The sequence below is a fragment of the Thunnus albacares genome, chromosome 10 (genome assembly GCF_914725855.1).
Source record: "Thunnus albacares chromosome 10, fThuAlb1.1, whole genome shotgun sequence".
NCBI classification, from domain to species: domain Eukaryota; kingdom Metazoa; phylum Chordata; class Actinopteri; order Scombriformes; family Scombridae; genus Thunnus; species Thunnus albacares.
In genome coordinates, this window is record NC_058115.1 from 21,617,260 (window position 1) to 21,905,617 (window position 288,358).

Here is a 288,358-nt window from a genome sequence, read left to right on the forward strand (position 1 = left end):
TTTTTCATATCAACTCATTATTATTTTATGTTGTGTGTTCTATGTTATTAATACTGCAGCACTTTGAGTTTCACTATGAATGAAAAGTGTAAAGTGAAGAGAAAAGTAGTAGTATTAAAACAACAGAATAGTTAGACATTAAAAACAATATACTCATTAACAGTTTTTACAACCTTCTTATTAGTATAAGATTTAATGGTCTATAAGTACTGCTCACATTCTTTATGAAAAACTAAGAAGAAACTTACCCTTATGAATATGAAACTTAGCTAAGATAATTATACGATTGATGATATAAGCTTGTTTCCCATTCTTTCTGTTGCAACTTAAAAACACAAACAGTATACAATTAAAGCACAATCAGCCATAAATGTGACATTAATATATTAGAAACTTCTTGCCAGTTGTGATGAAGCACTTTTGTGCATATATCTCATAGCAATACATTGTGACACTTACATTCTTCATTTATTTCATAGATTAGATCATGGATCAGATAAATTAAACATATCACAAAGTTTGTCCCTTCTATAGTTGTGTGAAACTTATCACCAGATTTTTTTACAGAATTTATTACAAAAATGTTATACAATGAATTAATAAACAAACAGAAATCCCAACAAAGAGGAGACTACAGTTTGAAGAAATAACAACAGAAATGACTATTTACAATGCCACAATGCAATCTTCCTATCAGCTCAAATGTTATATGTTCTAGTCGCCTTTTTACGATTAGCCACTTTAACATTCAGTATTGCTGTCATATTCAAAAGTATTATAAAACTGAAAGAATTGGGCTAGGTATATGGCATTTTTGCTTTGTGAATATGATATTTATGAAGTAAGATAACTGAATTACAAAAAAGAAAACACAGAAAATGTTATACCTGTATAACAGTTTTTAAAAAGTACTTTCAAGTACATTTTTCACTAGATACATTTTATGCAGTGTCTTATATGACACCTTGATCTTGTACAATGCTTGTCACCAATCACAACTTTTTCCAAGTTTTATGTCATTATATTTCACATTCGACAAAGATTTATTTGTCACACATACAATTGTACACAGTACACTGTAGCTATCACCTTCATATACTGTGCATGGTGAAAGTATACTAAAACAGAGAGAGATGTTGAAAAAATGAATGGAACTGAGAAAAACTGAACCTCACAGACATTTTAAACATATTGGAATATTTCAAAGAGCAAATACTGGCAAAAGGAAATAAGAGCAACCAAGAGCAATGCCAAAAGTATGCACAATGCAGGAGATTAATTAAAAGTGGAAATTGAATATGAGATATAATGATTATATATTATTATGTATATTATTATATAGTAGTTGTAATAACAATAATATTCATAATAATGTTAACAACAACAATAATAACAGTAATAATAATATATTGAGGTGTAGTCAGGAAATAAAGCAAGTACTGTACTTTTTGATTAACATATATGGGTGTACTTTCCTAAAACAAAATAACTAAAAAAAAAAAAACAACTGAAAAACAGAGGTCTAATATTAATAGCTCCACATCTATGAATATATTGTTTGGCCAAAATAATTGAAGTCCCCCACCACTCAAAAACATGTTTTTCTTCTTGTTCCTACAGTTGAAAGTTTGAGCTTCACTGTGCAGGATAACGTATGTGCAGAGTTTGACATGAGAAGGCTATTTTCACATTCATCTGCTGAAACTGGAAAGTTTCTCTGATAGTTTTGATGCCGGTCCCGGTCCAATATTAAGCATACTCAAGTGTGATGTGGAAAGTTTATCATCATCTTTATTGGCCAAGTATGTTTATGCATACAAGGAATTTGACTCTGGTTGAGTAGCTCTCAATATATTTACACAAAACCAACACTCACACAACAATCTTCAGAAATATGCACAAGGAATGTCTATATACAGAGGAAACCATTCCTGTGAACTGTAAACAGGATACAAATAGTGTAAAGAAGTGAAGAGTGAGATAAAAATTAAATGGTGAAGAAAAAGTGGTTACTTTATATACATACAGTAGGTGGCTATGTACAGTATATACAGCCTGTTCAAATATACAATAATGAGTGAAATGTATTGCACATTTTCTATTTTAAAATAAATAAATAAGTATAATTTATAGGTATAGTGGGTGTTATAGTGTTATTGTTGAAGCCTCCAATAAACATACACTGAGAATGAGGAGACATCTTGTGTCCAACAGGAAAACTTTACACATTCATAGATTCAGGAATTTTTAATGAGGGAGGAGGATTTTAACGGAATAATTGAACTTTTTTTGTTCAATTATTCCGTGTTCTTTTTTTGAGAAAGCCATATCAGTCACAAATTATTATTCAAACTAGACTATTTTACATACATCTTAAAACATGTCTGGAAGGGGATCTTTAGATAGTTGTAAAAAAAATCATCTCAAAGCATACAGGAAGTCTACCGTTGCCATGGCGCCATCTTGTGGGGGGGAAACGGTTACAGCATGTTAGTCGGTATAAAAAAAACACGCTTGTGCAAAAAGTACTTTTGTACAAAGTACTTCCGGTGGGGTCACCGACTAGCTTTCGCCGTGAATCTTTCCCGTGTTTACCGACGGACGTTTTCCTATCATGCGAGCGTGTTTCTGCTCTACCTTAATTTCTCCTGTAAATAACGGTCTTTCTTTAACGGCCGCTTTTCTTCAACCGCTCTCCCTGAGCTGACTCCACGGCGCGGCGGTTAGACAAGAGAGGCAAAAAAGAGGAAGCAATAGCCAACCATCTTTCTTCTTCTGCCAGCAATAACAAGAAAGAGACAAGGCTAGGTTTAAGTGGAGCTGTGTAGTTTTCAGTTATTTGTTTTATACTGGATAAAGAACTAGCGTAAAACCTCCCCGTGTTAAAATAAGACAGACGCTCTCAGACTCTGAGCTCAACCCCCTCCCGGCAAACCCTGGAAGTTTCGTATCAGAAGACTGGCTGCTAAGAATTAGTATTCCCCGTTTTTTCATGTTTCCAACAGGTTTATCTTCCCCTAATCCCCCACCACCGCCAACCCAGGAGGCAAGACCAGCGGCTACTGATGTCAAACACGACAGCGGTAACATCACATCTCCGAAGAAGAGGAAAATAAACGGCTCAGAGAGGGAAGATACAACCGACACCATCTCCTCTTCGCCTCCCAAGACCCTGAATTCCTCCTCTTCCTCCTCTTCCTCCTGCTCTCCCACTCCGCTGCACATTCAGAAGAAGTTGAGGTTTGAGGATTCAGTGGATTTCATTGGACTGGATGTGAAAATGGCTGAGGAGGCTGCTGCTGCTGCTGCCGCTGCTTCTGCTGCTGCTTCGTGCTCCAATAACAAAAGCAAAGCCGTGTTCCTGTCCGGCGGCGGTGGCGGCGGTGGCGGCGTGGGGCACCATGCAAACGGACTGACGAAAACCGCAGGCTCCGCCACATTCTCCAACAGTAAACCCGGTGCTGCCAAGAAACTAGTCATCAAGAACTTCAAAGGTACTGCTGGGTGATGTGATTCTTACAAAAACTTAATTTCAAGTGCTGACAAATCTCCAGACACTGATATTGTCCCTACTGGGCCATATGTTTTTAAAATTGGGATATGAGACTAGACATAGTTGGATACAATCTTTTCTTGGTCCTAAAAGATGTGTTAAAGTACAAAGTGATGGATTTAGCTAGTCATCAACTATTAACTTTTCACTTTGAATTATTATCAACTAATAAATAGGTCAAATAAACATCATAGATCTTGTCAAAATTAGACAAAATTATGTGTGTTTTGGTCCAGTCACAGTTTGGGGAAGACTGACACAAGATATTTTGACATTCATGATACATGATATTTCTATATTTTTAAATAGTGATAATGATCATTATAATATCTCAGAGTCAAGGGTGACGTATTTAAATGTCTTTTTTTTTTGTCCAAACAACAGTGCTGACAAATCCCCAGATACTGTGATATTACCCTTTTTAGAGTTTTAAAAATTGTGACATGAGACTAGATATAGTTTGAGACAGTGTTTTCTTTGTTGTATAAGCTGCATTACTATACAAAAGTGATGAATTTGGCTGGCCATCCATTCTTCACCATCAGTTACAAATAAGAACTAATAAATGGGCTAAGAAGCGTAATAAATCTTGTCAAAATTTGACAAAATTATGTGTATTTTGGTCCAATTACATTGGTATAAATGTGGTGACGATGAGTTTGGGGAGACTGAAGATATTTTGACAGGAATATTTTTGAGAAATTATCAGTCATGACCAAGTAGTTAGGTGGAGGCTGTCACTTAGAGCTGCAACTAGCAATTATTTTGATTATTGATTAATCATTTTGTCTTTAAAGTGTCAGGAAAATAGGGATGATGACCATTATAATATCTCAGAATCAAAGCTGTCTTCAAATGTCTTTTTTTTGTCAAACCAACGGTCCAAAACTCAAAGGTATCAGTTTATTATCAGGAATGACAAAGAAAAGCATCAAATCTTCACATCTGAGAAGCTGAAACCAACACATCTTTGGGCATATTGGCTTAAAAAATGAAAAATTATTATTCGATTATCAAAACAGTCACTGATTAATTTTCTGATGGTCGACTAACCGATTAATCGTTGCAGCTATACTGTTGCTGGTCATTTAAATTAGATAAAGACAGTCAACTAACTTCTAATAATTCTTATTATAAATTGGTTATAAGGCTATAAATGTAATGTATCCAAATCTAACATTAAGTGTTACTGTTTTTGTCTCAGCAAAATCACATTGTGATGATATAAAGTTATGTTTTTGTAATAATATTAGGATTCAGCCTTAAATAGTGAAATTCAGGTCATTATTTGAACATCAGTTTTCTGATTTTTATATGTGATTGTTCAAACATTTACCATGTTGTGATGTATATATCAATATATGGGGACATATTGATAATGATGTAAACCATATCTTAGCCCAGTCCAAGTGATGTCATGATATTACAGTAACCAAAATCCTAATGGCAGATATCTTATGATTTGTCAACATTACCCGGCTCTACTTTAAATAGAACTCAGTTGTTTTAAAATAGCATCACTGTCACTGTGACTGGTGACACAGCATAAAGGTCCACTGAGGTCCACTGTTTTGGTCCTGCTGAAGTTGACAGTGTTGTCATAGGTTTTTTTTTTGTTTTGTCTTGCACACAGAAAAACCCAAATTGCCAGAGAACTACACACAGGAGACCTGGCAGAAGCTGAAGGAGGCGGTGGAGGCCATACAGAACAGCACTTCAATCAAGTACAATCTAGAGGAGCTCTACCAGGTATCACAACAGGCATTGTGTGGTCTGTGGAGAGCTGCTTCCATGTTATCATGTTCATGCCCTTCACTGAAACCACGTTTCCATAAAAACACTCTTTTTTTTTTTGTCTCCTTAGGCTGTTGAGAACCTGTGCTCCCATAAGATATCTGCCAAGCTTTACAAGCAGCTGAGGGCTGTGTGTGAAGACCACATCAAGGCACAGATTGATCAATTCAGAGAATATCCTTTACAGCGTCTTTACAGTTTTTCCCCAATTTTAGTCTGAATCTTACCAGTGAAGTGTGGATTAGTGGATAATCAAATTACTGTAAAGGTCTTGAATTCTATCTGACTTTTGCCTTAACATCGTTGTCACGGATGCCCTGGACAGTGTGCTTTTCCTGAAGAAAATTGACAAGTGCTGGCAAGATCACTGCAGACAAATGGTATGTTTTACAACCTTAACAATTCAAGTGGAAGTTGACATAACCCTTAAAACCCTGTTAAACACCACTTCCCATAACATGTGTGTGTCGTTAAATTTTCATGTTCTTATTGTCGCTGTAAATGTTCCCTCTATCCATATTTGCCAAAGAGAGATTCCTTCTTCAAGCACTTTCAAGGGGGGACAAAATCCACAGTCCTTGTTCAATGCAAAAATAATTTCTCAAGTTTATCTGAAGCTTCAGTAGTTTGACTTGAGGCTCCTTTAGACTGTGCGACAACAACAATCGTATAAGTTTATTGCATGTCACATTGTACAAGGTGCTTATGGTAAAATCTTGGTTGCAATCTGCATCAGACTGTACAATGTCAGACTGTGCAGGGAGAATACGATGTGAATAGACAAAAGTATCTGAAAGCAGAGACACATCATCAGCTCATGTGACCCGTCTGTGGTACACTGATGTTTTAAAAATGCGGTAAAAATACACAAAGCCCTTTGTTTCGTTTCACCTCCATTGTTTTGGTTTTTGTGTGGATGGATGTGTTAAGGAGAACAACTGTGTTTTCTCCTAAAACTTAATTCAAAAAACTGCACTTAGGAAATGTCCAACTGCGCAGTATGTTCTGTCATATAATCTATTCTGATTGGTTTGTTTGTAGTTGTGGGTCATAGCAGCAGTCACACTGTGAGAATTCGGTCTTAAATTTCTGACACTGTCAGATTTTTGCCTCAGGCTGTCGATGGTCACCAAAGCTTCAAATTGGTCGTTGGTTCACGTGTCTCACAGTGTGATGTAGGACCGCTGTTTTGGATTGACAACCAAACATTTTGCCATGTTTCTTGCATAGTATAAAGGCGCCTTTAGACAAATCAAGTCAGTATTTATTTTTGTTGCTATTCTTCTGCTCAGTAAAGAAACCCTGTCTGTGGAAGCACAGAGAGGGAATTTAATGCTAAAAACATTGTAACTTTGGAAGATTCTTCCTTGATTTGTCCAACACACACTATTGAAGCTTCATAATGGCTTCAGCTGAACTTTAGACTGTTTTTTTTACTAAGAAAGAAGACTGTGGATTTGTTGCCCATCAATTACATTGAAATAACTTTTTTCTTTGCTCCCAGTATTGACAGGAAGAACAATTACAGCGACCAATAATGCTTTCAATGTACATACAGTATGTGCATACTATAAGTACTGTTTTCATATAGACTTGAAAAGAGGGTATTCCACTATGTTTTTTATTGCACCTTTATAAAGCTGAGACTTGTGAGAGATTGATTTTTAAAAAAAAGTTTGTCAAAATCAGCCGCAGATATACTGACTTTAGTCCCTAGTATAATATAAGCTCCAAAAATGCTCAAGCCTACACTTCCCACCATGCAACTCCAAAGGGTCTGTCATTTAGTGCTGCAATGATTGATGATTATGTGTTTGACAGAAAATTAATCTGCACCTATTTTGGTTATCAATTAATCGTTTTCAATAATTTTTCATTCAAAAAGACCAAACATGTTCTGGTTCTAGCCTCTAAAATGTGATTTTTGCTGTTTTTCTTTGTTATATATGATAGTAAATTCAATATCTGAAGGTTCTGAACTGTTAGTCAGACAAAACAGAGAAATTAACATGTCATTGATGAAATAATGAATAGATTAATTGAGAAAATAATCGGCAGATTAATTAATAATCAAAATAATTGTTAATTGCAACCCTATTGTCATTAGATTCACCCTGAATGGTAAATTCCCACTTCTTTTAAACTCCATACCTTCAGTTTGTAATGACAGCTTTCTGTTAAAAATGTGGAGTCTCAAGCCCAATATGAGCTAAATGACATAATCAGGGTTATTTTCTCAGACTTATGAAAGGTCCTTCAGCATCACAGAAAATATTTTACTATTTACTATTTTTACCATTTTCATATCCTGAGTATGACTCCTAGTGACAAATTAACTGATCTTCATGTGTAAAATTGGTGGAATGCCCCTTTAATTTTAATTTAAAAAGAATAACGTCAGTAGTGTTTTTCACTCATTTTAAATGTTTGTCGTTGTTTCACAGATCATGATTAGGAGTATATTTTTGTTTTTGGATCGCACCTATGTTTTACAAAATTCAATGCTGCCATCAATCTGGTGAGTGATCGCTGATGTTAGCTGCTCTTCAATAGTACTGGCCAATATTGCTTTTTAAACTGGTGGTGAAACAAGCTGCTCTGGTCTGCAGGGACATGGGTCTGGAGCTGTTCAGGTTCTACATCATCAGTGACTTGAAGGTCCAGAGTAAAACCATCGACGGGATTCTGTTGCTCATCGAGAGGGAGCGAAATGGAGAGGCGATAGACCGCAGTCTGCTGAGGAGCCTGCTGAGCATGCTCTCTGACCTGCAGGTAAACCGACCAGCTACCCTTTTCTTATCGTTGTACTAATGATTCACACGAGTGTCAGCTGTTAATCTTTTTTTGAAAGTCAGGATTCCACCTGAGTTTCTTTTTTTTCCCTATACTACAAGAAATGTGGTTTTGGCAGCTGTGTTGTTTGTGATTACCACCTGCACAGGAGTGTGATGAGCTGTCTGTTTCCTGTTGACAAACGACTTCAATGAAACCAGTGTTCCTTCCGTCCCCGACAGATTTATCAAGACTCCTTTGAACAACGCTTTTTGGAGGAAACTAATCGCCTGTACGCTGCAGAGGGACAGAGGCTGATGCAGGAGAGAGAGGTGATTTATGTGACCCTCATGATCTGGACATGTTTTGTTGTTTTGTTGTGTGTTTTTTTTTATCCCAATGAATAACTGGACAAATATAGACAATGTGTTTCCACCTTTATATTTATTGTGCAGACACACAATATTTTTACAGCATCCAAAACATGAATTGCAACATCAGGGTCAGAATGAAATAGAAAAATCTCACCATATTGTGCTGATGTTCAAAAAATACACAAGGACCAACCACACAGATATTCAACCACAACTGCACTCAAAAATAAATCCATCACAGAAGAAGCTTCATCTACAGCTTCAGCAGTTCAGAATGCAGCTTATCTCAGCTTTTTCACTTGCTGATGCATCGGATTGAGAAAAATTTTCAGTCTTTATCTTGTCAGTGTTGAATCAGAGTTTGACAGCTCAGATTTTAATGTTTTCCCACTGGCTGTGAAAGCATTTATTGGTGACACAAGGACCAAAAATGTTGGAACTAAAATGGGTTAAAAGATTTCCAAAAAACTGTACTAACTGTACATACAGACGTTTAACTTTTACTTGACTAACTCATGAATATATTGCACTGTAAGAGAAATTTATTTAACTTATTAAGTGTTTATGCTAACATTTACAACTTCAACACATAAACTCATGTTAGTTTAGCACAGGAAGTATGGCTGACTGAGCTGATATCTTTCAGATCTCTTCTTAAAATACACCATTTTCTCTTTTGAATTGTCTCTTTATTTATTTTGTATTACTGGATTTTTAAATCTATTTCATTCTGGTCCAGTCTTTCTCTATCTACAAGTTCTCCATTTGATTTTATTTTTGTTGGTTTTAACTTTTTGTTTTGAAAAGTTCCTTTATAAATAAAGAATATTATCATGTTAACTACATTTTTAGATGTATTGGAGAAAAACAATCACTCAAGGCACATTATAAAGTCTTTTAGTGTGTAAGAAGCTGTTGAGACCCATATTCTCCTTAATGTAGTTACTAAATTAATGATTACTATGTGATGTAAATGTAAATATCTCTGTTTTTCCCTCCTTTTGTAGGTACCAGAATATCTCCATCATGTCAACAAACGCTTGGAGGAAGAAGCTGACAGAGTCATCACATATCTAGACCAGAGCACACAGTGAGTGCTGGACTGCATTATTCGGTTAACTCTGGTGGAGGTTTGTTTGTAACCCGACCTTTTTTTTTTTCCCCCTTTCAGAAAACCTCTCATTGCTACTGTGGAGAAGCAGTTGCTGGGTGAACATCTCACTGCTACTCTGCAAAAAGGTAAACAACAGTAACTTATATTTAAACATGATGTAAATGTCTAACGTGTTGAGACATTCATTATCCTGTCTGTCTGAATACATACTGGATATTTTTATGTAACGTTTGCAGTAGCAGCTGGAGTTTGTCATAGTTTGATGTGCTCACACATCTGACGTTTTGTTGGACATTTCCAGGGCTGACTCACCTGCTGGATGAAAACAGAATTCAGGATCTGTCTCTTCTCTATCAGCTCTTCAGTCGAGTGCGAGGTGGTGTTCAGGTCCTCCTGCAGCACTGGATAGAGTACATAAAGGTATGTCACCAATATAGGTCTGCAGGTGCTCTCAGAAGCTGTTTTAATATGTTTTATTTGAGGACATTTGGGGATTTTCACAAATTTTGGTTTTAATTTACAATGTGTTTTTTTAATATCTTTTCATTTAGGCTTTTGGAAGCACAATTGTAATCAATCCAGAAAAAGACAAAACTATGGTGCAAGAGTTGCTGGACTTCAAAGACAAGGTGGATCACATCATCGACGTGTGCTTCATGAAGAACGAGAAGTTTGTCAACGCCATGAAAGAGGCTTTCGAAACATTCATCAATAAACGGCCAAATAAACCTGCAGAGCTCATAGGTTGGTAACATGTTTGTTTCCCCCATGTTAGAGTTGATGCACTCAGTCAATGATCATATATTCCAAACAAACAAAATGTACTTTTGTTTATTAAAATACTTCTATTTACAGCAAAACACGTGGACTCAAAACTAAGAGCAGGAAACAAAGAGGCAACAGATGAAGAGCTGGAAAAGATGCTGGATAAGATCATGATTATCTTTAGATTCATCTACGGTAATAACAATTATCACATTTGTTTCAGTTTAGTATCTTCTCCTCTGTGGTTGTTTCCTTAATGTATTTGTGTATTTTCATTTTAGGTAAAGATGTTTTTGAAGCCTTTTACAAGAAGGATCTGGCCAAGAGGTTACTGGTTGGAAAAAGCGCCTCTGTGGATGCTGAAAAATCAATGTTGTCAAAACTGAAACACGGTTCGTTGAATCCATCAGCGTGTCACTTCTTAACACACACAAACGCACTCAATGTGAAATAAATGACATAAAGGGGATCTTGACATTGACTTCTTTGTGACCTTTTGGTATTTCATCAGAATGTGGAGCGGCGTTCACAAGCAAACTGGAAGGAATGTTCAAAGATATGGAGCTTTCTAAAGACATCATGGTGCAGTTCAAACAGGTAAGAACAACAATGGCAAGAATCTGCATGTACCTGAAATATATACTTGATTCTTTTGACGGTGAGCTCAATAAGGAAAGATCAAGTTGTAAGTGTGTAATAAGATTTATTTAGGTTAGACTCTGGCGATTAGACTCCATTGACATGATAGATCTTCATTAAACATAGACCCATGAAGATAGGAGTCTAGATGCTGGGGGTGTAAAGTCAGCAGATGGAAGATGAGGTTCAGGATCATCCTGAAGGATAAGGGGGTGATTGGGGGGGATGATCGGTTGCACAATCATAGATCTTAAAGACAGAATAGCAGAAACACAATGATCTTTATAGGATACCATTCAGGGACTGATTGGCACAAGACACACAGGAAGAAAGATAATTTGCCAGATATGGTGATGTCATTACTTATGAATGAAGGGGATTTACAGAGTGGGAAAGCGGAAGTGATGTAATAGATTAGAGCGGCAAGAAATAGCGGGAATGCCCTACAGGGAAAGAAGTGAGAGGCAAAATATCTTCCTTACTGAATGTTTGCCAAAGCTTCATATATATGTGTATCTGGCCATAATCAGACGTACAACAGCACTGTGTGAAAACATGCAGTCCCCCTCATTCAGTTCAATGAAGCCAGTGTGTTTGTACAGTAAGGGTGTAGATGCAGAGGGCTCCAGGAAAAAAAATGCCGGGTCATCCAAGAAAAATGTTGATTCTTCAGTTTAATTTTATTGTCCCCCAGAGGAAATTTATCTTGCAACCAAATGAAACATAAAACACACACACTTAAATATATTGTCTTTATCCAGCCTAATCATTAAAAATTAAACACTAACTTAGCCTCTCTCCAACTTTTGGCACAACACAACATGATGTCATCTGGCAACAGACCGCACTGGCCAATCAAAGACATGCAAGCACACATTTTTTGGATGATTACTTTGTTTGTAAATTACTGTTTTTCTGCCAGTCATTGCAGTCAAGGATAAAATGACACATTAGTAACTTTACAGAGTTGTAAAATCTTCTTCTTCCATAGTGTTTTAAACCACTATGCAGTGTTTTGCCATCTGATAAGCCTTCTCAAACCACCTCTCCTGGATCCTGTGTCATCTCCTTGCCGGTTCCTGAAACAACACGCCCTCATAAACGCAGCCCTTTGCAGTTTTTTAACACAGTGCTGTTTTCAGTCTGAACATCCGTTGACAGATCCAGTTTCTTGTAGTGATAAAAGAACTTAATTTGTGTTTGAGGTGGCAGGTGGCTATCATGTGTCTCATTTGTATTTCTATAGTATATGCAGTGCCAAAACATTCCTGGCAACATCGAGCTGACGGTGAACATCCTCACTATGGGTTACTGGCCAACATATGTCCCGATGGAAGTGCACCTGCCCCCTGAGGTTAGAGCTGAGCAAATATTCAAATTTTCATAACATGCATAACATGCTGTTTTCATAACCTGCCATGTAGTAAATATACTGAGTGTTGCTTTTTAATGCATCTGTTATCTTTGTCCAGATGGTGCGACTGCAAGAGATCTTCAAGACCTTCTACCTGGGCAAACACAGTGGCAGGAAGCTCCAGTGGCAATCAACACTAGGCCATTGTGTCTTAAAAGCAGAATTTAAAGAGGTGGAAGACTGATTTCTAAGAATAATCTGACCTGTTGACTCATTAGAAAAAGCTAAATGCTAATTATCCTCTTTGATTTTTCTCACACCAGGGCAAGAAGGAGCTGCAGGTGTCACTTTTCCAAACACTTGTGCTACTGATGTTTAATGAAGGAGAGGAGTTCACTCTGGAGGAGATCAAACTGGCAACAGGAATAGGTTTGCATGATCACATCAGCATCACTTTGATTCCTGATGAAGGTTTGTCTTATGCTCTTTATCGAGCACAACTGATCTAAAACACTATTTGTGTGCCTTTCGGTTTACAGAGGACAGTGAACTGCGTCGGACTCTGCAATCACTCGCGTGTGGAAAAGCACGTGTTCTCACCAAAATCCCAAAAAGCAAAGACGTGGAGGACGGGGACAAGTTTTCTTGCAACGACGACTTCAAACACAAGCTCTTCAGAATCAAAATTAACCAGATCCAGATGAAAGAAACGGTGAAACTGAGTTCTTACACTCATTTATCTACTTAAGGGTCGTGTTATTGGGCTATTATTCTTTAACTGATTGTTTTCCTCACAGGTGGAGGAGCAGGCCAGCACCACAGAAAGGGTCTTTCAGGATCGGCAGTATCAGATTGATGCTGCCATTGTGCGGATCATGAAGATGAGGAAGACTCTGAGTCATAATCTTTTGATGTCCGAGGTGTACAACCAGCTCAAGTTCCCTGTCAAGGTGATTAGCGTAATCCTGATTCTTTTTTTTCTTTATCACAATATGTATTTACTGAGACATTTTAAAGTTGTAAAACAAACTTTTAGTGCTCTCTGGTGGACAAACTATGAATTGGAGACACTGTTTCTTTTTGACTTCTTATACTGCAGTTTCTTGTCACTTATCAAACAACATAAAGTAAATTCCAATACAAATATCTGCAACAAGCTCATCAGATTTATCGGTCTGGCTCTAATGAGGATATCTTTCATAATGAAGTGGGGGCATCTTCTGCTTTGTTCTACAGTTTTACCTCAGAGCTGCAACAATTTGTCAATTAATTGATTTGTCAGTCGACAGAAAATGGCATCTATTTTGATAATCAAATAATTTTCGTAGTCATCTTTTAAACTAATGAGCCCAAAAATGTGTTGATTTCAGCTCCTGAAATGTGATGATGTAATGCTTTTTTCTTTGTCATTCATGATAGTAAATTGAATATATTTGGGTTTTGAAGTGTTGGTTGGATAAAAAAAGACATGTTGAAGACATTTGACTGAGATATTATAATGGTCATAATCACTATTTAATCATATTGTCTATAAAATGTCAGAAATTGATTATTCAGCAAAATAATTGGCAGAGTAATCGATAATGAAAATAATTGTTGCAGTTCTACTTTGAATTGTACCAGTTGTATTTTTAAAAGGTACATTTTTGAAGGTTTTTATAAAGTAAAGCTCATTGGTATTTCTCCTCCATTTATAAGTATACAGGCTGTCATATGTGCTATTTCATAGAAACACCTTCTCTGTTACTGAGCTACTGCTCCCATTAACTAATAATACTGTTTAAGAGTTAAACTGGTGTTGATTTAAGACAATTTTATGATAATAATATTCAAACTGTTTTTTACAAGCGGGGTTTTTAAATAGTAAGTTATTCTGGGGAAGTGAGATGGCTACCATGAATCAGCTTTTCACTGTGTTTACTTCACACCTCACAGTATAAAAATAACCAGACATGTTAGCATGTGGCTCATCTGTTAACCTTTGCCCCCTCTCTGTTCTTCTCCCCTTCAGCCTGCTGACTTGAAGAAGAGGATAGAGTCTCTTATCGACAGGGACTATATGGAGCGTGACAAGGAGAACCCCAACCAGTACAACTATGTGGCTTAGAGAAAGAAAAAGTGACAGAGAAAAAGAGATGCAGACGGTCGAGTCAGGCTGAAAGCTGATCTGAGAGATCGGTCTCGTAAATCTTTTGCTCCAGTGGATGTTTACCATTATCATCTTCAACCCAGCGACCGACAAGTGAATGGATACTGCTCCACGGGATTTTTGTCAGGGGTCTTGTGATCCTGTGGACTGCATGCCCATTGAAAAAAGAATATTGTCCATATTTCTCAGCGTCTCTGAGAGAATTGGGCTACGTTGGACAGACAAAGAAGACACAGATGTTGTTCCGTTTGCTCTTTTTTTTTATGGAGAGGGAAAATATTTATTTTCAAACTTAGATTCTTCTTTGTCCATAGTTTGAATCAATATGCTCTTTGTTATCAAGTCACTTTTTTTTTTTCCTTTTTGTTCACTCAGTATCCCAAGCAAATGCTGACACACCTAACAATGCTTAAATGTACCACAAGTTGAAGAGAAAGAGGATCAAAAAAAAAAATAATTAAATGATGCTTGTTTCTTCAGTGAGTGTCAAATGTGGGACTATTGGACTAACATTCATTGCAGAAAATTGATAACTGGGTGATATTGGTGTCAAATGTGTGATCCTGCAGCCAAGTTTTACAACCTTAAGGCCATGTAGCTACCTGTCGAAGCTGTGATCATGAACACACGACGTACAAAGCAGAGTATGTGCCAAAAAAAAAAAGGAGCACTTCTTTTGTTATAGAACGTATTCAAGCTGCTAAAACAGTTCAGTTGTACAAGTATTTAGTTTCTCCTTTGTTCTTTCTTTGTACAGTACATACCTAACAAAAGTGACAACCCCATCTAACAGCTTTTTAGGTTTTTGTTAACCCTTAGAAAGTATACTAAAAGCACAATGCCACCAGAGTCCATTTCCTCATCTTCCCCCTGTGTCAAAAAACATACACACTATATATGTGGCTGGACCGCAGCGGGTCAGCCGTATAAACGCAGATGTCTGTCCCTGACTGACTGAGTGACGAAGCTACACAATGGTGTAACTTCATCACTCAGTCAGTCACTCAACCCTTTCAGTGTGCCGAGTGTCGCCACTTCCTGTATTCGTCAATTAGAAGCCCTCAAGTGTTTCATACACGGTCCAGCCATATACTAGGTTTTGACCTAGTCTTGTTTTTTGTAAATGTCCCTGTGGGGCTTGCAGACTTTGCTGAAAGTGAGGAGAATTTGAGTTGATTGGTTCAATATTTGAGTGTTGAGGAAAAAAACATGATTGATTAGACAAGCCCTTGTTTGTATGAGTCTTTTAGGTTTATTGCTTCAGATTAAAATAACTGTTTCAATCAGGGGTTTTCTTTCTTTAATCATCGTTTTATCAACATTTTACACTGTTGTCTTTGTTTTATAGTAACTCAATGATGGGCGTTTTTTGTAAACATTTACATTCTGGTGAGCGTTTAAAATGTAAGCAGTACAATAATTAACTCTGTAAAAAAAAAAAAAAGAAAAGAAGGGGGGGGGGGGGCATTTAAAGATAGATTATAGTCCACACCTCCTCTGGTCTGACACATTGGTCCCTGTCATATGATTTCCATTTCCTGGTAGAGCGGCTCAGCTTCATCTCAAACGCCGCTGAGTGAGCGTCTCTGTCCGGCTTTCTCTTCTCCTCTCCGGTGTCTGGCATACTCAAAAACTACCAGGCGATCATGTCCCGATATGCTGCATTTGTGTTATTCCTCGCACTCGGAATTGGTACGTATAACTGGATTGAACAATATTTAAATCAATGCAGAAAGAAAGACCAAAAAAAATGCGATTCTGCGAAGTGACGTGATTAAACTTCTGGGGCCTGGTGCTGCTGAGCTCAGGCTTTATGAAGATGTGAGAAGATATTTGAATATATTTGAATATATTTGGTGCTTGTGCCACTTTTTAAATTACAGACACATATATGTTCCCTTCTTGGGGTGAATTAACTGTACAGGCCTTGAAAAAACGAAACCATAATCAGCTGTTCACTCGAGGAGTCGTGATGTTTTGCTAATGTGGCTAGCTTGCTTGCTAATTGTTACCTACGTCAACAACACCACTGAAACGCAGCTAAACCGCCGTGTGAAGCTTAAAACACGGCATTCGTTCACATACTCGACGTTTAAATGTTAATGCAAACGCCCAGCAGCTAAACTACATCTTGGAAATAACTGTTAAACTAGCAAAACGTTTGTAGCTGTACTGATATCATAGCCGTATATGATATGATGTGTTGACCAGGCAACGGTAGCTAACTTTGCGTTAGCTTACTGTTTGGATAATTTGAAAGCTAAAGTTTGATTAAATGATGAAACATAAGCTTGTGTGAGCGATGTCTGCAGATAAAGACACACACACACAGCAAGGTTACCAAGTATAAAGGGCGTTTAAAGCCCTGCAGGTACAACATAAGTTGCATCAACGTTGTGTTAGCTGGCTAAAATAGTTAGCAACTTTTGGAGGTTTACAGTAAGTTGGCACGTGACCGTACAGCTACAGCAAGTTACCGTTAAACTACCGTTACGTGATGTGCAGTTAAGCTAAAGTCATGTGATGCACCGTTAAACTACCGTTACGTTATGTACCTTAAACTTAAGTCGTGTGATGTACCTTAGAGTCATGTGATGTAAGTTACCGTTAAATTAACGCTATGTCATGTATCGTTCATAATGATGATGATGATGATAATAATAATAATACTAATAATAATAATGATAATAATTTATTTAAAGGCCCCTTTCATGACACTCAAGGTCACCTTACATCATATAAGATCAATAATACAATAAGCAGTAATAAGACATCAGTACAATCATCAGTGAAACATGCAATAAACAACAGCTCAGTAATGAGTCAAGATTGACATTTAGTAAAAACTAAGATGTTGATGTAATTAGAGTGAGTAAGCTAGTTTAAAAAGATGGGTTTTAAGAACTGTTTTGAATTCCTTTATGCGGATGTGAGGTGGGAGGGTGGTCCAAAGTTTGGGTGCAGTACAGGAGAAGGCCCTGGCACCCATTGTGCTGAGGTCGATGGCTGGTAGTGCCAGTAGACCTGCTGATGAAGATCTGCAGGCAGCGAGAGGGAGTGTATGTCTGAAGGATCCATCACTTTAAACAAGATCAATTTCATTTCACATAAATGTTTCAAATGAGGAATCCGCTGTAATTTCTTCCGGTAATACAGTGCTTGAACTGCTGTGAGAGTCAGTTTAAAGGAACAGTCAAGTGCCCAAATGAACACTGAAATAGTTTTTTTTCTTTCTGTAATCATTCCTCCTGGCCATACTGACCCTTCATAATGCATTTACATTATAAGTGATTGGGACCAAAATCCACAAACCTTCTGTGCCAAAATGTAAGTAACTAAGTACATTTATTCAAGTACTGTACTTACATATAAGGATGTAAAAGGAAAATATGTTGTCAATGGAGGATGTGGTGGTTGTTTTGGTGACACCAAATGACTTTGTCCTGCCAATCTTAACAGCTGGATTAGCCCGTACATGTATATTAGTTATTGAAACATTTTTGTTTTCTCAGCTAGCCTGTGCAAAACAAATCTGGCGCTTGTCTGGTGACAGACTGGCCCTTTGATCTTCTAGCAGAAGTGACGTAGGCAGTAACGAAATCTGAACACCCTGGAGACGCATGATAGACACAGGTGTGATGTGTCTAGGCTGTCCACTTGTGTTCGGATCACAGAAACACATTTTAAAACCAAGTGTAAACAGCCTCTATGAATTGTTGACAACTCCACCAAATAGTGATTTTTTCCCCTCTAAACTTCTCACATGGTTTCATTTCAGTAAATGATACAATTATTTCACCAAAAATCAAAGATGAGAGAAAAAGTCCTAAAACTCAAAACAGATTTGTGTATCAGAACTTAGTTTTTTCTTCTTTCCTCTCCCACTAATCATCTCACGATCCCTCAGATTTATCTGGTGACCTTCTGGAGGGGCCCAACCTCTAGGTTGGAACCACTGGACTAAACTAAATAGTTTATATACTATATAAAGTAGTTGAAACTAGCTCCACCTCCAGCAGCTACAACACTAACAGTAATATTAAGCTAATGATGTCATATATGGGACCAAACCACTACTTTTAAGTAGGATTGTTCATGCTGGACTTCTACTTGTAATGGAGTATTTTTTATGTTGCTGTATTGGTAGTTTTACTTAAGTAAATGATCTGAGTACTTTGTCCACCACTGTTAAAAAGTTTATCTGAAGCTAATATGATGCTTCATATGCAGACTGTTGAAGCCTCATATAAGCATCAGATCAACTCTTAAATGCACAAAATGACTGTGTGGACACACTTTGGATTTTGTCTCCCATCACTTACACTGAAAGCACATCTGAAGGGGATCTTTTTATTTCCGGTATGAACAGGAGGAATAATTACAGCGAGGAAAACCTCTTTCAGTGTTCGTATGGACACCTGACTGTTGTTTTAAGACACACTTGAAAAACTGCGAACCTACGCTGAAAGTTAATCTCCACTGCTGACAAATACAGCGTTAAAACCAAAATATGTGACTCATCGTTCTGTGACCTAATTAGGAATTTCAACAATGTTTCCACTGCAAATGTTCTTACCAAACTTTATCTCGGACTGTGTTTACATTTTTGGTCTTACCAAAAAAAAAGTGTCCCCATGGTATGTAGATAGTTACACATTTTGATTTCAGTTTACGGAAACTTAACCAGTGTACTAGATACTGACAGGTGGGGTGATAGTGCTCGACAGACCTGTACAGGTTGTGGTAACGTTGAGACTCTAAATCTGGCTCTCTAATAAAAAGAAAGTATTTTTACAGCCAGGGTCATCTGAATGAGTTTGAGTTCATGTTGTGTGCTTCATAAGCTTATGTGACCTGCGGATTGCAGCAGGCAGCTGTTGAGTTGATGACAGCGCAGATTGTCAAAATGATAGTTAATCCAAGTGGACCTTGGCCTGTCTTCTGTTAAACTGTATGCAGTTTCTTAGCACCAGTGGAAATGTGTATAACTCTGTTGCAAGTATGACAGAAATCTATATTGTACAGTGCACTGTCCTTTAAAAATATTAGTAATAATACTTGTGTTTTCTTGTTGTCCACTATGTTGTACCGACTTTATATTTGAAAACATGTTAGTTCTTAGTCTCTCATATTGGAACAGATGGACTTCACATGAAGTGTCCACGACTTTAACATTTGTTTCAACTATATTTTTAGTGAAAAGACAGTAACCTGTTAAATTCCAGCTGGACTGATTTCTCTATATAATAATTCAGAATAAATTCAGTAACTTCTTTTCTTTTCAGAAATCCATGTGTCGCATGGTATCGAGGTGTTGGTCAATGACAAAGACGGCAAGTTATGCCTGTATGCAAATCTAATGGTCAACTTCTCAGTCTCATATGAAGTCACCGGCAATAAGGTGAGTGTCTGCTCTTAATTACACAATCTTCTACTTTGACTGACCGTGTTTGTGTTAGTATATATACTATATATCAGGGTACACAGTAGACTTGTGAGCGTGCTTTGCTAATGCAGCATAGCAGCGCTGCAGTTTCCAGAAACCCTCAGTGGCTCGATAATCAGACAAGTCTTGTGGGAAGAAAATGTCACCATGAAAAGGGGGAAACGAGGGGAGTCACTACCAAGCAGAAATATTCTCTCTACTCAGCATTTCAGTTTGTGAGTTGTCCGCGTGCATATCCTGTAATTGTTATGTCCTGTCTTTTCACTAGTGAGTATTTGGGCCACATAGAGCTCACAGAAATTTACGTAATCTTAAAAAAATTCTTATCTGTCTTTATTACTTTTTCCTACTGGAATAGATTTATCATATTAGCTGTCTAACAGATTCTGGCCAATGTCATCTTAACATGGGAAATACTTTAGGTGATGAAAACATTTGTTGTTTGATGTTTAAAATTAATGTTTTTCAGAGCTAAACATTTGTCAGATCTCATATTTTTGTCATGCACATCAGATAAACAAAAAAGGGACGACAGCTTTTTGTAAACTGCTCCTTAACTGTACTTTGTATTTTTGTATATATTAAAACTGTGATCAGTAAACCTTTTCTGTGTCTGTCTTAAACTCTGCTTAGGAACATTTTTTCTTTAGATGTGTCAAGCTTGTTTTTACAAAATCTACTGTATAAACTCTCATTTCAGAATGAAACAGTTGAGATTGAACTTCCTAGTGGCGCCAAAAACGATGAAAGTGCTTGTGATGCCACAAGCTCAACGCTGAAGCTCAATTTTGGAGATGGACACTCCTGGAGCATGAACTTCGCTGTGAAAGGAAATACATACCAGGCGGACTCCATCACGTTTTCCTACAATCTCAACGACTCAACCGTCTTCCCCAATTCTGTGTTAAACGGTAACTTCTGCATCTCACAATGCAGACAAAAGTGTGGACAAAAGGTCTCTTACTAAATGCTGATGTTGGTTTTTTTTTTTAATTTCTGTTTTGTTTCTTTAGAAACCGCATCAGTGACCATGAAGCCTCATATTACGGACGTAGGCTTGGACACCTGCTACTCTTGCAAGAGTAAAGACATGATCCAGTCCGACTCTGTCAATCAGACTCTATGGAACGTGCTCATACAGGCTTTTGTCAGTAACGGCAGCAAGAGTGACAACCGTAAGTACAGATGAAGCTTCACATCTCATCCTGGCTCTAATGATCGTCTCCCGTCTCTATTTATGACCTCGTCTCTCTTTTTTTTTTTCTCCTCGTCACAGTCACCACTTGTGCCGCTGATGTGCCCGCGACCACCATTGCCCCCACTGCTGCTCCCACCCCCACCACCACTCCTACCACTACCACAGCGGTTCCTGTCACAAACTCGACTTCCCCTGCTCCTCCTCCTACGACCACCCCGACCCCCACCCTCCCATCACCCACCACTGGGAAGTACAGCATCAAGCCAGATGAGAACAGCACAGCCTGCCTGTTGGCCGACTTCGGCCTGCGGATTGGTTTCAAGCAAGGAGACGTATGTTTATAAACACAATTAATCCCTTTGTTTTCCAGATGTTATACACACAGATGATCTTTGTAGCTGTTGCTGATTTGGTTCCGTTCTCTTCCATTTGGTGTAGAAATATCAGGAGATGAACTTGGATCCTAATGGGACCGTCGCCTCTGGATCATGTGGAGTCAACAGCAGTGAGCTGGTGTTGGTGTCCAACTCAATGACCATCATGTTCACCTTTGCCAATGTAAGTTCTCAACAGCATGTTAGTTGTATCTGTTTAATACGCAGGCCTGGTGACATTTAAGATTGTGTTTTAATTGTTTTCTGATTCTTTTTCAATAATCTGAAAGGCTGCCCAATTTCTCAGAACCAGAGAACAAGAACTGCCTTCTTTCACTTTTGTAACATTGCCAAAATACGCCACATTTTATCCAACTCAGACGTTGAAATCCTTGTAAATGCATTTATAAAATCCAGAATCAACTACTGTAATGCACTTTCCTCTGGCCTACACAGTATGACCGCAACTAAAGGTCTCCATTTGGTACAAAACGCAGCTGCCAGAGTCATCACAAGATCTAAGTCGGATCATATAACACCATTACTGATATTTTGTCTTTGCATTAGCTACCAATTCAAGCGAGAGCTGAAAATCCTCCATCGTACTCATAAGGCCTTAAACGGCTCCTTCGTATATCTGCAGCCTTATTACCCCGTATACTCCATCACATCCTGGTTTACCTAACTGTTCGTCCATTTAACAAAAATCTTTTGGTGGTAGAGCCTTTGCCTGCCGATCTCCCATTCTTTGGAATAAACTGCTGCATATTGAGGAGGAAGTTCTATTGAGATTTTCAGATCCAGGCTGAAAACATCTGTGGCCTCTCGTTAATTTAACCAGCTGGGAAATCAAATCACTGTTTGACAAGTAGTTACCTTAATTATGTTCTGGTTTGATCTCTATTTTTAGATCCCTAACCTCAGTCCTGTTGTCATATTAACATTATTACCTGTGTGTGTGTGTGTGTGTGTGTGTGTGTGTGTGTGTGTGTGTGTGTGTGTGTGTGTGTGTGTGTGTGTGTGTGTGTGTGTGTGTGTGTGTGGCTGTTATTCAACGCCAAAACTCAGGAACAGAAGGGGAGATTGTGACCTTATTTCACATTTGATTGGATACTGAATTGGTGACACTAATCTTGGTTCCCACCTTGAAACTGTGGTGATTGTTTAGATCTTCGGTGCTGTCGGGTTGAAGATGTGTGTGAAACATCCACGTTTTAGTATTTGTAGCTTCTTTGCAGCAACATCCATATCTGAGGCTTTGTCTACCGTCATGACTACAACTTTGTGTTCTATCAGAATCAGCTTTATTGGCCAAATGTGAACACATACAAGAAAAATACACTTAATACCTTTTATTAAATTCCTTCAAGTCTTCAGTACAAATATTACACAAGTCTAGACAGACATGGATGTAAACTTGACTGGTTGGCGGAAGCTACAACCGTGAGGCAGTATTTCTAGTTTTAACTTGTAAAGTGTTGAGAGAATTTTTGGGTGATGAGCATTATAAATAAACTCAAGTCGTAGTTTACAAGTTGTTGTGAAACTGTTTAGCTGGAAGGTTATTGTCTCAAGAAATATTGAGATTTTTAATCCTCTTTAGGTGTTCATTTTCATCTGAAATACAAATATTTGAGCAATTTTTAAACATCAAATCCTAATTTCTGGGATTTTGTTTTGTGTTTTTTCAAAAGAAGCTCAGCTGCACCACCGTCTTTGTTATCTTTTCGTATCTCTGGTTGGTAATCACTGAATTAGATGGATTTAAAAAAAACAGGCTGAAACTTTTCTAACATTATATAAGTTCACAGAATTAGACAGAATGCAACGAAATGTGACTGTACTATACTGACTGTATCACTCATCACCGAGGACTGAGAAAGGAAATGTTTGTATCCCGGATGCCTTTGGTAGTAACAAGGGCTGCTAAACATTTGCAAAATGTTATATATTCAAAATAAATTCCTTTTGATGTATATTTTTCATATCTGAACTTGTATTTTTCTTCTTACAGGACACAAAGAAATTCCGCCTACATGCTCTGAACGTCACCGCAAAACCAAGCTCCGGTAATTAAAAGTTTCATGTCTACCCAACATACACCAGGCAGCAGACCCAGACGTTGTCTTTACATCCGTATGTTTCTTTCAAGGCGTAGTGTTTTCTGAGGTGAACAGCAACCTGAGTCTGTGGGAGGCCGCCGTCGGCAGCTCCTACATGTGTAATAAGGAGCAGAACTACACCATCACCAACCTGCTCACCATCTTCACCTTCGACCTGCAAGTTCAACCCTTTGGAGTGAAGAAGGGTGTTTTCAGTACAGGTAGGTTATTCCTTTATGTCTCTTTACCTTCACTGCTGGCCGGGGCTTGAACAGACTGAGTGAGAGTTTGGAAAATGTGCCAATGACTCTAAAGGTTGAAATGAGGAAGAGGATTTTTGTTGTGTTTGAAGGCTCATATTGTTAGTCTGAAGCAACACAAGGACAGAGTGTCATTTGAAAACATTTAAGATAGCATTTCAGATTTTCTGTTTAACAGCATAAACAAGCAGAGTTTAATAAATATTTACTTGTTAAAAGTGCAGTTTTGCACTAGTTAAGAAGTTAAGAATTCCTTTTTTTTTTTGGTTTAATTAAAGATGTTTCATTCAGGACTTAATTAATAGCAGAACATAATAAGTGTGAATATTTAATCTAAGCCATAACTTAACTCTTGTGTGTATTTTGAGGTAAGTATTATTTGTTTTCAAGTGAATTTATATTGACATAAAACAGTTAAACACAGTTTAAGCTCTCTTGCAGCAGGACATCATTAATACAACATTATGTTTATTAAGTAAGATGTGCAGCTGAAACAGTTTCGGAAACATTTTGTATCCTTTCAAACAAACCTATAGTAAAATATAGTATACCTATAGTAAAATACCTGGTTTTATTTTTTAATAAAAGATGATATAATTAACCATTTAATAATTAATTTTGCACTGCACAATAAAATGTACAGTTTTAGATCGGTACCACTGACATACTTTGTTTGGGGCTAAAAAAATAAATCACAGACAGCCGACGTCATGACTGGTGGTTAATTAGTTTTACTTCATATTAAACTATCAACCAAGAGAAATAGTTTGAATACATTTTAAATGAATGATTCTCAACCTGTTTGGCTTGTGAACCCTTAAATTGAAGCAACATCTACTCATGATTACTCATCAGAAGTAATTTGAAGAATTTTTAGAGGCTTGAGGAGGTGAAAGTTTCCAGTATTTCACAAGGAAAAGAAGCAAAAATTAGAGAAAAAATTAAAAACAGACACAGTTTGGTGTCAGAATTTGTTTGACCCCCAAATCCTACAAAAACCATTTCAAACCAAGTCCATCCCGAACTAAAGTCCATCTTCCTGATCACTTGAAAGACGTCCTCCTGCAGAATCTCTTCATTCGTATTAAGTTCATCTACCATCATCTGTCATATCAAAGATGTTCATTCAAATGAAAAAAGGTGCCGTGCGACAGCTTTAAAGTGGTGACGTGAAGTGTTTGTACGTTGTCGCACAGCTCAACTCTGCTGTGCTGCTGCTTCACTCTTTGTCTCTCAGGATGTGTTTTGTTAATCCACCTGTTGACTGACTCTCTTTTTATCTGCAGCCCATGAATGTTCATTGGATGACACCAGCATCTTAATCCCAATCATTGTTGGCGCTGCTCTGGCTGGCTTGATTCTCATTGTAGTGATCGCTTACGTGATTGGTCGAAGAAAGACTTATGTTGGATATCAGACCCTTTAAATCCAGTCTGCAATCATGAAATATCACGGGGTTCCCAAGCCTGGTCCTTGGGGTTCATGTGCAATCAACTTAATTGGCAAATAACATAAATTCAAGAGCTTAAATCTAAACTTGAGACGTAGTTTCATAAAGAAAAATTGATTTTATTATCTGCTGGTATTAAAAGTTATTGGTCATCTTGAGACATGGAATGCACATCAAGCATTTTTGAATCAGCTAAAGGGTCTTTAATGATGAGATAAATGTAAAATCAATATCAAGATCTGAGGCTTGGTGTTCTCAAGGACCAAACTTGTTCACACCCCATGTTTGTGTTTGTTTTTTGTTGTTTTCTGGATGTCTTGTCTTTTCCTTTTTTTGTTGTTTTTGTTAATGGAGCAAGTGCAAGATCCATACAAACCCCCTTTTTTAAATGTAAGAAATCACAATGTAAAATGACTTTTTATTGAATGAGACTTCATACTCTTGTCAGTATGTTCAGTATACAGTACATAGTTATTTTAAGTCGTACATATCTCCAGCACTAGATATGTTGTAATTTCAGGAACCTGCATTTGCTCTGCAGACATTCCTTTTTGTTTTTGCTTTTGTCATTATTTAATCTTTGTGCACATTTTTAGTTTTTACTTCCTTTATGGTTTGGCTTTTCATCCCTGCAATTATTTGCATTATCAGCACTTAAGAATAACAATTATATCCACAGCATTTCAGCTGAAAATCCTTCAGAAACATAAGGAAGATAGTCGAGTAGCTTTCTTTTCTTTGCTCCTAGAATCATTAACAAGGATGAAGGTCTACTCCATTTGGAAAGTTGTCAAAGGAAAATGTGCTTTAGCCCATGTTTGCCCCTGTAGAGCAGGAGAAATATTTGAATCAATGTCCTGATCATGTGGCTCCAATTATGTTAAGAATGTGAAATCAAAATGTGTGTTTGTTTTGAACGTTGACAGACCTTTTTTTTTTTTTTTTTCACAGAAGACATTTTGATATATGTCGAGCAGTAAAAGCCCAGGTGGGAGTAATAACATTAACAATGTAACCGATGCTGTCATTGTTAGTGTTATTAATTACACCTGTGCTTCTCCTGTTATGTCAAAATGTCTGCTGTTTTAAAAGGTCTCTTACACTTGCACAAGTTCAAGTCAGAGAATAAACCTGAAAAGAAAAGTCATACATAATACATTTTGGCATTAGGTTTAGAAAAGGGACAGTACTATTGTGTAGATATTCACTCTCAGCGCAGATCATTCTGAGAGGAGGATATTTACATGTAAATGCACTAAGGCGCTCTTTAAATTTTTTGCATATTTGTGTTTGAAACTGTGTCAAGTTATTTCACCTGTGTATAGGCCTGGGCTTGGCCTGAGCTCTGAAAGATGCAGTTGGATCAGAGGGTGTTAAAGCTCCTGAAAATCAAATCAGTTTATGTTTCTCCTCATGACTGAACAATTGAAGTTCAGCTAACCTGCTTCGTCAGGACTGTGTGTGGGTGTTGAAGTGATCAGATTTGACTGGCAGAGGCCCGGCAATATAAACGAACAACCCCAGACTGATTCAGGTATTAGAAAATCCTTTTTTGGTGCAGAGAAGTACACCAAACCAGCGAGAAGAGCACAAACGAAACGGCACAAATTAAAATCTGTCAGGTTAAATAGACAAAACTGGGTTTTTTTTGTTGTTGTTTTTTTTGTAATGTAGGAGAACATCACTCATACTGAAGGGGCTTTCACATCTGTTTGGTTCAGATTAAATTAATTCTGGTGAAACCAGTTAAATCAAACTCCAACCGCACTGAGATTGTCTGAAAAGCGTACTCTGTTGGTCAGTTGGTCTGTTTGAGGTGCAAACAGACCAACTGCAAGATTTTGTGATTATATGAGATTTTAGCATAAAATCAAAAGTTACTATTAAATCAATCTGCTGATCATGAACTGTTAAGAAAGCGAACTCCCAATCTATTTATGCAATGTGATAACCATGGTAACACTGATGCACCTCAGTACAGGAGTGTGGAGATTTTCTCTGATACATGAAAGAGTTAAACCAAAGTATTACCAGAGGCGTGATGAGCTCTCCTCCCATAATATTAAAGGACAAAATGCCTTTTTTTTTTGTCCTGTTTCTGTTCGCCAGTATTTACCAGGTGACATATGAGGCCTATTTGCAGTCCAGACTAATGATGCTCATAATCAGGTTGTTTTGTGACACCAGAGAACATAAATGAATGAAACGATGATGATGATGCAGGACCACAGTCGTTATAAATGAGTCGCCTATGAGTCCGTATGACTTCATGGTTACAGCTCTTTTGAAATAAGCCAGTGAGAACACAAACCAGACCAGAGCTTAAAGGCTTTTATTTTATTTTTCTTCTGGTCTTTGATCCAAATAAACCCAAACCACTGATGTGAAAGCACCCAAAGATCTTTAAGTCAGGGAGTCGGTGCAGGTTGCGGTGAAGCAGCATCCGGGATGGAGGCAAGCCCAAGAATGTGTATTTTTGTAACGATAGTAAGCCGATGTGACACGTTAGTTGCTGTGTATTGTTGCTTAATTCTAGCAGAGTGTTATTTACTGTTTGCTTTGTTCCAACTGGAGCAACGCAGTCGGTTATATGAGACTCGCTCAAATTATTTGCATTTTTAAGTTGCTCAGAAAACTTTGCTTCCCCAGGACATTGTATATGTGTATGAATAATAGCTCTTAAATCAAATGCAGGCTTGTGGTCGTTGCTGTCTTGTTTATTTCAGCTTTGTAAAAACTTGAGTTGCCTTAATTATAAAGATGGTTTTGCAGCACTAGTATAAATAGTAATGTTAGACATTTTTCTCAAGGTTCACCTGTCTTCTCCTCAATAAATCATCCAGTAGGTTTATCATCATGATAATAGTGCCTTTAATTAAAAAAAAAAAATCAGTTTTGTACATTCAGTAACTCATTAATACTGTTGAGCTATTGTTCTGGTAACTTGCTAAGCTTCAGATCATTATTTAATTCCCCTTCAGTTGTGGAGAACATTGCACATGTTCAGCAAAGGGAATTTGTGCTGCAGGATCATCTTCTTCCAGATCAATTCATGTGTGTTATGTGGATACAAAATGACTGCTGATTTCATCTCCATTATTATCGTATTATCGCTGTTAGTTATAATAAATTGGATTTCAAATTGTGTGTCAGACTGACGTGGAGCTTTTTTAGCATTTTGACATTCATGAAATAAAATAAAAATGCGTTGTTGTCCTGGATGTTTGAGTAAATGTTTATTCATTTGTAAAACTGCTGTTCATGCACCAAATACTTGGTTAGCGGGGCTACTTCTCTTCTCCTGCTGTCCATGCATTAATCATCCTTTTTTTTTTTTTTAAACTCCTGTTCAACCTATAAGACATTCACCTCTCTGCTCTCTTCACTCTCGTCTAGCTGAGGAATGCCAGGGTGATGCGGAGAGCTTCCTTGTTCCCATAGCTGTCGGAGTGGCCCTGCTTGTTCTCATTCTTGTCGTTCTGCTGGCCTATTTCATCGGAAGAAAGAGAAACATGGCCAGCGGCTATGAGTCTTTCTAGTTAAACCTGCCTCATTTAGATGTTAGTCAGTCAATCGCTGCTTGTTTGCTTCTCTGCATTTTGCCTGATTATGAAAAATTACCAGTGTGGTGTTGCATTAATGTTTCCATGTAGTGTTCAGTGCTGCCTGACAGAGATTTTGGGAAATAGTTATTCACTTTATTGCCAAGTTAGTTGAGAATATTGATACCACTCTCATGTCTGTATGGTAAATATGAAGCAACCAGTTAGCTTAGCTTAGCACAAAGACTGGAGACAGGGGGAAACAGTTAGCCTCGCTCTGTTCACAGATTAAAAGCTAAAAGCTCTCTAATTAACATGTAAAATCTTGTTAAATCTGCACTAAAACAAAATGTAAAAACAACATGTTGTGGGTTTACAGGAGGTGATACGTGGGACTATTTCTTGTCTGGGTGCAGTGACCCCAGCACTGTCATTCATTACTTCCTATATACACTAAAGTGTTTTATTCTGTAGTGAGCTGTGAGTTGAGATTTCAGACACTAAATCATCATTTTTGCACCATCGTTGACAGGTGTAGGGCGGCACAATGAGAATTTTAGCATCTAGGAAATGCGACACTTTACACTTGGAATTGATAGAAAAGTGTACATGCTATGGACAAACTTTTTCATCCCATTTTTGTCATTTTTGAGTATACTATATACAGCATACATTTGCACACTCCATTAACTCACTCAAATGAAATGTTTAAGGGTAAATATTGTGCACTATTAAGCAAATAGGGAGTGAATTCGGTCACAGCCCAGAAAGAGTCAGTCAGTTAGGCGCATAAACCCGCCAATAAACCCACATCTTGTTGTTTTTGCACTCTGTTTGTACAGATTAAATAAATATGATATAACTTAACTAATTAATGAGCCCTAAAAGTGCTGGTGGGTAGATTTTGTTTTATCTTCGGACTGAGCCCGGCTAGCTGTTTGCCATCGTTTCCAGTCTTTAGGCTAAGCTAAGCTAACTGTATATTTAACTTGATATCTATCCTGTCATCTGACCCCAGAACACCTGAAAGCAAATAAGTGTACAATATTTCCCAAAAGGTCAAATTATTCCTTAAAGATTTTTTCTGATCATTCTGCCTGAAATTAATGTTCATACATAGAATAACGAGAGAAATTTCCACTTGGGTGATTTCCTTCTTGTGCCTTTAAAAACATTTAATGACGCTTTCTTCTACATAATTTTGATTCTCTTTGTGGAAATGTCATTTTCTAGGTTTCTTTTCATGCTACTTTTGCTTCATCTCGAACCCTTTAAGGACTTTAAATTCCTCAATCCTCCTCCTCCTCCTCGTCGTAGTGTTTTCTGCTGTCTAATCCACTAACCTGCTGTCTCTCTGTCTGTGTGTCTTCCTGTCTGTCAGCTGAGGAATGCTTCCTGGACTCTGATTTGAGCTTTTTGGTGCCCATTGCAGTGGGCGTGGCGCTCAGCTTCCTAATCATCCTTGTGCTTATCTCTTACCTCATTGGTCGGAGGAAGAGTCGCACTGGCTACCAGTCTGTATAATCCAACCCGGCTGCTTCTGCCTCTCACCTTCCCAACCCTCACAACTCTTGACAAAAAAAAACTAAACACACTCCTCCCGTAACGCCATCCCTTCCCCTTCTGTTTCCTGTGAGGCAGTGTCTCCCTGAAAATAACCTTTATAGCTTATTTCTCGTACAGTTTAAAATTGATCCCGGCAAACCACCCTCTCAATGGTTTTTCTTTGTTTTTTGCTTTGATGCCAATGACTGAATCCAGTACCAAAACATTTATGATCGATATTGCATCGTTTGATTATAGATTGCATGTTTTAAAAATCGAATTTATGGCTGTGAGTAGCCGTCCACCATTACCTCCTCTCCTCCCCAGAGAGCCTCCCTCCCTCCTCTCCCACCGCAAGAGGTTTTTTCCTCTCAGTTTCTGTGCTGTACAATAGTATATGTGTAAATTAATCTCTTGTATAGAATGAATGACGTTGATTTTTGATGACTTGAATGTACGAGCAAGCTAATAGATCCACTGTTGTCATTCATACCCCCACAAACCACTGTTTTTTGCTTGTTTTTGTTTGGTTTTTGCACTTTTTTGTTTCTTTAACCAACACTTAACATTGAAATTAACACCAAAATTAAAATCTGCTGCACATTTAGACACTTAGTTGTAGCTTGATGAAAGGGACACTAACTTATGAAGACACTTTACCAGCACTGGGACCAGTTTTGTTTTGTTTTTTTGGAAATGTGTGATGTTAGACGTTTATATTTCTGTTGCTCACGTTAGGAGGATGGAAAATTTGTTTTTCTTTAATTGTACATTTAGTTTTAAAAGATTAACATGTGAGTATTTGACAAGTTAATTATAGTGTTGTCCTCTTGTAATTCTCTGTTATTACTGTGACAGATGCATATTTTTGGCATTTGGGAGTCTCAATCCTGGTTTAAGTAAACACTACGTTGGTCTCCAGGATCAAATTTAGTTGAATGTACATAAATCTGACAACTGAACATTGGTTCGATTAAGATCCACACACCACCCACTATGTGATAGTTCAGAAATATCAACAGCTTGAGCAGATAGATGACAGTATGAAGGCCATGAGTAATATTTCCCCTCCCTGGTCTTATTTCACACCATTTTATAGATGTCATCCTCAGTTCTGTACGTTTGATCATTCCCCCCCCGACAGTTTGTGCCTTTCTGTTGTGCACCTCTTGAGTTGCTTGCTTGAAGCTTGTCTCCATCTGATGAAGAATGTGATGTGATGAGCTTGTTTAACACAAGTGGGGAACAAATTAAATAAAGTTTCGTTCTTGTTTTGTATCACTGTCGTTCTTTCTTTTTTTTTGAGCAGTTTGTGTCCTGCTTTTATCGAGCCGCAGAGCGTCAAGTCTTGTGACTGGACTGAGTTCAAAGGTTAACTGCTGCTACTGCTCGAACTGTCCGTTCAACTTTGATCAATGATGTGCTTTTTATAGCCTGTAATGGTACACAGAAGCATGACTCTCACCCCGGCTATAACTGGCATGTGTGCAGATATGCAAGTTGACCCTGAGGTCACGACAGATCATGTCGGCTTAACCTATTACTGAGACAAATTTAAAACCAAACATTTTACCTTTACTTCACTTCCTCGCTGTTTCTGGTCCCACAACTGCACTACTGATGGGTAAAAATAATAATTACAGAATCAAGCAATTCTCTATAATATATACATGTTTTAGGTGCTAAAAGTAAAGTGAGGATGTTCTCATGAATAATGTCATGAATAGTGTTTATCAGTTAACTTCATACAAAGTGCAGAAAACAGAAGAAACCCAAATCAAATCAATATTTGTTGTGACCAAGCTTTGCATCAGTTCTTCTCAGTACACCTGCAAAGCATCTTGGAGAAGTTGTTTCAGTTCTTTTGTGTATTTAGGTGTCTCAGCTGCTTCTGTCTCTTCATGCTATCCCAGACTGACTCGATGATGTTAAGATAAGGACTTTGTGGGGTCAAACCATCTGTTGCTGTTCCTCTTATCGATGAAGGTAGTTCTTAATGACTTTAGCTGTATGTTTGGGGTCGTTGGCATGCCAAAGAATACATTTGGGATCAATCAGATGACTCTGTGGTGGTATTGCATTATGGATAAGAATCTAAAATCTTAAGAGCCTAAAACTTTTGCACAATACTGTATATGTTTGTCATTTCTTCATTAAAGCCAAATATGTTGAAAAGCATTGAAGTGGTAACCCTACCTTTTGCAAGAACTGAGCTTGCACATCTCATAAAAGTTACAAAATCTAAAAATGTCCATAAAGCATCATTATTACACCAAATAAAGACATATTTCATGTTTTATAAACTATGTGGGCCATGTATATAGAGATATATATTGCTTTAGTTCACTAATCTCCAATATGTTATCCTAATAAAGTAATAATTTTAGGGCGGTTGGGTTGCGGGAGAGCTGTCTGTAAAACCTTTAAACCTCTTACAAATATTCTCTTACAGAAATATTTATTTAACCATGTTTTACAGGTGTTCTCTCTAAAAGCCCAAACAGAGGTAACACATCATTTTCTGTGGCAGACCTCTGAAACTCAGAAAATCAGTCTGATAAAACAATGTTAAATATGTGCTTTAAGCTGTTAAAGAAGGACAACAGAACCTTAATCTTGCAAGTGTAACAGTGACAGTGTGAATCATTTTTGCAATAGCAGCTGTTTAGACACATTCACCTTCACAAAAATGTTAAACAGTAACAATAATTTGTAGTTTTGTAACTGGAAACCACAGTTTGGGTGTGTTGAAAGATTTTTAAGACTATGAGCACCGTGCAGAAGAAAACTTAAGAGTACATACCAGAACATTGTATTTATTATAAGAACTATAATAGGAATAAATACAACATTGATACCAAGTTTAGTAGCACAGTTCAGGCAGGATGATTAATGCTCTCACATAGTTATGCTTTTTTTAAAAAATGGTACAGACCTTTCACAAACTATCACAGTACAGTATGTCTCTTTATTGATCAGTCTTGTGTAGTATTTCATTCTTATAAGCAAATGTTTTTACAAAAGAATGCAAGAAGTGGCTTGTGATGCTTTATTATAAACGTATAATTCTGCTCTATTCAACAAAAATATAGTAATAGTGTATTTGCAGTCATTTATTATGTCTTTTTTTTTTACTGTGTAAGTACAGTACAAGTCCTGCTTTCAGTGTTTGCATGATAGTTCTTTGAATTCTTAAAATATACATGTTTGAAAAATATAATGCAAAACAAATTAGTACACTTTGTCACACAAAAATGTTCACAGAAAACCATTTTCTAACCTGACAAAACCACATTTCTAATCGCCTATTAATGTTTTAAGTCATAATTGGATTTGCATAGCCAGAAAGACTAACTATTGGGCAGAGTGTAATTTAGTTTGATTAATCTTGCTAATCATTACAACATATCAGGAATTGAATTGTATAACTCACTCTACGTACTCGCTCATGTGCTCAGCACTGTTTGTTGTGGGTGCAGGTGCCAGAAGCACTCAAGGTACAAAGATACAACAGAAACACAAGAGTAAATGTCTACTTCTTGTCTCACAGCAGAAGACGTGGATATTTAAGTGAAAGATGAGGAGAGGGAAATTACATATTTCATGTAAAATAATAGGTCAACATCATTTTTTTTTCTTGTACGTTTTCCTGCCTCATTGTCACAGGAACATCCTGCTGGCGGCGATATCTTTGCCTTACGCTCCGACTTCCAAGGAGAAGGTCACACTGCCCAGGTAGCGGTCAGTGGGCGAATCATTAACGATGCCCTTCCCGTTCAGTTTGCATTGTACTTGGATGTGAGTGTCTTGCAGCACTCCTGCAAAACGCACAGCCACCACCGGTGAAGAGTAGTTTACCTGAGACAGAAGAGATGCAGAAGATTAAGGCCCAGCGGGTGTTATCTCACAAAACTTTGAAGCATCAGACTCGCACTTACATGTCTAAGCTTGCCATAGTATGGATAGTACTTCAGGTCAAAAATGCTCTTAGGAAAAAACTGGATGTCTCCCAAGGCTTCTGGTGGTCCTTTCTGAAAGAGAAAGAAGCTTTCTTGACTTTCAGTTGCACAACATTTTCAGACATTTGCATAAGATAAAATTACAAGTGGATGTTACTGTACCTTAATTCCACAAGTCACATTTACTGGTTTGCCTTGGCCAGGGAGGTAATCAATAATCTATAGGCAAAGTGAGAAAAGTGTCATAATTTGGATTTTTTTGTGGGATTTTATAGTTCTTATAGTTTCAGTCTTCAAACTGAACTCCAGCAGGAAAAATGTCTTTATATCTGAATTATAAAATCAAACTCAAACGCAAAAGTTAACTTCTGAAAACATAAGAAGTGTCCAAACTTTCTACAACACCATAAGTTACCATTCAAAATGTAAATCAAGTCAGAAGGTGGTGCAGAAACGGCTCCATGTCTCTTCATGCTCTCCCTAAAACGACCACAAGATGTCACTCACTGAGAAAACTGAGCTGCATCAATACAGCGACACCCTGCTGTTTATGAGCCCTCTTTTTTTTTCTTTTTTTTTTTTTTTGCTGATACATAGTTGGGTTTTTTAAAGTGCAATCTCTCACAGGTTTTTGTTCCTGTTGTTGCCTCGTCTTACCCGGTTCATCCGAAGGAGGACACATGGCCTTCCCTGAGAATAGCCATAGTGGGGGTCCTGCAGCCCCGAACAGTCCCCCAACCAGGACCTCTTAAACTGACACGCTTTCCTCTCTGCGCTCTCTTCCAAGTCATCCTGCATGAAGTACCTGTCCTGTGTGCAGCGAATGTTCTTCTTCTCCTGAGCGCCATCGTTATACGCTGAAGATGAGGAGCAGGGACAGAGAGAGAGAGAGAGAGAGAGAGAGAGAGAGAGAGAGAGAGAGAGAGAGGGAGAGGGAGGGAGGGAGGCAGAGGGAGGGAGAGGAGGGCATAAATAAACCCTTGCAACAGCTATGCCCTGCCAGACTCAGGCCTCTGATTAAGGAAGCTTGACAAAAGCGGGATGTGAAGAAGAAAAAAAACACATTGAATGGCTGCACTCTGCCCACAAAGAGGCTTCCCTTCCCAGCATGCCATGCAGGAACCAAATGGAAAAGGGGGACAAAGGTAGTGAAGATGAGGATTAACTCATTGCGTGCCCGCTTCATTTAAACAAACTCAACAACCTCATCAGAATCTCTACTGACTCACGTCTTAGATATTCATCCATAGACCTTGCGTACTTCTTCCAGGATTTGCGATCAGAGGCGTTGAAGGCGATCTCGTGGCCCTCTAGGTGCGGAGCCATCGTCATACCTGCCAGTGGAAACCAAGAGACAGTCAACTGTGCTGAGACTCAAGTAGAACCAACAGACAGAAGGACAGTCGAGCGGAGAGATGCAGTGGTGTGAGGTTTGGGGTTATATTTACCTGGTGGCATCACTCTGTCATTGAAGGTCGGATGGTAGGGACTAATAGACCACATGAGGCAAAACAAACAGCCGCCAAACATGGCTGCAAGAAACATATAAAGTGCAGCGTAGAAGAGAAGGATGAGGCCTGAAAGGAGAGAGTGAAAAAAAGAAATATATTCTGGTGAATATTACACTGTAGATACAGTATTTGCACAACAATGGCTTTCAGAGCACAGTGCACATCCCTGTCTTTGATCTAAGTGGAGAAAAGTAATGAACCATGAAGAATTTCCAGTTTCCAGACCACACAGTGTCTGTCTGGTCTCCAGCTACTGTCCCTGATCAGGACAGTCACTAATTTGTTTACTCATACAAAAGCACTGTCCTCCCCTCATGTCTGCGCTTGCAAATCACTCCAATACTTTTGGTATAAAATTCACTGTACTGAGCTAATGTGTGAACCCTGCAACAAAGAAACCTTGGGAACTAGCATTGTCCTGCAATTTTCAATTAACAGCAACTAATCAAGCCAAACGTGCTCTAAATGAAATGGCTTTTGCTGTGCGGGCAATTTCACAGGGGACTAGCTGCAGCCAGCCTTGCGTCCCCAGAGCCACAAAGGCCTTTCTGTTTAAGCCCAGTGAGAATTCTCCCAGCTGTCCTTTCACTCAGGAACACAGTGAACCTCCGGTTGCCATCGTAGTGAAGGTCTTTTGCAGCCATAGAGGCCCGGCCAGCTCCAAGGAGCCCCAATCACCCCACTCTGGTATTGTGTCCCCTCTTACACACTCGTCTCACAGGACACACAGCACAGACTTCAACTCAGGGCCTTTCTTCAGCAGACACATGGGCCCCATTCCTGCACAAGTGTGCACACACTGGTTATGTGGCTAGAATGAGCTCTTTAGCCCTGCCTGGGATCCTGTGTTTCAGCTTATGCACGTAACAAACACTCTCCTTGGATATTCTCTCTACACTCCGGCTGGATCATGTTTTCCATTGTGTACAGGTGGACCAAGGGGAGGGGGCTAAACGGCATCACATAGCAACTACCCTGGAATACCAAGAGGGTGCTCCATCATCATTGACTCAACAAACTCGTCCAGTCTGTGCTGCTGCCAAAAGAGTTCGCCTCCACCAAAAGCTCAATTTGGCAGTGGACTCTATGGAAAAAAAAGGACATGAGCATCTCTACGTGTTTCACTGCAATCGAGGCGGCGCCATAAGCATATAAAGTTCAGCGATGAGGTCGCCAAGGCTTTGGGAAAGAGGCTCTGGAGAGCATGGTAAGATGAAGAGGAATGTGATTCCTGGCCAATGCGAGGCCCGGAACAGTGCACTCCCGCTGGGGATACGTCCCCAGGCAGTCTGTTTTTGTCGGGACACTCTGAATTGTCCATGCACCTATGTAAACACTGAGCATGAGGACACACACACACAATCACAGCACAGTGAGCAGAGTCACTGGACTGAAGAGACATTTCTAACACTCTTAACTATCCCTGAGTGCATCTTTTAAAGACATTCAAACACCATGACATGACTCTTAATCACAGTAATCACTCAACTTTAGGAAACAAACTCTGGTTATCTGTAAATTATTATAATTATGCATTTGTGCAGTAAAAATTAAAACACTTTTGCATGAATCCGAACATCCCTCCCCACACCCCCAAAAATGCAGAACCTCTCTGCACTTCGACAACTCACTCCAGCTCTTTCCAGAGCGACCCATGAATTCGTTGGTCTCTGCATTCCACAGGTACGTCTTCAAGTCGTCTATTTTCTGGTGCAGCGTCCTCTTAGGTAACGGCCTGCGCTTCCATCTCTCAAAGTTCAGGTCTTCCTGCTCCAGAGGCTGGTGCTCGGCCAACTCCTCCTGCTCTTCCTCCAACTCTTGACCATGTTTGAGTATCACTTTGTGAGGCTGGTGGAAAGAAGAAGAAGAGAAAAAGCCCTCACCACACATATTCTCAACTGCTAAGTTCTGCAGTCAGCCTATTTGCTTTTCAAATCACTGCAGTAAAAAAATGGCATGCCTTCTGATCCGAGTATGACCAATAATTCAACTGCCGGACAGTGCACTGCATATTAATGGACATCGCACTGATGGTCCTGTCCCCTGTTTCTGCAAATTATAAACCCGCTGGTGACCTTTCTGGCTCTCTTTGGGAGAGCTGACCTCCTCTGAGTGGACCCTCCTGCTTGGAGCAGCAGCTGCAGACAGCAGAGCTGGAGGGTCACTCTGACGGCCAGATGTTACTCACTGACTCTCAGCATCCACAGGCCAGGACACACATATCCCAGAGGAACCACAGGACACATGTGAGTGTCACCAAAGAGCCATTTGTAAAAGTTTTAATCTGCTGTTAAAAGTTTGAAATGCTATAAAAATGCCTTTATGATCTTATGAGTCTTGTGCAAATCAAATGATTGAGTCTATCACAAACAGTGCTTTTTATTTAAAAACTTAAGTGCTACTAGAATTTATGTATTTATCACTGCATCTGCTTTAGTTATACATTGCATAGAAAGTTACATGTGTTTTATTTAATTTCAGCACTTACTGGATTTGATGGATTATTTTTAAGGAGCGTCTCCTCAGCTCCTCCCTCTGTGGAACTGGGCTCCATATTCTTCACAGAAAGAAAAGGTACTTGTTAAACCAATCACATCTACCGTCCCCATTGAAGCAGAGCGACACATCTTCAAACTTCAACATTTTCAACATATTCAAAAAAACAAAAATTACCAAGCTTCCAGGATAATTGAACCTAGAAACAGACCCCAGAAATAACTAATATAACAAATAAAATTAGAATAATAAAAATCTGACATACCTGAAGTTCTCTTTTCAATAAAAACGCAGATTAATATGTCGAAACCCTCTTGACCCCTAGAGGAAAAAAAATAACGTTTGTCAAAAAGTGTTTGGGGATTTCATTAGAAAGTTTTAGGCAGGCAGAGGGGACCTGGTGTGGAGAACCTCCTTCAACTAGGCGCGCATCATAGTGAATGAACGCTGCACGGAGAAACACTGGGGGTGGGATACAAAGTGCTTTTTTTTGGTCCCAGAGACGTTTTGGCAGCAGCCTGGACCACAGCACTGCATTCTGTACACGCACACCATCATCTATTGTCTGCTAAGCTGAGCTAAAGCAAAGCCTGAATGCAATATTTATAGCTTATCCCAAACACAAGACCTCGTTGTCAATCATTGCCCGCTGGCTGCGTAATGTGCGTGCGCAAAGACGCGCGGACGATCATTGTTATTGGCTTATGATGTGTTAATTTTTTATATAACTTTTAATCGGGTGTTTATCCAGCATGAGACAGCTGCATCATAAATTAAATATCAGTCATTAGGGTGTTCTTATTGCACATGCATGCTGATCCAGTTGCCAAAGCAGCTCCTCCACAGACTCCTGCTCACCATAAGCTCTCTTCTGGTGAGGTTCAAGTAGTCCTCATCCCTGATCCTGTCTGCACTCCGGTCACGTAACGCTCTGTTACCCCATGTAAAAGTGGGAGAGGGGGACTTCTGAGGGTGTTTTTTTTCTCCCCTTTTACATGAAAAGAGAAATTGCGTCATGGAAAAAAATCTGTTCTTTGAGATTTGCGCGGCAAAAACGTGCATGTGTCCATGTGTGTGCGTGCGTGTGTGTGTGTATTTTACAGTAAAGGCCAATGACTCTTCTCACCACATAGGGTCAGTTGCAAAAAAGGCAAAAACCAGAACATTTTGCAGGGAAAGTCTACCTGTGAAAATCATTAATTCCATGCACAACTTGCTTTTGGAACAGACAGAACTGTATTGTTAGTGTGCAGGCCATTTGAAGTGTCTTCAGTGCATATTTCCTGTCGTTAAAAGCTCTGTATTCTATGTGTGGTCCCTAAAGAAAAGCTGTATGTGCATTTGGGCATTAGCAGTCTCAGTGTGTGTAGTTTTCTATACTGGAATACAATCTACAGTAGCTCTAGATTTGCTTAAATTCAATTAATTTCATTTATTTAGCTTTTGAACTGACTTTAAAACTTAGACAAGAGTTCATCTTTGTTCTTTTCAAATCAGTGTTTTTCACTGCAAAGCTGAATGAGGAGGACAAAATGTGCACCAGACATTTTGATGTTTTAATTATTCAGTAAAAGTTGCTGTGTGTGCCTATTTGCACAGCTGTAACCAGGATTTTAACAATAATGAGGAAATGAGTCTGAGGCCCCAAATGCAACCTTTGTATTTTATATTTTTCTGTAAATGTAATGTGTCTACAAGATCTAAATGCTGTTTCAAGCACCCACTCCCTGGAATTAACTATGTAAATCATATGAATAATTTTTATTCTATTCTATAGTATTTTGTCATTGATAAAACCTCAAATCCCAGAAAAAACACAGAGGACATGACTTCAGTGTCTTATGGGAGATAAAATTACAACAAAAGGTGAAAACAGAAGTATTAAAAAAAGTTTAAAAAATTATAATTTAATCATCATATTTATGTCCAAATAAATATTTAGGTACTGTTGTATGAATATTTCTTTGAATATGTGGTTTCTGTGCATTCGCAGTCTCCTGTCTAACTTTCTCCTGTTCTGCTACAAATGAAGAAGTACTATCCACCTTCATAACTTACATATACAGTAAAATATCTACAATCAAACAAAAAAATGTATGTTGTTCTGTTTATTTGAGAGCATAACCTCATGAAGGTTGAATCATTCATGTGCTGCTCACTGTATGTCCAACAGCTCTTGAATGCAATTGTGTTCTTCTGACAGGGGGTGGCGCCTGATGCCTGGCCTGAACACCGCCTTGACTTCGGTGTGCTGCACCACAGTAGCTACAAATCTGTGTAATAAACAATAACATAAGTATAAAAATCATTAAACTCACTAAACTTGATTTATTTGACTTCATGCAGGCTGTCACTCAAACATTTAACCACTGCTTTCACCGAGATATCCTCAAGTGGAGACCATCATGGATGCCAGTTAGTGTTAGTAACTACTTTCTACTCTCAGTAAGGAGTACTCCATTTTAGCTAATTGATGTGTTGTTAATTTATGGTTAGTGCTTGTATTTGTTTTCATTTGAATTACACAGAGTTTGTTTTAAAGGTACAGTGAGTAGAATTTAGTGGCATCTAGCAGAACAGACTTGGCAGAAATGGAATATAATATTTATAAGTATGTTTTAATTAGTGTATAATCACCTGAAAATAGGAATTGCTGTGTTTTCGTTAATGTAAATGTAAATGTAAGCAGCATTCAGGTGGAACTTTTGGCACCGGAGCAGTTGCGCCCCAGGTTGTCTCAGGGGGAAACTTCCGCCCACGCCCCAGATGCAATCTGGACGATGAACTGAATGCTCTATCTGTATTTTACAGGTTAGTTGCTGTGGTACCAACTCTGGGACCCGTAACAAATTGTGGGGGCTCGTCCTGCATCCGTCTCCACCAGAATCGCCAAGGGGAACAGATCCAGTGATAACAGAACCACAAAGGCCAAGGCAAGGTGATGTGACTGCAACTGTGACAACAACTGGTTGGTGTCCACAAGGGGAGATCAGAGCCTCAGGAGGGTCTTCATTCTTCCTAGGGAACAACACCGCTGCTTCATCAGATCAATGCACCTAATGCCCACAACATGCAAAAAACTCATATGGGTCATCCAAGGTGTGCTGAAGATTGTTAATCCAGGTGGCTTCAAGGACATGCTCACCAATAAAGATGAAATAACAATCTGTGAACTCAGGGGCTTCCTCAGGTCTCATCTTGGTGAAAAGGCCAGTACAAAGCTGTTCAACAAAATGAACAAGAACCCCCCCAAACAGTTTCTGTATCGCATGATTGGACTCAAACAGAAAATCCTCTTACAATCAAAGCAGGCCACCACAGACATTTGCTATGACCCCAAAACCATACAGGAGGTTTTCCTCCACACCATTTACCAGGGCCAAGGGTCCAAGCATACGGACATGAGACAGCAGCAGAGGTCACTCCTCTCAAACAGCAAAGTTACTGATGAGGAAATTATCAGCCAGGTAATAAAAATAATCAGTGGCAAAAATGAGCATGAGCGTAGGCTAGGTTTTGTCTCCTGACAGAAAGTAACGCATACACATAGTGTTCGGGTGGATGGTGGAAATCATCTGCAGACAAGAAAGAACATCAGACAAGACAACAGCTCAGTGCTCAGGTGGAGACTTTAATGAACATAGTTCCAGTATTAATGGACCAGCAAATAGCAGTCATACATGCAACCCACTCAAAGACTCTACCTGTCCAAACACTAGGCCAGCCCCAGGCACACCCCCTCCTATGTCCATTCCCAGCAAAGTACCTCCTCCCACACCAGGCCAGTTCTCTCTCACAAGGAAGGGTAAAATGCCTGTTTGACTGTTCACACCACGACTCAGAGAACTGTAACCATTGTTTTGTGTGTGGGGATCCAGGACATCTGGCTGTTGGCTGTTTAAAAAGAGCCAGGCAGCATGGAAACAGGGGTCGGTCTCTGCTGAGGGACAACCAGAGGCTGTTCCACATTTCCAGTCCTACCCCATAAGTGCCACACGTAAGCAGCGACACACAAAATAAAAATAAAAAATCGTTGCAAAAGAGCTTGTGACCCCTGCTCTATAGAGACACTAGTAACCCCTGAAAATACCATCTGCACAGCACCACTGATTGGTAGAAAGAGTCTCCTCAAATGTTTCATCAGTGGTTATGTAGCAACAATGCTATTTGACTGTAGCTCACAAGTAAGCATCATTGACAGGTCCTGGAGAGAGGCATTTATCCCCAGTCACCCAGTACAACTACTGCAAGACCTTCTTGACCCAGGGGAAAGCCTCAATCTGTATCCTGCAAATGGACAGTCATTCTCATATGACAGATGGGTGGAGCTGATGGTCAACCTCACAGAAAATGACAATGCAATCCTTGCAATACAGGTCCCCTTACTGGTCAGCCAGCTCCCCCTCCCTCAGCCTCTTCTAGGGACTAATGTTCTCCAAGAGATGATTAATAGTCAAGAGTCCTCTGCTGAGGCACATGCTATGGTTATTAGTCTCTTCTGAAAAGCACTTGGTGTGGAAGAAGAGGAGGCAAAAAATATGGTCCACTTCATGCAGGTCCAAAAGACACCACACTACAGCACGGCCACAATCAGGGTGGATAGAGAGGATGTGAGCATCCCAGCTGGAAAAATAATGCATATGTGTGCAGAGTACCACCTAACTTTGACACGTCTGACCCTATTGTCCTATATGAACTCTCAGAAGAGAGTACAACCTTAGAACAGCTGAGTGTTGGGGACAACCTCTTAGAGATCAGTAAGAGCAGGTGGCCACTTGTCAATGTCCCCATTTCCAATCATACTTGTTTGTGTTAGGAGAAAAGATGGGTCATTGCACCTTTGTATCGACTACCGACTGCCTGACAAAAAGACTGTGCCAGACAAACATCCCCTGCCCCGCATACAGGACTTGATTGACTCGCTTCGATGCTAGAGCTGGTTTTCCATCTCAGACCAGGGCAAAGCCTATCACCAAGGCTTCATTGCAGAGGGTTCCAGGTACCTGACTGCCTTCACAACCCCTTGAGGTTTATATGAATGCGTCAGAATACCCTTAGGGTTGTCAAACCCACCAGCAGCCTTCCAAAGAAAAATGGAAGAAATGCTTTACACAGTGAGGGATAAGTGTTGCATCCCTTATCTAGACAATGTCCTTTGCTTCTCCAGGTCCTTTGAAGAGCATGTCGAGATGCTGCACCATGTACTCCAAGCCATGCGGCACCACAGGGTTGAAATTGAGGCCAGAAAAGTGTGAACTACTTTGCAAGGAGGTCAGGTATGTTGGTTGACTGGTGTCTTCAAACGGGGTGAGGGTGGATCCAAAAGATGTAGAGGCGGTCCAGGCAATGAAAGAGAAAACTCCGCAGATTGTAGGGGATGTCAAGAGACTGCTAGGTTTCCTGAACTATTATCGAGCATACATGCAATATTTCTCATGCAAAGCAAGACTGTTGTATGAGCAGCTCCAGGTAAAGTCAAGTTCACAAGTTCACCACTACCCAAGCCTACAAGGGGAAAAACAATGGGCCTTCAACCATCAGATCCTTGAGCGCCTCATAAACATCCTAACAAACGCTAATGTACCCAGATTTCAACCGTCCCTTCATACTCCATACTGGTGCCTCTCAACAGGGCCCAGTCCTCTACCTAAACCAGGATGGAAAAATGAGGGTGATCAGATATGGGTCCCACACACGATCACCAACAGAGCAAAGTTACCATCTTCACATTAGCAAGCTTGAGTTCCTGGCCTTAAAGTGGAAAGTATTCTTTTGCCTGAGTATGGTCCTGCAGGTAGGTCACCAGGTTTTACTTTGCATAGTGTTTTATTTGGGCTCCTACATATACAATAGCTCAAGGAAAATTGGTATGTTGTCAAATGCCTTATATAACAAAACAGCTAAATGCTACAGAGCTGCACTTGTTTGTGGAGAATGTTAATATCGTAATGTATGCAGTTTAAAGGAAAAATATTACTATGTCATTTAGTTATAGCCTCATGGTTTTACATTGAAAATGTTTTGTATTTCTCTATGAGTGATAGAGAAATTTCTGAGAAAGTTCAGTGTAGTCCAGAATCATTGCATGCTAGACATTGCTTGCTTTAAGTACAGTTCAGTATTGCTGTAACTTGCACAATACCATTATAGTAGCCCTGATTCACTCATATACAGGTGATAGTGTGTACTAGAATGCTGGTTGAAGTAGAAAACTGTAACAAATACACGAGAAATGTGAGGTAGCTACAGCTGTGAATACATTCTGTGAGATATAACAATTAGATTCATGGATGTTTTATGCACTAAGTCACAGTTATGGACTGAAATAGAGACTGACACTCAGATAAATGTTATGTATTGTATTTATTATATTTATTGTGAATTTGAATATAGATGTAATCTGGATGACGAACTGTGTCTTCATTGCTGCAGAACTCTGTATATTACAGGATTTTGCTATTGACTGTAACTATTGTAACAATCATATATCTTAGCCACACATGTTGAAGGTTAAGAAAGAGGCACAGAGTCACTTCTTAGAAGAGAAAAGAGAAAACAACATCTCTCAGGAAGGCCAATTTCTGTTGACTTAAAGCTATGATGTGTGGAATTGTGTGAAGCACCTTATGGGAAACATATGTGTCAAATGGACGTATGGCAATAAATTTAAGTGCTGTTCCAGATGTTGAAACTTCATCTTTCATTGATAAAATGACAGATAAATGTTTGAAGACAGTTACTTCGACCTCGAATTACTCTTTAGATGAGCAGAAATCACCTTTCTTAACAAAGTTGTATCATATAATTTGAATTGTGTCACAGAAGATATGATATTGACCTAGTTACTCTGACAATTCAACATTTGATGTAAAAGTTAGGATACAGCAGGTGAAAAAAACGGCCAACTGCCCGTTATAACGTAAAGTAACGAACGTAGCGGTGTAACGTACGTTCAAAGTTTGAAATTCATACGTTGGTAACGTCATCTAAGTCACGTTACACTGCTTAAATATGAGTAACTACTGTACCGTAGAGTATTGTATTTTTTTTCAGTATGTGTGTGTGACATGCGCACACACAGCCAGCCAGCAGCGACCCACTGTCCGACACCGACACACCGTGAGGAAGGAGACCGACAGACATATCAACCGCCGCGGGGATGTAAATGAGACTGACTCGGCCTCAGACAGAGCAGGGACGGAGGGAAAGGGCTGTCAGACAATGCAGTACTGCCGAGAAACACGGCGTTAATTCATGCTGGCTTTCAGATATAAAGCGTTTAGCAGTGAGTCGTGACTGTTGTTTTTTTTTTTCTTTAATTATTTCCAAGAGGATCGTCCGTTAAACATCCTCCGGCCGTTATGCCTCCTACTCAGAGCCTCCAATCCAGCGGGCTGAGCCTCTCGGAAACAAGCATGGGTAGGTGTGTGCAAGGTCAACGGCAGGTTTTTTATCAATTAATTAACTCGTTTTAATGGATTTTAATTAAACGATAAGTGTCCCTACACATTAAGGTTAATATTGTAGTCGTTAACGGTCGTTCATTGTGTCCGTTAACGGTCAGTCAATCTTATAAAAAAACAGACAAAACACTCGTTGCATCATCAGACCGTTTTTTTTTTCTTCTCGTCCAGGCCGCAGCGTCACTGCAGGTGCGGCGACGTTGAGTAACCGCATCAAGCCTGGGTGTTTGGCTCCCTGATTTGTGCAGGATGCCCTGCTGCTACCATGCAAATTTTATGAATATGGCAGCTCTTTCACTAGTGGAAATAGAGAGAGGATCCCGGTTTTACATCTAATGAGTTTGCTTGCAAGGCAAATGTTAGAAAGGAAAAGTGGTCACTGTTTAAGAGCATCACTGAACAGAGGGGTTGGTTATAGGCTAGGGACGGCACCATTATTAGTAGTAGATTAATCGATTAGTGCATGGACAGAAAATGCATCACCAGCAAGTAAGACAATCAGTTAATTAGGGTTAGAGACAAAATCCACAAGCCCTATTCTGTGCAAAAAATGTATCTAAGCTGAAGCTAATATGAGGTTTCAGCAATCCAGATGAGTCAAATCAAGTGGATATCTGCCAAAGTTTGTCTTTTTTAGTGCAAAATTCCCTCTATGTGTTTTCTTGTTGAGTGGAAGTGGAAGAATAGTAACAAAAAGAGGAACATTTGCACTAAAAAGCATGAAATCTTTGAAGATATCCAGATTGTTTTGACTTATTTGGACAGCTGCAGCCTTGTATTAGCTTGGGATTAACTTTTGAATACATTTTTTGCCCAAACGACCTCATCACTTACATTGAAAGCTCATTAAGAATTAATCTTTTAATAGCCAGTATGAATAGGAGGAATAATGTCAGTGTTCATGTGGGCACCTGACTATTATTTTGTGATTCCAGCTGTTTACTATACCTGTATGTGTGATTGAGTGTGCAACACTCTGATAACAATCAACTGACAATGCTAAATAATAGATTACAGATTGTATTTCTTTCATTTCATCAAGTCAAAGTCATAAATCATCCTCTCCAGAGTTCTGCTGATAAAAGATGAGCCTCTTTATAACTGTGCTGAGAGTTAAACAACACTTTGTAAAGATGTTTTTTTTTTTTTTTTGCATATTTCCTTTAAAAATACATACATACAGCACAAGGATCAGCACTTTTTTCATGCCTTATTCTTAGTCACTTCAACAATATAATGAAGAGAAATGTGGGGAAAGAGACAGAGGAATGACGTGTAACAGAGGGGGCTGGCATGGTATGGCATCGGTATGGCATCACGGCGATGGCGGCGGCGCCCAACCCTACAGCGGCATGTTCTAATTTTTACATCACATCACTGTTCATGCCAAAGTATGACAAGTGAATGTTTTGTTGTTTTGTAGGTTCCTTTAAGAGGAGGAAGAGGAAATCCATAATCGTGACAGTGATGCTGCTCATTGTATCCGTGCTGATCCTCATCTTCGGCCTGGCAGCGACTACCAGGACGCAGAACATTACGGTGGGCGGCTACTACCCAGGACTCATTGTGAGTGAACGTTCACACGTTGTTCACTGTTCAGTTTTCATAATACGTGAAGTGTGAGAGTGATTTCAGGGAGCTCCTTCCACTCCTGGACTCTGATTACTGAAGGTCTCTGTGGGGTGAATTTTCCCCACATTCATTATTCAGCATCACTGTCATTAGAGGCTGAGTGAGGTAAAGTGTCTTTGCCCATAAATTTGTTTTCTTCACAGTACTCGAGAGCCATCGGGAACGCTGCCAACTGTATCTCAATTACATTTCCGAAAAGGCTTCTTCCAACTTTACCCTCAAATTTGAGCAGATCGTTGAAATCTCAAAGCTACAGGATTTATAAATTACAAAGAAAAAAACTAATGAATTGAAAAGCGCTTCATAAGACTGAGAGAATCTCATAAATCCTCAAATAAAAACACATTGCATTTTGCTTATCTGGAATAGTAAATAGTTGATGATGTTGTAGACAGAAATTGGAGCATGACATTAAATCAAAGCTTGATTGTCAAATTAGATAAAAGCCCTGACAACTATTTTCTCTCCTTTCAGCTGGGCCTCGGCTCTTTCCTGGGAATTATCGGCTCTCATTTGATAGAGAACAAGAGGCAGATGGTGAGAGGATTCATATTACTTCTTTATATTGAGATCACTTTCAGCGCTCGGTGTCTCTGTGTCTCTACAGTCGCAGAAAACTGTCATTAAGCTGCATATGATTCTCTATTAACTCACAACAGGCTGCGGCTTGATTATGTTGTCAGTGTGGAGATAGGCGCAGCAGATCTGACCCCGAGCTACGAGGCTCACTTGGCCTGAGGAGGTTGTGGGTTTACATTGTGTATTGGAGCAAGTATCCTGGGCTTCAAGGGAGACGCAGCCAGAAATAGACGTAGGGTGTAAGAGGAGGAGGACAGATGTCCCACACTGGAATGTTGGGAAGGAAACTGCAGAGGAGAGGAGCAGGTGGGAGGTGTAGGGCAGGGTCTGTCATGACTGAAATGAAGAATGAGTTTGCCCCGTGACTCTGTTTCTCTCAACGCAGCAGAGTCAGCGTGTGTGTGTGTGTGTGTGTGCGCGCATTGACAGATTACACACTGCCTCTGATTTGTTTATTTCCACGAAATGTTATTACATGATAATGTGTTGATATTATTTATAGTTTGTCTAGTCACAGTACACAATAGAAGTACGTTATATGCCATAGAATCATTTTCCATAATATTTGTATTAAGAAGAAATTGATAAAAATAATAAATCAGTCATAATAAAGGAAAACATGATTTACCAGAAATTGCAAAATTTTCAGAAAATAAGAAAAAGTGAGCTCCCTCCAGACATTTTGTAGTTGAAACATTTTAAATAGTTGAAATACTGAAAAGGTTTTAGTTGAAGTCATAATGCAAATAGTAAAAGACATTGACATAACAGTTAAAATGAAAGTGCTGAAAGATGATTTCAGTTTAAGTTTAAACACTGAAGGAAGTTGATATATTGCTTGAAATTAAAGGACCGGACGGAGTTTAAGATTCATTTAAAGTTCAGGCACTGAAAGGAAAAGTCAGTCAAATTGCAGGTTATACATTACATTAAACCAGGAGTGTCAGTTGAAGTTGAAGTCCTGAAAGAAATTAGTGCCGGTTAAAGTGTATTAAACTAAAGTGTCAGCTGTAGAGTTAAGTACTGAAAGCAGTAATTGTTACACAAGATGGAAGAGCTGAAGAAGTTTTTTTTGTCAGTCGAAGTGTCAACAAGGAGCTGAAAGAGAAGAGAAGAATGATAAAAAAGAATAATAATTATGAAGATATAAATGTGAACTGAAAGCAGAACATCAGGTACCACTTATAAAACTACAATTATAAAGTTACAGATCATTTATTTAATTAAGTGTCTGGCACCCCAAGAAATCCAGCACATTTAGGCTTACAGTATGAGACACAACAACAATCATGATGACTAAGTAACAAATCACAAACAAACCCACAAAATCAAAAGAAGACTGAATTATACGATGTAACAATTTAAAGGGAAACTCCACCATGTTTTTGTCAGTCCACCTTTATGTAAGTGCAGTACTAGATTACTCAGGTTCCCCTTTAACAGAAAAGTCCTGCTATGAAGGACATTTTGACTTTTTCTATAAATCTTGTCAAAACTAAAATTTCCTCATTAAAAAGTGAACTCAACATTTTACCTTCAGACAAGCAAAACAAAGTAGAATTGTTTAAACTTTTATTTACTATTATTTCATGTAGTGGACTTGTTAGGTTGCTGTTTATGTGGCACTGAAATACAAAATTAAATTCATCCCTCACAACTCAGGCCCACCACAAGCACCGAGGTAGCTGTTTTTATTGGTCAGCCAACATAATAAAATGAATTTACTGCTCAATCCACACAAACCAGGATTTTTATCCACACAGTTTGGGTCAGTGCGTCTCTCCACCACTTTGATCCAGACTGAATTATCTCAACAACCATTTGATTTATTGCTATGAAACATTCACGCTGCCCAGAGGATGAGTCCTACTGACTTATGTGATCCTCTTACTTTTACTCTGGCAGGTTGACGTTTTTGCTTTTTAGTGAAATGTCTCAACAATTATCGGATGGATTGCCATAAAAATCTGGCACATTAATGTTGCCATTATTGTAATGCCACCATCAGGTCAAAATTCCAACTTGTCCAATACTTTGTTTTATGACCAAATACCTGAAATAATAATGACAAGAAGGAGCAGTCCAACTATTGAAAATCAGTTGTTTTTCAAGGATAAACTGCTGGATGTTTACATTTTAGCATTCAGAGCTGGTTGTAGTATTCTTGGCTTACTGTAGGTCTAAGTGCCCGTTAGCTCTGGCTGTTGAATCTGTTGTGTCAGTAACACCTCCTCCCCTCCTGCGAGTTGGGGCAGCTGCAGACGGGGTGGTGTGATGTGTAATTGAATACATGCTGTCTTTCATTGAGGAGTGAAAGGAGGAGAGTCAGGCGAATGAGGTAGGGGGGGAACTCAGGGTTAGGGTTCCTATAAAGAGTTGAGCACCGTGCCAGCCGCTAACACCACTGGAGCTAGGTGACAACCACAGCTCTCTGCCACTGTTGTCCTTTATGCAGCACACAAACCCCTCTACCTATTTCTCATTTAGGTGTATTCACACTTGGAAAGAAGCAAATGTTTATACTGATACACATTAGTGTTGTACAAGTGAATTGTAAATATAATGCAGATGTATTTAGGTTAATTTAATTTGGTGGTTAGAGGAAGCAATTAAAAACCAAAATAGTGCATGTTTACATCCATAAAACTCAGCTGTTACAGAGTGATGAAGCTGATGAAGATGATACTCTGTTTTCATGTTTCTTTTACAGTTAGTGGCATCTATTGTCTTCATCAGTTTTGGAGTGGTTGCCGCCTTCTGCTGTGCGATTGTAGACGGAGTTTTTGCTGCGAGGCATATTGTAAGTACAACTATAGCTTCTATTTATCGAACTAAACTAATATGTTATGTAATTATGTAATTAGATAACACTTATGCTCAGACATATAACAAGCTTATTAATCAATGTCATCCCCATTAAAAGCTTAATGAACTATAACTGCATTAGACGTATCGGTAAATGTATGTCTTGCTGAGAGGGCAGCGCTCATATATGTCAGTAGCAGCTGCCGCGCCCTGTTTTGTGGTCGAAGGAGAGGATTCTCCATGACGCAAAGTACATAAAACAATAAATAACCACTAATGCACTCTTAAAACAATTATGCTAAAATAAGTTATGGCTGGGTGAAAAAGGAGACGAGCGCCATTAGTGGGTTTTCATTTGACACTGATTTCAGTGAAACGGAAAAATGGAAAAGTCTCCTTTGAAACCGCCCATGAAATCTTTAATTAGACAGCAGAAGGAAAAGAAATCTGCTGCAGAGATGATGTGAAGCTGATGGCAGATTATACATAATCGTTTTCTATGTTTTCATACTTTTTGACTCATACTTGACATTGAGCGTACATCAAATGTACAGCTGCACAATTAAGTTTATAATAAAATTATGATTTTTACTACTAATTAGACTTGATTATTTGCAGTATTGATGATTTACATCCAGAGTGGCTTCATCCAGTCAAATATTCACTGTTCAGAGGTTCAGTCTGACCGTCACAGCGGTTTGTTTGACTAAGAGAGCAGTTTACTGAACTGAAGGCAACACTTACAAGATTTGTAGTGATTTGATTGCTGTTTCTCAAAGCTCAAGCTGACGTCCTCAAATGTCTTGTTTTGTCCTGACCAACAGTCCACAACCCAAAGATATTCAGTTTGCGATCATAGAAGACTAAAGAAACCAGAAAATATTCACATGTGAGAAGCAGGGATCAGAGAATGTGGACAGACCATGAAGGGGGCCTCTGTTGCAACTTTCTTTCTCCCATATTTCTACTACTGACTGTAATAAAAGCATAGAAATGCCTAAAAATGCACTTTAAAAATTAATAATATATAATATACTTTAACCCATAAAACTAACCGCTCATTCTTGGAGTAATGAGTCTTGTTTTATATAAACATGATCGTCATTTTAGCCAATAATCAAGTATGAGTCTCTTTTTTCCCCTCTGATTCGTTGTGTTTTAGACTGAAGTTAAAATGATGAAGTGTGCAGTGATAAAAATGATATTTTTTGTACTGCAGGACCTCAGGCCTCTGTATGCCGGACGGTGTGAGTATCACTCCAGTAAGACTGCATCTGACAGTGACGTAAGAAACACGTTTTCACTCTCCTTTCACAAGAAATGTGATGAATTCATCCTCAGTGTTTGTCTTAGACCTGAACTCTGTATTTAAAGTCTGTAGAAACACATGAATGAAAACATTGACGGTGAACATTGTTAAGAGTCTGAAAGTGTACGAAAGTGAAGGGATGTAAAACCATTTCTGAACTTCAGGTACCCTGCCAGTCATCATCGCGCACGTCCTGCAACCTGCGCGTGAAAAACAACACATGTTACTGCTGCGACCTGTACAACTGTGGGAAGTGAGTACGCGGCGTGATCGAATCTGTGGCCGTTTGCTTTGCACTGTTGCTTTGATTGTTTGGATTTTTTGATGTGTACCGTTGTTTTTTTGTGGGAGATTTTTTTGCATTGCAGAACAAGAATGTTTCTTTTCTTTTAACCTTTGTTTCAGAGAACATCCTCTTATGGGACTTCAGAATAAAGATGTTTTGAAAAAGTTTAGGAAATCATCCATGATTTGGAAGTAGGTCCCTTTCTTCTAGAGCCATATTAGCCATTAATGACTGTTCTCTTTGATAAGTGATGATTGAACTTAAGTGATTCTGTAGTGTCTTTAATATAACCCACCATAGAAACGTGTTTTAGATGCCATTTCCTCTGCATGTCCACCTTTGTCCTCATGTGTTTCCCAGCTCTCGAGCAGCTTCCCTCAGTGGTTTCATCACTCAGATTTGAACAGAAACCATCTGAACTTTTACAGCCACACGCTCATTTTTCTCTATAAACCAAAACCTGTTTCATGTGTCCTGAATACAAACGTTAAGAGCCTGTTGTGGTTTAATGTGAGTGTGTTGTTGAAAACTACAAAAAAAAAAAACGCTGTTAGTGACTCTTGTGGCTTGACTGTAGGCTGTTTTTCTCTCTGTCCCGCCCACTGGGCTAGCCGAGTAGAGGTGATCGGAGGCTACCACGAATACACAGAAGTCAAGAGCTGCAAAGACGTGGTGTACCTCTACCACCTTTTATGGTCTGCCACCATCCTCAACATTGTGGCTCTTTTCTTGGGTATCATCACTGCAGCAGTGCTGGGAGGCTTCAAAGACATGGTGCGTCAAGTCAGGAAGACTCAGACATGGAAAATTCCTAGTTCTGTAATGTTTTGGATTTGCATTTATAGAATCACTGATACTCTTGTTTCATGTGTTTGTCAGACACCATCTACAACCACAGAGAGTGCATCTGAACCGGAGGCCATCTCAGCGCCCATCCCCTCTGAGCCTCCTCCGCCCACCACCTCCCTCAACTCGTATTACAACGCTGCCCCCTGCCTGCCGCCTTACTCTGCCTACGACGTGCAGGTACAAAGAAGTCATGCTGCATGATGAGCATGTGATTTGAATTTTGATGAGCGTATTTTTCTTTTTCTGCGTCTAAAATAATATTTCCTGACTTCTAATTCTTTGGTTGAAGAGTTTCATTCAGTTTTTTTTTTAAACAACCTAAAATTTGTCAGTCAGTATTCTGACAAGATGCTATTAACATACATGGAAATGAAATGTATCAGATGTGTAGCATTCCTGTGGCAGTTCTTACTTCAGTATTAATCTGAAATGAGCTTAAATGTTAAAGCTGAATATTCTATATTTGTTTATTGTCAATAAATCCCATGAAAGGACCAAAACCAACATTGCAGTGGTCTGTTTCTCAGGACTTTACAACTTCTGCAGCCTGTCTCAAGCTGATTTGTCTCCACTGAAGACGTAAATCTTTAAGAACGGGCGACAGACTTTCCTAAAAAACAAATAAACTACAGCGCCCGTGTTGATGATAATGAAGGAACATGACAGCTGGTGCAACGCTGTGGCTCACTGATGTGTTTTTAACAGTTTTTGGACAACAATGGAGGTTTGTGGCACAGAGGAATAAGATGTATCAGACTTTGTTGGTTTTTGCCTTTTCATGGATTTTTTGACAGTAAGAAAATAACCAGATTTCACCTTTAAACTGTTATTGCCAGCAGTTGATAGTCAGAAGCAGTAAATTCTGACTCAAAACTATTAAACTTGTCATTCTAATAAATATTTTGCTTTACTTTCCCAGGGCTCCTACATGTTCGCTGACTCCTCAGGCCTGTCAGACGACTCCCAGTCTGGAGGCAGTCACTTGTGGCCCACGATGGTCCCCCCGAAGTACTCCCCTCCTCACAACCATCCCGACGAGAAGCCCCCGCCGTACAGCCCCTAAGAGTGCTCCGAGTGAGTGAGGAAGACACCTGAAACGGTATCAGGTGTTGTCAAGATGCTGAATGAGCCGTGTCAATGCACAACGTCTCCTCACAATCGTCCAGAAATGTGTTGTGGAAAAACAGAGGTAAGGAGGAGGAGGAGGAGGAGGAAGGCCACAGAGCATGCTAACTTTGAGTTCAGCCCCACCTAAAGGGAGCAAGTATCTGTCTCCAGGGCACCACTCACACTCTTACCTGCACTGTGTGTGTGCACATACATCCAGAAAGAGACAACCTGTTTACACATCTATCTGCCTTAATGCAAAAGGACTTCCAGCGCCGCAGCAATTTGTCACCTGGATTTATTCTATACAAGGTCAAAAACTCTCCGCCAGCTCGTGCATTTTGTTCACATCTCTTTACTGTAAATGCTTCCTGCCTCAGATGGTACAGATGATCACGTCCTCACTGTTCGCTTTGTGAGGATCTGGACTGACGAGCACAGCTGTGACCCCTCTGTGAGATGAATGTTGAGTTAGATAGAAACTTTTGGTGTCTTTCCCTGAGTTGACAGACAGCTAGATCATTAAAAACTGTAAAGCTTTAGGCACCGACAGTTAACTGCTAGTGTCGCTGTACATTATCAAAGGCAAAGTTAGCTGTAACGGAGGTATTAAATGCCCATAATGTATGTACAGCAGTATGATATACAGATGCTCCTTTAGCACAGTTAAGCGTAAGGTATTGTAAAACAGATCATGGTATTTATCTGCTGTTCAGTTCATGTTAAACTATCTTGAGCCAATGTGTGGTGAACTACTACAGTAGTTGTTAAGGAAGGATAAAATTACACTCATTATTTATGGTATTTTCACTAAATGCTGCAAAGCAGGTAAGCATATATACTGTATGTCTCTCTTTGTAATTAGTAATAATTATCACATATGAGCTGACATGTCCCTTTGTAAAGAGTAAGCAGAGTGTGAACAGTCGGTGCTGGACTCACTGACATGATGGGAGATCATGAAAAACACAAGACTAATACAAGAACTGGGAAGAGAACAAGAAACTGTGGTTTAAGTGTAACTTAGTCCATGAAACTGTCTCTGTCAGCTTGAATCGCTGCATTTTATAATTTTAACTACACATTCTCAGGGGCTGATAAGTGTCAGTTCCTCTTTATGTCTTGCCATTAAAATTTGTTTTGTGTAATTGACAAAGTGTCTGTTTCTTTTATAACTAATCTACATTAGAGAGACTGGTATAATTTTTTGAGTCTGTCTTAAAACAATAGTCAGGTGCTCAAATGAACACAAAGGTTCTTCTTCCTGTAATTATTCCTCCTGTTCATACTGGCTGTTAAAAGATCCCCTTTAAATGTGCTTACAGTGTAAGTTAAGGGGGACATAATTCACGAGCCTCATTTTGAGCAAAAATGTATTCAGAAGTTTATCTGAAGATAAAATGAAGTTTCAGCCGTCTGAGTTAATCAAATAAAGTGAATATCTTCCACAGTTTAAGTCTTTTTAGTAAAAAAATCCCTCTTTGTGTCTCAGCAGTCTGTGTTTTCTTGTTCAGCTGTGGCAGTAGTAACAAAAACAGGGACTTTGGCACTAAAAGCAGCAACTTTTAAAGACATCAACTTGACTACTTTGAACAGCTGAAGCCTCGTATTGGCTTCAAATATACTTATAAATATATTTTTGTATCTGAAGGATGGCTGTTGATTTTGTCTCCCGTCGCTTACACTGTAAGTGCATCATGAAGTGATCTTCTAATGAAGTATGAACAGGAGGGATGATTACAGCAAGAAAAATGTGTCAGTGTTTATTTGACTACCTGACGATTGTTCTAGGACAGACTTGAAAAATTCTGAACTATTATGCTTTAGAAATTCATATTTTTTCACAAAGGTTTAACTATTTCTCTCAATATTATTACATATAAACATGATTTAATACAAATATTTTTTCTGATTATGCTAGAAATCTAGCTGTAGGACTACAACTAACAATTACTGTCATTATCGAATAAACTGCTATTTGTTTACTCAGTTATTTGGTTTATATTTTAACAGTGTGAAAAACGTCCACCATCATCTCCTAAAGCGACATCTTATAATTGCTTGTTTTCTGCAACCAGCAGTCCAAAACAGACAAAGAAAACCAGCAAATTTTCATTCAAACAACTGAAACCAGATGTTTTTGCTTCAAAAATTACTTCAACAATTGATTTTCTGACAATCGACTTAATGATTAAATGACTTCTATCCTTAATCATCTCCTGCTGCTGCACAGACAGGACTATGTATCATTTGTTGAGACCTTTTTTTTTCTGTTCTCTACAACACATTTCACAAAGTGTGGGAGCAGCTGAAGGCACAGAAGATTATTTTCACCTCATTTTGAGAAAACACAAGATATGCCAAGACAACAACAACAACATAGAGAATGACATGTTTATATACTGGTAGTTAAAATAGTAAAAGAATAATTTATTTACCATCAGACAACCCTCATTTCTAATTAACAGGAAAGGGACATTTTGTGAACTGCCAACAGAAACAAGCATTTTAATAACTATTTCATTTAGTCTACCAATATTAACCTAATATATACATGTGAAAGAGTAAAAAAGGGGGTATTAAACACAAATATATTCTGTACATCACACACACCAAAGTTAATCTGTTTATTAAAAATCCTGGAGTTATTGAATGACATGAAGTGGAATAAATTTCCATGTTAGCACTACTTGTTTACTTGTACTGACCACTACATTCTGACACATTGAAAACTGGATAAAAAAAAAGGAAAATTATTACAAAAAAAACAAACAAAATTCTGCATGATCCAACGCTAGATGCTATCTGTACGGACTGATATAATCCTCAGTTTATGTCAATCCTATCATCGTATTTGTAAGCAAAATCTCTAGCCTAGTAGCGAGCAGATTTTGGCATTGAAATAACATTTCATTTAAGAAGTAACATAATAATCATAAAGAAAAATAATGTACAGATGGATCAAAAAAAAATAAAACAGGTGCTTAATGGACAACAATGACTGAATATTAAATAAACATTGAATATCTTCCCTGCCACAATAACCCAGATGTGGGACTGCCAACAATCACATGATGCAAAATATATTTCAGGCCATAATTGCGATTCTCTTGTACAAAGAAGAGAGAAATAAGTTTAAAATGGGAAGCAGGAATGTCACAGTCCAGAAAAACTCCTCGCGCCAGCTGAAATTTCCATTTGATCCTCAAAAAACAGATTTATAATTGATCCATTAACTGTTATTTCATTGTGTACAGTATTTTATACACATCTTGAAACCTTACTGTACCCACACCAGAGGAAATAAATCTCAGCTATGATTTCACTTTCTTAATGAGGTAACCCCGTTTCCACTTTACGAAATGGATCTAATGTCTTTCACTGATTGTTCAAACTTGGAATTAAAAGAGTTGCTGCTGACACGAGACGGATTCGATACTATTCCAGCGTCTTATTTCAACGATTTGGTTTGTGCTTCAGCTCTTTTAGCTGCTGAGATAAAATTTGAGGCTTTAAAAGGAAATGAAGCATCTGAACAGGCTGTAATGTGCCATTCACATTAAAAACTTAATCACTATTTCCTTTAATTTGGAGACATTTTCTTATCTTCATCCTTTTGGGCCAGTTTTCAATTCTTGTATGACTTTTTTTTTTTAAACGCCTCATTTTACTGTGTGTGAACCTCTTCTATATTTGTCACTAATGTCATTATCATTTTCTGATGAAACAGAAGATCACAGCTATTATAAAAGTAGAGTACAATGGGTTAAGGTGCGGTCACATTACACTTCCATCCTGTGAATATTTGCTCCATCTCCACTGAAAAAATTCAAGCGTGCGTTTCCTGCATTAGTGCACCGTCTGTCAACAGAAACACTGTTGCACTGTGTAGATTCAAAAGTCTTTAAACTGGTCTGTTTCATCGCCATTTTAGTACAATATTGCTCTCACAGACTTTACAGTTTGCGCTCGCTCCTCTAAATATTCATTTCTCACATCAGGACCCTTTTCCAGAACTGAGTGAAGGGCGACTTCAGTGAACGGACAGGCTAATGTGATCGTACCTTCAGCTGACACTAACGAGCATTTATAGAGGAACAATATTGTTGACATGGAACCAAAGAGGAAAAAAAAAAAGGGGGGGCACCTAAAAGGCACAAAAGTAACGGAGCAGCGAGTGTCGCTCAGTAGGTCTCTGGTATTACAAAGTCAAACTCTGTCACCCCCTGAGTCGGAGTGGTCACCGTTGTCCCTGGTTGGGTTTGGGCTTGGGCTTCAGACGGGATGTGAGCCTCGGGCTCGACAAAGATGTCGTCCCAGTTCAACATCCTGCTCTGAGTGGAAGAGTGGACGTCCTCGCCGACGGTGGTTATGTGATGCACGCTGCCGTCCTCAGAGATGACGGGGACCCCCTGCCCATCTGTGGTCCATGAATACGGCTTCATCTGCACGGTTTTACACGGCAACAGGCGGTACAAGTTGTTGTCTGCATCGTCTTTCTCTTTCCTCCCGCTGGGATCCTGGTTGTGGACTTGCTTGCAGTGGGTGGACAGTAACTGATAGTTCATGAACGTTTCATTGCACATCAAGCACTGGTATCTCCTCTCTCCTGTGTGGTGGATTTCATGTTTAGTTCTGTACTCGGCCAGGGCAAAGACCTTGTTACAGTAGCGGCACGGGTATTTCTTTTCCCACGAGTGAGTGTTGAAGTGACGGCGCAAACTCGTCAGACACACGTAGGGGCGCTTGCAGACGATGCACACGTAGAAAGTCTTTCCATCCATGATCAGCTCGTAGTGATCCTCGAGCTCTGTTTTGGTCTTTTTCTTGTTTGGGCCGGACTTTGTGTACACGGGTGTTTTATCCAACGGTTTCAAGGGCGTTGCCATTAATGATCTCTTCCCTTTATTTGCTTTAGAGCCGCCTTCACCCGGATCTTCTTTCACTGGGACAATATCGTAAGTATTTTCCCCAATATTAGCATAAACTTTACATCCTGATGAAATGGAATCAATTTCTGTAGCTGTGTTGAGCGTTACTGTCTTTTTTGATCTGGAAATGTTAGTTTGAGTTTCTGTGCTCGACACATCTAACAGCCTTATTTTAAAATCCCCTTGCTGAGTTGAAGTAGAAACTTGCTTTTTGTGGACTCCCATAATATCACTGTTTTCAGACGACTGAGAGGCACTCGAGGGTTCGGGGGTGAAGCTGCGTGACCTGGCTGGTGTTGTGGGAGCACTTCCTGAGGAAACTCTGGCGGGGGAAGACGAGTTATTGGAGCAGCTGTCTGGGCTGCGTAGAGGGCTGCTGTCTGGCATACTAGTGTTCAGACAGCCGATGCTGGGAGGCTTTGCAGCTTGTGTTCTCACCGGAGTGGTGGCTTTGACTTTATTTTTTGCTACCGTATTATTTGATTCTTCACTTTTCTTCGCTGCTACATTTTCCGAATCAGTGCCCTCCAAATCGATGACCTCAACAGAGTCATCTTTCTGATTGGCTGTTCTGGCTTGAACATCTGTTTGTGAGACAAACATAACATCGCTATCCGAGTCGTCGTCATTACCTACAGGTCTGCTTGTCTGGTTGAACTCCTCTGCAGATATTGAGAAGGACTCTGTGATGATCGGCATCATCTCTGTGGATGTGTCGCTTTTGTTTTCTGTCTCCTTAGATAAACCGGGCAAACCCTTAACTTGTGATAACGGTGACCCCAAGTTTGCAATAAACTTCACCCCCAGTATCTGTCCAGCATTTATGAGCTCCTCCAGCATGTCGGATCGAACACGCACAATCTTGGAGCTGTAAATGTAATTAAGAATCTCTTCAAAGATTTCGGCTCTGATGAAGTTTAACTCGATCACTTGTCCGGCTACGCTGAAGAGCTGGTGGAAATATGTACTCGACGCAGACAAGATGGTTTTGTGAGCTCTGAATTTCTTGTCCTGTATGATAATGGTGACGTCACAAAATAATCCATGATTTCGCTGCTCGTTCATCGACTTCAGCACAGTTGCTGAATACTGCGTGTCGGTTGCAGATATCAGCTTTAGACTTGGCATGTCTGTGGAGAGAAATCAGAGAAGAAGAAACAATCACTCTTCTGAATGCAGAAGAAAAGTACAGTTAATCTTACATGGAGAATATGGCTTGGTGCTTCAACAAGACATGTAGTTAAAGATTTGGCTCAAATTCAGTTTTGATCGTTTCCACATCCTGCTTTTCCAGTTTAACAGTTAATCAACACACCTGCAGGACAGGAATACCTGACTAATCCAGAGAGTCTGTTAAAGGAAGTTTAACCTCCAACACCTTTGTTTGATGTTGTGTGAGTTTATGAGGTACAGTTAACTGAAACTAATGCAGTCAAACACTGCAATTTAGAGCTGCAACAATTAAATGCTTGATTAGTTGCCAACTATTAAATTAATGGCCAGCTATTTTGCTAATCGTTTGAGGCATTTTTTAAAGATTTTTTCCCCCCAAATTCTCTGATTCCATCTTCTCAAATGTGAATATTTATTTGAGTAAACTGAATATCTTTTTCAATTGACAATTATTTGATAATGAAAATAATCGTTAGTTGCAGCCCTACTGCAATAAATCTAATGTCAAGTTCATGATCATTTAGATTGTAATTTGCGGAGCTGTTGTATTGTTATTTACTGAGAGATGTTTCTAATGTAGCCCAACCAATACATAATTAATGAGTCTCGGTATCAATACTTGAAAATTAAAAAACGTCTGTGCCGTCTGGTGATTGATGATGATCAATCAACAGACCATCACCTTGATGACTGATGAAATTCAGACTGCTGAAGTCTCATATAAGCTTCAGAAAAAGTTGTAAATACATTTCTGCTCTAAATGACTGTGTGGACACACTGTGGATTTTGTCCCGCATCACTTACATTGAAAACACATTTAAAGGGGATGTTTTAACAGCCAGTATGAACTAGAGGAATGATTACAAACCTCTTCAGTACTCATATGGACACCTGACTGTTGTTTTAAGACAGACTTATAAAACTGTGAACCTGTCTTTTAAACTGAATCAAAACAGTTTCAACAAAAACTAAAATGATAACCTTCATGCAGGTAAGTTAGAGGTTTGCTGCAGAACTGCATGATTACAGTTTGAGCTGAGTGTACATAATAAACTGAGTAAACACCAATTATCGTTATTTTTAGCAAAAGACAAAAAAAGCTCTATAAGAAAAAAAACACATAAGTGTCTCACAGTTATTTGATACAAACGGGAACAGAGTGTATGAATGTGGTAATGAAACAAAACAACAGCAACTAACTGACATTTTAGACCTGCGTGACAACGCACATGTGGAGAAATACATTTATGTAACTTAACTTTAACGGTGCTTTTGCAAATATATCACTATTATTATTGATGCTAGCTAACAAAGATACCGCCAGCTCGGCCGTGTTTCTTCCCTCTTTAAGCTAGGTTTAGGCGGACAGCGCGGCCTACTATGTAGCAGCTTGTTAGCTTTCTAGCTACAGTGAAAACAAACTCACTGCTTCAAATAGCTGTTTATAAGATGAAACGCTGTTTACCTGCAACCTTGATGTTTTCTGCCAAGACAAAGCAGGCCCGCTACCAGCGACTGTGGGCGATTATCTGGCTGCAGACAATAGCTAACAACAGACAGCCTCCTGCCAACGGACGACTGCCTCATTGACTGAGCTGCCACAAGGAGTCGCCGTCGTGTAAAAGATTACAGCCATCAAACTACAAGGAGGTTACATTTAAAGACACATTTTAGGTAACAGTGTGGCTTCATTCTTGCCTAAATACAGCTATAAAATAGTGTCTGGACGTTATTTCAGTTCAAAATTGTTTACTTCTTAAAGTCGAGATAGCTTCCGGTTCAACAAGTCTGCCTTCGCTATAAAAGCATAGAAACTGCAAGTGGTACACGTTTTTTTCCCCCAACTGCATTCTGCGGAGACCCGCCCTCCTCTGCCTCTGATTGGCTGACCCTGATACTCCTACCCTAAACCTAACCAATCCAACCAAAGAAGGCAGTGAGTACTAGCCAATCAGAGGCAGAGGAGGGCGGGTCTTCGCGAATGCAGCTGGGAAATAAATAAGGCAACTAGTAACCATAGATACATGTATGCTAGTACCATCTTCCTCTTTATACATCCATGGTACCATCTAGTTGCCAATTCCACTTATTATAAGCTGCTTTTAGCTTGTTTTTCTGTAGTTGCTTACAAATATTGGTAGCCAGGGGTTGCATTTTTTGTGCTTGTTCCTAAAGTCTAGTTGCTTATTTGGGCTTAACGTAAAATAAAGTTTGACTGAGCTCCATCTAATGGATGGATGGGCACCTGACTGTTGTTTTAAGGAGGGTTTTGTGTTTTGGAGGAAATGTGTACTTATTCACATAACTGTGATTTTATAGCTTATATGTGATCATTTCCAAAAGGCATAATGCCTCATCGCATTGGTCATATTCACAGATTTTAAAAAATAATGGACGTAGCCACTGTGACGTCACTCATTGGTTTGTGGACTCCCGTTTTGAAGCCTCGAGTTTGCATTTTGACCGTCGCCATCTTGGATTTTTTGAGCCAGAAGTGACCATGTTTGGACGAGAGGTTGGAGCTGACCCTAACACTAGCTTCTAGCTGCTAGCTTGTCTAGCATGGTGCATTTACAATCTATGGTTAACTGTGAAAATGCTAATGCTAATTTTCGCTAGCAAAAAAACTGAACATCCAACTCTTTAGAAGGTCTTTTAGCACAACCAAACACTAAGCAAGACTTTTTAGGCGACCAAAATGTTACAATTAACTTTCATGAACTGAAAACACACTGAAATAGTGACAGCTACACCCTTAACCCTAACCCTAACCATCCCCTTGCTCATGCCTAAACCTAATCAAGTGGGCATGTTGTGTAGTAAAGTGGGTGTGTCTTGTAGATGCTGCAAGTCTGCAGATAGACCTACTTGACGTTTTTGGAGCCAGCCTCAAGTGACCATTCGAGGAACTGCAGTTTTTAGTGTTCCCACATTGGCTTCATTTTTCAGCCCACTTTACTGAGAAAAGAAGGTCAGGGAAGGAACTGTAGATGGAAAATCTCCACACAAGGTTTCATCTTTGTCTTAAAACCACCTTCATTATATCAGGGGGAACACATCCTGACAACTGGGATGGTCTCTGTCCTGTTCACAAGAAAATTTGTGATCTAAAAATAAATGAAGTAATGATTTAAAAAAATATCGATTTCGGTGATTTCAGTGTATCTTTGTAATAAGATCATTCAAAAACAAAACAAAACAAAAAAAACATTAGGAAATTTGTAATTTATGTATGTAAAATTTGCCTAATAATATAACTATATGAATCATTTTTTGCAATCAAAGCAAGCAACAATGTCTTTATTTCGTAGCGAAATATTTCTCCAAATCTTTCTATTATCTATTTATTTATTTTCATTTTTGTTATTATTAGTTTTTATTCATCATAACACATTCCATTTCATCACAGTCCAAATATTCACCATTGTCTTATAACAGGAAATACAAAATAGATGGATGAAGACAATGACAGTAAAATAAAAAAATAATAAATACAGTAAATAGGTACATTAAAATAAATTAAAGGCAATTCTATATGTTTTCAAAAATGTTATTATAATAATTGATTGCAAATATACTCTTGCTGATTTGAAGAGAATTGAGAGTTTAAAAAATATGTGAAATCATGAAAGAACAGAGAAAATATTGGCATTTTTTGACAAACGATATTTGTGAATAAAAAACTTAAAATAAAAAACCCATTATAATTATCTATGCTATCCTCATTATTTATTTATTGAAAAGCTAAACATTACTATTACATATACAAGCGGAACCATGTGTATTACCAGTTCAGGGGGACCGGATTCATTTAGTGGACAGACGCGTCAGTACTTCCTGTTATTAGACGTTTTTCTCGCGTAGAAACATGTTGCGATAGTTTGTAAACTTCCTTGATTCCCTTTAAATCCAGACTTTAAATCTTTATTTGTAGTTTATTTGTGTATTGTTGTCGGTAACGTTATGCCTCTGTCGGACCGGTCCAGCTCAGACGGCGGCGGTCCTGCTCGCAGTCCCCGGGCCCGGAGACCTCGGACCCGGAGCCGCAGCGACAGCCGAGACCGGAGCCTTTCTCCGGACAGCTTCGGGCCAAAGCTCCCCAAGCCGCGCAACCGGGAACGGGAGCGCGAAGAACGGGAGCGTCGGTTCCGAGAGGCGAGGAACATCAGACGGATCCGAATCGGAAGCCCACACCGGAGCCGCTCCCGGTCCCGATCCCGGTCCAGAGAGCGTCACAACAACAACAACAGCAGCAACAACAGCTGGTCCGAGCAGCGCGACACAGCCGGGAAACACCGGGATGAATATTACTACGAGCAGCAGAGAGACGACGCTCAGCGGCAGAGACAAGAGGCTTTTATTGCCAGGTAACCAAATACACGATTAATCAATAAAGGGACAATCCAGCAGTTCAAGGTTGACTTTCCATGAAGTTGGATTTTCACAAGAGAAGGGTTAAAACGGTGGTGGGCAAATAGCGGCCCGTGGGCCAATAGTGGCCCTCCAACAAAAATATTTGGCCCCATAACGAAAGCTGAAGTTTTCCCTTTTATAGATGAAATTAAGTCTTAACATGAGTCTTCATACATCTACAGTAGAGAACAATGTAAACATAACAATGTAAATCCCAGTAAATGTGACCTGTTAACCGCGTATAAACGTACCAGATGAATAACACATGTACACAGTCTGACTGTTCTATTATTTGACTTTACGCACTCAGTCATTACATCGTCATTACTGATGATTATTATTTATCAAAAATCTCAATTATCACAATATCATTATCGAGGTATTTGGTCAAAAATACTGTGATATTTGATTTTGTCCATATCGCTCAGAACTATGAACAAGACAACTTGAACTGTGTCTCTTGATAGAAACAGTAGCTGCTGAACATGTAAAAAAATATCTGAATTCTGTTTTAAACACTCAGGTTAAAAAAAAAACGTGGAAGTCTATTTTTAAACACCATTTATTTGAATCTGTGATATAGTCGCAGTACTTTTGTGTGACTTCATATTCGTCTGTGTGTTACAGGCGTCTGCAAGAGCGAGAGCGGATCGGTGAGTTGGGCTGTCCTGAAGTGTGGGGATATTCACCACGAGTAAAGGAACCAGAGTAAGTCAAGAAACCCTCCTCCACATGTTTTCCAAAATTTTTGCTCCAGAACTGAACTTCCAGAAGTTGACGTTTCACCTCTTTGTCTCCATCAGCTCTGATGAATTCACACCTGTTGAAAACGAGAAAAACAGCAGCTCAGAATCCAACTCAGAAGGTAAAACACACACAGTGTTTATACATGGATACGTTTACTGTGATACTGTGTATTGTTTGAATTTACATCAAATCCTGTTTGTCATTTATAGAAGAAAAGAAGAAGAAGAAAAAGAAGAAAAAGAAATCCAAGAAAAGAAAGAACAAAAAGCATTCGGAAGACAGCGAGCTGGAATCAGATTCAGATGGTAACATTAATTAAAAAAAAACTCAATAAAGTTTTTTTCATCCATTTTATAAACTTAAATATTATGTTTGTGTCTTTCAGAGGAAGAAGTGAAGAAGAAGAAAAAGAAAAAGAAGAGCAAAAAGTAAAGTTCATACATGTCATACACGTCTTCATCTCCTTCACACAGAACCGGACGTGATGATTAACCAGATGTTTCCTCTTCAGGTCCAAGAAGTCCAAGAAGAAGAAGGCGAAGAAGAGCCGCAAGGAGTCCAGCGAGTCCAGCAGTGAAGAGTCTGAGGAGGAGGAGGAGGAAGAGGAAGAGGATCCCAACTCGGTGATGTGGGTGGAGAAAACCTGCATAGATGAACACCTGGTGGGACCTGAAGCTCCGCTCACCCATATGTCCCAGGACGACCGGCCTTTGGAGTGAGTTCATTTGTCATTGTAGACACATTACGGGTGAATTTGTCCGGAGCTGCACAATTTATTTCACTTTTGAAATGAAAATATCTTAAATATCAACATTTCAAATGAGAGAAGACAGGAAGTGATCATTTTGTGTTTCAGCAGAGTGTTGTAATCAACACACAGGATCCTTCCTGTTTCTCTAATCATCAACTGAAACCCTGAATCACAAAATTCAGTTGGTTTTGTAGAGCTGCAACTAACGATTTTCATTAATGATCAACCTGTCGGTTATTTTCTCAGAGCCCAATGTGATGTCTTCATGTCTCCGTCCACAACCCAAAGATATTGAGTTTACTATCACAGAAAACTAAGAAACCAGAAAATATTCTCATTTGAGAATCTGAAATCAGAGAATTCAGATTTTTTTCTTTTAAAAAGACTCAAAATGATTAACTGATGATCAAAATAGTTGGGGATTAATTTAATAGTTGGCAACGTCGGCATACAAACACAATTTTAGATGATCATTAAATTGGTAGAGTGAGAATAATTTTGTTTTTTAAGCAAAAATGCAAAAAAAAATCCACTGTTTCTCTCAAATGAGAATATTTACTGCGTTTCTTTGTCCTCTATGATAGTAAACCGAATATCTAACTTATAACTTGTGATTCACATTTTTTTCATTTTTTATAGACCAAACAGTTACTTAAGGAAATAATCTGCAGATTAATCAATAATGCAAATAGTTGCAGTCCTTGAAGTTGGCTCCTGAACATTGCTGTTAGTGGTATGTGCGGATCAATATTCTATGAAGAAAGTATAAATAATCTACGTCACATATAATCACAAGTCTTCATGTATTTTGTTCACACTCTGCAGCCCCACAGTTGTTCTGTTTCTTGTTTAAAAGTCATTTTAACCTCCATTGTTTTAGATTTGACTTGTTTATTAATGTGTTGTTTTTTTTTTTCCTCCTCCAGCTTTGGTCATGCGCTGTTGCCAGGTGAAGGTGCTGCCATGGCGGAGTACGTGAAAGCAGGCAAACGTATCCCGAGAAGAGGAGAGATCGGTCTCACCAGTGAGGAGATCGCAAACTTCGAGAAGTCCGGCTACGTGATGAGCGGAAGCAGGTTTGTGATATTCAAAATACAACTAAAAACTCACCTCGGCCAGGATACGATTTATACAGCAGCAGTTCAATATTTGGTGATGTTCATGAATCACTTTTATCTCACATTATACATATATTTTGCCTCCAAGAATGTTTGCTAAAGCATAACAGCAGAACATTTATTTCATGTTAAGTACAAATTAGCATCAATCTGTTCTTTCTGTGATACTGATGACTTTAACGTGACCCTGCAGACATCGTCGTATGGAGGCCGTGCGTCTGAGAAAGGAAAACCAGATCTACAGCGCGGATGAGAAGAGAGCGCTGGCCTCCTTCAACCAGGAGGAGAGAAGGAAGAGAGAGAGCAAGATCCTGTCCAGCTTCAGGGAAATGGTGTACAGAAAAACCAAAGGCAAGGAGGAGAAGTGAACGTCACATCTACAGTTTTCACTCACTATCCTGTTAGACACCTTTTAGTCTTTGTTTTGTGACCTGAGGTGTTTTATTACGTTGAGTTTTAGAGGGATGTGCAGAGCGCAGGGAGGGTTTTTATATTCTAAATGTAAAGAAATGTGTAAAGACGGGAGTCAGCATCTTCTGGCACCTTAAAAGTTTTGTTTTGCTTCATTCTTACTTAATGGAACTAGTCTTTAATTTCATGGTTTAACCTCTTGTAAATTTTCACATGTAATCCTGAACAGAATAAATAAACTTTGATCAAGTCATTTTGTCGTTTTGACTTTTCTGTAAAATCAGCTACATTCATGGACACTCGGCATTTGTGGCTTCCTTAAAGTGTCCACTTGTGACCCATTGTCATGAGGTGTGAGAAATTCACCCGTTAGAGATTTTTTAAAAATCCAGTAATTCACAACCTAAACAACAAACATTAAAGAAAGTTTTTTAAAAAAAGAGTAAAATTTTGTGTAGCATAAATGGTTTTTTGATCTTGTTAATCATTTGGTAACCACTGAGCTTTCTTTTAAATTATACAGTTATGTGATTTTGATGTTTACTTTAGCTACTAGTGCAAATAAATACAGTATTCTGGCTGGTTCGCCTCTTTATAAGCAGCAGCCTGAATACCAGCCAGATGGGGGTTTATTAGCTTATTTGCTGTGATGTATTTGAATCATTACTCAACTTTGACAAAATGTCCATCACTTGAAAGCACAAACCTTCACAGATCTTTTTAATCTATATATTTGTCCAGTGGCTACTTATTCTGTAACGGTAGTTTCTACAAAACAGAAAACTAAATAAAATGGGCATTTTTTTACTGTGTTTTTTCCTCTGAGTTTGGTTCAGTATCATTTAGGCTAAATTTAACTTTTTGATTTAACTAAATTTAACTAAAGATATAACGTGATAAAAAATAATCTGATAATCTGATCTCTGATGTCTTGTTTTCACAAAAATATGTACTGATGTATTACTACGCTGTATTATCACATCTATAAACTCCATGTTAACAGCTGTAAAGCATTTATTTTATTTTAATCACACCCTCTTGTCTGTTACTGGTGGAATTCAACATATGAGTCAATCAATCCCAAACGTTTTCCAGTATGGAACAATTTAATTGATAACAGGGACACAACTGCCTTAAAAGACTGAAAAAACAAATAGCCGACTGTTAAATATCATCTTTTAATGTACAACAAAGAACTTTCTTCTTCTCTTCTGTCCTCGTCATCAGTGGATGTTCTCAAGTCCCTGTTGAAGAAAAAGAGAGATTAAAACTCCATTTACAGTTCAAATAATTTATTAACTAACTACGTTTTACCAAGTTTAAGTTTGATGGATTTTTTTTAATGTTTTTTTTTTGTTTCTTCCAGACAACTGTTGTTTATATTCATGGGATTATTTAATGAGACTCATCTTACACAGACTTGAAAGTGAATAGAGATGATAAATAATCCATCACAGTGACCCTGCCATCTGCTTTAAAAGGACCTAAACACCACAGGTCCACCTGTACAGGTGTTTTCATGACAGCGTGGACATAAATACACTGTAGTTAATCTTTATTCTGCGCCTGTTGGGCAAGTTACACCTTTAGCATGGATTTCAGGTAACTTCACATTATTAAATAAGAAAGGTCACCTTCAATCACAACAAAGTTAAGAGCATCTTTTAATTAGAAAAGTTGGCTGGGATGCTTCTTTTGCTTTTGAATAGATCAGGAAAAATCCATGTAGAGAGGATAGTAGTGAAACTGTTTCAACGTTAGAAATTATTCTCCTTTTCTGATTCAAGCAGGGTGGAAAATTAACTTTAGTCTACTGATCAAATGGCTGGTGAGTGAAGCAAACCTACCAGCCGCTTGCATATTTTACCAGCATTTTGCTGGTGGCTGGTGCTAATTTTGTGCCCTGGTTTAAGTGTGCATTATTTGACATAACGTAGAGAGTGATGAGTTAACATTATATCAGCTAAAATGTTATTTACATTTAGCCCAACAGGACATTAATAAATCAAATAGCATTTTACATTGTACTTCCCTTTAATGTTGTTGTAAGTGCACACTTTCAAACAGAGCAGCCTTTTACATCATCTAAACTACCCTGCTACACTCTAACATGAGAAAATGTTGCCATCATATCAGTCATTATACACTATTTATCTTTCAATATATTAGGAAAATATATAGCCAGAAACGTTGTCCAGTCAGACAGTAATATGTCACTTTAAGATGCTGTTAGACCCTGAATTTAAGTGACTCTGCTGTTTCATGTTGAATATCACCTGCACATGAACTCCTTCCAGTCAAGTCTTTTTCAAATAGTTTTTACCTTGAGCTGAACAGCCACAGAGTAATAATTTTGACAAAATGAAGTAACACAAAGTTTTCTATGATTTATTATCTCTCTCAAGTGAGACTGAAGACTTTCATTGGAGTAAAGCCCAACCCATAAATCCTCACAGACTTAACAGTACTGGTTTACATGTCGGCCGATAAGTGACAAGAAACATCAAAAACATGTGTGAGGTATGAACTGTTTTTTTTCCCCTGGAGCTTTTTATGACACCTCACGGTCTTCTTCAAGGCATGGAGCTATGATGAAGCTCCATATCTACATCACTTGATGACAACTGAGCAAACTAGTTGAGGAAGAACACGAGATGCAGTTGAGAGCTCAGCTAAACGGACCTTGAATTAAACTTTTTTTGATCTCCCGTTTCCCAGGTCAAGAATGAAGATTCAGATAATTCAAATGAGATAAGATTCAGATAATTTACATGTTTTGTCCCCCCAAAGAGCACAAACAAGTTTATTTTTCAACAGTAAAAATATCCCACTCAGTAAACATCTACAAAGCCCCAAAAGATAATATTTTATATCTTGTGTACAAGATGTGGATCTGGTTTGCACAAGCTAATATCTTGAGGACACAACATACTGTCTTGTGAGCATAAGATAATAAATTATAATAATAAATAATAGAATAGAGACCAGAGATATAAGCAGAACTATAATATCACACAGGTTTATTGCACAGGTTTTCCTAATAAGGTTCTCGGTGATGTGAATCCAAACCCCACAGACTATGAGTTGCTTTCTTTTGAGAAACAGGTGCAATACAAACATGTTTTGGTGCAGATGATGATGTTGATATTGACGCATGGAGTCTCACCTTGGAGTCAAAGTGCCGTCCTGTTCCTGAGATCCGCTTGTCTCTCTGCATCAGGTACCAGTGCCACGGGACCCGGGCGATCCTCTTCTCCTGCGAGGGAAACAGGAGGTCGTTACTCAAGCAGGTAGTTTAATAAAAGCAGCACATTCACAGCTTTTCTTTCTACTTGTTAGCTTGTTCACAACCACATTAGCAGGCTGCAGCTTCCTCCTCACCTTTCCGTTGTTGGTGAACTTGTGGATCTGCGCGGTGGCGACGCCGGGAATGATCAGACACACGGTCATGATGGCGAAGCCGGGCAGGATTTCATACCACATGGTTCAGAGTTTAACTGTCAGGCGACGAAGAGCAACTCTGATCACAACCAAGCCGCCCTAACACTTCCCCCGACTGTTTATTTTGCTAAGGAGCTAACAAAATGTCGACCGTCCTGGTGACCTATGTTCTGCTAGCGGAAGAACAAACACACTTCCTGTTGGGGTTTTCCACAAGAAAAGCATCACCTCTTTAAAACTAAACAATCTATAATAAGAATAATTTACAAACAACCACACAGACAATTTAATTTTACATGCTGTCAAATGTTTCCGATTGTAATAGTTGTTTAAATGACTAGTGAACCGAAGGATTACTTCTTTAGTTAGATAAACAGATAATGCCGGATCTAAATGGAATATTGGATGTTTACAGGAAAACCCGGGATCATTTAAACATGTCACATGATAGTTAAGTTATTGTTATGGTGTCAAAGTGTTTCAGACAAAAACAAACCGCTCAGAAACTGAGGGTCGGTCAGGCTTTTACTTTGAAGGGCGGCCGAAAAACGGAAACTATATTTTGCTGATTTTGGGAGGTAATTTTTTTTTTTAAATGTAGAACTCTACGACGAAATGCCATTTCAGTCAAGATACAGGGAATATATATTTTAAAAGATATAAATTGTAATTATAAATTCAAATTCGTGGTAGACGTTTGTTTTCTCCAACAGCGCCTCCCTCCGGCGTTGTCATAGAACTGCGGCTCCAACCGTCGAGAGGAAGTTAGCCACTAGCCGGCTAAGTTGCTAAAAAAAGTAAACAAGTCTGAGAGATGAGATGAAATTCAGCCGTGGGACGAAATAGCTTTTCAATTATGAAGGAAGACAAGGAAAACACTCGGCCCAAGGAGAGAAGGGTGGAAATAAGGTGCGAAGATGGAGAAAAAACGGAAAAGTCGAAGGAAAAGAAGGAGGCCATGACAAAGGTAAAACTTGCTAATAGGCTAGCGTTAGCGAAGGTTGCTATCAGCCGTTAGTTGTAAACAGTAACTTTTAAAGTTTGCCTCTTTCAACAGCGTGTTTTTAGATATTCAGATCTTAAATGTAAAGTCTAATATACTTATTGTGTAATAAGTTAATGTCTAACTTAAAGTTAAAGCTAACAGCAGCCAATTGTTGCCTTCTTTTCCTCAGATTGTTTATAGCTATATTTTATTTCCGTAGTGAACCCACTAACACCAAACATATAAAAGGAAACAAAAAATGCAATCCAAAGTTTAAAAAAATTTAATGTGGTTGTAACCCCAAAAGGATACAACAGCAAACTACTAAGAAGGGAAATAATTTTAAAAAATAAATAAAGAAAAAGTCAATTATCTTTACAGCAAATCCTTTCAGTTTCATTTAATCAAGTGACCTTCTTTCTTATATAATTAAGAATCAGATACATATAAAAGACACTTTGATGGTAGTTAGTCAATCCAGCAAGCAAGGCATTTCCAATTGCCAGTGGTACATGATTTAAAAAACCCCCCAAAAAACTCCATATTTGACTAAATGTGCTATCACAGCCACTCAGGACTGCTGACAACCTCTCTAGAGGAAGAATCCTTAAAGATCCCCCCCAGATTAGTTTTAAGATGTATATAAAATACTCTACTTCGAATAATAATGTGTCTGATATGGTTTTTCTATTAAAAAAAAAAACTTCAATTATCATGTTAAAATCCTTAAAATTACATCCTTCTTCCACAATAAAAAAAAAAATCCAGAATCTATGAATATGCAAATATTTTTCATGTCAGAAGTTTAACTGTTGGACACAACATGTCTCCTACATCACTGTAAAGTCCATTCTCAGTGTTTGTCCACTGGAGGCTTCAAGTTTCCACATCACACTTGTTTAAGTTGAATATTGAACCAGAATTGGCTACCAAACTAGTTGTGATGTCACAAACCCTTAAAATCAGATTTTCAGTGAGCTTGATGAGTCTGATGAAACTTTCCACTTTCATCAGACAAATGTGAAAACAGCCTTCTAGTGTCAAACTTTGCACATACATCAGTCTGCACAGTGAAGCTCAAACATTCAACTCTAGGAACAAGAAGAAGAAAAACATATTTTTGAGTGGAAGGGGACTTAAATATTTAATTGTACAACATATTAACTGAAGGGGGCTCAGACTCACCCCATTGGAGTAATATACATTCCCCTAACAAAAGTTTTCCTCAGATTGATTAACCCAGCTGTCCTTATAACACTCTATTAATCTGTCAATGACTTTTTCCTAGATTGTGATCAGACGATTACCACCAAGTCTGACCAAGGAGGAGCTGGAGGAGCAGCTGCAACCGCTTCCAGAGGTGGACTACCTGGAGTTTTTCTCCAATGACACCAGGTGAATTTAGCCTTACATTTCATTATTTTAAAAACATCAATAGTGACTCTAATATTTATTAACCTGACATGATTATTCTGTCCTTTCAGCCTTTACCCTCATCTCTTCGCAAGGGCTTACATTAATTTCAAAAATCAAGAGGATATAGTTCTCTTCAGGGATCGATTTGATGGATATGTGTTCATTGACAACAGAGGTATGAGAAGAGCATGAAATTACAGTTAAATAGACAAACTTGAGGGTTTTCTCATAAAATAATTGAGGCTTCACGCTTGTCTGCACATTGCTTCCAAACAGGACAGGAGTATCCTGCCATTGTGGAGTTTGCACCTTTTCAAAAAACTGCCAAAAAAAGAAGTAAGAAAAAGGACGCAAAATGTGGAACAATTACTGAAGGTAAAGGATTTATTGTTATCAAACAGGGCATACATTATTTACTAACAGTCACATTTATGTACTGAATATTTTTGGTTGTATTTGTCATCAGTTTTCTAAAGGATTGCCTGGAGGATAGGTTCACATTTTTTCTAGTCTTATCTTAATGCAGTACTCCCCTTTATGCAAAATACATTATTCTCCGATAACAGGCTTCAGTCTTTGTTAGTCAAATCAAGGGGGTATCTTCCCACTCTGTTACAGTCATTTTAGTGCAAAATACCCAAGATACATATATGGGCATATGAACATTGTTGTCTAAGATGGACCTATCCCTTAATGCTAATGGTTGTCTTTGATAATTTTGTATCAAACCTCAACTCTTCCTCAAAAAGAAAATGCCCTGCTTTAGTTAAGTATAGTTGTGGGTACAGTTTTACGTGGCATTATTTAAAAATGCAGAGAATCAGTCTTGCCAGAAGCAGCAACATGTCTATATTTTTTGTTTATTTTCTTTCAGATCCTGATTACAAGAAATTCCTGGAATATTATAACGGAGATGAGGAAAAATTTACATCCACACCTGAGACTCTGTTGGAAGAGATTGAGGCAAAAACAAAGGAACTTGTAGGTATGTACATAGTCATAGTTCACCTAAAAGAGGTGTTTTGCTGGAGGGATAAATGAGTATTCCAGTAAACCTAAACATACTTTTTCTTTCTCAAGCTAAAAAAACAACTCCTCTGCTGGACTTCCTGAAGAATAAACAGGTAAATATGGCTCAACAGTGTGGCACTAGTTGTGTTGAAATGCATGATGGAAGCTTGACTCATGTCCTGTTTTAATGTTGTTCAGAGACTCAGGGAGGAAAAGAAAGAGGAGAGAAGGAGGAGAGAACTTGAACGCAAGCGCCTGCGTGACGAGGAGCGTCGAAAGTGGAGGGAGGAGGAGAGAAGGAAGCGCAAAGAGGCCGAGAAGATGAAGAGACTTGAGAAACCGCTGGAGAAAGACAAGGACCATGTTAAAGAAGAACCAAAAATCAAAGTATGTGCTGCAGTGGGAAGAATCTGTTTGAAAGAGAGTGTAATCCCCCAAATCTTAATATAACTTTGTCTTTATTTTTCACTGTGCAGCTCCTGAAGAAGCCAGACCGAGGGGGGGATGATGCCGATTCTGAGAAACCCAAGGAAAAAGCCAAGAAACCAGAGAGACCAAATAAAGAGGACAGATCCATGGGAAGTGCTGATCATAAGAGACGCCAGAACATTGAAAATAAGGAGGATCGGGGAAGGAAGTGAGTCTTTACAGTCAGTTCCTCTAAAAGACGTTGCTCTCTTTGAACAGGATGCTTAAACAGGATTTGTGCTTTAACACACAGAGCAGACGAAGACGGGCGCAAGGAGTTCAGAGACCGCGATGCGGAGAGAGACAGGGAGCGTGAGCGGCGGCAGAAAGAGAAGGAGCGCATGAGGCGGCAGGACGAGGATCGGCGGAGAAGGAGAGAGCGGCAGGACGGAGAGAACGCCAGCATGAAGCGGGGGGAGGATGAGGGAAAAAAAGAAAAAGAGCGTGCCTCGGAAAAGAAAAGGGGTGAAAACACGGCAGACTCCGCTCACACTGAGAAGCCAGAGAGGCCCGCCAAGGACAACAAGAAGGAGGAGAGCGCTAAAAGAGAGCGGCTACGAAATAAGGTAACGACTCTGGCCTTTCAAGTTATCAAGTAATTTCCTGCATTTGCTCTTTTTAAAACATTGTTGTTTGTTTGCTTTTGCATCAGGACCGGCCGGCTATTCAACTGTACCAGCCAGGGGCCAGAAGCCGCAATCGAGCAGCTGCAGGAGGAGGAGGAGGAGGAGGAGGAGGAGGAGGAGGAGGAGGAGGAGGAGGAGGAGGCGCTGAATCCAGCTCTGTCGACAGAAAGCCAGATACTGAGACCAAGAAAGTGTCTGACAAAGGAGATGATTGAGCAGATTTCTACTTGTGGCATATTAAGTGTGGTGAGGAGACGGGCCTGCGAGGCTCAGAGCGGCGCTGTGTCGCCTCAGGGCCACGTGCAGCTCAAGCAGGACTGCATTTTCCCCGGTCTCAGAGGCAGAGATGTGATTGAGGAGCCTCTTAGTGCCTGAATGTGACCCTCTTTAGTTTCATTTGTTAGGAAAGGTAACAGTAACCTTTGGAAAGAGTTTGGCTGTAGGGCACATTAGGTGAAGCCAAAGCTTTCTTGGACCATGAAAACTCAATAAGTGACCTTATTTCAGTATTTTTTTTCTCAGATGTTAAGTGTCGTACGCGCTGCAAACATTCGCTTTTACAGTTGTCGTCTGCATTTAGCTTTCTACTCACTCAACACATCCACATTGCCAAGCTCATCAGCATAGTTTCTACACCGTCTAGAACTAGATTTTTGTTTTGCTGTTTTCAGTTTGACGTGTACACATGGAAATGACATCTTACTCTGCCTGGGGAGCTAGACAATCCAAATATATGTGTATTAAAACTTTTCATGGTCTATAACTCACAAATAGTTGTCGTCTTATAGGCACAACTGTTATGCGTACTGAATGACAGAGTCTGTGCTTACCTGTTTTGGGATCATGTGTTCTTTTCCTTCATCCATTCAGTGACTTAAGAAGAAATAAGCCATTTCTGACTAGACTGCCATGTGACAGCCGTGCCTGCATGCAGACTTCAGTTGGAGTGATCGACTTGTGGCCTTCCTACCCTCCCCCCCTTTTTCTAATCTGAGACTCCCCTTAAACATGAATCTGTGATGCACTAAACTGAATCTAGCATGAAGACATATCACTTCTGATGATGCTGACAGTTGACTGGAAATAAAAGAGGTCTTTGTTAAAGTGAACCTGTCTGTCTTCTCTCATTGGTGAACTATTTTAATCCTAAAATACAAGAAAACTCAGTAAAGATGAGGTTTTATTTTCAAGTCAGGGTTTTTTTTTTTGCACCATTTCCAGTTTTGTCTTTTCTCTCTTTCATCTATTAGTTACAGTGGATATGAGTCATGAACAGCTGTGTCCAAGAATGGCTTTATTTTTCTGTTGGGATTTGCTTCTTGGTCCCTAGTGACCCCCCCATCCCCAATGTGCTTGTAGCTTTCCACCACAAAGTTTCCTTGTAGTCCAGTGTAACCAGTACTCCTATGCTGGAAAAATTCTTTAATTCTGTTAGTTTAGTTATAAGGACTATGCATAATATGAAAACTTTTTCTTTTTTAACACAGCATATGACTACAAAATTAGCCTATAACAGAGGACCTGCCTTAGTTGATCTTGTCCTTTTGAGGTGCAAAGTCCCTAAAAATATGCAAAAAAATAAAAATTTCCAAAACCAACTGACATGTAGTGAACCTGGGGGCTTTGGGGCCCTGAGACAGTTTATTTTTTATTTAATTTAAGAAATAGTTGTATTTATCGATCCAAGAACATTTCAGCACCAACATACAGGCATAAAACATACAATAAATAATCCAAGCAGCAGCAATCTAACACAAATATAACAAAGTAAAAAGAAAACAAACATAAATAAATTAAAAGTTTATGTGTCCAAAATGCACCACCCTCTCTGTAAAATGCCTGAGAAATTACCCGTTAAATACCTGCAAATGACATTATAGTATTTCTACTTTTAATTAAGTAAAAGATCTGAATACTTCTTCCACCACTGGTAAAATATAAAGAAAAAAGATTTTTAAACTATATGTAGAACAATACAATATATGTACAATTTCTGGCAGGAATATTGATTATATATTCCTCCAAAAAAAAAGAAGCAGATGCAAAACAACAGCAAGGCTACAGTGGCAATATACAATAATAGATACACAAATAAATAAAAATAGGTTAAGTACATGTACATTATGTAAAAATAAATATACCTAATTAAATAAAATTAAAATATCTTTTTTGTATTGAATGGTGCGTTTCAGCTAATATTAGTAAAAAAAAAGAAAGAAAAGAATTCTTTAACTCATTTATCTTCAAGACCCCCACGTTGTGTCGCTGTCTACAGACTGCGTCGTCTGTTTCCTGGGCGCTGATTGGATAAAACCCTCTTCGTCACTTCCTTCTTTCTCTTCTACCACCGCCATAGTGGTGAAAGGACTGTGGACAAAATGGTAAATTGAAAATCTTTAAACATCCACGTCTGTAGCTCGTTTAAACGTGCAAAGATGTGTAGAACATTTAATAACTATGTTGATAGTGCTTAACAGATCAGTATGTTGTCTGAAGAGTCGAGATATTAGCTTATTATTGACGATTAACGATGCTAGCCGGTAGCTTCTCTGTAGCGCTACGCATGTTAGCCGCTATAATGTTGTCTTAAACACTATAAATACTCCCGAGTATATCATCTCGATGACGTAAATCATTGGACAAAGTCTCTATCTATTAGCTAAAGTGCAAAAAAATGTGTGTGTCGACGTGGTGTTAATGTATTTTGTGTTGTTTCTAGTCGTCCCACAAGACTTTCAGGATCAAGCGCTTCCTCGCCAAGAAGCAGAAACAGAACAGGCCGATTCCTCAGTGGATCAGAATGAAGACTGGCAACAAGATCAGGTGAGTTTATAGTGTTTATTACCTGTGCACGTTACCTTTTAAATGTGTTGTGTGGTTTTTGAACTGATTATCATACAGAGAGAGTAAGTTGGTATAACCAAACTGCACTGGAGGCACACTGTCTCTCTGCACAGTTGAAGTGAATTAGTCTCTATAATTTACTGTTTATGTACACGTGTGCCAGTTTATTAGGTTTACCTAGTTAGTGTAAACTAATGAAATCTAATATGACAGCTCTAACAAATCCACATTTTTATGAAGATTAAAATAAGACTTTAGAGAGCTATTAGCCCAACTTAATGGTCATTTTGGAGGCTGATGTTTGTTGTGCTGCTGTGTAAGACTGCAGTTGGTGATTAGGTTTCCAATTATATTCTCAATTATGAGTTTGGTGTGTAAATAATAAAGTATATAATGATAAAATGAGCCATTGTGGCTTTGCAGAGTTCAAGGCAATGTTGTCTGTCTTGTTTTCTTAACTAACTACTCCACTTTACAATTTGTATAAAATGGAGAAAAGCAGCAAATCTTCACATCGGGGGTGCTGGAACCAGAGAATGGAGGTTTTTACTAGCAAAGATGAAATCATTTAGTTTCAAATTTCTTTCTTTATTGTTGCATCTCATAACATAAGTATGAGTAAAAATCTTAGGTTTCAGCTTCTTGACAATGCAGTAAGGAAAAAATGGAAATGATAAACACAGTAAAAGCAGCAGTAATAAGAGTATCAACAAAAGCATAAAGTATGTGTCCTACCTATAAGATGTGAAGAAATATCTGTATAATTTGTATGTACATATGGTTATTTATCAAAGTAGTTACCAGTTTATTTATTTGGGGCTCGACTAATTACACAACAAATTGTCAGAGCCTGTTCTGTTGAACTGTAAAGAGGTGTTTCTCTTGTTTTGCCACCATTAATAACAAAGTAAATAGTAGAACAACTTCCTAGTACAACACAATATAACCACCAACCACAGCTTCTGAAATGACCATTCATTAGTTTTAGCTAAGTGCACCTACTAAACTATAAAGAGTATATTCAAAACTTGCATGATGGCCGGCTGTATTAACTTTCACAGATTGAAATTTCAGTCATTTTTAGCAGAAAAAGTGCATTCAGAGTTTCCTCAAAGGTGCAGACATTGGTGAAATCCTCCCTGAGAGTGCTCGATCTTAATGGTTCGTGTTCCACTGCTATAATTCACTGAGCCGTCTGCTTTCACATTAAGTGCGGAGATGTTATCGGGGGCTGATTTAATGTGGGGAAGAAGCAGGAACTCTAGATCATGTAAAGCAGGTCTGCAATTGCAGCTCTTTATGTCTGTTGAGTGCTGTCATTAACCCTGCTGAGAGCATCTTTCTGCTGCGGAGCTCATCTTCCTGCTCACCGTGATGGTGAAGAGGAACGTCTGCAGCTGTAACATATGAACACTGAAGTTCAGCTGAACGTTAGAATCGAGTCGACTGTTTGCTGAAACTGATCTGCCCACTAAATAGCTTTCTTTGGTATTTGACTGTTATATAATTACCACAGCCTCGAGCGTTTCCCACAATTACCGCAGTGATTCTTCAGAAGAGGATCTACGAGTAGATTTAAAAACAATTACTTTCACTTAAAATCTTTATTATTTCAGTGCCTTCAGAGATTTGACTGTCTCACAGGCTCATGCATTCAGGGTGTGTTGTGGTCAGTTTGACGTCTGAGCAGAATCAACTGTATTTGCATTGTTTCAACTGCTTTGTTTAATTTCATTGTGTGTCCTTGTTTGAATGTGATGGAAGTGAGTGTCAGTCTTCACCTTTCAACTAAATGCAGGACTAAAAATAAAAAGGCTCATCAGTGATTTGAAAATGATTATTTTTAGATCTGATTAAAGAGAGGTGGGATCTTACATGGCTGAATCAAGCTTATTGTTGTCAGGGACGTACTTGTCACTGAATTTAGACTTAAGAATTGCACAGCAGATAGATTGAGATGTTTGCTGAAAGACAGATGGTCTGCTTCATTATCATGTCAACCATATCCGGGAAATGTGTGCAGCTCAAGATGCAGATTAGAGCTGCAACGATTAGTCGATCAACAGAAAATTAATCGACTATTTTGATGATAGATTCATCTTCATTCATTCTTTTATTTAAGACAAAATACCAAATTATCTTGTTCCAGCTTCTTAGATCTGAATATTTTCTGGTTTCTTTTAGTCTTTTACGATGAACAGAATATCTTTGGGTTGTGGTCTATTGGTTGGGACAAAACATTTTAGGTTGCATCTTGGACTTTGGGAAACAGTGGTCGACATTTTTAACCATTTTCTGACAATTTAAAACAACTAATGGATTAATCAACAGTTAATCGATAATGAAAATCTTTAGTCGCAGACCAGTGTTTTAACACTTAAAATGTGACCTATCTTAATCTTAATCTCAGTTGAGTTTGGTTCAGTCATCTCTGTATGAAGGAGGCAGAACGGTAACCTTTTGTCTTTTCAGTTACACAAGTTTCTACTGAATATTTCCTGTAATTTTGTTGAAACCTGATATCCAGAAATGAGTCAGTAAGTTGCTGAGAGAAGTTGCCTTCTGGCAAATAAGATTTGAGCAAATTCACCTCTGCAGTTTTCATAGTAAGCTGGAGCACCAACTAAAGGGAGTAAAGTGAATATTTAACTTAGTATTTACCAGGACAAAGTCGTGTTTTGCACAGCGGTGGCATTTCCTGTGTACAAATTTAATCGCTGTCATTTATCTCAGTTGTAAATGTTTATTTCAATTTTCTCTGACACGTTTGGCCTCTTTCCACTTCAGGTACAACTCCAAGAGGAGACACTGGAGGAGGACCAAGCTCGGCCTGTAAACGTGAGGGTCTGTGGATCCCCCAGCATCCCTCCATCCCAACATCTCCCAGGACCTCCAGCTGCTGGGGCCTGACCACCGGGGAGGGAGCCATGTTATCTGGAGCAGCAGTTGTTTTGTACAGATACTCTGGTTATGCTCATGTTTGACAATAAAAGATCTGTGATCAAACTGAAAACGTGCCTGTATGGCTTTCTTCTTCTTTTTATCCCCCACAAGTGTAGCTAAACAGTCCATTTTACAGACTGAGTGCTTTTTCCACAGCAAACCAAACATCACAAGCTGCCACAGCTCAGCAGAAAGAAGCACACTGATGGGTTTTCAGTCTCCGACCACATAGCAAACACTTCTGAATCCCCGTCTCATGGAATATTGTGGTTATTTGTAGTTAGCTTGAAGGTCTGGCTTTGTTGATTTGGGCCAAACACAACACTGGTATTCAAGAAAAGCTAAAGCAGTAAGAAACACAAACTAAGAATTGTTTACTTAAACAGCTAAAACTGGAAAAATAGTTGCCATGTCAGCAGTTACTAATATTTGAGTTGACACAAGTAGAACTGTGTCAGTCAGAAAAATGCAAAGATCATGTGGAGTAAGTGTTTTTATTAGATTCAGTGAAAGTTATCACAAAATAAAAACTTACTCAGGTGCCCTTTTTATATTCCAGAAATTCTTGGAAAGCAGTATTGATACAGAATGTGTTATCCTGGTGAATTAAATGTCAAATACAGCACATAATTGAAGGCGTCTGTCATTACAGTCACCTTTTGTTTCCTAGAAATGAAAACGAGGATAGCAGCTTCCTTAAAGGCCCCATTCTCCAGCTGCCCCCCCTGTTAGTCCTGTGAAAGAAGTCCACTTCATCTGTCTCCCCGTGATCGACCTCATCACTGGGGGTCAAGTTCATAGCCGTGGCGCAGTTGTTGTTGACGTTTTTATTGACGTTTTGCTGCGCGCACCCGCCGCTGTGTTCATCATCCCAGGTCCCCAACAGCTCCTTCATCTCCGGAGGGGCGTCTCCCCTCAGATACTGCCAGGCTCTCTTCCCGTTGTAGTCCATGGCATCCACATTGGCACTGAAAGCTCCGACCAGCAGTTTAATGACCATGTAGTGGCTGTGCATGCAGGCGACGTGCAGCGGGGTGAACCCGCCGCTGCCCCGCACGTTCACATTCACGGGGATCCCCGCGTTTTGCGCGTAACGCAAAAGTTTCACCAGAGTCTCATCCTGTCCCCTTTTGGCTAACCAGTGGAGCACAGAATAACCGCTGATGAAATCCTTCCTGGTTAACAGATGGGGGTCTTCAGAGATAAACTCCAGTATGGTTTCATAGTTTCCCTCCACCGCAGAAATCATCCACGCGTGCTCCATCGGATACAAAGCCCAGTTTACGTCCTGCTCCGAGGACGCGCTGGATGTCTGGGAGGTCAACACAGTACTGAACCCGCTGTGAGATGAGTTACTCAGAAGCAGCTCTTTCAGGTATTTTTTACGCATAGCCGGTGTGAGCGACCCTCTCTCCGATGCGTCTCTCTGGAGGAGGAGAGTGCCCGGTGCGGAGCTGTCAGACACTTCTTGTTGTCTCTGCAGCCTCGACCTACGCTGGAAAGCGCTGGGCATGACTTGCATGCCATACCTCGAGAGTCGCTCCACAACGGTGGTCTGTCTGGATGACCTTCTGATGTGGGCGTCAGTGTCGCTGACAGCTGGTTCATTTCCAGCATCATCCGATCCGCTCTCATGCATGCTGCACGCAAGGCTACTTCCTTTTATTTGGACAACACCCCGAAGACATCAGTGTCAAATTAGATACTGGGAACGGTTTCCATCCACTGCGTCGGACTCATTCTCTGTGTAAAAGGGAGGGGGGAGTTTATTTTTACCGTTTGTATGAGTAAATAAACATTTCAGATATGCGTAAACATGTCATTTTAAACAAGCGTCTTAAGGACAAACAGATCAAGTTCCTCTTTTTGCAGGCATGTTGAAACACTGTCAATTTATCCCTTAATCTCATAACCCCTTAAATACCAAAAATATGTTTTAGCTCTGTCTCCTGTGTATCAGACTGCTGACCACGCCAATCTTACTCACCTGTTCAAGAGCGTACAAACCGCAGACAGACTCACGTATAATAAAAGCGCTCAGTGACTCTCACAGTTTTCACCATTAACCGTTTCATTCTCTGTGAAACGTTATCGTCCAGCTGGTAACGACTGTAATCGTTATTTTAAGGATATATGTCAAATTCTGAGCTACAAATTCAAGCTGGGATTCTCTTTCCCTTTTCAAGAGGAACTGAGACAAAGTTCATTCTAATCTCAGGCAAAACCAATAGCGAGAAAACCCTCCCATGTGACCACTGATGGACTTCAAAGCAGGAAGTAATAGTCTGTAATGCTGTCACAGCCTGTCACTGAGCTATGGACTGGACTGGGGCAATGCAAATACAACATAGCAAGGGTAATTAAAAGACACTTTATTTCAGTAAAACAACAAAACAAAAAACAACATTCTTTCATTTTCAGTCAGTAATAGATTCTGGAGGAAGTTCAACGGTCAGCTCATCGAGTGTTTGAAGAAAGGCATCCAGCTCCGAGCAGTAACCTGGAAAGAGATTCAGCAGGTTAATGATACTTTTAGTTAATGATACCTGCAGTGAACCAGCACCTCATACTTAAAGGCTTCAGTCATCGCTGTCTAACAGCTATAGATAGTTTCATTTTGTTTGCCAGGACTTTGACACGGTGAAATTGAATGAAATTAACTTAAAATCATGTTGACAGCGTGTGATTTAATTTCATCTGAGCAAAGTAGTTTCAATTAAACTGGTCTGTTCATTGTTTCACAGAGAAAATGTGCAACACTTAACACACATGAGGCTCTGGGAAATTGTGAAGGCCATTTTATATACTATACAGTTAATTGGGAAAAAAAAAAAAAAAATATAGAGTAATAAATGATGAAAATGATTTAGTTGCAGCCCTAAATGAAAACTTTACAGCAGTAAACAGTAATTATACAGCATCATTCAGCAACTAAGAACGTGTTTCTGGGAAGACAAACTCCAGTCGTGAGCAACACACTGTTCACCTCCGTTATTCTGAGGCAACAGCAAAAATCTCAGACATCTCTTAAAAACGCAAATAAAAACCCCACAACTCTCAGCAAGGCTAGATAATACTGGGAGGTAATTAAATAACTAAAAGTAACCATTTAAGATCGACGTATTTGTGTACATTAACTGACTAACTTCATCCAAACAGTAATGTGTAAATGAAGGTTTAATAGGGATTTTATACCTGAATTTCTTGGCATCTTTACAGGTGACATGTTTGGGAGCGGCTTAAACATTTCCAGGTCCTCCTCACAGGGAGGGGGAGCCTGTGGGAAACAAGCCAGTCCAGGCAGAGCAAAGCCACTGAGAGGAATCAAATCTTCAGGTATGCTGTACTTCTCAAACTCTGGGAAGAAGAGAAGAATAACCCCTTATGTTTAGAGATGTTTAGAGTGAACTATCTCCAGAAGGAATGCAGCAGCTTCATGTGTGATTGAGACTTGTGATTCGCATGTGCAAGCTTCGATGTAACAAAGATCAGTCTTGAGGGTATAAACTATGAGTTGTCTCAAGGAGGAACAGCTACTGTGATGCTGCAGTGAGAATTAACACAGGAAATTACTTCAGTTGTTGCTTGATGTTGTACCGGACATGTGGTTGTACAAGTGTAAGACTGTATTAAAAAAAGACCCTTAAGTTAAACTGGTGTGAAGTGTTACCAGTAAAAAGATGTTTGTTACCTAGTGGGTCATAAGGAATGAACTTCTCAATTTCTGGATATTCCTCCACTTTGTTCTGAGCAGCATGTTTGACTTTGGTTTCCTGAGAGGAACACAGTGTTGTATCAGTACATGTATAGTTGAGGTATACAGCAGAATATTCAAATAGGTTGACATCACTTTTCTATCGTCATTATACACGCATGTTTTATCCCAACCTGTGGCTTTACGAGTTTCTTCTCTTGTACATTGATGGCAGGGGTTGAGATTTTTTTGTTGACTGTCCCCAAAGCCTTACGACCAGATGGCAGAGGAGTCTTTAAGGTTTTGGCAGTCATTGGAGATTTCAAGAGTTTCTCTGGTGGGGGAAAAAAAAGGTTAAAAATGTATGATTTCAAATACAAGTTTCCCTGCAGACCTATATTACTACTAGAGGGGGGAAAAGCTGCACCGAGCACAGTTAGAATTTCATACCTGGTGCAGACTGAAGTCGCTGTCGCATCTTGAGTGTTGGTGCATGAAGACATGCATTTTCCCGCTCTGCAAAGATTATGTTGGCCATTGTATCTGAAAATGCATCATAACAACCCATCAACATGGAAGAGACCTTTATGTGGTCGACATTTTGGCACATTATAGCAGGAAAAGCACATGCATAAATGCATTAAGGTTTATAGCTGCAACCATTTTATAATGAATGCATTAACACAATAGTTTTGGCCCTAAATGTTTAAGCGTGAAAACGTCTTCCAAGTGTCTTGACCTTGGAAATAGTCATCTAACAATCTTAACTCAGGATTTCTTAGTTTGTTTTTTCAAGCTTCAACTGCATCTTATATCCTCAGAAGGTTTGAGTTTGCACTTGGGCTGAAACAAGTTACCATTTTCATTAATAGTTAAAAATGCCTGTTGAAATTTCCTACAGCCCAAAGTGAGGACTTCATGTGTGTTGTTATGTCTTGTTAAATCCCACCAACAGTCCAAAGACATTCAGTGTTTCATCTTGTGTGACAAAGAAAAGCATCAAATCCTCACATTTGAAAAGATGGAACCAGCAGCTGCAAAAATGATATGATTATTCGATTATCAAAATAATTGCTGATTAATATTCTGTCATTTGACTAAATCGACTAATTGCTGCACCTTTAGCTTGCTCAGTTGTACTCTCTGGATAGGGCTGTAAGAGGGCCTAAAGTTAATATATTGTGTCAAATCACTTATGTACACGTGTAATCAATTGATGTTACCATTAGTAATAGCCTGCCCATGCAAGTCAAATATGTGCCATGAATAAAAAGTTTATACAAACATGATCTCAATCAAAAGCATTTTGTTGCAGCCTTTATTCATTCACTTAGCTAATGCCTTCATAAAAATCACAGCCAATATATTCAGACCACAGGTAAAGCCTGAAGTTTTGTGCTGTCCCACCTCAAAAGACAAATACAGTAAGTGCCGAGTATTTTTCTGAAAAACAGTCTTTTTTCTGTGACTCAGGTCATGTGTAATGAACACCAAGCTTACAAGACAAGGGTGCAATTTGATAGTCTTATCAAGCCTCAGCCTGAGCACTGAAACTAACAGCCAATGTGTTGCAGTGTTGCAGCATTTAGGTTAGTACCTTCGTTAATTTAGCTATATTTAACAAATGAATGACAACTGTTGTCTCTTTGCATTTAATACGAGTTAGTTAGCTTTTTGTTTTGTCGTGGAAACGAGGGAAAGTAACGTTGCACAAAACCACTTTGATTTTCGCAAGACATAACGTTCGTACAGTTAACGTCAGCTGAGTTTCGGGTTAAAATCGTGGATGTGTTGGAAGGTGGTTAAAATTAACGTTAGCTAACCGTAATCATAAGCTAGTAGCTAACTTATTAGCGTTAAAATTCAACACGTCTGTCACTCATTTTCGTTACTTCATTAAACTTTACAGTATTGGCTGAGACTGCTGTGAACTGTAACATTAATACACCGATGTTAACGTTACCTGAGCTGTGCTGTGCCTAAAAACTCCGTTGGCTGCACCTTCTCTCTCTCAGACCAAAAAGGTTGTTTTGATATAAACGGTGACGTCTAGCGTCCGCGGCTCCTTTTTAAATTCACTGCCTTCATCCTATTGGTCGCTGTAGCACACGTGACTTGAATGGACGTTGCCATAAAAAATACGTTGCCATTTTATTTATATCAATACCACATAATAACCATAACCTCATCGTTTCAGTACATACAGTCTAAAACATAGGTAAATAATAATTACGACACCATCTATTTAGGAAACTAGCCCCCGCTGTTAATCTATGAGGACCATAGCCAGCCTTACTTCCTACTCTGTTCAAACCAAACACCTCACATGTGTTTATACTTAATGATTTGAGTCATATTAATTTAAGATACTTGTGAGTTGTCAGGCAGCTAACGTTAGATTTGGCCGAGTTTTGCCAATACAATAATATCATCTGTTTGTAACGTTCATTCACTGCGGTTCACTGCCATTCTAACTGGACAAATCCATATTTACACATTGTAGGGGTGATCTGTGGGTAGTGCTAATTTTTTAAATATAAAAACCACGCAGAAAAATACTAAATACGGACCGATTCGAATCCGGCGTAATTTATATTTGTCTTTAATGAAAAGCTTTACATATGAGTGAAGTTACCTACTAAATAATACCTAAATTAGCCCGTTGAGCAGTGGTACATTCCTAGTAGGCCATCTTTCGGTGTAACAGTGCAGTTTCAGCAGAGGGCTCGTCCTCCAGCTAACGGCTACTACGATGGCGTCAACTGAGATAGCAAGGCAAGCGGTGAGTAATGTTAGCCTATTTTATTCAGGATGCCTTTATCACCGTCTAAAGATATTCCTTGAAATGTCTCGGCATATGTCCAAAATATATTTGTATTGAGTATAATTTGAAACAGGTTTCGTTAGTTAGTCACCACCCGCTTTTCATGGTTAACGTTATATTCCGTCCAAAATTCAGTGTAACGTTGAACAGATTATTGTGCCATCAGTGTAGCCGTTAGAAATCTGATAATACCTTTCTAAATCTTTCATTATTGTCTATTTCAATGTCGATAAGTCGTGGCTTTCAGTTAAAAATGCTTTAATTCCATTATTTTAATTTTCATGAGCTAACGCCTGCAGGTTTCCTGTGATGGTATCATTAGCTAAAATTGACTAACAAACGAAATGACGTTGGTGTTTTGTGTAACGTTATTTTAATATATTAAACACGTATCGTGTAGCAGACTGTGTTAGCTCACGTTAAAACAATAACCTACCATAAAGACATCGGTAGGCCATTCATTCTGAACGCCCCCATTTCAGCACAGCTACGGTGTTCATTTCCGTTATGTTGTTTCATGCAAGTCCCGTTAACTTTCAGTCGGGCGTTGTCTGATGTGTATAGAAAATACGGGGAAAAGAAAAACAGATTCTGGCTGGTTATAGGCATTTAGGGCTGCAATTTGCAACGCGTGTGTAATGTTTGCCTGGATTTTTTGTTTGGGGCAAAGAAAAGGAAGCCACCAAACCCAGACAAAGTGCTCAGAATAGCGAGGTTTTGCAGCTTGATATCCGTTTTGCGGCTCAATGAATGAAAACCAGCGGTGTGTAACTTGGCTGTGAGTGTCTTGCCATGCAGGAATGGTTTGAGGAATGTTGCACTTGCAGCTGAAGAGTAAAGGCTGTTTGTCCAGTGACATTATCGTCAGTTTTCCAAATAGTCCCTCAGCTGTTTAAACCCCATTTCAACTATCCAAATAATCCACAACTGTCTACTACCATCAGCTTGTCTGGTTATTTTAAATTGACCCTCAAATGGAATGTTTTCCTCTCAAAGCCTAGGCCACATTGGAAAGCAACTGTGTTATGTTAAGCCACATAATGGTTGGTTGGCTTAAGTTTAACTGGTGGAGAGCTTTTGCTTCGCCATATAATCTAAATTCTTTGCTTTCCTACACCTCATAATGTAGATGTAGGCTGCAGAAATGGGATTCACAAAGATGGAGATGCTCACCGCCAGCCACACGCCCACACGCTCATGTAACAACACAACAGTGCTTTTACACTTATGTGTTTGGTGTACAAACAGTGTAATAGTAGAGTGAATGGAAGTGCAACAGGCCAAAAATAGGGAGTTTAAGGGTTCAGGTCTGACACACACAGTGTTGGCAATATTAAACAAACTCCTCGACTCTTTGTTTTGTCATTTTTGTTATTTCAATTGCATGTATTTGTATTTATGTTGAGCTTTTAAATCATATGTATATAATCTCAAAGCTTTTTTTTTTTTTTTTTTTGCAATTCTCTTGAAATGAACATCGATACCAACCCATATATGGACATTGTGGTTTCTAACTGTCTCGACTGTGGGAAGAAAGTCAGAATCCAGGAAACAGGAAGTCAGTCACATTGCACCTGAAAAATGTGTCAAAGACTAACGTGATACAATATAGCGTTAATCTGAGTGTGATTTGGTATTTTTCCACAGAACAACAATCATTGAGATGTAAATGTACAATGTAGAGTGCCAGAGAGGAAATCCTGTTCATGTTTACAAGTGTTAAAGGCACATCACAGACAAGTCGGTGCATAATGTGTTCTGTGATTCATAGTAACTGATGTTTTATTTATTTTATTTATGTTCTTTTGTTTAGGGAGAAGGTGCTCGTGCTGTACCACTTGCAGGCCATGTTGGCTTTGACAGCATGCCCGACCAGCTGGTCAACAAGTCTGTCAATCACGGCTTCTGCTTCAACATCCTCTGTGTTGGTGAGTGTATCATGCGTGAAAGTGCTTTTCCTCTGTCTCCTCTCACGCCATTTATTTGCTTCAATGAAACTCAGGCTCTTCCTCAAGATGCAAAGCAGTTTGCTCAGTATTTGACCCGCTTAGATTCTCTCAGGCGAATCAGTTGTTGGTTAACACGATGAGTAAGATGCTCCGTGTTCAGATGAGACTTTCAGAAATGACTGTATGAAATTAGTTCATCTTAGCATGACATGGCTGTAGATTGTGGTGCTGTTGAATTAGATTGCACTATGCAGTGTTTTGTCCCCCTGATGTATATCAATGAAGGCGGGTTATACTTAGAGTTACTGTGGTTTTAGGCAACATTGCATTACTGCCTGCTGCACAGAGTCACACAATACTTGCTGTTTTGAACCTGTTATGACAGGTTATACACTTTCCTTTCTGGAGCATGAATTCTAAGACGGCTATAAAAATGTATAACCAGTTGTCTTACTCTGCCTTTTCTTTATAAATGTTTTATTTTTTCAATTTCGTTTCCTTATTGCAGTTTCCACAGAGGGAGACTTAGTGCACATGTCAATGCAATCCTCACAAATGTGTGCACACCCTAATGCAAATGGTTTAACAAATTCAAGCTCTACATTCTTGGTTGATATCTCGTAGATCACATTTCTGACAGTGTTACTATTTCATTTTGCTTCTGCTTTTTCTTAACTACTGATCCAAATGCAGTAGCTACTGATTAACAGTTTCTGGATTAATAAAACACTGTATTAAGTCTATGTTTGTGATCTGTGAGACCTAGTTTCGTTATTACTATCTGTCTGTTTATTAAAGATTTACAACCAAAGATTGTAGAAGCAAAATGGTGCAGGAGACTAACCACAACTTTTGCTGCAATCTGTAAATGCTGCTTTGTTTCTCACAATTACAACATCATACACTAGAATAGAATATCTTTAGAATAGAATATAAAATATATCATATACAATATAAAATAGTACAAGCACTGCTTGAAGCAAAGAAATGTGATCTTTGTTTTAATAATGGGATCTTTGTTGTGGTTTAAAATTACAAAGAGGGAAGCAAAAATGGGAAGATGTACAGTTCCATTGGGTTCAAACATGAGTGACATTTCTGGTTTCAGAAGGTCTGATTGTAATCCTCATTTTAGACATTAACGTTGACATATCCAGTATGAGCCCGTGGCTTCTCCAAACAAGATGCCAAATTGACTCGACTCTGAGGGAAAGTTTAGAGATTTTTAACATAGTGAGGTACACTGCAAAAATGGGCTAACATGCTTAGGCTGTAGGTCAGGCTGTGATGAATAAAAATAGAATTTCATACAGAGGGAGCTCTGTAACTGAGTCATCTGACAGCTTCCAACAGTAAGTGGATGTCAGAACACATCAGCAAATAAGCAGCTATTTCAGCTTTATTTGTGGCTGTATGCATTTTGAAAATAATATATTAAGTTTGAAGCATCTTTAATATGTCACATTGAATCTACTCTCGAGATCTCTTGACTCTTTGAGTTTCATTGATAGGTGGTCAAAGTCTAAATATTATTAAATTTAAGGGCAAAATCACAGAATTTAAAAGTGAAAGTGAAGAGGATACTTAAGTGTAGTGTGAAGGAAAAAATGTGATTGATTCAAATGATAAAATAAAAACAGTATGACATAACAGTAACATGATGTGTTTTCTCTGTGTCCTCTAGGCGAGACGGGTCTGGGGAAGTCCACCCTGATGGACACATTGTTCAACACCAAGTTTGAGGGCGAGCCCACCCAGCACAACCAGCCGGGAGTAACGCTCAAGCCCAACACCTACGAACTCCAGGAGAGTAATGTGCGTCTCAAACTCACTGTCGTCAACACCGTGGGCTTCGGAGACCAGATCAATAAAGAAGACAGGTAAATCCGTCTGTCACATCTGAGCGAGAGGTCAAAGTCTTCTCCCTAAGTCTGACGGATTGACTACTTACACAGTTGTTTTTTACTGGGCGTTCCTTGTAAGCAGAAATCCACATCCAACATTCCTCCCAAACAATTACTCCATGACTGCTCTAAGCCTTTTCTGAGCTCAGGTTTCATTTAGTTGTTCCCTCAGTATGTTATATAAAGCTTACATCTCAAGTAGTTTCGTAGAATCAGCTTAAAAAACAAAAATAAGATGTACAAATCGTACTTTCCCTCTTGGCACAGCGCTGAAACTTTTGATCAAACATTATAAGATTTTGTTACAAAGCTTGCCCTCCAAAATGTGATCGCTAAGCCTGCTTGTGAGGCAAATTAAGGGTGAGGGATGATGTCATGTGAGCTGTAGCTCTGTGAGGTCAATGGGAAGGCCGGGATTTCCAGGTTTCACGCTCTATTCAGTATCAAATTGTTGATGACAGAGGAAATGATACAGGCTTGCTGCATTTTACACAAACACACTCTCAGTCACTACCAGAATATTCTACAGTATGTACACAGGCTGTGTTTGTGTAAATGTCTGTTCATGTGTGTGGATGCCTACTTTCCGTCCAAGATGAATGGGTCACACATATATTTTTTCTTGTGTCCATTTTCTATGGCGTGTATCCCAATTCTGGTTTGTGAGTAGTGTTAAATAAATTGATTAGTCAGCTGAGTTACAATGATTAATCATTTCATAATCTACCAATGAGTCAAGTCATTTGTCAAGTAAAAATGCTGCTCATTTGGGTTAGAGCTTCTCAGACGGACATGACACAGTAAAATGGGCCCTTTAGTCGACCTGAAGGCTAGAGAAAGAGTCTGCACCTCCTCCACAAATGAGACAGTCTGGCCTCATAAAGACTAAAAATGATGATGCATTCAGGATGCTGTTTTATTACCAGGAGGTTTCCTTCAAACATATTTTTTTTTAAGTACCAGCACTAAACTGGGACAAGTTCCATGATACCAATGTGTCCAATATTTTAATGGTAAATATATTTAGATTCTATTTATCTGACATCCAGTGATTAACGACACATCCAGGCTGCTATCAAGATGCCTGTCTTCCTATTATTTGCTTCTTCCAGTGGCTTTTTTGTAGTTTAGTTAAGGCCACATTTTTATCAACAGATACCTGGTAAAAACAATGTGGTCACATGATATTTCCTCACTTCACAAGTTGATGAGAAGATCACCTGAATTGTCCATGAAACAACTGAAAGCTGCACAACGGATTTTCAGATATAGAAGGCCCCAGAGTATACTCCACCCACATACTCCAAAATCTAATTTGGGCACGACAAATTTGCATTTCCTTTCATGGAGGAACTTTTGAAAAGTGTTTCTGTGTCCAACCAGTGGAGTTCACCTTTTAATATACTGTAGCTGTGATGCTTGTACTGCAAAAGAAAGAAAAGCTGAAATTGCTTCTCTCTGTGGCTCTCTCTTTTTGACAGCTACAAGTCCATTGTGGAGTTTATTGATGCCCAGTTCGAAGCATATCTACAGGAGGAGCTGAAAATCAAGCGCACGCTACACAGCTACCACGACACCCGCATCCATGCATGCCTGTACTTCATCGCTCCCACGGGACACTCGCTCAAATCCCTGGACTTGGTGACCATGAAAAAACTTGATAGCAAGGTGAGCTTCACTTTACTTTGTCAAACTATTGCTAGCCATTTTTACATTGTAGTGTTTTCAGTCTACTTTGTTTTGTTGATGTGGAAACTTAGAGGATGATTTGTTCAGAGACCCACTTTCACTCCTCGATGTTTCCCATCAATGACAAATCAATTCCTGTTTGTTCCCGTTAGTCCTGTTAGAGATAATAATGGTTCTTGTATATCAAAAGCCTCGTGCAGTTAAGTTGTAATTGTGCAGGACTCATAAATCAAATATCCATGGTTATTTTTTTTTAGCATTAAATGAGAAGGACTGTTGCACTGCAGCAGAATGATGTTAAAGAATAACTTTTATAATTCCTATGAACATGGTTAGATTTACTGTAGCACGTCATAAATATACTGTAGATAAATGCTTTGGCACTGCATTGCTGTTAGCAGCATTTGATCTATCCATTTTCGTCATGGGTCATAAACCTTTTCCAGGCCATCTGCCTGCATGCAGATTGGCTCTAGACTTGTCACTGCGTTGGTGTAGGTCAGCTGTGAAATGCGGTCGGCTCAGTCACTGCAGCCTCATTTTTGTGAGGTCCTTTCCCCAGTAGTTTATTTGCATGGACGTCCTGGCTTTTGTACAAAGAGTCGGCTCAGTGTTTGCCAGAGCAGCTGTGCCCTCCAGCAAGCACTCGCAACAGCGTGATCCAGAGCAGAGCCTCCTGTGTTTACACATTCACCTAGGGGGGGCGTTCAAACAGTCTTCTGCTGAAGTGTCCTTGAGCAAGACTAAAATCCTCACCGGACTCAGGGATACAGTAGAGCATTTTTTATTCACATGACTCTGAAGGTCCCTTGCTATTAGTTAAAGGGGCCCAGCAAATAACTGGGATTGTGTAGGCGACATGGCAGAGTGAAAATAGTTGTGTGGGAGTGAAAGTGTGGTTGTAAGTACATACATGAGAATGACCCTGCCTGTATCCCTCCCTCTCTATCTTGTTCTCTCTGTCATCTGATAACATGGATAACATAAATGTTGTTGAAATCATTGGATTCTGACTCTTAACAGCATATTTGAAGAGCTTTTAAGTGATGTGGAGCAGGAGATGGAAGCCTGCTGCTCCCTTTTGCTGCGTTTCTATTTTTATCTCTAAGCGTAAGAACGTGTAAATGTCTGCGATACACAAAGGCCTGATTTGCAGAGATCCTGGAGCTAGAGAGAGGTATTGTGGTGTGTTGAAAAGTTGAAGAGAGCACAGATTATTCAGCACTTTTTCCTTTTTTAAATTACATTTTAAGTTACCACATTACCAAATTACCAGTGATTTGAGTAGTAAAAGGCCTGAATTAGTTGATTTGTAATATGTTTTAACCTTCTTTTAAAATACATCAACTGTAAAGTTCCTAAGATTTCTAAATTTGGACTACACAAATAGAGGTGAAGAAAAGTTGTCGCTGACAGACATCTAAAAGGCTCTATATTTAGCTGCATATCAGAAAGCATTTTCATTGTGTCAGCCTACGTTAATTCTCTTCTCATCTCTCAACTGTAGGTCAATATTATTCCAATCATCGCCAAGTCAGATGCCATCTCCAAGAGCGAACTGGCCAAGTTCAAAATCAAAATCACCAGTGAGCTGGTCAGCAACGGAGTGCAGATCTACCAGTTTCCCACCGATGACGAGTCCGTGGCAGAGATCAACTCCACGATGAACGTAAGGCTCACAACCATCTTTCTATCTGCGTCACATGCTTTTACACAGAATATACTACTTCAATCATATTAAAGATGACGTTTAAGGTCATGTTTGTCAGACTGAATCCTCATTTCAATTTTTGAGGAGGAAATACATTGTGCAACAGTTTTCTTGTTTGTAATTTTATAATAAATTCTGTTATGTGTTCCGGCATGAGCAGCATGTGATGCAGAATCAGGACAGGCATCGTCTGTGTCTACTCAGGCTGACAGGAAGCCGCCCCACTCGGGGAGGAGTGTGTTCAGAGAAGCACAATCAGCCAGCTCACTCTGCAGGAAGCCGGCAGTGTGGGAAAGAGCCTATGTCTACTGACAGATGAGCCAGGGCTCACTTAGCTGTTCATGAACTGCCTTAACTCTCCCTAACTGATGCTATTAGACCGTTGCTTCTCGGCTCTTGTTGCAGAGTCTCTCCACGGCTCTGTTCTGATAAAAGGTCATACATTATATCTTTCAGAACTACCGTCTTGGCGTCTGTGGCATTTAGCTCTAAATGGTCACTTTCTGTAAAAACAAAGAAAACACTTTTTCAGTTTTCTTAATGACATTAACACTGCTTAGGGATGTATCCTGTGTAGGATGTCCTGATTCTTCTCGTATGAATGAGATAGTTGTGGTAATATTCTCAGATTTTACAGTAAATAAATGTCAGCATGGTGTGGAAATGTGCAATTTTGTCAGGGATTTGTCGTGTCCTGTGGGGAGAGAGTAAGGAGAATCTGCTGATCTCTTAGGTGTGGATGGCAGTAGACCAAACGTTGCTTTTCCTTCTGCTCCTTTACAGAGCCATTTGCCATTCGCCGTGGTGGGGAGCACAGAGGAAGTGAAGATCGGGAACAAGATGGTGAAGGCCAGGCAGTACCCCTGGGGGACAGTGCAGGGTAAGCCTGGGTCACATCCTGCACAGGAAATGAGAGCGTGCCCTCCCCTCATATTCCTCCTCGACTCTAACAGCTACAGCAAACTAGTTGATAACCAGTTACATAACCTCATCTAGACACAGCACCCTTTCTGCCATCATGCTGTCTGTTAGAGCTGCTGCAGCTCTCAGCTCTGACAGACTGAGAAATTTTATGTCACTGATGATGTTTCAATTGATTTTGTTATTGACTTGCTTGATCAATACATAACCGACTCTGTATAATGTATTGTAAATAGCAAGCAGACACTAAATATTTATAAGCTCCTGGGAATATCTGAAATGTGCGGCAAAGCTCAGGTTACAAAGAGCTACTCTTTGGTTATTTGATGCCTCTCCAGCCTTGAAATGTACAACTGTGATCTGAGGGCTGTCTGTGTGTGTTTTGGTGTGTGGGCGGTGGTGTGGTTTTCCATGACAAGGCCCATCAGGCACACATAGCTATAAAACAGTGCAGTCCATAAGGATGTGGACAGTTTTGTGTTGGTTTGATAGTCCTGCACATTGCTGACTGTTTTTTCCTTTTTCTTTAATTTTAGAGTGTTTACATCCACATCTAATGAACAGTGTTGAAATTTTAGCCCCTTTCATACATAACCCTCCAGAGTAAATATGGCTACAATTCCTACACTGATTACCTGATATGGATGGGAATACACTCAGACTCCCTTAAAGCTGTAATTCAGTACTTTAACCACATAGTCATTGTTTCATTTGAGGTTCAGTGTGCTGAATTACAAATCACTGTCCTCATGCTTACATACTGCGCTGTGTAACATTTCTGGCCAGAGGCGTAATCTGACATTGAGTCTATTTACCTCAGACCGTGTGCTTGCATGCATGTGTACTCACATGATGTCACACGGTATGTGGGAGTGTGGTGCTTGGCTCAGTCAAGTATCCGAATCAATAGAGAGGCCACAGGACATGAACACTGTCCTGTTTTGTTCTGGTCCTGTCTGTAGGACTGCGTCTGTGGATTAGTCTCTCAAGTTATAATACATTAAACTAGGAGAGTGCTCTGAGTAGAGTGCATATCTCTGCCGGGCGTGTCTGAGGGCATTTATAGTCTCAGTTTTCTATAAGATGCATAGAATAGTGTAATGGTTTTGTAATCCAGCATCCTGGGTTCGCCTAACCGTATAAACTTAATAAGGTAACAATATATGGGATGATAAGTCCAAACTTCTTACTTTAACCATTGTTATCTACTTAGAACATTTTATTGCAGCAGACCACACAAAATAAAACCCCTCCCTACCTCCCTCTTCCCTCCCAAACAAAGAAAAGTTGAATCTCACTCAGTTGTCCCTCCCAGATTCCTTACGGTCAAGATGGTAGTGAAGCTAACAAAAACAGGGATGTATTCGTCTCATATCGTGCCTTTACTTTAATAGATCATAACATATCGGGTATGAAATTAATCTGCAGATGCTCTGGTTCCAGATAAGACCAAAGTTTTCTATGGATGTCAGTTTTTGAGCCATGACAAGGCCAAAATGTGGCCTACAACAGACTTGCTTTTAGCGTAGCCGATTGCCGGAAATGTCTTTTGCTGCAGTTATTGATTTGCTGATCACTACTGGCCGGTTAAGAGGAGTGAGTCAGCAGTCAGTGGTGGTACAAAACACGTTATAAAATAGGTTTTTTCAACAATTGTGAATCTCTGCAACCACGAGAGGTCCTTGAGCATACAGTCATAAAAGTGCACAAAAAATATTAGGCCGGCGGGTCCAGTAGTATACGAGATTAGCTGCGGACAGATACACACACACACACACACACACACACACACACACACACACATGACCAAATGCATGATATCCTACCAGTCTCACACCTGGCGGAGATGATTATTAGCTGCGATATCATTCAAGCACTCCTTGATGTTGGTGTGTTCTGCTACTGTACGCTTACTGCGGTATAATCCATAATGAATGAGATGCCGTCTGATGTGTTGGTAAAACATGCACGTGTGTGTCACTATGTGTCTCTCACAGTGGAAAATGAGAATCACTGTGATTTTGTCAAACTGCGAGAAATGCTGATCAGAGTGAACATGGAGGACCTGCGAGAGCAGACTCACACGCGCCATTATGAGCTCTACCGCCGCTGCAAACTGGAGGAGATGGGCTTTAAGGACACGGACCCTGACAGCAAGCCCTTCAGGTAGGAGACTCAAGACCGCTTTCTTACAGCTTTTTTTTCTTCTTCCTCTCCTCATATATCTGCTTGTTTTGGATTTTCCTGCTTCTATTTATCATTTGAACCTTTTTACTAATTTGGCTGATTGCATTATTCATATTTGTTTCTACATTTGGTGTGTGATGCAGTGCATAGTGATCAAACTCAGTGGAAAGTTTTTGTTATTAATTTTCATTCACTTTCTCTTTTTTCCTCTTCCAGTCTGCAGGAGACATATGAAGCCAAGAGGAATGAGTTCATGGGTGAGCTGCAGAAGAAGGAAGAAGAAATGAGGCAAATGTTCGTCCAGAGAGTGAAAGAAAAGGAGGCGGAGCTCAAAGAAGCAGAGAAAGAGGTTTGCATCATTATGTCACTCCTGCATCATCCTGACACATAATTTGCATCACAGATCTTTTATCAGTTTGAAGCAGATTTCTGCTCCTGTCTCGACTAACACAAAACTACTGTTTCCTTCTGTCACCACCACATAGCTGCATGAGAAGTTTGACCGTCTGAAGAAGCTCCACCAGGATGAGAAAAAGAAACTGGAGGAGAAGAAGAAGTCCCTGGACGACGAGCTCAACATGTTCAAACAGAAAAAGACTGCTGCAGAGCTCCTGCAGAACCAAGCTCAGCAGGCAGGGGGCTCCACCACACTCAAGAGGGACAAAGAGAGGAAAAAGTAAGTATTGTTCTCTTTCCCCTCAGTGTCTTAATCCTCACATCACAGGTGCAGACGACCACCTCCAGTTGTATGAAAATTTGAAAAGCCTGGATACTATGAACCTGGGAGGAACATGGCCTCACATTATTGCACTGACGTTTCAGCGTTTCTGAGAACTGTTAAAACAATTGCCTTCTATGTTTATGTTTGGGTTCACGCCAGGACATGGATACCATTGTTTAAAAGCCTTTGGGGTCCATATGTTGTACATCCGACACTGCCTTTTGTTCGCAGGACAAATATGTAGATGTTTCCTGACAAAAACCTCCTTTCTCCTTTTTGCGCACACATGCCGCAGACAGAACTGTCCGTTACATTAATATCACCAAGTCTTCAGTAGTTTCTCTGTCGCTACTCATTAACAATCCACCTGAGAGTTGTATCATTTAAGGCACACAGGAAATGAAGGAGACTCGCATTCAGCTCTTTATTTCTGAGAGGCAGATAAATGCTCCAGTTTACCCTCCATTTGATAACGGATAATAATCTCTGTACTAAAATCCACACTAAAGAGAGCTGTACAGGATTCATAATTAATAATAATAAATAAACGGAGCAGAGAGAGGGGAGAGACCCGTGAAAATGACTAGCTGTCCTCATCTAAATAGTTGAAAGGAAGCCAACTTTATGCTGTTTGAGTGAATCGCAGTCGGAAATCATCACTCCTCAATTACATGTTGCTGATGGCTCGATCTAAACAGATCATAAATTAAATACTATGAACAGCTTTATTACAGTTCTGTTAACAATTACTGAACATTTACATTAACTTTAAAATAAGCTGATAAATCAAGTACATTTAAAAAAAAAAAAAAAAAAGTGGCATCATGGAAACTATTCAACAATTCCAATCCTCCAGTTTGATTGCATCTATATAATCTCTCCATTTTCTAAATCATTTCTTAGGCTCTCAGACTGATTCTTTTGCCCCCTTTTTTTAAATTTATATTCATATTAATTAAATTATGGATTTACAAGACTGTTCTCCGTAGTATGTTTCATGTGTGGAGGCAGCACTTGTATCCAGATGTGTTCAAATATGGTTACAATCTGCTCTTGACATTTTTGGTCCCTTCATGTTGGTAATCAACTCCTGGTTGTGTGTTGAAGCTGATGTGACTCCGTGCCTGTTTAGAAAAGGAAGAAGACACTTGCACTGAGAAGGTTTTTTTTTTTTTTTCTTTTGCTTTATTTCCCTCCTGTTTCATTTATTTCCTTCACAGCCACTTCTTCTCTTTATAAGCTCTGCCTGGAACATTCCTCCTCAAATGGGCAGCTGTGCATCTTCAGCTTTGTCTGTGGGTCACTGATCAAAATGAACTCGAGGGATTTTTCCCTCCAGAGTGTTACAAGGATAACAACGATGTTTATCTTAACCTTCAGACTAAAGTCGTAGTTTTCGCCAGTCCCCAGAAGACACAGTTATTGATTACTGCATGTTGTGTAGATGTGAATCTGTCCTGTGAGTGCATGTGTCACCTATGTCACATCCATAATGTTTTCCAGTTAACTCCTCCTGCACTTTGCTGCATGCTGCATGAGGCATCTTTTACTGGTAAGGTCCCCTTCTTGAGTTACACCACCACCAGACAACAACATACAACTGTGATTAATTAGATTAAAATGTTAATTCATGACATATCGGTAAAGAATAATTTTAAAATGTTCGTTCAAAATAAGTCGTTACCCATGTTAGACTTTAGAAGCAAATGGAGAGTATTCACAGACTGAATTAACGCTCCCAAAACTTAATTGGACTGAAAAAGGCAATTAGAGCTGCAGCTATTAGTCGATTGAACGATTAGTTCCCAACTATTAAATCAATTGCCAACTATTTTGATAAGCAATTAATCATTTTTTTTAAGAAGAACATTTCCAAAGTCTGAGTCCAGCATCTCAAATGTGAATATTTTCTGGTTTCTTTAGTCTTCCGTGACAGTAAACTGAATTTCTTTGGGTTGTGAACTGCTGTTCGGGACAAAATGAGACATTTGAGGACGCCACTTTGGGCTTTGGGAATTGGTGATTGACACGTTTCGCCATTTTCTGACATTTTATGGACCCAACAACTAATCGATTAATCAAGAAAATAATTGACAGATTGATCGATAATGAAAATAATTGTTAGTTACAGCCCTGAAGGTTATGTTTCAGCCATACTGGGTCTTGGGAGATTTCATCCGGTGTGCAGATACTCTCCATTCCTTCCATGATTTAATCTGATATCTTCCACCTTTCTGTATCTTAAATAAGAGTTAAATCATAATCAAATACTACTAAACCTTTCTAAAGCTGTTAAAACTGTTATCTATTATCTAAATTCACAAGCATTTAATCTGCCTGTAGAAGTTATTTAAATGTGATAAAGTTTGAGAAATGGTTTCAGTAATTCAGAAGTGAGTGAGTGAGCCTGTGTATCGTTTCATTTGTAACATCTGTGTCAATCATATCCTTGAGCTGGCAGTGTTTACTGTCCCCGTGCCAGCTTCTAAATCAACCAGTTTATTAGATCCACGCACACCCATTTGATGTACTGCTCCATCTGTCTCCCTAAATACACAACAGCCTCCTTTTTGTGGCGCTCCCAAGTCTTTCTCCACCCGGCCCTGCCTTCATACAAAGAGCCATTCAAGGCTGAACTGAGACTAACAGGTCACACCAGAGCAGCAGCAAACAGCCTCGGGGCCCATCTCTGTTTAGAGAGATGACATGTTTTGTTGATCTCAGAGCCATATGACGACCCCCCACCGCCGCCCCTCCTTCCTGTGTGGATACAAATGCCAAATCCACAGAGAAAGAGAGAGAGGGAGAGAGAGAGAGGGAGAGGGAGAGATGTTGTCGAGACTCAACCACTGGGGAGGGTAGAGGTGAATGAAGACATCTGTCTTGCAATCTGTAAACTCCTCAAGCAGCTCAAGACTGTTAAAATAGATGAAAGCAAGCTGCTGAGCAATGAGGGAGACAATCAGAAACATTGTTTAAAGTGCAGGGGCAGGACAAAGCCTCTAAAAAGGAAAAAAAAAAACCCCACTTAATTTTAGACGAGTGTGTTCAGCCAACATTCATTAGCCAAAGAGTAGACGACTGTACTTGCACTCTCACCTTTTTTGAGTTTCCTTGAAAGCATGATCTCCTTTTTAAATGCCGTCTAGTCACTAATGTTGATGTGATGTGACTGATGTTAAACAGTGTGTGTGTGTGTCCTGATGATGTTTTAACTCAAAGAAAGCAATAACAGCCCGTCTCTCTTATTTCCAGAGAAGGATTCCTGTAGAAAAGTGCTCCCTTGTGGCCATCCTGCTGTGAATGAGTTTCCACCCCATCATCCTTTTTACAGTACCCTTCCCCTCACCCTCACCCAACCCCCCCCCCCCCCATAATTCAACCCTCCACATGTCCCACTGCTCTTTGGAAGACCCCCGGGCATTGCTATCAGTTTGACTCCTTTTACACATCACCTTTTTTTTTTTTCTTTTTTTTTTTTAAAGCTGAATGATGCTTGTCTATGATGTGGTTTTGTACAAGCAATTATTCAGCTTGTCGTTTTTTTTATATAAATCTACAGAAAATGCATTCCATATTTGTTTTCTATTTAGTGACTCTTTGCATGGTGGAGTGTGCTTTTTTAATATTAACATACATGACTACTGTTGTGATGGGCAGAAATTGTGTCGAGGCTAAAGCGAAACATGCATCAAACATCGGGACCTGAGTGTGTTATGTGTGGTGCAAAACCTGCAGTAGATTACAGACGGTTGAGGACGGATTAAATTAATAATCTATAAAACTAATCCAGGCAAAAGGTCAGCAGCGATCATCCGACTGATTCTCTATTCAGTGATTTCATAAACTCAATATTCTGTTTTGTTTTTTGTTGTTTTTTTAAACAGAAATACAACAGAAGAGCAACCAGTGTTATTGGTTAACAGTGCAGCCAAACAAACTTGTTTTGGTGAAGAAGTCAATCAATAATTTCCTTTTTCCATCGCGCCACGAACAATCATAATCTGATGCTGCACACGGCACAAATGGAACACAAAATATTGCGAGAGAATGCAAAAAAAAAATCTGTAGCTCAGCAATTTTAATGTGAAGCAGTAGCAGCAGGAAGTGTTCGGTTTTGGTTAGCTAACAGTAAACAGTGCGGCTGACATCAATGAGACACGACTACAAACGGTAACGCATCAGGAAATGACAGACGCCGCCAGTAGCAATAAGAAGTACTATTTATATACAGGTTGTAATTGAATTGAATTTACGGTTCGACTGAATGTTACCTCAGCAAAATATACCTTAGACTTACAATGAAAATTGAGTTTACTTTATTTTTTATTGTGGTATTTACGTCCCTTTGCTGATGTTGTTTCGTTTTAGCTCTGTGCATGAACAGATGTGAGCCTAATCTCTTTGCCACTTCTCCCATACCTCATTCATTGTCATGTGTTATGTTCATACTTGTATTAGCTTTCACATTTGCACTTTTTATACACAAATGTGATGTTTTTTTAAAAAAAGAAAAAAACTATATATATATATATGTTGTCAGTGCAATTGTAACTTTCTTTTTATTTTACTCTTTATGAAGGCACATTTGAAAGTCATTCATCGTGATGTCCATTGTCCTGCAGGGACGAGTGTTGTTTGTATCAGTGTTACACAGAAAAGAAACATTATCTCGAAAGACAATAAAGGCCAAATTTTTTCACCAAATATTACAACTGTGGCCATAATCATTGTGTATGACAAATATTGCTGTAAATTAGAGTTGAAACAAGTAGTTGATCGATCGATGAGTCTATCAGCAGCATAGAAACGGGCAGCTACTTTGATAATCGATTGTTTACGTCGTTTTCTAAGCAAACTTTCAGCTCCTCATTTGCTGCTCGTATTTGTCTTCATTTGATACTAAACTAAACTGTTAGTGGTACAAAACAAGCCAATTATGATGTGCATTTTCACTATTTTCTGACATTTTATAGACTAAATGATTATAAAAGGATCATTGCGTGTATTTTATAAGATTAAATGGAACTTAAATGAACCCCAATGGGGAAAGTGGGTACGCTTGATCTATTGATTGCTGATAAGAGATATTACTGTCTAAGTCTACAAGACAACGAATAAACATTAATGCCAATAAGCTTTCAGTAAAGTCTCCCCTTTTCACAAAAACACAAAATATCCCACAGCTTTACTAAACATCTCAAAGTCTTAGATATTTAATTCAAAGCTTCTGTTGACGTCTGTTATTCAATGTTTTTCACCACTTTGGTCCCACATGATGCCACAGGGTACAACATATGACAAGAGAAGAGCCGTTCCCTCCTCCTAATCCTTCGCTCACTGGTCTGTGTGTATTCACTTTTCCTTTGCAGTAATCCCTGGCTCTGCACTGAGTAGGTCCTCAGCCCTCGAGCTTTGCTGAGGGACCACCAGCCTTTGTGGGTACTGAGTACTGACCAGAGGCTATGTGGACCCCCCTTCCCATTCTTCAGGGTCTCTTAATCATTATCTTCTCTGCATACTACAGGGTTGATGTGTTACATGTGTGTCACTGCATCTCTTAACTTCACCTTGAGCTAATTCTTGCTTTGTCGCCTGTGCTTTTATGTGTACTGTTTTGTTTTTTTGCTGTGACTAACATCTTTTCCACTTCAGTTGTGATTAAAAACTTATCAATTTAAGTCATATTTGAAATGTATATTTACGTTTTTGCTCACTTAAGTGATTCACAGGGAATGTAGACAAATCACGTTTGAATTTTAACACATCATTCAATATTTGTTGAATTGTTTTTCTCATATCTATGTACTTGATGATCTACTAGAACGACTGTTTAATCACAGGGATTTGACCACCTGAGTTTGTATTTATTATAAAACCTTAACTTTTTTTTTTTCCTCACTGATAACAGATGCACTTCAAATTCTCCTTTTTTGTGAGCGTTTCTGCTTTGCCATCTCCTCTAACGGCCGGCTTTCTTTCTCTTTGTCTCTTCAGCTTCTTTTAATCTGTCTTGACCACCTGAAGAGGGGATTGCAGCTTCAGCAAGAACTAAGCACCCTTTTACCTCTTCCTGTTTTCTCCTCGCTGTATCAACCTTTTTTATTCTCTCCCATCGCATCTCCTTTTTTTTTTGTTTTTTTTTTGGTTGTATTTTTGGCCTTATGTGGACTCGCATGGTATTTCTGACCACCTGATGAAGCTCTTAACCCAAGCAGGTTGGGAACCGGGCACAATTAAAATCTAATATGTCTTAATGTATATAAAAAGAGAGTAGTTAATGTCATCAGTGAGGGGTTCACACATTTTACAGGACTCATAGGTGAAACTTTAATTTTACTTGAAATAGAATCGCAATGATCTGCACTATGCACTCGTCTTTTCAGTTGGAAAGCTGATTCTTTTAATACAAAGCGCACGTTAGAATAAAACAGGAACATAAAGGCTTGCTGATTAAAGATAAACTCATCGAGGACAGAAGCACTTACTGCACTATATGTAACGTGTTAAATCATAAACAAGTAAAGTAGAACGAGGAGTAGAGTCATGTTTGAAACCTGCTTCCAGCGTTTACAGAACATCCACCAACGATCATCTTCACAAAACTGAATTTGGAGTCATAATCATGCAAAAAAGCCAAAGCAATATTTATATTTAAGCACTTCATGTGATGGTGCCCATGTTTACATGTCACTGTTGAATACCATGGAGGTCACATTTTACGGCCTTTTTTTTTTTTTTTTTTTTTTTTTTACACATTGTGCTTTAATATTCAACAGCCTATTCTATATTTTGCATGCATCTTTTTATTTCATTACAGCTGTGATCTTGACCTTTTGACCTGCTTGTTTTTTATCCCTTTAAATTTCACAGTCCATTTCAACTTCATTGCTGTTTTCTTCAAATGGTGCATATTATTAATGTATATTTGCTCAGCCCTTTGATTTCAGCTCCCCTTTTTTTGCCAAATATTAGTATGACGTGGAGTTGATCTGAATCCCAGATAGGAGTATTAAAAAAAAAAAAAAAGATACTCATGCATTTATATAATTTATAAGGATATATTTTGTGTATTGAAGTGGAGACTTGTTGTTTATTACCTATGATCTTTGGACGTGACGAGTATAAAGTAACATTTTGGTGTCAGAAAATGCCATACATTTTTTCTAGTATCAGTCATCACCTCTTGTAGTCAAAAACTCTCCCACACTACAAAATTATTCAATATCTTAATTTAGTTTAATTCCATTGATGTACATTTTCAATAAAAAAAAATATGATCCAAGCTTATTAAGATTTTGTCTTTTGTTTGCAGTGTTGTAAACTCACTGTTGTGTAAAATATTATTCTGCTGTTCATACTGTTGCACTTTAGTTCTCTGAAACTTAGTCACACCTCCTGAGGTTCAGTCAGTTCCTGTTTTGTGACATGTTTTGTTTATTTATGTATGTAAACTTCCAGGAAGGAAGTCTCTTTTATAAAAAGAAAATGGCAGCATAGAGTCGTTTATACATTTTCACATAAAAACACAAAATGAAGTTACAACAGTGACGTAGAGCACAATAACTTAGAGACACATTCTTCATTGAATAGTTTTTGAATATCTTGTTTGTTGCTGTTTCCCAAACCTGGTTCCATAGTAAAAAAATGCACTTTTGCCAAATAAAAAACCCCAAACTGTCAAGTATAATATTCTTAGTATTATTATTATTATTATTATTATTATACATGATGGGAAAATGACACATGACAGAAAATTATAATGTCACAATTTTAGGTAAGATTAAACTTTATTTATTGAATTTTTAAAACAAAAAATTAGACAACAAAGGATAACTCAATCATTTAAAAAAATGTTTAGATAAACAAATACCCTTAAAATAGATACATGAAATTATTAAGAGTGAGTCAAAATAAAAAAAACTGAATTATACGAAGTATAAATATGAAACCACATGGTCGATATGAGAAACATGCATACTTCCCTACATCTATACATGGTTCCTCTGAGCAGAGCTTTGTCAGGGTGTTGGGAGGTTTTGAATACTTCATATTGCTGCTGTTTCTCAGTCCAATTCTAGTATGTTTTAAGTTTGTATTTTTATTCATGATTTTATTATTTTATATTGACTAACAAGAGGTTGTGATAAATCTGTCTGTATTTACTTGTTTTTATGTTGTTTGTCTGTCTTCCATCAACACATCCACGCACCAAAATGTTCACAGCAACTGAAGACAAATTACATAAAACTTCAAAGGTCCCTGTCAGTTAAATGTCAAGTTTCTCTGAGCTCAATGAAAATACATCTTTGCTGATATTCAACTCACAAAAGTATGATGTGGAAACTTGAAGCCTCTAGTGCACAAACACTGAGAACAGACTTTACAGTGAAGTAGGAGATGTCTTGTGTCCAGCAGGAAAACTTGTGAGATGAAATATATTTGCATATTTATAGATTATAGAATGTTTAATGAGAGAGAAGGAGGAGATGTAATTTTAAGGATCTTAACAAGATAATTTAACTTCAAATTATTATTCAAAGTAGAGTATTTTACATACATCTTAAACATGTCCGGAGGGGATCTTTAAGGAACATGAATAATAAAGAAATACTATATACTATAAACACTAAGGTAAGAAGGTGATTACACTGACATAAAGTGCTGAAAATTTAACAATATACATAAACTAAGAAATGAAAATGTCTCAGGCTTTAACAAGACTTCTCTGAATCTCCACAGTGAACCTGAGTTACTGCCAGTGGATAACATTTTGCATATTGTTTCAGTAAGATGTGTCTTACCTACTTTAGTTTTAACACCCTGTCTGAACAGTCCAGATGCAGTGGTGGAAGAAGAATTCAGATTCTTTACTTAAGTAAAAGTACCAATACAGCAATGTAAAAATACTCCATTACAATCAGAATTAATGGAATCCTGCATGAAAAATCCTACTGAAGTAAAAAAAAGTACAAAAGTATTATCAACAAAATGTAGTAAAAGTAATGCAGTAAAAGTAGTGGTTTGGTCCCTCTGACTGATATATTATTATATATGACATCATTAGATTATTAATACTGAAGCATCAGTGTGTAAGCAGCATGTTACTGTCGTAGCTGCTGGAGGTGGAGCTAGTATCAACTACTTTATATACAGTTTGCTAGTTTAGTCCAGTGGCTCCCAACCTAGGGGTCAGGCCCCTCCAAAGGGTCACCAGATGAATCTGAGGAGTCGTGAGATGAATAATGTGAGAGGAAAGAAGAAAAAACAAAGTTCTGATACATAAATCTCTTTTCAGTTTTTGGACTTTTTCTCTAATCTTTTTAGTGAAATATTGGATCATTTGAACATTTATTGAAATGAAACCATGTGAGAAGTTTAGAGGGAAAAATCACTATTGGGTGGAGCTGTTAACAACTCATAGACATCTGAAATGACTACACACTGCTTTTTGTAAGACGTCAAAAGCCACAAAAGTTGGAAACCACTGGTTTCATTTTTAGCAATGTGTTGTATTTTAAAAGCTTATTATATTATCCATTGTGACAAATCTTCATTTGAAAAGAAACAAAAGCTGTCAAATAAATGCAGTGGAGTTGAAAGTACAATATTTCCCCTGTTCCTTATATACACAGTATATATATATATCATTGACTGTATATAAATATTATATAATATATTTATATACAGTCAATGATATTTATACACTGACAGCAACATGCGGAGTTTGAACTGTCCGGCGGCGGCAAAGCATTGTGGGTCAGTGCAGCGACCGACGCCATGACTGTAGCCGGAGCAGAAAATGGAGGCTTCCTGCTAGTTGAATGAGCAGCTGTTGTTGCGCAGCATTTTCCGTCCCGGCAGTTCTTCATAAAGGACACACACACACGTACGTGTCAGGTTTCTGTGAATCTGTTATAAAACTGTATGACCCGACTGGGTTAAAGTGGAGCTGAGCGAGCTGGAGGCTACTGAGCCAGCTAGCAGGCTAATGCTAGCACGATAATGATAACCGGCTGATTTTCTTTAAAATAAATGCACCATCTCTTGCTCAGCTGAAGGAGATACTACCCGGACCAAAGGCTGCACCTTAAGGTAAGGCTGTGACACAGTTAACCACCCGCTCAAACATGTTTGTTGTGTTTAGCTTGTATTAGCTTGTGAGAGATGCACCCAGCTGGGCTAACGCTATCGGCCTACTGCGTCACTCTGCTAAGGCCTTGTGTTGGTACGAAATACAACTGTTTTATCGCCTGTAACATCATATACATGAAATATTTACTTGTGTAATACAATGTCTGCACTGACACGTAGTTATATTGTCTTCACTGCATGCTGCTGGCAGGTGGTGTTTGTTTTCCAGGGTATGTTTGAGTCTCTGTGGGGCAGCATGGGGTCTTAACTCATCATGTCCAGGTTTTCATGTCTGTGTATTTCATTCATTCACTTTATGTCTTACTCAGTCATGTTGACCTCAATCACAGGTATGGCCTGGATTTGATTTGGACCGTGCTGGTGATGGCAGAAGGGACTGACACTGGCGAAATGCCCTCCTTTGACCCAAGTCCTAGTTCTGAAGCAAAAAAGAGACCTACTTCTTCTGATGGCAGTGAGTGTTTATCTGAAAATGTCACATGAAATACACACTGACCGAGCACTTTATTAGGAACACCTGTGCAATCTAATGCAATCCAGTAAGTTTATACATTGTTTCTAATAATTTGCCCCCCTTGAGTATGTCAGTGGGGTGGACAAAATATTAGGAACACTATATAATGTAATGCACTCCAGTACACCACCACTACCCAGTAACATTATCACCTTTCTAACAATGTCAACAAGAACTAAAAATGTATAAGCTTCACAAAAGTAGAATCTATGGCAGAGCTGTTTAGGGAATATACTTTATAACAACGTACTAAACTTGTAGGTCTGCCAGGCATTCGAGCCGTAACAGCAGTAACATGAGTGTGTTTTCAGAGGTTCAGGTTGCAGCTTCGTTGCAGTTCTCTCCACCGTTAAAGGTTTGTAATATTCTACCTTTTTGTTATTGTAAACAAACATAATTGAAAGACAAAAACCAACAGTGTGTCCCAAGCCATTAATTCCCACGGAAGACCTAAATCTTTGAAAACTAGCCATGAAAGTAAAGTTTTGTAGTTTTTAGCAGATGTTACTCAAACAGGAGTAAGTGATGTATTTGCTCGGGACTATTTTCAGCCATGGATTTGAGGCTAAAGTGAGTATTTAAGACAGCAGGACAGAGTATGTAGGATCCATTCAGATAAACTAGATTGCCCATGTTCATAATGAAGAAACGTGTCACACAACAGTGTGGCTCATTTATGTGTTTTTAAATCGAGGTTTATAGGACAGTGGAATAAGATATACCAGGCTTTGGCTACACAGACAATACTTGTTAATATGATCAGTTTATTGTTGGTTTTTGGTCTTTTAATTGGATTTGTTGACAATAAGAGAAACACAGAATATTACCAGACTTATCCTTTAAAGGCTCCAACCCATATGGCTCAACATTTAGGATATATCGTCTAACTACTCTTATTGTCCTCTGACTCTTTTGTAAATGGGGTTGACGGAGGAGGAAAGCGATGTTTTGGGATTAACATAAGTGATTATTTAGCAGTCTTTGACCTGCCTTCTTTTATAAGGTACAACATGAATGGGGGGGAGAAAAACTAAGTAACGGAATGAAAACAGTATCTCTAACCAGTTTCATGGGCTCTTTATCACATTAATTCTGCTGTGCTGTCACATCTATACTAATAATGAACTGAGAAAATGTCATAAATCAAATTTAACATCATTTGTGGGTTTTCTAACTGTTTACCTGTGTCAAATTATTGCAGGAGACGAGCCCATGAGGAAAATGCCCGTGTCAAAGTTTGGTTCCAGACCTCGATTTGAGCCTGTACACTTTGTTAGTGGTGGAAGCAGCGGAGGAACTGGCGCTGATGAGAAGGAGAACGATAAGGAGCGCAGGAGGAGTGAGCCGTACGGTGTGAGACAATGGGACTCTGAACACTCTTCCTACAGCAGCACCAGCAGAGCGCAAGGCTCTTCCTCTTTGAGGCCTGATTTTGATCGAGTGCCATCGTACAGTTCTGACTCTTGGGGTTCCCATAGAGATAGAGACAGAGAGAGAGACAGAGAGATTTCTTCTGGTGGTACAAGTGGGTTAGGTTATGGAGGTCGTGGGTCGACTGCAAACTTCATGGCAAAAACACAGCAGGACTACACAGCCAAGTATGAAGCCCACACCTCTCGAAACTCAGATTCCTATTCTCAGTCCAACAGGTACAATGGATACGGGGGAGGGAACAGATCAGGAGGCTGGGATTCAGGACGTCAGGGTTTGGGGTACAGTCATCTGGAAAGGCAGTCAACAAGCAGACCGTTCAGCAGAGTCTACAACAGCCCGGGCAGGAGCAGTCCTGCCACTTCTCAGTCAGGGTCTTCATCGCAGCCTCTTCCTATATCTCAGTCAACATTAGATGAGAAACAGAGGCTGATCGCCAATGTAGCGTCTGCGTTGGCTGTCGCTTTTAGGGACCCGATGTTCATGACTGGAAGTGAGTCTCCGAACTACAATTTCATGTTGAGCCGCAGCATCCAGGCCTGCAAGACCAATCCTGAATATATTTATGTCAACCTGAAGGATATTCCTCAGGCTGACCTACCCAAGAACAGGAAAGTACCGACAGATGGTTATGCCTGTGAACTGAGATGCCAGGGTGTTTATCTCGCTACCGGATACTCTGGCAGTAAAAATGGAGCGAGGGACCGTGCCTCTGAGCAGGCTGTAAAACTCTTCCTGAAACCAGTCGAGGTTCGTGTTGTGCAGCGCAAATACAGACACTCAATAGTCAATGACATGGTTGTGTGCCAGATGCACAGCCCCACGCCGGCCTTTTTACCTGCACTTCGCAACCCAGAGGATAAACCGACTCCCAGCTCTAAAGGCCAATACGAGCCTGACAAACGGAAGCACTGGACAGAGTTTGTGGTTATGGACAACGCTCATGATGCCATCTGCATCCTTAACAATTCTGCTGCATTCAATCGCATGAAGATAGACTATAAGTTCGACCTGCTCCCAAACAACAGTGCTTGGCTGTGCAGAGTCTTCCTGCAGGACGAGCTCGTAGCACAGGCAACCGGCACTAAAAAGAGCTCAAAGCATGCAGCTGCAGAAGAGGCAGTAAGGAAACTCCGTATGAACCAGGCAGCACGACTGCAGCAGCAGCAACAGCAACAACAACAACAACAACAACTACAGCAGCAGCAACAGCAGCAATCGCAATACTCCAGAGGAAATAATCAGTCAGATTCTGGTGGCCGCTTTGGGCCACCGGGTGGAAAAAAGAAGCATCTTAGTGAGCTGGTTATCCTGGAAAATTCTGACAATGCTATCTGTATCATCAATGACACCGCTCAGTTTAATAAAGTGACTGCTGATTACAAGTTCACGGTTCTGCCGGATCATCGCTGGAGGTGTGAAGTTTACTTGGAAGGACAGTACGTTGCAGCAGGAATTGGACCCAAAAAAATAGTGAAGCACATTGCAGCAGAGGAGGCTTTAGCCACCTTGAGACAGACGCAGGCTGTGGTGAAATCCAACCTAAGGAAGGAAGGTCACAACGACGCCATATCCCGTTCCCAGATCCTGGCTCGCTCAGGGGAGGAGGCCACAAGGCAGGAGATAAAAGAAGACAACATCGGAAACCAGCTGCTCCGTAAGATGGGCTGGAAGGGCGGCGGTCTGGGCCGGGACGGGGAAGGCATCGCGGAACCGATCAGGGTCAAGGAGCAGTTCTCCAGAGAAGGGTTGGGTATGGATACAGATAAAACTGGGAATCAGCTCAGTAAGCGTGACATAGAGGACATCATTCGTAACTATGCCAGCTCAGACCGTCAGGATGATCTCCGCTTCTCCACCGACCTCACCAACGATGAACGCAAGCAGATCCACCAGATTTCTCAGAAATACGGCCTACGAAGCAAGTCGTACGGACAGGGAAGGCAACGCTTCCTCGTTGTCAGTCGCAAAGTACACAAAGACCAGCTCATTGGTCAGCTTTTACAGGAAGGACAGGTGGGACGATACGAGCTAGTGAAACCTCAGGCGTCTCACTAATTTGCATGCAGAGCCAAAACAAGAAAAGGAAAAAAAAAAAAAGTCACTGGCTCGGACTTGAGAACAAATCACACTCAAGTGTAACTGCTGTGTTTATACTTGTGTGTGACAAATTTACAACACATGAATAAATTTGAATCTTTCAGGTAACACCTGTGGTTTCTGCATTCCTTTGCCATGAAATGTACTTAAGCTTTAAGTAATTTGTCTGTTTTGTCTCCTGCCATTCCACATATCTTATATTTGTTTCACTTTTGCACAACAAGCTTGTGTTCACTGCTTTGTGGTATCATGTCCTGATGACGCTCCAGTTATGAGTCAAAAAAACTCAACAACTTTTCACAAGTTTTTGTTACCAAAATCCACTTTTTTTTTTTTTTTTTTTGTTTAGTGGTTACTCGAGGAAACCTGGCAGAATATGCAGCTTTTCACTGCTTGTTTCATTCATTTGTAGACAGTTGATTCATGAAAGACGAGGATTAGAGAGGCATTAGCATCCAACAGTAACTAGGTGCTCATTACCAGTCTCACTGTAGTGATACATCTCTTTTCAGCAATACCTGCAATGTCGTTTGCTCTTTTAACACCTGGAGATTATTCTACAAGTTGCATCCATGGTTAGAAAATCAGTCACATGGAAACTGTAAGCTGTGACCTTTGTGAAATGTCAGATGTGTTGGTTCATGTGAGTACAGTTAACTTGTCTGCTTGTTTTCACAGCTGTAATAACTGAATAAATTAAAACTGACAACCATCTACAGGCTGAATGTTATTAAGATGGGTATTTTTTTCTTTTTGTATGTTAAGATAAAAAGGCAACAAGGACAACTAATGTATATTTATTTTATTTACAAGAAAATGTACAATTTGTTACATGGGTTACCAGTGCAAAGTTTTATAATCTGAAAACAGACACCATCCTGTTTAAACAGTATGATCAGCTTATTATGACAGCTGATTTGTAAGATTGTAAAATAGCATAGAAATGTTCTCACACAGCCTTTAAATGTCAGCATTATGAAAATCTGTGCATGAAACAAAGTTAAGTGTCCTGAGAGGGCACTAAATGTCTTGTTTCTGGGACATTACGTGTTCACCAATATCTAGAACATTTTTAAAATCAAAAGGCATGGCTTTACAAGTACAGTGGAGAGAGAGAGAGAAAAAAAAACGACCCCCAAAGGCATCTGTTGAGTCAACAACTTGTCGGAGGGATGGATGTCCATGCCAAGTTAATTTTCTGTTTAAGTGATCCATCTGAAAGGCTTTCAAAAGGCAGAAAGAACAAAACCAAAAGGAGTGAGCCCACTGAAACAGGAGGAAAAACACCCATGAACAGCTTTGTTTTTTTGGGGGTTTTTTTTGTAAATATGAACTTGTTGGTATCTACACAGCAAACCACACAGCAAGCACATCTAATTAACTGTCACTGAATCATCCAACCAGTTTACTTTATGTATAAATAAACGGGTAGAAAAGTGACAACTGAGAGACTGGCTATTGCGTTTTTTTTTTTTTTTAAAAAAAAGAGAGAAAGAGTTGGGGCATGTAGCAAGTAACCCAGATATAACAAGGTACATTAACTTTTAACAAACATACGCTATTGCCCAACAATAGCATTCGGCAGGAGTGAATGCCACAACACAACAGCATACAAACTTAGCAACAGTTATGGGACAAATATACTGAGAAGGATTTTAAGATGTGTCATTTTATTTCTGTGAGATCGGTTGTTTTCTTGATCGGTGGTTTCTTGATTCGGGGCTGGACACTGTTCATACTCAGAACGATAACTGGGGTCAACAGTCACGCCAACTCTGTTCAACAATAGCAGAAACCCTCTTCTCATACTCCCGCTTGTTTTCCTGGTACAGCTGGGCCGCTTGGCTGTTGGCTGGACTGTTTGGGTTTGGCTCATCCAGTAAAGACTTTAAATACACAACAAAGAATGTCAGTGGATTAGGTTTCTAAAAATGTTTATGACATTATCATAGATGTCAGATGTTCAGGACTGGGGGCAGCCAAAACATATAAAATTTCTGATTGTTTAAAAATCTGGTGAGGGTGTTATTTCCTCTTCTCATTTTTGATCTGGCACTGGCACATCATGTATAAATCTGCAAAACGATTATTTGATTACCTGTATTGAAGTTAAGATTGAAGAGACATCATAGGTTGGACTCCAACGATTCTGAAGTATATCTAAGCATATGCTGCCATCTGCATACACTGCAAAACATAAAGAACATAAATCTTTTTTTAGCCTGATGATTCAGAAAAAAAGTCAGTATTTCCTGGGATAGAAAAAGAATAAATGTTACAACTTTTAATTACTGCAGTTTCAATTATCAGTGCAATTATTCATCATCAAATACACACGTACCATTTGGATGAAACATTTTGGAGACAAATCGCACTGTTGGAGGTTTATTTGGATATTCCTCTGTGAATTCAATGGTAAGTTTGAACGTTCCTGAAAGTAGAAAATAATGGCAAAGCAGAAATTGAAACAGACTACAAGTGGGGCACAAAGAAACAACGCAAAAATCTGAGCAACAGGGTGATATAAATAAGCTGTAGTCATGGTCTTATGGTGATACAGTAATAAAGCCTGTTGGAAAATCCATGTATCAGCCTGGCTGGTTGTTTTGGTGATGCTGATATGACACTGTATCTCAGCTGCTGAGTAATAACGATCAGAAACTGACTCTTGTAGTGAAATGGTACCTGTAAAAGGACATCTAAAAGTCCAAAAGCATCTAGAATAATTCTCTCATGAATGATGCAGACATGGGAGGTCCATCCAAGCTCACGGTTTGCCCCCTTTGGGCAACCAGCACCATACTTAGTTTTTTAAAATAACGTATTACTTATTAATTACACGTTTTTAAAATCATGTAGTAGACTTGCTCAGTAGTTGTAGTTTCATGTAGACATCATTTAAAATTTTATGCACTACCGTCCACAACTCAAAGCACAGAATACTTAAGAATGTTTGCTAGATAACTTTAATGGCAGTGTTGGGCAGAAAAATGATATGGATGTAAAAAGTTAAGACTCATTTATAGCTTTAGAGAAGACTTACCATCTTCAAAAGGTGTTCCCTCTGGTCTAAAAGACAGATAACAGACAGGTAGTAAGTCAACTTGCAAAATGCTTGGCCTTAAAACTCAAAACCCACTAACATTAACACATATTTTACGTCCAAACACAAGCAATAAATAGCTCTCCAAAAATAAATGACTGCTGAAGTGTCTAAAACCATCTCTGTTGTAGTTGATAAATTAATTTAACTTACCCAAAAATGACAGCGTTCCACACCATGATATTGTTTTCTGATGGGGCCCCACTCACCCCTGCTGGAGGATCCTCTTGCAGCCTAAAAGACACAGTAAAGACACAGTAGACAGAACTTAACAAAGGTGATTTCAGACAGAGCATTTAAGTCAAAGTCATCACCACAAGATGCATTATACTCCTAGTAATAGTTTTGTGTGAATTTACAAAATATACCTACATTTTCTTGACAACAACTCAACAGGAAGGTCATTAATAATATTAGATGGCAGAGTAAAGCTTCTAATGTACGAATCAGAGACCTGGAAGAGTCTGTTGAATATTAAACATGAATACCAATCTCTAAGCCTGGGGTGGGCAATTGTGTGTTGAAGGAGGGCTGAGAGTTTGCGGTGCACAATTATGAGTGAGAAACACTCCACCCTGATTTACAGTTGGGGCGGGATATCAATGCAATCTTAATATTATGAAATAACACAAAGTGTCTGGAACTCTTGTTATCGTAATACTAGTGTAGTTATGCTGTGAAATAATTTACTAGACATGTCTACAGTGGACTATACTACCTGAGTGACAATGAACAATGAAAGCCTTTATCTACTTGAACTACTTTTATAATGAATGGTTATCAAGGTTTTATTGTGTACAAATCATCTAAAAAGTACCATAAGTCACGTTGTCAAAATACAGTGGTGTTTGATTCTGGTCGCAGGCCAACCAAGATTAGGTTCTGGACTCTGTGACCATCAGCACTGTTTAGTTGCAACATACTGTAGATCAGGGATAAGAAACCATGTGCCATGTCTGTGTATCTGCAGCTTTTTTAGTGACTGCATGGCAGATGGTATAGCTTATCCTCAGGCTTACATAGAAATCTCTCTTCGCCTAGGGATAGGAGCTCCCTTGATCAGAGTGTATTAGGACAATGTACATCTACCAAATGTTTCATCTGGCTGTGGATTGCAATTTATTCAATAATGTCTCGGATTGTTTGAACCGTCTCTTCTCCGTAATCAATACACCCCACATACATTATATCTGATCAGAGGTATTAACCATTTCAGGGAAGGTTCAAGAATAACTGTTTACATTACATATGATATTAAATCGCAGCAACTGAGAAAATGAACAGTTACCAAAAGTTACACATCAACGTTACTACTCTTTCCCGGCTGCCTTGCTAACGCTGGTGTCAGCGCCCTCTTAGTGACGTTAATAGCTATCGTTACCTGTCTATAACTTACCAATCGTTATCTTGTTAGTAACGTTACTACCTCAAATACACGGCAAGTAACTTTACCCTCACGGAAGACAAACATACGACTACAGTCTAACAGTGTTTATATGCCTAACTGTATTATTATTTGATGGTGGTGCTGTTGTTTAGAATGCTAACACGCTAGCCTTAGGTTGCTAATGTTAGCCATAGCTACTTCTCTGTTGTTTTCTTTTCGCTTACCGTTTAAAATCTCTCATTAAACGCCGTCTTGCTGGAGTTGACATCTTGCTCACAGGAAAACTTAAATCCCTAGCATACACGTGAGCGGCTCTAGTTGAGTAAAATGTATTTTCTTTTTCTCGGTTGTTACTTTAACACCGAGCTTGGCTGGGCAACGATTGCTAGTTTGTCAAATATTTGGCTGCCTCTGCTGCTCAGAGGACGCTACCATCTGGGTTAGAAAGAGGACGTTAACATTGTCTGGCCCCTAATTTGGTGAGCTGTATAGCCACATATACGCAAACTAACCTTATCTTTGAACATGATGCTATATAATATACCAGTTTACATATGTCAACAAGTTTAAGCTCGTTGTAAATATAGCCAGAGTATTTTTGTATATATGAGAGTACCCCGTCTGCATACTTGTATCATTCCAGCGAAAATTACGTCATATGTTTAGCACCCATATTTAGTTTGTTCGGAAAACGGTACGGATTCGTGTTTTTTAACGTTTTATTACCTCCCTCTTCATCATATTCCTTTTTTCCTCATCAGTCTATCGATCAATTCAAACGCACATTCCATAATCAATCAGCTACTTCAGCTAAAACCCGTGACGGTTACTAACGCAAGGTACTTATGGCCTGCGTTAACTGTACAGTTACATTGATAGACCACTAGATGGCACCTAGCTACCAACTGTTGTAAACTACGCCATAGACCCGATATAAAATAAATAACATTTGACTGTCTCAACCGTGACATTTAACTACCATGGCAACTACAGATTTTTGGATTTTTGTGTTAGAGTATTGAAAAAACATAAACACAAAATAATCAGAAAAAGGATAACTTTAGCTGAATGACAAACATAGAGATAAAATACATGTCTTCCACATTATAGCATCAGTCCCATATGGTCTAGCGGTTAGGATTCCTGGTTTTCACCCAGGCGGCCCGGGTTCGACTCCCGGTATGGGAACGTTACTTTTTCTTTTTTGCCAGAAGAACATTAACCGGTTCATTTCATTATTGCAAAACACACGATACGCTTTATGTATCAACTTTGATAGAACACAATTAGTGACAAATGGAAACATGGGCGTTTTTAACTGTCGGTTATATGATACAGCCACCGCAACATGCCCTCATCATTTCCAGAGAATCCACTGTCTCGACCCCGCCCGGCGAGCAGTCCCCAACTGCTCCCATCTAACAAGGGCTTGGACAATCCCGGAAGATGCACATCTCCCACTTATATTTCCCTAATCGCTGTCTAACGTAGAACAGGAAGACAAACTCACACTAGAGCCGACATTTAAAGGCTGTTTACCGACATTTTTTCCGGGCCGAAACTTCTAAAAATCGCGTTAGAAGCAGTTGCCATAACATTTTTTAACAACACCTGTGACCGCGTAACCGTTAACTAAATATTAACGTTAACCGTTGCTTAGATACCAAATTGTTTAACCGTTATAGCTAACTGACAGTGCAAACTTCATAGCTATTAGCCTAACTGATGGAAGGCTACAGCATAAATAATCGACTAATATCGGTTGAGAACAAAGTGTTAATCAATATGTACTTTTTAAACGATGAGATATACCGCGGGCAGTAAAAAAAACACGCTATTTTTCTTTTTTAGTTCTTTTTATAGACATCTTGCTTCCATCCCTCTCGATGCTTATGTCTACTAAAACCTGTCCTGACTCCTTTGGTTTCGCTTACTGCTGCCAGGCTACAGCCAAACTTTGGTGCCGGGCCAATCACTTCCCAGGAAAATGTGACTGCTAGGAATTCCCCACGCATCAGCCCCTGTCGGAGAAAACTGCAACCTTGTGTCAGGAAGCACAGGAAAGCAGCAGCGGGAGGGTAAAAAATCTGACCGGTGACTGTGCGATGATGTAGCTATTGCACGGTTTAGTCTCCAACTCGCAGTGAAGACGCGCCGGGGATAATGTTTTTCTAACGTCACCGTGTTTCATGAGGACAGTCTGTATCTACCAGAATAAAGCCAGGGAATAATGCTGCGCTGCTGACAACTTCTACCAGGGTGAGTATTTTATTTAAAACCCATGTTTTAAAACGTTTGCTTTCTTGTGACTGTATAGCTTAATGTAACTGTATATGCTGCCAGCATTATTAACATTCCCCTTTGGGATTATGTTGAGGTAGATTAAATTTCATGTGGTTGTTTATGTGAAAAAAAGCAGATACTGGAATCACACTGTTGTCCAGAGGCCTTTGAATGCATTTCCCCCCCAATATGAGACTGTCAGCACTCAAAAGTTTATCAGGCTACAACTAAAAGAGCATGACTGAACTCATATGATGTGAGTGGGTAGCCTCTGGGGTTCATGACCTATAGGCTTTGCTTTGGTTTGTATACTACTCCATAGATTTCTGTGACTCCCCCCTTTGTGTCAGTCAGCCGGCATGTGACTGGACTGATGGCTTGTGTGGCTGTGTGTGTGTGTGTGTTTGCAGAAAGTCTTGACAATTCAGTGCTTCAGAGATCCCCCCCCCCCCCCCCCCCCCCCTCTGACAATGCTACAGCTACAACTGTGTCATAATAATCTATTTATACATATCAGATAGCAGTCACAATTCCATATAAGAGGAATAAGAGGAATTCCAGCACAGTGTTTAGTACTTAGTTGCGTTTTACTATACTCATAATAGCTTTAATACTATATTTCAGTTATGTAAGTGTTTATTTTGTCCTCACTAGTCAAAAATATGTCTTGACTTGGGTCTGTGAGTCCAGATGTGGCATTGCCTTCAATGTCTTGCCTAGAAAACCTGGAAAATATTAATCTAATTCACTCAGAACAATTTGAATATGGTTACACTTGCACTCGCTGCCTCAGAGTAGAGTTCATTAGTATTAGAGCTGAAATGATTAGTCAATAAATCTATTTGTCCGTCAACAGAAAATTAATTGCCCCAGTTTGGACTATTGATGAATCATTTTTGGTAATTTTTTAAGCATAAATGCCAAACATTTGCAGGTCCCAGCTTGTAAACTGTGGGTATTTGCTGTTATATTTTAGTCTTCAATGATAGTAAACTGAATATCTTTTGCTTTTGGACCACTGGTCAGACAAAACAAGCAGTTTGAAGTATGTCAACATGGATCTTGGGAAACTGTGATGGGCATTTTTCGCTGTTTTACCATATCGGCAGACTTAGTTGCAGCCCTGTTGATCTCTTGATATGAAACCTATAGCAACAACTGATAATCTGACTCACCCGTTCCACTGACACAGCCTCAGACTTAAAATATTTGCTAAAATGGGCGAGAGAGATGATTTTGGAGAAAGTTGTTCACAGACTCCGTTCTCTCTCAGAGGACAAATATAAACTAATGTTTATGTCTCATCTCCATAAATATATTTCTGGAATTCTTGACAGAATCATTTTTTAGGTTTTTTTTTTTTTTGAATAGTTGATCAACCCTATTCTTTGGCAAGTCTAAATGTTTGCCAGATGTTTACATTTTTGGGCTAAGATGCTTGTATCATGGGACAGACAAACAGATTCTCATTGGTCGACTGGAGTTGCTCCCTTCAGACGAGGCGGCCGTGACGCAGAGGGAAAGAGGGAAGAGTTACAAGCTTCTGGCTTGTCAGTCCCACTAGAGACAGGACCAGCTGGACCCACCAACCCTTCACCCACCCTTCTTCCCCTCCCCTACAGTTTTCCCATGGTGGGAACGCTGGCAGAGGCTCTTGGATAATTGGAAACTTCAATCCACTGAAAGCAATTATCCAGAACAAGACTTTCCAAATATACTTTGCCTCCAGTGTGGAGTCGTCTTGTTTGTTTCGAGCATGTGCCGTTGTTTTAGAAGTATCCTGCCATGCTTTTGCCCACATATTCAGCCTCTTTTTTCCCCTCCCTTCTCTCTCTGCTTTGATAGCTTTAATGCTGCACAGGCCTATAGATGTATGGTCAGTTGTGTGTGTTGTGTTGTGGGTTCACACTGCTGATTGAAGACTGTGCGGTTGTGGCTAATGCAGTTCCCGGTAGTCTTCTTATCCTGTGACAGTGATGTCACCATCAGCAGTCTGAGCAGCTGAGGAGTGCAATGATGACCATGGACAACAATGGAGAGTTGTTCTGTTCTCCCTTTAGTGACGAGGGCTCCTCAGACATCAGACACTTCTTCTTCTTGCCTAAGACCTGCCCGTCCGCCTTAATGGCCTTCTGGATATTGATTTGACTACACAAAAAGAAGAACTGAGCTTTTATCCTATTTAGAAAGCAGCACTCCAGTTTCACAAAAGCTTTCAGAGTGGCCTTGTGAGAGACAGGCACAGGGAATCCAGCCGTCTTTTCTTTAGTAAGTTGGCCTATGTGGTGGTCTGTAAAAAAAGGTTAACCTCCCTGTAACATTGCTGTTTCATCCATGGCTTTAATGTAATTCCACAGTGCAAAAGTGTTGACACATGCTCAAAAATAAAGTTAACTTAGCCCTTCAAGCTTAAAAAGAATGTAATACTGGAACTGAATGATATTTTCCGAGGCCACCATGTTTATGTACAGTAATGACCCTTTCTTCTAGGTGTAAATTATTGTTATTTTAGTCCTTAGAAATAACCACAAGATGGCAATGTTCATATGCTTTGACTAAACAAACAATCATATGAGATGGCTGAAACCTCAAATGACTTGCAGAAATGCAGGAACCGACTTGTGAAAAGAGAAATAAAACTGTTGAACTTCCCTTTTTTTACGTGCAGAAAAAAAAATACCCCATGTTGGCCTGTTTTCTGTTGAAGGCTCGCAGGGGAACTGCTGTTTGCAAAGTTCCTTAATTGTACCGCTGCTGTTTCACCACCCTGAGCCTTTGACACCTGAACATCACCTTGTCAGACATGTTTGAGGCAGCAGCGCCAGGAAACCGCTGCTACTGGACATGACGTCAGAGAGAAAGGAGAGAGGGGAAATTCCACCTGTAACCTCGTTGTACTCTCATGCTGCCTGCCTGTCTCACAAACATGTGACTCGGACAAGTCATTAAGTCTGAGTTTCTTCATGAATTTATGCATTGTCATGATGTAATCCAGAGTTACAGTCGAAACTATTTTTAGCATGAGAAAGAGGGCAGCTTGACTATTTTAAGTATGTAGTTGTGATATAATTAAGGTAGTGAAGGTTGATTTTGTTAGACTTAGTCTTTATGTTAATGTCTTCAAGTATGCTGGCAATTTTTTATTCAGTACTCATAAAATCACACATTGAGGCACAACTTTGTGGTGAGAATATACTTTATTTGAATAAAAGCATCACCATTTTAATTAAAGGAGTAGTTCAACATTTTGGGAAATACACTTATTCACTTTCTTGCCTAGTGGTATCAATCTTCTAAATCTAACTCTCGACGAGAAAGCAAATAAGCTTACGTCTCAAAATGTTTGAAACTACTGCTTTAAACCTGCATCAACTGACTTTTTGGCCACTTTTTGGCAGCGGAAACAAGTTGTGAATAAGATATAGCGAACCTGTAAGCAAACAGTTGCTTATTTACGCATCCATCAGTTACAAAGCAACATTATCAATCATTTGGAGTTATGTTTCTGTCCACTTGATGAATGTAAGTCTAAGATTCACTCTCTTCTAGCTCTGTGTTGGTCTCTAGTAACTCCTGAGGGAAACATCTGGCTCTTTAGCTGCTAAATGCTCCGTTATGTTCACCGGCTAGTTGCTAACTGCGTCTGTTTGCTGTTTGGTGCCAAAAACATCGCTATGAGAGCGGTGAGAGTGAACCAAAACAGTAAAGTTACAGCCGGACAGGTAAACAATGAGCTGATACTCTGCCATGAAGCTCTGTAAAGCCGAGGGGAGCTGCAGAGTCGGATGATGATTCTCTGTAGGTTCATGTCTACGAGCAACACCTCTGACATTACACATTGTCATTTGATGCATTGTTATTACAAAGAATATTGATTATAGCCACGTTAAAGGTAGAATCAGTGTAATTTCAGTATCAAAAAAATATCATGATATGATATTTTTGCCTCTATCACACAACCTTAGCCTCAATATATGTCTCTGTCTGCAGGGAGAACTACTGTATGATGAATCAGAGTATATGGTGTTCACTCTGGCAGCATGTTGACATCATGAGATTAGTTAACCACATTACTTAGATATTTTTATGATGCCTGCTGAGCTGCATGTAAGCACACGGTGCAGCAAGCTGTATCACTGATGTATGTGTAATTACATTTAGGAGTGGCTCGGTTTGTAATGTTACCGTAGTTTGACCACAGAAAGTAGTCCCTCACAAAAATAGAAACTAGCTTTGTCTGCAACTCAGGCACATAATATGATATTTCACCCTGTCTCTTATTATCTTCATGTTCTCTTAGAGCTAATGAGGTGGTAGTGAATGGTTCATGGAGGCCTTTCATGAGTCACCCTCAGCCGGCGTTGCTTGGGTTCAAACAGTGAGCTTTGCCCCAAGAAACCAACTGATCTTTTCCTCATTCAACTTTCAACAAACTCACAAATGTGTCCAATTAGAGCAAAGACGAAGTTGACAGATTTTTTCAGTGAGCTTTGGCAGTTCACCACATCCGCTGAAAGGCAGTTGTCTGTCTTCACCATCAGTAAATTTTTCCTCTTTTTTTTTTTCAGTTAATTTCAGAGTGACAAGCTGTCCTCGGGCTTGTTGAATTATTTAACTGCATGCAGCCAATGGGTATTATAATCAAGGCTCTGAGTGACAGAGCAATATGCTCTTAGGGCCTCATGGCATTTTATAAATAATGAGCTTGAGATAAACTAGGCGTCGGGTTAAAAACTGCCGGCCTTTGGCGAACACTGGAGCCGCCTGAATTAGCTGGTGTGTCGCAGATGGAATATCTAAAACTCAGTGACTGTTTATGATTCTTACGTGTCTATATGAGAGTCAGTTGTACTGTGGTAAGTGGCGAAGCAACGGACGCTTTCTGTTTGTAGAAACTGGACTGCAGGTAGCTGTTACAGCCCACAGAGGTGTGATGTGGATGATCTGGATTGTTGGCCTACTCTGTGTGGTTAATATTTAATGATGTTGCTGTCTGCATGTGTGTATGTAGACTAGGAAGCAATAGAGCTAATGCTACTACCCCAGCTAGTCCTCACTCGTCAAAACCTATTGGCCAACCCACTCAGAGGATATGTTGAATACTGTGGTAACTGCACTTAACCCACAATATATAGAAGGGGAAAGTATAGTGTGGGGAAAATGTTCATAATGCCCTCCACATATTCAGAATTTATCATTAAATCCAGTCTGCAAATTAATTAAATGTTTCCCACTTTGGTTGTCTCCACTTTTAATTAATTATTAATGATTTAATGTTCTGATAGGGCTGCAAAGTCAAAACATAAAGACTGGCCTTTTATTTCATATCTAACATTTAGTATGTGATGTCTAGTTGCACAACTTGTCAATAAAAACACTTTAACTGTGATCACCAACACTCAGATTTGCTTCAGATTACCTGACAGTGACACTAAAATATTTATTTGTAAACCTAAAATAAAAGGCTGACTGGAGCACAGACAGTTTCTGGGTAGGTGGATAGTTGGATCTTTTTTGCTCAGTTGCCCAGCTTGGTATTTTTTTTTTTTAATTTTTATCAGAAAAGAACATTTGAAACAGCCCCCCCAAGGAGAGAACAACCCAGCCCAGTGGCTTCCAGTTAACTTGAGTTTGACACTCTAGTATATAGTGTGTTTAAGTGTGTGTGTATGTGGTTAAAGTCACATATCATTCTGAGGAAAGTCACGTAAACTGAAGAGCAGTCTGCATAGAAGAGCATATTATCTGCCACAGGCCTGTGGTCTGTGTTTCATTCTCTCCTCAGAAGTATGAATCACTCACAGTAGGCCGAGCTGATGCATATTAAATATGTCATCTGTATAGTTAGCTTGACACCTACACAGCACTTTGTTGGTTCTTTGTTTATCTATATGCTCAGTCAGCAGTAAGTCATCTTAGATCCTGGCTTAGCTCAGGATGGTCACTGTCCAAGAATGTTAACGTTTTCATAGCGCTGTGACCTGTCAGGTCATCAAGTAATAGCAGCAGTCTGGCCTCAATCAGCTGGCCTGATTTAAACCAAAATAACTGTACATTTCGCTACAACCTACACATGACAGATGAGTGTTTTCTTACACATTAATTCTTTGTCCATCTGAGTGGCGTTAATTAAAACACCTTGCTGCCCTCTTGTTTACCTCAGGCTGTGTCTCCTGTGGGGTGCATTTCTGTCCTGTATGCCGGCGTCTGACATCCTCAGCTGAACGCCTCCCTGTTCTGTGTTTGAGTGGCTGGAGAAGCCATCAAATGACCTCCAAGCAACACAAATAATCCTGTGCGTCCTCTAAAGGCTCCTATATCTCATCCTGTCAAGGATTGTTTCAAAATGTTTGTCAGGTTTTATGAGTCCACGGTACTCCAACACTGCTGTAAACCTGAATGATCTGAATTTTCTGAGTGCAGATCTCAGTGGAGTGGCTTGCCTGGTGCAAATTTTGGAGGGCATGCTTAGATAAAGTGTATCAAATGAATCAAGTTCAAGAGGGAAACAAAGTGAAAGCAAAACATAGTGATCACTACTCCTGTTTGAGGGCTGTGTTTTAATCTTTGACCCATATAAGCAGGCTTAGATAACACTTGGCTTTTGATAAATTTGTTACTTATTGTCCTAGAAATTAAATACTGTCATATTAACATGTTTACTAGCATAGCAGCTCAAAATGACACTGACAAACAAGAAGGTTAACACCATGCATGATCTAGAGGACTGATATTCACTCACAGAGGCTTTAACCACGCAGTCTTATTGGTGCAAAGTGTTGCTGTGCCCTTCCTTTAAATGGGGACATACCACAGAAAATGAGGCCTGCTTCTGTTGTGGTTGATGAAGACAGTAACCAGCAGCTTATTATTCATTCTTAGCCTGCAAAGGAAAGGTGTGTCCCTTCAGTTGCTCTGCAGGGTCATGTGGCTCTGCACTGATCACACGTCAAGGCTTTTTTTTTTTTTTCGCTCAAGTTAATACAGCACCATTGTAGGAATACAGCAAGACACACAGTGCACTGTGTGAGACAGGCTTTTTGTGTTTTCACACTGCGGATGGAATTAAATTTTATCCCAGTGACATGTCTTGAAGCAACAGCAATTTAAACATCTTCATTTTTATTGCTTTTCCCCCAGAGTTTGGATTTGATTTGTTGTGCAAATCTGGGTGAGTTTGCACTCGGTATTACAAAAGATAATTGGAAGGATTGTAAACTCATAGGGGACAATAAGTGCAAACAGGTTTTTTTTTCTCTGTGTGTTCAAGTAAAATTCACATTAACACTTTATTCACGTCATTCAGAAGTGTTTACAGTTGTGTCTAGATTTCAGACTTTTCTACTCATATGCTATTGGACGACAACTTTTAATCAGTGGTTTTCTTCTTCAGTCTGTCTTTTTTCTCCCAAAAATGAACTTAAACATGTAAGATTAATTTTATTTTTATTTGACAGAAGGAAAGGTTAATTATTGAACTGTAAACAATATGTTAGTGTGCTTCTGACCTTACTATCAGAGCTGTAATGAACTGTTTTCAGTCTTTTTGTTTGTGATAAATTAATCTGATAAGCGCTTAGCAAATAATTATTTTCAACATAATGACAATTGCCCATTATAAGTTACTAAAAACACAATAAAGCAATCTCTTCTAACATTATTATTATTTCTATTTTTACATGATAAATGACTGAAACTATTTTTCCAAAACTATTATCAAAAAATTAATTGACTGATCCTTTAAGTCCTACTTATTGTGTGTTTCAGAAGAAGACATCATATATGATGCCGTAACATATGCCATTGTTTGAATTTCTTTGCCGTCCATTGAAATACATTCAGCACCAATTAGACTGGGCAGGTAATTGGATAATTGGAAAATCTTTTTTCATATGTTGAATTCATTCTGAACCTCTGAAATGTCATAATACTTGCTAGAAATCCTAACTGTATTACTTTTTGTTCACACAGCCACAATGTTGACTTGGTTACATTTACATTTATGATTACACATCACTCTAGTTCCTCTAGCACTGTCCTTGTAGTTCCTCTAACGGAAAACTACAAGGACACTGCTGTGTCTGGCTCAGGAGACACCATGAGTAACTGTGCTCATTAGTATTAATTGAGGGAAGGTCATGAAGTGTTTTCAATGCCAGCCATGTGCGCTCATCTGTTTGTTTGCTGCTTTTAAGAGATTTTCTGTTGGGGACATAGTTTAGGACACAGTTGATTAACCACAATTATTGGCATACAGTCCCATTACGATTTTCTTTTCTTTTCAAAGTTGTAAAGAACATACTGGAGTTATGCTTGAGCAGTGAAAACTATTCTGCTACTTCCTCAATTTATTGCAGACGTTTCCTTTCCTTTGAAGCCTTTTTTAAGGATCAGAATGATCAGTGTGTATATATAAATGGAATTTCAATCTCTGATTTGTAAGATGTTGAATAAGGGTCAAATAAAGGATAAAAATCAGATTCAGGTCTTACTCATTACTGCATTATGGCTTTGTAGGGCAGAATAGGCAATTCTGTTGCCAGAGGCAGCCACAATAACTAGGATATCTTTTGACATGTAAAAATTATTATGCCATAAAAATGTGTAATTTTCAATAAAAAAACAACATGTAAAAATTTCAGGAACTAAAACACTGATTGCACACCAGATGGTTAACGCTAGTCATGGGGCAGTGACAGCTAGCAGCTTTTCCAAACTGTTAACTTTAACTGAAAAATCAGTTTTGTAGCTGCAACATCTTCATGATTGTGTTTGTTATGTACAACATAAAATAAAAATGAGTCAGTTGTTAAATCAAATCATAGGGGAAGTTCATACATTGCAGTTGCACCTTCAAACTTCAAAACCCCTTTTCCTCAACTTCAGTGTTTCAGTTTCTTTGTGAGGCAGTACTGCTGTCAGCATAGATTAAGCAGATTCACTACATCTTGAATATGGACAGAAACCTGAAGAACGTTTGCAGCTTTCCATTTGGCCCAACTAATGTTTTCAGACTCGCTGGTGTTGGTACAGAGATTCAGATTATCTGTAAGGCGAGTGACATGGAAATTAGATTTGCTTGTGTAGATGCATGCGTGTGTTTATGAATGTTTACATAGCTGTCCTGGGTTTTAACTGTGCTGAGGCCCATTAGCCTTTTAAGAGTTTATATCACAAGAAGTGAACAGTTTCCTCCAAGGCTTTGGGTTGTGGACAGTATTTCCACAGGCGGTGATAAATGGAGCTTGTTTGGTGTAACCTTCCCTCACAGCAAGGCTATCAATTTGCTGCGAAGCAAACAGCTGCTTTCTACTCCAAGCTGAACTGAACTGAACCAAGGCCAGGAAGAATTAATGTGATGATGAGAGCACTCGGTGGAGATTGAGAGGGTGATTTGGGGGTCCGTGACAAACAGACTCCACTGCAGTTGCAATTGAGTTTATTGGGTTCATTTTTCAAATATCAATCTCCTAGTGCCATGATAGTTTATGTTTGTGTTCCTCTCCAATGATCCCAATTTAAACCAGATTGCGTTTATTTATCTATTTAAATATCTGACTTTTTGCGTCTGTTAAAGATGCTACATTATAAGGGGATGTTCAGTAAAAAACATGGTGCACAGACAAGAGTGTCAAGACAAGAGTGTTCACCATCACCACAGACCACCACTTCCTGTTTGCTAGAGTGTCATTTCTGATAAAGATTCTGATAAAGTATATCTATTTATACCTAACTGACAAGATGCGTGTTAGTAAAAATGATCTGTGTCATCGACAGCATCTGTGACACTTGTTCCATACAGACTCTAACATCCTGAAACAGAATAAATAACAGCTTGAATGTAAATTTAGAGACATGCACACATTTTAACTCATGCAGATGTACTTGTGCATGTGATGATTGCTCACAGCAGGAGCTTTCCCTTGATCACGATCACTGAATCTTGAAGAGTAGAAGGAGGAGAAGGAGGGAGGAGGAGATTTTTTTTTTGCTGTAATCTCACACCTAAATGCGGTTGACTTTTATAGTTTCATTTCTTTGTACCTCCCACTGGTAGAAGTTGTTTTATGGGTCTTTCTTCTTCAGATAGACGACTCCCCCACAAGTCAGCAGCATAACTGTCTCCCTGACATGCCTAATAGACTCACAATTCATTTTAATGGGACACAAAGAGATGTGAACTTTACTTCTGAGCTGGCATACAGATTTTAATCACCATGCTTAGATTGCTCCATAATGTGTGGTCAAAGTCTAAAGTAGGTGCGTACCTGTCCAAGTGTTTACTTACACTTCCAGCAATCCTCCTCCTCCTCCTCCTCCTCTGCAGGAGAAACCCGTCTTTCATGCTACTTAAGGTGTGGCCCTCCAGTTGGACCTCTCTACTCTCCCCTCCCCCGCCGCAGCTCTGTCCAATCCCTGCTAGCCGTAGAACTCACCTGAAAGGATTTGCATCGAAGGCAGATACCGATCGCTGATTGGCCAGGTGAAAGCATTCTGCCTCAGGGCTCCCCTACCAATGGCGACAGTGCTGCGTGACTCATAGGGAGAGGACAAGTTGCTTCACTACACTTCTCCTTTTCTGTTTCAAACAGCAGCCATTGCATTGTCTCTTTTTTTTTCTCATCTCCAGTTTTGTTTTTGTCGCTGTGAGAAAGAGGTGTGGGGCTGGCCAGTGGTCCACACCTTCAGACAGCTTTGTCCACCTTGGATTATTGCCCATTTTGCCTTTTGTTGTCTATTTTTTGTCTTCATTTTCATTGGTTACTGAGATCTACACTTGTTCGGTTGCTTGCTATTATGGACCTTGTCACCCGAATCCTGTGTCTTTGAGGTTAGTAATCGATTGTTCTCCTCCTCCTCCTCCTTACACTTTACCTATTTTGATGTTGTCAGTGGAAAGAAATGGCTTCAGGTGTGGCTTATATGTATTATATTTTTTATATCAATATATAAGGCATTAACGTATGTATTTGTATTTCTTAGTGCATAATAACGGCAGTTGTCATTTTAAGTAAAGCGCCGGATAGGTAGGTTACATAATGTGTTTTGTTGCAGCATTTTTATTCGCGCAACTGACATATTAAAGTTTGGTTGGTAAGTTGTGTGAGTAAAAGTTTATTTTCCCCTCAAACTTTTCCTTCCTGACTTTATCAAACATCATTCAGGGATACAGCAAAACAATATTCATAGTACTATTATCACATACATTTTATAAAGTGAATCTTAACGTTGTAACGCACATATCAAACTATTTTTTCTCAAACTTCATCGGCACTTTTTTATGAATTGAGGAGATGAAGTAATAGTTTTGAGTTTTATGGTTTATCATTTTAAGAAGTAACAAGAGTGACCCTTTTCTGATATGTCTCATTGTTGCTTTTCTTTTATGAATTGTTGCCTTATATGGTTTGTTGAAGCAAGGGCGGGAACAGCATTTTGCAAACCCCTTGACCAAGCCCACATGTGTGTTCATGGTGTAGTAATCAGTAATTGCACATCATGTCAATTTTGATCCATGATTACTTTTCAGATTTAATAAAAGTGTTATTTGAAATGTTAACTGCTGCATTAGTAGACAAATGCTGTTGTGGTTTTGCTGGGTTTTTTTTTTTTTTTTTTTTGCTCTCTGCAGTCTTGTGCATGGAGTCAGTCATGCAGTGCTTCACGCATCAAACTCATCTTGTAATGCTGAGGACCAGAAGGCCTAGAATTAAATTCACAAGGAAGTGTGAACCACAGTATTTTGCTTCCTCTTCTATACCAGTATTAACTGACCTTCTCTGAAGTCTTTTTTTTTTTTCATCAACCGGTTCAATTATTCTGCTTTATGTTGTTCAGTATCTGTTTCCAAAAGTTGCTCAGTACAGCAGAGATAAAAGCACGCTTCCTGTTTCACCAGAAATCTACTCTGCACTTTGTGGGCCACACCATAACACTGTGCACGCATACACATACATATCTCTGAATAAACACAGGCACCATTTGAGCAACATCCAGATTTCACACACTCTTTTTTATCGAACCTACCTTAAAATGCTGCTGTTACAGATCAGTGAAGTTGTCCTAGAAAAACCTTGAACCAGGGCAGGCCTAATATTTTCATCCAATTTTGGTCTTTTTTATGTAGTAATATACAAAAGAACTAAGCTTGTGATTGTATCATTGGTTTGGCATTCAGGAATGATTTTGTTGATGTAATGCCTGACGTAACTTGCAGTTTAGACCCAAGACAGGCAACTGAGATTACATCAAAGATACCAAAGACCTTCAGAGTTTGGTTTAGAGAAGTTACTGGACTATTATTAGGTTTGGATCATTTGACCTTACTCAGGAGGAAAATGGCTTTTCTGTGCGTTTCAGACCTGCAGTGACATTACGCAGTAAGTGAATAGCTATGTTGTGTTGAGCAAGTATGAGTTTGCATCTGACCTAACTTTTTCATCATACTCTGTGCCCACCCTGATTTGGATTGTAAATGAGGCCCTCGTGCCTCGGAGGATGAACTCACACTGTAGGTGTTGTTTGGTGAGGCATAGAGGCTGGTGAAAAGAGGGAGGGGGGGCCGGACAGTAGTGTCAGGTTGGCTCTTCTTTCAATACAAAGTCAACAAGTCTTAGCCTGTAATTAGATCATTAGGCTTGGGCAAGATGACGGAGGCGTTGCAAGAGAAGGGGCATGACGAGGAGGGTGGAGTCTAATACTACAGTCCTCGCATGCCGAAATATGGAGGATTTATTCAGTTTCATGTTACAGACACATGCTTGGAAAAGAATAAACACAGAGCCAATGTTGAATGGTCAGGTACAAACACAGAGAATAAACACGGAGCCAACTTCAGTTTCATGAGGCAAGGTACAAACTGTTCTTTATCAAAAAAGGATCATCATAAATGTTGGCTAAATATAAAGCATTTGATCTAACTTTTTGGTCTTAATGTGCAAATCAAGTGGAGAAATAGATGTATTTTTAGAAGTTAGAAGTTATATTCATAACCAAAAAGAGACTAGAATCCCATGGTTGTCTCTAATGAAGTATTTTTGAATGACGCATTATATTGGCTATGACAAGTATAATTTTCATCATCTCCAATGAGATTTATGTGAACAAGTTTGCTTGTAGCCTGTTCATTCAGCTCTCTTTACCAGATGACTGTCTCTTCACTTTCCATTTCCAAGAGTGGGATGTAGAAAACTAGTGAGTTCATAGTGAAACTAGCTGATATGTCTTATTAAACCTGCAGTCATTATCTTTTAATAACCCTGTTTGGAAAATGTTATTAGAAGTAAGCAGTGTCAGAATGCCTGTTCTGCTTTGATGGTTTGTTTGGCTGGCTCTTTCATTTTGCCCAGGGATGGATTTGCATCATGTTTCCATGTCAGTTTCTCCATTTCTGCTTTGCCATTTCCATTTCCATAGTACTCTCTTTTTCTGGAGAGGACGGAGGCCTAAAGGTTAGAGAAGTAGACTTGTGACGGGAAGTTTTAACTCTTGTGACCAGCCGGGAAAATCTGGGTGGGGAAAGTTAATGAATAACATTCTCCTCTACCTTAACAACTGCTATCAAGGTGCCAATGAGCAAGGCACATACTGTGTTTCCAGGTGGTCCAGATGTAGCTGCACTTAGCAATTCAAAGCCAAATGTGTACCTGTGTTAATGTATTGCAGGTATTGTATGGAAACCTCCCTTGTTAAATAAAGTTTAAAAAATCTATTGAGCAACCAATGTTGCAACCATCTCATACTCAGAGCATGCTGGGACTGGTAGCCCATTGTTCTGAAGTACATGTCGAACCAGAGATGTGATCATCACATCTGAACACAGAGCCCAGACTCTGCTTTCTCTTACCGGACGGATTTCATTTCAGTCCAGAAAAATGACATTTATCTTGATTTGTGTCGAGAAGCAGTGATGATGCTCTTCAGACTTCCTGAGAACTGAAAAGGATGTGACGTAATGCCAGCTCTCTCAGTGATTGAAAAAAGCTACTTGTTCCAAAACATCTAATTGTTGTCTTAGATCTCTCAGAGATTATACAGTAATTTGTGAAGTGAAGTGACAAGACAATGAGTGCACCTTATGGTACGTAAGTTTCACATATCACATCTTTTGATAAAGACACATTTTGAAATTTTCACTGTTAATTTATCACATTAACAGCTTTAAATACACCAGAAACTATGAAGCATGTGGACGCTAATAGCCCTATTCATCACCTGTTATTTGTCTCAGAAGGCCCCAGAAGTAGACGACTCATAACGCCCACTAGGCTGAAATGGGTGAAAGACAAGTGCGTCATGAGAGAGAAAGAACGAAAGAGAGTGCAGCAGAGAGAGAGATGATATGTGGAATATCAGGTCACACCTTTTGATAACACTCCTGGTTATGCAACGTACCATGCCGGTCAGGGCACAGATCCTGTGTTAGCAAAAAAACAAGAGTCTCCTCTTAACATGGCTGTAAACAGGTCAACTTAGAGATTTAACAGAGCCTTATTAGCCAGATGAACCAAGCTGGATTTATATACATTTATGAATAAATATTTACTTAACTTTTTAGTGGATAACATTTAGGTGATACTTGAATTCAGCAAATACTAGAACTAGATAGCCAGCTACAAAAGCTAATATTGTTGAGATTGTAATTTTGGAAACAACTTGCCTTTTAATAGCATAAAGCAGTGATATTAAGCTATAAACTATACATAGACTGAATAATTGTGTGTCCATCAACAGAAAAGTAGTCAGCAAAAAAAAAGAGTTTTTTCAAGCAAAATTGCCAAACATTCTCTGGGTGCAACTTCTCAAATGTGACAAGTTGTTACCTTTTTTCTGTTTTATATTAGTCTAAACTGAATATCTTTGTGTTTTGATCTGTTCCTCAGACAAAACTACCAGTTTGAAGATGTAATTTTGGGCTTGGGGGAAAATGTGATGAGTATTTAAACACTTTATAGACCCAACAGTTAATCAAATAATTGGAAAAATACCCAACAGATTAATCAGTTATGACACTAATGATCAGTTGCAACTCTAGAATACACTGAGTGATTTTCTCTAGTGAACTACTCATTGTGGAAATGCTGATAAATCATTTATCTTGATGAAGTTTATCTGCCACGTAAGTTTCACACTGAGCTCATGAGGATGAAGGGAACTTTGGGTGCAAGTTTATTTTGCACGAGATGAAAGCAGCATGTAGAACCTCATAAAAAAATCCATTACAGGCTTCTGTTGAGCTCTGACTGTGTTTGAAGTTTGGACATTTGTAATTGTATTTATAAATACAGAAATAGAAGCATGTATGTCTTTCCTACCAGCTAGCTGACAGCTAGAAACTGTTAGCACAGCACTGTATAATGTAATAGCCTGAAAAGACATCCACAGTGTTTTTTTCTTTCCAGTTATATTGGTTCCACCCTGCATAATGTAACATGGCTCAAAAATGGGCTTCCAACTTTGAGATGCATGTAAACATAAAACGGTTATGTTTTATCTTTTATGTTTTATCTGGTGTCTATTGCCAACTCCCTCACACTCCCTTGTGTTAATTTAAACATCATGTCGGCTTTAATGCAGTATCACCTCCTGGTACAAAGAGGCATTCTGACCCAGGCACTGAGGGAAATTGATTTACCACATGGTTTTCGGAGGCTTTGGTCCCAGACACCCAGCTGCAATGGTGTCTGTGTCTGGAAGCCTCAGCAGCAGGCTGTCATATGGAAAACTGGCCATGCCCATAATGACTCCACCACTGAGACTTAACTGATCTGCTGAACTCCTGTCTCAGTGGAAAGGTCTTAGTTATGTAGGCCAGAGTTGAGTTTATTTATTTCTTTATTTATTCCTTTTCGTCTTGAAACCTTGCCTCTTTCTCCCTTGATGCTTTGCTTTCTTATTATTCAAATGTCACTTTTTTTTCCTGTCATCATTTTCTCCCCTGTGTTCGTGAGATGTTTGATGACCAGAAATGAAAGGTCTCAAAGAGCCACATTCACAAGCACGTAGGTGTAGGAGCCTTTTTGTGAAAATTTGTCATGGCATGTGGCTGTTGTGGTGGACATGATGTGTGAAGAACAAGGGGTTAAACCACAAGTTTGACAAATGAACATCAAAAAAACAAATCCAACACTAACTGTTTTTAACACAACTTATTCAGTTGGTTGCAATTTGCATCTTCACTGCTAGATGCCACTAAATCCTACACACTGAACCTTTAAAAGAAATGGTTCGCTATTTGGGAAATATGTTGTGTTTCTTTGCTGGTAAAGATTAAATAAACAAAATATAATGTATTAATTTGTGAGTTTTAGGGGACAGAGCCAAGCTAGCGGGTTTCTTTCTGTTTATGCAAATCTAAGTTAACTGGCTGCTGGTTGCAGCTTCTTTTTGAGTGGACAGATGAGAGTGGTTTTGATCTGCTCATCTGACTCTAAGAGAGGCCAAAATTTCCCCAAATGCTTTGATAACTGTCAGGAGTGCTGGTTATTATTGCTGCTCTTTTCACATGAAAACTGAAAGTTACTATTAAAGTAACAGTTAAAGGTGTCTGAGCTCATGTTTCTGGGCCTGTTGGTGTCCTTATAATACCTCTCTAACTGTGCAATAGTAGTAGGAATAGTAGAAGTGGAGTTGGTAAAATAAAATTATCTTCTAATTTCTCCTTGAGTTACAATGCTCTTGCTTGTACAAAAACGTGCTCTTACAACTCAGTTGTTTGATCCCACCCAGCAACAGCAGTTCACTATACACGCAGAAGCAGTTTGTGTGCTTGTCGGGTTTGGTCTTCAGCATACAAACACACCGGGCCTTTTGCAGAGCTGAATGAGGCCCACCTGCTCTCTCCTTCTTGTACCACAGAGCCTCCTTTACAAGCCCTCTCCCTCTGCTTGTTCCTAAGCAACAGCCACTCCTTGTTTACCTTTGCGTTTTTGCATTGTGATTCTCGTCAGAACAACATAACCCCAGCCCCTCGGGAGAGTGATTGTCAGGCCTCTTTATTCAAAGTAGTGTTGAAAGCAAAGGTTAACATGTACACAAGCCTTTCATTAATGTACGCATGATCCCGAGCAAGCAGTAGCTGTAAATCCATTTTAATAAACTAATGTACTGATCTTCTCCTACTACCCACATTTCATTATTACAGATCCCTAATATGGTTAAACAATAACACCATGTCAATATTTTGTTATATAACCAGATTGAGCAAGCCTGTCTCTTTAACCAGGTAGTTTATTGTCCTCATCTGCTGTACCCATGCTACACCTTCCTCATTGCCTGACTGTCATAAATGAGTGTATTTCATAAAGCCTTTTCAAATATTGACCAGGCTGTGCAGACTGTCCTTCTACTTCCCGCACAGGCCTCAAACACTTCTCCAAATACACATAATGAACATTTAATTGATTGTTTGAGGCGTCTGAAATAAATTAACTAAATTAAAGTAAGGTAGTCTTAAACTTTTTATATTATGAGTGGTGTAATACAGTTCCCACAGTTTCTTTTTTCAACATACAGAAAACATGTCAACATCAAGTGACTGCAGTGTTGTAATACCTCAAGCATGCAATCCAAACATTTGTCATAACTTCATGAGTTGTAGTTTAGGCGTGTTAACTCGGTCACATAGACTAATAGTTTTTTTCCCCCTCGTCATTGTTTAAAGTATGCTCCTGAAATGTAATGGCTCGGCACTTTTTTTCCCCCGACACCTAGGAATGTGGCATACACATTTACTGGCTTCAAGATTAGATAGAAACATTGGCCGCTGATACCTAATACCACACTGACCCAGTATCCAATTGTGTGAAATCAGATAAGCTCTCTTGAAGGGGCTAAGCTGTCTCAGTGTGAGTGGTCCTATCTATGAGGCTTTACTGGGGATCAGATGGGAAAAGCTGATTTAGTCGTTATTAGCTGTTAAACTGAAGCTTGATCTGCCGAAATCTTAAAAAAACAGCTTTGCTTGAGCTCCAAATAAGCATGTGGCGTAGTGTTTTAACCTCTCCAACAGAGGGAACATTATGATAAATGCACTCTAGAGTGACGTACCGCAAACATTTCTGTGTGTTATTGTTGCTTTTATTTCAGGAAACAATGCTTGATGGTGCATTTAAAGGAAAAGTTTGACATTTGGGACATCTTGTCAAGAGTTAGATGAGAAGACAGATACTTCTCATGCCTGTGTGGTAAATATGATGCCACAGCCAGGAGAAGGTGAACTTAGCTTAGCACAAAGACTGGAAACAGAGGGAAAAAAAACTATCTTGGCTATGTCCAAAGGTAACTAAATCAACCTTGTAAAACTGTTTGTTTAATCTGTACAAAAACCAAAGTGTAACGATTATAAATTACAGTTTTATGGGGTGCTTGCAGTTGACTGTCTTCTTGCTCCACCGTCATATTTAACAGAGATTTCTAACTCTCACAAAAACGTGTACTTCCCAAAATGTTGAACTATTCCTTCAAGAGAGAGAGCTTGACCCCAAAGAGAAATATGAAATTGTTTCATCTCTGCTTGAATCCATTCCCTCTCAAGGTGTGTTGTCTGTAACATATTGCTGCATGCCTGACTATGGGTGGACACATCAGCCTGCGTGTGTCCAGACCTGTTTGGTATGCAGCCTCCTCTGCAACAGCCGGGTCCCCTGTTCCCAGCCTCGACTCAGACTCGGAGCCCTGAGATTTCTGCGCTCCATCTGAACACGCAGCCCTGCCTCCTGCATTGCAAGGCTGGCTTGGAAAGTATTTTGGCAACGCTCATACAGTATATAAACTCCAAATGGAATTTCTTCCCTGCGAGAAAATTAGCTGTTGTGGGATGTTGCATAATCTGATGGCTGATATCAATGGTAGAACAGGCGGTGTATCGTTTAAGAGAGAATCAGGAATGTCATCCTTCACCCTGTTTTTATTTGAGGTTGGCTGATAGTATGTTGCTGATGTTTTTGTGGGTATAATATCTTCTCCTGCTGCTGCCAGTATACCTGTGCTGTGACATGTTGGTATTGGTATGAATGTAAACACATCAGATGGGTGTGTGAATAAGCTATGTCAGAGGCAGGTACAGTATGCAGCACAGTAGCATTCATTAAAATCACTTCAGGACCTGAATACAGCTCTGGTTTATATATTTTAGGAGACTTTATGTACAGTTTTTTTCTATCTTCTTTCACAGTTTGTGATTCTATACACCATCTCCCTCTACATGTCTGATGTCTAATGGAAGATTGCTTGTGTGGGAGGCTTGTATACTGTATAAAAGGAAGAGAATTTAGCTTTTCCAGTCTAGTCATGCATTAAATTGCTCCCACACAGCAGCCAAAACAGCAGAGTCTGGATGAAGCATTTCAAATATGTCTGCAAGAAAAGAATCAGCAGGGCAGTGTGAGGCACCTGACACACACGCACAGACTTGAATGTTTTTTATACTTACCTTTTGTGTTTGTTTGTTTTTTTTTTACTTGAAATAAATTGTGAGTTTGGAATTGAGAAAATGAAAATGGCTGAGCAGAAACACAAGAAAGAATGTAGGGATCAATACTACTAATAACTGGTAGCCATAGGAATTTAACAAAATGGTGTATTTTACCAGTTTTTTTCCTCTTGAGCCACATTCTGTGGATAGGAAGAGTTATTGAAAGTGAAGTGGGTCAAACTGGCTTCTTACTTTCCAGGCAACACTCGGTGCCCATGACAAGAAGCTGCCAGAACAGTGGCAAGATATTGTTGTTGATTGTTATCATTCAAAAGCAGGTTCTAATGTGTCCGAATCTACAAATTAGATCTATAAGAAACAACAGATGCTCAAAATTTGTACATGTCTTCTCCACATGTATTTCACATACCAGTTCTGACTGCAGCCTGCATAAAAATACTGATATGCAGAGCAGACAAACCCGCAAACTCAATAAATAGCGTGTTTGATAAGAGTTGTGTATCTTGAAACGTTCATTTGCACATTCTAATTGAAACTTAGAAGAATAGAAACTTATTATGAGATTTTCAGAGAAAGTGTAATCGTTTTTTGCACATTAGGCCTGTGCCTAATGTGTAAAAAACACAGTCTGAACATTACATCCTGCAGTGGATAGGCTCAAGTTTTCGGATTCCCAGTTTGTGAAATAACAGGGATTGCTAAGCTCTGCTGCTAATGAATCAGGTGTTGAATCATCAGTATCCCTACTATTTTTTTGGCAAAGAGTAATGTTGGAAACATCCAGGTAGCAAGCTTCTCATTTTAAGCCGATGCTCTGTTGCTTCTGCTTGTTAAAATGATAACTAGCAGCAGATTATATTAGCTGGAAGATCAGTCTTCTAATTCATTTCAACCACATTGCTGTTTTTAAATCATCTTGCCTTGAGTGGTAATATATGAAAATACTCAACTACGGCTACACTTTGCTACACCAATCTTACTCCACATCTCACTGACCAGATGCTTTAGTGAAAACTTATTGCCTTGTGGACATTAAAGCAGCACACAGAGCATGTCAAACTGTGATGTTTGAGGCTGCAGATGTCTTTTCTAAAACTTTGCTGCAATTTCCTGTCCTGTTTTCACAACTTAAATGGTTCTTCCTATTTGTGACATGTGGCCTGTTGCCACATAATAGAAATAGGCCGCGGTGGGTAGTTTTGACAAATGGGCTGCATCTGTTTAGTTAAAACATGCCTCTCAGTGGCAAAACCTAGTCTCGGATTCATTAAGCATCTGGTAAGACAGCAATAATACAGTCAAGACGGATTTGAATTACTATTGTTTAGTTTTGGGGGATTTATAGAGATTGTAAGTGTACATTTCCAAGCTTATCATTTGTTCATATCAACTAGAAACAGATGTTAATTCAGCAGAAGGAATTTTCGACATTGTATGTGCTTTAGGGCAGTTATTCTGAGTGGCTCATGAAAAGTTGAAGTTGTGGGGTGCTCTGGTTGCACATACAGCACATTTATATACGGATGTACTTGTCTTTCGTTCTGACCTATAATGATGAACACTGTGTGACAGGAACTTTGTAGTTTTTTTGCTGAGAATTTCACTTAAACGGCCTCATGGGGCCACACTAGGGGTTTATGTGTCTGTGTGTGTGTGTGTGTGTGTATGTGCGTGAAGGGGCTGGATGGTTAGTAATGCCGTCTGTGTTTGCATGCCTTGTGTCAGAATTGTGCGGGAAGAAATGTCTGCAAATAGCAGGTGTGGCTTTGAGAGCCCTTCCGTGATCCTTTTAAATTCACCATCATTGTCATTAAACAGCTTGAGTGTAGCTTGTAGTACGAAAATGTCAGAAGGTGAGAGAATATCTAATGGTGTCTCGTTTGCAGGTCATATTCTAGAAACGCATTATCAGCCTGCTGTTGTAAGATATTTATGAAGTATTTATGGATATTTGCAAAACAATATCTCTGTGGTGGGTACTCGAAATATGGGGGATTTTGACTTTTGAGTGCTGAACATATTTTCCAATGAATTTATCAACTAAAACATGGTGCAGGTCTGTGTCAAATCATCTGACTTACTCATTATTTAACAGTCCAATCCGAAAGCGATGACTTTTCTGTTTTACATCATTTGGGGAGATACTTCTAGTAGCTATTTTATTCATGTAGAAAATGCTACCTGTATCACAAGAGTTATATCTACAAGAGCAATGGCATGTTGTTCAAGAAGGAAGGAGGGGGAGTTGAGAACTTTCCGCTCTTACACAGAAGAAGAAATTTTGTTCTGTGTGGTTTAACAGACAGGAAGCAGCAGAAACCCACTGCTCAGTGATGCTGTTCCTGTGAGTGCAAAATTCACAGGTCAGTCTGTGGGCGTTTTTTTTTCTAGTATGTTCTAAAATATGTCACTGTTATTTCTGGCTATCAGAATTTCTCTTGTATGCCCCAACAAGTAAGTCCAGTATGCTGTGCTGTGATAAAGGGCATGTTAGAAGATATATATATATATCTATATATATATATATATATATATATATATACACATATAGGACAGAGAACAGCTAAAAAGAAACACACTTTTTACATGTTTTAATGAAAACTTGACCAAAAGAGAACTGGAATCTGGTGTCTGGGGATGTTTCTGAACTTTTTCCTCTGGAGACATTACTGACTTAACTTTGATTCCTGTTCTACAGAGCATTTTATCCTTTCTAAAGCTAATGTATCATCCTCCACAAAATGGCAAAAGTTATACTTAATATATTGTTATTTAGCACAAACAACTGTTGTCATAGAAAGGCATGGAGCCTTCCACTAGAGCCTTGAGCCTTGAGAGTGGAAAAGTACAAGGTTCGCAGAGATGAGATTAAATTCCATTCTCCTTCTAAAAGCCCGTGCACAAAGTGACGTTTTTCTTTCAGTCTTCATTTGGCCCTGGCATGGCACAGACAAATGCCTCCCAGTGCAAGACAGACACTGAGTGCTGGCTTGGATGCTGTATACTCTTGTCTGTGTTTCTAATGCCTTGTGTTCTGCAGCTGCATACTATTAGCCGGTGTCTATGCCTGCTTCTGTGCCCATCGCTGCCATTTTATCACCACACGCATGGCGTGGCCTCAGGATTGCACTGAAAGCAGTCCTTTATTCAGCTCAATAAAGTTGAGTTGGAGTTTGAAACATGGTGAGACATGCTGACTTGTGCAACGCTGGGTGGTGAGTAAAATGTAGAACGCACAGAAAATACTGTATACAGAACAGTGTTTATGGTGCTGACATAGTGTGTAGCAGTGGTGAAATCCACCTCTATGTGTTTTTGGACTGGAGTTGATGCAACTCCTTAATTACTACCTTCTTATGTTGTTGAATTAGCTAACACTTCTACAGCACTTTGACCTTTCTGCTGTGTGTAATTCAGTCAACACTTTGCCTGCCTTTTTTGTGGTATCTCGTAATGCAAGATAAACTTTAATATACAGTATGCTGTCTATACTTACTTTGTGTTTTCTTTTACTGAGTCATCCCTTATTTCATCTAGAAACATTTGAGTAGTTTTCCTTGGCCCTCAAAAGCGCTGTTGTTACATACTGTAGCATAGTTTTATGACATCTGTGTAAAAGAGCTGTGTAAAAGATGCCCAAAAGGGAACAGCTGTCCAGAAATGATGACCAGGATCCTCTGATGCCCATATGAGCTATCACAGGGTTTCAGGAATGAGCTCGAACCTCATATCACTGAGTCATTTCCTTTACAGGAACCCAGCGGATCCTGCAAAAACAGCACGTCTGTGCTGACAGTCATTCAATAACATGGCGGTGGTAACCACATATTTACTGCCATCTTGCAGATCTGGGTTTCGCTGCACAGCTGAAATGAGAAAAATTAAACATTTATAGGATTCTGTAAAGGTAAAGGTTTCTTTCTGTTGGTAGAGTGCGTCTCTGAGTGATGTATGAGGAATAGCAAAATCAAAGCTTGTGTCAGCATTGAAACCTTTGCAGCTGTTTAATGAGCGTTGAGAGACTCTTGATTTATATCCATTTCATTTTTCACCACTCATATTTACACTGTCTATACCTGTGTGGGAAAAAAAGATTTCAAATACCAGGAATACCACTCGCTCTCTCACACCCTCACCAGCCATCCCTCAGTCCTGTGACCGCTCTATCACAAGCACCTCACTGCACCGCTGAACAATCATTTCACCTGAGGAAATCAGCATTTTTGTAACCTGAGCTGAAAATGGCTGATAAGTAAAGTTTGCTCTGGTCCTTTTCTCGCATCTCACAATGTTTGCACTCACCACATGCAGGGTGAGTCACTGCATAGTCATTCAATTGGCTTAAATTACCTCCTTTCATGGTCAACAATGAGCTCAGCTGAAGAGACTAAAGCGGGGGAAGTGGGGCCTTCTGGGAATGCTCCATTTGTTCATGAATCCTGACTCTAATTGGTTGTTATTGCGACTGGCAGTCACCATGCTGTAGGGGTGGAGTAGGCCAGTGTTTGCTTCGTACTCCTCCTCAGCCTGCTGCACACCAGGCTGCCATAGAACAGACAGTCATAATCGCTGGAGGAGAGGAGATTGATTGAAGGAATCACATCACCATGGTCACATGACAGGGGCCATGATGGAACCATACTACCAGCTGACCATATTAACATTTATTATCAGCCAACTCTGCTGTCCCCCGCAGCTCTATGGAGCTTCACATCGCATTTCAGCACTTTGTTTTGATTTTCTGTCCTGCATCTTTATGGTTTTTTGTTCACTCTTACTGCTCTCATCCTCAACCTTGTTTACAGCAGGAGTAGACAGCTCTGATAAAACCCACTGCATGCTTCCTGCCTAGCGCCAAACAGCAGACAGACAAAGTTAGCAACTTGCTGAACATAGTGGAGCATTTAGCAGCTAAAGAGACAGATTTTTTTTCTCTCGGGAGTTGGTGGAGACCAAAAAAAGAGTGAGTTGTGAGGTGAATATTGAGCTTACATTAGCTGAGTGGCCAAAAACTCGTTAACAAATGACTGCTAATGCTGCTATGTGTATGCTGAATGTGTAAATGAACTGGCAACTGTTTTCTTCTAACACATTAGCCATGACAACTTAATAAGGTGATAAAATGTTGTGTTTACAGCTTGTTCCACTTCCCCCATATGGCCAAAAAAAACCCCAATTAATGCTGCTTTAAAAGTCATTAAATTAGCTGTCAATTACTTTCATGTCTATTAATTAATTGACAGTTTCAGCTCAAATTATTTTAATACAATTTTTTGCCTTCATTAATTTTTTAACAGCAGAGAGCTGTACAATGACGTGCAACACATGTGTTTTGTTGGATTCAAACCCAGGACGCCACAGTTACACATTTCATGCCGCAGATTTCTAGTTCACCAGGATGCCCCGCCTGGTAACCACATTAAAAGTACTCAAGTCTGTCAAAGAAGGCCCCACCCAGAGCGAGTCACAGGCAGTCTATTTGCTCTGTGGACTATTATGCATTGACTTAACATCCCAGCAAAAATCCCTCCTCTGCTCTTCATGACGTAATAAGTGCAGCTACAACCCTGCCCCTATGCTGGGACAAGGCAGCTGTTGTCATGTGCTCAGGGATAATGTGCAGGCTGTGTCTGACTAATGGCTGGCTCTCTTGTATCCCTGTCTGCTGTTTGCACCATGCCAACTGGGCCATTCAGATCAATGAAACACTGACAGGAGGGATATAGAAAATACGCACAAACAGCCAACAAGACATTTACATATTTATGTCAATCAGAGACCCAGACAGAAGGTATGGGAAAAGACTCATAAAGGAAAGACTTCTGTCTTGATTTTCACTGATTTGATAACAGTCTGTTTCCTGTCATCTGATAACCTGTTTATGACTGAATGTTGATGGCTTGTTCATCATTTACACACAGCCCTGCCTGCAGACTCACAAGCTGAAGTCTCCTAGCAAACAGCTCCATAAATGTCCATAAATCTAATGAAACCTGGGCATGTCAAAAAGGAGAACTAAGATTCCCTGTTATAGAAAATGCCTGTTGGTTTAGTGCTATGTGTTTTCGCAGGGCAGGGCAGTTTCAGAGTGATCCCATACCATACAAACCGCTGCACATTTGCTTCATCGCACATGGAGTGTCCTGGTCTGGCTTCATAGAGGGCATCTGCTGTAAATGTGTGTGTGTGTGTGTGTGTGTGTGGTCCATGTGAGAATGCAAGTAGAGAGTCATTTAGAAGGCAGACACATGTCCACCCGCAGTCTTTGTATTGTTTGCCTTTTGTGTTGTTTTTTTTTTTTAATACATGATTTATATGTATATCTTCCTCCATTTGGGAGCCTCATACATTATATCCCCTCTTTTCTGCTTGAGTCTGATAATGGCTTGTCACACTCACCAGTGAACATGCCAAGAAGACCAGGGCACTGAAGAGCTCTAGACAGATGGTGTCCAGCTCTGGCAGAGGTGGGCATGGATGCTGCCCGTCGGAGACAGCAAGAGGGATCGACTTGAGTGAAACACTAGCCTTCAGATTTGTTTCCCCCCCGTCTCTTCTTTATCTGCGCTCCCAAAGTGATGCTTCCCAGACCCCGGCCACATGTTACTATTCTGTGGACACTCAGCGTAAAGATAAACTGAATTGCACAAATTTGTTTGGCCCCTGTTGCGGGAGTTCAGTCCGACTCTATCGCCTGCTTCCCCCCCCCCCTCCAAAATACAATTGGGCCTGGTATGCAACTTCGTCAGCCACACAGGCATTTCAAAGCAAATAAGCTCCACCCTGCAGCTGAGGGAAAAGCAGGGGTGGTGTGTGTGTGTGTTTGTGTGTGTGTGTGTGTGTGTCTGGTGGGGGGATACTAAACATTGCCATCTCTTACTTGTCTACTGCTGCCAGCTCTTTGGTCTTTGGGAAAGAAGAGGGTGGGTCTGTGTGGCCCTGGGGTCTCCTTGTCCATTTAATCTTCAACCCAACATCGGCCCCTCCCGTACTTCAGCTTCGAAACCTGCCTTTGGGTATCAGGTTTTTGGGACACACCTCTACACACACACACACACACACACACACACACACACACACACTAACAAGCACCCAACCTTCAGTTTCCCTCCCCCGCTGCCTGTGATCACAGTAACTGCCCGAGGGTGAGCACAGAGGGGCTTCCAGAGCATCATTAGATGGGTGATCTCTTGTCCTTGTGTTTGTGTGTGTGTTTGCATTTGGAGAGAGGGTTCGTTCAGACCCTCCCCGCCCCAGCACCTCATGTGATCATAATATCAGCCCCCTGAGCCTTATGATCTAGGGTGGTGCGGCGAGGGGTGTCTCATTCCGGGAACAGAGACAGTTATGAAATGAGAGGCGTCAGGGATTAAATCAGAGTGAGCCGTGCAACGAGGTCCTCCTGACTATACGCTGGACTGCTGCTGTGCTCATTTAGGAGATCAGTTTAATATTATCCATGCTTATTTTCAACATATGTTCAACTTTTAAGCCTGAAATGGGAAGAGGAAGGCATGCAGGCCAACACTTTTAATATTCCAGTGTCAGAACTGTGATATTTAAATTAAGTAAAGGCATTTAGAGTAAAAAGGAAAAATTAACTTTTTAATCCCTGCAGGAATACAATTATAGTGTCATTGAGTATTTAACGCAGTGCAAGCTATTTTTTGGCAAGCGCTGATAACTTTTTTTGCTTGGTCTTGACTTTCTTTGTGAGTTTATTAGAGGCTTGTAAGGCAGGAAAAAATTAACCAGAGATCTGAAACTTGTGGCTTTGTCCGCCTCAGGCGTCAGAACTAAACAAAGCGCGGATATCTTTGTCCTGCCTGAAACTGTTTGGCTCTGATATTATGTGGATGGTGAGTTTTACACATCACAGTTAGGCCTCAAAAACACTTGCTAACCTCTTGCACAAGGACTCTTCTCCGTGCTATATCTGCACCTCCCTGCCTCTTGTCTCTCAGTGAAATTAAACTGATCTAATATGTCTCCTGACCTTAGCTTCTATCTCTCTCTCTCTCTTTCTCTCCCAGGTGTGGATGCTCCAGGCACAGCGGGACCCAGCCTCCTTGTCAGAGAGGGACGAGGCTGCTTCCACCTGGGCCACAGCGATCCTCTGAAACTTGGCTCGTGGTCTCTCTCTCTCAGCGCTAACTGCCCGGATAGAGAACGGGGAGGAACGTCAGGAAGGCCATTTTGCAAGGTGAAACTGAGCTTCAGCCTGTCGGTGGCTCCGTCTGTGCAGAGAAGGAGCCAGAGTCGTCGCTGGGATATTTTAGGCTGCTCCCTGCCCTCTGAACTCCACCGCCATGACGACTGCAGTACAGCCTAGTGAACTGGTGTTTGAATTTGCCAGCAACGGGATGGACGAAATCAACCAGGTACGTATCACACTGGGGACACCACATTTGAAGCTTCTTTTAAAATCAAACTTTCTGTTGTTTTGTTGTTATCATGCAGAACTGGAGTCCTAGTCTATATTTTTAGTGGGAGTCCCAGTGGGAGTGTTTGACCATTCATCTTTTTCAACCAGATGTACTGTAGCTCTATGTGATAAATTTGATAAATGTTAAGACTTTTCATGGCAGGGCAAACAAAACCTGTGTAAACAGCATGGTCACTGCCAGCCGGTGATCTTTAACTCTGACAACATGTCGGAGAAGCAGGCAGGCGGAGGGTAGGATGGAGCCAGAGAGGTGATCTAGGGAGAGGAGTGTGGGCTGCTGGGAGCAAAGAAATGGAAAGATTGAAAAACCTGCAGTGAGGTTAGGGTGCGTGGGAGGGAAAAGGTGGGGCTTAGCCATGAATGTGTTTATGGCACAAAGGTTACTGTGTGATACGATGTGAACCTGTGCCTATGTGTTTTTTCATTGCCCGGTCAGGTGTGCAGTTATCTCATCCCCACACCTGTGTCTGAATCCTGTGGAGCAGGCTTGATTGTAAGTGTGGACGTATGTGTGTTAATGTGTACCGGTATCTGTATGTGTGTATCTAGAGTGACAAGTTGTCACTGGATCCCTGAATAGCACGGGTTCAGGCCTAACCTGACAGACCAGTTACAAGGTTGCTTGGAAAGAGACTGGATAATTCCACTAAAAGGTCTTGCATTGTTCCAGCGCTACAGTTTTGTTCTTTGCTGCACCCATTCAGCCTGTTATGCAAGCACTATGCCCCTATTTACTAAGTCCTGGAAATACCCCCCCAAAAGGAACAACACTGTAACCTACTACTGCAGTGGCCATTTTGTTTCTGCTGACTGTTGTAAAGATTTACTTTGGGCACAATAAGGCTGTAGGAGGTAGAGTGGGTTCTGTAATGATTAGCCTTGCTATATTGGTTTTTAAATCAATAAGGTGCCCCCTAAGGTGTATCATGTAATGCCGAATGATATTTTGTGATTTTCTACACAATCAGGTCTGTTCTGATCCATCAATGGGGTAGCCATAAACATGTCTTCCCTTAATTTTAAAAGAAATAACAAGTTGTTACATTTACAAGCTATTAGAAATAAAAGCATTTGGCTTCTAGGTAAACAACCTTTTTTAAATATGATAGTATCTAGTTTCCGTCACGCTACTGGCTGCTACACTCAAATATTGTGAATATTAGGTTGTTGAAAGTGTAAAGGCAGTTGGACACAATTGAGACTGAGCAGGTAAAGCAGAAGAGAGTTTGGTGTGGGAGGGGGGGGACAGCTTGCACAGATGCTGTTGCTTTCAAAGGCAGAATGGGGAACTCAGAAATGCAAATCAGTCTGATTCTTATCGCTCCTGTTTCCCCACTAGAAACACTATTCAAGTCAGCAAAGAGGAAGGAGCAGTTAAAACCTTTATGATGTTCAATATTATTTGCGTTACATGGAGGGTGCCTATTCTCCCGAGAGCCTAACCTTTTCACAGCTTTACACTCTCAACAATAACAGTTTATCTCCTCCATAGTTATCATCCTGTGCACTGCAATGTGTTTCTCAAACTGTCAAATCAACCCTCGGTTTACATGACAGTACAAGACTAGTTTGAAGGTGTTCCCAGTAAAAACAGAACCCAGTTAATATCAAAACAGCGACGGAGACAGCAGCTTCAGACGTCTCATGCTCTGTCAGCAAACTGTGTGGGATTCAGACTTTCTGCGTTTGACAGGGAGGGGGGTGGGAGGTGCTGCTGTTTCAGGAGCTTAGCAGACCAGTAGTCAAAATGTCTTCGTCTGCACACACACACACATACACACACACACACTTGACTGTATCTCAAGGACAGCAAGCATCAGTAAGTCCAGATGAGGAGATTTGTTAGCCTCACTGTCTTGCTATCTGATAGTATGTCTACCCAAGACTCCGTTTAATGGGAAACATTCTGAGTATGTCAGTGAGACATTGATAGTGTCTGTAGTCAAAGCAGAACTCAGGGTTCTTATTAGCCCCATGTGGCCTCATGGTTTTGCTGCTGAGATGACACAGGCTGTTTGTTGTTGATCTTCAAAGCTATGATAGGCGTCTCGCGGAGCCATCTTGCTCTAGACTCACAGACACCTACAGTATATACTAAACATACAATACTTGAACTTAAAAACAATCCTCGGGTAATTACTGCTGGTGCTGTGTAGGAGGCCTAACCATCTGTGTTCAAATAATGAGCCGGTCTGTTAGTTTCCTGGTTAAAGTGTAGCTGAAATAGGCTTGTAGCCATGGACTTCATTGCCCCCTTCTCCCACCCCCACGGCTCAAGGCCCAGACACCTGGTATGCCCCAGAGGTCCAAACCAACAATGGACACTTGTGCAAAGAGACAGATAAGCCTTTATTCATGCTCCTCTTACTGCACCTTTTCCCCATCCTTTTCCTCCTTTTAATCAGGTCATGACTGTAAGAATGTGGTCTGAATTGATCTACATTGTTTGGCTAGAATTTAAATGAATTACTGCATAACACACACACACACACATATTTAAGGAATAGCAACAGGCCACCAGTTAACATTTTCTTTTTATTAACTGTTGAGTGTTTTGAATGTGAGAGTTTTATGATACATCTCAGTTGCCCGTAGTTTAGTAGACAACGCAAATTCTCCTGTTAGTGCAGATTGGCAGCACTGTAAGTTACATCATGGTATTTAGGAAATGCATCGGGTATGCATACATGCAGTTTTGGTTTGAACAAATAATAAATCTAGAAACCATTCCTTAAACACCCCACACTCCCTAAGGCATATTTCTTTATTTACATACACATGATGGTAATAGAAATAATTTCACTACATTCTTGAAGTGTAGTCTGCTGCCATCTCCTGGTGGTTAGTTGTTTTCATCTGAATCAAAATACCTTAAATGACCTATTAACGTAAAACAAATGTCATGATTATGGTATAAAAACCAATAAATCCTGCACATTTTGCATGTTTTTAATGGTAATGGTATTTTGCTGTGATTTGGGAGAAGTCAAAGACAAATTTCCACCGAGCTGGACAATAAAGTCAATCAATCACACTGTTGATCACTTGTACCCACTTTATTAATGACTTTTTGGTCCTTAGACTTTCATCAGGTAAAGAGTTGAACTTAGTCCAGCAGCCTTTCTGGAGTATAAGAACTTTGTAGTGACTGTTACCTGATGATTGAGTTTAATTGATGCCAAGTTCTTATTCACATCTTCTATCTTCTATTATGTCGAAGTGGTGTTTTTTCATATGCTTTGAAGTAAACAAATGGACAGCTGTCACTTAAGGTTTCTGAAACCAGAAAACATGAAAATAAGAGTATTTCAGAGGACCATATGACTCACTTATTCAGAGGACTGAGTTAGTCCCCGCATCTCTCCCAATGACACGATCCAAGTGCCCAGTGAGCACTCTTGACATAGTTTGTGTTTGAGGAGCTTTCAGTCATGTTGGGCTTCTTAAGTCGCTCTCAGTGGTTTGGCTCAAATTCTGGTATTTCCCTCTGTCCCCCTGCGCCTTCATGTTTTAGGCTGTGCCATGCCTGAAATGAGACGGCAAGGTTAGAATTCCCAGAGCAAATTTTGGACACGGTGAAACGGGGTACTTGCCTGGAATTCATGATTAATCCATTAACATTCATTTGGGCTTATATAATATCTGAACATAAGATTAACTTCTCAGGAGAAGTAGGCCAAATCAAACAGCTGGCGCCTGTCTTCTTCAGTAGGTCCCTGTGGACCGCTGCAGCACCACAGAAATGAGCTCTCCTCCATGCTACGTGCCTCCACATTAGCTGAAATTGAGTATGAATCTACAATATTTTACAAGGCAATAAAAATAAGAGACCAAGTGAGGTTATAACATTAATCTGCTGTCACCAGGGGTTTTCATATTGTATTTATGATGTGTAGTGGAGGAATTAATGGTGTTTTTATTGCATATACACACGCATATGCACAAAGACAGTCAGTCCCCTTCCTCCCAGACATACTGTGGCTCCTATGTTACAACATCTTATACCATCTTTTTACCTCTCTCTGCTCTCTGTTCAGCTGGACGACCCGTCAGTATTCCCAGCGGTGATTGTTGAGCAGGTGCCTGCGGCCGATCTGCTGCAGGTCTACTCAGGCCTCGAGTCCGACGAGGTGACCAACGGCATCATGGTGGACACCACCCTCCATGTGGTGGAGGCACCTTCCATCTTGGTGGGAGGGGTGGGCCTCTCAGGTAAAAATATTTTACTTTGTTATGATTTTAAGATAATCATTCAGCTCAAATATATCAATTCCAATTAATTGCTACCATAACCTACTTTCACCTGAACATGCAAAATTGTGAAATTTGTCTACAGAGGACAACATTTCCAATAATAAATTAATAAAGAACAAGTAATTACTTGTGTTTGAATGGAGCTCTTCTTTCATTTTTATTTTGCTTATATTTAGTACCAAATTACATTATTCCTTTAAATTATTTTGAAATTGTGGACTAGTAAAATAAATCCTTACCCACATCTACAGTATTTAAAAGATGTGTTAGCCTGTATTTTTTTTGCCATTCAGGACCCCACTTCCCAAATTGTATATATTCCTACATTAATATTACTTGCACAATTAACCTAGCAACAGAAAGGTCTTGTTTGTGCAACCTTAACTTGGTACAAATAAAACTGATCCTGATGTTACCTTTAAACTCAATTAATGCTCATGGACAAAAAGGACAAAAGAGCCTGGTAGTCATACTAGTAGTAGTAGTAGTAGTAGTAGTAGTTGTAGTCATACTAGTCATTATACAGTCATTATATAATAACAAAACAGGTAAAGCAAACTTACCTACAGGGACCTAATGTTGTTGAATTTGCTTTTTGTCTGGTTGGTAGAAACAACAGTCTCAGGTGCAGAGGACAGCATGGAGACGAACGAAGCTGCAGCGGCTCTTCTGAACATGGAGTCGCCAAACAACATCTTGGATGAGAAGCGCATGAGTAAGATATTTTGCATTGTTAATATTCTACCATGTCCATAATGGTGAAAAATGTTTCATTTATAATCTATCATTGATCTTATTTAGGGAATGAGACACACACATTCTTATCATATTGGGTATTTTTTGCATTTATTTGACAGTTCTCACTATAGAGAAAAAATGGGGAAAGAGCAAGAGGGTTGACATGCAATTAAGTCCCTCGCCAGAACTGGGGACATTACTACATGGTATATGTCTTAGATGACAAGGCCTCCGAGATGCTTCATGAGACTCATTTTTACAGTGTGCTCATGCTTTGTCTGTATTTCTATTTCTTTGGTTTATGTTTAGTCCACACCTACGGCACTCTGCTGGAGTCAGACTTGACATACGCCCCTCTGAGGCCTGATCAGTTGGACAACGGTGCCCTTGACATGTCGCTAGATGAGGACACTTCATCCATGGACGAGATTCCCCAAAAGTGTCCCTTGAAACCTCAGAAAAAAAACAAAGGTAAGACTCTCATTCTTCTCCTCCTTGTTAGAACATAAGAATGATATTTTCTACTAAAATTTCAGTGTTGTAGGTAATTGGATGATTTCACTGTGACCTTCCACCTTATAATACACTACCCCTCAATTTGAATCACAGTGCGGAAGCCGCGGGCGGTGCGTCCCTGCTCTCCTATCACCACCCCTAACCTGCCACTCAGGAAGAAGAGCAAAGAGGGCAAAGGTAAGCCTCACTAACTAGTGCGCTTCTCTGTAATGAGCCAATAAAAATCAAGGTCTCTCCTCCTATTGTGTATGCTCCGTTTCCTCCTGTGGAGTGTGAAAACAGCAGTCCTCAACCCCTGCAATCCAGTGGGGTTGAATCTGGGCAAGTTAATGGATGAGGGGATCTCAGAGTGCTGTGTTTCACAGGGAAACAGAAGTGATTGCAGGCTTGAGGGCACATTGATGCTCCACCGATAGAAGCAGACTAGAGCTGCTCGATGCGAACCCTCATTGCACCATACAGTGTGACACAAAGAGGAAGGGGCTGGGGACAAGTTCAGCTGCACACATATACATCACCCTGTCATGGTGTCTGGGATTCAAGTGACTATTGGGAGCGTTGCTGTTTTTAACCACTTCTGGCCAAAGCATCTCACAAATTAGAGTAATATACTTCCAGGCTTGGTATAATTAATTCTATTCCAAGGCACTCACACACACAAATGATACAGTAGCTATAAGGATAGAGTAGTTTCTACTATAACCCCATAGTTGCCATATAACATTTTTAAGTAAAACTCTAAAATAGAAAATTAATTATAGATGTCTATGGCACAGCTCCAAGGTCTCACCATGAATGTCTGATGTGCTTTAATGTTAAAAACATCTTAATTTATTCCCCCCCCCAATTTTCAGGCAACACCATCTACCTGTGGGAATTCCTTCTGGCTTTACTGCAGGATAAAAACACCTGTCCCAAATACATCAAGTGGACACAGCGGGAGAAAGGCATCTTTAAACTGGTGGACTCCAAAGCAGTTTCAAAGCTTTGGGGTAAACACAAGAACAAGCCTGACATGAACTATGAGACTATGGGAAGAGCTCTCAGGTAAAAGGAACATACTGTCGAGCACCAAAAGCTTTAACCTAATTTCCCAAAGCGTTGCATTTAGCGTTGAACCTTGCAGACGTGCTTCCATAGATATGTTCATAATAAGACACTATTAAATTTAACATACATTAAATTTGAATGATGATAATGTCTTTAATGTGTTAAGCAGCACCGTATCTACTTTCTCCTATAGGTACTACTATCAAAGGGGTATCCTGGCTAAAGTGGAGGGGCAGCGGCTGGTCTACCAGTTCAAGGAGATGCCAGCTGATTTGGTGGTGATTGAGGATGAAGACACAGGCTCTGATGGTAACGCTGCCTACGGGAACCAAAGGGCTACCAACGGGCGGTCTATGGTCCGCGGAGGATCCAAAGGGCATGGCAGGGCTCACGGTCACCATCAAGTGTCAGTGAGGCAGATGAAGAAAGAGCCTAATGATGAATGTCTGTACCAAGAAGCCAATGGTGGGCAGGCCGAGCATCTTCTTCAGTCTGTCCATGTGTTGCAGGCCAACCAGGGGTCGGCTCAAGATCCGGCACAAGCTATGAGGTAAGAGGTTGACAAGAGGAGCACATGGTTTGAACTACATATTATTATATTACTGCACACACTATTAGCAGTTTGCTACACTGCACAGAACCTCAGACGTCTTTTGAGAAGGACTGTAGCACAGTAGGTGATTGTGATAAATCAGTGAATGTATATCTATATCTATCTATCCATCTAACATTTGTTTTGTGATTGAGAGTGCATGAAAACTTGTTAGCAAGTGATCAGAAAAGTCAAACTGTTAAAGAGCAAAAAATAATGGATAAATAGTTAAAACGTTCAGCTGCAGTTCAAGTTGTAGTTGTAGAAAACAGACCTGACCAAGCCTAAATATCAACAATTTAAATATCACTATTTCTTGAAAAAATACTGTATCAATATCCATTTTTATATACATAATATGTGTCAAATAACATCCAGTTTAAAACCAATTTCAATGAACACATTAAAAACATGACATGTGGTGTTGATGAAGGGGTACTTGACCTCATCTGATAGGGCGATGGGAAAAAAAACACTTTCATTTCTTCTCAGCTGCTTTAGGATCTTCCAAACCCACACACACACACAAACACACACTTACATGAACTTGGTGCTCATACATGTGGACTCCGTTCGACTCGCTGTCAGCCTTATTAATGGCTGTGACATCTTGAGATCTATTATCTGTGAAGTCAGCTTTTCAGAAATTGAGATGAACTGTTTGATTAAACCATTGATGTACTGGAGGTGGACACTGCATAATATAATCCAATCCTACCTTTGGGAAGCTTATAACATTCGATTTTTGTTGAAACTATGTCAGCGAGGTGTTGGCCAAACTCCTTCATACTCTTTGTTATGTCCGCTGTCTGTATTATCAGTGTACTATCAGTCATTTGGCTCTTTCAGAGCTGTTAAACTGCAGCTGGGAAACAAGGAGAATAATGGTTTCTGCAGTTTGACTGACAATGCCGTTTGTTATATTAACAAGGGCATTAGTTCTGCTGTTTAGGATCATAGCTGTGCGCTGGGTAACTTTCTCAACAGGGTTCCATTAAAAAATAATCCTTGTCTATATTTGCTGAGATACAAACTGAATATTCAAGCACAGCAGCTCTGTCAGAGAAGATGAAGAAACATGAGAGCATATTCTGTTTTGCAGTTCTCTAAGCCGTTCAGTTTTGTCTTTTCAGAACCATCAGTGCACCCATGGTCCTGACATCTCCTGGTTCTCTTCAATCTGTGCCCCTCACCACTGTTCTGGCCAACGGGGACTCCAGCCACTCCTCCCCCCCTCGGGTTATACTCCACACCATGCCCTCCACCACTGCAGGTGGTAAGGATGTGCTCACCATCCAGACCGCATCTCTAGCAGGTGGAGCCAACGGCCTGCAGGACGGCCTCCCCCAGCAGCTCCTGGTCACCAGCCTGGGCTCTTCTGCTGTCTCCTCCTCCACCTCCTCCTGCTGCACTTCCCCTCCAGGAGCCACTAATTCCACTGCTTCCAACCTCAACGGCCTCCCCCGCCTGGTCACCATCAACACGACCTGCGGGCAGACCATGGTGGCCCAGCAGCCCGGCACTGTAATCGCCACCGTGCTCAAATCCAGCGACCTCTCCGGGCTGCAGATCAAAGAGGAGATGCTGGACCCCAGCTACTTCCAGTCGATGGTGAATGGTGATCCATCACTGGCGGCAAATACATTTGAGAAGGAAGAGATGGAGGAAGGGGAAGCTGAGCTGCAGTATAGGACTGTGATTATTGATACCAGTCAAAGCCAGGGCCAGGACGCTGGAAGTGAAACTATAATTAATGGACATTCCTCCCAGAGCAGCAGCCCCAGTGAAGGTCTGACCCCTGTGGAGGAGCTGGAGGTGCGTGGGGAGATGTCCCTGCAGCCTGAGCAGGGAATCAAAGGCCTGCAGGAGCTGCCACTCTCTGTCCAACTGCCTGCAAACTTTATCCAGATTAAGACAGAGCCTGCGGAGGCCTAAGGCTGCAGGACTCTTCTTCACAAGCTGAACCAAAAACAACAATTAAATCCATTTTGACCACAGACTTTTTCTTTTCCTAACACAGTGATCTGATCAAAGGTCAGAGTGAGGGATCTAGCAGCACGTTGCTCTTAAAGGTTGGTCAGTTCAGCCTCAGGATTTATTGTTTACTCACATATTCTGTGACCATGTGCCTAATTTTAAAAAATTCAAGGGATTTTGTTTTGTTTTTCTAAGAAGTCACTTTTCAGATTTGGGATTATCCTCTGTAGACATGAACCCCAATACACAAAGATACACAAACACACAGAGCAAATGCACACATATATAGATCAATCTTCCCCTCTAGGAGAACAGCCATTGGATAAACCAGGGATCCCTGTCTACCAAATGTGCCAGTTAGTAATTTTCTTACCTTACATCTCATTGGACTTGTATGTTTAAAGAGGCAACAAAGATGCAACAAACCAAAACCGGGGACTGAATGCCAAATGGTGCAATGAAATCAGACTTCTGAGAACGTGCAGAGTGTGTGTTTGTGTGTGTTTCCAAAACCGCATACAGGTTCCTGTTCCCATGGATGAGGGATGGATGCCGCGTCACCGTGTCCAATCTGGTGAAAAAACCCCACACATCTCAGAGTTTAATTGAAGAGTGCCTTACAGGAAGTTCAAACAACTCAAGACTCTTTCTTGGAAATGTCTGGAAAAAGATGAAAAATGGACTAAATGGCTTTTCAGACTTTCAGACTTTTAAGAACTTATTGCTCATTTATTTTCATATAAAGAAAAAAAAAAGTATGCATTCCCTCTCTATTACTCCTGGCCTTAAAACACTGTGTTACTATGGAAATGGGCATTTTCTGTTCACCAAGGACAGTCCAACATCAAAACTGTTTGTAGAGCTACAGACCGGAGGCACAGCAACATAGGGAGGCACAAATGGAGAGAAAGAAAATGCAGGATAAAATAGATTTTATCAGCCCCTGCGACAGAAGCTTGTATGTCCAAGGTTTAAGTCCTGTTTATATGAAATGGAATATATATGGAGTTATATATGTATACATATAATATACAAGTGAGATTCAATTTTAAGGCCACAGCGGATTTATTTATTTTGTGAATTTCTAAATTCTGTATAAAAAGGCACATTTGTCTTCTATATACATGTGTAAACATGAGGGAAAATACAAAGAATATGAGCATAAATACCAGGAAGCTTATTTGGCAGTTGTTTTTTTAAGACCAGCATTTTTCATTTGTATAGCCTTCCATATAATCAGCTTTGGTATTTTCTTGAGTTTTGGACTTGAGTGCTCAGTGCAGCATCATTATTCCAATGTTTTATTCTCTTACATCCTATTGTAGATATCCTCTGTTGTGTGTTTGAGTGAATGTGTTTTGGTTCTCCCTTTCCAGCGGACATACCTCTTTACCTTTTTCAACAGTCAGGCAGTCGGGGCTATGCTTTCAAGATATTATGTTCTGTGTACTGCTTTAAGAATAAGTATCAAGTGTATCAATCAGGATGTCTTTGAAATCATATATCAAATTTCTTTGTTTCTTTAGTTATTCGGTACAAAGGTGTACCTCTCCTCTCCTCTCCTCTCCTCTCCTCTCCTCTCCTCTCCTCTCCTCCCCTCCCCTCCCCTCTCCTCTCCTCTCCTCTCCTCTCCTCTCCTTGCCTGCTCTCGGGCCGGTCGTGTCTGTGCCTTCTTTATTTGTGGTCCCACTTTGTTAAGGATCTCTCAGGCCAGCCATCCGATTGGCCCCCTCGGTCCTTCCTGCCGAGGATGAAGCCATATTGATCCAGAGTGGTATCACAGCTAAATTGGTTGTATTTTCCCCTGGACCGTAGCTGCAGAGTGAGGACATTCAGACATACTGACCTCCATCTGCACTAGCACCTAAGGATAAGAGTTGAATGCTGCTTTTTACAACCCCACATCAGCTGAGGGGCTCTGGGTCTGCAAAGACACTCTGAATGTATACTTGTTTTAGTACATGCTTATGCAAATTTACGACAATCAATTATTACACTGGGTTACATTTGCATTAAAATCTGGTAGTCTTTGCTGCTTTTTTGTTGTTGTATATATTCCTGTATCTGCACTGTTGTCTGTGAGATGTTGAGGTATGTCCACTGCTTATGTTTTGTTGCTTCTATGGGTTGTCCACAGCTTCCCTAATTCTGAATATACAATAGATTTTTAAGAAAAGTCAATGTATTAATTAAAACTAAATCTTCCTCCATTGAATATGTTCTTTTTTTTTTTGTTGCAGACAAAGTGGGTTTGAAATTGTGAAGCGCAGCAGATACATAAATGTCACGCAAGACATTGAAAAATTAAACAGCAAACAAAATTAAACTTGGAAACAAATAGTTGGCAAGGGGTTACTAAGTCAATTAATTTCTACTGTCGAGATAATGAAACTGAAGCGTTTTCGCCTCAGAAATTCAAAGTCATATTGTTGGGCTGTTGCAGCTTTGGGGGACATTCGACCACATGGCATTTGAAGAGAAAGAAAAAGCTAGTGTAGGAAACTGGATTGGAGCCATTAGCAGGCCAGAGACTGATTGGACTGTACTTAAGAGCACTGCTTCTCCAGTTGCTGTGGGTGGATGAATACATTAGCATGTGACATGCCCAGAGCTGAAGACAGCCGAGTCTGTCACCACAGCTTGCCGAGTGAAGTGCGTGTGTGTGCGTTTAGGCTGTGGTTGGCGAGTGGAAGGGTTACACTGACTTGGATTGATTCTGTTAGAGCATGTGTTATGTTGATGTGTGTGTTCGTATGTGTGTGTGTGTGCATTGTGGGATTGATTGTGTGTGTGTGTGTGTGTGTGTGTTCAGGGTGTTGAGGAAGCTGTCTGGCAGCGGGGCTTGCCTACTGTGCCTAGCTCTGTCTACACCCACATGCACAGCTGGGTACCACACAATCCATCAATCTTGCCATAGGGTTAACACATGCGCGCGCGCACACACACACACACACACACACAGAGGAAAAAACAGAGCTAGAAGTTCAGTGACAGCCACTGCCACCGCTACAACCTCCTTTACTCCAGCAAATGCCTTCCCGAGCCTTTTGCAGATGGGAAAATTGTTTGAAATGAGTCAGAAATCATCATGCAAGCTACACATTGAGCAACAAACAACCCTCCATTACATCTAAACAGACACTTTGCTTTTTCTGTTCAGCGGTTCATCGATCGCCTGCCATATGGTAAGCGGAGGTTGTTATGGATTACTAAAATAATGAAAGGCTACTAGCAGCCATTACGTCTGTGCTATTCCTTTGGTTAGTGAGTCAGAGACCCTGAAGATGGAGCGAGAGCCGTGTCCTGGGAGAGGAGGACTATTTCTGTGTCGCCTGCAGCCACTGACACAGTGCGAGTGTTTACTGCTGTGCCATGCTGCCTCTCACAGTGGGAGCAGTTGAAGGATGACGGCTGACATTATTGTGCCTCCAGCCTGTAGCAGGAACGGTACAGGGAGAGCTTATTTAACCATCAGGTTACCAGACTGACTGCAACATTACAGAGGAAAGGAGTTGGCTGCAGTCTCATGGCCATTGTAGCTGTATACAGTCTTTTAACTTGACAACCTGCAGACAAGGTTAGATTTAAAATAAAGCACTCTGAAATCTGAGTTTTCTTATGAAAGCAAGAGTAAATGGTACAGAATGGTTTTAAAGTGCAAAAAAAAGAAAATGAGAAAAACAACGTCTGGTTTGGAGATGCTGTCTCTGGAAGCAGTACACCTCTCTACACACAAGATGGCACTGGTAATACATGTGTCCTTAGCAGAGCCTGAGTCTCAGTCTGCAGTGGAGAGAACTATTCCTTCAGGTCACTAATCTAAATACAGACACTCCTCATACATTGGTTTTCACTCTCCTCCGCCCTAGAATAGCAACTCATGGATCTAAACGAACGAACGGTTATTTGAAATGTAAATAAGCAGCTGGGAGTGAAGTTTCCCTGCATTTTTGATAAGTAACAAAAGGAATTAATTCACTTGTGAGCGTCAAAGATAGTGGCCATTCCTCGGGCCAGGTAGGCAAAATCCTTTGAACTGCGCCAACCTGGTAGATGCTCAGTATCTCTGTTTATCCTGCAGAGCAGTCGATCTTGTTTCCTCTCCTCATCAAAACAGTGATAAACAACTGCTGGAAGGGGGTTTTCCTAGACAGTGTATAAAATGCATGAGAAAATTGTGCGGGGCTTCATTTGAGATGATATATTCTTTCATTCTGTCTGCGAGGGAAGAGCTCACTGTCGTAGACTCACAGATTTGCCTCATATCTAATGAAGACAGTATTGAGCCACTTCACACATGATGGGAATGCAAATCAACCTCTATTTATATAGACGTTTAAATATTATTGAAAAACATTTTTTTTGCAGGCTAAACTCCACAGAGTTGGTATTGTTTACCTGCCCTCTTAACATATTTGGAGTAGTTTTTAAATTCTATTAAACAATCCTTTCAATAAGCTAAATTATTTGCTGAATATCACATTATGTACATCACATATTATATTACATAAACACTGAGTGCAAACATCTTCAGAGGCTATTGATTTGTGCTGGAGATTTGTTTCAACCAGATGCTTTCAATGATGTCTGGAGATTCATGCAACACTTGTTACTGTACCGTATGCAGTTTTTAGCATGCATCAACTGTAGTGTGATCATTTATTTACATTATCTCCTCCATCCAAGCATCTTTCTGGGCCTCTTTAACTCCATGATGATTTTTAATTGTGAGATGTCTGCACTTTAAAAGCTTGACTTTCATGGTTAATATTGGACTTTTGTCCCAACGGGCATGAGGAGCTCTCAGGGAGCCAGCTGTAATATCTGTATCAGCCTCTCCAGTCAGGGTGAGCCATCCCATTCAAAATGACTCTCAGGGCTTCCATGGCAATTTACTCTCACGACTACACAAAAGAGTCCTCCGAGTCCTCAGAGACCTTGCCAGATAGACAACAACTAACAGCATCTTACGAAAAAATAACACTTTACACTATTCCCCAACATTGTGAGTGGCGAAGCTCTATAAGAACAACAAAACCACCAGCCGCAGCAGCCGCATAATGCTGAATACATCCGTTTTAATAAACACTTGACTATTTGATGTGATGAGTGGCGAATAGTGAGAAATGAATTATATAAACACTGATTTTATGAACTTTTCAGAACTGCCTCTGGGGCTTTGCGGTACACTTGTCAGTTTATTTGAAGTATGTTTGCAATTATTGCATTTGTTAACTCATGCCACTATTTTTTTACTTGACACGTTGCTTTGGGCCATTGACATTATTGATTTAAAAATAACAATATGGTTGCAGTCTGAACTCGTTTATGAGCATATCCATAAAACATTTACATACAGTAATATGTTTTGCCCTCTTTTTCACAAAATCATTTTCACTGCCAATTATTATTGATATCACTGACATTATTATCACAGTGAGCCAACATGAGTCAACAGCCAGATTTACTTACCAAGTGAGAGGCTGTTATATTACTGTAAACAAAGCACTGTTTTGCATTTAATACACAGGAGAGTTTCAGGAGATAAAACTGAGAAAATAACAGCGTATTTGTCTATTTTTTTCTTGTCATAATACTTTTAATTTGATGCTTAATGTTTTTGCTAATGAACAATGGAACTAATGGTTAGAATGAGATCTGTCTATTATATGGATTCTTTCAAACCCACACCAGTTTTCACACAAACACCCTGGGGTATTAAGCTTCTTTCAAGGAAATCACATTGTTTCATATTATAGGACAACTGAGATTATTCATACAATGAAATTTTAATTGGAAGAAATCAGGAAAGAGATAAGAAATACACACAAGACTTCAAAGCAAACTGTGACAACAGTGAGTGCTCCGCGTTTTTGTCTCTCTGTTTAACTTGTGAATATCCCACATAGCTTGAATACTCTTGGGCATTTATGCACCTTGTTATTTTGATGACAGAACATCAATTACAAATGCCTATCTTGCTTGCTTATCTCTTAGTTGCAGAGAGTTATTTCAGCTTGACAGATTGAGATGTGGTGTTGCAGATTAAATCGCCTCAGCAAAGAAGAGACTGTTTGAACAGTTGCACTATTTAAAGCATTTTGTGGATTGCAACAACAGTGAAAACAATGGAGGATAACACAACAGTAACTACATCAAAATGGACAGCTGGGGTCTTTAATTATACTGCACTTCCTTAGCATGACACAGAAACAGAGAAAAGGATTTGCTGAAATACATGAAGACAATCAGGAAACGCTTGATGCCTGGACTTTGTCCTTTCTGTGAACATATTGCATAAAGTGTTCTGCATCTGGAGTCTTTATATATTTTAGTTTAGTTTTAGATCATTTCTAACACATTGTGCATCTAAGAAGTGCTGAATGACCAAAGCAAGATTGTTTATTGTGTCACTGTGATGATGTTGACTTCATTATTTGGAGATCTTATGGTTTGGTTTTTATCTGCTATATCTGTCATATAAGAAATAATAAAACATGATCTTAAAAAAACAGAGAAAAACAGAGAAAAGATATATAGTTAAATATATAATGAGATAGCACCACTTAAAGGTTATACATATTGTTGTTGTACTGTATGTACATTTTATACACTACAGTATATAGGTCAACTCTGTTGAACCTATAAAATAAAATAAAAAAAGAATGCATAGAAAAGTAAGGACAGACAGTCCTGAAGTATATTTTAGAAAAGATTTGATATTGGTGAAATCTTCCAAACTAAATTGTACTCATTGCACAGGGTCAAATTGCAGAGATACCAAATGGGTAGATAAACAAAGAAAACTAGACAGCAGTAAATGGCTGATGCATTTTAAGAAAGAATCCAAATGCTCCAAACACCATTTAGACTGTTTATACTGACTAATACTCAATGGGGCAAATTTCAGATTGGATAATAATTGTGTGCAATGGACTGCTTTGCTCTCACAAGTGGTCTGGAAAATTTATCATAAGGGAATTTGCACCTATGATGACATGAACAGTTTTGCTCCCAGACAGCACCAGCTCTCATCAAATCCTCCCCAGCATACGGGCGATCCACCAGTTGCAGGGCATGACAATCTGACAGATGACCCGACCTCCTTGGTAATAGTATGGCCACGGGTTGAAACCACCCAGGGGCTCGTGGTAGCGCCGGCAGAAGCGGTAACCACGGCGACAGTGCTGGCAGCAGTAGCCGTTGTCATCCAGACGATTATCCAGCTCGATTCCGACGTCTCTCTGCAGAGGACACAAGGTTGGGCAGGGTTACAATCACACACATGACAAATGCCGGTCCTCCCAAGGCAAGGACAGAGGAAGAAGAAGAAGAAGAGGAGGCGTGAATTGATGAGCTTGCTCCACTTGTAGGTCAGAAGAATATATGTAAAAACCAAACAAGAGTGAAAAGATCAAAATTGATGTCTGAGAAAATGCAAAGTTGTACCATGCTTGATGACCGTGACAAAGAGATCAAGATAGCGGTGAGAATGAGCTAGCTTGATATAAGCTCCAGGAGAATAAAACATGATATAATACCCTTGACCTTTCTATTATGCCATGAGATAGCAGTACTGTCAGCTGCGCAACGCTCCATCTCTGATTCCAGTATTCACAGCCTCTCTACCGGTGCTATCTTCAATCAAAGGGACTCTAACGTTGGTAGTTACCGGCATAATTACACTATTTCTTTCATCTCTGACCTCTTAACTCCCTCGACTGAAGCCCACACTGTGCACCAAAATGGCTACTCCTCCTCCAATAGAGCATTCAAATTAGAGCTCCCCATGTCTTGGCGGCCTCACTCTGACCTTGACTTTAAGTGCATGGCACATTCCTAAAGCAATTAGCAGAGTAATGATCGCCTAACAAGGATTCTTTCATTTGCTCTTGCTGGCTGCCTCTGAATTTATAGAGGGGCCAAATGAAACCCAAACGAAAGGTAAATTGGGTAGAATTAATGGTCCTTGGATTTTTCCATTGTGCTGGTTGGTTCATGCCCTCATAGACTCGTAGGGGCTGAGTGCCATGCCTTTGATCAAGAGCAACTCCAAATGGGGTTCGGAGAAGTGCCACTTAACTCACCACGCGAGTTGAGGCAGCAACTGCCCTCAGTATGCAGTATCATATGACCACATTTCAATCTCTTTTAGTAAATGAATCCTCAGAGACGATCTGGCGCTGTCTCGTTAAACTACTCGGATCCAGGAGTCAACGGGCCTTGCACTGACTTCGCATTCAGAACAAACTGGAATAATTCTTTGCAAGTGCTTACAATGACTCAGCTACATGCAATAATGCAGAACAAAACACATCCACTGCTGGGAATAGAAAATGTGTGGGAATTGTTTAAGAGGACAGGACCCGTAGGAACACATGGCTGAGTCCCTCTAGTCCCCTGCTACATTAAGAATGGGAATTCATGGTTTTCTTGCATCTACTCCGTAAGTCAGTGGGTAGTCGATCACACTGGTTTACACACATTTTATGTTATTTTCTCTTCTGTAGCAGTCAGCGGACTATAATTGCATAACACAAAATTCCTCACAAGCATGACTCAGAAAAAAAAAGCAAGCATTTGATGTGAGCTATGATAAATTGAGTAAAATTACACACTCATGAAACATTCTTATAACACACAGAAAGGGTGGGACAGATGATATCTAGGATGAGTTTGATTTATTACTATGACAAGTGCAGGTAGGCTTCTAATGATTTATTGTTTCAGTCAAGTTTCAGGTCATCAGCTTCCAGGCAACAATCTGTTATGGAAACAACACGAAAGCTGTCAATGGACCAACGATAATCTTATCTGCTCCTCACAGCCCAAACTGGGATGTTACGAAATCGGGAGCTCCAGCTGAGAAAATGAAGGAAATATTTTATTCAAATGATGCGGCTTTTATCAAAACAAACAGCCAATAGGCAGCATTGTACCTTAAAGACAATTAATCAGAGCTATCCTTTTAAAACGGAGGGTACATATTAATCACTCTGGCTTTGAGTTGCCGTCTCCAGTGGGATGCTGCAGTGATAAGAATGGTTCACCTTGGGAAATCTGAGGCAGTCACTCACAAACAAGCAGCATTAATGAAGAGTAAAAGCCATTACCCCCTTGCTGCATCTGATTTCATCACACTCTCAGGCTCGCAAATACACATGCAAACACATTCACACACACTCTCGCACACGGGCACCTCTGTGCATAATGTGAGGCACTGGATATGAATTAGTCTGCAGAGTAGCAAACTGCGTCAGTCATTCAATAAGATGTAACGAATCAAAGCACGACTCCTCTAATCTCCACACTTGGTGGTGTTATTTCACACACACTGATCACCGCTCTTCATGAGCTTGAAGCACATGCCTGGATGTGTTATTAAATCTCATAGCAGAGCTCATCACATTCATTCTAGGATCAAAACAGCAGAGATAACATTTCTGTTTCATACCCTGCTTTGTATTTGAAAAGGGTTTTCACACAGGACAGTGCAACGTACGAAATGCTTTGCCGCTTGTCCTGATCTCAGATTTTCATCTCACTGTGCTCTACAGTGAGGTGGAATGACAGTGAAATCGGATGTAATTGAATAAGGAGATAGTCATGTATTTCAGTAAACTCTGCCGGTTTACCTAAGTGATAAGGAGCTTTAGCTTCAGTGTGAAGATTCCTCTGGAGGCACAAACAGCTCCTGCATTCATGTATTTGAATTCCTTCAGCTTTTTTTTTTTTTTGCTCTGTTATGCATGAACAAGCATCTAGTCAGACCTGGGACATGGCTTTCAGAAGTTTGTAAGGAGGATGCACACCACGGTGCAAGTTCAACACACAATACAAACACTCAGACACAGGGAGAAACACACACCAAATATTTTTATATGTGTATGTATGTAAGCCTTTTCTAAACTGAGGTCAATTCAATTTGGAAACCCATCCTTGCTATATGGGTCAAGGACAGTGGAACCATTCCTTCAGCCTTGTCAGATGGTAGTTATTCAGTTTGAAATTTCCAGGGCCACACGCTGCACTCTGACATGGCAGCCATGGCAAAGGTCAGCTTCATATATCTGCCAGCCTCTGTCACAAGGACTCAAACAATTATTCTGCTTTACAAACGCGCACCGTGGGGAGAGGCGGCACTGAAATTCAGATTTATGAAACGCAGATGAGGGGCCATGGCAGATGAAGTGAATGCCTGTTTTTTCCGTCCCCGTGTGTGCATGTGTGTGTGTGTGTGTGTGTGTGAGTATGATAGATAAAAGGATGTAGGTACAAAGAGAAATAGTGCAGCAGTAGCAGCAGACTGTGTGTGTGCTTGGTTGAAGGTGTTTTCTGACTGTGTGCACATTTACATGAGCTGTGGCTCTGGATGAAGCAAAAAAAAAAAAAAAGGTTTGGCTCACACATGTGGCATCCCACTGGCATGAGCGGGAGTTCAGTCTCCCAATTACAGACTGCTGCCTGCCCTCTGCTTGGTCACAAAGCCCTTTGTTATCGCTGGACCCACAAACAGAGCCTGGATGTGCTGCTGGAATGGATTGCAGTGGTGTGCATTACTCAGCTGATAGAGGCAGAACGTTTCAAAAGGAGAGCCGAGTTTTTCATCCCCTGGTATGTTTTAATTGCATAGCACTGCATCTCCTGCCGCAGACGATGAGGGAGAAGACAGAGAAGCCGGGCGAAATTGAGGAGTTGAGCAGGAGGTGTTTCTGGGACGGGCCTGATAAATGTCAACATTATAGGATGTCTCATTTCTCTGCGTGTCTCTCACCATTTCTTACAGCTCTGAGGAGGAGACAGAGCTTGAGTCATTATCCTTGAATTTAGCTTTAGTGGCTATTCACCTGTAAGTGCTGAATGTGTGAGTGTGTGCATGTGTGTCAGATATCTACCCCGTGTATGTGCTTGGTATCTTCTGTGTGCAACTGCAGTTTTTTGTGCATAATTCCTGCGTAATATATTCCAGCATATGATTCTCCCTCAGAGTCAGGGATAATTAATCATACAGCATTGAGTGGTTTACATGCAGTACACCAAAATATGCCACTTGGCCTTTCCATTCATTTTATATGATTTGATAATTAAAGCATTATTAATAAATGTAACTGATCTGTGCAGCAATGAGTGACCTTGAGAGTGCTCCTTTGTACAGCGCTTTCCACTGCCGCAGAAAAAAGGAAGTGAAAAAAGGCACTAACAGGCGCTGTAGGCACAAGTTGCTGCCTTTGAAAGGCTGGATATTCCTCTCAATTAATGGAGAGACATTAAGGGAGTCTTCAATGAACTGGCCTTACTTAAACAGATATATAGAGCAATTGCTATGCCCTCTGGTGCACAAAGTCAGTTTTAACATCAATTAGTGAGCGATTTATATGCAGAAAGAGTCGAGGCAGAGTTAGAGCTGATTGAAGTGGCTCTACTGTATCTTGTGGTGTGGTCCTCGGTTGACGTGCTGCAGAGGAGCCCACTTACATAGTCGTTTACGGGTACGTGATCCAGGACATCGCGGGCAAAACGTTGACCTGTGACCTCTGCGTCGGGCGTGTCGACATTTTCTTCCTCGCGGAGGTCAGAATCTTAATACACGAGAGAGATAGGAAAGAGAGAACATGTTAATATACTTGCAAGAGTTTTTTTTAATTGTTTGAAGTAAAATGAGAAAGTTCTTGGATTAAATGTTGGCTTGTACACTGTTTTCTCAGTGGCATGATGTTAATTACTAACATTCGAGAGAAATCTGCAAGATTTCATTCCAAGCTTTTTCATGCTTGTGTCAAACAATGGTGTTGCTGTTGTGATAGTAACACTCGAATCATTTTCCACAGATCCTAGCTAGTAACGCCTACACATCATTTTGAGAAACATCTCAAAAATATCAAATTGCCAATGACCATCGGCAGTGATGGAATGTAACTAACTAAGTACATTTACTGAAGTACTCCACCTAAGTACAGTTTTGAGGTACATATACTCACTTTATTTTAGTATATCCATTTAATGCTACTTCTACTCCACTACATTTCAGAAAGAAATATTGTACTTTTTACTCCACTACATTTATCTGATTGCTGGAGTTACTTTGTAGATTAACATTTTACATACTGCACACACTGCAAGTAGTTTTTTGTCTATTCTCTCCAGAACAAGGTAGCACTCTATAGTTCAAAAACAGGAAAAAGACGAAGCTTTTGTAACTTTTTGATGACTGAATGTCTTCATTTCATGAAACAAGTGAAAAATGGTGAGTTAAATTCAACCTGTATTAATAGAATTCAACAAGTTTTATGAATTTTCTAGAATAAGGGGACATAAATAATTCATATTTTAGATGAGATGAGATTTTAGATGAAGATTTGTTTGCAGTGTGAAATATACAAAGCTCCACCTTAACCAGCCAACATTAAAATGCTGCTTACATGTACATCCATAGATGATAGTAATCCAACAATATGTTACACGTTGTATATTCTTTCACTTTTTAAACATTAAACACATTTTGCTAATAATACTTCTGCAATATTGAGTAAAACTTTTACTTGTCATAGAGTGTTTTCACACTGAGGTATTAATAGTTTCAGCTAAGTAAAGGATCTGAATATTTCTTCCACCAGTGATCATCTGTCTCTCAACTTTCCAAACACACAGAATAGCCTGGGCCGGCTGCTCATATGGTTGGGAAATCATGCGGTCTGTACAGACATCCATATGGCCTGCGGGGATGCCCTCCAGTGAGAGTGTTAATAGTCTGCATTTAGAGGCAGAGATGCCCCCTGCTCTCACCGCTCAGGGGGGAGGGATGGATCCAGTGGATGGGCAGCTCCTGGCAAATCTCCCAGATCTTGGAGTCGAAGAGGAATGCTGGGTTAACGATGGGCTCCTCAGCAGGAACCCACACTTGGGAGTCCTCCACCTTCATATCCATGGCCTCAGTTTCATCCACCTGCTAGGAAACACACACAAACACACACATATAGCACGTCAAAGCTTGCAAAAATGTCCCACAAAATATGGTCCTGCATTTACTAATTGATTGATTGAATTTATTGTCCACCTCAGTGAAAAGGCACAGCAAAATACACACACTACACATAATGCAACACCATAGCACAATAGTGCAAGACAGGCATGTAGCAGCAGGTAGGTTATATAAATAATACCAGAGAGCAGATCTTGTAAAATAACAAGTGTTCCCTGATGCAGTCATTCTGTGTTTAATGCCTGTATGGTAAAAGGAATAAAAGACTTCTTGTATATTTTCCGGCTGGCCCTTGGGGCCCCGAATCGACGGCCAGACGGGAGCAGCTCAAACTCTGAGTGCTGAGTTTAATGGGAAGAGAAGCAGAGGGTCAGCGGCTGTGCTGCGCCCCCGGAAGCACCCTTCCCCCGGAAGCGCCCTCCTCCCGTGGGCCACACAGCAGCTAGAGCCTCATCGTTTTATCTATCACCTTTCTGTCCACAGTGAGGGCGGCAACTTCCTGACTCTGAACTCCCACTGCCCTGACTCCCTCCTTTTTCTCTCCCTCACCCTCCTCTCAAGCCTCGGGTATGCTCTTTCTATTATACATCATTGAAATTCACAGACAGTGATGATTTGACTTTTAAATGACTTTAGAAGTGGTCTTCATTACTCTGAGTGTGGCTGCAATATTGTTTAATGTGACAGACACAATAAAGCCTTGCATTCTCCTCCCTCCCCCTCTACCCCCCTTCCCCTCTTCCCTCCCCCTCCACCACAATGCTTCGCTTGGCACCCAACACTATCAGTGGGCTTAATTTGTTGATACTGTAGTTCATGAGCTGTAAAGTAAACTATTATTGCTTAATGATAGGGACTACATGTCAGTGTTGTCTAATAGAGACATATGAAGGGGATTTGGTAATGCTCTCCCCTAACAGTGCAGATATTTATTTTCTTCATGTATATGTAAATACACACACAAACAAACCCCTCTTCCCATTCCCTTGTTAATTAGCAACCCAGAACAGAAAAACAGTTCACTTGACAAATGTTTTTACAAGGTGATTTTCTCCCAGTCTAAAGCTTAATTGCACATTAGTTAAGCTTGACGTAGAATCCTGGGGCTATAGTAGGAGCAAGAATCATTTATACTGGGTCATGCCCCCCTCCCTCCTGTTCACTCCTGTCACTCTCGCTTGAATTAAAATTTGCTTTTGCTTCTTGTTTGTCATCAAGCGACACAGTGGTGACCTGCAGTGGGGGTAACCCCCCCCTCCCAAAACAAAGTTAAGCATATTCTGTCACATTAAAGATTGTGTTTGGGCAAGGGAGGTGTTTAGCCAAGCTTTTGACACACTTGCCCTCACTTTTAAGTGCCGGCCAGTAGATTAATGTTGACTCGGAGGACTGGTGCAGCTGGTGGTGGTACAGTGGAGGGGGTGCTCTGGCATTGAGCTGGCCACAGAAATTAAAATCAAACTGGAGGAACACAAACAGCTCTCTCTAATTGGACCTCTTAACCACTGAAGCCAAGTGAGTCTTCTCTGGAAAGTAAATGGAGGTCACGACACGGGGCTCACAACATGACTTTGACTTCACAGTTGAGAAACGACTCCAATAACTTGTAGGAGAGAGCGCCTGGGGGGAAGTGGTAAAGGTCAGCATTTTAGCATGGGCAAGGATTTCTAAATGCCAGTTGACAAGCACAAAGACAACATGATTACAGTCCTCCAGTTTATACACACATTTGAAAGTCTTTTCCATTTTGCTATTGACAAATGATATATTATTAGGACACAAGCAACTTTTTATCAAGTATTGGACCTTGGGAATGATGGTAATTTGTTTTGTGCAGCCTGCTCCTGGTGTATGTATAATTTCCGCCTACAGTGCACAACTTAATTATACACCAGTTGTGCTGTAGTTAATGAATTTACCCTCTCCTGCCATTGTGTCCCGAAGGGGGACACCCGTCTATATGACACATTGTTCAAAGTGTTGCTGTGTTCACTGGAGATCAACAAAGATTTTCTCATAGTACCCAATAGCATTACCACACATATTTTTTGTTAATGTTGTGTACCAGGTGATGAATTTTAGTTCACACTCCTATGCAAGCAATTTAGTCAGCTGGCACTTACTATAGGATAGATTCATAGTTTTTCAAGTCTGTCTTAAAACAGTAATTAGGTGCCACAATGAACACTGAAATAGGTTTTTCTTGTTGTAATAATTCCTCCTGTTCATACTGGCCACTTGAAGATTCTTTCCAAATGTACTTATAATGGAAGTGATGGGGGACAAAAATGGACAATCCATGTATTTAAAGGTTTATCTGAAACTAATATGAAGCTTCAGTCATCAATTAAGTCAATATCTTTCAGAATCACTGTCTGGTTAGAGCCAAAGTCCTATTTTTTGTCACTATCCTTCCACTGCAGCTCAACAGGGAAACACAAAGAGGGAATTTTATACTAAAAATGATCTTCAGATAAAATTTTAAATTTACTTTTGCACAAAACAAGGGCTGTGGATTTTGTCCCCCATAACTTACACTTTAAGCACATTTGAAGGGGATCTTCTAATGGTCAGTATGAACAGGAGGAATGATTACACCAAGAAAAATGTGTGTCAGTGCTCATTTGGGAACCTGACTATTGTTTTAAGACAGACTTTAAAAATGGCAAACCTATCCTTTAAGGGCACAAATGGTCACGACACACCAGTATTTAAAACATTTCACACATTTCACAATTCAAAATTCATTGTCAGTAAATGGTGCAGTAAAGAGAAAATGGAAAAACACTCAGAAAGCTTTTTTGACAGACTAGTGCTAGCATGTTTCCAGCTGGCTAGTGAGTACAGAGTTATCTCACTATGGTAGTTTACCAGCTAGCCTGCGTATTCCCTGAGCCCTTAGAACCATATATTTTGCCTGGATCAATTTTACTGCACACTTTCAGCAGCTGGAGACAATTAACTTTTTAGTTTTCTGTTGAAGAATAATCTCACTGGTCAGCCTGCAATTCACTGGGCTCATATCTTAATGGAGACACATATGAGACAAAACAAACAGTACTATGTGCTTGCAGTACTTTGGTGTATTCACACTCTCTTCACAGTTTTTCTTTTTGCAGTTCTTGTCTGAGTGGGAGGTTTTGGGTTGCTGGGTGAGCTTTGGTCATCCATATTAAGTGGCTGTTTGGAGCAAGCAGCATCGATTGACAATGTTAAAGGGTGTGAGGGAGGCGGATGGTGACTTCTGTGTCAGACTGGGGGAACTGGAATGAAGCTCAGGGATTACTCCCTCAGACATTTCATAGAGGAGGCAAATTGAAAAGGGAGGAAAAAATCCTGGCAAACAATTCATGTTTGTCACCTGGTTCTCCCTCGCAGGGGCTGAATTTCCTTATCAGCTGCTTGCAGTTTTTCCGCAATTTTTTCCATTGTTTTTCACCTCGGCTCTAAAGCCTGCTGTGGGTGCTCTGAGCCCTCTTTCCTAAAAGCCTGCGGCTGGGTTAAGCTAGGAACCATTAGTGCTTGGCTTTAACCCCTGTGAGCTTCATGTGTTTCACCACCTGAGGAGGAACTTGTGCTGATCTTCTCCGGGTCACACGTGGGTGGATTCTCATAGAGGACGGATCAGGGGCTGCTGTTTAATGTGAGGACGGTTAGGTCAGGCCAAGGCCACTTTTCATTACCTAAATAAGGCCCCCCTGATATTTACTGTATTTCTCTTGTGCAATCTAGTATTTTTGTGGGAAAAAACCATCCTCTGCAGTAATATTAGCGGCAGCATACAGTGGTGTAACTACAGTGCAAAAAGGACTGATGACAAAAATAAATGTTTTTACAATGGGAATTGGTGGAAGAGTAATGTTTGGCATTTGTATGGTAATTTAAAATAATGAATATGAATATGCAGACATTTTTATTTTTTGTGAAAGCAATTATTTTGTAGAACCTGTTACAATCCTGTCTCTTAGATATGAAGATTATATGCTACAGAACTGACTATACTCAATCAGTATTGTGTTTGAACAAATTATTATTTTTTAGTAGAGGAACTCCCCTCCTATTGTACAGTGTGTTATTCCCATGGTTAAAAGCTTACTGAAAGAAGCCACAGTGACATGATGTGATATTTTTGTTGCAAATAGCTGCCTGCTGCTTTAACCTTATAAGCTTTGCTTGTGTAGGCTTAGTTTTGTGATGAACTGAAACAGCAAACAAATAAAGAGAAATGTCACGCCAATTACCACCTCTATTATATACAACTTATTTGCAGGTGCGAATATGGCACTGAACTTCTCACTAAACTTATCTGCAAAACGTTCAGTTACGACATATTTTATTTGCTGCCCATAAAATCCCCTCTTGTAATACAAAATCTTAGATGATTAATGATTTTGAAAGTTATGTTTAGGCATTTGGTTAGAGGACCAGTGTGTAGGATTTAGTGGCATCTAGTGGTGAGGTTGCAGATTGCAAAGCCTCCCCTTCCAAACATGTAGGAGAACCTACGGTCGCCAGTGTTTGGTTTGTCCATTCTAGGCTACTGTAGAAACATAGTGGTGCAACATGGCGGCCTCCATAGAAGAGGACCTGCTCCCTATTTAGATATAAAGGGCTCATTCTAAGGTAACGAAAACACAATGATTCTCATTTTCAGGTGATTATACACTAATTAAAACATACTTATGAATATTATATTCTATTTTTGCCAAGTCTGTTCTGCTACAAGCCATTAAATTCTACATACTGGTTCTTTAAGTTGGATTGCCAGATGACAAAACTTGGACTTAGGTGCAGGAGAGACCACTGTTTGCCTCCTGTCTCCAACTGCAAGTGTCACATTTCCAACGGCAAGTCAGGAAAGTTCTTTCAAAACCGTAACTACAATTGTAGTGGTGTTTACTGTTGCCATGCTGATGAGGGTTGCCTAACTTTAAGGAAGTAGTAACTTTAACCCACGCCACTTTTCAAGTGATCATTTTAACCCAAAGCATGATATTTCCCTAATTCTAAGTGTTTTTTGTGCCTAAACCTAACGAGACCTTAACCACAGTGTTGTCACACCATAAAACATAATATATAACATAATATTTGGAAATGAGGCGGCATATTAGAAAATGCTCTTATAGGTCATTCTGAAGTGCATGGTACAATTGACCTATGTGGTTGTTTAATTACGAGGATGTGTTCGTAAACCACAGCGTCAAACACCTTTTGAATTTTTATTTTATTGAACTTGGTGCAGAATCATCTATTCTATTCATGGCAGTCATAATAAGGGCTTCCATAACTACTGGGTTTAACCCTATAGTCACTTTCCTCAGATGATTCACTTCGGAGCTGTGAATTAAGCCAATTAGGCTTCACAGTGCACCAAAGAAGACAGAAATGGCACGGACATACAGTGCTGCCTGGGCAATTAGTATCTGTAAACGTGGATCAGACATTATGAAGATGAGAAGAAAATAACAAAACAGTGTTTGGTTTTTGGGTGTAACAGCTTGTGTTCTTAAAGTTAAAACTGAGACTGGGTTGGCTTGGACTTACAATTGGCTTATTCTGTTTTTAAAATGAATCAGTTAGCAGGGAATGTCAGATACTTGCCAGCTACTTCTTCTCAGCTACAATGTGAAATGTAAATGAGAGCGTGCAAGCAGTGGAGACATTTGAGAGAAGGATTTTCTCTTTGAACATACGGCCCACTCAGTGAATTGCACTGTGACACTGAAAAATTGGGAATTTTGATTGATTGAATTTCTTCCATTCCTTTTGCATAAGTTCACATACTATAAGACCCAGCGAAGTAAAATAAATCACTCTAAACTTGGAGAGCAGCCTTGTGAGTTTTACAAAGAAAACATCTTTTAAAAAATACCATTTTAATGGCTTACCTCTCACTCAGACCTCTCTTGCACCCTTCCCCTTTAGGCTATTTGGGTAGAGCCTTTGGAGGAGATGATTAAAAATTAATATTGGCTCAAGATTGACAGCAAACAGCATTTGATGTGAGCCACAAAGAAGCTATGGGTTTGTGGGCAGCTTTCTGACGGTTTCACAGGCGCCACAAACCCCAGTTTATTCTTCAGTGAGAGGGGTGGGGGAGATAGGATAAGATGGACAGGCTGAGGATTTGTGTGGTGCTCACAGTGCTCTACTCTGGTTATCTCCCTACAATATGCATGACAGCTTCTGTAGAACTACAGAGAGTCTGAGGTACAGACGACCGAGGGAGGAGGCATACCAGTAACTCTGCGTCCTCAGCCTCCACCTCTGCCACTGTGGGTAGGTTCCTAGTTTGGGTCCTGATGTAGCATCTCTGATGTTCAGCAAACCGGATCCCAGTGATTCCCTTTGAAAAAAGAAAAAGAAATGAACACTCAGAAATTCAGATATATGTTTCATTCATTAGCTTTCTGTGATGTGGATCTCCCATAAGCACTGGGGCAATCATTTTAAAACGCTCGGCTTTTTGCTGATAATCAAAGCTCTTATAAAAGTCAGAGAAGTTAAAACCTAATGAGTGAGAAGAGGTGTTTTTTGATCTTTTTTTTTCTTTTAGCATGGTATAAAATTGATGACTGCTTGGCCCTTGCAACACAGCTCTTGCTTTCAAGCTGAATGGAAGTAAAAAGGCGGGGGTGTTCCACCGTGGCTGTATAATACTTCATAGCAGGATATATCGCACAGGAGAGCCAAGTGACATTGTTGAGAATGAAGTGTTTTCTACAGAGAGTGCCCCCATTGAATTAGCCAGTCATAGGTCCCTGTCACTCTCTTAATCTGCGCAGTCAAGTGTGGAGTCACTCTCTTCAGCTCCACTGATGATCCTCCACCATGTGGACTGTAGCTCTATTCAGTCTGACACACAGAGCCTCAATAGGCAAGAAAGATCTGTTAATTCTCTCTCGGTGTCATTCTATGTTAATCTAAGATATTCAGCTGGAATAAGTCTGAAAGACATTTGGTAGATCAGATTGTATCCAATTTATTTTCTGCAGAGGAGAGCTGCCCATTCAGCATACTGTATTAGAACAGACAGCAGGATCTACATCTGCCATGGCTTCTTTAAAATTGTATCAACTGAAAATTGTATGAGCGGTACCATGAAAATGGACTTGATTCAATCTAAATTTAATTACAGTAACACAGTGATTGCTATGACATCTCCTTTGAATCAGTTAACTTGACCATGTGGGTGCAATTTCTACATTTTCTGTGGTGCCGTCACTCTGAAAACCAGATACCAGCAGCACAAGACATGATACAAAGTGATGCCTGTCATAATCTACCGCATGTAATTTCATCTGTGCGGAAAAGGATGGGGCAATAATAGTCTCAAGCACAAAAGCATAATGTTTATGCCGGGCTTTATTGTGATGAGTCTCTGTTTAATTTGGGTGTACTGTATTGGTGAGCTGCAGCAGAAAAAGAAGAGGGCAACGTTGTGATGAGATACAATGATTACTGGGGTTGGTCAACCAGAAAATGAAGAAAGACACATTAACACAGGGATGAGAAATGGAAAAGCAATGTCATTTTGAGAGACAATGTTAAAATATCCACTTGGTGTATCCATGTGCAAGATGCTCATCTTCGTCTATTCAAGAGAATAGAGAGCATTTAACTGCATGCATAATTCAGTTCCTATGAATAAAGATCTAAAGTAATGTCTGCAGGTAAAGCAAACCTTAGTGCTAAATTCGGATTTATTGCTCAGATCCGATTTTTTTGTTTGGCTGTTCACATTATTTTGTGATTATGTTATGTGAATCATTATTTTTTATTATGTGTCCAATATCAGATTCCAGTGTGAAGTGGTCACTGTCCTGAATATGCTGTTGTAAGTAAATATGAAGGCCACTGAAGTCAGTGTTTACAGTTTTATTTATGTGCAGTAGAAACCAGCAAATTTGTGAGCAGATGATAACGAGGATGAAGATAACAAGAAACAGAGCCAAATTTTTAATTATGGCTTTTTGTGGTGCAATGGCTGCTGCTTTTGTACGGAGGTCTGTGTGGATGCGGAGTTGTAGCCAGGAGTGATGGGACTGTGATGTGAATGTCTTTGCAGAAACAGATTTATATAATAATAATAATAACAACAACAACAACAATAATAATAACTTTTGTACTTTTATGTACATAGCACCTTTCAAAACAGTTACAAATAATACAAAACAATATCTCCCCCCCTCCCCATAACAGAAGAAACACAGACAACAACAACAAAAAAAACAATTAAAAAAGATAAAGTTAATGCAGAAAAGCAAGGCTTCAAGAAGTGAGTTCTTAATAGTGATTTAAAAGAAGTCAGTAAGATTACAAGATGAATTTCAACAGGAAGACTGCTCTGTTTTGGGGCCCTGACAGCAAAACCACAGTCTCAGTTTTAAGTCTGGATCAGGGGACTGTTAGCAAAGTTTGTTGTGAGATCTGAGGTTGTGTGCAGGTAGATAAAGGGCATAAAAGTTTACAGATGTATGCTGGAGCTAGACCATGTAGTGCTGGAGCTAGACCATGTAGTGCTTTAAAAGTAAAGAGAAAAACAAATGAAGCAAATCAATCCTGCAATTAACTGGAAGCCAATGCAAAGAGGCTAAAATGGGGGTTATGTGATCACTTTTGTTTGATCCAGTTAACAGTCTGACTGCAGTATTCTGACTTGAAGGCATGAGTGTGCTTTACTGTTTAGGCAGGTAAAGTGTGAATTACAGAAAATAAACGCATGAATAACTTTCTCCAAGTCAAAGAACGAAAGAAAGTATCTGATTTTTAAACCTTTTGAAGTTGATAAAAACAAGACTGAACTACCTTAATGACATGATGATTGAAAGTTAAACTGGAATGAAAGATAACTCCTAAATTCCTGGCATTAATTAATAGGCTTAATGGACACCACTAGGTTAACATATGTGTTACTGAAATCTGATGTGTGACCTAAATAAGATTACTTATGATTTTTCTTCATTGAGTTGGAGAAAGTTGTTAAGCATCCAGCATTTGATATCCTTTAGACAGGTCTTTAAAGTAGTCAGACCACTGGGGGATCCTGGTTTTACAGACAGATAAAGGTGTGTGTCATCTGCATAGCAATGAAAAGAGATCTTATGATTGTGTATTAATCTTCCAGCATGTAAATACAGAATAGAAGACGACCTAAGACAGAGCCTTGAGGTAATCTGTAGTTTATAGTGGCAGTGGATGATGTTACCAAGAGTGACTTTAAACAGTCTTTTTTAAAGATAAGAGATGAACCACTCGATAGTGGTGTCTGCAACTCCCACAATGTCTTTTAGATGGCAGATTAAGGTACTATGATCTACTGTGTCAAAAGCAGAACTTAAGTCAAGTAAGATCAGGGCAGACGCTTCACCAGCATCAGCAGCAAGGAGAAGATCATTGGTCACCAATAGTAGGTAGAGAAGTCTCAGTGCTGAGTTTTTTTTTGAAAAACAGATTGGAACTTTTCAAAAATTATCAAGTTGGCTCATGTGGGCAGGTAATTGTTTGAATACATTCTTTTCTAAGATCTTTGACAGAAGTGGGAGTTTGGAAATTGGTCTATAATTGTTGAGTACATAAGGATCTAATTTCTTTTCTTTTTTTTTTTGACAAGAGGTTCCATATGATCATGTTTGAAAAAAGATGGTACATAGCCAGGGGCTAGTGAACTGTTGATAATGGGAAGAACAATTGGAAAAATATGTGGTAGGACCTCTTTGAAGAGTCTGGATGAGATTGCATCTAGATGATATGAGGAGCAGTTAAGCTGACTGTCTCCAGCAGTGTCTGGGGAGAGATCAATTCAAAAGAGGGGAATGAGACTATAGGTAGTAAAGTTACAAATCTGTGGTATAATCTGATTCGTGATTTTTTCGATTTTAGCTGTAAAAGTTCTCACATGCATTTAATGAATAATCAGGGAATTAATTATTTTTAGGAGCAATGACAACATGTTCAATAGTTCTGAACAATTTTCTGGGCTTATGGTGGCTTTCAGCAATAATATTGGAAAAATAGTTTTTTCCTGCAGTTTTGATGGCAGAGTTGTAATTGGACATTAGATTTTTTAACTGAGCAAGATCGACCTTCAATCTGCTGTGTTTCCACTTACATTCCATTGCCCTGCATTCTCACTTTATTTTGCAAGTATAATCATTCAACCAGGGAGTGCCAATTGAACCAGTTTTACTTTTGTTTTTGAAGGAAGCAGTTTTGTTAAGAATGCCCACATAGAGTGAATTAAACTGATCTACTAAACTCACAGGGGAAGTATTGACGTGAAGTTTTTGCGTGTTTGGTCAAATTCCCTAATAAACATGGTTGAGGAGTTTATTAGACGTCTCTTTAAGCAAGTGACTGGGGAACTGGAGAGACTGCAGACAGAAAGGTTGAAAGTAATGGCGAGATGATCAGAGACAAAGAGCTCTTTAGTTGATAGACTGTCCAGATTGTGAGTAGGGCCAGAAACAGATTGGGTTAAGCCAAATGAGTTGCAGAAATTTTTAAAGTCTAAGGCTAATGATTCATTTGCACAACAAACGTGAACATTAAAATCACCCATAACAACAATTTTCTCATATCTGAACATCATAAATGATAAGAGCTAGAACAGAAATGAAGTTAGGTTTATGTTGAGGGGGGCAGTAGGGTACTGCACAGACAAGTGGCTGCTGTGTGTTGTTAATGGAGAATAGTAGATGTTAAAATGAGGCAAAGGAGATGGGAGAGCATTTAAACTCATTGCCATGTATAACAGCTACACCACATCCTTGGCCCAAGGGCCTAGGTTCAGATAAATGGGAGTAGTTAGGGAGGCATGCTTCAATCAAGGATGTGACGTCATTACACTTTCACTATGTCTCTGTTAGAATGAGAAAATTAAGACTATAGGAGGAAATAAAATCATGACAGATAAAAGATGTTATTCAGAGATCTGGCATTGAGGAGACCACACAACCACAAACTATAGTGGGTATAAGGTGAACTGAGCATAGAGTGTCAAAATCTACCTGTTGCTCATTTACAGGAGTGCAAAGTTAGTTCAGTGTTGGTTGACCTTGGAAGGATGGAGCCCATCTAGTTTGAAAAGCTGAGGCCTATTTAAAAAAGCAGCAAAATTTTCAACAAAGGTGATATCTCTGTTCATACAGTAACCCTTTAGCCAGATGTGAGCTGTGTCCCAATTTAGGGGCCTTCCTTTCGAAGGACATGGTCTACAAAGGCTTGTCCTTCGTAGACTGTGAAGGCCAGAACTGAGCGTTGTGAAATGAGATGGTCTGGTCAACAGAGAATTTCCAGCTGCGTCACTCGCTGTTCCCGCCTTTACCCTTGCATTACAAAGTGCTGTTCATATTGCCTAGCAACCTTGACAGCTGCAGTTGACCATTAGGGACACAGGTAGTAGAAATGGAGCCAGAACTTTTAATTTTATTACTGTGGCACCCAATCCAGGTCCAGCTGCACCACCTGGGACTCCCTGCTCAGCTGAACCAAAATACACATAAACACATTTTCTAAGGCCTAATATTTTAAGGACCTGCACACACCCTGTTATTCCACTTCTTACTTTATTTATGTTGTAAATAGTTGTAAAGCTCACTGTAAATGAAATAAACAATGTGTTAATAAACAATTACTTTATTTTAATTCATTTAATATTTTTTATTTTTCAACTAATCTCTCGAGTAGAGAGAAGAGCCTGTCCATTCTCTGTCTGCTCTTCTCTCCTCTGTCTCTTTCTGCGGCAGCGTACTTGCTGACAACAGCAACTCAGCTTCAACACACCAACCTGACTGTACTGTGACAAAATAATCTCAACTCAAAGCTCCACTAACACTGTGTTCTCACAAAAACATAACCTCATTGACAGAGGGATGCAGTAAATTATGTTATTCAATCTGTAATATAGACTGATCTGGTCATTTGAGTACCTTTATATTTATTGAAATGTGGTGATATTTGTACATATGGAGCCCCAGAGGCAGCACTGATGTTATGTTCAGTAAAAACACGGAGAGTCACTTTACATTCAGACTAATGTAGTAGCTACAATTGTTAGATTTCATCTGTGAGGCCAACATTAATCTTCCAAAAGGAATTATTTCATATATCAAAATGCTACTGTTTCATTAGAGCCAGCGTTAAATTACCAAAGAGCTGCACAGATCAGTTCATTGGATCATATTCTCCCTGGGATGACAATGGATGTTGACCAGCTGATCATCTCAGGAGTCGGGCTGCTAGCTGCTGAGATGACGGGCCCGTCTCACCCCGTCAGCAGCTCCTCACATGTCCAAAAATGTCTGAGCAGAATTACGAACAGGCGTTATTTGGATAAACTGGCCACATATTGGGAATCTAATTAGTACTTTCTTACCTTTCTTGCCAGAAAAAATCTTAAAACGTAATAAAGTGATATATTAACAGTCCTACAGTGAAAATTACAACAGCTTAGCCTGGTTTAAAATCTTCGTCATTGCTGCTGCCGGTTTGTGCAAAATGCATTCTGGGATAGGTTGGGCTGTGAAGGATCCATCTGTTGGATCCTCCAAATTCAGGCAAAAAAGGCCAAATAATAAGAGGCTGTGCCTCTGCTGGGACATGACAGAGAGTAGAGTTGGCCATTGCTTTGGGCTTTGCTCCCAGGAAAAACCACAGATCCTCAGGTTGGGCTGAAACAGCCCCAGGCTCTGGAACTCCTGCGGTAATGGAGCCAGTCCACGATGTCCCTGGTCACATTCTAGTTACTGCAACCTGAGGAGCCCAGGACTGTGAGGTGTTTTGCCTGGGCTGTGGTGACAGTGGAAACCTCCAGGACCTCCAAACCTCCAAACAAGCAACACTTTTCTTCAACCTTTAGATTGTAAGGTGGCATGATCCACACTAAGGTCATCCAAAATTTCATCCCAACTTTCAGGATGTCAAGGGCTACTTTTTACTACATCTGTCAGCGCCTCTTGTGATTTGTGCCAGAACAGATCTGAGTGACATATTAGAAAAAAAATTGGATTTGGGCCAATTTTGCCTGCAGTCTGAACATAGCCTAAGTTTGACTGAGGATGTTACACTATCAATATAATTTTCTGTATTCAAGGGACATTTCTTACTTATGAAATATTCAGAGTTTTATTCTATCTCAAATTTTGTGCCTTAAACAACAGCATAATGTTTTTATTTGGAAAATCTCCATTAAAAACACCTGTTTTGCCTAATTTTACATTAAATACAACAGAAATGTGTATTAATACACATTATCAGCATGTCTTTATCTCTATAAACCTTGTGTTTAGCTGCATTAATCTTATTTAGATTGTACATACTTTGCTTTTGGTGATAGCTCTTCCCACAATATCTCAACATCACAGTAGCTCACCAAAATCCAAGCTGTAGGCTATCCACAGTAGTTTTCCTGCAGTCATGGATTTTAAAAAAATCTCCAAACAAGTTTTGCAAGGATGAATGCTGGAAGGAATTTTTGTAGCTTCTGTATTATTTATTATTTATTCTGACGTGGGCTACTGAGTGCCCTGGGCTTAAACAGTTCACTGTGCTCATGGATACTGGACTTTCTAAGCAACAGACCCCGAAATGTCAAGATTGGAGGTCACACCTTCTCAACTCTGATCCCGAACACACTAGCACCGCAGGGGTGTTTCCTCAGCCCCCTCCTCTACTCCATCTTTACACATGACTGTTCCCCTATTCATCTCTCCAACACCATTGTCAAATTTGCAGACGATACCACAATAGTAGGACTGATAACAAACAACAGTGAAAGAGCCTGCAGGGAAGAGGGTTGACACCTGGTTGAGTGGTGTTCCCATAACAACCAGGACCTCAACACCCAGCAGAGACCATACTTTCTTAGGAAGTTAAAATAGTCCCACCTCCCACAGCAGCTGCCACCATCGAGATCCTCCTGAACTGCTGCTGTACAGTGTGGTACAGCAGCTGTACTGTGGAAGACCAGAGGGATCTGCAATGGGTGGTGAAGGTGTCTCAGCGTATCATTGGGACTACACCTCCACCATTGAAGCACATTTTCACTGGCCGACTACAAAAGAAAGCAAGTGGTAAAAGATGCAATCCACCCTGGAGACTGTCTGTTTGCCCCCCTCCCCTTTGGAAGACGATATATGAAAATCAAAAGCAGAACAAACTGACTAAAAACAGCTTTTTTCCAGTCTCTATTTACCCCCCACTGCCAAAGATGTGGTAAATGGACTGCATTTATATAGCACTGTTCTAGTCTTATTGACCACTCAAAGCACTCTTCAATACATGCCAACATTCACACACACATTCATACACTGATGAGAGGGACTGCAATGCAAAGTGCCAACCTGCTCATCAGGTATCCAAAGCAACCAACACAAGGTCTCTATGCTAACTCATCCACACACACTCACACACATGAGCAATTTGGGGTTCTGTATCTTGCCCAAGGCCACTTCAACATGTGGACTGGAGTAGCTGGGAATCAAACCATCGACCTTCTTCTGATTAGTGGACGACCCGCTTTACCTCAGCCACAGCTGCCCCAAAGACTGAAAAAGACTGACCGTTGTGAGCAATAACCTCACTGACCCACCTACACACACACACACACACACACACACACACACACACACACACAGTACATCAAAGCTTGCAAAAATGTCACACAAAATATGGTCCTGCATTGATTGATTGATTGAATTTATTGTCCACCTCAGTCGAAATTTGTCTTTGACTTCTCCCAAAGTACAGCAAAATACACACTAGGCAACACTCCATTACTACATCCATCACTATATTAAAAACATACAAAATTACAACATACAATAGTGCGAATTGAGCAGGTAGCAGCAGGTAGGTTATATAAATAATACTTACAGATACAGATCTTATAAAATAACAAGTGTTCCCTGATGCAATCATCCTGTGTTCAATGCCTGTATGGCAGAAGGAATAAAGGACTTCTTGTATATATTCCGGCTGGCCCTTGGGGCCCTGAAACAAAGGCCAGACTGGAGCAGCTCAAACTCTGAGTGCTCCAGCCTAATAGTTTTGTCTATCAGGCACACAGTGAGGAGCAACTTCCTGACTCCGGAAATTTGTCTAGGACATTCGAGAGAACACAGGTGATCCGTATACATGTACAATCAAACTACAATTAACATGCAGTATCAAACATAACATCCTCCCCGCCCACAATACCTGTTCAACTTACAGTTTGGCAACCTACACCTTCTGCCCAAGGCATCAGCTTGTACTCTTTGTGAAGGATGTGGTTTGGATCCCAGATGATTTTAAGGCCCTACTTCCTCAGTCTCCTCAAATATCTCGTGGAGAGAAGATGGGGCCAGCATGCCAATTATTTTTCCAGCCCTTCTAGTCAGATTTGGAGTTGTGATTTGAGTTTAACGGACAGGTTACCAAACCATGTTGTGATGCTATAACGAATAATAGATTCAACGACTGCCCTGTAGAACAATAACATAATACTTTTATCCACTCCATGGACCGTTCATTATGCACTGCACACTTTGCAGACTTACCAAAGACGATCATATTGCACATATTGCAGTATTGCTCATACCACCCTATATGCTGCTACTTTACTACTACTGTACTGTTTAGGTCACTTTGTCTCGTTTTTATTGTTTGCCTCTGTATATATTTTGCTTTTATTCATATTTGCTTTTATTTATTGAACTTTACTATTTTTTATGCTGCACACTGCTGAAGAGCTGCTAAACAGATTTTCATTGTTCTGAGCACAACGACAATAAAGATCTAATCTAATCTAAACTAATCTAATCTAATCCAATCTAATCTAATCTAATCTCATTTGCTCCGAGAAAAGGAGGCAGTACAGTGTACAGCAGAGCAAAGAAAGCTTAGCTTTTTTTTCAAATTCCCCTCTAATAAACATTAATGGCTAAAGGCTATCTGAAATTGAGACCGTGCTCACCACATGGGTCACAAGAACTATAAACCTACAGAATATTCTTTGAAGTTTTAGTGACTATTAAAGAAGCACAATTATATGATTATTTGGCTAAATTGTTGTTAGCTAAATGCTGTTTAGCTAGTTTGCCATTTTAGTTAGCCAGCAGTTTCATTTTGTTCATTTTTCCACTATTTATCATTTCATATTTTTCATTTTGTCTTTATTTAACCACATAAAAGTCTGCTGTTTGACTTTTGTTAGCTTGCTAGTTCGTTTGTTAGCTTTGTAGTAGTTATTTCTTCCTCCAACTTGTTTTGTGACTTTTGTGACACTACCTCATTGCATAGCGCAACGTGAGTATCAAATTCATCAATATTCCTGGTTCCTGATATGACTGTGAGATACTGAAAGACTAAAAAGTCATATAGGCTCAGCCAGCTACTGGTCTTGAAGGGGAAGTTGCAACTAGAGAATATATGGCAGCACGCAGTGACAAATGACAGAAACAGTGAGAAGTGAAAGCAAAAGTAACCATATTCCACTGAGAAACAAGGCCTGTATAAAAACATTACATTAACATTAACGTGACTTATTGCAGACTCGCTGCATTCGCCAGCTGCTTCTTCCAACATCTATGGTGATTTAAGGATGTTGTTTACCTCAAGCTTCAGGCTAGATGCCATTTGACGGTAAGCAGCCAAATAAGATGACGGACAACTGCCGCAATATGAATCTGAGCAGAACCAAACCTGGTATACCTGGAGAGAGAGACTGGCGGCTGTTACAGTATACAATATATGCTGAAGCTGACAACAGATTCATGTTTTTTTTTCCACCCTTGTTTTATATAGAGGGTAGCACACTGATGCAGTGTTTAGCCTCACAGAAATAAGGTCCTGACTGCAGGTGCTCTGATTTCCTCCCACAGTTCAAAGACATTCAGGATAGGTTAATTGGTGAATCTAAAATAGGTGTGTGTTAGTGTTATGCTATATATGTATTGGGTATATGTATGTGTTAGCTCAGTAATAGACTGGTGACATGTCCAAGGTGTAGACTACTCTCTCACCTCTCGTCTGTTGTGTGCTAAAACAGGCTCAAGACCCCTGTGATGCTGCTTAGTATAACCGGGCATACTGTAGTTATTGGATGGATGAGTGTCTAAATACATGAAGGACAAAATGTTAGAAAGACCTGGTAATATGACAGAAACGTCCTTCAGTATCACAGACAACCAAATGCATATTTCCCAATAAGTCCACAAGGGTTCAGGGCGGTCCCACTGAGAAATCGGCCTGAGCGCACCACAGACCCCAGGTCCTGAGAGCTCTCATGCTGACTCACTGAATTCTTTAAAAAAATACTGTACAGTAGGTGAGTAGGTCTGCAGTGCTGCAGTCTGGGCTCGAGGGTATTACCCAAAATACATAACTGTTCTAATATTTAAAAAACAGGATGACAAAGGAAGTTGGAAAACACACAGAAATGGAAAAGTTGGCAAGTTTGTTGATGGTGATTTGATGTGTTGTGCTGGTCTAACAAACATACTTCCTATATGAACTAAATGAAATGACTGAAAATACAACACTGGAACATCATGATTGGTGAATAAATGTATCTTTACTGCAAAGACAGAGTTTCTATAAAGGTTTTCTAATCATGACCAAAACCTGATTCAAACAGGCGAAAATGCCTCAGTGACCTAAACTTTTATTGGTTCGGCCCAAACAATAATCTGTAATAAAAGATATACAGTGTTAAAAAAAATTTACTAATCTGTGGTGTAACACCAGCACTGTTTGTTGTTTTACTGAACTAAAGTTTCGGAACAAGGTTAAGGCCAATTTTCCTAAATGGTGTTTTTGTTCCCTTGTCAAGAATATTTATTATGAGTTTGTTTTAATGTAAAAACTAATCCAGCGCTTCTCTCTCAGGATGTCTTTCTCTCCATTTTTTCCCTCTCTCTCTCCTTTACAATGAGTCTACAACTGGTCTGAAACAATAGTGAGTGGATTTCGCCTGTGGCCTATGGTCCTGGTGGCATAATCCCCTCATTTTCCATTCCTCACATAGCCCCGGGGCTAGATGGAGATTGTTTTAGAGGTGGCTTTTGTCTGTGTAATAACATGCAACATTCTCTTTTTTTGTATTAAAAAATCTATTCTAACATCAGCACACAGCTACCACTTAGTATAACCTATTTTTATGTGGGTTCCCTTCCCTTCTTCTTCTTAAAAAAAAAAAAATCACTCTAAGGTTTGAATTGCTCTGCTTACTCGCTTGTTTCTTACTCTTCAATGGTGGAGCACTGAATCAAACAAATCTCCTCAGGGGATGTGCTTCACTAACAGGAAGTGGAACAAGCAAACAGGCACATGTGTTTATGCATGTGGGTGTGTATGTTTGTGTGTGTGTGTGTGTGTGTGTAACTGAAGGACACACACACACTGGGCTGGGTGAAGGATAAGAGAAAGAAAAAGAGAGATTGATTGCAGAGGTTAAAGTTTACTGGTGCTGCACTGGGTTTCCATCATATGGCCATTTTAGATTCACAAAGACCACTGTAACAAAAAAACAAAACAAAAAAAAAAACAACTCAGTGCAGGTTTTTGTTTGGGAATAAAGTTTATCCTGTAATGTTCAGCCTTGCAACCTAACATTTCACAGTAAATAATGGTGTGAGAGTAAAAGCATTCATTACCCAGTCAAGCAGCACACTCCCTTCTCCGAGGTGCAGCACGTGTAACCTCTCGCACACTTGAGCGGTATTTAGGAATGAAAGGTAAGTTAATGAGTTCTACTGGAGATGAAATTGCAGTTGAAAAAGGTATAAGAAACAAATAGAGATGGGCCTCTTAATGGTGTTTGTCTCTGTACTGGAGAAGTAGTTACTGTATAGAATCAGCTGGAAGAAAGCAATCTTTTAGTACAAGACCTTCTCACTGGATTGTTGTGTGAGTACTTAAACACACAACGAATCTCCAGGAATACAGCTGCTGTTTTAGTGACTGTCTGTGTATTCAACCAGATATTATTTGTATTTGTGGTATTTTTGAGAAATTTATTTCTGATCCCTGTGTGCACACCTCGCTAAGTTTAATTTCCATTATTTAGTTGCTCAAATGTTTCAAAGGTTTGTCACACCTTTTTTTTCATTGAGAGTGACAAAAGAGGAGAAAATATCGTTGAAGAGGAAAATATGATTTCAGCAAAGGATAAATGTTGTCAACCGACTCTATGAAAAGGGCAGGATGTGAATATCATAATCCTTCCCCTACTGAAGAGAAGAGACAATTACAGTGTACATTTTTCGGCAAAGAGAGATAGCTTACATGATCTTGTGTAACCTTTACTTACATTTTTGAAGTCGTGCACCTCAAGTACCTCCTCGCTCCCGTTCCCCATTATGAAGATCTCAATGTGCTGACCTGGGTCAATCTCCATCACACTGTCTGTCTCCACGCCATCCAATACAGCTTTGTACTGATGGTCATACACCTGAAATGACAAGAATAAACACACACTACTGTGACTAACAGATCAACACAAAAAAAATAAACTTATCATTGGCTATATCATCGTTTTGTAATAAAGAAAATAAAAACATTTGTAAAAACATAAAAATTAAACCAATTTCTGACTTTCTGAATCCACCAAAAATGACTTTGCAGTGAACATAAGATTAAGCTGTCCAGACCTCTGAATCGCTGCCCACATTTCAGTGATTTTCAGCGATTCAAATAAGTCTGATGTTATTATACTCATTGACAGCTGTTTCCTTGGATGGAAAATCAATCAGGCCAACCAGCACTTTTGTAGGGTAGGACTAAAAATGGGGACGTCATCTTCCTGTGCCAGAGCCAGAAAAACAGCAATAACCATGAAAAATACTGACAGGAAAATTGCCACAAAAAGGGGGACAAACATGGATGCAATTGTGCAGTTGAGTTACAGAAATAATGACTCTTAAATCAGCAATTATTTTGTAATAAAGTGCTACTGGTAACTACTATTACAGCTTCCATGTTGACTGAAAATGGAAGGGCAAATACGCCACTTGCTACTGCTTAGTTAGAGCAAAAATAACCAATCAAACAGAAAACAGGTAACAAGGAAACAATGTCCGACTGGATAATGAAATTAAACTAATTTGCAGTTGAGTCAGATTATGAAGGTAACATAAAATAGAATAAGAAAATTGGTTTTAGGAGTTTCAATTTTTTAATATGTTAAACATGAATGGATTGATTTTTCGTAGCTGGAATCAAGGTTGATGAAAGTGGTGAAAGTTCATTTTAAACATTAAAGTTGCAGGCTATAAAACCAAAACAATGAACAATATCCAGAAAGACGCCAAAATGCTCTGTATAGCTGAGGGGGACATTAGAGTTGGGTGATAAATCTGTGAGTAACGCCTTTCATAGTACACACAGTCAGTTGATCCATTGCTGTTGTAAAAATATTGATTAGTGCAGCTTTAAAGTATCAAAGACTGAATATATTAAACTCCTCATATAACTATATATGATTATATATATGCTATAACTATATATAACCAAATATATCTGTGGTGCAGCTGTAGAAAGTTCTGGTGACTTTCTACTGCTGCACCACAGAGAGCATCCTAACATACGGCATTTCTGTATGGTATCTCAGCTGCACAGCAGCTGATAGGAAAGCTCTTCAGCGGGTCGTCTCCTGCGCATAGAAGATCATTGGGATACAGCTCCCAGCCCTGGAGGACATCTACAGCTCACGCCGCCTCAGGAAAGCTACCAGCATCTGTAAGGACTCCACACACACATGCCATCGTCTGTTTGAACTCCTTCCATCTGGCAGAAGTTATAAGGCCTTCTACGCCCGCACCTCCAGACTAAGAAATAGCTTTTTCCCCAGAGCTATAACTGCTCTGAATCAGTCCACTAAATACTCCCCATAATCTGTCTGACTGCCCCCATAATTGTCTGGCACAACTTGACTTCACGTACACACACATACTGCACTATGCCACCAAATAAGCTATATGGTACACAGGGGTCCACTCTCATCCATTCTGTGTTACTGTCTGGATATCGTGTCCAATATCTGTATCTACAACACAGTGACAGCTGCTGTAATTAATAACCTCAGTGTACAGGGACTCATACATTCACCCACATTGTGTTTTTATGAAGACTCTATATCTACATTTCTACTCTGTTTTGGTTTTGGTGTCTGTGTACTGTCAGACACTATTTATACTGTTTATACTGCACATACTGTGCATAATGTTTACATTGTTTGTCACATAATTGCTACTTTTTAGTGTATAGTTTCTGTTGTTGCATTGCAGCTGAGTTGTTGTACTAGTTACTACTTACTCACTGTTCATACTGTTTGTCACTTTATTGCTATTTTATCTTATTTGTTGTTCTATTTTTACCTTATTTATTTGTATTTATAGCATTGATACGGAAGTCACAAACATAATCTTGTTGTACTTGTACAATGACAGTAAAGCTATTCTATTCTATTCTGTTCTAACTACATCCAATATCAAAAACAAAACAGCAGCTACAGTACTGAGAGGAGATCTTGCAAATGATGTGTGTCAATACAGAGGTAAAAATGACAGCTCCATAAACTGCAACATTCAGTGATGACAAGCTGTAAGGTGTTACAAGAAAAATATTAATAGAAGTTTGCCTGAAGTAAGTAAAATAAAGACTTTTTGAATCTCACGTACAGTTATAGCTCACTCTTTACTGTTGCCTTTAAGCAGTGTTGTTTATCACAACTACTTGCTTATATACTGTTCTCGGACACGCATGGATAGCTCTTGAAATTCCCTGTCTGAAAAATGATTCATGCCCACCAGCTGAAAATATGCTATTAATATTTATGTGAGGGTTGTGTTATGATGAGAAATATATTGCTGAGTTCATCTTCATCTGTCTCAGTGGCAAATCAGAGCCTCGCCAATGAGATGCATGATTAATGAATACACTCGGATGGGAGTCCATCAGGATTTATATCCCTCATCAGAAACATCTGAATGTCCTCTAACACTAAATTAGCTTTCACTTTACTCTTTTTCACATGTTCAGTATTTAACGCATTTTGTTTCTGCTTGCTTATATGCAATATTCAGGACATTTACAGCACATCACATATAGTATAGCGGTGACTTTTTCTTTTTTCTTTTGGTGGGAGAACAGAGTAATAATGATAAAATGGAATATAATTCTTAATAGAAGATCACTGTTAGAATGGCAGTAGCCTATAAATCTCCATTAACATGGGTCACAGTAGCCTTGGCTCCAAAGAGAAGTACAACTTAAACTCGTCAGGAGAAGCCAAATTAAGATGGGCTTGAAATTTAAGTGTCAATTGAGCAGTTATGGATAAAATTGGGGCTATTAAACAGTCTGAAAGTCTGTGTGGTGAATTAAAGTTCTCTTTGAGCATTTCTTTTATATTAACATAAAGGTGGAATGAGGGAATAGATTCTGGAGGCTTATTGATTTATACTAAAACAGTGAATTACATTTTCAGCAGGCTATCACTTTTGATGAAAATCCAGCAGTGAGAATCTCCCCACCGCACCATGTTGAAATAGATAATAATGTATTACAACAGTTTGACTTCAACTGGTTCAATATCCAAAGCCGCTGCTGTGCACCATAATTGGTATTCTCAAAATAGAAATGAATAGCCTCTGTATGGCCTCTTTTGATACTTATAGATGCTTCAGTACATTGGTAAACTTGCAGTGTGATTCATGCTGCAATAAGTGGAAGGCTTTAGAACACAGCACACTATTTTGCCTCACTGTAATGATGACGGTAGTTAAAATTATTTTTTGTGCTGATTCTCATTATTTTCACCGCTGTTACAATACATATATGTTTGAAATTAGGCAACGGTAGATTTAAATAGGACTTGTTTCTCATAATTTACTTATCTTGTTCCATTTCTAAATAGCAATTCATGGAAACTGTCACTTGGCTGCAAAACCTTTCAAAAAAAAAAAAAAAAAACTCTGTGAAAGTTAATTAGCTTCCCATATGACACTGAACAGGCAGATAAAAGGCCAGCACATGGGAAAGGCTCCAATTTATCTCTGTACAAGGACTCTGAAAGGCTACTATGTGACTCATTTGGTCACAAAGACTTTAAATACATTTGAAACTCTCAAACAATTATTCCACTGTGACATTAAAGCTAGTAGGCAAGATTTTTACATAACATACACAAGTCATATAGTTTGACAAAAAAAAAATCTTAACTCGAGGTCCACTTTTAGTCACAGACACTTACGTCAAGGAAATTACCATTTATATATTATATAAATATAACTACACAGTTAAATTTGGTGGAAAAAAAATGTTAAATCAACATTACAAAAAATACAGCACATAAGGAGGAGCTGCGTATCAGCAGAGTAATAGTGAGAAGTGTCAGGTTACAATGGTTATACATCACCCACATAATAATGATTGGATGTTAGCAGTCAGCTGATTACCACACAGCTATGAATGAGTCAGTGATTGCAATGCATGAATAAAACAGCTAACCAATCAGCTATTGAAAATGCGACTTCAGTTCTCTCTGCCTGAACTTACGCCATTCAACCCTTCAACCATGTCTCACAGTCTTCCTCATCTACATAACAACTGCGCAAACTCCATCTGCCGAGGAAGACTGTGATATGTTGTTGTTATGGCAAAAAGCTTGTAAGCGGATGTTTAAAGGAAGCAATTTATTTTTTGGGGAAAAACCATATCAGACATAAATTATTAGTGAAAGCAGAGCATGTTTAAACGATGTAAAACATGACTGGAAAGGAACTTTAAGATTTTTTTGTGAACTACTGATCTTTCAAGCTCAACCAGTCCAAACATAGAATAGTACTGTATCTGCTAAAGATCTGTTCAAACTATCTTTTGAATAAGATTGATCAGATTTCTCCAATGACTGCACTTTTACCCTGATTTTAGTGTGACTGAAAGAAAAAGCTACATAAACAAATACAACAAAAATTATCATCCAGTATCTGGTACTGTACATAAAACCTTAAAGCTGCATTAATAGATTTTTTGGACGCTTGGGGGCAGTGCAATGCGCTATAAACATAACATTGTCACACTATCACCTTATAAAGTTTACAGGGCAAACTTATCAGCAAATAGTTGCTTATTTACACATCTGGTAGATACTGAGCAACATTAGCATTCATTATTTTGCCACCTGGTGAATGTAAGTCCTATATTCATTCTACTTTTAGTTCTGTTTTGGTCTCCTCACCAACTCCTGAATATCTGTCTCTTTAGCCATTAAATGCTCCACTATTTTCACCAGCTAGACACTAACTTTGTCTGCTGTTTGGTGCTGGGCAGGTAGTGTACAGCAGGCTAATCATAATAATTACAGTCTGCATAAACAGGACTGAATCATTGACAGAAGAAACCTGCACTGGACTGATTCTCTTGAAGTTCTGTTACTGTGTGGGCATATCAGCAAAACACCAAGGACAGAGGGGGCCCACCTGAAGACCCCAGTGAAGCGTTTACCCCTTACCTCCCACTGAAGGAATGATTGCCGATCATATTACGAGATTGTAAAACCAAGTCTTATGTCTCAAGTCTCAAGTAAAAAACAACAACAACAGCAAAACAGCTGTTGCGTCTGGAAATACCATTGATGAGAGCGGTGGGACTGAATCAAAACAGTAAAGATGGAGGCCGTTAAACCAAAACAATGAGCAGAAAGACGCTATAAAGCTGCAAGTTGGAGGGTAAATATCTGTGGATTTGTCACTATGTGAGCCCCCTTTTTACATGACATGTAGCTATTTGATCCATTGTTAATATAAAAATATTGATTAGTGCAGCTTTAACTATAGACAGGCACTATAAACTGTACATGATTGTATTCATTTTACACCTTTGTTCAAAAAAACATCCCTAGCAAGTTTAACATCTCTACTCGTAGCCTGTCTTTTAATAACCATTATTTCAGAAGGAACTGTCTTTGATAATGAATCTGGCCATTTCACGAACGACTGCACAGCTCTCTGAAATCACATTTCATGATTTTAGGGATTTGACATTCTCAAAATTCAAAAGAGTTTCCTGTCAACATGTGAAGCTTCCAACTGTGGCTTTAACCAACAGACTCTAATCTGAAGTTCAGCACTGACTCCCTGTTGTCTCACCTGCACTACAGCTGCTGAGAGCACGTTGAAGTGCAAAAACAACTCACAGGAATAAGAGCATTGAGGTTTTTAAGAAAGCAAAGCAGCCACAACAATACAATCACATCTTTGGATGTTGTTATTTCTGAAAACTGAACAGTGTATTTGCATACTTAAAGGTTACATTGCAAACAACCTGGCGTTGTTGCCAAAGAAACATTGCAGTGAACCAAAAGTTGTTTATTTATTTATTTGTCCAATATCCAGCCCGTCCTCACAAGAAAAATGACAGTATAGGTAGAAAGTTCAGTCAGCAAAAACAACCTATAATTATGTTTGAATGACAGACGCCATCTAGTGGCCATAGTAATTGAAGTCACTCAGTTCAGATTACGTCTACATTAGGTTCATAATCAGAGGTAGTGGGTCGATAGATAGATGGCGAAAAGTGGATTCAGCTGCAGAAGACTGCTGTTTGCTTCCCGTTTCCAACTGCAAATGTCATGTTTCCAACCGCAAGTGGGGACAGTTTTTTAAAAACCGTAACAATGATTGTCATGGTGTTTACTGTTGCTATGAGGACGAACGTTGCCTAACTTTAAGGAAGTAGTAATTTTAACCCACACCACGGTTTAAGTGATCATTTTAACCCAAACCATGATCTTTCCCTGACCCTAACCAAGTGGTTATTGTGCCTTAACCTAATCAGACCTTAACTACAGCGTTTTCACACCATAAAACATAATTATTTTTTAACTGTGATTAGTAACAGTTTTGGAAAACACAGATAGAGGCGGAATATTAGAAAATGCTATGGGTCGTTCGGGAGTGCATGTTACAATCGACCTATGTGGTCGTTTAATTATGAGGATGTGTTGCCAATATCCCTGCGGACTGGTCTATTCTCACATCACAAGATGCCTGTTGTACAGTATGAGATAAAGAATTCAGATATCCACAGCGAGAAAAACATTCAAGCTAAGGAATGTGAGGCGATCTGTGCAGAAGCCTTCACAAACAATGCCTTGTTTATTTCCTCTGTTCAAGGTTTCTGTCTGAAGTGGTTCTTAACAACCTCCAACTAGATGGTTTCAAACACAGACTCAGTGAAAGGAGTGAATGAGAAGCGGCAGGCACAGCCAGACCTGCGGGTTGTTTGTGCGAATGGGTTGTGGTGTGGCACCTGAGGACATTAAGCAAAGGTCACATAGATGTTGTTACAGGTGAGTGGGTCGCAGTTGGTACTGTGTGTTGGTGTGTGTGTTTGTGTGTGGAGAAATAGAGTGTGCATATGTGCATCTATGGAGGAGGCGGCCGTGAGAATGAGAGAGATGAGTTGATGACAATATGGCCTCTTAGTTGTCCTTGAGGGTTAGGAGATAGAGGCTCCAGTCAGGCGGAACTGGATGCCTGTCACTCATGGCGGGGTGGTGATGGTGGGGGGGGGGGGGGCCTTGCAGACGTGGGCGGGAAAGGTGGCGCGGGGGCTGCACAGTGCACAGGCCCTCCTGGGAGCCATAGGCAGCCTTGAGATAGATCGAGGTGGGCAGCAGCTTAGACAGTCACACCGGCGAACACTCTGTCCTTTTGGTTTTAGTCCTCTAGTTTTAACCCGACTGGAGAGTTGTGGACTCAGATTTTGTTTGACAAAACTTGCTAAAAACAAGCCTGTATTATGTTTAATTCATATGATGCAGTTAATTTCAAATACATCACCAAGCATATATTATAGACAACAAAATAGGTTGTTTGTTAGTGTAACCATTAAAACCAAATAATCTGCAAGGCATGAAATGTAATATGAACGTAAAACTAAGATCACTAAGATCATTATGAAAAAAGTGTTTTTGACTTTTAGGTAAGATGTGAACTGCGTCCAGTTACTTCTAAATCAAGGACACAGTCCTTCCAAGGAAAACAACACAATAGGTTGTAATGTCTGTCACCCAAAAATGACATAGTATAGTTATGTTTGAGTGACAGATGCCATCTAGCGACTGTAGTAATAATGACCCGGAGCAGTGGCGCAGTTGAGATGACATCACATTTCCAACGGCGAGTTGTGAGTCGGGACAGTTTTTAAAAAACATGTAACTACGATCACCCACTAACCTTAACCTTTATGGTTATTACTGTAGCTGTAGATGAAGGTTGCCTAAGTTTAAGGAAGCAGAAACTTTAACCCACATACCAAATACTCCAGTGTTTTGAGGAATGTAAACATATATATACTCTTTATATTAATGACTGTTGATGCTGCTGGTTGTCCGGAGAGTCTTTAATTGCATGGCTGTTAAAATGAGAACTGACAAATGCTTATCTGGTGAGAACTATATCTATATAGAATACAGTTACTGATGATATGATATTGTTTTACATATTTTTGTTCATTTTTTTATTTCCCTTTTTGCATTCACAGACAAAAATTGTACACCTAAACCTACATACAGTATGTAGATGTCTATTACGCTGATCATAATTTAAATTATTGAGCTATGGCCAACACACTACTCATGTAAACAAACCATTCAAACTCTAATGTAAATATCGGAGTTAGTCTGTTTTTTCTGCTTGAATGCAGCTTTAAATAGACTCAGAGAGAATTGAACACTGACATTTCTTACTGCCTTTTTTAAAGGGATTCTTGAATTGTACTGACAATGAAACTGCAGATAATCATGCTTTCCTGAGAACTGAATCATACAGAATTTGATATCTTTGGATCTCTATCTATTGTAGTGTGCCAGTAGTTGCGATGATTATTTGTATAAAGTCAAACTAGTGAAGACTCCAACCATTTAAGATTTGTTCTGTTGCCATTCATACAGCTTTTGTCTGTGCTTTATTTTCAAGGATGTGCGTGGTGTTATTATTGGCCGATATACTGCAGTGAAATCTAGCCCTGGTAAGTGTCGGGTGTCTTATAAATGAATTACAGAACTAAACTTTTGAGAAAAAACACCTCTGTAACGTCTCTCAGGTATAAAAGAAATCATCAGTCTTTTCTTTTTCGACAGTGTTTAAACTCAAAACAGCTGGGCATGGAAAACCAGACTCAGATCACCTCAGCTTTCTTGCCTGTGATGCACATGGAGCTTTTTCTCTGTTTCCCTTGTCTCTACTGCTGGCTCTGCTGTCCTCAAACAGCCTGCACCACACTCATTTTTTCAGAGCTCATGTCTCTTCACATGGGCAGTCACATGAGAACTTCTGATGTCTCCCAAGTACTCCGGTCGCACTCTGGTTGGAAATGTTGTTTTTATTATAGTTTCTCATTTTCTCAGTAGTAGAAATAGAACATCTCTGTTAGACCCATTGGGTTTATATTTTCCATTGGAAGTTGCCACTGCAGAGGTGTAACCTTTGCAAATAAAAGCAAACACAGCTACTGCCAGAATAACTAAAGGCACAGTTCACCTCAAAATCAAAAATACATATTTTCCCTCTTACCTGTAGTGCTGTTTATCCATCTAGATTGTTTTGGTGTGAGTTGCTGAGTTTTGGAGATATCAGCCACAGAGATGTCTGCCTTCTCTTGAATACAATGGAACTGGATGAAACTCAACAGCAATGTCTCTTTCCAGAAACAATCAGTAGATGCACGCTTCCTTCTGCACAGTGACATGGTTGGCAGGTGTGGTTCAGTAGGAAGAAAATAGTTCCTTCATGAAACTGCTCACAACAAGGTCTTTGGATTATCTTGAATAACTGGGTCATGATTTCTGGAAAGAGACACTGCTGTTGAGTTTTACAAATGTATTTTTTTTTAGCTTTCAGCACCACAAGCCGACAGTCATCCAGTTCCATTGTATTTGAGAGATGGCAGACATCTCTACGAATGATATCTCTAAACCTTGGCAACTCACACCAAAACGATCTAGATGGATAAATAGCACTTCACGTAATCCACCCCTCTAACAATGAGATTTAAAAAGAGACACACACAGGCACACACACACACGAACTGAGTTTCACCAGAAACACGACAAAATTACAGGTAATGAAAACAAACCTGGGAGGAGAATACTTAGAAATGTAACACATTAAGCCTAGAGAAAAGCAGGAGCAGGTTCCTATGGAGATATTGCTTGAAAATGAGGATCCGCAAGGGAAATAATTACAGGCGGTATAGATTTCCCACCTAGAAACACTGGCCTTCACACATGTTAACACATGTTCACTATAGTCACTGCGTGGTCTGCATTTTTGTAGATCTGTTTTCTCTGGCAAGGTGATTTTTAGATTTTATTTATAAAATCCGAAATAGAGAGCGGAGAGAGATAGTAGGAGATCTGATTGTGTGGTGTCTCGAGACTATGGGGATTATGCTTGTGGACACTGATTACCGAGCCTGTCAACTCCCAAGGCCTGCAGAATTTGGATATGAAGTAGAAATGCTCTCCGGCTGCCAAACACATGCAGGATCCTGTTTGGTGATGCCTGCTGAATACAGGCAGCTGGTTCTGGATGGGCGCCAGCTCGGAAAATTCAATTTAGAAAATACTGGTCAGTCACTAATGCGTCATCAACTTAGTCGGTACAGGGTAAAATGAGCCCATTGGCAGCGCGTGACATCAATCTCACTGAAAACAACCTGACAGCAAGGACAATACAACACAGTGCAACATGTGTAAATACAGTATGTGGCTGTACATCACCGTTTTTATGATGACACTGCATCTATCTTTCTGTTGGTTTCTTTCAGAGTACTTGTCAAAGAGTATATTTACATACACATACATTTAAATTAAGATATATTCCGGTCTGTAAAGGTTAATTGCACTAAAACCATTTTACAATACACATTATGAAAAGGTAAAAACAAATATTAGAGAAATTTTACAATATCCCCATACTATACTAATGCCAGCATGTAATTCTGTAATTATAACACACTCCTTAAACATTTACATTGATATTAGTAATTGGATCAAAAGCCCTATAAAGCTACACCCTAACTGTTGATATTATCATATAAAAATCTGTATGTCATCATCATCTTCAATTGGAGGAAGGATTTAATTATAGTATATTGACAAACATAAAAAAGCACAGAGTAAGAATGAACTGATTTCCTCTCCAAGTTGTTTATTCCACATTTTCTATATTTTCTATCTGGATTTATGGTGGCATATAAATACCTCAGTTGGGTTTCTATTTTTCTGTTTTAACCAAACTGAATGAGTCAAAGATCAGCAGTAAACTTGCATGTTTTATCTCAAAAGTAAAGTCCATGGTAATATACCAAGTGAAAGAGTGGATAAGACCTTAATTTCCTTAAGTCCCACACATCCTGATTATAGAATAAATCCACATAATCTGAGTTTACATGTTGATATGCACTAGAACATAGTTATTTTCAGTGAAATTTGAGCAAAATAAATTTGACAGAGATCAGAAGTGACTCCTCTGCCTTCACTATGTAGGTTCAAAGCTATGCAGAAAACTACTGTAACCACACCCCCAATAAAAACAGGAGTCAGCCTTTGATGTTTTTACTGGAAGCCATTGTAAAACTGAAGTATCGGATAAAAGACATGAAATGATGATTACAAATCAGAAAGAGATGAGCTACTATATAAAGAAGAGCTAGACCAAAGGTGTTGTGAAATGAATATAGTACAAGAAAACTGGATTTAAAAAAGTATAGATTAGCTGTCCAATTAGTTACATTATCCCTCATGCAGGAAAAAACAAGTAGTCCCCATAGTAAGCATAACACATTATTCAATCTGGTAAAAGTAGGCCTGTACATAAACAATGTTTCCATTCAAATGTAACACAAATTTTAGCTGAATTTCCAGAAAATCTGCAAAAGCAAAAGGTGAATTAATACTCATTTCCCTCCACTGGTATTATGTGAATATTAGGAGTTGGGCTCATTGAAAAAAAAAACAAAAAAGGTTGTTGTAGTTGTAAATTCTCCAGCACAGTGCTATTAAATCATTGCCATTAAATCATTGCAGAAGAAGAGGGCGTGACGAAATGATGTAGACACAAGATCTCCAGTGAAAATTTCTGGCATTTCCATTCAGGGTTTTTATGTGCAAATTGAAAATGAGCATAAAAACAGACGGATGGAAACCCACTTATAGAGTCCAGAAGAGTAAAAGCAAGGACAGTAAAATACCAACCCTGTCTTGTAAAAGTAACATTAATATTTGTAACAGCAAATACATTTTGAGAGAAACATAATACTTTCTGGACTACGTTTTTATCAACATAATGAGGAAACATTGTTGATTAATGTATCTACAAAATGTATTTTTAATTTGTTCTCCCTCAAATATCCGCTTATAGCAACAAAAGCCTGATTAAACTTGTACAAGGGTTATGTTTAGGCACATGCAGCACTTGGTTATTGTTATGGAAAGATCACAGCCTTATATATTGTCTAAAATTGTTCATCTTTTAGGACTAGAACAAATGCTTATTTATTGTAATTACCCATCCAGTCTTATTTTAGCCACCAAAATATGTTTAACATTCAAATTAACCACCACACAGAGCTTTTTTGGAAGCATATTCAGAGCAATCCTCAAAACATAAAACCAAGGCATACAGTCTGAACTTCTGTCTGGAGGCTGCATGTATGTGCCCAGCAGTCAGTGTGTAATGAAAGGACACAGAATCAGAGTCTGGCTTTAAATATAAACATTTGGTACTGAGACATTTCTGCATTGTAATTAGCACCACTCTTTTCTGCGGTTTTGTTATATGTGGAGGTAAATAGCTGGATGCAAGCAATTAAGAAACGGTGCTCAATTTAGCCCTCCCTTTTATCTTCAGGAAGTTCTGTCAATAGAGCCAACACATGCCACTGGATGTTTTAACTCAAAAATATACTGAACTTCGATTGTTCACCAGCGACTACACTGAAATCAAATAATTCAAACTTGATCTTACTGAAAATGATGATGTTATTGCATACTTGTGCTTGAACTCTTGCATTTTTTGTGGTGTCTTAATGTCTTTTTGGAAGCCATACAAAAATCACAATCTGAGTATGTGGTGTATGTAGCATTAAATGGCAAGCTAAAACTAGGCTGGCGTGGGGTTAAAGTGCTTTTGGGAATTCACCCAAGCAATTACTTAAAGCATCAATTTGATGTTAAAATGTTTAACAGCTGCCAGTGCCAAAGGCCAGTTAAGGAAAATCCTAAGGTCATTAGCCTCTCAAAGAATAAACTAGGACGTGTCAAGATGCAAGGCTTAATGGAACCGTCCTCCTAACGCACATTAACACTTTTAAAACAAACAGCTACAGGCGATTCACCTCACATGTACCTCCCTTGTGAGCCAATTTTGTTGTTTGATAGAGTATTTTTCTTATTCCAGCAGATAACTCGCTAACACACAGAAAGTGGGATGCCACTCTAAGATATTTCCAGCAGAAGTACAGTGGAGTATAATCACAGAAACACGTATAACCATCTAAAACATCAACCATAAAGGTCAGATTTTGGAGTCAGTCTCACATGAGCAAAGAGCAAGAGCTTTTTTTTCTAGTCTCGGCATTTTGCACTGATGTTCAATAATCACACAAATCCACTGTAGAAGAAGAAAGGTTATAAAATCCCCTGCTGGCAGAAATCTCAATAGACCTGAAAGTAATGCAGCCACAGGTTAAAAGAAAGTGATTTTAACAAAAAGTGAATTGTGACATTTCATCACAAAAACACACTTGAGGTGCATTAAACATCACAAACTGATATAACAGTGTAAGAGTATCTGAGGTTGGATTTTTCCTTTAATGGTCAGCAGAGTGGAAAACCATATTGATGGTAAGTTCAAAACCAATCCCCTTGAAAAGAAGTTGTTTCTATAGGCATTTGTGGTACAGAAAATGCTTTAGCTTCACAATGTAATTGGTTTGAGTCGGATGCCCTTAATCAAATTGGTATCAGATAGGTGTCGGATAGCGCAGATGGCTATCGGTGAACAATCAATGTGAGATATGTGATCTCTTCCATTTGAGCTCTTCACAGAAGTACAGCAGGTTATGTAGATATTAATTTCTCCATTATGTAGATATCCATTTCCCAAAATGCCAAACTATTCTTTACAAGAAGAATAGTTTTGGGAAATTGTCTTATTTGCTGTTCTGAAGATCAATACCACTCTCATATCTGTACAGTAAATATGAAGCTAGAGCCAGGAGATGATTAGCTTAGCTTAAAGACTAGAAATAGGAAGAGACAGCTAGCCCCAAAAATCAGCCTGCCAGCTCCTTTAAAGCTCAACAACGAACACGCTGTATATTATTTGTTTACATCATATAGAAACAAGACTAAAAAAGACTAAAAATGACAATTTGTATTTACAGGGAATTTTATTTGACTATTTCATGGTTAACTTGGAGGATAAACTGTTATTCGTCAAGAAATAGTATGTAACTCTCCCTAAAATCACAAATGTTTGCTGTCACATTTCTATTTGTCTGATTAAACAAAGATAACATCTTAATCAGTGAGCTTTAAAAGTGCTGGTAGGTATATTTTTGAACTTTCTGCCTCCAAATTAGCAACACACAGATATCAGAGTGGCATCAATTGTTTTAACTGTTCATTTTAACTCTTGGAAAGGAAGTTAACAAGCATATTTTCCCAAATGTAAATATTTGAAGAGAACAGCATTAACATCAGTTGTTTCAGCAGAAGCCAATAACAATACATTCAAGTGACAGAAATCTCTAGTGACCGTAGGAGTTATGATTCTCGTCTGTTGGGAGGAGTGATGTTGTTACAGAGCAGCTAGTCTGCAGAGGGAGGAAGTCGGAGTTGTTTGATGGGTAAACAAAATGTCAGACTTTAACACTGGAGACTTGTGTTCACTTGCCATTTCTAACTTTCAATGTTTCTTTTAACCATCATCATCCCCTAACCTTAACCAAGTTGTTTTTGTTTAATTTTATTTGGAGCACTTGTAGAGACTTACTGTGTTGTGCTTCTTGTTGATTCAGTGTGAAACCAGAGGTTCGGTAAAGAGTTTTTCTGCACAGCCTTTCAAAAGCTAAAAATAGCAAAGAGGAAATAATAGCCTACTTAAAAAAAAACAAAAAAACAAAAACCAGTTACCAAATAAAAAGGCTCTTCCAGGAGAACCTTTTTTTGTCAGGAATAATGGAGCATGGACTTATCTGAGGGTTTGTGGAATATATGGAGCACATTTGTGCAGTAACTCAAGTGGAATTTTGGCAGAACTCACAAACTATCATACTTCTGCTGTTTTATTTTCATTGCGGAAATCCATTGATCGCGGAGCCTCTGAATCTTGAACGCAGCCTACCTCTCTCTTCTGTCAACCTACTCATAGCTGAAAGGGGTGTAATGACCCACTTTTTCTTTGTCCCCCAGCGACTCTGCTGCTTACCACGTTTGACCACCTTGCTGTGGTCGACTACAGTCTGCAGCTGCTGTTAATTTACAGGAGCACTGTGCACCCCCTTTTTCAGGTCTGAAGCATATATATGACTAATCACACCAGTCATTTTAAACAACTTGAGCTCTCTCTGGCAATAAATCACCTTGATACGTGCTACTGTGCCGATAATAGAGCTGCTTTCAGGAGGGAGAAGGGTAGGGGGAACTTTGGGAGCTATTCAATACTTTTTGGTCAACACACTATTGTGAAACAAACTCGGACTGGGACATATTGTTGTTAGATGAGTAGTTTGTTTCTGTGATCTCAACAAAAATCAAAGTGGAAACAACAAAGGGTTGTATTTTCTTTATACAACAGCCTGGGGAATATGATGTTTCCCTGGACTTTTTGCTTAAAAAGTACATATTTTCCTTCCTTTTTATCTTTTTTTTTCAGTTATAACGTTCACAAAATTTACACAATGTGTGCTCTATAAATATGCCATAGAGGTTTTCCAAGTCACAATTACCGTATGTCTTCAAGCTAATGTGACACCGACCCTATCCAGGCTTAAAATGAAATATTGTTCACGTACATTTTCCCAGTGTTTGATCCATGTTCAGTGTTTCTCAAAAGTTTTAGCCAACCCTAGATAAACTAGAAAGAGGAAATAGTGGCTTTCTTCTTCACCTCAATAACGGTGAGAAAAAAGGGCTTCCAAAATGGCCAGGAGTATACTTTTTTATCTTCACCTGCCAACTGTGAGACGGAACAGAGGAACTTCACAAGGCCTTTAAAGATGGTGTTAAACCACCTTTTCAGGACATGACAAATGATGTAACATCCCCCAAATTCCACAAGCCAACATGATATAGATATGTCTTCCAAGGTATCAACAACCAGCAAAAAATAGTAAAAAAGAAAATGAAGTTAAACAATAGAAAGACCTTGACTATGACTGCGTCGTGCCATTTCTCTTTCCTCCCTGTCATTGCACTGTTTCATGTTGCATCTTCCCTTTGTGCTTTTCCCTGTCAAGTAACCACTGTGCCGAGCTGAAGAACAATCTGCTCCTTGTCAGGAGTGCTGAATGAATCCTGTTGCTTATTGTTGAGGTGAACATGTTATTTGAATACGACCAATCTCCTGTAATAAAAGGGCCGTTGTGGTTTATGAAATATTCATCAAAGGTATCCCCTAGAGACTCGGATGCATTCAGAGGCATATCTCAGTATCTGAAACAGACTTCAACAGACAAAAGATTGCAAGCAGTGACTGCAAGCTTCGGAACTATGAGGCAGACAGTCACAAGGGGAATGACCTCTATAGTGGATATGTCTCCTTGTCGCTCTGCTGGTTTTCAGCCATTCCACCTCCTAATAAATCAACACGAGCACACTCTGGGATCCAGCAGCTAAGTGGCATTTAAGAAACAGCTTGTGAGAGCTGTAAGGCTGCAATTTGGATCATTTAGACACAAGGCAATAATTTGGCCAGATGAACGGCATTAACAGCAACTGGAAAGTTTCTAAGCTGCTAAAGCCACTAAAAAAAGAATCCAAGTAGCATTTTGTTAAAAGTCAATGAGGACTGAACTTCTTGTAGTTCCGAAGGGCAAAAATGCTTTCCATTTGTGCAGGTTCACTCAATATTTGGGATGTGACATGCTTAAACTCACTGGCAATTAACCAACAGATGACAATACATAGTCGCGGTGCTATTTATCAGTAGTGTTTGTAGTACATTTCTCTGCGTGCCAACTTATGCATAAAAAATATGCGTTGAAAGCAATAAAACCCTGTGTACATTCAGCTTACTGCAAAAAATGCCAAGATACTGTGTCTTCTACAAATACCTATAACAGCAGCCTCTGTAGACATCCATGGTTTAGTCAGGATGATCAAGGTTGGAACTGCTACAAGAGTGCGACCACCTCTCTTCTTTTATGATCACAACACAGTTTATACTCCCAGAACAGCAAATCCCCCTACCATTACTTCATCTGCGCCTTGTAACATATAGAACAAGCCAACTATGCCCATAACAAGGTAGACTGTTAGAACAATTCCTAACAGAGCTGCGGGGAGATATACAGGCTCATAATTGCTCAAACATTGTTTACACCATGCGTCTGCCTTGAAGACACAATAAAAGGGGGGGAGTGATAGTCCTATGCAGAGACACTGGGCTATCACACTGGGACTATGGGTACTGACAAGAAGCTCTTCGTCTGTTGCCATGGCCCCTGTGTGGGTTGCATGTCAACGCTGCTCTGCCCTTCTTTTTAATAACACTGAAAAATACTTTGAAGACCCACTGGGGGAACACAACACATTATACCCCCAGTGGTCTGGGTCTGTGATTTTATAGCTTAACATTGTCTCTTGCTATAAAAAATAAAAATAAAATAAATAAAAAAAACCCTCATCATTTGATTCAGTTTTTCAGCATAATTTACCATCAAGCCTACATGGTCCATCATGGTCATCCACTGATGAAAGGCATGCAAATTAAACCTTTTGAGAGAGCAAATTAATGCTTTTCAGAGTTTTTGCCACTGGTTACGAGTAGAAATTTAAGAGAGCCGGTTCAGCTAACAGGGAACGACCAATGTGATATATATTTTTTTCTCAGGACGAAGCAAACAATCAGTTTTTCTCCCAGTGTTATGTGCAGTAAAAAGGTAGCTTAAGTATAAAAATTAAATGCTCCTCCTTCCTCCCATACACTTCCATGAAAAACTACTGTTAATGCTTTATTTCACAGGTACATTTTACATCCCAGAATGTCTTTTACAGTAATTCAGAGCTGAGGTTGATTCCAGGAACTCTACTCAGTGTGTGAGAGCCATGCTGTGAAACATACCGTATTGTATTTTTAAACGGGAAGCTTCTACAGATGATTTACTGACCTGATTGCTTTCGCCACAACAAAGCTTGGATTTGATTTCACCACAGGAAAAAAAAACAAACATTTTGAAGTCTGAATAATACAATATGAGATGTTTAATTAATTTGCGCTCCAAAGCAATTGAAAACAAATTAAGCAAAGTGCTGAATAACTGTAAAGATTATATGATTATTATTTTGCTATTAAAATATAATGCCGTCACATGAATTCAAAGTGCACTGAAGTGTTGTTTTGCTGCACAAAAACTGTAAAAATGGTTAAAGACACTGCATACTGCACTGTGCGCTGACAGTTTTAATGATTGGACTGTAAAACTCTTGAAGCTCACAGGAGATCACATGGGTAATTTAGGGCAAAGATCAGGTGAGACTAGATGAAAACAGGTGAATATACACTGGGGAGGAGGAAGTGAATTACCATCAAGAGCAGGTCTACACGACAGACAGGACATTCTTTCCACGTTTATTACCACCTTCAGCTCTGCACCTTGAGTTATAAATTTGTGGAACTTGCTTTATATAATTAATGCAGCAATAAATATAAGACATAAAATGTGTTTTTTTTTGTAACCTTATTAAAAGGTGTTTTAATGATTGCCAGTGATTAATGTGATGCCATTTTAGAGGTGTAAACTCGTAAAGTCATATAGCATAACTTAAGTGTTAGGATGTTCAAACTCCAGTCCCGATAGACAGTCTGTTCCTCAGCAGGAATGAATTTTGATATTAATGTGTACTGTATGACAGCATTGTTGTTAATTAAACCCTGCAACATTTCACCCAGGCTATTATTTGTTCCTGCCAGACAGCTAATGAGCCCCACATTATCTCAGCGAGAGACAAAAGCCCAGAGGACCTGCTGTACTTTAAGGAGTCTGAGACCCCTTGTGCAACTGGTTAGAAGAAAACTGTGTTTCCAGAATTACGCGCCTCTGCTCACACCGTGGGACCAACCATCATCATCCTCCTGTATTAAACATGAATAAGGCCTTCTGTTTCATCCGTCCATGTTCTAGCTGCTCATGCAGGTCAGTGGGTCAGTCCTCTTGCCACCATGAATACCAGAAAAAGGATCTTGACAAGCTTTATCACAATGAGCTGACAAAGTGAGGTACATTTTCTGGGCAAATGAGACACAGCAGCCGAGCAGCAGCTGTCATCCATCATACTCCTGGTGATAAGTGCTGGATAACTACACATCCAGTGTGGGGGGAAAAAAAATAGTGAATAGTTCAGAGCATTAAGATGCTTCAAAATGTAACGCAATTCAAACCTGCAATAACTTATTTTTTGGCCACTTGGGGGCAGCAGAAAGATCTTATAAACAAAACACTGACATTATCACCTTTTAATTTGATATGGTGAACATTTACACATCCAGCAGTTACACAGCAACATTATATATAATATTATTGGAACTGTGTTTCTGTCCATTTGGAGAATTACTGTAAGTCCAAAATGTTATCTCTTGTTTTGGTCTGTTTTTGGGAAATATCTGGCTCTGTAGCTGCTAAATGCCCCACTGTATTTACCAGGTATTAGCTAACTGTGTCTGTTTGCTGGTTGGTGCTGAGCAGGTAGTGTACGGTGGATTTTCAGAGCTTTTTCTCTAAAAAAAAAAAAAAAGCTACCTACAACACTATGAGAGCAGTGAGAGTTAACCAAAGAAGTAAAGCTGCAGCCGTACAGCTTAACAATGAGCTGAAACTCATGCTGAAAATCCTTAAACAGCACCAGGAGATACACACTCTTTAACATCCTCTAGGGGGCATGATTGAACGTTTTCACCCAATCAAGTTATCATTTATCAAAAGTTTTATCTAGTATTAGTATCTAGGTCACATGAGTTGGTTCATGTTATCTGTCATTGTCCAGTCAGCCTGATCAGAAATGTTCATGACCGCCAGTGGTGCAGGACATGCTTACCGGGATGGTAAGTAATTATATATTAATCATAGTTATTTTCAATAAAACAACAATATAAATTCATAACACTAATTATGACTAATGTCTTAATATGCTGATGAAGAAAAATGGTCTAAAGGTGTTCATGGTGCTATCAGCAACTTTTGAATTGTATGTATCCCATGAGATAAGTTGCCAGATTAGGGGTAGAAAGTTGGTCAATGTGTAGTATTCAAAATTTAGTTTCACACTGGAAAACATGTTAATATTACATGCAAAAACAGCAGAAACAGGCATGTACATTATGACAGTACACCCATTTATATATATAGTTGGAGTGTGATTAGAATGCCAGTGATTTCAGCTTATTGGGATGACTGGGAGCCTAGCTGGAACCACCTGCGGGCAATATTCGTTTGCAGCAGTGGAAGTAGTCAAAGCATGCAAGAAGTAAGGTGTCTCATTGGGCCAAAAGTTCATCTTGGTGCCATGAGGATGTTGGCAGGGTGTTGGTAGTTGTGTCTGGTATTTTGCTAACCTCAGTTGTTTTTGGTTGTTCAGTTGGGACACTGGGACACCAATGTTTTGGTCTCAAGAACATAGCATTGAGCTTCAGTATTTTGGGGAAAAGAGACAGGCAGAGGCTGGTGTACCTGTGCCCAGATGTTCAAGCACTTGAAGTCAATCAATGGCTTGAATCGGTTAAGGTGGTTGTTCAATTGTATGTGTCTTGTCTTTTTTAGAATCAGTTGATAACGGATTTGGTAGAACTGAAGATTGTGGTCGGCCTATACTATGATAGAAATGATAAAATCAGTTTAAAAACTAGTATGTGTGATGTTGATGACCAGGGAAAACAAGAATGTATCACTTCTTTTCATCAAATAAAACGTTAAATGTTTACCATTATGACCATTTTTATACCTTAATAGGGCAACACATCCTGGGAGATACAACTCATAAAATCCAGGATATTTAAAAAATATGTGTGGAAATGTTTCACTTAGGTGAAAATTAGATTTTTAGTAACATTAAATTATTTTTTACAACTCATTTTCTACTCCTGCCTGTTTAAGGATTAAAGATAACAGCAGCTGCAGAGTTGAGTGATAATTCTCTGTAAGTTCATCACTATGTGTGAAACCTCTCATGTTACACACTGTCATTTGATAAATTGTTATTATAAAAATGTCAATAGCTGCTTCAAATTTTTTTGGCTCTTATAGGCAACTGAATCATCAACAATCAAGACAACACACTGTGTGTCAAACACAGAGACAGAGGGAAGAGGAACAAGTTGAACTGACCACATGGACATACAGTATATAAGGAGGTTGTTCAATACTGCTAACTGCCATGTAACATTAGTATTACTGATATTGTAGTGCACTGGTTCCCTAACATTGTCTGTCATGCCTCCCTTTGCAAAGATTTAACACCCCCTTCACATGTAAATTGATTTTTTTTAACAGCCAGTAAAATTGCATAAATTAACATGATCAAGAACATGAACTGTTTCTCATTAGTTTGAGTTGTGCAAATGAAAAATGCAAGTTAAATTTAGCCAAAGTTTTTATACACAAAGCACACATGGTCTTCCTGCTGCACTGGCAGTGGGCGAAATACACTTCTTCATCCTTTGGATTTGACTGATGTGTTTGCTTAATGAGCTTCATCAGCTCTTCACTGTCACAAAATATGTCAATCTTGTTCTTTAAATGCTGTTTTTACTCTCTGACATGCTAACCTGACTCTTATTAGCATTCTTTTCATCAGAGCACACTAGTTTTTTTCATTGTTTACATATGAATCAGATTCATAGAGCTCTTTCACAGAAAACATTTTGACTTGTTGTTGTAGGAAAAGCACAGGTGGAACCAGTAACATTAACGATGGCTTTGTTTCAGCAATTATTGCAATGCAATTGTTATTATTTACACCTATGTTTTATAGGTCAAAATGTCTGTTGTTAGAAAGCTTTATTCAACTGTAGTTTCACTTCACATTTTCCGTCTGATCATGTACCTCCTAATCTGTACCCTGTGGATTGTTTGACCACTAGTAGTGCTATTGAGCAATGTTTTGAAGAGCGGGTCACTTTTGTTTGTACCTTGTACTAATGTAGTGAGTGAGTGATGCGATCCACAGGGTACTTTTAATATAAAGGTTATATAACTATTAAAATGCTGTGATTCTCTCTTTTTTAACAGTTATATAAAAACAATTTAGAGCTTGAGGGGTCAAATCATCACATTTAAAATTGAAATGATACCAGTATTGAGTCAGCCCTCAATATTCATTGGTATGTTAGATTGTCATTTTTGATTCTGTGGATTCATAACATCTGGAATAAATATCTCATTATTAATGAGGTTCATTACAGCTCTACAACCTCAGCTTACTTGGTTCATTTTCTGTGTAAACACTTGGACCTATCACTAGATGAAAGAGCTTCCTTAAAAAGTGTGTGTGTTTTTGCTGATTCCTCATCTTTACCTCACCAATCTAAAAAAAAAGCCTAAACAAGCCCGGCAGGTTTAGATGCAATAGATGCATGTCATTAAAATGTCAACTTTTAGAGCTGCTACATGCTCACATTTTATCGCATTTTCAAAAAGTCTGATAAACTACTGTTATTTAACATGAAATGTTAGCACTGAGCACCAGACAGAGACATGCAGGGATGATTTAGATGGTGCTTCTCTCCACACATATTGAGTAAGGTGACTAAAGGGCAAAACTCCCAAAAAGTCAAGGCAACCTTTTAATTGCCGACAGATACATGGCAGAGCACACAGACACAATCGTTACTCCAAATTAAGATTTACTCATCTCTACAATCATGATCTATTAGAGTACATAGCAAGATAACATCAAAATTCCTGAAATGCAGCCACAAATTTGTTGAGAAAGGAAAGATAAACCCAGTATTTCCAGTTTGCTGTTCAGTTCTCTGCAGCCTGCTTCAGCACTGTGGCTGTGAATGCACATCGAGGCTATAAGCGGTGCAGCCTTACTGGGAGAGTGAAAGTGGATGTGAAAGCTCAATCACATTCTAAATTGTACAACAGAGCAGAGGAGTCTACTTGGCAGTCACACTGGAGAGACAGAGAGGAGAGAGAAACAGAGTCTGGAGAAAAAAAAAAAAAAAGGCAAGCATTTGTGTCTGTTTACCCACCGCACTGTACATACAACATGCTGCACACGAGCTGCTGGTGGATTGGCAAAATGAAGTATTGGCAATTAAGGTGCCGATCTTTCTTACACCCCGTATTATTCTAGCTTCTAAAAAGAAAATCACATACACACTAAAATGCTGTATGGCACAATAAATAACTCCCGGTGGGCTTGGCAGTGCTGTCACGCTCTCTGTAGCAGTCACCGTCCCAGAAGAAGGCAATGTGCCACAACCGCTATGAAGCCTTCCTACCTCAGGCACTCCACTGGCAACAATTTAAAACAACTCTCTTTTGTTTTTCCTGGTCTGCATCCCCTCCCTTCCCAGACTGTTCCCCTAGTAGAAGGCATAATGCATCATCTTAGGAGGGAGCCCGTAGCGGCCTAATTTAACAGCCAGGGAGAAACACCAGTGGACACTAGCTTGCTAATAAATGAATGAGCCTGACGTGTAAAATCAGAAAAGATTACAGACTGAGGGGCAAGCCTCCCAAAAGGTCCTGACAAACCAGCTGTTTAGATAAGCCCTGTTGTCTCTCTAGAATATTAATTCCTTCACACGAGACTGAATAAACAAACAGGGTGTAAGGAGAAGTTAGCACTGTCTTGTTTTATTCTGAGAGATAAACTAAGAAAAAAAAGATCATATCATGATTCTATCTTTTGTCTCCCACCCCTGTTGCATGTTGACATCTGGACACTAAGGGGACTGTTGGGTATATACAGCCTACGAGCAATAAATAAACAAAGGGGTGCCCAGCCTTGAGAAGCCATACACCTGTGACTAGTTGAAAAGCAGCAGGCACAGCAGTGTTCATTAGAGAAGCCGGTCCTGACAGTGAGGCCTTTAAGAGGCCATCAGGAGCGACAACTCAGCAGCTACCTTGGGACCAGAGAAGGAAAGGCATCAAGGTGAGCAATGCAATTTCGGCTTGAATAATGGAGCACTTTCCTCGGGTCTGACATTCATGTATTTCTCAGGCAGTTTTAGCCCATACGGCCCAACAGCACCTGTGAGCTATTCAAGGTTCCCGAGGAAAAACTGGTTTACAATGTCTACAGGTCCACAATTACTCTGTGCCTGGCTGCTGGTCTGCAGATAATCTAGCTCAAAGTAGTTCATGAATTAAAAATAGCACCAAATAAATCAAATCTAATGATATGACAATTTAGATTTTTTCTTTTTTTATGCACAACACTGCACACATATACACACGACACACAGCAACATTTAGAAAGAAAGAAAAAAAAGATTTTTAAAAATAATTTTGTTTAGGCAAATTATTCTCACTTTTCTCTTGGATTCACCAGCCAGATTCCATTTTCACGGAGTTGCTGATGTAAACTGGTAATAACAGAGGATTAATTTACAAGGAGGCAAAATCCCCTAGTGAGACTTGTGGCCCAGAACAATAATGAGCACATAGTAAACAGAAATTTGCCGTAAGCCAAAAGAGAATGCAAGCACCTAATCTACACACTGAAACACACAATGCACACTGATGCGTATACAATCACATGTGCACAAGCACAACCACGCCCTCAGACACACACACACACACACACACACGCACACACACACACACACACACACACACACACACACACACACAAACCCAAACTGGCAAAGTAATGATGGCAAAGTATCTTCCCCAGGCCTCTGTAACAACATATGTTTGCAGGTAATTAAAAGAGGATCCCGAGCGGTTATCATGTCATACTGAAATACAATGCACAGAGCAAATTACCTTTCTGTGGTTATTTATACAAAGCTGGGTGCATGAGGTCGCATTGCTTTGGTGAACTGCAAGAACAGAGGGGAAAAGTTAGTGGCTTTAGTCGTGCTGTGGTTTTGACTTTTAATTAGAGTGCGGAGGAGAAAATGGTATGTAATATGTATAGTATGAAATGTGTGTGTGATTGTTTTACTTGAGCAATAGTTTCAAGTACTTGTCTTTAATGCAAGTACAGAAGTAAAACTATTGAGCACGAAACAAATGTAGCCAAGCAGCAGAGAATCAGTAAATCAAGTGTGCAAGAATCAATTTTTCATAGCAGAACAAATTTTATACAAATTTTGCTCATTATCTTTAAAGCTGTGGATTCTTGGTTTTGTCAGTTTTTGTTTGAATCCTTTGCACTGAAAAGCTCCATCTGAGAGCAGAGTTTACCCCATTGGATTAGACCTGGAAGTGAAGAGTCATTCTGTTCAGTACCACCTTCCAAGTAAAGTTAGACTCCCTCCCAGTGTGCTACACCACTTTGTTTGTTTGACTTAGACTTAAACTGTGAAAAAAAGTGAGTCTAACAGCTAGATTGCACCTCTCACATTCTCAGGTGCTCAGAATCTGTAAAAACAGCTGGAGTGAACAGTAAGATCTCAGATTTCATACAGAGAAGGCACCAGATCAGGAATTTTCTATAAAAACTTGTTTTTCAGTCATGAAATTGAGTGTTCATGCACACTTTCAAATCTTTACTTTTACAATCATTAAAACTGTAATATGTTTTGGGCTCACTCTGTGGTTTGGTTATTAATACACTGTTGGTTATTGATTATTAATAAAGCTGTCAAATGTTTACTTGCAAAAACACTCAGCTTTCTGAACCGACTATCATCAAATCATATTTGTCCTATACTGAGGCAGACATTGATGATATGCTAACATACAGTATTTGTCTTAAACTTGCAATAAATGATCTTTTGGCGCGATAAGCTATTGATCCAACATAGACATACTATCACCTAGACCTGTAGCAGAGCTCACAGTTCTCTCCGGTTACAAAGGTGCTCGGTCTGCCTGACTGAACATATATTTTTGTTGTTTAGTTGAATATTTTGAATAAAGTTTGCTGTGTGTCTTGATTGTAGCAAAAATTAAAAGTCAGACTCAGAGTCTGTTTCTGCGTTTTACTTTTAGTATGTACTGCAGCTGCCCTTACAAAGTATGTGCTGTTGCATACAGTATGCATACAACTGAGACATACTACTTCATCATAACATTGTACCTTGGCCCTCTTGCTCATACGTCTGTCGCAGTCTGTAGCGCAAAATTTGAATATTGTTGACAAAATGGGTTGGTGCTTGAATGTGCTGTTATCTGTTATTGCAGCTTCCGTCACTGCACTGTCAATGTGCTATCATCTGTCTGTCTGTGCTCTCTGGTTGGTACTAGATTGGATGGGCCAGAGGGGCTATTTGCGAATCTCTTGTGTGATTTGTATGCTAACCTTAACCTTAACCTTTACTAACCATAACCCTAATCTTAAAGCTAACTCTAACCTTAACCAATTTTTGACCTTTGACAGAGTGTCACAGCCTGCCTGACAGCCTGTTGTGATGTTTAAGTGACCACTGTTGTGAAGCATTGCACTTGACTTGTTTTTTTTAGAAAAAAAAAAAGAAAAAAAGAAAAGCAGCACAGGAGCAGGAGCGAGAGCAGGTAAGTTACTGCTACTTCATTTCTGTGAAAGACTAGAGCATGGACTTCAAAAACGTGAGTCAAATACACCCTCTCTTTGTGTCTGTCTGTATCTTTGTCTCTTCTCTTTGATTTCTTTCCTAAATGAATGTCCTGCTGTGGCTCTCTGTGTGCAACATTATTTAACTCTTTGCGGTGTTGTTGTTGATGGTTTGTAGCTTTTATTTTGTGCTGTTTGCTGTTTGTCTGGACGTTGAAGCTGTTGTGGTAGTGCTGCTGTCTTTGGAGCCCGCCAAGGCTTTGAATAAGTTGTTTGCTGCTTGTTAAATCACCTGTTGCTGCTGCTTGTCTGTGATTCGTGTTTGTTTGGGGCCTGTGCAGAAGGTCTGCTGGTTGGCCCTGAAAATGTCTTCATTCACCACTTGTTTTCAAGCTGCATTGTATAACTTTTAGTAACTAACTATAGTATTGTGCACATTGAGGGATGTTTTTTGAATGTCAAGCATATAAATGCGGGTGTGTAAGTTATGTATTTGATACATGCTTTGATATTTGTGGATGTGAAAATAAGGTTTTAGATCTGTTAATGTAGAGTTCAATCATGTATCAGAGATTAAGCTTTTTTGATCTGTAGCTAATATATTTTTGTTTGCTAAGTAAAAAAGAGAATTGTGTAATTATAGCTTACTTATGATATGTACATTGCACACCCGGTTGGAGTGATTTTCTGGATGAGTTAGTTACTGTTTCCCTCCTAACGACCAACTCTGCCAAATTATGTATGTGTGTCTGCAAGCACATCGGATCTTTCAGACATATTTCTAACAAGCGAGTGTTGTTCCATCATGTCTTCCTATGGGATGAAACTTCAGCTCTGCATAAACAGAAAAATAACATTCATTTACATTTTAAGCTCAGTTAAATATAGTATCCATACAATCTGGGGACATTTCTATTACTTTTGTGACAAATATGCATGTCTTTGGAGTTAAAGCTATGTTGAACATACAGTAAGCAGTTTGTCCTGTGCGTACTGTAACATGCATCTATTGGTAAATACTGTATTACGATGTGCAAAATATAGTTTATTTCACTAAAATCCTGCAGCTATATTTCTGCGACTTCTCTCTTATTTTCATTCAATTCTGCTGAAGTCTGGAAGCATTGGAAATGACACATCTCAGCTCAGTGGATGTTTCTTATTGTTTTAAGCCTTGAAGATGTACTGATACATGTATGTCATACTAATGTGCTTTTTGTATAAATTGTGCTTTTTGATGGTAGAAGTACTTTTTGAAATGGGACCTGCTGGTGCAGCCTATTATGTTCTTGAGAGAGAGAGGGATTGTGAATGTAATTATAGCTTATAAATTAAGCTAAACTTTGTTAATCTCACACTTTGCTATATTGTTGGATGCATGATGCTTACATAATTTGTGTAAGTGGCATGCTATCAATTTGTTTTTGTTATGTAGTGGCATTGTACAAATAGCTTATAGGCTTATCCTAAAAAAATGGTTGTGTGGATACCAGCAAACAGCACCAGCGGGGGCACTGTGGCCTGTAGTATTGTCATTGATTCCACCTCCTTAGTACTGCCTTAATTGGGCCCCTGCAAGTCGATTTGGCTGCCAGGAATTTTAAAGCTAGCAGCCTGTGTATCTGCGAATGCGTCATGTTGTCGCCCATTGTCAAGTTAACGATCAAAGTGATGTGTTTTTTTAATCTAGCTAGGAGGTAAAATGGAGAGAAAGTACAAATCGAGTGCATTAAGATGCAAGAAGCGAGAGACTACGGAAAGTTTAATTGCATCCTGTTCTCCTCTTACATCTTACTTCTCGTCTTGCTTGTCCTTTCAACACAACCGCTACGTTGATGGAACAGATAATCAAGCTAACGTTACTGCTAGCACTACTAGCTTGACAGTGGCTAATGGAAAGAGACATCAGTTAAACAAATGAGACAAAAATCTTACACTTGTTCGTTTATTTATTGAGGAAAATGATCCAATGTTACATATTTGTGTGTGCAAAAATGTGTGTAAAATATGAACCTCTAGTCTACCTCTAGATTATCAGTTCATTTGAAGAGGAAATTAGAGTCAAGTGGCTCAATCAATAGGATGACAATCAAGTGTGAGTCTGGGAGGCCCTGCCTTATTTGAAGAAGAGAAATCTAGGTCTTCTCTATCAAAGTCTGAGCTTCACAACACAGGTTTGTGGAAGTGTGTCATGGCTCAAACAAAGGAGATTTCTGATGACCTTAGAAGAAGAGTTGCTGATACTCACCAGGCTGGAAAGGGTTACAAAACCATTTCTAAAGAGTTTGGACTCCACTGGTCGACTGTCAGGCAGATTGTGTACAAATGGAGGACATTAAAACACCATTGATATCCTCCCCAGGAGTGGTCGAACAACAAAGATCACACCAAGAGCAGATGTATAATAGTCCAGGAGGTCTCAAGGGACCCCAGGGTAACTAAACTAAAGGCCTCTCTTGCAGTGCCTACAGTCAATGTTCATGAGTTCACCATCAGGAGAACATTGAACATCAATGGTATGCATGGCAGAGTTGCAAGGAAAAACCCACTTCTCTCCAAAAAGAACATTGCTGCTGTTTATGATTTGCTCAAGACCAAGTGGATAAGCCAAAAGGCTGTTGGAAAAATGCTCTGTGGATGGATTAGACCAAAATCGAACTTTTTGGCTTGAATGAGAAGTGTTATGTTTGGCAATGAGCAAACACTGCATTCCAGCACAAGAACTAGGGATGTGCAGAGAGCCCAGTATTTGTATTTGTATCTGTATTTGTTGAGGCAGCAAAATTATTCGTATTTGTATTTGCATTCGAATAAAAGTGGAAAGAGGCTTAAAAATCCTGTTTTTTGTTTTTATTACAAATGACATTATTATTATTATTACATTGTTTTTTTCTTTTGGAAAACAAATAATTTTTTAAAATATTTGTATGAAAGACATATTCGTAAAAAAAACACTATTTGTGCTTTGCTGCCTCTGGACCAGGATGGCTTGCAATCATTGATGGAGCTATGAATTCTGTGTTGTACCAGCAAATTCTACAGGAAACTGTCAAGGTCTGTCTCTGAACTGAAGCTCAACAGAAAGTGGGTCATGCAGTAAGACAACGACCCTAAACATACAAGTCGCTTTACCAAAGAATGGTTAGAGCAGAAGGATGTTAATGTTTTGGAATAGCCGAGTCAAAGTCCTGACCTTAATCCTATAGACATGCTGTGAAGGACCTGAAGCAGGCAGTTCATGCAAAGAAGCCCACCAACTTCCCTGAAAAATTCTAAAGGGTTCACAAACTTTCAAGCAGCACTGTATGTGTAAGTCATGTATCTACAGTATGATATGTGTATTGTTTCTTTTTGATGAGAACATAAATATGCTGTCTAGTTTTCTTATTGAATGTAATGTGGTTTGTTGTATTATATATGTTAGTTTGTATGAAACACTCTAAATTTGTAAACTATTTTGATAAAATGATCGTCCTACTGTGTACCTTATTTCCTTATGATGTCCTGTCTGACTACACCACTGATATTATTATTATTAAGTGCTTCGTTTCAGACTTAATTTAGCTAACCTTGATAAATGTGTGGGGTCACAAGATGATAAAGAGTATAAAACTGAAAAAAGAGCAATTTCTGTGAATTTTTCTCTTATTGCACTGCTCTTTTCTTAGGAGATAATGGACATTTTCACCTTTTCAGGGCTCAACAAAGTTACAAACATTCATAATTAGTCTTTATTAGCTTAAATTTTGATTATGAAGAAATCAGGCAGAATGTTAGATTAATCTGTTTAAGTCCATACTTTCTGCACCTCAGCACCTGGCTGTGTTACTGCTTGTGTCTGTCTGCTTTGTATTTCAATAGGCCTTGTATAGTCTTGTAGATTGCCCTGTCTATTTTATGTTTATGTTATTCCTGTGTAAGAAAGACGTGGCACTGAGACAGTGCACCTGGCCTGTCGTTGTCTATTGGCGGTGGTGCCGAATTGTTCCTCAATCGATGCATGTAGAGTGCTTTGTGCTGTCCTTGGTGCAGAAACATTCGAACACGACTGGCAACCTGTTTTCTTTTTTGTTCTTCAGAAAAAGCTTGTCTGACAAAGTGGCTTCACTGTATGTTTTCTTAGATATACATTAGGCTTGCTAGGCTCAATTTGTGACAATTTGTGATTATGGATAGGAAAGGAAAGGATACGATATATCAGCTATTTTACAGCTGTGAATTTTCAAATGACTTTACCAGAAGAGCCCCTCGAGAATACTCCGCCCCCTCTGTGCTGAGAGTCTAGCTCTGCCCCTGACCTAGACATAAAGCCATGCTATAAAGTTTTAATGGAAAACATGTTAGCAAACTTTAGCATTAATGTGAAGTCTTGTTTCTGTCCACCTGTGAATATAAGTCAAATATTTATCCTCCTTTAGGCTCTGTTTTGGTCTCCACTAACTCCCGAGGGAAGTATCCAACTCTTCTTTTCACCACCTAGTCACCAACTTTGTTTGTCAGCCTCTTGATGCTGAGTAAGTAGTGTACAGTGAGTTTATTATAGTTTTTTCACTGAAAACAGTTGCCGGCTGCGTCTGGACATGACTATGGTGAAGAAACAGTGAAATTGTTGGCTACGAAACCAAAACAATGAGCTGAAAGATGCCATGAAGCTTCCTACAGCTGAGAGGAACTGTGATAATTATCCACGGGTTCATCATTACATGTCATTTGATCCATTGTTAATATGAAAATATTGATTAGTGAAGCTTTAAAGAGCATTCAAGTGAACTGTGGCAGTTGATGTGACTCCTCTGTCAGACACAGGAACCAACCATGCATGCTTGGACTCTCTGGTTCATCTTGCTTTGAACAGGTTTCCGAGTTAGCCTGGAGCTGGGGAGATAATATTTTCACTCAGAGAACCATGATTACATATGCCTCTCTATTATTTTATAAGACAATATATATTACATATCTTTGAGAATTCTGACAGGAGAGAGTTGTTACCATCACCAGAATGCTCATCTTTGTACTTAAAATAAAAACAACCCCCCATACAACAGTTCCTTACGTAAAATACATCCCTTTGGCTTCAGATGTTGTGCTCTGTTACCCAGAATCTATACATGTAGGTGCAAGATGTCACCCAGGATTAGCTTGTAAGTCAAGAAGTGTCCTGCTGCGTTGCACCTTATACCCTTGTTCACCAAACAAGGTGCTGGCTGCCACATTCATGCAGGAGAACTAATCCATCCAGTCGAATTTTTCTGTCCATCTGTCCACCAATCTACTGCATAAATCCATCTCTTCGCCTTCAGAATAGTCCCCACAGTGGTTTGCTGAGGATACATACCTGAGTTTTACTGTCGTGCTGTGTCTGAGGGAGCTTCCTTTCCATCTGACAGACAGGCGAGTCTCCTTTGAAGTGGCTCCATCTCGCACACGCATGTGGAGGCCAGAGAACAAGCCTTCCCCTCAAGACCCCATTAAAGCAAAACCCAGAGTCCGCAGGTTTGATATTCATCGCCTGGGCAACCTCTGCCATCAACACATTTTGTGCCACGTGAGAATGATCACAGCTTATTAAAGTGGAAATAATGACTGCTCTACCTCCGGCATGAAATATTTAACAAGGACAAAGGAGATGGCTCAAAGGTGATTCATATCTATGTTGAAGGGAGGGAACGTGGACAGTACCGTCTACACAGGAAGTGAAGATGAACCTTTGGTTAACCTGAGCTTAGAAGAGACTGTTGGCAATTGAAATATGTACCTTAATGGAAGCAGAAACTAGAGAAAAATGGCAGAGGAGGCTCTCTGAATTGATGTTTATTAGCCATAACAAAGATGTTGACATAACAGGGGTCATCCCACGCTGTACATGTCCCCTTGTTCACTTCATGGCATATTACAATTATTAAGAATTATATGTTGCAGGTTTGAAATATATGTGCTTATTTTTAACCATCATTTCATTTTAATCATTTCTCTCATTTTCAACAGCACTCACAACGTATAGAGCATCCAATTTCTGGATGTGAAATTATTGATGTACTTTTCCTTCTGACTTGGGTAAATTAGCTTTTTTGGCCCTTTGGGAAAATCAGGGGAAAGCAGCAGAGTGAAAATGTTCTCCATCAAGTGTGATTGAATTGGATTTTACAAGATGAATTGCCAGGACAAGAGTTTATCCCAATTACATTGCCAAGAGGTTTCAGTCCTACTGCAGCCACTCTGGTCAACAGCAATTAGGGTCAGCTTTGAGCTATCAGGATCTTCCATTGTGAGAAGATGTTTACAATGCGAAGAGAAAGTAGATAAATGCATGAGGATGACATTTGCAACCATATAAAAGCGGTTTGTGGCTTTGTCCAAGATTTCATGAAATTACAGATCTGACAGCCAAAACACGAGAAGAGGAAAACACAGCTGTCTTTTCCATAGCCCACACATCTTTTAATCTAGTGGAATACAATACAGACTGCACAGACTGCCTCTGGCTCTTTGTGTGGCCGTCCATTTTCCTTACTTGCGTATTTTCTCTTTGATGTAACCTGTATGATTTGCTGATAGGGAAACTCAGTCTGTCTTTCATCTGTTTTTCATCAAAACTACACTTACCACACAGGATGACAATAGGGCTGATGACTAGCAAACAATGAGGTGATATTTAGTCTTACCTTCCCCAGACTGGGGCTCCACAGATATCTTAGGCTGAAAACACAGAGAGCCAAAACGAGGAAGACCAGAGCCAGAACCAAAGCCACTCGCTGGTAGGTGTGGTACTTGGCTTTCTTTTCTTTTCCCACCTCAACCTGCAAACAATATAGGATCAAAATGGTATATAGTATATAAACAAATGGCCCAAATATCACAACAATGTGCCTCACAATTTAACTGATAAATATTTTATATTTTAGGGATTATTTTGCTTTCTTTCTTTCTTTTATTTTATATGAGAAGATCGATACCATTCTAATATCCATTCATTAAACAGAAGGCTACAGCCAGCAGAAACTGTAGGAAACAGGTAGCCTGTCTCTGTTGAAAGATAACAAAATCCAAAGATAAAAAACTTAAAGTTGATTAACATGTAATTTCTCCCTTTTTTAATTCTTAAAGACACCAAGGTGTTAAAAAGACAATATGTGGTGTTAATTAGTAAGCTTTAAAAAATGCTGGTAGGTGGATCTCGTTACCTTTGGACAGAGCCAAGCTAGCTGTTTCACCGTGTTTCCACTCTAAGGTTAGCTAACTAGGTGATAGCTGTATGTGCTTCATATTTAGCATGCAGACATGTAAGTGGTATCGAAATTCTCATCTAAATCATCAAGAAAGCAAATACATGTATTTCCCCAAATATTAAGCTATTCTTTTAATTGATCCTTTCCATGTTTAAATTTTCTCTTCTATTTTTTCAGTACTGCATTCAACCCAAAGAGACGCTATTGGACTTGGCCATTCTGCAGAATTTGTCCACTGTTGAGGCTACAGATGACTAAATTATAACCATTTCCACGCCAAGCACAGGGAGTACTGCCACAAAGTGCCACAGAAAGGTTACGTTTATTAAACTTTTCTTCAAATTAAAACTCTTCCCACTGTAGTCAATTCCCCAAGCTTAAGGCCACAAATTAATAAAGACGAGCTTTTGTTTCAGCAGAGCTCCGGCAGGGACAAAAATGAAAGCTTCTCATTCACACTGGACCACTTTTGAAGGTCTCAGAGGCCAACAGAAAAGCAGATATGCAAAAAAAATGGAACCAACTTCAATTAGCAAAATTGGCAATGCTATCTTAGTGTCTTTTAAAAGGATGATAAAGCAGCTTTGGTTTTCAATTGTGGCTGAGGTTGTTACAGTAGTTAACCTGCAGTAGATTGGACAGAGCTTTAACAAGCTTACTTCTTTATGTAATATGTAGGAATGTTTTAGTTTATTTTTAAATAAACATTGTGGGATTTTTGTGAACTTTTGACTTATATACTGTTATAATAATGACTCAAAATAGTTCTAAAACACACATTTTGTATTTCCTTTTTACTTATTTTAGAAATACAGTATGTAGGTGGCATGACTAACAGGAAAAAAATATGATTCAGCAATAACGGCATACAGTTACACTGTGTGCTTGTTGAATATGAATTGAATGTGTGATTGGTACATTAGCCATACGACTTTGGGGAAGGACACAAGACACATTATTCAAGATAAATTCCTAAAAAGTTAAACCATGCATTCGCCATTAATGCATTCTGCATTGTCACCATTCTTCATTTGACATATTGGAGACAGTGACCATAAAAATGTGAGGCACATCAAAGAGTTGTGCATCCCTCAGGGCATGATGAAAAACAGAGGGCTACAATCAGAGCACCAGAAATTCCTTACATTGTAAATTTTTCAGAGTGAAGGAAAAAAAAAAAAAAACGGTGGCTGAAATCCAGTGCTCTCCTGTGGCAGGTTGCATAAGCAGTGGAAACTTAACTGGAGGACAAACCTCTCTCTGCCTGTGCTTTGAATAGTGAATACTCAGAGGAAGAAGGTGGGATTGAGAGACAGACAGACAGACAGAAATAAAGGCAGGGATGGAGACAGAGTGAGCAGTCTGAGTGCTCAGCGCCAGCCAACTAGTGTTTAAAGGTTTAGGAGTTCAGAATCAGCCTGGCAATTCCTCTTGAGCTTTGTGAGGAAGAGCGCCTGGAGCCCCCTGCTGTTATCATGCAAAGAGGGAGCACTTCCTCAAGAAAACAACAGAAAAAAAACAGAAATAGCCTACATAACCAGCAAGCAGAGGCAGTGATTTATCACACTTGGACACACTCATATGCTGTACAAATGCTTTTGAATTCCTATCAAAACTATCCTAAAAGTAAGAAGCCACAGGTGATTTCTTCATAACAACCCTCCATCCATCAGTTACAGTGTATTATGATAAGTATCTGCTGGAACACTTGCCATTTATTTGCCAGTGGAAGGTGATGGACAATCAAGTAGCTTTCTTTTGATAATAATTATATGCTGTCAAGGTACTTGCCCTTCTTGCTCTATTGTTCAGAAGTTCTGCAACAAGTGAAATATGAAAGGTGGAAGAAAAAGGATTTCAGAGCCAAAAATCCCCCCCTCCTTCTCTCCTCAATAATAAAGTCTCAAATAAAGACAATGCTTGGTGTATATTTGAATGCGTCTTGCATGCGAGGAGCAAGGATATTCTAGATATAAAGCAAATACAGTGGTTCAGGTGAGACTGAGTATGAGATTGGAAATAAAGAAAGAAAGCCAAGTTGAAAAGCCAAAAGGAATTAGATGGAAATATTACTATTCTGAGAAAACTCAGCATGAGATCAAACTGTACTCTTTTTGACTTCAATAAAGACAGACTCCTGACATATTTTAGTTAAAGCTTACACTCATATATCACAGGATTTCTTTTCTTTTAAACCACTACCGCTGCCACCTGCACTTAATTTATTGAGCTGTAAATTTTAAGGGGTCACATTTTCTTGACACTGAGGCCTAAAATTCTATTTTGTATTTGTAAAAGAAATAAATTATAGAATTAATGTAAATTGTTTTGTGCAATTGGTATAAGAGCAATAAATCAAACCTCAAAAGAAAAAAAAAGCACTCACATCTTTCCACAGAATCTGTTGACTGCTGGATTGACTGCTAGCTTCCATGATGCAAGCCCACAGGAGGAATTGTTCCGACCTTCTTAGCTGGGGAAAAAACTGACGCTCTGCAAGGCAAAGAGTCCCAAGTCCCAGCTTCATTCCATTGGTGTAATTTGGGAGTGTGCTTGAAGGGGAGGGAAGTTTCAGATGGAGTGGAATTACTGAAACATTTGTGATACCCATTAAAAGCAAGGCAGATGTCTCCTGCCTGCATGCCTGCTCTCATTTCAAAGGTGGAAATCCACAAATGGATTCAGACTGAAAGACAAACCCTCTGTTGAATAAATCACATACTATACTTGGATAAAAATACTGGTTCACCACTTTTAAAAGATTCCTGCTTGGAGGACACAAAGTTTGCAAAAAAAAGTAAAAAAAAAAAAAAAAATTATCTACATACTGCAAATACTGATCTTTTCAGTCATATTTTTTTAACTTCAAAAAGAGTTCAACTACCTTCTCTCTGCTTTTGTTCCCCAGTCATTCAGCCTGCACACTCAATAACAAACAGGTACAGTAAACAAGAGATGAGAAGACTGAATAGCAGCATAACGAAAGAACCAGCCTCATAAAATGAAAATAATTTGCACTTGTGCACAAACCGAACCAAAAAAGGAATGAAGCAAATACTGTGAAGCAATGAAGCAAATAATGAATGAAGGAATGAAGCAAATAGTGTAATATGAGGACAGAAGAGGTGTCTGTAGGTCATCTGGAGAGCTGCTGCCCATCACAAACTGCAATGAAATTGCATGATAATGCTGTTGTGTCTGTAATAAAAGCTATCCTCAAGGGGAAAGTAAAAGATATACCTGAAGTTGATCATTAAAACTCAAATGTTCAAACTCAGTGATATGTGTTTTTCATTTTTTATGTTTTGTGTCGTGCAAGTTGAGACTTAATTGTGGGAAACCTCTCAGTTTTTTTTCTGAATGCAATTAGAATTGAACCAGTTTTAGGGGCCCACGAGGGAGGGGTTAAATAACGAATGCAGTAACTGAAGCTCCTCAAATATTGGCACTCTAAGGTAGAACTCTATAAAACTCCTGGCAAGCTTAATAACACCAATTGATACCCAGTTATTTCTCTCATCTCATACAGTGCACAATACCAGTAATAGTTTGTGAAAATGTCAGTGTGACTCAAGGAAGATGTAATTGCACCTGCAGTTTATTTTTCTTTTGGTCAGAACATAAATGGAACATAAATGGTTACATTTTAGTTTTCTTAGTTTGATAAACCATGATTTGTAAACAGCAAAGTCCAAAATAGCTTTTTTTTAAATGTTTTTAGTGACTTGTCATCCCATGTGTGAAGGCTTGTCTTAAGCAAACGGCAGCTGCCACGGTTTGAGGCTAAAGCCAATGTGGAAGTACCTTAAAGTGCAAAGCCACCTACGGCTGCTATTGGTGGGAAACTCTGAGAATCTCACAATTCAATTCGATCCTGATTCTTGGGTATCCGATTTGATTCAGAACTGATTATCAGTTGAATGGATAAAAAAGGAGGCACAATTTTCAGTCTCTTGCTCCAGTATACTGTGCGCCAAACCATTCACTGGTGTCCTTAGTCAACTGAAATACAATATGAAACATAACTGGCAATTAAGATAAATGGTCTGCATCCTTTTTATTTTTAAAAAAGTTAACTAGCATTAATTCATTTATTAATTTGACAGCATCATACAGTCTCCCGCCTTTATGAGAATAACAAACTGAGCAGGAGGCAGAGTGCTCTGCTGTGTTGTTATTAACGTCATGTCTCCAGCACTGGAGAGCAGCCTCTCTGCACCATTAGCTTGAGGGAAAGCCCATTTAGATAAAAATAGGTAACATTACCCCAAGTATGCACCGCTTGGGGTTCCTAGTAAGCCAGCATTCACTTTGGTCTGAGGTAGCAGGGCGTGTTTCCGGACCATGAAAAGCAACACCCCACATTCCTTATTTGGAAGGTCCTGACTCCAAACGGAAACAATGGTGCCAACCGTCAGCAGCAACTCTGGGCTGCACCATTAGCTTAGGGGAAAGCCATTGCTCTCTAGAAACACTAAGTCACTTTTTTTCAATAAGTCATTATGGTCTCAATCTTTTAATTCAGACCCTCTAATAAGTTGGCTGGGGGTCGTTTAGGAAATTATTGCTCTGTTAATAAGATTTGAAGACTTATAGTAGCTTTGATGTCTGCCGTGCGAGTGCTGATTAACAACTGTGATTGACAGTTTGCTCACCTGCTGCTCTCCCCAACTCTAGGACTCGCACTGAGTCGGGCTATTGTTGCAATATTTCATCAAGTTTAATATGACTTGATTATGATGCCTGTCCTGTTAGCACAGTTTAGATAAAAATAGGTAACATTACCCCAAATGTGCACCGCTCGATGTTCCCAGTAAGCCAGCGTTCACTTTGGTCTGAGGTAGCGGGGCATGTTTCTGGACCATGAAAGGCAACATCCCACATTCCTTATCTGGAAGGTCCTGACTCCAAACGGAAACAATGGTGCCAACCGTCAGCAGCAACTCTGGGATTCAAACCGGCTCCAATGCAAACCGATGGGTGATGTCACACCTCACTACGTCCATCTTTATATACAGCATGTGGTTTCAAGGCTCTGGTCATTTAGATTTAGACTATTCTGCACTCTGGTCTGTGATTCTTCTTCATCTGAACTAGATATAAGTAGAGTCAGACAGCAAAGACTGGGAAAGAGAGATTAATGATGACGACATAAGATGAAGGTCATGGCCAAGATTCAGAACCAGGATGTTATGCTGACACAGTACACCATGATGGCCTGCTGTTTTCTGTAAATTACCTTCACAGGTGTTAACGAAAGAACTAAAGGTGCACCAGCCAGGGCTGCATTTTTTCCTTGTTTCCTTTTCCTAGCTTTCCAAGAATGAGAGACTGCTGATTATCTAATGTGAACAACCAAATTCTTGTAAAACATAAAAACTTTGAGCTTTGTGTTGTTTCACATTGCAATCTCATTTCCAGCACTACAACACACATTTTCTGATGGTCTGTTACGCTGTGAGTATATGTATCGTTATTTGGTGCCAACTTCCCACATAAATCTGCAGTAAAAGAGGAGACATTACTGTACATTACCAAGTTCAAGGAAAATACTCCATTCGTGCCTGTTGTGGGAACACTAATTAAAACAATTCAAAACAGGAATCCAGATCATGCAACATGAATCATTCATTACTTCAGGATTACCTTACGATTACTCACCTTTTGTGTGCCCCTCAAGCGAAGTAAAGAATTATCAAACCAAATTATTAAGTAGCTTCTGAGTGTTTACTGGGAATCCCTAATTAGTTTATAAATGATAAATCAGAAACAGTAAGATTCTCAAAAAACATTTTTAATCATCATATTGTAAAAAAATGGAACATCAAAAAATGAAGGCAAACTTGATACACCACTTTATTTGAGGGGGCACAAACTTAGTTAGTAATATTTAAAGGACCATTATGTAGAATTTAGTGCCATCTAGCAGAACAGACTTGTCAGAAATGGAATATAATATCCATAAGTATGTTTTTGTGTATAATCACCTTAAAATAAGAATTGTTGTGTTTTCGTTACCTTAGAATGAGCCCTTTATATCTACATAGGATGCAGGTCCTCTTCCACGGAGCCTGCCATGTTTCTACAGTAGCCCAGAAGAGACAAACCAAACACTGGCTCTAAAGAGGGTCTTTCATGTATTTCAGGAGTTTGGCGGTTCTCCTACATTGCTTGGAAGGGGAGGAGTACTCAGTTGCTTGCAATCTGAAATCTCACTGCTAGATGCCACTAAATCATACACACTGCACAATTACGTAATTGGTATTTAATGAGTAGTCACTAGTTTGCTGCTCAGCAGGTGATTCTGAATTAATCAGGAACAACTCATGAAGAAAGTGATTAGTATGATTGATTCACACATATTTCTTAAGTTAACATTACATAATGATATATTATTATTAATATAGTATCTCCAGGTGTGTTCTCCAATAATTCATCATGATCTGTTATATAGTCCTTGATTTAATTTTATTCAGGAACCATCTATTAGCAATTTATCAATTATTTGGTTGTTTCTGATTTGCTTCTTACCCGTTCCTACTCAGTATTCTGTTTACTTTAACTTTTTTTTTGTTGAAAATCTGTTTATTGGCATTTCCAGTTTTAACATGTGTAAAAATCCTATACTGAATAATTTTACACAATAAGTCCCCCTAGTCCCTCTCTCCCCACCCCTCACTTCCAGATCCTCTAGATGAAATATAATTTAGAAAAATGATAAATTACACACAGCTATATCGAAAAAACAAACAGAGAAAGAAAGAAAAAAACAAAACAGCAAAGGACCGTAAGTAACACACTGTTGAATCAATCGTGAAAACAAATGAACAAACAAACAGCATCGACATTATTCACCAAACATACACAAGAAGTACTCTCATCCTACAATAATACAAGTTGGGCTGTTCCAGGCTCAAGTTTGTTACATTAGTTAGATTATCAAAGTAAATCAGAAAAGGCATCCAGACTTTCTTGAACTTATCCTTTTTACCCCTTAAAGTGGTCTTTACTTTCTCCAACTCAAGATGAAACATGCTAACCCTGATTGATCTGACATGCCACAGAGGTTTTGCGCTCGTCCAATTTAAGAGTATTAGATGTCAGGCCAATAAGGTTGTCAAGGCCACCATATTATACATGTTTGATGGCCAGTCACATTCTTCAGGTCTCACACCAAATATAGCAATTAAGGGATGTGGGTAAAAATGCACGTAGAATGGGGCATCTCCAAAACATGTGTATTAAGGTAGGTGGTGCCTGTTTGCACCGGAGACAAGTGGGGTCAATGCTGGGGTAAATCTTGGCCAGTTTAGCTTTGTTAAGGTGGACACGGTGAACAATCTTAAACTGTGTAAGCCCATATCTACTGCGTGAAGAAGAGGAGTGTACTTGTTCTAAAATTGCCTTCCACACATCGTTAGGGAGAGGTGTGCCGAGATCTTGTTCCCAGAGGCTTCTAAGGTTAGCCACAGGCTGAGGATTTATATTGGCTAGTATATCATGGATCCTTGTGATGGCGCCCTTGAGACTACAGTAGCATCTGTGGCTAAGAGATTGTCTATTGATGTCACTGGTACAAAATGCCTAATCTGTGAATAATGGTAGAAATGAGAATGGGGTAGATTAAATTTTTCTGCAAATTGAATGAATGATTTCTTTATGTCAACTTTATCTTCATATGATCCTCATTATCAACCACTGTCCTTTGTTGATATACTGCACTGTAGAGTTGACAGCCTCTTTACAGCAGACCACCTGTTACCAATTAGGTACAATGAATTTAATTTTCACATATCTTGCGATAGAGAGTTAAGAATACAATATTAAAGCAAACCTTGTTCATCGTATTTATACAAACAACCTGTCTCTTTTTTTTTTCTTTCAAATATCATCTTAGATGGCACACAAAACAAAAGCTAGAGACTGTGATAAAATGCTTTGAAGTAATTCCAGTTTATTAAAAACACAATTTCACAACCTAAAAGTTCCACTTCACACTCGATTTACAGAAGTGAAAAACGACAGCTCGGTCAATACCGTCTGAGGTGGAACATTCCGGGTTGAAATTGGTCAACCTGCAAGCCTTTACTTTGGCAGGCAACATTTGAGCTCATATTAAGTCTGTCAGATCTGATAGCTGTGGGACCTCGTCAGCTCTTTCCCATTGATATAAATCTTCACAATTACTGTGACATTTTTCTTGGGTAAATCAAGCAGTGGGTCTTTCAGGAAATGTGTTGTGTCAGCAGCAGTGTTGAGCATCCTGGGACCCTCATTCCCCTGATAGCATTCAGCACCAGGCCGGGGCTTTGACACCCACAGAATAGAATAAACAGCAATTTAGTTTGGAGTGCATAGCAGATACTCACAGATTAGAGCAGAGGTTGATGGGAGCAGCCTTAGCAAACCAGGAAGAATTGCAAAATAAACATTTACTCTGTACTCTTCATGCTTCAGTCCTGATAGCTTTGATCCAACAGACCAAGTTGGATTCTGAAAGTTTTGTTTTTTTTATACAAATAGACTTTTTTTTCCCTATCAGACAACAGTGGTTCTGCTCAAAATGACTTGTAGTACTTCAGGAAGGCACTGCCTCCACAAACTATATTTTGCTCTATTTTGCAGTGGCCATCTGGAAAAAAGCTGTTCCATGTTTGCATTTTTTTTTCTTTTTAACTCTTAAGCCAGCCTCTAAAGCCTTGTCAAGCTTCTGTCACTCAGAAAGAAAGCTGTGGTGGAAGCCCACACATTTCCCACGTGCACAGCCACATTCATTAACAGTCCCTTCCCACATGAAGGGAGACTGTCACAGCTAAATAAAGAGAAGAAGATGCAGAAAGAATATGTGTAAGCAAGATAGAAATGTAGAAAACAGACAAAAATTGAAGCAGGACTAAGAATTTATGTGTCTCTGTCTTGCTCCCTAACTCCTCGGTGGATTGAATCCTACTTTTGAGTACAGAAACTGGGTCCATACAGGTCAAATATGACACATAATCCTGTGTGATTTGATTATCTGCCTCCTGCCTCAGTGCAGCTACAGCACCTCAGCCTTTCATTAAAGGGGAAGGAGAGGTGGGGCGGAATGGGCACATCATGAAGAGACAGTCACGGATACTGGCTTGGTCTAGACGAAAGATCTGAGAGCCTCTATCCGTCATCTTTCAGGATTCTCCTCATGCTTCAGTGATGGTGGAAAGGAAGTGTACTTCTGCACAGGAAGTTTACACAGCGCTCTGTCTCCCAGGAGTCGCTTGGCTCTTCACCAGACTGTAGTGAAGGCCTGACACATCACATCACGTTGATGGGCTACCTCACATTCCTAAGTGCAAAATATGCAGTGAGGCCCAGTGCAGCAGCAAGATTCACAGGGGAAACGTCAAAACATATGTCAGTGTGTGAGGCAGCTCAGGTTCATTTGAAGCATTTATTGTTAATTAGCAAACATGTTGTACAACTTCTCTTCTACACCTTGGTTTATTCACCAACGTTTGACGTGTGGCTATCTTGCCTTCATTAAGGTGGTGTCAGAGTTCGTTTCAGATATGATCAGTCATGTGACTCATAGATCACTACACATACAACATATAAAAAGCAAAATCACTATCTTTTAAAAATACTTTTTACACATAATACCATATTTATTTATTGTGGAGAGAATTTACAAGAGACTATTTACAAATGACCACAATTACAAAATACAATATTACAACCAACCTTTCAGAATATATATATTTTTAGCAAAGTTGATCTGTTTTATCTCCTTTACCCATCAATGAGTAATTTTATTTCAAGTAATTTTACAAAACACAAAATATCACCTTCTCTCAATATTTATGGGTAACAGCAACTAATTCAAAAGTCAGCATTACATGGACATTAATTATCCATCTTTTCAGTGCATTTCTTATTATTTTCAAAAAATTGTGGACTCAAAAAAGGATTAAAATCTAGCCATCTTGGACTTAAAGTGCCCAATTTAAAAACGTCTTTGTATTTCCCTCTCTTTGGTAAAGATACCCTCTTTATTCCTATACATTTACAAGAATATATACAGTATATTCCTTTACATTTAAGCAAAGTTGTGTGGCTTTCATTAAAGCTCACACTGGCTTGCACCTCACTGTGTGTGTGTTCTTCAAGTTAGAAATGAGCAAATTTAATGCATATTTCACATTTTTTCTCAGTAAGGCTAAACCCAGATGTTCATCTCTGAGAATAATCAGAGTCATAATCAGAATCATCTTTAATGGCCAAGTATGTGTACACATACAAGGAATTTTACTCTGGTTAAGTGGTTGGCAATGGACCACCCAGAATAACAACACAGCATAACAACATAACAATCTTCAGGAACATGCACAAGCAATTACTATATACAGGTGAAACTGTTTCTGTGAACTGTAAACAGGTTACAAATAGTGCACAGAAGTGAAAAGTGCAAGGAGTGCTGGGATAAATATTAGATGGTAAAAGACAATGACATTACTTTATATAAATGTAGTAGTGGTTATGTACAGTATATACAGCCTGTTCAATTATACAGTAGTGAGTGGAATGTATTGCACATTTTTATTTTAGACTGAAACAGATATATTTCATCTATAGGTGCAGTGGGTATTATAGTGTTCCAGGGTTATTGCACAGTGCCACAGTGAGTTAACTGTTCATAAGTGTGACAGAGAGGGGGAAGAAACTGTTCCTCTGTCTGGTGGTTTTCTTGTACAGTGTTCTGTGGCGCCTACCAGAGGGGAGAAGTTGGAACAGGTTATGTCCAGGGTGTGAGGGATCTCCAGACTCTGGAGGTGTACAGGTCCTGGATGGTGGGCAGGTCGCTACCAATAATCTTTTCTGCAGACTTGACTGTCTGTTGTAGTCTGCTCCTGTCCTGTCTGGTAGCTGATCCAAACAAGACAGTGACAGTGCAGAGAACAGACTCAATGACTGCAGTGTAAAATTGGATCAGCAGCTCCTGAGGCAGGTTGTACTTCCTGAGCTGGTGCAAGAGTTGAACAGACGGGTTTCCTGAGGTGCAGTTATTTGTGTAGTGGAGCAGTGGGGAGAGTACACATCCCTGAGGGGCACCAGTGCTGATCGTCCGAGTGCTGGATGTGTTTATCCCCAGCCTCACCTGCTGCTTCCTGTCTGTCAGAAAGTTTGTGATCCACTGACAGGTGGAGGCGGGCACAGTGAGCTGGGTGAGTTTGGTGAGAAAGACTTTTGGGATGATGATGTTGAGTACCAAGCTGAAGTCCACGAACAGGATCCTTGCATACGTCCCTGGGGAGTCGAGATGTTGCAAGATGTAGTGCAGTCCCATGCTGACTGCATCATCCACTGAAGTTTGCCAGGTAGGCAAACTGCAGGGGGTCCAGAAGGGGCCGGTGATGTCCTTCAGGTGGGTCAACACCAGTTATTTAAAGGATGTCATGACCACAGATGTCAAGGCGACGGGCCTGTAGTAGTTTCAGTCCAGTGATGGAGGGTTTCTTGGGATGATAACGTTTGAAGCAGGAGGGGATTTAACACAGTTCCAGTGATCTGTTGAAGATCCATGTGAAGATGGGGGCTGGTGCCTTCCTGATCTTCTGTCTTTGAAAGAGCTGACAAACATCTTTGTCACAGTTGGGGGGTGACATCAAGGGGTCCAGTTGGTTGTGTGATGTCTGAGGCTACGTCCACACTAATACATTTTAGTTTTAAAATGTATAACTTTTGATAAGTTTAACCCTAGCATCCACACTACTCCGGCATTTTCGGATTCTTAAAACAGAAACTTTTGAAAATGCTGCTGACCCCGTTTTGTTTGAAAACTCAGGGATTGCATTTTACTCAGGACAGGTGGAAATGGAGACTTGACAATGACGCAGACACCCACGTTCGCTTCCTGATTGGGTCTCGGTCACGACATGTCCTTCCCTGATTTGTCATGCCCCTATCATGTGGTGATGTTTTCCACTGCCTTGATCGCCTTATACTCATGTGTTACTTTCAGTACTTTCAGAGTTCCACCTCATCATCGGTCCAAGCAAAGAAATCTCAGGTCTTACTTTTCACCACTGCTGTTCTTCCTCTGTAGTATTTTCTGCAACTAAGCAACCAACCGCAGAGTAGACAATCTGCTTCCTGTTTACACCGGCACGCGCATGCCCAGTGTACAAGAATGGTCATGTGATATGCGTTTTCAGGCGTGTTAGCATGGATGGACATTATTTCTGAAACAGTGCTAAAACACTCAATTGGACGGAGATCATCTTCATTTTAAAATGCTGTTTTAAAATGAAAACCTATTAGTGTGGACGTAGTCGGAGTTGGATTGGGTCAAGTGTGTGAAAGTGGGCTGATCAAACATGCAGTAAAACACATTCAATTCCTCGGCCAACTGATGGTTTTCTACAGCGTGGGGGTAGGGTTTCCTGTAGCTGGTGATGCCCTGCAGGCAAACATTGGTTCCTACTGTCCATAACAGATGTTAAATGAGAGAGCTATAAACATGAGTCAGAGGGATCACCATGCACCATCTCTGAGGATTTCCTTTGACATACTGAAGAACTAGATGGATAGGAATGTGGATTACAATGCTGAAAATCTTCCCCAAGTTTAAACATTCATTTCCCAAATTACACCTTGAGAGTAAAGCTACTTGCTGGGGGATTTTCTCAATTTCTTGCTTGATAGGACAGGTGTATTTACTTACATAATTGTATTCTTCATCCAATTTATAATACGATTAAATATTAATACAATTCTGAGTTTGAAGAGAGGCAGATCTGTGAAAATTATCTAGACAGCAATATTGTGAAATTGTTCTTCTTGGTTTGCAACTTTTTCAATCACCCATAAATGGAACAGGAGCAGTGAAAGAGAAAATATTCTGCTTCTTAGGATGCATTGAAATGGTATTTCAACAAATAAAGCACTAGGAGTAAAAGATAAAAATAGGTGCAGGTATTTTTCATTGTGATGATCTTGACTCATCTTGGCTGAGCTTTGTTTAGTTAGTAGCAGAGCTCTCTGGGGGAACATTGAGTGGCTTAGTCAAAGTGGAACTCTCCTGAATGAGCTTTGAGCTTCAAGTCCCCAGTATCCCAGCATGTGTGCCACAGAGTCAGACAATAGAGCCAAACGTAAGTCATAGCCAAATCGTAATTACCTCTGCACCCTGCAGAAGCAGACCAATTGACTCCTCTAGATGAATGACAACAGGTAAAGGGCAGTGATTAGCCGCAGGCCTCAGAAGCTTTGTTTGGTGCAGAGGGAGAGGAAATTCTCTATATAGGGCAGAAGATATGCTTCACTTATTACGCTCTTATTATTCTGTGGACTTATTATGGGCACAATTCTGCTCAGTACTGGAAACTTTGCTTGTCACGGATGGCTGATAGCGCACATACAGTCTAGTACATCCAGATATCTGCTTTGTTTGTGTTGTCTGTGAACATTTGTTGCATTGTGACCAGTGACCTAACGATTGACAACACCTATAACTGATTGATATTGTATTAGTTACCTTAATATTTTATCTTCTGAGCTCATAGTTTGTCATTAGTAATTTAAGTAGTCTCTTCTCACAATTAATGATGAGAGAGCTGGGATATTTCTTGAAATAAAAAAGAAGATTAAGGATATTTTGTGTGCGCACGCTGACATGTCAAACAAACCTTAGAATGATATTATTTTGCTGTCTTGTTTTCAGTAAACAGAAGCATCACAGCAATCAGGGATTAAGGTGAGAATTCAAAAATGAAATGTAAAAGCTGCAAATTCCTTAATGATGCTCACACACAATATTTAAAAAGTGGACTTTAATTTTTATAAGTCATTTCATTAGCCATTTAGTCAAACTGACATTTCAAATGTAGTGTTGTAAAAACAAACATAGAAATTTACTACAGCTTGATAAACTAGTGAGAGACAGCAGCCTAATTACAAACAAACACCTTGGTGATAAAAATTTTTAAAATTATTAAATCGTGCACAAATGTTATGCGCATGTAATGAAATACTACCTAAGCTCATTAAATTTGGAAATATTGATTATACATTCATTAATAAATCATTAGTCAATCGTTTGTACCTGATATGTTATTGGAAACAAAGGCGTAATCAGTCTGAATGGTTATAAATTTGACCCTGTTTATTTAATAGAGATCTGCTTAAGGTGAACCCTTGGAAATAAAACTTGTTTTTAAATTTCCATTCTTTCCCTGCTTAAAGCCTTGCAAGACCATTTTCTTGTCAGTCATTAAATATTAATAAAATTAACTACTATAAATAGGGGTGTAATGATTCATTCATTGCATTGATTAATTATAAATTATGCTGATTCAACTTCAACATTCATCTGGTAAAATAAAGAAATAGAATGAATCCCTTCAGGAACAACCAACATGAAATTATTTGAACTGAACTATTTATGACTCTTTTAAAAAGTTAGATATTTTTGTGAAATGCAGCACAGTGAATGTGTCATCTCATCCATTCCTAATGCTATGTATTGTGGCTTCCCAAAAGACCAAGATTCAAGATTTATTTCTCTCATACTCATTAGAATAAGAATAGTATAAGAGTATAAGAGATTAAGAGAGAAAAAGAGATGTAATATAAGTATTAAAATGTTAAAGTGCATATTTTCAGTCTAGGAGAAATGTAAATTGTACATATGTACAATTATAGTCAGACAGACACTCTAGACTGAGTTCATTATCCAGATGGTCTGAGGGAAGAGGCTTTTTCTGAGTCTCTCTGTGTTGGACCGAGTGTAGAAGCTGGAATAGTCCATATTCTTGGGTGATGGGGATATTTCATAATCCCTCCTACAGTAGCTCTGGTTCTGCACTTTCTGATGTATAAGTCCTACAGTGTGAGGAGTGAGGATCCAACGGCGTACCACACTTTGTAGGGCACCACAGTCCTGAGCAGAACTACTCTCAGGCCAGTTGGTGATGCCCCCTGATGTCTTGCCTCTCTCACCAAAACGTCTCTGTGTGTGGACCATGTTTCATGGACAATCTGACCTCATCACGAGGAGGAAGAGGAGGTTCAGAGTATTCAGAACAGGCTGAGGCTTTTGACTTTCAGGGCGCATTTTCACATACGTTCACCTCAAGTGTTGGAACTTTGACCTTGTTTAACATAGACATTTGCCATCATAGCAGTATAAATGCAAAAGAAAATCACAAAAAGCATGATATGTCCCCTAATCATGATATGTAATTCCTCCACAACCAACTTTAATGTTCAGTAAGAGGTTTTTGGCCTAGCACCACAGTGACAGGACCCCCACCTCTTCCAGGTAGGTCTTTTCATCATTGTTGATGATGCGACCTATAATAACTGTGTCATCAGCAAACTTGGAGACAATGGAGAGTGAGTGGGAGTTCTTCGCCATGCAGTTAGAGGAGAGAGAGCTGCACCTGCAGGCAAGATACCGCTAATACCAGCGGTGTTAACATCTACAATAAGTGTGCACAGATTGAGTTACTGTTGCGTTTTGACCTTACACTTAAACTGACAACAGCCATGATAATGTCTTACAAGATTTACATATCTGAACAGTCTCCAGATTCATTTCACATACTTAAATAAGTCAGAAGAAATATGTCTTTTTACTGTGATTGTCAGTATCATTACTTCTGAAGACAAAATTCAAAATCCTCAGACACTTTTCAAAATAATTATTATATATGGTTTATTTTATTGGATCTCCACAAGCTTCTGCTATAGTAGTTATAAAACATTAATACAATAATGAAAGCCAAATCCAAATCAGAGCAAAAATGAAATTAATAAATAAAAGAAAACAGATGATCCTGATACAACACAAGACCGATAACAAAACACAACCATCAACAATATCACGATGCATATATACAGTCATATACAGTAATCTGCCTTATGTACATCTGCATTTGTTTCTGAAAAGTGTAAGCACTTGTTGATTTTCTAATACGCAGCACTCTGTTTTCCAAGATCAATTGACTCCTCAACAGACTGTAGCAAAGTCCTGACACAAAATAAAATTAATTCATGCTTAATTTAATTGCAAACCATGTTCAGTCTTTAGATCTCTGTTAAAAGTACCCTTTCAGTTTGACAGCAGCATTTAATGGAAACTGAGTTTTTAGAGTTACAGTATGAGTCAATGGTGCACAATATTTACATAACCTTTTAAAACATATTTTATTCTTTTTGAGACTAACGTTGCATGCATAATTCTTCTGTCTAAATTTCCCCTAGAAAACACAAATGATAGCAACACATTTGCACGTCTATGTAGTGCATGCACTGCTCGAGCTTATAAACTAAGTGAATTGAATTATAATGAATAAAATCAAATCAAAAAAAGAAAATTTCTCTTGAATCAAATCGCCAAATGAGGAATTAAATGTAGCAAAGCAAACAATTCAGACTCATAAGTCATCAACCTTAAAAGCCACATCCAGTTAAAGGAGGTGCAACATTTTTTTTTTTTTTATCCATTTAAATTCTCACACGTTAGAACGTGTGAGATTTGGTCAAGAGTGATCTTTTTGAAGCATAAACCAATGTGACACAGCTGAAAAGATGTGTGAAAGTGAACACGGAGCTACTGAAGTGAACAAGGATTAAATGATCTGTGAAAACGTCTTCTGCTGATAGATCACCATTACACCTGTTGGGTTGTGACAACAGGCACGCACAGCATCTCAGTCTTCTCAGATCTTACATCTAGTATTCAGGCAATGCAATAATAACTGGATAATGTGATTTACTTGAGGTCTAAGAAGATAAAACAGATAATGTAGCAATCTGTTATCATTCATTTTACACAAAAGGCGCCATGAGATAATAGAGGCAGACATTGTACACACATGATCTTACAAAATGCATTAAACTGGATTATAACATGCAGATATCACTACCTTAATCCCCTTCAGAGGACCCATCTGGATCTCCAGTGATGAATGTAAACAACCATTAGCTACATGGTGCTAGTAATCTCCTGAAAACAGTTGGAAAAAAGTTAAAATAGTACAACGTGAACAGCACACATAACATTAAAAGCTTCAGGGTTTAGGAAAGCAGAACATATAGAGGCTGAACACAGAGCTCCCGCAAAGAGGCTCCATGGGAAGAGGGAAGTGGTTCCTAAGCAACTATTGCTGATTTGCTGCGGGGAGCTGCAGAGGTCCTATTCAAAACCGGACTATTACAAGAATTAACCCTCACAATCACCAAAAAGGCTTTCTGCCTTGTGTAGTAAGTACAAATTAACTAGCACATTGACTGAATTACAGAATATTAGAATGAAGCAGATGTTGACTCAAGGCTATTATTCATTTAATTCTTCACTATCTTAAATTTCTCTTAAAACTGACTGTAGCCACTTCAGAATGTAGAAAGAGAGAAAATACTACAGTAAAACTACTGCTTTCAAATGACGAATCATTAAAGTAAAAAATAGGATGTCTATCGTTGATGTGACAAGTCCTTTACATGGGTCTGTATTTAACAGGCAAAGTTAAAGTTGAATGTTGAATCAAGTCTCACAAGGGAGAGTGACATAAGCGAGACCAGTAAACAACAGCGACAAAGATGGATAACAATGTTGGCTCTGTTGATGAAGCTGTGTCTTCTGCTACTGCAGAATTGAAGGGTAAACACATGAAGAGAACAAACAACTGGAGCATACCTTATTTGACCTTTCATCTGATCTATCAACTGCTTCTACTGGTGGTGAGGAAAATGGCACAAAGGAAGAACCCAATAATCAATGTTGTGGGACAGAGTTTTGCAGAAATAAGTATAACGGACAGCGGGGGAAGAAGTATTCTCTTAAAGGTACCCTGTTGAGTTCTGCACCAATTTTTTTTTACAGTAGGTCCCTTTTTTGTTTGTATCTCATGCATGTGAGGATACACGTACATGTGCATGCAGGCAATGTGATAAACAGTCCTGCTGATGTTTTTACGCCATTTCCCTGATCAGCAGTTGGTGGCCATTGTTGTGCCAAGAAATGTGGCAATGACCCAACAAAAGCACAGAGGTGGAAGACAACTAGCTGAGATCATCTGCAAATGTTTTGTGAGGAACAAAATACATTTAACATATTATTATTAGGCCTCAAGGACACATAAATACTTATAAATCACAAAAATGGCCCCTGTGAGTTTTATACCAGTGGTTCCCAAACTTTTGTAGATCATGTCACCCCTTCATAAGCACTTTTTTGTCAGGGAACCCCATCTGACAGCTGAGCACCTGAAAAAATTGAAAGCCACAAAGCGTGTTGGGTTACTGTGACAACTAGTGTGTCATTAGCTGAGTTGCAACATTGCATACAGTGATTTTGATATTTTTGTCTTTTTCTCCTGTTCTCCTGAAAATACAAAAATACTTAATGTTAATGTCACTGCAATTTGAGGTGGAGAAATTATATTAAAAATGCACAATAAATGTAGAATGATAAGAAACATTTTGCAGCACCAAGGGCCCATCCTTAAGGCACTGCAGACCACTGTTTTATATCATTGGATTATTATTATTATGAATTGATATGAAAAAATAATTTTACTGTTGCATGAAGTAGTTGTCAAGGTAGAACTAATTATAACTATTTTTCATACTATTGGATAATTATAACATTTTAAGCTCATCATATGTTTTTTTTATGTAAAAACTTAATCTGTAAAGTAATTGGCATCTGTAGCTTCATTAAATATAGAGGAGCAAATTTCCATTTCAAATTCAGTGTAGTAGACGTATAAAGTAACATGAAATAGAAATTCAAAGGCAATTACTGTAAGTGCTTTGGCAACGTTTTGATTTTCTAACAAGCCACCATTTTGTGCAACTTGAAAGCCAAAATTATCAACCTAGCAACCTCATACCAAGCTGGTATTAGATACTGTAAAGAAAGGGCAGCAAAATGTTTGGGTTATTTTAATATTACTTTACTGTACTAAGACCTGGCCTCAGTGATGACAGTACTGCATTTTTGGACTTTGGAATTTTTGGCATTGCTTTTGGCAGCAAACTACAGTTTTCCTGTGATGGTTTACGAGAGCATCTGTTGAAAGATTCCCTGGAACTGCGATTGAAAGCATCCACAGGAACTCTGATCTGTGCAGCAGAGTTTACACACCAAACACAGCTTCATACATAGATGCCAGTACCTAGATCTCCATCTAGATCAATACTGTACTGTAGATGGTGGCTCATTGGCACACCCTCCCTATAACACTGCCTGTCTGACAATATAAATCTATTTTTTATTCTCAGTTGGATTTAAAACAGTTGCCATATTTTATTTGAAATATTAGGTAATGTGAATGTAAATGCTTGAAAATGGCCAGACCTATTTACAGTAATTGCCACTGTAATGCTGTCAATATAACGACACATTAAAAACAAACACTCATAAAGTTGTTATGTGAATTACTTAAACCTGGGCCATGCCTCTTTTAAAACCTGTGGAAATAAATTGGAAGCAACACAGGACAAATCGATGACAAACCTTCATTATGTTTGTGCTTATGAGCAGAGGGACAAAACAGACCTATTCATCACATATTCATTATCATGATTTGCATCTACAGACAAGGTATTTTGGAGGCCATGGACTATTCACACGTACCTTCACTTTCTGAGAACCCTAAATCAAAGTATGGCTCTAAAGTATTTTATTGCAGTCATTCTTTTCTCTTCATTTCATCAGACGAAGCCATAGACAGCAGACAACTATATTTTAATTTGCCGGAGAGGGATAATTCACCTCATCACATTAAATTACTCATGTAATTTCAAATTAAACAATGGCTCTTGTATTTATGTTCAGCTATTCAAGGTTAAGTGCATTCAAGGAATGCACTTAATGGCACCACTAGAAGAGGAAGCAAAGGAGGAAACATCGTCTAATGATTTCTATTGTCATTTATCATGTTTTTTTTGTTGTAGCGTTGGCTTAAAATCCAAACAAAACAAGTAATAATTAGTTTTCAACAGAGAGTGTTGTAGTCTGTACAATTGCATCTATCTGTTATATGTTACAATGCTTTTTTGTCACCTGATCAGTACCGGATAATCCAAGTGTCACCTGAACTTTCAGTGGTTATGAATAATTGATCAAAATGCCCTTCATAGAGCTATTACAAGAGGGCAATTATGTTCAGAGGCAGCTGTAATAGCATCACTGCAGTAATAGCAGACTTACATGATGAAACAGCAACCACAAAATTCAGTGTTTCTACAACACCTCAGCTGATGCAATAATCAGAAGAAAGCACAGAAAATAAAATGCTGCTCACATTGACATAAAAAGGTGAAAAGGATCATTGTCTGCTGCACGTCAGTCATATCATACATTATCACTTAATAGCTCACCTCACTGCATCACAATTCTAGCATCAAACGACCAAATGTTTCCCGTTTGGTAACACTTTAACACACTTATTCAGCATTTATTGTTTGTAAGCAGATTTAAGAACATTAAAATATCTATTTGTATTTATATTTGTCAACAATCAACTTCTCCTATAAGCATCCATAACTAGTGTTTAAACAGTAAATTAATGATTGGCCACAGTACAGTATGACATAGCTGTAATTACATTTAATGATATATGATTACACATATGAACAAAACATTTATATCAAACAGTTTGTAAACATGTACAAACCATTCACAAAGTTCATTTTTCATCCTCACAAATAGTAGTTTGACCAAGAAGGTCCACTTACTAGATTTTCTTCTAGAGCTTTCAGCCAAATCTCATGGCCTTCTTCAGTAGCAGGAGAAGATGTGTTTGTTAATAAATACATACTTAATTAATAAATACAAGAAATATAATAATAAGCGGTTTAATAAATATATAAATATATACAGTATATTATTAATTATAAACATATTTTATATGGTCACAGCTGTGTTTACAGTTTCATAAGCATCAGGAAGAGTTGTAGTTGTTGGCAAATACTTTAACAAATTAATCAACACTTAAAAATGTCTGCATATGTACCGATAATTACATTTGAGTGTTATAAACTATTTTAGAGCTGAAACTATTAGTCCATTGCTTGATTAGTTGAGCGATAGAAAATTAATTAGTAACTATTTTGATAACTGATAATTCTTCAAGCTCAAAATGTCAAATATTCGCAGGTTCCAGCTTCTCTAAAGTAATGATTTGCTGATTTTTTCCTATTTTATAATAGTAATCTGAATATCTTTGGGTTTTGGACTGTTCATTGGACAAACCCAGCAACCTTGGGCTTTTTGAAATTGGGAAATAACAGGCAGATCAATCAATAATGAAAGTAATGATTACCTGCAGCCCAAAATAATTTATTCATTGTTTATACACTGCTTATAAATGTTAAATAAGATGATTCAAAAAGTTTATTTAACTATTAACCACAAAATAAAGGTTGTGATGATAAGGGAATCAAAAATTCTGCTTGTTGCATGTCTTAAAGCTGCAATACGCAGCTTTTTGCCTTCAGGCAGGGAGTATATTGTTAGTCTTGCCCTCCTCCTTCTCAGTTGGTCACGTTCCCAACTGACACTTGTCACTCGTTTTGATGAAGGATCTGGCCCGAGGCTGTGGCACCCTGCAACCATGAAGCAGACTCTGAAAAAAAAAAACAAACAAAAAAACAGTAATGCTGATGGTTCACTCTGTTTTTGGAAAAGGTCTCTTATGCTGCATGTGGCGCTCTGGTGTTAATTTGTTTCTCCCTGCTTTCCTTCGTTGTACTGTAGTTGTTGCTATGACTTCCCTGATAGCCAGCTGACTGCTCACTATGCCTGCAGCAGATTGTATGGACCCATAAACATTACAGAACTCACAGAAAAGCCAATTTCAGGCAAAGGCGTTTATGCTTGTATGCACAGAATGATAATGTATAGTATGGCATCTGAAAAACCTTGAAGGCAGTGCTCATGCTGCTATAGCAGGAAGTACATTGCTGGTAAAGCAGTTAATTTCTCGGTGGTGCAGAAGTGGTACAGAGACAAAGTGAGAACATGGGAGAGAGAACACACTACAAATTTATCAGTGAATTTAATCAAATGGAACTAAACTGATTAAACTATATTTCATGCAAAAGGACAAAGAGATTTACTTTCTAACATTTCCTCATTGAATCAACTAATGTATAATTTTAATCAACTCATATGTATTCTCTCTTTTAAATGTGCTCATTCAGATATAATAGGAGCTATAATTGCTGTGTAATTACTTTGTGATATAATTAGACCATGATTAGCGCGACATTGGCGATATTTATTGGAGCTCTTATATTTTTCCACAGTTTTCTCAGAAATGTTTTACTCTGTGGGACAAACATCGTGGTATGTCCAAAGAGTCTAACCACTATAACTGAGGCCAATTAAAGCTCAACTTGTTTTCTTTTTCCTCACAATCATCTTGTCAATACCCAACAGCTGTTAGTTGTGTTATTTGTTTGTTTATTACAGACCATTATAGGGACAAAAACACTATCAGAATGATTAAAGTGAAGGTGTAATACATCCTTACGTCATGTGAGGACAACTATAGATATAAAAAAAAGCTTTAGCCATGAGGTTTCTTCAAAGGACAACATCTTAGTGAAGCTGTTTAAGTGGCTAGCGATGTCTTCATGGGCTTTACCAACTGCCAACAACTTCACTTCCATCCATTACCTTGTCAGAAACTTTGTATTGAAATTGACTTATCTAGTGTCTCCCACTCCTTCCACAATACATCTAAAACAGTCTCTTGAGACCCAATTTTCTACCTGCATCCCTGCACCTCCTTGTTTGAGTTATTTCCTCTGTGAGCACAAGTAAGCCATCATGCTGGACAATACTGAAGACAAAAGTTCTTAAAATGATGAAACACCCACACAAACACAAACAAAAGAGTATTGAGGGTGTTTTTTTGATATATTTTCTTTTATTTATTGGCACTTGAGAGCAAAAAGGCATACACTTCGCTATTTAACAACGTGCTCATTGATCGAGATTGCAGAAAATTCAAGCTAGTTGTAGGAAAAAGAAATACATGACAATAATATACAGCAAATGCAGACAAGCTTCATTAAGCATTTGACATTTCAACAGGGTGGAGATCTACTTTGCAAGATTAAATTCACGGTGCAGCTGATAAATTCACACAAGCCTACATGTTTTTCTCTGAAGAAACTTATAAATTTTGCTTGGGTCATGTGTTAATGCCCAGGCCAACAAAATAATGATGAAAATTTAGACCAGTATTAAGTAGCAGAAAAATATTCATATCCCTAGAGGTACCATTATTAGCTGCTATACTACTCGTTCAATGTTTACTCTCCCAGATACAGCTGGAACGAATTACAGTAATTGATTGGATGCACAGAGGTGGATCGAGCATAGGGCTGTCCACATTTTCTGACTGATCTCCTTGTTATAGTAGTTCCCCCTCCTCCCTATTTCTCTGTGCATTTCTGTCTCTCAGCCTCACCGAGTCTTTCCTAACGTATGACCATTGTCTAGAGGTCATTGAGGATGTCCGACTCATGTGGAGGTAGCTCGTCATGCAGAGCTCTGCATGCTTCAGGGAGTAATCACAAGCCTCCAGCTTTCCCCATCAACATTCTTTGCTGCCCTTAGGCCAACAAACCAGATTTTTCATGTCAGCTGGCATGCACCTTCAACTCATAAGTAGCTGTTTGACTTTCACAAGTCTCGCATCATCCAAGCATACACACTCCCAGGCAAGGTTGTCATATCCTTGGTCCATAATTATATGCCAGTTATAAGTGTCCACTTGCACATGCAGATGGGCTGGGCTCCTTAAAAATCCACGTAGGAGGTCGAACCTATCTACACAGACTATTTATCATTCCCTAAGGGGGAGCCCTCACATCATAATAATAATTTTAAATATTCCTCATTACTTTTGTTCTCACTTCCCCACCCTACCAACCACTCCACAGAGAAGAAAGAAAAATGTAAATAGTGACAGCTATTTAAAATATTTTCCATGAATTACTGTGTTACTGATTCTGTATTAATTAATCATATAAATTGGTTTTAAGAGATGATTTTATGCTGACAATCATGCATTTAGTCAAATTTAACACACAGGAAAGAGGATATTTTTACTTACTCATTTAGGACATATTTTACTCTTTGATATTGAGTTTATCAAATGACACACAAACAGGCAAACTTACTTCATGTTTGACTCACTTTTGTCACAAAATGATTGTAAAATTGTCTGATAAACAAGCAAGGAGGAATGTTGCTGGATTTCAGAAGATGTAATATATAGCAAAATTTAGAGTATATACATTTTTCTACATCGTTCACCATCTTATGCAATAGGGTCAAATAGCCAATCAAATATTTAAGTAAATGATCCTTTAAAGTACTGACTGATTGCATCAAATCCCGATTGTAGCTCATTACTGCCTAAGTACTTCATCTGAAGTGACAACAATTCTCATCTCTAATGTATGACACATGATTAACTTCATACTGACATGTATTTATGGCCAGTAGTTGCTGCTGTAATGTTAGGGGAAGGTTCTCAAAGGCAGGTGCTAATATCCTGTGGTTATATATACATACATATATATATACATATATGTATATAATTAAATAGACTACAGTGAAAAGAAGGTCAGCACTTCTTGTATTCTGTGTCCACTGAGTGGTTTGAAACATGGTATCTAAAATGTGTCTGTCACACCTCTGCATTAGCTCCCCTTTATATACACTATAAACTGCAAATTGTAGAGTCTGAGAGGGCATCTGGCAAGTGTCAGCCTTGAATGCTGACACCGGAGCAGGAAAGCACATCACCTGATAAATCTAAAAAAATTATATAGCTTTCACTGTTATTTATTACATTTATAAAAAAAAATCACATTCCTTGAATATTCATGCTATGCTTGCAGCCATACATTCATGCCTCCCTTTTCATTCACATGTTAGGTAGTTATTCTATATCCTGTAAATGTATTTAGAAAGTCTAAGTAGCTATGACGGTTTATGATTGACCTTTTGTATGATGTGATCATTGAAGGATGCAGAGAGACACGCAATAAGTGTTTTCTTCCCTCATTACAACCACCAAGGCCCAGCTGCAGAGACAATTGCAGCAGATGTCAACACTTGTCAGAGGAGGGACAGGTTATATCACTCCATCGTTAGGCTCGGTTTCCGCTTTATCTCACATTCAAACCAAACTTTATGTTGATAAATTATGAGTCACAGTAAGTAAACATGTAAGCACCTGCAAATGTCAACAGTTCAAGCTAGTGTCGAATCTGTTAATTAAAAGATGCCGATTGTTGATTTTCTCACATTCTGGAGGAATTGACAACTAAACAAAGAGATTGTTTCAACACCATGAGGAACAACTGCTACACCATCATGAAAATCTTAATTGAAAATGTTCTCTGATAGCGAGATTGGCAGCTCTGTGTATGTGCCGTGACACCAGTATTAAGGCAGAGCAGACTGCGGGTCCACGAGGTAATTTCTGTGCACAGTTGAGATCCAATCAGAGACTTCTTCCAATGGGACAACCCAGCATACACCCCTCACACTCGGAAGCCCTACAAAATAGTCATTACAAAGTTCAGCACAGTCAGCAGATTGCAAGAGAACTTTGTAGCATGGTGTTGGCAGCCACCTTGATACTCATACTCAGACTCAGAGGAGGTTTACCATTAGCTTCTCCCCACTAACGTAAAAATCTATACTATATGTGACTTCTGCTGTTGTGGATATAACTAACATGTCCTTCCTGACAATATCAAATATGTTTCAAGTTGGATTTTTATTTAAAACAAGCAAACAACATTATTTTGACATTCTTTTATTTTAATCATTCAAATAAATAGTTTTACATTTGTTTGTTTTTTTACATGTTTTTTATTGCTAGGTACTATATGACACTATTTTGAGAAGTTCTTTTTTGGGGTATTTTGCCTTTAGTGGTTAGTGACAGTAAATATATAGGCTACACACAGGAAATATGGGAGACATACAACCAAAATCAAATATGGGATATTGCTGTTGCAGTGTGTATCTTCAAGGATCAGGTTGGTGCTATTTTAATTTTATATTTTTGTTATTTTCAGCAAATCCCATGAAAAGACCAAAAATCAAAAATGCCTTAGTCTATCTTGGAATACTTTCTGACTTCACCAGTCTGTCTGCAGCTGAGCCTTGAGCCCTCCGGTTCCTACAGAAGACATAAAACTTAAGAGACAGGTCATGAATATAGACTTAAAGTTTTGAAAAGTGCTAAATTATTTCCCAACAAAAGCACCGTAAGTTTTAGCAAACACTACTTAACAGAATAATAGCACATTTATTGAGGACTGTTCTCAGCCAGGGATGGGTGTGGCAATGAGTATTTACAGCAGCAGGACACTGTAAATGGGATTGATTCAAAATAAACTACTGTGCCCCTCGTTAGGGATTAACATCTCACCCGGTGCCACGGTGTGGCTCACTTATGTGTTTTTAATTTGAGAAACAATGTATGTCTATGGCATAGAGGTATAAGTTAAATCAGGCTTTGGTTACACACATATTGGTTGGAAACATGAAAAACATCACCAGACTAATCCTTTAGCCACTAGGTAATTAGGACACCCAGAGAAGTTAATATATTATTATTTCTGTGATAAATGCAAACGTAATGCAATATCCCGCTGATCAGTTCTATCTCTGTTAAGTGTCAAAATAATGTGGTTTGTAAGCAATTATGTTTGTCTGCAAAAAGCACTTTGAATATGGAACAGGTGCGGGTGAAATCAATCGTGGCCATCCATCTGGTTTTCTGGGTCATGCTGGGTGTGAGTGGGATAAGGAAATATTTTCCACCAAGTGCAGCGGAGTTTTATTGGAAGGAGAAGCTCTATAAACTGAAGTGGAGCAGACTTTGGCCTCATCTTCATAAGGCTGTCGCACAGGACGCACTTCATCAGTGCTGCATCATTGCTATGATCCTTCGTGTAATATTGACTATCCGAAGGGTAGTTTAGAGCTCAACACTTGTTATCCTGAGAAGTTTCTTTCTGGTTGCATCATTCCTGATCTCACTTTTGAGCACAACCACAGGGCATACTGTAATTTGTGATACTTACAGCCCACCTTTGACAGTTCTCACCTTTTTCATCCCCTGTAATGATTAGAAATAAAGCTGGATATATTTGAAATGAGGATTTGTTCTCTGAAAGTAATTAGGAGGTGATGTCCACAGAACTCATAAAAGGTATTGGTACAATGGTGGTAACCATAGAAACCTTGTGGCTGGAGTGGTCTTCTGGGAGACGTGCTTTAATAATATATTGGCCAAGCGGAGAAAGCAAATATAATATCACTCTATAGAAATGCCAGTCAATGATTAGATATGACTGTGTTCCTTTTGAGGGGCTGGATGTATAAGGGCACATGCTGGTAAAAATGAATTGCCCTCTGGGATTTTGAAGGAAAATGCCCAGAGGTGAAAGGCAAACTCATGTTACCTTACTACATTAACTTTAAGAAGATGCAAATATGCTGTATAACCAATCTGTTCTGGAAATTAGAATTAAAATTAGAAATTAGACGAGCATGAAAATCCTATATTGTAGCTAGAAACATAAAACACTTGTTCTCTGTGTTTAGTAATAGCTGCAGCACATGGAATTGGTATTGCTTGGCAACCAGCAGTATGTTGTGTTTTTGTATTTTTTTGTGTGCATATATAACCACGTACAACCTCTTCTTTAAAATCTGAATTATTTATCAAATACACATTTAACCCTTTCACAGCCCCCCTGTAGTCAGCTGAGAGAAAAAAAAAAGATCCATGTGTAAATCTGTACTTTCGGTTTAGAAATCTGTGTTCATGATTTATAAACCTTGCCCTTGGATTCATAATCCATGCCCATGGATTTATAAACTGTGCCCTCAAATTACGAATTAAGCTCCAATTTTGAATAGTTCCATGTATGACTTTGGCATATATGTGACATATAAGAGTGACATGTATTTAACACATATATGCAACAGAGGTATGTTACATAATTATAAAATACATATATGAAAGCATATTTGGTTAAAATATATGAAATACGAATAAATTACACATATGATTTTGTACTTTTTTACATATGTGATACATATATTGTTAACAATATATGTCCATATATGAAGTTGGTCCAATTTTGAATATGGACATATCTGGCATTGCAATATATGTCATATATGTGATTCCAGCATATGTACATAAATGACATATATGACATTTTCATAAATGCACATATATTAGATTACCTTATGAGCTAATTTGATTAAATTTGTATTTAATTATCATTGTTTCAAATTATAAAAATTTGAAACAATAATGTAAATTGAGGGCATGGGTTATGAATCCGAGAGCACGGTGTATAAACTGTGTGCACAGATTTCTAAAACAAGTACAGATTTACACATGTATCTTTTTTTTCTCAGCGGACCCCAGGGGGTTCCGTACAATACACTGCAGGGCAATTGAGATATAAATGAAGAGGGGAGGGCCAAATTGAAGAAATGAACCACATCTACATGCCTTTATCCTCATATATATTTCAATGCAAATAGCCTTTCAACCAGCAGCCTCTGGTCGACAGCCATTATTGTTCATAGCGGGAGTTGAAGCTCTTTGTAAATGTGCATGTGTACCTTTGTTCTGCTCTACATATACCACTGATTTGTTTCAGTGCATGGCAGCACAAAGGACCGAGAACAGTGGCAATGTTTTTTTTCCCCACACAAAGTTGCAACTGGTGTTTTATTCAACCATTTTTCTGCAAATTAGTTGCTCCTGAAAAATATGTATAGAAGGGTTCAGAAAAAATACTTTTCACAGGGTAATAAGGCAGACCATAAACTGTCTTGTTAAATTGTCTGTAGTTACAGTTTATGATATCATACTTGATACCTGTAAGCACATGTAGAGTATGTAACACAGTTCAATAGAAAAAGAGGGAATGTTTCAAATCTTTACAAATGCACTTAAATATCTCATATGGATTCTGATTACTTGTTATTCATATGACTCATATAACTGACATCGACATCAAGCAGTACATTACCATTTATTGTTGTTTCTCTTGGATACTATTTCTCAGGTCACTGTATTCCAATCTGGCAGTGATACACCTTTAAAGTTGTATTTTCCTTCCACATTCCAGTTACGGCACTTTCTTTTATTTTGTTTCTCAAGTAACAAATTATTTATATTTTTATACCTGGAAGATAAGTTTTCCCTTAATCACAAACCATCAACTATTAAGTCACCTTAGGCACCTAAAATACTGAAAAGTTATTAAAGGTTCGAACTGATGCTGTTCTGTGCCTTTTTCTCTGTTCCTAAAGAATAAAATGACAATGTGGAGTTAATTTGAAAATGTAATTTGTCAAACAATAGATCTTGATGAAGGATTTTCATTTGCTAATGCAATTTTGTAATAGAACATAGCAAAAAGGGCTCATATGGATGTCCTCAGATATGGTCTCCTCAAGAGCTCACTTTGATTTGAATTTGAAAGCAGCTCCATGTTACTTCTTCACTCTGGAATTGATTGTCATTATGTTTCTTTGTCCATAGTAACATTCAATTCTCAGCATAACTCTTGGGTTGCAGGCACTCTGAGTTGTTACACAATTAGTCTTGGAGTAGTTCAATTTTAGCCCGACACTATAAGAAGCACTGAGCTGGGTGAAAAGACACTCCAATTTGTCCTATTCCACACTTCTGTGGATTTGAGTAATCATCCGGCTATACTAGCTGATTGGCTCTGAACAGTGGATGGTATTGAACAGCAACACCATGCAGAAGATATGTTATTTTTTAATGTCTTTTTATCTGTACTTCAGACAGATCTACAGAATTGCATTAAAAGCTAAGTCTCCTTAAGAACGAAGACCTGTATATGAAGAAAGGGAATCCAGAATAATACAAAAGATGTACATCATTAGTGTTACAGCCTCATTAAACAGTAAAAAGAGAGCAATCCTCAGTTCAGCTACTCACTACAATGATCATCATGGATTAGCAGTCGTCTATTAGATCCCAGTGAATCTCGACTGCTGATCTGCTAAAGTAATCAAATATGGAACGTTTCTTAGTTCTCAGGTAGACAAGTAAACTGTCACGCAGTTAGATTTAAATTTTATTATTGTTTCCTTTTCCTTCTGTAGAGCTATTGATCCATCTGAAGCCATAAATGCTCTTCTATTAGCTTAGCTAGAGTTATGGTCTTCATGCACCATTGACAGCCTCAGTCACAGGCTTCTCTCCTCAGGGTACAGAGAAACTGCCTTGATAATCAGACATCATAAATACTGATTAACCACAATAAAATATTACTGTAAATGAAAGTTATTGGCTCTGATAAAATATGGCTATGGTTCTGTTTTTTTCCATTGTAAACCCTAATTAGTAAGTGTTAGAGCTAGACAGAGTGGAAGTGATTATGCCAAATGTGCAAAACCCATTTTTAATATGATGCTTTAATAAATGTAATCTAGGTATTATGAAGACATTTATTCTAGATAGATAGATAGATAGATAGATAGATAGATAGATATAATAAGATATATGTATATATACAGTATAAGGCATCAATATACCGTAGGTGGAAATAACATTTGAAAGAAACAATTCAAATTAACATTAGACATTGATGCTATCAATTAAATAAATGCATAGGGATAGAGCTCTATAAATAGCAGCCAATTGAAGATACCCCTCGGGAGCCGTAGATGGGGCCTTGACACTGGTTAGCAGTGGGGAGGTGGAGGGTTGGAGGGGTGAAGCTGCAAAGCTGCATAGACTGCAATGACAGCAGAGAGAGACAAAATAGATACTGTGGTTTAAATATAATCCACACACAGAACCCAGTAAAATCATTAGATAATAGTTGAAAGATGCAGTTATTTTCCTGTTTGAACTTGCGCTGAAAGCTTCATTAGTCACTGACTGTGTAGTTCGCTTTACTCACCTCACTTTAATCTAAGCAAGGTGATCGCATCACTGTTGAAATGCACTTCAGTACGTACACAGTACGTGAAAGCATCATCGTTCACACTGACGTTCAGTTTAGTAGTTTGTTCAGTCTGTTGCTGGTTCCAGCTGTAAAAAATCTAGGCCTAAACAAGCAGTGTTCATAAAGTTAACTGCAGCGAATTGTAATTGTATCAGAGTTATCATATTGTGATTGTTTCTTGGTCTTTCGTGGTCATCACTGCTGAGCCAGAAATGGTGCTCTTACCTCAAGTGGAGCTCCACTGTGAAAAGCTACTGATTCATTTTGTGACAATAGTGAGTCAGTATAGTCAGTTCACAGTGGGCAGGTATGTGCATAAAGGAGAGCTAAAATGGATTTGTAGCTGATGGTATAAGTAGCTAAATTAAATGGTTAGTCAATTTTTCTGAGAGCTGTAGAAGAAAAGGAAATCATCGATACTCTTAGCAAGTGTAAGAATAAAACGTATACTGATTGGAATGAAATTGATAAGACAAAAGTCAAACGTCACTGATAGTATTACAAAACCACTAACTCACATTTGTAACTTGTCCTTCCAAACTGTTAAATTTCCAAGCAAAATGAAAATTGCAAAAGTTATCCCTTTATATAAAGCTAGGGATAGACACCACTTTACAAATTACTGGCCTGTTTTCTTTATTTTCCCAATTCTCAAAGATACTGGAAAACTCCTTCTTTAAAGGTTAGACAATTTCATTGAGGAGCACAATTTGCTGACAGTCAGTACGGATTCAGAACAAACAGATAAATATCTTTGGTGCTAATTGAATTAATAGCAGAAATTACTAATTGTATAGACAAAAAAATATGCAGTGGGAGTATTTAAAGATATAACGATATGTCACTCAATAAATTCGAAATGGTATCAGACGGATTGTGCTAAATTGGTTGAGAAGCTATTTAAGAAATAGGCAACAATTTGTAAAGATAAAGGTGAGCATAAATCAACATGCATGGATTTTACTTGTGGAGTCCCACAGGGGTCAGTATTAGGCCTGAAGTTGTTCATTTTGTACATAAATGATGTAACTAATATTTTTTGTTCTGGGGATAATTTCCAGCAGCTTTTGGAGGTGATCACAACAGAAATGAGCAATTTAAAACAGTCGTTTGACATGAACAAATTATCATTAAATTTGAACAAAAACAAAGATTATGCTGTTTTGAAATTGTAAAATAAACACTCACATGCAAGTGAATATAGACAGTGTTAACATAGAGAGAGCATATGGAAATACATTTCTAGATGGAAATCTCATATAAGATATGTGTGAGCACAGTTGGAAGGGAGAGATGCAGTTCTGGGAAAAACAAGGTACATTCTGGATCATAAAGCATTGTACACTCTGTATTGTTCACTTGTATTACCATATCTGAATTACTGTGTGGAGGTGTGGGGTAACACGTACAAAAGCATCTTACACTCATTATGCATAATACAAAAAAAGAGCCATAAGGGTAGTAAACAATATAGGACATTGTGAACACACTGTTTTTAAAGTCGTATGCTTTGAAATTCATGGATCTGGTAGAATTTGAGACTGACACAAATGATTATACAGCAAGAAACAATTTACTTCCAGGTAACATACAAAAAATGTTCTTAGACAGGGAGCGGGGTTATAATTTAAGAGTAAAGTTTCATTTAAAAAACATTGTGTTTGTACCAATTTGTGGGGTAAATATGTGGAATGATTGTGGCTACAGAATTCAGGCAAAGTCCAAATATAAATCAACTCAAGAAGATGTACCAAAGAAATAGAGGTATAGTGATGAGGAAAGGTCGGTAGGATGAACGTTGAGGTAACTGTCTAAGATTCATCTGATTGACACTGGGTGGATATTTGGGTTGTACATTGCATTGGGGTAGTTGGTTGTGAGTTGTATATATGATAAATATTGAGTTAATTGTTTGAGTTATGGAGAAAGGGTACGACCATATAAGTGTACGCTTCTTCCTGATCCTTTTCAGACATATAATATGTATTTATATTGTTTATTTATGTTTATCTTGTTTATTGAGAGGTTGCTGTATGTTTACTGTTTTATTTTATTTGTTATTCTTGTTTTATTTTTGTTTTTTTTAATTTGTTACATGTTTGAAATAATCAATCAATCAATCAAAAAAGCTTCCTGAGCATGTTTCAGTGGCCTCTAATGAAGTACTTAAGGCCAGCTGCTCTCAAGTCGAGGGCCTTTCAGCCCTCTATTATTGAAAAGCAAGATGGTTCCAGTTCATCAGTATCACTCGTTTGGCTGAGAGGCAGCTCAAGGTGAAAGACACTTAACAGTAAATTAACACATTACTTCAGGTTTCCGACTCAGCAAGCACGCAACAGGAGAAACAGGAAAATTGACATGATAAATTTCACCCATTATTGAAATGATCTTAGACCAAAAAGCTCCCACCTATGGGCACTACAACAATAGATTTTTAAGGAGTCACTGCTGCCACAGCCATGCCAGTGTAGGTCAGAGTGACTGTCACCTGTTTTAAAGAGGTTGACAGCTGTAATACAGGCCCCTCACGTAATCTTGTGTAACCCTATATCTAATGCATTTAGAGGACGTTATTGCTGAATTCTGATTGCTCTACTCACAGTTTGTGAGGGTAATATTTAAATCCTGTTTCCATGCAACCCAGGTGGTGCAAGTCATTAGGTGCTACGCAAGTAAGTAGCCAATATATAGAGGAGTGTGGCTTTACAGGCAGAATTTATGAAGGAACATTAGTCATGTTCTGACAAAGAGGCATGAGTGGTGCCATTAGTATGTTTGTTATTACAGTAACCACTGATGTCAGTGTGAAAAAACACATATATTCCCATACATGATTGATTTGCACATATGCTAAAATATCTGAAACTCTAAGACCCTTTAGCTTCTTCTTGTGAATTCACATGGTCTGGTTGTTAATAAAGAGGGTACATAATAGGGATTAGTGATACCAAACTTTTTAAATTTGATACTGATACTTTTTGTTACAATTTTAACAGTACCAATACCAATCATTTTTTAAATGGGTATGTGATTTTTCAAAATAATGGTCATTAAAAAAAAACCAAAAAAAAACGCATGACACATATCGGCCATTCATAACAAATTTATTACAAAAGCAAATATGAGCACAATTAAAGAAAAATGTTTGTGATAATAGGTGTAAAAATAGTCCAGTATTTTACAGAAATACTATGATTAAATAATAATAAAATAAATAAATAATTATAACATAAATATGAATAAAATAAATGAAAATGCCAACAGCATAAAACGTGCACATTTGCACTTTTTTTTTTTCAAAGATTTCTTAATCTTCTTAAACAGGCCAGGATTTTTCGAGAGCAACTTCCACTTTCCACATATTCAACTATTTAGGCTTCCTGACAGCAATGTTCAGAAAAAAAAATCCCTCATTAATTTCCTTGCATTCTGACATTTCTTCAGAAATCCAAACAGAAGGATCTTGGCATTTTATTTACTTCATTTTGATTGTTCATAAAGATTTCCTAATCTTCTTAAGCCTACATGAAAAAAACAAGTTATCTTCTTCCATAATGAGTTACACTTTTTAAAGAACATTTAACGCTTGCTAATAGCAGTGTTTAGGGAAAAAGTCACATTTTCCTACATTCTCACATTTCTTTCGTGCTCTCAAGAGCTATATCTTGATATTTTTACTCAAGTTTTATATAAGTGTTCAGTAATATGTCAACATTTTTAGCTTTAAACCAATTTCACCTCTGACTAATTGTCTCTCTCTGCCTTAGAAAACAGCCTCTCTGCTGGAACAGAAGTTGCAACAGTTCCAAGGTATCTTTTTGCCACTCTGTTGAGCACTGGTAATGTGCTCTCATATTTTCCACCAAAGCAAAGGGTCCTCACTCCTTGGGATCACTTTTTCTTCCATGTATCTGCATATTTCAATGTATGCATCTGTGTTTGTTGTCCCCTGAAAAGCCATTACACATGTGTCAAACTCCTGCCATAATCCTCCCTTGGATGTTGAACAGTCTGCATCATCCTTTTCAGTGTTTGCAGCAGGTGGCCGTTGCAGCACTGACAAGGCCGTTCCTATAAGCAGAGGTTGATGCAGTAACAGAGGGTTCACTGGCTGTTGCCTATCCATCACAACTGCCCAGGGTTTGCATCTCGCTGATGAGCCATGATTTAATGGTTTCCACATTTCTAGTATCACAAAAGATAATGTTTTTGGACCTAATGTCCAATAAGGTGCTGGCTGCAAGACTATAGTTGTGCTCAATGTTTTGAAAGCACAGTCTGCCTTGCATTTGAAGCTGTGAAACCAGAGTGTTACCCTTCTGCCCAGCAGACATGGTTGCTCGTTGGAGAAGAGAGAACAGAGGTATGACATTAGAAATCGTTACATACTGCTCTGCTGAAATGTCCTCAGTGGCCTCTTCAAAGGGCCCGAGGGCCGCAATGGCTTGGCTGAAATAGGACCATGGGACCATTCTCTCTCATTCAAGCAAGAAGATCTTGGATCTCCCAATAACCTCTTGTTGTTGTTTATACAGTCTCTCCAGTGTGTACAAAACCGAATGCCATCGTGTCTCTACTGCCTGGATTAGTCTGTGCTCTGACAAATGCAATTGAATTTGTACTTTTCTTTAGCTTGTCAGATGCTTTGGTGCTATGGTGCGAGAACTGAACGATAGCACCAAGAGTTCTTCACAACTAAGTTGATGGTGTGAGAAAAACGCAGAATGTGTTTCCAGTGGGTTTTCTGCACAGCTGAGACCATATTAGCTCCATTGTCTGTAATAACAGCATGGACCTTACTGGTAATGCTCCGGTCATCAGATATTTTTGTGATGACTTCAAATATTTTGTCTGCTGCGTGCTGTACAACTACATGGACTTTCTCAAGAGTGCAAGCCTACATCTGCCAATTCTGGTCAATAAAATGTCCTGATACAATCAAATAAGCTTCAGTTGTTCTTGCTGTCCACATATCACTTGTTCAAACTACACTGCTTGCAGATTCTATAGAGTCTTTCAGTGTTGTTTTGACTTGCTCATATAGCTTAGCATAGCGGGACATCAAGGATTTCCTACCAAGGATTTTGTATCGGGGATCAACCTCCTTCATAAAATGACGGAAACCTGCATCCTCAACCACTGAAACAGGTTGCAAGTCAGTAACATCATCTTGGCTAGGTTCCTTGTGATGACTCTGGCTCTTTAGGAATCATCTGAAAAGGGTTAAGGTTTCCCATGACAAAAAGGAAGCTGAATTCTAAATGTCATATTGTTATATTTTCATTCTGATTATCCTCCTGTATCACCAACATTTAAAATGAGCTTGTGATGATGATGTTTAGGAATTTAGGGTAGCTACAGCATAGATATGGGATAAACACATTAATTTAATTTAATTTTATTATTTTTTTAATCCTACATAGTATGTAAGCTAGGGCTTGTCAGATTTTAATGCTTAAATTCTATTAAAATATTAATAACAATTATAATAATAATATATAATGATAATAATGGTGGTACCTTGTTATGCTTTGCCTCTCTGAAAACTCTCCTGCAACATCTTTTGTCAGAGGGTGGTGCGGGACACTTGGATGTATGGGCATCGTCTTGTTTTTGTTCAGCCTCCTTGTAACATTCAGGGTGTTTTGTTTTTAAATGCTTGAAGAGCTTATTCGTGTTGCTGCTGTGTGGCACAAATAGTGCATCTTGCTGTATTTTTATCTACAGGTGAAAAGTAGCACCACACCACGCTACTTTACGTAGTTTCTGCCACCATGCCATTTTCTCACAGGTTTGATGTGAATGTGTGCAACTGTGTGCGCGGTTCTGTCATGTAGGTTTCCACAGTCATGTGACACAGGCCAGCTAAACATATCAGGGCTGTTTATTGGCAGCACAAACATTGTACAAAAGTAATGAAAACGATTGGAAGTGATGCAGCCACCCATGATTTGTATTTATATAATTTTATAATTGATATATTTTTTAAAGGAATCAATGCCAAATGAGTAGCTTGTGAGTATCGAAGTATCAGTATCGATCCGCCCATCCCTAGTACATAACTGTTTGAACCAGGATGTTGGGTGAGCCTGGGCTACACATCCATTGAAAATTTTTTAGTCGCCCCCATTAGAAACACGGGGAAGGTTGCCCATTTAATGCTGTCTCCTTTGATGGTTGTATTAATTTCTGGGCCAATTAAATCATGTGATTTCATGTTCAAATTCAAGTTTAAGTTTATTTGTCACTCAACAACACATGAATTCACACATATAAATCTCATCTCTACAGGATGCAGTGCAAGTCAACATATATCAGAAATACAGGCAAAAAGAGCAAGACACAATAAATATGTGTATAAAAACTGAACTCTATGTCCCTGTTTTACGAATTTGGGTTCCCAAAAATCACGCTTGAAAAAATAAGAGGGAATGCTTCATTCATGCTCTAATTTAGGGCACAAGACATTTGCCCCCAAAACATCCTAGTTAGCCACATTTGCTGCAAGACAATACCAACTTGTCTCTTAGTTGGCCAAGTAGACAAAAAACAGAGATAAAGAAGTGAGTCAGATAAGAAAGTGAGACTATATTCATCACATCACTAGTGAACCCAAAGTTACACACTTTTCCATGTGTATGAAGGTTTTTTTCTGAACCCAACACTCTCACTGCACACCTTCTGTCAGAAAGGGTTTGCTAATTAGTGAAGTCATGTGGAGTAGCATATAGTTTGAATGAAAGCCTGCAGTCTCATGGGTCTTGATGGCTCATGGACAAATTCACTGAGCTAAAGAATCTGCGTTTAGAAATAATTTTTTCATGTGTGAGAACCTGACAGACAGATATGCTTTGGTGACAGCCAGATGGAGATGGGAAAAAAATGCAAGATCAAGCTCTGTGATAACACCATCATAAAGACAAGATATCCACTGCGCTTTAAGATGGAGCAGTGATGTGATGTCAACTCTTCTCAGACAAAAGATTTCTTATGTGATCGTACTGGCGTTATTGAGTTTTTTAATCTTCTCAGTGTCTACAGGGATCACTTTGCATTGGCCCTGAGAACGTAAGTTCAATCCACTTCCTTCTCAGAATCTCCGAATTGAAATTTACCTGACTCCTACCTCCCAATGGGCATCTGAAGCACTCGAAAGATTTTTTTATCGTCTAAATTATTTATTGATCGAACAGTCAAGCCGTCAATTTTGTGACATATTTGAAAATGGTTTTTTGAATTAAGATTCACTTGACAACTTCTGTTCAGACAGAAGTCGACCCAGTATGCTCCGATCTCCAGCTTGTTCAGCTCGAACTGAAGGTGTAAATCTTTAAAAGCAGCTCACAAATATATACTTTTTTTTTTTTTTTTTTTTTTTTAAAAAGGCTCAGTAATTTCCCAAAACAGCTGGGCACTGTAGTTTTTAGTAAATGTTACTGAAACAGGAGTAAATAGTGCATTTGGCAGGGACTATTTTCATCAGTGGATTAATACACATTTGGAGCACTGGTGAGAATTTACAGCAGTGGGCTGGTGTATGTGTGACGGACCCAATATAAACCACAGTGGCCATGTTCATTGTAATGAAGGAACATGTCTCCCTGTGCAATGTAACTTTACCTTTTCCTTTAACCTCTCCTGACACTGTAAGAATGTTTGTATAAGAGCCTTGATGTAAACAAAAACAGCAAATATTCTGCTGCATTAAATTTGTGCATGTTGTATCTTACTTTAATTTAAAGTCACAGTGGAACGGAAGTTAGGGCGTCTTTAGCTTCTGTACTGTGACATATTTCCCAGTGAAACGGAATACGTGAGCGGTGTACAATAAGAAGCGGGATTTAAATAAACTCTTTCAGATTTGATTGAACTGCTAAAAAGTGGGCAAGCGAAACGGAGCTGTAGAGGACTATTGGCCTCCCTGCACACCTCCCTCACCCATGTTGTTACATCAGGAGGAAGACAGTGAGGGAGAAATGAATGAATTAAACCTCAGCCACACTGTTTTGGAGAAGAAAACAAAGTTTTTCCTCACTGATATAACACTCTCCCTATAATGCTTCTCTGATAGCTACTATGACCCACACAAGCAGCCAAGTGTGGTTTTATATGATGGGTGTGATTAGCTAGTTGCCCAAAATCACATTTGATTGGATCAATGCTTCTACACACCCATCAGTTCAAGATGAGTCATAAAACATTTTGAAAAAGTTTAAAAGGAAGAGAAATGACAGGGATTTTGATGTAAAAATACTCAAAAATTATTTTTGACATGAAGAGATAACGGAATAATTAAAGCAGGGACACAGGATTAGAAGTGGGAATTTCTTTTTTTTTATATTCCAAGTGCCATTAATGCTACTGGTTTGTTGACTGAGGTACACTGAGTACCTCAGTGGTGACACTGTCATGTACACGTCTCACCACTTTACAGGTGAAAAACTGTCATGATGCAAAATGGAAGTTGAAGACACTTGTGTAAGGAGGCAAGTTAGTTTCCCTACAGCACAAGATGTGCTCATCAGGAGACAATTTCAGCTCAGTCCTGTCTCTTAGTCACAAAGAGTGCTCTTACCTGATGATGAGACAGCTGCTACCATCATACTGAGCATTGTAGCTGCAGAGACTAATCTATATGTGAATAATACAATGCAGTGGCCTTTTAACAGCCAAAATATATGTATGATCATTTGTATTTATGTAAGGCTGTGGTCATTGTATTAATTTAGAATACTGATGAAGGGTTTGCGTCAGAGCCGTGCAATTATCTGAAAAATACATCAACACACTTCCTTGAACTGGTCTGAAATGAATACTTGAAATATTAAAATTCTGTTGCAGTCTATGGAGTGATAGATGAAATTACAATATTGGTATTAATGGAGTATAATCTAAAGCTAAAACACAATGGTGACATGTATAAATGCAACATTAAAGAGAAAATGGAAAAGGAAAAATGGAAAAACTATAGGCTGATAAATTGCTTTAGTATGTTGCTGTAAGTGTCAATCCAGAGTAAATGTTACTGTGGCTTATTGCAAGTGTAACTGTAGCTTGTTGTTAGCAAAATTGTTGCTTAAGCTCACACTATCATCGAAGTCAATTAACCTAGTGCCACTGGAGAGATGAAACTATCTAAGTGTAGGAAAGCCTGTGTTAAAGGCAGACAGGGGGATATTTATGTGAAAACCCCATTCATTTCCTTATAGAGATGTCTCATTAGACCCCACTTGGAAGTTTTTTAATGAGCTTTAGCCTTAACACTGTTATTGCATATTTTGCCTACATCCACTGTCAAGCATGGTTTATGTGAATGCTTGTTTGGTTTTTGAATAGTTAATACAGTATATCTGGCAACCACAGGCTATTGTTTTTATATCTTATAGACCTGTAGTTCTGATTTGACAGTTAAAACACTGTGGACACAGGTTTGGTTAACTGGGAGCTGCAGAGTGCTAGTATGATTTTGAAGAGCCACACCATTTATCTGAAGGGCCGTTAAAAGTTCCATGAAACATCTAGCTGTTCTTGTGCTTTATAAGAGGCGGCCTATTTGTGGAATCACAAATGGGTTGAATGGGTGAAAAATGTGAAACAGAGTTTTAGCAATTTCTGAAATGCAGTAGGCAGTTGTATGGAGCATTTTAGCCTTTCACTGGAGTGCAACCAGATGGGAGTATGTATGGTAGCTCACCCCTGGCAGGCATGTACACATACACACACACACTCACACACACACACACACAAAAACACTATTTAGACTGCAAAAAAACATACAAAATATATTTGATTCAGCTATCTTGTATCATGCTAAATTAGCTTGAAATCAATTGTATGAACCAGGTTTTCTTAATTTACAGAAATGAGTGTTTACGAAACATGCCCTAACCAATGTCTGTGCCCAGTCTTGCCAAGGTGATGGGGCAGTTGTTGGATAGGCCTGACATATTTAGCTTAACTGCTTAGGGGCTGTAAATATGGAGCCTGTTCCAAAACTGATAAACTCTGTCCAGTGGTAGTGTTTACACCAGGCTTAAGCCTTGACATATGTTTTGGAAATGAACATCTGCTGAGGCTAGTGATAATCCTATAGGCAGCCCATTAAACACCCGAGGTTCACAGATAAGATATACAGTATCCCTATTTTCCCTCTCAGCCCCTATCATCTTGAAACTGATTTCCAATAATATGCATGGGTCTGAACTCTTAAGCTGTCTCAGGCTAATGCTACTTATCTGGTCTAAAACATTAAGCAAGGTCTTTTCAGAGGTTAAATGCACACTGACAACCTCAATGAAAGCTTTAATCATTTAACTTAGTGTCAGAGACGGTTTCCACATTTATCTGCAAAATCCAGTGGATGATTTTTGGGGATGGGGACACAAGCACACATCACTTATCTCATCTCTGGATCTCACTGAGTGTTAATACTAGCTACTGTTTTTTCATTCAGTTATGATATTTTATGCTTTTAAAGCTGCCACTAACTCAGTGATTATAATTTACTGGGCGTCCCATCGCACTAATTCGTTCTTGTGACTGACCTCACATCATTTATATGTTGACATAAAGATACCAGCTGCTGCGAAATGTGGATGTGATTTACATTTTTATAATTGCAAATGAAGTACCTGGCTTGCCTTTCAAGATGAAGCACCAATGAGGCCACTATATAGTATACTACTCAGAATTTCTTTGTTGTTAAGACTTGAGCATAAAATCACAATCCAAGCATTAAACAGTCTGAGGTGAAGAGGTCATTAAAATAACCAGTCCAAGCTGATGTTTTGAAAACTTTTGATGTCTCTCAAGGTACTAGTGGAGCCTTATAAAACACAAAACTCTTTCAGTTTCAAGACACACTTTTCTTTAAACACTTACTCCAAAGTATTAGTGTTATATTCAGAGATATTTTAAGTAATAATATTGTGACTGCAGTGTCTTCCTCCAGTGACAAGTGTACTGTGGGTGTGCTTCATGTCTCTGACATTTATATGTGGACTTTGTAAATGTTAGAGCACCAAAGTATAATATATGAACAAAATTATTAACCATGGGTGGTAAAAAAGAATGATGACAGGAGGGGTTGCAGTTGGTGACAAGAAGGCTTTTTATTTGCAGAAGACAAAATGTTGTCACCAGTGTCATGACTACGCCATGCCGATGCCCCTTAAATAACACAGAAACACAAGTGCATCCATTTAAGATAATAGGCACTGCACCTCTCAAATAAGAAAACATTTGCATGTAGCAACCAATCATTATCTAGTGTAGCATTCAGAACATGGAATAATGTGTGTGGGGTTTATAATAAATCTCAAACAAAAACATAAAACCCTGTGGCGGTTCTTTGGGGTCCAGTGATTCTTTTTACATATCTCGTCGCAACAAGCATGGACCCCATTGTGGCCCCCCTAAAATCCATTTTTTTCCAGGAGCCAAGACAAGCTAAGACTTCCTCACTGTCCAAAAAAACAAGTATTGTCATTTTAATAAAAGTAATTGAATAATAAGTCTCTTTGTCACATTACAGACATGTAATGTAGCTGTCATGGCCATGTCTTCCTCAGTTTTCATCGCATTTTCTCAGTGAAACAGTGCCTCTCTCTGGATTGTAATCTCTTGTAAACCAGGCTGTGTGGTCAAAAAACAATATTGCACTCTTAGAGTCGAGGATATCATATCTACTGATGTCTACAGAGTCTACTGCAGTGAAGACAGATGAAGTTATAGACCTGTATTAGACCTGTCTGGTCTGACTTCTGAACTGTTTCACTGCTAAAATGTACCTTATGGTTCCAAAATACTTCATCATTTTTCAAAAAAGGACTCTACATGTAAAACTGAGAAAATCCAAATATATAAGAATATACTGTATAGGCATCAGGTGTGGAAATGTTCATTAACCAGCATGAATAGTTGTATCTGAAAGGAGAGAGGAGAAACCAGAGAGGCAGAAATGACTTTTTTTTTTTCCAAGCCATCAGGACGCAGAGTTATGTTTTAAGGGTAAACGTCTTGAAGCATTCCCTTGAGCTTTTTCAATGTCATTGCCTTTACAACTCATGTCTGTTCTTTCAGTGCAAATGCATTTTAAGTATTTAAAACTATGTTCATGTTTTATGAAATATGCTGCCACTGGTAGGGCTATATCTTTTCTGCTCATACAACAGTTTGAAAACAAGGAATGAGGCCTGTAAACTATTTAAACTATTTAACATTGTGCTGTAATATTTGCACTGACAGAATAGGAGATACAGTTTATTCTGTTGATGGTTTTGGTTTTTTGATATTATTACAAAATGAAATGTCAGTAACATACAAACCTAGCAGGCCCAGAACTATATAAGAAATGTTAGACATGTAAAAATGTGAGCCATTATCACAGATTTGATCTATTTTTATTCAGTACATCTAAGACCTGTAACTAGCATAATAGCCTATATTTTCTGGAACTTCATTATTCACAGCCCACTTCTCTCTGATTTACCATCTTGAAAATATATTCATACATCACTCCTTTCTGTACTTTTTATGATTTGAACAGAGCTGAGAGTCAAGTTGAAATTTTCTATATTCATGAGACCAAAATAACTGCCTATTGCACAGCGAGCCTGTGGGGGAAAATGGGAAAGAATAACATAACAAATCCAGACAGAGAAAGCCACATAGCTGTGCCACCACCACTTCCAATCTGTAGCCGGAGATGAGTATCAGCCTGGTCAAAGAGCCTTCCTGTGTGCCGGAGCCGTCCTTGGAACTATTTAATCACAACATGGAACACTGTGGCAAATTGTGGCTTTCTGATTGGCCAATGCTTGACAGCCATGACCATATGGTGGGAAGTGATATACCTACCTGCTATCTTCCCGTGAGTGATGTCTCCAGTAAAAATGATTACTTCATTTAACCATGCATTATTCGGTTGGCTAGGGGTTGGAGCAAAATAAAAATTTATTAGGCCATTGGGTGGTAAAGCACAGCACATCAGCTGTGCCTTTGGAGTGTTCATGTGATTGCTTCAATTGTGACTATTTTGTTAAAATAAATCAGGTAATGAAATATTGAACAAAATATTAATGTAAGGTGATCCATCCTTAAAACAATGTACAACAACCTGCTGTTTGTAATGTTTTTAAATATCCCCTCCAGACATGTTTTAAGATGTAAATAGAACACTGTACACTGAATAATAATAATAATAATAATAAAATGGTTTTTCACAAAAAAAGTTCAATTATCTTGTTAAAATCCCTAAAATGTCATGCCATGATTAAAAAAAAATCTGGAATATTTGAATATATAAATATTTTTCATTTTTAAGTTCACATGTTGGACACAAGATGTCTCCTACTTCACTGAAAAGTCCATTCTCAGTGTTTGTGCACTGGGGGCTTCTAGTTTCCACATCACATGTGTCTAAGTTGCATACTGGACCACAATTGGCTCCAGGCTAGTTGTGATGTCACAAATTATGCTCGTCGGTACACATCTTTAACTCAGATTTTTGGTGAGCTCACCACATTAAGCAGATGAATATGAAAACAGTCTTCTAGTGTCAAAATCTGAACATACATCATTCTGCACAGTGAAGATCAAACATTCAAGTGATAAACAATAAGCGAAACACATTTTTGAGTGGAGGGGGACTTTAAACTATACATCCTCTTGATGATTTTAATATGTTTGATTAAGAAAATGGGATTAAGTCGATTGGAACAGGTCTGACATACTAAAATACAGTAAATGTCTTCAAAAATGACCACTATAAACTCAATGCCTGCTTATGGTCAATTTCACAATGGAAAATGGAGAAGCTCATAAGAGAGAAAATATCCTGATTAGTGGCATTTGCCAGACAATTGTACAGTGATACTGAAATTACATTAATACACCAGATGTCTCATAGAAGAAGCAGCACAGATATGTGGCATTTAGGTAAATGTCACCCAAAAGAATAAACAATCTCTGAGTTTCATTTCACATTCACAGACTATTATTCATTAGTGCTGACTGACATGTGCTGCAATTAGAACGATTAATATATTTTAATTTAACAAAGCCGCAAATAAATGCCAATAAGAGATCTTTGGCAATGGAAATCTTGTGTTAAATGATGGCAATACATGATATAATTTAACAATTACCATTATGTGTGCCCTGTGTGAATTTGAAAATACTACATGTCATCGCCTAGTTCAGCCATTAAACCAACAAATTTAATAACATCCTCATTATGCATGTGCTCGTGGAAACTGTGTGCTTTTAATGTCGAAAAAGTAGGGATTTTTATGAGACCCCATTGTGCATGAGCACAGAGACAATATTAAGTTACAAAATTGAATTATCGTCTCAGCTAAGTGAATCCCAAGGACTCTTATTACATTACCCGATGACATGCAGATGTATACAGCAGTAAACTGAATATTAAGAAGAGCATGTGATTATATCAATCTGCTATGGTAATGAGAGAGAAATAATCCAGGGCTTGCAAAGGCTCAATGGGAAGATCACGTTTGTATCCAGTGTTTGGAAGGATCTTGTGGTATAATTATACGAGAGACAAAGATTATTAAAATTAAAAATTCAGTACTGAATATTGAGGCTTTAGCTGTAACAGTGAGACACGCTGCTACTAACATGCCAGCCCACATTTTTTTTATTGTCTCCTTACTCAATATTGAGCGTTATCATAATTGTTGACCTTGTTGGGAGAAGTGACAGTTTGCTGTAGAAATTGTAAAATGTCATGGAAATATTTTCCTCTCTATTGAAAGGTAAATTCCACAAACAAGCTAATTCACTGTCAAGGTACTCTGATAAGTGCTGAGGAAAACTGACATGTTTGCTGATAGAGTGGAAAAACACAAAAAGCATGCTGTATGTGGGATTCTGCACTGCTGCTCTTGATTCCCTTATCATACAGCTATAAATCAATCATAACCAACTGCTGGGCTGTGACAGACATTTTTGCTCTGGACAACTTCATATATTTACCATTCTTTGTTTACACTTGACATTTACACTTACTGTTTCATTACCACTTAAGCACCTCTCACAGACACATTTTCATGACTAAATAAATGAAGTTCTGTCGGCCTACAGAACAAACTGCATATTCCTATTTTCAACTGAGTGAAATCATGACTTTTTCTTTTTCTTGACATGATGTTTACAAGATTGGACAATTTACCTTGAACTATATGCTCTGTGGCATTCTTAAATATGTTTGTGCACCCTGCATAAGAAAAACATCAATATTGTGTTCGTGCAAGATTCCCAAGTTTAGATTAGTTTTTTGTTATAGAAAACATCTTTTTCTCTCAATCCATAGGCAAATACTTTATCTCACAATGTCTAATAGTTTTATGTTTGACCTTAATATTCCCTCAGAGGCAATTCAGTCTGCAAACAGGTAGAATCTTCAGATCTTCAACCTGTTGGCAAATAAAACTGCCCTTTTACCACCTCCTGTTTGTTATGATCCATTAAGACTGATGATGACCCTTTTCGGCAGCTACAGATAAGACATTCCTCTTGTCAAAAGCTATCAGCAAAACTGTTCTCTGTGACAAGCCGATTAAATTCACCGCCTGATAGCCTCCTTGAATGATCTGACAAAATAGAGAAATTAAGCATAATTTTGTTCCTGTTCAAAATTCTGTGAGACACGTCTTCATGACCCAATAATTGCGCTGAGATTTCTGTTGCCAGTAGTAGCCTAAAGCATATAGAAATAGGTCCATGATTGGAAGGTTATTGGTTTAAACCCCTGACACCGCCAACACCTTGAAGGGGAAAATAAGCAAGTAGTGCTCTCTCTTTCTCACCAGCTAATGTTGAGGTGCCCTTGAGCAAGGCAATTAACTACTACGCACTCAAGTGAAATGACTCAGTGCCTGATATCAGAAGGCTGTCATTGTGCATGGCAGCTACCAGATGTGAATGCACGTCATTATATGTGTGAAGCAGTCGGGGTCTGAAAAAGGTTGTGCAAGTTCTGGGGTTTTGGTTTATAGTTAAGGCTGTTGATCATGTTATGTTGAGGGCTGCAAATAATGATTATTTTACTTATCAGTATTACATATTGGTTATTTTCGGTTGCTATTTTCTCGATTACAAAATTAACTGCTTTGTCTATTAAATGTGAAAAATGTTGAAAAACACCCATCGTTATTTCCAAGAGTCAAAAGTGACATCTTCAAATGCCTTATTTTGTCTGACCAACAGTACAAAACCCAAAGATATGTTGTTTTGAACCTGTCCTCCCAAGAAAAACAAGCCTATAGGTTGTAAATTCAGTTGTTGAAAACAACCTATAATTACGTTTGAGTGATAGATGCCATCTAGTGGCCGTAGTAATTATGACCTAGTGAAGTGATGCAGTTCAGATGACGTCTATATAAGGTGACTTCCTTATTAGGAAGAGGTGGGTTGGTTGAATGGCTGGATAGTTAGTTAGATGGAAAAAAGTGTTTGCTTCCTGTTTCCAACCGTGAATCACAGCATTTTTTTAAAAACCGTGACGTGGTGTTTACTGTTGCCATGATGACGAAGGTTGCCTAACTTTAAAGAAGTAGTAAATAGTGGACATTTTAACGCAAACCATGATCTTTCCCTAACCATAACCAAATGGAATTTGTGCCTAAGCCTAACTAGACCTTAACCACAGTGTTGTCACATCATATAAGCATTTTTTTTTACCAGTGATTTCTAATGGTTTTGGAAAGTGGCATATTATGTTCCTATGTTGGAAAGCGGCATATTATGCTCTAGTGGGTTGTTCTTAAAACGTTCCAATGGGTCATTCTGGAGTGCAGGTACAAGCGAACTATGTGGTCATTTAATTTGGAGGACGTGGTGGTTGTTTCAATGATATAATTCAATTCAATTTAACTTTATCTCAGAAATCATAGGTATATATATATATATATATATATATATATATATATATATATATATATATATATATATATATAATCATTGCAGTTCACAAGTGCACAGTGATAAAAACACATACAGACATTTGGTCCAATGTTCTAAAACAAGAGGAGTATCTTGTGTCACTTTGTGTAGGCTCAATTAAGGACAGTATAATTACATTTTTTGAATCACTAAATCAACACATAAATTTGAACATAAAATTCCTCAACACAGCATGAAAGGTGGGAACATTACTAGTCACAAACATATGACTTGCACTTGTGCATCTTGGGAGCTTGAGCAAAATGCTGAGTGCATCATTAAAGGCCACCTGAAGCTTTTTCATTTTTGCTTTGCTATAGGTGCACCACAAGTGGGCTGTATAGAGTGGAGTACAGTAGGCTGTTTTAACATAATCTGTATACATATGGAGTTTGCAGACCAGCATATTGGCTTGTGTTTACACACTGGTGCTGCACATCGTCATCATCACATAGATCATTCCTAATGATGTTACCCAAATATCTTACTTTGTATTTTAACACTTGGTCTGCCACAAAAAATGAAGGAAAAAATTGCTTTTGATCCCCCATAGTTTTAGCAATCATGACAACATTCTTTTTAGAGTTAAATTTAATGTCATACTGCACACCATAACTTGAGCAGACTCTGAGCATTTGCTGTAAGCCAGCACTATAAGGAGACAGGACGACTAAGTAACTCAGTGTACATCAGATGGTTAATAAGACTATCCCCCACCATACATTCACTCTTACACTCTTTTAACTTTTTAGAAAGATCATCTGTATACAGATTCTAATCTGTATACTTCTTAATCTTCTTAATCTGTTATTCTGATTTGGTGTGTTATGTATTGTAAGAATGATGAACTCTCTGTAAGGACAAAGTATATTTGAATGAACTGTACAAGTAAATAGCACTGAACTCAAATGACTGGTCTTAAACAAAGTGACGCCCCTGCGTCTAGACAGTGGACGGAGTTGAACTATGCAGGGGTGAAATCAGGACAGACATCAAAGTATGTGACCATTTGCAAGTTCTGTTCGCATATAAGGACAGTCATTTCAGTTTACCTGTGTTCAGTCTCTTGATGCCACCTCGGTAAAGAGACTGCACCCTATTTAGCCTAATAGCGACTCTGTTTCTGTTTGCTGATTGCTGTTGGTTGTTTATATTAATTTGACTTGATACTCTGTAATAAATTCCTTAAATCTGAGATCAAGCTCAGTGTTATTAATGAGTCTGTAATTTCTTGTTCCTCACCACAGAGCAAGGTATTTTTGCCTCAACAACAGTATTCCACCTTGTCAGACCGCATTGGTCACCAGGAAGGGTACAGACTTTTATCTCATCTAGCTTGCATGGTTTGATGCAAATACCATTAAATGCAAGATCCTTATCAAATATGGGAGACCCCTCGCTCTTGTTGTTTAACAAACAATTTACCATGATTAATTAAGTCAAAAGCTTTGGATGCATCCAGAAAAGACATAAATATTGTAGTGTTATGTCTGCTATACCTACTAACAACTTCCTTCCATGCATATATACACAAATATGTGCCGTGTTCATTTTTAAAACCAAATTGACTCTTAGTGGTTATTTTGTATTCTTGAAGCCTATCCAAGAGAATTCGTTATAATACTTTGGAAAGTATGCCTGCCAGGGAAATTGGTCTATAATTTTCTATGCTGGATATTCTGGATGGATATGCCGGATGTTTTTTTCTTTGACTACTGGCACTGGCAGAACAAGGCAGACATGGCAGACAACATAGAGTTGGGTAGTATACCATGCATTAACAATCCAGAAAAACACATAGCAAGCAACACTGAGGTTCTATGACTTGCATACTTCAGATGTTCTGCTGTTATTTGGTCAAAGCCACATGCTTTGTTCACTGCCAATTTCTCAATGGCACAGCACACTTCATCAGGTCTAATAACCACATCATCATTGTTAGAAACATCACCAACATTAAATTCATCACTCTTAACACAGTTAAAAAATATCCCTATAATGTGTTCTCCGCAGTTCAGCAATATTTTCAGACCCGGTAACCCCATCAATACTGGATGGCAAGGGCATCTTACTGTTATTGATAACCTTGACTTCTTTCTAGAATTCATAAACATTATGCCGTTGAAGCTTTTTGGCCATGGAGTTTGCCCTCATGGCCTGCTCATTTATTTTAATAAAGCATACAGCATATTTTAATCTAGCATTCGCGTGTTTCTTGTGTTCACAGGCCATGTCTAGCCTAGCTTTTCTTGATATGACCCGGTATTGAAAAGCTCATTTGGCCTCTACATGGAGTTCAGATACATATTCATTCCATCCTTGCCTGAAATTATGTTGTTTACTCCTTTTTCAGCAGAATGATTCACTGTCATTATTTAGACAGGTCACAATTTCATCAAACATTACACATAGATCACTATTGTGGTTTTGGTTCTTACAGTTAATGATGCCACACAGAATAGGATCAAGTGTATATCAATATTACTTAGGCTCTAATCAGTCAGTAATGTAATGCCAGAAGTCGTCTTCTGTAAGCCTCGAACAGTCTAATTTCCTACTTTGTTAATGGTTATCATAACTGATCAACTCAGGCAGACCCTCAACATTTAATAGACAACATTTCGCTAGACAATCCTGACCATCGGCTGTACATATACAGTGATCCAGCCAAGATGTTGTATGCCATGCTTCACTGGTATACAGACGAGTGAAAAATTAAAGGAAAAAGTGGTACAGGTCTGAATGCTTGACCCCTACGGTGAGGGGATCTGGTGGCTCTGTTATGCTGTGGGGGGGCATTTTGCTGGCATGATTTGGGTCCACTCGTCCCCTTAGAGGGAAGGGTCACTGGAAATCAATACAAAGTTGTTCTGAGTGATCACCTTTATGCTATGATGAAACATGTCATGTCCTGGTGGGAGTGGTCTCTTCCAGGATGACAATGCCCCAATTCACAGGCCACGAGGGGTCACTGAATGGTTTGATGAGTATGGAAATGATGTGAATATGCTATGGCCTTCGCAATCACCAGATCTCAACCCAATTGAACACCTATGGAAGATTTTGGACCAACATGTTAGACAGCGCTCTCCACCACCATCATCAAAACGCCAAATTAAGGAATATTTTTTGGAAGTATGATGTTCCTCAGCCTTGGCACTGATTACAAGTCTCTGGAACTCTTCTGGGGTGATGAACACAAGGGGACAAGTGGATCCAAACCATGCCAGCAAAATGCCCCCCAAAGCATAACAGAGCCACCGGATCCCTCCACTGTAGGGGTCAAGTTATCAGGCCGGTTTTTCCTTTTAATTTGTCACCCGTCTGTATTAGGAATGTGCAGAGAGCCCAGTATTTGTATTTGTATCTGTACTTGTTGAGGCAGCAAAATTATTTGTATTTGTATTCGAATAAAAGTGGAAAGAGGATTGAAAATCCCATTTTTGTTTTAATCATGCTTTTAATTTTAGAAAATGAAAGTGTTACAATAAGTGTTCATGAATAAACTACCTTACAAAGAAGGTCTCCACACTGGGTCTCGAACTGGAGTCTCCCAGATCATCGATGACTGCACTGATTACTGAGCTAAAACTTTACTTTTCTTCCCAAAAACAAATAATTTAAAAAATGTTTGTAGGAAACAAACATTTGTATAAAAGTCATTATTTGTGCTTTGCTGAATAATGTATTTGTATTCGGGCACACCCCTAGTCTGTATGTGTAGCTATCTAGTGGCAACAGCACTTTGCTGGAAAGAACCAGCTAAGGCCCAAAACTAACTTTTTTAGCACATTTTATCTGTAGAATGTTCTGTTCTAGAAGTTTTTATGTCTTTATCAACACAACCAACTACTGTTATTTCTATCAATAAATAATATTATATTTGTGAGAGAGTTTTCATTTTGAATAATGTAGACTTTTGGAAGAAATGTTTGCTCATTCACATAACTGATTTTACAACCTGCCATGTCCACTTTAGTTCAGCTGTTTAGAGGAAACTATATCTGATGGTTCTCTGTTCCAACAAGTACACTTTCAGAGCAATTTACTGAGAAAAGGTCAAAAGAAATTGTAGATAAAAAAAAAAAGTCATCACACAAGTTTTTAGGTTTTATCTTTGTCTTAAAACCACCTCCATTATATCAGGGGGAACACATCCTGACAGCCTTGAATGTTACTGTCACATACCGTTCCTCCTGTGTTCAATGTGAAAGGAAGCTCCCACAAGTATTACATGGAAGACTTTGATTACATTAAACAAAAAATAAATTGTGCATTTTTTACTGTTTAGTCCACATTTTTCTCTTAGAATATACAATACGGTTCGCTTTGGTTGAAACCAGCACGGTAGCAGTTTGCCTTGCTGTCTATATGTTTTTCACACAACTTATAGATGGTGGAAAAGTAATTTGTTTTAAGTCACTACAAATTTCAGTAAATACAAAACTAAATGGCAAAATGTGCAATGTTTAACACATTAACAAAAACATTAGGAAAACGATATACCGATAACAATATGTGAATTAAAGGAATATTACAGATAAAATATATTTGGAAAAATAAAAATAATTCAAAGCATAAAACATTCAGAATCAAGGAAAAATATAAACAATACTATCAATAGCAAAATTACAAGTGTGTAAAAAAACATTTAAATTCCTTTCATATTGAACACAGGAGGAATGGTAACATTCCCAGCTATCAGGATGTGTTCTCCCTGCTATAATTGTTTTTTAAGACAAAGATGAAACCTAAAAACTTGTGTGATGATTTTTTTTTTAAATCTACAATTGCTTTTGACTTTTTCTTAGTAAATTGCTCTGAAATTGTACGACTTGGGACAGAAAATCATCAGATATAGTTCACTCTAAACAACTGAACTAAAGTGGACAGCAGAACATGTAAAATCACAGTTATGTGAATGCGCACACATTTCTCCAAAAATCTACAGTATTCAAAATGAAAATTGTCTCACAAATAAAGGCTAATATTATTTATTGCTAGAAATAACAGTCGTTGCTTGTGTTAATAAAGACAGTCATGAAATTTTTTCACTTCTAGAACATAACATTCTACACATAAAACACGCTAAAAAAGTTGGTTTTGAGCCTTAGCACTCTCCGTAGTACCTCAGTGGTACGAGCACAGCCTCTCGGGGACGAGTCTTTCATGAGGACACAGATCTCAACAGGGAAACAGAGTTCGATACAACACCGGTCTGCATTCGCGGCTCCGTTCGCTGTGCTAAATCTGATGATCCTATAAAAGACTATGATTATTGCCATAGATTAAACTACCCAACTACACTAAACCACCCAAATTAGCTCCACTTTGATCACAACACCTTGTTCAGCTACAATATTAACACACTGCTTATGCTGTAATGCACCAGTAATAATAATGAAATATTGTAAAAATGTAACACTGACAGTGGCCATTTTACTTTTGATGTGCATTAAGTACATTTTGCTGATAATCTCTTACTGGCAGGCCTCCTGGCATGTACACTTAAACCTCTGCAGATGATCCAGAACGCGGCAGCGCGTCTGGTCTTCAATCAGCCCAAAACAGCACATGTCATCCAGCTGTTGATATCCCTCCACTGGCTCCCAGTTGCTGCCTGCATGAAATTCAAAACCCTGACACTTGCTTATAAAATAGCAACTAAAACAGCTCCTGCCTACCTGAACTACCTACCTACCTGAACGTTCAGGTCTACACTCCCTCCCACCCACTACACTCTGCCAACGAAAGGCGCCTGGTACCACCACCACAACAGGGCCCTAAGTCACTAGCTAGACTCTTCTCCTCTGTAGTTCCCCGGTGGTGGAACAAGTTACCAAACTCTGTTCAATCTGCAGAGTCCCTCTCAATCTTTAGGAAAAGACTAAAGACCAAGCTCTTTCGCGAACACCTCTGCACTTGATGAACTGTAGGGAGAGAAAAAAAACAAAAAACAAAAAACAAAAAAACAAAAAAAACAAAAAAAAACCCATACTTCTATGCACTCTAATCATTGCCTTGTTGCACTGCCTGTTGGCATCTACATCCTATCAGGCCCAAACTTAAGCTTTATGGCACTTACTCGTGTTGTTGTCTCCTGACTAGATCCTTGCTTGTGTTGTATCAGTCTCATATGTATGTCGCTTTGGATAAAAGCGTCTGCTAAATGAAAGATGTAAATGTAAATGTAAATGTAAATGCAATATCTCTGTACTTTTACTTCAGTAATACAGTTTGAATACAGGATTTTCACTTGTAATGGAATATTTTTACATTGTGGTACTGTTACTTTAACTTACATAAACTAGACTTGCAACTAATGATCATTTCATTATAGATGAATCTGTTGATTATTTTTATGATTAATTGATGAATTGCTTAGTCTATAAAATGTCAAATAACAATGACAAATGCCAATCACAAATACTCAGCGCCCCAGTTGACCTCTTCAAATAACCTGACTCAAATAATAACCAAATTGCCTGACTGAGCTTTGAAAATTTGTCCGACCAACAGTCTAAAACCCAAAACATGATAAAGTTACAATTATACAAAACAGAGAAAAGCAGCAATATATCATGCAGCATTCAGGAGATGAGAATCAGTAAAAGTTTGGCATTTTTACCCAAGAAATGGCTGAAAGTACCAACCAATGTTTGATCATCTAATTGATTAATAGACTATTGTTTTCAGTCTTACATCACTGCTATCGGGAATGGTTTTGCCTGACTGAGCTTTGAAAATATTTTTTCTCTTCCTCCCGTCCCCTCCCAGGTGTTGTTGTATTTATGGATGATTGGTTACTTGGGCAATAGTATTGGCTGTTGTACTTTATGAGTATGTATATACTGCGTATATGCAGGTTTGTTGTCATTTGTTATATGACATGCCTGACAAAAGTTGCTTGATCAAAATGTAGCTATTCAGCAAATTGACCATAAGTGTCCCATTGTGCAGGAGCTGAATTTTATTACTTGAGGATCACAGCAGAAAAGAAGAAACACAATGATCTACAATAACTAAACTGCACATACAGTAACATTATTCTCACTCTTTAATATTAAGCTTCTACTGAAACTAGCAGAGCCCGGAAAGTGAGGTAATGACAGAACTAAATTGTAAACAGCTGCTATTTCCCCCTAAATAATTTGCACTCCACCAAACAGTTAAAATGCACTTCTATCTCAAAAATGATTTGTATTCTGGACCGTGCAAAGTTATTTTGTTTGTTTTCATTCCTCTAGTTCAAATGCTAATATCAATTACACTAAAGATTGCCTTGTGTCTGTGCTTCTGCTTCTGGGGTTGTGCACTCAGGAGAAATCGGAGGCAGGAGAGATCTAACCTCTAAACACAGGATTTCTAATTGCTCTGACATTGCTCACACCATTGGGCCTCATTTGTATGTTCAGGTGAAGGAGCAATTTGGTCTAATGCATTGACACAGATCATTTCCTTCCACCTCTTCTCTCGCTCCTCACCTCACTTCATCAGCTGAAGGTGGACGGGCAGAGAGAGTAATATACCGAACCCATCTGTTCATCTGTCAGACCTTTTCTCCTCACAATTTATGACACGTCTATTTGTTGAAGTGCCTTCCCTCCCACAGAGGCCCCGAGAGAAGCTGCAGAAGTGAACAGTTCTCACACCGGTTTCACAACCTGTGAAGCTGATTTGATGAGTCGAGCAGGATCATTTGTGATGGAGACTTCTGATGCATTCTAGACTAATGGTAGTCAAGGCTACAAATTGCACCCACTTACACCCATATCTCGGTAAGCCTATCTGAGCCTAAGAAGAGTCTGCCTGGCTCCACTGAGACAGGTGTGCTTCTGGCAGCTCTCTCTGAAGTATTGTCAGGCATCTTTTAGCAGTTCCGCCCCTATCAAGGTGCGAGAAAGGCAGGGAGTGGGTGATCCTGCATCCCCTAAACCAGCTGCTTCTTTTGATTTACTTGCTAGGCTCACTTGCTTTGGATTATGGAGCCATCTTTATATGCACACTCACATATTTTATTCAAGCAGGAAGCCAGAATCTGTGCCATCTGACACAACCTCTAAAACAACTGCTGATTAACAACAGAAGGCCAGTCAATTCCCTCTGTGAGCAAGCTCAGGATTCACCATTGCTCTTATGGCAGACATATGGTAATTTTTTTCACTTAGAATAAATTATAGTCTAGTACACTTCTGTGCCTGTGCTGGAGGTCTCTGACTAGTGTTGTCACACTGCATTATTGCACAGCATCAAGTTTCAGATACTGAGCAACTCAGAGAAAGACCAAAGGTGCAATTTCAGTTTTCAGTCTTGATCAACATCAGTAGTCATCCTTGACCTGTATCACCACTCAGATAAAATGAATAATATAAAAAAATAGAAGAAAGTTACTCATTTAATGCATTTGTATGAATCATAACACACTTGAGCATTTAGTTGAAGTGGACTTGTAAGTAGAAGGTTGAGAATCTCTATTTTCACACAGGCAGGAAAAGTTCTATATGAGTGGGTAAAGTCAACAGCAATACTCAACCCTCCTACAGCATCCACTGACAAGGCGTACTGATGACTCTAGTGGACCTGCCCACTGGCTAATTGTGGAGAATATACAGTAGCTGTATGAGGATACTCTCAGGTGTGAATAGTAATCAGCAGCACATAAACACCTCCCCGTCTCCCAAATTAAAGCACTGATTGTCTGAACATTTGAGTCATCACTGTGAAATTGTCAACTCTCTCCCTCGCTCTCTCTTTGTGTCCTTCTCTCTTTCTGTCTTTGGCCCTTTTCCAAACCAGTTCCTCCCTATTTGAATTTCACTACGGAGTGTCACTCCACATGAAGTCACACTCACAGGGCGAGGGTATAAATAAACAGACATGGTTTGGATTGCGTGGTGGCTGACTGTCACTTCATAGCAAGAAGATCCTGAGTTTAAACGTTGTGTGTCGAGTTTCTGTGCTCCCTTCAAACTTTGTCCTGCCATCCCAAAACCCATGCATGTTGAGTATTAGGAATACTCCTGCCAAAATACTGGACTCTACCTACTGCTCCTAAATAATTACTATGCAAAAATGTTTGATAATTTCCACTTTTTTTGTGCACTTCTTTGAGGTGCATGCACTCATACTTCGATTTTTGAGGTGCATTTAATCATTCAATCAATCATTCTTTTCCTTTTTTGTTTTTGAATTTTATACCTGTTTTTTCAGTAAACCAAATGGATTGAATAGAAAGTATGCATTAGACAGGTGTGATAGCTTACAAGTTTCTAAAGTATGCATCACATTCAATATTGACACTTTTGTTCAGCTCAGGACATTTGATACCTCAAATGTATGAAGGGTGTTACTCAAAAATTAGATACATTTTCTTTTAAATTTAAAACCAAAAGTGATTTAACTATATTATGAATACATTTTATATACTTACTCATACTTATCACACTCTAAAATATTTGATCATTCCCTATTTTTGACTGCTGCCAGCCAACATGCTCTCTGAAAATATTTTATGGGTCCTTTACAGTGATTCCTAACTTTTTTTGTCTGACGTGCCCCAAAGAGCTGTCAGTTAGTCCTTTATCTTTCCAAATGTGCACATTTGAAATGATTTTTCACCATAATTCCTTATATAAATGTGGATATTATTACTATAGTTTTTCATACAAGACATAGTGGAATCCTGGAATTGTCTATGTTTAAACCTCACATACTGTTTAGATAAAATTTGACCCATAATAAATAAAAAATAAATTTGTGGTTCAGACATTTGGTATAGAGACTACTGAGGGGGTAGATAGGGGATGGGATCAGAATATGAACAGCATGTAAGGGTTAAGCTTAGTTTCTTTTAATTCTTTTTTTTTTAATAGTTCTGGTCAAGTTTGTATTTGTACCATTATTGTGTAAACTGGATGTAACAACCTTTTATCCTATAACCTTTAGTAATATTTCAAGTGCTCTGCTCATATGATAACTAATTTACTAATTTACTGGTTATTATCACAATAAATATTCTAAAAATAAGCATCTCTCCAATTTGTATATTTTCCTCCTAAACACAAATATGTAAATAAATGCTGTATAGGCTTTTTTTTTGCCAAATTATAATTAGAATATTGGACATCACTGGTTACTGATGTTCAGCATGAAGTGAAGAAGCAACAAAGTTTCTGAAAAAGTTTTTATGGGAAATTATGGGAAAAAATTACTTCTTTCTCATTACCATTTGCTAGAAACTTAATAACTAGCCAACAAGTGGGTACACTAACAACATTAGCAAGTTTACATATTATGTGAAATCAAAAAAATATAATGTGTGTCAGTGAGTGGCTTATGATTGACACACGGGTAACTGCACATGTAAAAACGACAAATACTGTCAGTGCAAACTTGAGTGATTAATGCAGAGTCTTGAGATGAATGATAAAGAGGTTTATCAAATCAAGCTTGTTTCAGTTATACAGTGATTCTGTTTAACATCAAATAACATCAGGTCTGTTTCAATCAGGCCATTTGTCTTTATTAAAACAAGTCCAAATTAAACACTACATTTATAAATTCAGTAATATTTTCTAAAGCCTTGTTTTCATTATTTGATTCATGAACAAAGTGATCAACTTACCTATAATTTAATTAACTATGTATATTATCATCAGTCCCATCTCTAATTTTGTACAAATGTGTTTGATCATTCTATCCTACACTAACGACCTCTGCTGAAACGCTTCCCTGCCCTCAGTAACTGAATGGTAGCACGTCTTTACAGATGTAGGGCTGCGCTTCAGCCCTCCATGGCACATCCGTTTGGAGTGACAGGCTGCCATTCCGATTTAAGCTAATAAAAAATAACCTCCACTTTGCCTCCAGAGCTGACATATTGCATATGCGGATGCAGGAGGAGCAGCAATTTATTTCCTCACAAGGGGTCACTTGTATTTTTAATAATTCATCCAGCATATGTTGAGATGTCAGTTGCTGTGCTTTGATCAAAAGCTAGCCTGTCTCTCGCTGACCCATCAATTTCTAATGAAAGTATTTGGACTTCAACACACACCTGCCATGAATGTGGCATAGAGATCCTCCTCATATTCCCTCGCACAACACTCTGAGATGGTATACTTTTAGAAAGATAGTAGTAGTCTGTAGAAATAAATGTTATCATTGCATTTACATCGTTGTACAGTGGTAACCATGTTGTTAAACAGTGCAGAGAGCAGTGTTGTCTGAAATGCCTGAGAGAGAACATGGCTGCAGAAGTTTTCAGAAGTGTTGCCTTCTGCTGCCCTCTTGGGACGTCGATGTACCTCTGGCTCTTCTCTCTTGGTCTCGGTCTTGATTCTTCTCGCTGCCTGCCAAAAAGCCGTGATGGAAAAGCTTCTTTACTGTTGCTGGGTCAATACGGGTCCATAACTCAACGCCTCCATGCTTCTGGTTTTGCTGCACATTTCTGTTCTTTGGGTTTGTGTTACTGTTTGTGCTTTCAATATTGTATGTGTTTTGTACTTAGGGGCCACCATGCTCAAGAGATAGATCCCTGTGTATAATCTGATCTGGACAGTTTGATTATGAAGATGAGGAAATGACAAATTTCTCCAGTGCATTTCCTGATGTTTTCTTAATGTTGTTAATCCACACTTGCCCGTTTGTTGCTACAGGTGAGAAACAGTTGCGGTGTTGAAAACAGGCAAATGAAACACAAAGCCACTACCCCCACCATGAAACCCGTTAATAAACTCCTCAGGGAAAAGGAGACGAAGACGTAAACATCTTCCCATATACTAAACACATGCACACACACACACACACACACACACACACACACACACACACACACAGTATTTTTATTTGTAGTTTTATGAGAAGTTGTGATATTGCTGTCTGACACCTTGCAGATATTCAAGAGCCAGCTTAGTATTCATACAAACATAATTAGAATGTAAGTGGACAAAGATATTTCCCACAAGGTAGTAAAGGGTAGTTGGATAATAAAGTTATGTTTCTATGGCAACTGCCTGCACAGATACAATATCAATGAAGAGTGAAGAGCAGAGGAAGGGATAGACAAATTCATGAGACTTTGAGTGTGTCTCTCTTCCCTCTCTCAAACTGGTCGTCTTGTACAACTGCATACTGAGAAATCTCAGACGTATTGCTCCTCTGAGCACATATTTAAATCTATCTATCTATCTATCTATCTATCTATCTATCTATCTATCTATCTATCTATCTATCTATGAATAATTAAATGAAAAATATTGCTTAATGGAGCTTGAAGTCGGCTATAGTCTATTAGCTATTATACTGAATATTATTGTAGCTCTTTCAGTAATAATGAGCCTCACTGGGTGAATCTATTCATAGTTTTGCTTTTTACAGCCACACTTTGCACCTAACAGCACAGGCTGTTGTTTCACGACTTGCCCAAAGAGCCTATACATACAGTACATGTATGCCATGTTCTTGTCATATCGGATGAATGGGAAACTGGGATTTTTCTGAAAGCTCTGACATATCCCACTGGGCACTGCATGGTACTTAATAATAAGAAAGTGCCTGAAAACCAAGCAAACGTAGATGCTTCACATCAGCCAAAGTCCATAATTCAATGTAATTAAACACAAATTTAATGGATATAATAATCACGTGAACACTTGAAAGTGGCAATCTTTCTGATCCTTCTCATCCATCTGACATAGCATGAATGCAGTATTAGTGTCATGCAGCATCATGGTCACAGGTCATCATTTATAATTTTGATTGGTTGTCAAACTTCAAGAGGGTGGTCAAGAAGGGTTGAGTCAAGAGCAACTGGACTTGTAGATTCTTGAAGATATTTCACCTCTAATCCAAAAGGCTTTAGTTCTGACTGACTAGTGAGAAGTCTAGAGAGTTGTTCTTCATACTACAAGTGTTGCTGGAGTTCTCATCTCTCTAGACTTCTTTCCCTTCTCGGTGAAGTTGGGCCAGAGACCCTTACTCTGACTAGTGAGAAGTCCCAGGCATTTAAAGGACCAGTGTGTAAGATTTAGTGGCATCTAGTGGTGAGGTTGCAGATTGCAACCAACTGAATACACCTTCCCTCCCCTTCCAAGCAGTGGCCACGAAACTCATGAATAATGTGAAAGGCCCTCTCTAGAGCCAGTATTTGGTTTGTCCATTCTGGGCTACTGTAGAAACATGGCGGTGCAACATGGTGGGCTCCATGGAAGGAGACCCCCTCCCTATGTAGATATAAAGGGTTCATTCTAAGGTTACAAAAACACAACAGTTCTTATTTTCATGGGATTATAGACTAATTAAAACATACCTATGAATATTATAGAGATGCCACTATATCTTACACACCAGTCCTTTAACCTCTGTGGGATCATTTGCACCTTCAGGTCACAAAGTCACATGGTTCATTAGTCCTCCTGGCTGTCATGTGACGGTAAGGCCTGCATCCCTTCTTGTTGTTGGCAATCAAGACATTCAATATATGTTATGGCCTGTTGGTATCTGATACAGCCGTACAGCTTAGTGATAATTAAATTGCCTAGACCTCACAACAAATAATTTTCCCAATAGTACTTGTAGTAATAGTACTTATACATCAAATAGATTCACGGAGTAAATGTATGTAACTACATTTGCCTTTGATTAAATGTGTATTTACATAGTAATAGGGACATATGAAAGGTACATAGGTGTTTTGAAAAATGTGAGCTGTAATATTTAGCCATATTTTGACATATTCTGGCAAAAATATTTCATATTATTTCACCCTGACTCTGGCTTGCTCTTGGAATCCATTGTAACTGCTCTGAATTCAGAGCAGAATCACAAATGAACAAGCTACAAACTTTTCATAGCCCCCTTTAAAAAGCAACAGACAATGATACTTACAGTATAACACAGGTTTTTGATGGAGTGTTCCACAAGGCTGGATATTGTTACTATACATAAAAAGTATTTGTTTTCTTTAAGAAAATGAAGCCAATATCTTTTTTATTTGGAGAGCCACATCTTTGCTCAGGGAGTCCATCAGTTGACCAGGCTTGTTATTGTGTTTGCTTATCAGCGTCAGATACTTGCCACTTTATGAAGAAACCCCTCTTTGGCATTTTAATCTATCATATTTATGTGCACTTAGTCAGTGTTCCTCTTCCACTATGAGTACAGTCGGAAGCATCCATAAAAGCAGCTGCACAGGGTTTCTCTTTTTCTCTAATGCAGTTCAAAAACTGGTCATCAAAGGTAACCACTTTACTTTGGTCTCTATTTTTGAAGGGTAATTGGTACTGCGGTACACACATAGTTGGCAACACACAATTTAATGCTTTTATTTATGTTCACATTGGAAATAGAACATAAATAATTAACACAAATTTCTATTTGACCCCAGCTCTGTTATAATCCATAACCATACATAAGGCTGCAAATTGTAGCGTCTTTTCTAAATGTGGTGACTGCAGATGACAGCAGAGACAGAGTAGCATCTAATGAGTACTTCAGCACTTTACTGACCATCCCTGTCATCTTCCAATTACCACCAACTAATGGACATTTCCTGGACTGACAAGTTTACAGTAACACAAGCATTCTGCAGACATATCCAAGCTGTGAGGCATCAACTAAATTTTATAACCTTGGTGAGGAACACCTTCTCCAAACTGTCATCAAAAGTACAGCTCACTTCCTAAAATAACACCTGTGTGCTGCCCACATTAACAATAACAACATCTGGTGTTTTTTAATTTGAAATTTGAAAACACATTAAATTACCTTGTGCACAGTTTGAACATGGGAGACACAACCAATGATCATTTACACATTCTCACAGATGAGGTCTATGACCTTATGCCCTGTGTCTAACTGTACATGTACATTTAATTTGGTCACACGGTATAACGAGAAAGGTTGCATCTGGTGGACATGTAGTTCTGCTTTATATAACTGTGAAAATAGTCATGTCTTAATCAAATCAGACCTCTTAATTACAGTAAATATATAATTAGAAACACAGTGATTAACAGTTTTCCAGCATAAATTTAAACCAGTCGAGCGCTGTTAATGCTTTGTTAATCCACACGGAGCCTCTGTGCATTATCAGATGTTAATTGATGTTTAGTGCTGTTTGCAGCAACACATTGACCCTCACACTTCATCACTACAAGAAAACTAAAGACTACAGAAACTACAAGAAACTTCAGTTTCATGCTGCTCCATGATTGGTTGCACATTAAATAGGATCACATCATATATTTTAGTTGTACCTCTGATTGTTTCGTGTCCAGTGAATTGGTGCATTATCACAAATAACATCTTGGTTGAAATTTTGTCAAATGAAATTCATTTAGATTGTGTAGTTGGTGCATTTTGTGTGTATTTTGACCCAACCTCTCCTCATTCCTTCTCAATCAGCAGCTTTCGTAGTTGTAGAAATTAACATGTTTAGGAATTGCATGGATGGTAACTACTGTACAGAGGAAGGGGAATTTTTTTCATTTATATATGTCCATGTGTTTTTTAAATCTCAAACAAAAAAATATAGTTTTCCTCTGTCTTTCTTTTACTGTATTATTGTGTTGCCATCATATTGAATCAACATTTTATTACATTTGATTATTGTGATAATAAAAAATAGCTGCAAACTAATATTAGTTTGACATGACGGAACTACATTTGACAAAATTTTCCTCTGAAGAGAAAACAAATGTTTACTACTTGTTTGTAAATATCTAAATATTACAAAAAGTCTAGAGAGGGAGAGCCAATTTAAGTTTTAGCATGGTTTGGGGGACTGTGTTGAGTCAAGGCTATAGCATGCCACACACATCATGTATTCATCCGAGAATATTTTACTGTACAGAGCAAGTGAAGGCTGAAGACAAATCAAGAGTTTAAGGTAATAAGGAAAAATGAAAAACACTGGAGAACTGCAGTCCTTGATTAGAACACAATTAGAACAGCCGCAAAAAGCATTTTTCAGCCGCTGCTGAGCCGAAGAAGGCTGAAATATGTTTGTTGTAACTGCTGAATATGCACATCGTCCATTTGACCAGAGTGATGCATGGCTAAGTTTCCAGTTCTGGTGTTTATCTTATGCAGGTCTGATTTTATCCACATAAATAACAGTAACCACCCTCAGTCTGACTGCATAAAATGATTTTCTTCTGCTGCTCCTACTTTCATAGAAGGAATGATGACAACATAGATTTGAAAATGATTTCCATGAGTCTGTCTGTGCGTGAAAGTAGCCATTTCTGTTTGATCCTGCATGTGCTCTGGCCCCTTCGGTGAATTATCCATCAGAGATGACTTGTATTTGTCTGTTTTGGGGTGCAAGATGTGCAATAAACATTTTCCTGATTAGACTGTCTAACATATGCCGCGACTCAAAAACCATTCTTATTTTAAACCATTGAAATTAAATACTGATCAGTCTGTGGCTAATTTGGGATAATTTTTAATGATCTGAAATGTGTTACAATTATCTGGGTAATTATGTAACTCATAAAAATGTCTTTGCAGGTTTTACAAAATTAACTTTTCAAGGAATCCTCTTTCAATTGCTGTGTGTAGCTTGCAGTATATTTCCCAGGTAAATGTCATCACAGGTAACCAGAAAAAATATTACACATTAATAGCCAATTCATCAATTAATATCAACTTCTACCACCTATTATTTTCATGGGCCACGAATACCCCTTTGTTAGTTCTGTTTAATTAGCAGGTTACCCCAGTAGAGCTTAATTAAACTCCCCATTTGCATTAGCACTCAGTGGACCTTTCATTAATACAAGCTTTTGTGGGTAATGTAGATGATATGAACCACGAAAAGTAACAATTACATTTGTACTTCTCTGAATTTTGAAATTCTGAATGATCTCTGAGCTGAGTTTGCGGGATTTTCAGCAAAGTCTGATCATCAGGAGTGTAATGGGTGACTTTC

The 288,358-nt window shown here is 39.0% G+C and overlaps 16 protein-coding genes and 1 non-coding gene across 32 annotated transcripts; 10 read left to right on the plus strand and 7 right to left on the minus strand.

Annotated features, from left to right (window-relative positions):
• Positions 1–2,465: 2,465 nt before the first annotated feature.
• Positions 2,466–15,797, plus strand: cul4b (cullin 4B). The gene is made up of 20 exons (XM_044363655.1): positions 2,466–3,494; positions 5,187–5,302; positions 5,418–5,521; positions 5,658–5,727; positions 7,792–7,865; positions 7,957–8,119; positions 8,362–8,451; positions 9,501–9,583; positions 9,665–9,732; positions 9,909–10,027; positions 10,159–10,351; positions 10,463–10,567; positions 10,654–10,764; positions 10,884–10,969; positions 12,258–12,365; positions 12,484–12,597; positions 12,689–12,794; positions 12,905–13,077; positions 13,163–13,315; positions 14,377–15,797. The coding sequence occupies exons 1-20, from the start codon at positions 2,993–2,995 to the stop codon at positions 14,470–14,472; spliced, it is 2,634 nt and encodes an 877-aa protein (XP_044219590.1). The 5' UTR covers positions 2,466–2,992; the 3' UTR covers positions 14,473–15,797.
• A 239-nt stretch (positions 15,798–16,036) lies between these two features.
• Positions 16,037–31,709, plus strand: lamp2 (lysosomal-associated membrane protein 2). Of its 4 annotated transcripts, XM_044363659.1 has the most exons (10): positions 16,037–16,206; positions 19,800–19,915; positions 20,661–20,871; positions 20,974–21,135; positions 21,237–21,490; positions 21,597–21,716; positions 23,547–23,601; positions 23,685–23,855; positions 28,741–28,904; positions 30,268–30,345. In XM_044363659.1, exons 1-9 carry the CDS (start codon positions 16,161–16,163, stop codon positions 28,881–28,883), a joined length of 1,278 nt encoding a protein of 425 aa, XP_044219594.1. In that variant the 5' UTR covers positions 16,037–16,160; the 3' UTR covers positions 28,884–28,904; positions 30,268–30,345. The 4 variants fall into 4 exon arrangements, with proteins under 4 accessions (XP_044219594.1, XP_044219591.1, XP_044219593.1 ...); XM_044363656.1 differs by having other exon boundaries at positions 28,741–31,709; XM_044363658.1 differs by lacking the exon at positions 28,741–28,904 and having other exon boundaries at positions 30,268–31,709.
• Positions 31,710–33,231: 1,522 nt separating this feature from the next.
• atp1b4 (ATPase Na+/K+ transporting subunit beta 4) lies at positions 33,232–38,991 on the minus strand. Its single transcript, XM_044363661.1, has 9 exons — positions 38,663–38,991; positions 38,390–38,458; positions 37,533–37,749; positions 35,839–35,967; positions 35,620–35,724; positions 35,048–35,247; positions 34,553–34,609; positions 34,370–34,462; positions 33,232–34,289 (listed from the first exon to the last, which is right to left on the minus strand). Exons 2-9 carry the CDS (start codon positions 38,453–38,455, stop codon positions 34,128–34,130), a joined length of 1,029 nt encoding a protein of 342 aa, XP_044219596.1. The 5' UTR covers positions 38,456–38,458; positions 38,663–38,991; the 3' UTR covers positions 33,232–34,127.
• A 6,330-nt stretch (positions 38,992–45,321) lies between these two features.
• On the plus strand, positions 45,322–55,579 carry tmem255a (transmembrane protein 255A). 3 transcript variants are annotated; one of them, XM_044364283.1, is made up of 10 exons: positions 45,323–45,820; positions 47,284–47,426; positions 47,967–48,029; positions 50,782–50,871; positions 52,096–52,161; positions 52,350–52,438; positions 52,591–52,662; positions 53,083–53,245; positions 53,351–53,497; positions 54,240–55,579. In XM_044364283.1, exons 2-10 carry the CDS (start codon positions 47,328–47,330, stop codon positions 54,381–54,383), a joined length of 933 nt encoding a protein of 310 aa, XP_044220218.1. In that variant the 5' UTR covers positions 45,323–45,820; positions 47,284–47,327; the 3' UTR covers positions 54,384–55,579. The 3 variants fall into 3 exon arrangements, with proteins under 3 accessions (XP_044220217.1, XP_044220218.1, XP_044220215.1); XM_044364280.1 differs by having other exon boundaries at positions 45,324–45,816; XM_044364282.1 differs by lacking the exon at positions 52,591–52,662 and having other exon boundaries at positions 45,322–45,816.
• Positions 55,580–57,040: 1,461 nt separating this feature from the next.
• zbtb33 (zinc finger and BTB domain containing 33) lies at positions 57,041–62,344 on the minus strand. The gene is made up of 2 exons (XM_044364053.1): positions 61,997–62,344; positions 57,041–60,488 (listed from the first exon to the last, which is right to left on the minus strand). Exon 2 carries the CDS (start codon positions 60,484–60,486, stop codon positions 58,612–58,614), a length of 1,875 nt encoding a protein of 624 aa, XP_044219988.1. The 5' UTR covers positions 60,487–60,488; positions 61,997–62,344; the 3' UTR covers positions 57,041–58,611.
• Positions 62,345–64,337: 1,993 nt separating this feature from the next.
• LOC122990845 (NFKB activating protein) lies at positions 64,338–68,224 on the plus strand. Its single transcript, XM_044364383.1, has 8 exons — positions 64,338–64,898; positions 65,572–65,652; positions 65,748–65,809; positions 65,901–65,996; positions 66,077–66,119; positions 66,203–66,406; positions 67,369–67,518; positions 67,754–68,224. The coding sequence occupies exons 1-8, from the start codon at positions 64,495–64,497 to the stop codon at positions 67,926–67,928; spliced, it is 1,215 nt and encodes a 404-aa protein (XP_044220318.1). The 5' UTR covers positions 64,338–64,494; the 3' UTR covers positions 67,929–68,224.
• A 906-nt stretch (positions 68,225–69,130) lies between these two features.
• ndufa1 (NADH:ubiquinone oxidoreductase subunit A1) lies at positions 69,131–71,604 on the minus strand. The gene is made up of 3 exons (XM_044363813.1): positions 71,353–71,604; positions 71,138–71,227; positions 69,131–69,215 (listed from the first exon to the last, which is right to left on the minus strand). Exons 1-3 carry the CDS (start codon positions 71,452–71,454, stop codon positions 69,195–69,197), a joined length of 213 nt encoding a protein of 70 aa, XP_044219748.1. The 5' UTR covers positions 71,455–71,604; the 3' UTR covers positions 69,131–69,194.
• A 92-nt stretch (positions 71,605–71,696) lies between these two features.
• Positions 71,697–77,027, plus strand: upf3b (UPF3B regulator of nonsense mediated mRNA decay). Of its 2 annotated transcripts, XM_044363812.1 has the most exons (11): positions 71,697–72,379; positions 73,686–73,792; positions 73,882–73,988; positions 74,090–74,188; positions 74,688–74,798; positions 74,894–74,937; positions 75,023–75,211; positions 75,301–75,461; positions 75,546–75,858; positions 75,945–76,164; positions 76,789–77,027. In XM_044363812.1, exons 1-10 carry the CDS (start codon positions 72,269–72,271, stop codon positions 76,131–76,133), a joined length of 1,431 nt encoding a protein of 476 aa, XP_044219747.1. In that variant the 5' UTR covers positions 71,697–72,268; the 3' UTR covers positions 76,134–76,164; positions 76,789–77,027. The 2 variants fall into 2 exon arrangements, with proteins under 2 accessions (XP_044219747.1, XP_044219745.1); XM_044363810.1 differs by having other exon boundaries at positions 75,945–77,027.
• A 1,162-nt stretch (positions 77,028–78,189) lies between these two features.
• On the plus strand, positions 78,190–81,775 carry rpl39 (ribosomal protein L39). Its single transcript, XM_044363133.1, has 3 exons — positions 78,190–78,299; positions 78,638–78,741; positions 81,550–81,775. Exons 1-3 carry the CDS (start codon positions 78,297–78,299, stop codon positions 81,596–81,598), a joined length of 156 nt encoding a protein of 51 aa, XP_044219068.1. The 5' UTR covers positions 78,190–78,296; the 3' UTR covers positions 81,599–81,775.
• A 408-nt stretch (positions 81,776–82,183) lies between these two features.
• On the minus strand, positions 82,184–83,968 carry sowahd (sosondowah ankyrin repeat domain family d). Its single transcript, XM_044363129.1, has 2 exons — positions 83,693–83,968; positions 82,184–83,448 (listed from the first exon to the last, which is right to left on the minus strand). Exon 2 carries the CDS (start codon positions 83,342–83,344, stop codon positions 82,358–82,360), a length of 987 nt encoding a protein of 328 aa, XP_044219064.1. The 5' UTR covers positions 83,345–83,448; positions 83,693–83,968; the 3' UTR covers positions 82,184–82,357.
• Positions 83,969–84,057: 89 nt separating this feature from the next.
• pttg1 (PTTG1 regulator of sister chromatid separation, securin) lies at positions 84,058–87,471 on the minus strand. Of its 2 annotated transcripts, none has more exons than XM_044363130.1 (6): positions 87,363–87,471; positions 85,850–85,942; positions 85,594–85,733; positions 85,397–85,478; positions 84,901–85,062; positions 84,058–84,205 (listed from the first exon to the last, which is right to left on the minus strand). In XM_044363130.1, the coding sequence occupies exons 2-6, from the start codon at positions 85,935–85,937 to the stop codon at positions 84,123–84,125; spliced, it is 555 nt and encodes a 184-aa protein (XP_044219065.1). In that variant the 5' UTR covers positions 85,938–85,942; positions 87,363–87,471; the 3' UTR covers positions 84,058–84,122. The 2 variants fall into 2 exon arrangements, with proteins under 2 accessions (XP_044219065.1, XP_044219066.1); XM_044363131.1 differs by having other exon boundaries at positions 85,850–85,947; positions 87,363–87,463.
• Positions 87,472–88,077: 606 nt separating this feature from the next.
• sept6 (septin 6) lies at positions 88,078–106,590 on the plus strand. Of its 7 annotated transcripts, none has more exons than XR_006405233.1 (11): positions 88,078–88,181; positions 90,037–90,151; positions 91,857–92,052; positions 93,558–93,744; positions 95,273–95,434; positions 96,260–96,356; positions 98,395–98,563; positions 98,801–98,933; positions 99,070–99,260; positions 104,678–104,798; positions 105,303–106,590. XR_006405233.1 is itself a non-coding variant. In XM_044363126.1 (11 exons), exons 1-10 carry the CDS (start codon positions 88,152–88,154, stop codon positions 100,810–100,812), a joined length of 1,284 nt encoding a protein of 427 aa, XP_044219061.1. In that variant the 5' UTR covers positions 88,078–88,151; the 3' UTR covers positions 100,813–100,857; positions 105,303–106,590. The 7 variants fall into 7 exon arrangements, 6 of the variants coding, with proteins under 6 accessions (XP_044219061.1, XP_044219060.1, XP_044219059.1 ...); XM_044363126.1 differs by lacking the exon at positions 104,678–104,798 and adding an exon at positions 100,809–100,857; XM_044363125.1 differs by lacking the exons at positions 104,678–104,798; positions 105,303–106,590 and adding exons at positions 100,809–100,857; positions 102,561–104,012.
• A 2,438-nt stretch (positions 106,591–109,028) lies between these two features.
• On the plus strand, positions 109,029–115,026 carry nkrf (NFKB repressing factor). Its single transcript, XM_044363116.1, has 4 exons — positions 109,029–109,194; positions 109,361–109,400; positions 109,790–109,914; positions 111,176–115,026. Exons 3-4 carry the CDS (start codon positions 109,824–109,826, stop codon positions 113,461–113,463), a joined length of 2,379 nt encoding a protein of 792 aa, XP_044219051.1. The 5' UTR covers positions 109,029–109,194; positions 109,361–109,400; positions 109,790–109,823; the 3' UTR covers positions 113,464–115,026.
• On the minus strand, positions 114,293–118,426 carry ube2a (ubiquitin-conjugating enzyme E2A (RAD6 homolog)). The gene is made up of 6 exons (XM_044363132.1): positions 118,220–118,426; positions 116,762–116,842; positions 116,549–116,574; positions 115,847–115,936; positions 115,604–115,692; positions 114,293–115,391 (listed from the first exon to the last, which is right to left on the minus strand). Exons 1-6 carry the CDS (start codon positions 118,261–118,263, stop codon positions 115,263–115,265), a joined length of 459 nt encoding a protein of 152 aa, XP_044219067.1. The 5' UTR covers positions 118,264–118,426; the 3' UTR covers positions 114,293–115,262.
• A 685-nt stretch (positions 118,427–119,111) lies between these two features.
• On the plus strand, positions 119,112–119,183 carry trnae-uuc. Its single transcript has one exon. It is a non-coding gene; the product is annotated as a tRNA-Glu (tRNA).
• Positions 119,171–159,501, plus strand: elf1 (E74-like ETS transcription factor 1). 3 transcript variants are annotated; one of them, XM_044363120.1, is made up of 10 exons: positions 119,171–120,254; positions 147,747–148,094; positions 148,596–148,652; positions 152,197–152,371; positions 153,024–153,128; positions 153,461–153,622; positions 153,761–153,844; positions 154,522–154,714; positions 154,911–155,267; positions 156,443–159,501. In XM_044363120.1, exons 2-10 carry the CDS (start codon positions 148,023–148,025, stop codon positions 157,242–157,244), a joined length of 2,007 nt encoding a protein of 668 aa, XP_044219055.1. In that variant the 5' UTR covers positions 119,171–120,254; positions 147,747–148,022; the 3' UTR covers positions 157,245–159,501. The 3 variants fall into 3 exon arrangements, with proteins under 3 accessions (XP_044219055.1, XP_044219054.1, XP_044219056.1); XM_044363119.1 differs by lacking the exon at positions 119,171–120,254 and adding an exon at positions 130,778–131,109; XM_044363121.1 differs by lacking the exons at positions 119,171–120,254; positions 148,596–148,652 and adding an exon at positions 130,778–131,109.
• A 3,429-nt stretch (positions 159,502–162,930) lies between these two features.
• Positions 162,931–225,958, minus strand: tnmd (tenomodulin). The gene is made up of 7 exons (XM_044363753.1): positions 225,803–225,958; positions 222,853–222,987; positions 189,557–189,697; positions 176,504–176,611; positions 170,070–170,232; positions 168,762–168,865; positions 162,931–164,530 (listed from the first exon to the last, which is right to left on the minus strand). The coding sequence occupies exons 1-7, from the start codon at positions 225,941–225,943 to the stop codon at positions 164,321–164,323; spliced, it is 1,002 nt and encodes a 333-aa protein (XP_044219688.1). The 5' UTR covers positions 225,944–225,958; the 3' UTR covers positions 162,931–164,320.
• Between the last annotated feature and the right edge of the window lie 62,400 nt (positions 225,959–288,358).

Bases quoted from the DNA above. Each gene is read 5' to 3' on its own strand.
- cul4b (XM_044363655.1), top strand. From the start codon at position 2,993: ATGTTTCCAACAGGTTTATCTTCCCCTAATCCCCCACCACCGCCAACC. The intron at 3,495-5,186 runs GTACTGCTGGGT...TCTTGCACACAG, and splicing joins AGTCATCAAGAACTTCAAAG to AAAAACCCAAATTGCCAGAG. The intron at 12,366-12,483 runs GTTAGAGCTGAG...ATCTTTGTCCAG, and splicing joins AAGTGCACCTGCCCCCTGAG to ATGGTGCGACTGCAAGAGAT.
- lamp2 (XM_044363656.1), top strand. From the start codon at position 16,161: ATGTCCCGATATGCTGCATTTGTGTTATTCCTCGCACTCGGAATTG. The intron at 19,916-20,660 runs GTGAGTGTCTGC...CTCTCATTTCAG, and splicing joins ATGAAGTCACCGGCAATAAG to AATGAAACAGTTGAGATTGA. The intron at 23,856-28,740 runs GTAGGTTATTCC...ACTCTCGTCTAG, and splicing joins GAAGGGTGTTTTCAGTACAG to CTGAGGAATGCCAGGGTGAT.
- atp1b4 (XM_044363661.1), bottom strand. From the start codon at position 38,455: ATGGAGCCCAGTTCCACAGAGGGAGGAGCTGAGGAGACGCTCCTTAAA. The intron at 37,750-38,389 runs GTAAGTGCTGAA...TCTTTCCACCAG, and splicing joins AAAATAATCCATCAAATCCA to CCTCACAAAGTGATACTCAA. The intron at 34,290-34,369 runs GTAAGTGCGAGT...CTTCTGTCTCAG, and splicing joins ACTATGGCAAGCTTAGACAT to GTAAACTACTCTTCACCGGT.
- tmem255a (XM_044364280.1), top strand. From the start codon at position 45,759: ATGCCTCCTACTCAGAGCCTCCAATCCAGCGGGCTGAGCCTCTCGGAA. The intron at 52,439-52,590 runs GTGAGTACGCGG...CCTTTGTTTCAG, and splicing joins GACCTGTACAACTGTGGGAA to AGAACATCCTCTTATGGGAC. The intron at 53,246-53,350 runs GTGCGTCAAGTC...TGTGTTTGTCAG, and splicing joins TGGGAGGCTTCAAAGACATG to ACACCATCTACAACCACAGA.
- zbtb33 (XM_044364053.1), bottom strand. From the start codon at position 60,486: ATGCCAAGTCTAAAGCTGATATCTGCAACCGACACGCAGTATTCAGCA.
- LOC122990845 (XM_044364383.1), top strand. From the start codon at position 64,495: ATGCCTCTGTCGGACCGGTCCAGCTCAGACGGCGGCGGTCCTGCTCGC. The intron at 66,407-67,368 runs GTGAGTTCATTT...TTCCTCCTCCAG, and splicing joins CAGGACGACCGGCCTTTGGA to CTTTGGTCATGCGCTGTTGC. The intron at 67,519-67,753 runs GTTTGTGATATT...GTGACCCTGCAG, and splicing joins TACGTGATGAGCGGAAGCAG to ACATCGTCGTATGGAGGCCG.
- ndufa1 (XM_044363813.1), bottom strand. From the start codon at position 71,454: ATGTGGTATGAAATCCTGCCCGGCTTCGCCATCATGACCGTGTGTCTG. The intron at 71,228-71,352 runs GTGAGGAGGAAG...TTTCCCTCGCAG, and splicing joins AGTTCACCAACAACGGAAAG to GAGAAGAGGATCGCCCGGGT. The intron at 69,216-71,137 runs GTGAGACTCCAT...TTTCTTCAACAG, and splicing joins GACGGCACTTTGACTCCAAG to GGACTTGAGAACATCCACTG.
- upf3b (XM_044363810.1), top strand. From the start codon at position 72,269: ATGAAGGAAGACAAGGAAAACACTCGGCCCAAGGAGAGAAGGGTGGAA. The intron at 73,793-73,881 runs GTGAATTTAGCC...CTGTCCTTTCAG, and splicing joins TTTTTCTCCAATGACACCAG to CCTTTACCCTCATCTCTTCG. The intron at 75,462-75,545 runs GTGAGTCTTTAC...TTTAACACACAG, and splicing joins AAGGAGGATCGGGGAAGGAA to AGCAGACGAAGACGGGCGCA.
- rpl39 (XM_044363133.1), top strand. The intron at 78,742-81,549 runs GTGAGTTTATAG...TTTCCACTTCAG, and splicing joins AAGACTGGCAACAAGATCAG to GTACAACTCCAAGAGGAGAC.
- sowahd (XM_044363129.1), bottom strand. From the start codon at position 83,344: ATGCATGAGAGCGGATCGGATGATGCTGGAAATGAACCAGCTGTCAGC.
- pttg1 (XM_044363130.1), bottom strand. From the start codon at position 85,937: ATGGCCAACATAATCTTTGCAGAGCGGGAAAATGCATGTCTTCATGCA. The intron at 85,734-85,849 runs GTATGAAATTCT...TTCCCCCACCAG, and splicing joins GCGACTTCAGTCTGCACCAG to AGAAACTCTTGAAATCTCCA. The intron at 85,063-85,396 runs GTAACAAACATC...TCTTCTTCCCAG, and splicing joins CATTCCTTATGACCCACTAG to AGTTTGAGAAGTACAGCATA.
- sept6 (XM_044363122.1), top strand. From the start codon at position 88,152: ATGGCGTCAACTGAGATAGCAAGGCAAGCG. The intron at 88,182-90,036 runs GTGAGTAATGTT...TCTTTTGTTTAG, and splicing joins CTGAGATAGCAAGGCAAGCG to GGAGAAGGTGCTCGTGCTGT. The intron at 98,564-98,800 runs GTAGGAGACTCA...TTCCTCTTCCAG, and splicing joins CCTGACAGCAAGCCCTTCAG to TCTGCAGGAGACATATGAAG.
- nkrf (XM_044363116.1), top strand. From the start codon at position 109,824: ATGGCAGAAGGGACTGACACTGGCGAAATGCCCTCCTTTGACCCAAGT. The intron at 109,915-111,175 runs GTGAGTGTTTAT...AAATTATTGCAG, and splicing joins ACCTACTTCTTCTGATGGCA to GAGACGAGCCCATGAGGAAA.
- ube2a (XM_044363132.1), bottom strand. From the start codon at position 118,263: ATGTCAACTCCAGCAAGACGGCGTTTAATGAGAGATTTTAAACG. The intron at 115,937-116,548 runs GTAAGTCTTCTC...TTCTACTTTCAG, and splicing joins GGGAACACCTTTTGAAGATG to GAACGTTCAAACTTACCATT. The intron at 115,392-115,603 runs GTAATCAAATAA...GTGTATTTAAAG, and splicing joins CAATCTTAACTTCAATACAG to TCTTTACTGGATGAGCCAAA.
- elf1 (XM_044363120.1), top strand. From the start codon at position 148,023: ATGACGACTGCAGTACAGCCTAGTGAACTGGTGTTTGAATTTGCCAGC. The intron at 148,095-148,595 runs GTACGTATCACA...TTGCCCGGTCAG, and splicing joins GGATGGACGAAATCAACCAG to GTGTGCAGTTATCTCATCCC. The intron at 152,372-153,023 runs GTAAAAATATTT...TCTGGTTGGTAG, and splicing joins GGGAGGGGTGGGCCTCTCAG to AAACAACAGTCTCAGGTGCA.
- tnmd (XM_044363753.1), bottom strand. From the start codon at position 225,943: ATGAAGCTGGGACTTGGGACTCTTTGCCTTGCAGAGCGTCAGTTTTTT. The intron at 176,612-189,556 runs GTAAGTAAAGGT...CTTTTTTCAAAG, and splicing joins AGGTGCACGACTTCAAAAAT to GGAATCACTGGGATCCGGTT. The intron at 168,866-170,069 runs GTGAGAGCAGGG...TCGTGTATTAAG, and splicing joins CCATCCCTCCCCCCTGAGCG to ATTCTGACCTCCGCGAGGAA.